The sequence below is a fragment of the Taudactylus pleione genome, unplaced genomic scaffold (assembly GCF_031769625.1).
Source record: "Taudactylus pleione unplaced genomic scaffold, aTauple2 ptg000322l, whole genome shotgun sequence".
NCBI classification, from domain to species: Eukaryota; Metazoa; Chordata; class Amphibia; order Anura; family Myobatrachidae; genus Taudactylus; species Taudactylus pleione.
Genome location: NW_028284723.1, coordinates 1,051,060 through 1,337,500, shown reverse-complemented (window position 1 = coordinate 1,337,500; position 286,441 = coordinate 1,051,060). Strand labels below are relative to the sequence as shown.

Sequence of the window (286,441 nt, the reverse complement as noted above, 5' to 3'; positions counted from 1 at the left end):
GCGCCCAGCTAAAATAGCCTAGTGGGAATATGCCGGAGAGCAGCCAATCACCACCACTGGGGAGATTCTGCCGGCAGTGACTGGCTGCTGCGGTGCACATGCAGTGGCCGCAAGAGCCATCCACCGCTGGCGGCGTTCTCTTCCAATCACCACCAGCAGCATCTTACCAACCAATTACATGGTGGCGTCTCATCCAATCACTGCTGGCTGTGCGTTTCACCTGACTTCACTGCTCCAGGTGTTGGACGGGTTGTGCTTTCTTCAAACATCCCCCAGGCACCCTGTGACCGGATGGCCTCTTGCCGACTCCCGATCACAGGTTGGGGTTTCGATCCCCACTTGACTTTGGGGTATCGGGGGATTCCCGTTTTCCGTCAGTAAGCCTGTCACTGACTTCGCCACTGCGCCATGGGCGTAACAATGCTGCCACCACCAAATTCTACCATTGGCGTTTGGAACCGCTTCTTAGGTACACTCGGGCTCCTACCGCTGGCGCCTGGAACCACTCTGCTGCGTATGCGTCGACTAACTGCGGCCACACCCCCTGATTGGTGTCGGTTGTTTCCTCCTGATCCCTCACAGTGGACCAGGCTCTGCACGGTAGCTGGCAGGGGCCTTGAGCTTCGGAGATGCCTGACTCAACCCAGAACAGTAGGAGAACGGAATAGCGTTTGGCGCAATTCTTTTAGTCACAGGGTACAGATGAAGTCGAAGTAAAGGCAAAGGTGTATATTGCTCAAAGTCTTAAAAAAGACTCGTCCCTTTGGATTGAAGGGGAATAATCAGCATACGAGATGTTACAGAAATCAAACATCAGTTCTTCTCCACAAAGGATTTTCAAAGCTGTACAATTTTAACAGGCACGAAGACTTCTTTTATGCTACACATTACCACAGGGGGTAAACCCGCCCTGTGGTTTCCAGTGAATTACCTTAAGTGCATGACCTGGGCATGTGCTGGGCACATGCACGTTTAACATTGTCCCCTATGGACAGTAGGGAGTGGTCACTCCTCGTTGTCCGAGCCTGCCCACTGGGATCGGCCACCCTCGGCTCCATCCCATCTGCAAGGGAAAAGTTTTCTCTCCAAAATGTACTTCCAGGAATCTGCTAAGGGACCAAACCTGCCATCTCTACCTGAATCTGAGCTCCAGAGGTGGGCAAGCAGGGTCCCCGTGTACGGTTTCCTGGCCACGGAAGGTAAGCTCTTTGGAGCTCCCTAGAACGATTAGCTGGCTGCCTTAGCCAGCTTCCTATGCACCTCCTCATACCACTTGCAGGCATGAGGCTGCATAGGAGGACATTTTATTTCTCTGGAAGGGGCTGGGGGATCCAGCAGCCCACTGAGGACTCTGGATCCCCTGGCCGTCCAGAGAAATTACAGGTAAGTGCATTTCACTTTTAGTTATACATTTAAAATACAGGAAATTATTATACCGTATACACTTTATTTAACATTATGTACCATGGGGTGTGTGTTTTTAACTGTGCCCAGCGCTCAGTGCTGGGCTTTACTAAGCCAGCCCTGCTGTGCTGGACACTGGGAGCCGAGCTCCTGGTCCCCAGCATAGGGCTCTCAGCTCTGCAGCCTGGAACCCTGCCCTGGCAGCAACAGCAGCTTTACATTACACCCAGTTGCGCTCAGCTGCTGGTTCCCTCTCAGTGCTGGGGGTACAGGGAGCCAATGCTCCCTGTCCCCCCAACCAGCGGCCACACTGCCCTAGACAGCCCTGCTGCTGCGCTGCGCTGCACTGGGAGCCAGCCGGCCTTTTCAGTCTCCCAGTTTGTGGCCTCTCCTCCGCACTGGCGTATCGGAAGCCAGAGCTCCCGACCCCCAGTGTGCAGCCATCGCATTTCTCCCCTCGGTGATGGCCGTGGCTCCTCGGCTGTTCAGCTTTGTAAGGCGGCCACGTGATCTTCTCTCCAGACGTTTTTAACGTTCTATGCATTTGATATATTTTGATGAGATCCGAAATGAATTGGTATGCTCTTCTTCAGCTAGTGACCTGCTCAATTCCCTACCTGAATCCTCTGGCATTTTCTCTTCATTTGATCTCACAAACGAAGATGAAGTATCTTCCCTCTTCTCATCCTCCTACTCTATTACGTCTCCTCTAGATCCTATACCCTCACAAATCAGTAAAGCTCTGTCTCCTGTGCTCATCCCAACCCTAACTAAAATCTGTAATCTCTCCCTCTCTCTACTGGCAACTTTCCATCACTGTTCAAGCATGAAGTGATTACTCCTATTCTGAAAAAAACAAAACTCTGACCCCCAACAGTCTCTCAAATTACTGTCCTAACTCCCAGTTCCCATGCCCTTCCAAGATACTTGAGAGACTTGTCTACACCCGCCTCATACACTTCCTTAACTCACACAACTTATTGGACCCACTTCAGTCCGGCTTCCGTTCCCAACACTCCACAGAGACAGCACTGACTAAGGTAGTAAATGATCTGGTTACTGCCAAGGCTAAAGGCCATTACTCACTCCTAATTCTTCTAGATCTCTCTGGTGCATGTGACACTGTTGACCACTTTTCTCATACAAACACTACAATCCCTAGGTCTTAAGGACACTGCTCTTTCTTGGTTCTCTTTCTACCTATCTGATCGCTCTTTTACTTTCGTTTTTCTGATTCTGCCTCCTCTTCACTACCTCTATCAGTTGGAGTACTGCAAGGCTCTGTCTTAGGGCCTCTGTTATTCTCAATCTATACCTCCTCTCTTGGCAAACTAATCAGCTCTTTTGGATTTCAGTACCATCTGTATGCGGATGATACTCAAATCTACCTATCTTCCCCAGATTTATCACCATCTGTACTGGTCCGTGTCACTGAATGTCTTTCTGCAATTTCATCTTGGATGTCATCTCGTCACCTGAAACTTAATATTTTTAAAACAGAATTAAATATATTTCCACCAGTCAATAACAGTTACCAACCTGATCTCTCTATCGCTGTTGATAACTCGACAATCCACCCCGCCCCACAAGCTCGCTGCCTTGGTGTCATCCTTGACTCTGAACTGTCCTTTGTTCCCCACATTCAATCTGTCTCTAAATCCTGTTACATACATCAAAAAACATCCAAAATTCGCCCATATCTCACACAAGACACTGCACAAACTCTAATCCATGCACTTATTATTTCCCGCATTGACTATTGGAATAGCCTCTTTACTGGTCTTCCCAAAAACAGGCTATCGCCATTACAATCAATTATGAATGCAGCTGCAAGGCTTATCTTCCTTGGCAAACGTTCATCATCTGCTGCTCCGCTCTGTCGGTCCTTCTATTGGTTGCCGGTTTTCTACCGTATTCAATACAAAATACTCTTACTTACACTTAAGGCTATTAACCAAACCACACCAACATACATCTCTTCACTCATCTCAAAATATCTCCCTACCCGACCTCTCCGCTCAGCACAAGATCTGCGTCTCTCATCCCCATGCATTACTTGCTCCCACTCACGGTTACAGAAATTTCTTCGGGCTGCACCCACTCTATGGAATGCTTTACCATGCACAATACTCCAATCCTTCAAGCGATCCCTGAAAACTCACCTCTTCAGGCAAGCTTATCAGATCCCAGAACTGCCCACATAACCTTTATAGCTTCCATATCTAATTACATCCCCTTTCACAGTCCACACACAACCTCACACATCGTCTTTCTCTCACATCCTCATGACATTTGGCCGACATTCCGGTGTGAATGGATCATGCAGCCCACCAAGAAACTGTGCATTCTGGCTGGACCAAAATCCAATATATAGCACCTATCCTTGTGTATCAATGCCTATTTCCCTATAGATTGTAAGCTTGCGAGCAGGGCCTTCCTACCTATATATCTGTCTGTTATTACCCCGTTTTGTTCTATTAGTGTTTACAATTGTAAGGCGCAACGGAATATGCTGCGCTATATAAGAAACTGTTAATAAATAAATAAAATATATTTGCTTCTCAGGATGCTTCCTTCGGGCACCGGATTCTCCTGTCAGATCAGGAGCGTCCCCACCCTTAAAGGACTGCTTTGGGACATGCCCTAGGTCTCCCTGTGGAGCCTATGGACCCTGAAGAATAAAATGAGAGATATGGTAAGAACTTACCTTTTGTTATCTTTCTTCGAAGTCCATAGGGTCCACAGGGCACCCACCCTGATGCACCTTGCTTCAAATGGGCTTCGCTCTGGTCAACGGTTTTCCGTCTCCTTATATGTGAGAATGTGATTATTTAGTGTTTCAGACTTTCTTCCCTCTCTTTTATCTTCCTCCGGCCTTTGGCTTGTTATGAACTGAGGTGCCTCTGGCCCGGGGGCGGGGTATAGGGAGAGGCCCATTGCATCCTGGGACAAAAAATTATTTGCGCGGTGCCCTTGCCATCACCTAAACCCCCATAGGTCTCCCTGTGGACCTTATGGACTTCAAAGAAAGAGAGAGATAACAAAGGTAAGTTCTTACCATATCTCTCATTTTATTATAGCACATTAGCAGAGCCTGGTGTCCTAAAGTTATTGTTATACAGGGGAGAATTTCTAGTGCCATGTTATAATACGGCTTCAGCACCCACTAGTGCAGTGGTTCCCAAACTGTACGCCGTGGCACCCCAGGGTGCCTTTGGACAATTGCAGGGGCGCCTGAGGTTGGTGGTTCATAACCAAATCAAATTTATGATCAATGTAATGTGAATAAACAGAAGTGCAAACCTGTCCACCACCACATAACTGAACCCAGGGATGACAGGTCAGCACAATTTACTTCATTTTACTAAATTTTTTTCTGAATTTCTCAACAACAAACTTAAACTTAAGGGGCCTATCCATTACCCGACTTTGTGAACAATCCGACCAAAACCAGGAGGTTTTGGTCGTATTGTTCACAAAGTCGGGTAATGGATAGCCGGCAAGGCGTGCACGCTGGGTCCTTGCCAACCCTGACTATCTCTCCAACATGCCGGTCAACATGACGACAGTCGTCAGGTTCGGCATGGTAGGAGACAGGAAGCCGGACGTGCAGCAGCGGCTGCACTGAAAAGATGTTCAGTGAACGTCTTTCAGTGCCGCTTGAAAGTCTGAACGCTAGCATTCCCGCTAGGCTGTTTTAGTGGGGCGTGGCGCCCTGCCCTCCTTCTTGAGGGCAAAAAGCGCCTTGCCCTCACAGCCTGCGGGTGCCGTTCTCACCCGCGGGACGCAGTGTCCCGCGGGTGGAGAAACATGCGGTGACTCGGTCACCGCCGGAGTATAGATGCCGGGCGCATGCGCCCGGCATCTATTCTCCCTTTCTGCAGCGCTTGGGGGCTGCCCGGCATGTCCGTAAGCGCCGGGCACGCCCCCAAGTATGACAAAAAGGGGACGCGTCTTATAGACACGCCCCCTTTTCATGACCACGCCCGCCTTCGGCGCACACATAAGGTTGCCCTCTCTAGCTCCGGCGCCCTGCCTGCCACCGGAGCTAGAGTTAACACTAGAACGCTAGACGTTGAGACCTTCAAGTCTGTAAATGGATAGGCCCCTTTAGGGGTGCCGTGAAAATAATGCTGATACTCTAGGGCGCCGTGATTCAAAAAAGTTTGGGAACCACTGCACTAGTGCCCTGTTATGATTATATGGGGAGACTGACTTGTGTCCTCTTATAATAATAATAGTGGAGAAACTATGATACAGGTGGGGAAGGCTCTAGTTTCCTGTTATTATATAAGGAAGCAGACCATGGCATCCTGTTATACTGATGGGACAGGCTGTGGTGTATTATTGTTATTACACAGCTAGCACATGTTTACTATAGGAACTGCTGTAAAAAAAAATCTTAAATATATTGTACTCTTATCTTGGGCCCCGTTTCCCTCTCCCCATGTCTGTACCCCTTCTGCTCTCCTGCGTACTCTGCCGTCCCACCTCTGTTCCCCTCTCCTTATGTCTGTACCTGTTCTGCTCTTCTGTGTACTCTGCCCTCCCACCCTGTTCCCTTCTCCCCATGTTATATATATATATATATATATATATAGTGTGTGTGTATATATATATATATATATACACACACACACACATTTTCTGGCACATACTGCGGAGATCTGACCCCGTTGCCCTCCGTCATGAAGATGATGGTAACCACTATCTTCTACACAATCGGCGGCACTCAGGGATTTAAAAGATACAACAGACCACCAGGTAGCAAAAGTCAATGTTTTTATGACGCACTTTCATCAGGGGGGGGGGGGTTGGGGGGGTTGTGTGTGTGTGTGTATCTCTATATAATTTTTTTTTTTCTTCTACCCCCACTGGGGTATAGCCTGGAGAGGAGAGTCTGGGCACCAAATAGTTAAATGTAAATACCCACAAGCCCTGGTTCTTCTTCTCTATACCACGCCAGATGCCCTCAGTTTCAGTTTGGTTCTGGCAGGAGCTGGGCACCAGATTATGGGGGTTATCTTTAGGTGGTCCTGCACTGTTTTTATTTATTCATTTTATTTTTACTTAGCTTTTTTCTGAGTGGGCAGTGTAAGGTGGCCGCAGCACTGCCGACTGGGTCATTGACTTCGGCCGTGGACTCCTACACATCCGAAGCCGCAGCTGGCACTCATCGGGGAAAACTCCCTGTGTGCAGTGTCACCGCCGGAGCAGGAGACTTCAGGCGGTGCTGGCAGTGGGGCACCCAGTCTAACCGGGCTCAACACTAGACCACCAGGGATTACTATATGGAGCAAGGGCTGCTTCATGGCAGCACCTGCCATGTTCCCTGAGGGTTATGCCAGATGGGGAGGCTGGCGCTTCCCTGTTCGCTCCTCCCCCACCCCTTGGGTGTGCTTTCCCTATGCGACCAGTAAGCCCCAGACAGATCCTCCCTTCTCTCCTCCCCTCTCCTAGATGCTGAGCAGCCATTTTATAGCATTATAATAAAGTAGAGAAGTTCCACTAAGGGAGCGCAATTAGTGTATAATTTTATTAAAACAAAATAAAAAAATAGATATAACAACACATACAATGAGCATCAAAAAATAATTGATTAATAAGCTTCAGTTCTGCTGATTATTATAACTGGGAGAAAAAAGTCCATGCATAAAAAACACACTTGTGTTCTCATTTCCCCTTCAAAATGACATTAACAGATCACACTGGAACCTTTACGCGTTTTTACGCGCTACACGTATTTGTGGACCCGGTTTTTAAAACAGAGCGGGTCCTGCAGGACGCGCTCCACTGTGTGAGCTGCAGCAGCCGAATGGCGCCCGGCAGCGTGACCCCAGCCAATCGCTGCCCTGAGTCCTGATACCTCCTCTTTCCCTTCCTGCCCGCCAGTGGGCTCTCCCCAAGTCTGTCACTGCACTGCATCGGGCATCTCTTCCTTGGCTGCAGCAGCGTTGTCGGTGGTGGCGGGCCCCTCTACCAGCCTGCGCTCCCTCAGCCTGCTGAGCTCCCTGCACGCAGGAGGTGGGGAGGTGGACACTGCACGGGAGCTGCAATAGTGACCCATCCAGGGCTTCCAGCAAAAGCAAGGAGGTAACCACTAACCCAAGTGCTGTCTACCCTTACTCCCTCCCTACCCTCAGTACTGCCCCAGCAGCTATCCTGATCCCCTCCCTAACCCCAGAACTGCCCCCAGTATTGCCTGCCCCAAACTCCTTCCTTGCCTCCTAGTACTGGCATTGCTACTATCTACCCTTGCCCCCTACCTACCCCAAGTACTGCCTGCCCCTAACCCCCTCCTTGCCCCCCCCAGTAGTATCATGCGCTATCTACCCCTTTCCCCCGCCTTACCCCCAGTTCTGCCTGTCCCTAACACCCACCATGTCCCCCAGGACTGCAACAGCTGCTATCTGCCATTGCCCCCTCCCTACCCCCAGCACCACCTGCCACTTGCCCCCACCTGGTCCCCACCACTGTTGCAACAGTTGTCTGCACTTACCCCTCCCTACCCCCAGCTCTTCCTGCCCTTACTCCCCTCTAGCTCCAGCTCTACCCCAACTCCCTGCCTTTACTCCCAACTCTCACCCCAACTGCTGCTTGTCCTTATCCCCCTCTATCCCAACTGTTACCTACCCCCAGCACTGTCCAAACTGCTTTCTGCCCTGTTACCTACCCCCATAATGTGTGATGGGACAAAGAAACAGTGGAAAAGGACCCACATTTTTTTTAGAGTGAGGGGTCCATGGGATCCACACATTTTTTTTCCTCAGCACGATCACTGATGAGTGACCGATTAGCGGAGAGGATTTGAGCATAAGGCAGGAACGGGTACCTGGGGTAGAGCTGTAAGCACATCCACATTAGCGTGGTTGTCAGTCCCTGTTCCAGGAGTTCTGAGGCCCCCTTGGTCTGCAATAATTTGCAAATGTCTGTCTGCTCTGTTTTAGACGGGAAGTTTTGCCAGGATGGCCCTGGTTATCTCCTCATGTAATGCGGCTTTGTACAATATCACACTATTACATAATATTTGTGTTGCCTTACTTTTACATAAGTCGCGCAGAAGTTTCGCAATGAGTGAATTAACATGATATAATAGCACTAGTGCAATTTTGCACAAAAAATTCTACGCAACGGAAACCTTACCCTAATGAATAAAAATAGGCTTACAGTAACTAATACCACTTTCAGACATACAGCAAAAACCTGGGTTTTTGGCCATGAACATGCATCAGCCCAGGTTTTAGCTGTATGTGAACAGAAACGTGTCTCTAGTGTGAGCGGGTTTTTAGACCTGGGTTTTAAGAAAACGTTCTTATTGGCTGTTTGGTTCGCCTCCAGATTACATCAACTTCAGGTGCCCGAACCACATGACTGGGAGGCAAACAAATATAAATGTGTTATTTTATGTTCAATGTTTTTATGTGAAAATGTTGTCTTTGTATAGGACGAAACTTTCCAGAGGCTATATTCATTTCTTAATTTTCTTCTATTGTTGTAATATAAAAAATGTATTGGTTTTCAATTAAAAAAAAACATTTGATAAAAACAAACTTAGTGGCATTTAATCTAAAAATGGTAATTTTTATTTTATGTCATTTCTGTGAACAAAAAAACAAAGCGTCCCCTTTAAATTAACAACAAATACCAGGGCAGACCCGGGTTCAGTGTGAACGTATCCAACCCTGGAATTTCCCAGGTTTTGGTGTAGTAATAGGGGTCTCAGACTGAGACCTGGGAATTTTCCCGGGTTGATAGACCCATGTATTTACTGTGTCTTCTGTCTGAAAGGGGTATAATAGAGAGACAAACCTGATGAACTCAGCTCCTCTGCTGCTACAGGACCATTACAGAAGCACTCTACATAGCATACTCCTTTACCAGATTACTGCAAGTCGATAGAAGATGTCCATGTAGAAAGTTTTCACTTCCTCTGGGGGCCAGGTCTAACACTGCGCCTCTCTACCCTCACTGCTAATGCATGCAGACTGAGGGGCCTATTCATCATCACTTAATTTTTTACAAAAGCAGGTGAAAATGAAAATTTTCCCCTGTAATTGCAAAAATTAAGTTATCGGCCCATTCCTCAAGAAGGTAAAGCAGGAGATGCTTACCTTTCTCTCCTGGAATGACCCGCTGTCCCCATACACTAGTATCACAGATATCTCCTACTTACCTTCCTCTCCCGGAATGACCCGCTGTCCCCATACACTAGTATCACAGATATCTCCTGCTTACCTTCCTCTCCCGGAATGGCCCGCTGTCCCCATACACTAGTATCTCAGATATCTCCTGCTTACCTTCCTCTGGCGGAATGGCCGCTGTCCCCATACACTAGTATCACAGATATCTCCTGCTTACCTTTCTCTTCCGGAATGTCCCGCTGTCCCCATACACTAGTATCACAGATATCTCCTGCTTACCCTTCCCTCCCGGAATGTCCCGCTGTCCCCATACACTAGTATCACAGATATCTCCTGCTTACCTTTCTCTCTCGGAATGGCTGCTGTCCTCATACACTAGTATCACAGATATCTCCTACTTACCTTCTTCTCCCAGAACGGCTGCTGTCCTCATACACTAGTATCACAGATATCTCCTGCTTACCTTTCTCTTCCGGAATGTCCCGCTGTCCCCTTACACTAGTATCACAGATATCTCCTGCTTACCTTTCTCTCCCGGAATGGCTGCTGTCCTCATACACTAGTATCACAGATATCTCCTACTTACCTTCTTCTCCCAGAACGGCTTCTGTCCTCATACACTAGTATCACAGATATCTCCTGCTTACCCTTCTCTCCCGGAATGGCCCGCTGTCCCCATACACAGCGGGACATTCTGGATTCTGCAGCAAGTTGGACCCCGATAATTAACATCATGAATAGTCCCCTGAGTCTGAGACCTGGAAGTGTAATCGGCTTTGCACATTACTATCCAGCTTAGCACAGGTGGTGTCACTGTACAATACAATCTCCTCGCTAAAGCCAAGATTATAACAGACCAACCAGACAGAGCTGGGGAAGGACCAGTCTGTATACTGTAGCTGTAACCTTTCCATAGGTCTCATTCACATATACAGAGCGCAATGTGTCTTTCATCCTCCATCACTCACCACACAACAGGCACAGCACAGGTACAAGAGTACTGGCCAAGCTGTGGAATATATCTCCCACAGGATCCTACTATCAGCAATATTTAAATACCCGCCTACATATAACATGCTGCTGGTGCAGTGTATGATGGTAATTGTAGTCCTTGGCAGTTACCAACTTTGAACTTCATGACAGGAGGAGGAGCCTCCATCGCCAAGTAAGACCACTAGGTCAGCATATACGGCTGTCACTCTACCTGTTCGGCTGCTCACCTCGCAGATAGTCCGTGTGCAGGGGCCGCCTTCAAGTCATTACTGGCTGTAAGGAAGAGGAGCTGTGATGGGTGACGCCAGCCCCAACATAATGACCTAATTATGGGCCTGATACAGAGTTGCCAATACAATAAGATAGAGCAGTAACTGAGTATTTTGCTAACACCATGCTGCACTGCAGGTGTGTCTGATTTAAAATGAGAGATATTGAGGAGATTGGTATGGGATGCCGGTGCTCGGGATCCCGTCGCTGGCATCCCGATAGGGCTAGCATACCGACACTTATTTGTGCCTAACCTCCCCCCTAGTGCCTAACCTTTCCCTCCCTGCATGCTAACCCTCCCCCCAAGCCCGCTACTTACCTTTGGTATACCAGCGGTTGGGATGTCGGAGCCGGGATTGTCAGAGGCTTCAGGATTAATATCAGGGCAGGCATTGCAGCTGCCGTGATGCAGAACGCATCCCATTTGTGAGTGATGTGTCCAAACTGAAATGTAAATTGCAGTGTAATAATAAAATTGTGCAGTATTTGTGGGCTACATGCAAAAGCAGCCAGTATTTACCCTGCATGCACACATAATGTATGTATCTGCCCCCTTGTATCTCAGCATGGTTTGTCCAGGTGCACCGTTACTTGCTCTATCTTACTGTATTCACAAGTCTGAATCAAGCCCTGTAGCCAGCTAGTTGTGGATTGAAGTGGGAGTCCAAGGGCTGTGGTAAGCCGCTGAGGACACACAGCATCAACTGTTCCGTGTTAACGGAGGCACAATACGGCCCTGGCTGTAGCTTAACTATATAAAATAGGACATTGGGGCTGATTGTAAGTTAATTAGTGAACAACTGGTGTACACAGCGCTCAAATTTTGAAATTCTGCAAGAGGCATCTCGTATAAATAAATGCCTCATGACGACTTTTGTGATCCGCTTCTGCATTGAGGACATAGCATTGGTTTGCTGTGTGTGACCATCATTCATGAAAGGTAATTTAATTTTTGCAGCATTGTGATTTTAGGATCAATTCTATCACTACATCATGCCTAAAGAATCTATCCTAATCGCCATGTCCTGGGAGATGACCATTAATGCTGTTGAATTATTGGAAATTGATGCACATCCGTACTCCACACCTATTTATTCTTTACCACCGATGATTAGTTTTCTATACCATCAGATGGGGATAATCAATAGGAGTCATAGGGCCTGATTCAGAGCCGTTCGCTATTTGCGGTCGTTCGTTCAAAAACAAGGGGTGGCTATTCAAATGATCCGTTCGCAAATTGCAGTCTGTTCACACCTCTAAGTGTGAACGAGCGAGCAAAACATACGCTTGTTTATTTGTTAAAAACGCCCCCTGGCCGCTCGCACCATACGTCATGTCCGCTATTTATTAGATTAATCGAGTACATCGACCAGCGTATGAACTGCTCGCTATTCTTGTGGTTGGTTTTTGCTACCACAATCTTGCGAGCAGTTCTGGCTATAAAATAACCCAGTGACGTGGTCAATGACGCTGCAGTATTAATTATGCACACCCATAAAACGCCCGTTTTGACCTTTAAGCACGCCTGCGTTCTGATCTCCACTCCCCGTTTTCAAGCACCTTCCCCTGTTACCACCCACATACGCCTCATTCTGTCACTCAAAATAGCAGGCATTCGCTATATTGCGAGCACATGAATTTCGGCCGCACTGACTGATTCGCGCATGCGTATAACGATCCGTACGCATGAGCAGATGTGCGAACATCGCTCGGAACGAGCGTACTGCCGCTAGCGAGTGGCTCTGAATGAGGGCCATAGTTTGCCAATCGTTCCACACCCCTACAATATGATAGTTCTGGCGGGCTCAGGGCCTGTGTCACAGGCGCACTTTGTTGATGACCACGTTGGATGATATTCTCACTAGGCACATTTGTCCCAATGATTTACCACTCTAAGATGATAGTCATGATTGTATGCAGTGATATGAGCATCTCAGGGAGGTAACGGGGTGGCTAGCCAGACACAGCTGCGCTTACCATGGCGGCCATGTTCAGAAGGATAAATTGCACCTCTATAGTGCTGGTGAAATCTCTGATGCTCACAGCGGAGGATTAGCACCGCAGCCGACAGGTGTCTCAGTAGGAAACCCATCGGCTACGGCATTAGCATAAAGATGCATTTCCGCTGAGTAAAAATACATAGACGCAGCTACAATAACGTGCACATCTGAACCAGGCCCTCATGATGCAATGAAAGAGGCTAAGATACGGAGCCTGTGCAGTGTAGGGAATAAGCTCATGCTGAGGTGAGGAAAAAGCCGTTTGTATATAGGGCACACAGATGGACATGAGGAGAAGAATCTGTTGTAAAGGGGTCATGTGAGCACAAAATCTACACATCAGTAGTGCTACATCTGTGCAAGTGCAGATCTCTCACCATCATACTCTGCAAGCCTATTGCGTTTGTGTACAAATCTGAATCAAGCCCCTTGACCTTATAGGATGATGTACTATATAACTATAAAACAGGTAAGTTAATTTGCCCAGAGAATAAAAGGTCCTTTAGCCTATTAGGTTCTTGCTTAACTATATAAAAATGGCTAAATCCAAGTGCACTGAAGGACCAGGTCCTTCTGCCTACGTGGCTGCTACAAACCTAAATAAAACAGGTTAATTATGTTGCAAAGAGAATAAAAGGTCCTTTAGCACACTTGGTTCTAGCTTAACTATATAAAAGTGGCTAGATTCAAGTGGGCTAAAGGACCAGGTCCTTCTGCCTATGTGGCTGCTGTGTACCTATATAGTACAGGTTAATTACATTGCCCAGAGAATAACAGGTCCTTTAGGCCACTTGGTTCTAGCTTAACTATATAAAAATGGCTAGTTGCAAGTGTGCTAAAGGGCCAGGTCCTTCTGCCTATGTGGCTGCTGTATACCTATATAAAACAGGTTAATAAGTTTAACATAGAATAACAGGTCCTATAGGCCACTTGGTTCTAGCCTAACTATATAAAAATGACTAGATACAAGTGGGCTAAAGGACCAGGTCCTTCTGCCCACGTGGCTGCTGCATACCTATATAAAACAGGTTAATTAGGTTGCTTAGAGAATAAAAGGTCCTTTAGCCCACTTGGTTCTAGCTTAACTATATAAAAATGGCTAGATACAAGTAGGCTAAAGGACCAGGGGGCCCATTTATCAATGTGCATTTGAGGTAAATTCCCCGAAAACACCTGTTTTCGGGGGTTTACCTCAAATACTAAGTATCCCCCGAATGTATAAAGGAGAGACCGATACCTGCTGCGATCCCTCCATTGCCGCCGGCAGCCGCCTCCCCCATAGGTTTCTATGGGGGATGCGATGCTGCCAAATGAATCAATATCTGAAGATAGCGTTAGCCACTGTGTCCTATGAGCACTCACCGCATTTCAGCCGGCGGAGGGATCTTCCAGATCCCTCCGCCGGCAATGGGCGCCGCTCATGTGCAGTCGCCCAGAATGCGCTCCGGCCACATCGCAGGGACGGGCTCTTTTCGGAGCCCGTCTCCCTGCATGTGCCGGGTCATACATTCGGCCGGTATGATCGCATTTTGCAATGCAATCATGGGCGATACTGCATGCCCTGATCACATTGCAAAATGCGGTCCTTAATAAATGGGCCCCCAGGTCCTTCTGCCTATGTGGCTGCTGCAAACCTATATAAAACAGGTTAACTATGTTGCCCAGAGAATAAAAGGTCCTTTAGCCTATTAGGTTCTAGCTTAACTATATAAAAATGGCTAGATACAACTGGGCTAAAGGACCAGGTCCTTCTGCCTATGTGGCTGCTGCAAACCTATATAAAACAGGTTAATTATGTTGCCCAGAGAATAAAAGGTCCTTTAGCCCACTTGGTTCTAGCATATTTATGTGGAATAAGCTAAATCCAAGTGGACTGAAGGACCAGGTCCTTTAGACCACTTGGTTCTAGCATATTTATATAGAATAAGCTAAATCCAAGTGCACTGAAGGGCCAGGTCCTTTAGCCCACTTGGTTCTAGCATATTTATATAGAATAAGCTAAATCCAAGTGGACAGAAGGACCAGGTCCTTTAGCCCACTAGATTTTAGACCTAACCCATACCAATCACTTCACCGGCTGCAAGTAAGGTAAGTGACGCCACTGTTTCGTGGTAAAAATTGGGCAATCGCACATTACCACCCTGACTGGTGGGAGTGTGTTTTAAAAGCTCCGCTTCTGACATATCTCTTGCACCTACAGCATGGGACTGGTGAAATTGCTGATACCATTGATGATGGCTTCGGCCGCCAGTGTAAAATTAATAGACAGTACTGGTTTATGCTTGCACGCTGATGATCCCCCAGATTAGATGAAGGGATGCTAGTATTAGCATAAAGTAGTAAAACAGGTTTCTGCGGCTGCCCGCAGCTACAGCCACTTTGCGTGAGAGTTTGGGGTTTCTGTAGCATGAAGAAGTGGACCAGTGGAGAAGTTGCCCATAGCAACCAATCAGGTTTGAAGTAGCATTGATCACGTACAGTCTAAAAATAATAGGTAGGAGCTGATTGGTTGCTATGGGCAACTTCTCCACTGGTCCACTTCTCCAGGCTTTTTACTGCTTGATACATAAACCCCTAAGTGCTCTGATGCTGATGGGCAATAGAATCAGCAGAACAGAAGATATTGTATTTACATCCCTTTAACTAATTAGCTTACTGTTATTATCCCAGTGGCCCTTTATAGTCATAATTGGAGCCAGACAGGTGACTAATGTGGGACCCGGTAGGGAAAGATTAGTGTGTGTCAGCGCTAGTCTGTCACTGTCTTCTTGTATATTTCAGTGTGTGTGCATCTGTTTTATTAATTGCATGTTTCATATATAATATCAAACACCTCACTGTAAAATAAAAAGAATATTAGAAGTTACCTTGGCACCTTGTGACGGGTGTTATTACTATAAATGCACTTCACTGCTAAGTTCTAATTATGTTAGAATAAAAGTAGGACACGCATTACGTCACATACACTGTGTAATCCCAATTGCTCTTTAAGAAAGTGTAACAATATGTTGCAGTAAATGTATTTCATTCCATTAATAAAAATAACCTGACTGATATGCAATGGTCATCAGTAAGTACATTTGAAAAAATGATTGTTAGAAGTATTGTAACATATCCCAGTGCTTTAAAAAAAATATTGAGGGTTATTCATTGTGATGTGAGTGAATTCAGAGGCATTGGGAAGGATGTGTGAATGACGAATGTGTACAGAAAGAAGTGAAATGTGTGTGTGTATGTGTCACGGTGATACCATATCTGTATCTCAGGAGCAGAAAGAAGTCCCTGTCTATCAAGAGCGGAGACGTATGTCACTCATATTTTGCTACATACACAGGGAGTAAGGTATGAAGTGAGTGACTAGGGAGTTAATACTGCAAAGTGTGTCAAATAACTTAATGCATGAAAATGGTAATGTGCAAAAACAACATAATAATTGAATAATGTTCAGCTTTGCTAAAGCACAATCAATGTGCAGCAATTGTGCCATCTACTGGCCGGGATGTGTGACGTTACTGCCTGCTAACAATCCTATTTCAGCAAGAATCTATTCTCTGGTTCATTTCTCTCCAGTTATTATTTAGTAAAATTGTCGTGTTTGCTACTGTATTTAGCTGAATTTTGCATTGGCAATGATATGGACGTTGGACATGGAAAATGAATTTCAAAATTGACAGTTTAGAAAAAAAAATCATTAAAATTAATTTTGCAAAGTTGGGTGTCCATTATTATAAAGCTTCAAATCAATGATGCAGGTTTTATAACCTGGTGTAAATACGTAGTCAAGTGCACAAAGGATCGCTTCATTCCTGCATTATGTGAAGGCAACATGGCTGTACCGGGGCACAACTGAGGCATTGCAGAAGGGGCACAACTACAGGGGCATTCCAGAAGGGGCACAACTACAGGGGGCATTGGACATCAGGTAGCCCCTTGTGCGTGTGTGCGTGTGTGTATATATATATTTATATATATATATATATACTAGGGGTGAGCGGGTTCGGATTTCTGAGATCCGAACCCCCCCGAGCCCCCCCGATCCGAGTCCGATCCGAGTCAGGCTCGACTTTTCCCGCCTGACTCGGATCTGAAATCGAGGCAAAACGTCATCATCCCGCCTTCCGAGTCTCGCGGGTTTTGGATCCTATATAAGGTACCCGCGTCGGCGCCATTTTCTCACTCGGCTGTGGACAGTGAAGAGGGAGGGTGGGAGTTAGGGCTGTGTAGTGTAGTATAGTGTAGTGCTGCTGTTGTCCACTACTTCAAAGTCCATAGGGGCTGGCTGTGTTGTGCTGTGCTGCTGTTGTTAATAGGGGCTGTGTCCACTACTTCAAAGTCCATAGGGGCTGGCTGGACTGTGTTGTGCAGTCAGTTCTCCATAGGGGCTGTGTCCACTCCAAAGTCCTGTGCAGTGTCCCAGTCCTAAAGGAGTGCTGTAGTGTTGTCCAGGGGGTGCTCTGTCCATCAGGGGTGCTCCCCCCAAGTGCTAAAAAAATAATATATTTTCTGTGTTTGTGAATTGTGTGCGCAGTAGCCGCACGTGCATCAACAAAGTAGTGCCAAGCGTGCGCCTGTGTCATAAGTAAAGGGCCGGCTGGCTTGACCGTTAAAGGGTGCTGTAACCCCCGAAAGTACACTCCAGTCCAAACCAAAAAAAAATTATTTTCTGTGTTTGTGAATTGTGTGCGCAGTAGCCGCACGTGCATCAACAAAGTAGTGCCAAGCGTGCGCCTGTGTCATAAGTAAAGGGCCGGCTGGCTTGACCGTTAAGGGTGCTGTAACCCCCGAAAGTACACTCCAGTCCAAACCAAAAAAAAAATTATTTTCTGTGTTTGTGAATTGTGTGCGCAGTAGCCGCACGTGCATCAACAAAGTAGTGCCAAGCGTGCGCCTGTGTCATAAGTAAAGGGCCGGCTGGCTTGACCATTAAGGGTGCTGTAACCCCCGAAAGTACACTCCAGTCCAAACCAAAAAAAAAATTATTTTCTGTGTTTGTGAATTGTGTGCGCAGTAGCCGCACGTGCATCAACAAAGTAGTGCCAAGCGTGCGCCTGTGTCATAAGTAAAGGGCCGGCTGGCTTGACCGTTAAGGGTGCTGTAACCCCCGAAAGTACACTCCAGTCCAAACCAAAAAAAAAATAATTTTCTGTGTTTGTGAATTGTGTGCGCAGTAGCCGCATGTGCATCAACAAAGTAGTGCCAAGCGTGCGCCTGTGTCATAAGTAAAGGGCCGGCTGGCTTGACCGTTAAAGGGTGCTGTAACCCCCAAAGTACACTCCAGTCCAAACCAAAAAAAAAATTATTTTCTGTGTTTGTGAATTGTGTGCGCAGTAGCCGCACGTGCATCAACAAAGTAGTGCCAAACGTGCGCCTGTGTCATAAGTAAAGGGCCGGCTGGCTTGACCGTTAAGGGTGCTGTAACCCCCGAAAGTACACTCCAGTCCAAACCAAAAAAAAAATTATTTTCTGTGTTTGTGAATTGTGTGCGCAGTAGCCGCACGTGCATCAACAAAGTAGTGCCAAGCGTGCGCCTGTGTCATAAGTAAAGGGCCGGCTGGCTTGACCGTTAAGGGTGCTGTAACCCCCGAAAGTACACTCCAGTCCAAACCAAAAAAAAAATTATTTTCTGTGTTTGTGAATTGTGTGCGCAGTAGCCGCACGTGCATCAACAAAGTAGTGCCAAGCGTGCGCCTGTGTCATAAGTAAAGGGCCGGCTGGCTTGACCGTTAAGGGTGCTGTAACCCCCGAAAGTACACTCCAGTCCAAACCTAAAAAAAAATTATTTTCTGTGTTTGTGAATTGTGTGCGCAGTAGCCGCACGTGCATCAACAAAGTAGTGCCAAGCGTGCGCCTGTGTCATAAGTAAAGGGCCGGCTGGCTTGACCGTTAAGGGTGCTGTAACCCCCGAAAGTACACTCCAGTCCAAACCTAAAAAAAAATTATTTTCTGTGTTTGTGAATTGTGTGCGCAGTAGCCGCACGTGCATCAACAAAGTAGTGCCAAGCGTGCGCCTGTGTCATAAGTAAAGGGCCGGCTGGCTTGACCGTTAAGGGTGCTGTAACCCCCGAAAGTACACTCCAGTCCAAACCAAAAAAAAAATTATTTTCTGTGTTTGTGAATTGTGTGCGCAGTAGCCGCACGTGCATCAACAAAGTAGTGCCAAGCGTGCGCCTGTGTCATAAGTAAAGGGCCGGCTGGCTTGACCGTTAAGGGTGCTGTAACCCCCGAAAGTACACTCCAGTCCAAACCAAAAAAAAAATTATTTTCTGTGTTTGTGAATTGTGTGCGCAGTAGCCGCACGTGCATCAACAAAGTAGTGCCAAGCGTGCGCCTGTGTCATAAGTAAAGGGCCGGCTGGCTTGACCGTTAAGGGTGCTGTAACCCCCGAAAGTACACTCCAGTCCAAACCAAAAAAAAAATTATTTTCTGTGTTTGTGAATTGTGTGCGCAGTAGCCGCACGTGCATCAACAAAGTAGTGCCAAGCGTGCGCCTGTGTCATAAGTAAAGGGCCGGCTGGCTTGACCGTTAAGGGTGCTGTAACCCCCGAAAGTACACTCCAGTCCAAACCTAAAAAAAAATTATTTTCTGTGTTTGTGAATTGTGTGCGCAGTAGCCGCACGTGCATCAACAAAGTAGTGCCAAGCGTGCGCCTGTGTCATAAGTAAAGGGCCGGCTGGCTTGACCGTTAAGGGTGCTGTAACCCCCGAAAGTACACTCCAGTCCAAACCTAAAAAAAAATTATTTTCTGTGTTTGTGAATTGTGTGCGCAGTAGCCGCACGTGCATCAACAAAGTAGTGCCAAGCGTGCGCCTGTGTCATAAGTAAAGGGCCGGCTGGCTTGACCGTTAAGGGTGCTGTAACCCCCGAAAGTACACTCCAGTCCAAACCAAAAAAAAAATTATTTTCTGTGTTTGTGAATTGTGTGCGCAGTAGCCGCACGTGCATCAACAAAGTAGTGCCAAGCGTGCGCCTGTGTCATAAGTAAAGGGCCGGCTGGCTTGACCGTTAAGGGTGCTGTAACCCCCGAAAGTACACTCCAGTCCAAACCAAAAAAAAAATTATTTTCTGTGTTTGTGAATTGTGTGCGCAGTAGCCGCACGTGCATCAACAAAGTAGTGCCAAGCGTGCGCCTGTGTCATAAGTAAAGGGCCGGCTGGCTTGACCGTTAAAGGGTGCTGTAACCCCCGAAAGTACACTCCAGTCCAAACCAAAAAAAAATTATTTTCTGTGTTTGTGAATTGTGTGCGCAGTAGCCGCACGTGCATCAACAAAGTAGTGCCAAGCGTGCGCCTGTGTCATAAGTAAAGGGCCGGCTGGCTGGACCGTTAAGGGTGCTGTAACCCCCGAAAGTACACTCCAGTCCAAACCTAAAAAAAAATTATTTTCTGTGTTTGTGAATTGTGTGCGCAGTAGCCGCACGTGCATCAACAAAGTAGTGCCAAGCGTGCGCCTGTGTCATAAGTAAAGGGCCGGCTGGCTTGACCGTTAAGGGTGCTGTAACCCCCGAAAGTACACTCCAGTCCAAACCAAAAAAAAAATTATTTTCTGTGTTTGTGAATTGTGTGCACTGTGGCTGCACGTGCATCAACAAAGGAGCAGCGCCAAGCGTGCGCCTGTGTCCCATAAGTAAAGAGCCGGCTGGCTCATTTCTTAAAGGGTGGTGTAACCCACAAAGTGCACTACTCTCCAGCAAAAATAAAATAATATTTTCTGTGTTTGTGTGCGCTTTAGCTGCACGTATATATATCAATATAACATAAATGGAGGACCAAACTTTCTCCGATAAAAATAAAATAGGGAAAGATCAAGAACCTCTTCCTCCTAGTGCTGTTGCTGCTGCTGGGAGTTGTTCATCATCCCAGAGAGGAAGTAGGAACATCACTACTTTTACTAAACAATTGACCCTCCAACAGTCCCTAGCGATGAGGATGAAGTACGACAGCAGTCATCCTGAAGCAAAACGTATAACTGAGGCCTTGACTGCTATGTTGGTGTTAGACGTGCGTCCGGTATCCGACATTAGTGCAGTGGGATTTAGACAATTGATGGAGGTAGTGTGTCCTCGGTTCCAAATCCCGTCTAGATTCCACCTGCATCCTCAAAGCAGCAGCGACAAGCGTGCGTCTGTCTGTTAAAGGGTGGTGACACCCTCAAAGTGTGCTACACAAACAATTAAAATATTGTTCTTTTTTTTTCTGTCTTTGTGAATTGTGTGGGCTGTAGCCGCACCTGCATCCTTAAAGCAGCAGCGACAAGCGTGCGTCTGTCTGTTAAAGGGTGGTGACACCCTCAAAGTGTGCTACACAAACAATTAAAATATTGTTCTTTTTTCTGTCTTTGTGAATTGTGTGGGCTGTAGCCGCACCTGCATCCTTAAAGCAGCAGCGACAAGCGTGCGTCTGTCTGTTAAAGGGTGGTGACACCCTCAAAGTGTGCTACACAAACAATTAAAATATTGTTCTTTTTTCTGTCTTTGTGAATTGTGTGGGCTGTAGCCGCACCTGCATCCTTAAAGCAGCAGCGACAAGCGTGCATCTGTCTGTTAAAGGGTGGTGACACCCTCAAAGTGTGCTACACAAACAATTAAAATATTGTTCTTTTTTTTTTGGTCTTTGTGAAATGTGTGGGCTGTAGCCGCACCTGCATCCTTAAAGCAGCAGCGACAAGCGTGCGTCTGTCTGTTAAAGGGTGGTGACACCCTCAAAGTGTTCTACACAAACAATTAAAATATTGTTCTTTTTTTTCGGTCTTTGTGAAATGTGTGGGCTGTAGCCGCACCTGCATCCTTAAAGCAGCAGCGACAAGCGTGCGTCTGTCTGTTAAAGGGTGGTGTAACTCTCAAAGTGTTCCAAAAAATAAAAAACTATTTTTTTAATGTGTTTGTGACTTGTGTGCGATGTAGCCACACTTGCATCCTCAAAGCAGCAGCGACAAGCGTGCGTCTGTCTGTTAAAGGGTGGTGACACCCTCAAAGTGTGCTACACAAACAATTAAAATATTGTTCTTTTTTTTTTGGTCTTTGTGAAATGTGTGGGCTGTAGCCGCACCTGCATCCTTAAAGCAGCAGCGACAAGCGTGCGTCTGTCTGTTAAAGGGTGGTGTAACTCTTAAAGTGCTCCAAAAAATAAAAAACTATTTTTTTAATGTGTTTGTGACTTGTGTGCGATGTAGCCGCACCTGCATCCTTAAAGCAGCAGCGACAAGCGTGCGTCTGTCTGTTAAAGGGTGGTGACACCCTCAAAGTGTGCTACACAAACAATAAAAATATTCTTCTTCTTTTTTCTGTCTATGTGAATTGTGTGGGCTGTAGCCGCACCTGCATCCTTAAAGCAGCAGCGACAAGCGTGCGTCTGTCTGTTAAAGGGTGGTGACACCCTCAAAGTGTTCTACACAAACAATTAAAATATTGTTCTTTTTTTTTCGGTCTTTGTGAAATGTGTGGGCTGTAGCCGCACCTGCATCCTTAAAGCAGCAGCGACAAGCGTGCGTCTGTCTGTTAAAGGGTGGTGTAACTCTCAAAGTGTTCCAAAAAATAAAAAACTATTTTTTTAATGTGTTTGTGACTTGTGTGCGATGTAGCCACACTTGCATCCTCAAAGCAGCAGCGACAAGCGTGCGTCTGTCTGTTAAAGGGTGGTGACACCCTCAAAGTGTGATACAGAAACAATTAAAATATTGTTCTTTTTTTTTCTGTCTATGTGAATTGTGTGGGCTGTAGCCGCACCTGCATCCTTAAAGCAGCAGCGACAAGCGTGCGTCTGTCTGTTAAAGGGTGGTGACACCTCAAAGTGTTCTACACAAACAATTAAAATATTGTTCTTTTTTTTTCGGTCTTTGTGAAATGTGTGGGCTGTAGCCGCACCTGCATCCTTAAAGCAGCAGCGACAAGCGTGCGTCTGTCTGTTAAAGGGTGGTGACACCTCAAAGTGTTCTACACAAACAATTAAAATATTCTTCTTCTTTTTTCTGTCTTTGTGAATTGTGTGGGCTGTAGCCGCACTTGCATCCTCAAAGCAGCAGCGACAAGCGTGCGTCTGTCTGTTAAAGGGTGGTGTAACCCTCAAAGTGTGCTCCACAAACAATAAAAATATTCTTTTTTTTTTTCTGTCTTTGTGAATTGTGTGGGCTGTAGCCGCACTTGAATCCTCAAAGCAGCAGCGACAAGCGTGCGTCTGTCTGTTAAAGGATTACATCGGTGACAGCATCCAAGTAGGCATGTCAGACAGTCCGTACCTGTACTGGCAGGAAAAAGAAGCAATTTGGAGGTCCCTGTACAAACTGGCTCTATTTTACCTGAGTTGCCCCCCCTCCAGTGTGTACTCCGAAAGAGTGTTTAGTGCAGCCGGGAACCTTGTCAGCGAAAGGCGTAGGAGGTTGCTTCCACAAAATGTGGCGAAGATGATGTTCATAAAATGAATTATCAACTCTTCCAGGGAGACCAGCCTCCAGAACGTACAGAGGGACCTGTGGTTCCAGCAGGGACGAATTAATACTCTGTGAGGATGAGGATGTACACACTGAAGAGGGTGAGGAATCGGTGGATGAGGAGGATGAGGATGACATCTTGCCTCCGTAGAGCCAGTTTGTGCAGGGACACATTAATTGCCAGCTTGTTTTGTGGGGGCCCAAACGAACCAATCATTTCAGCCACAGTTGTGTGGCAGACCCTGGCGCTGAAATGATTGATTTGTTAAAGTGTGCATGTCCTGTTTATACAACATAAGGGTGGGTGGGAGGGCCCAAGGACAATTCCATCTTGCACTTCTTTTTTTTCTTTGCATTATGTACAGTTTGGGGCCTAGTTTTTCTAACTGCCATCCTGTCTGCCACTGCAGTGTCACTCCTAGATGGGTCACGTGTTTGTGCCGCCCACTCGTGTCGCTTAGCATAGTCATCCAGCTACCTCGGTGCAACCTTTTGGACATGAAAACACTATTGTGAGGTGTGAGGTGTTCAGAATAGACTGGAAATGAGTGGAAATTAAGGTTATTGAGGTTAATAATAGCATAGGAGCAGAGAAACCAACAAATTCTGTGATTTTAGCTGTTTTTATGCTTTTTTTAAAAAAAATACAGATCCAAAACACAAAACCCAGAACCCAAAACACGGAAGGGTGGTTTTGGCAAAACCAATCCAGATCCAAAACACGAAGAAAGATCCAGATCCAAAACCAAAACACAAAACACGAAAAGTGGCCGGTGCACACCCCTAATATATACACACACATACTGTACATACATATACACGTGTGTGTATATATATATATATATATATATGTATATAGATCATCCAGAAAGTATTTACAGCGCTTCACTTTCTCCACATTATGTTATGTTACAGCCTTATACCAAAATGGAATAAATTCATTTTTGTCCTCAAAATTCTACACACAATACCCCATAATGACCACGTGTAAAAAGTTTTTTTGAGATTTTTGCAAATTTAATAAATAAAAAAAACTTAGAAATCACATGTACATAAGTATTCTCAGCCTTTGCCATGAATATCAAAATTGAGCTCAGGTGCATCCTGTTTCCACTGATCATCCTTGAGATGTTCCTACAGCTTAATTGGAGTCCACCTGTGGTAAATTCAGTTGATTGGACATGATTTTGAAAGGCATACACCTTTCTATATAAGGTCCCACACTTGACAGTGCATGTCAGATCACAAACCAAGCATGAAGTCCAAGGCATTATCTGTAAACCTCCGAGACAGGATTGTCTCGAGGCACAAATCTGGGGAACAATATAGAAAAAAGTCTGCTGCTTTGAAGGTCCCAGTGAGCACAGTGGCCTCCATCATCTGTATATGGAAGAAGTTCGGAATTACCAGGACTCTTCCTAGAGTTGGCTGGCCGTCTAAACTGAGCGGTTGGGGAAGAAGGGCCCTAGTCATGGAGGTGACCAAGAACCCGATGATCACTCTGTCAGAGCTACAGCATTCCTCTGTGGAGATTGCACACTGCACGCCTCGCCGCACGGCTGCTCACTCTCCCGCCGCGGACCAGCTGACATCATCATCGGCCGCTCACAGCCAGACGCCGATGGTCCACGTGGAGCCAAGAGCCAGGCCCCGGCTCAAGCCAACAGCCCCCTCAGCGTAGCCCGGACCGACTCTCTGGAGAGAGAATGGAGGAACCGGATCTACCAGTAAGGGTAAGATAGGGAGAGTTAGTCCCATTTCCATCATCAGGCACAGTGATTGCTATACGGAACCCACCTATTTTTATCTCCATAAAGGAGCTGTAAACATCAATTTAATCCAATTTTTTTACAGGTGCCACATATATATAGCTATATATTTCAATTAAGCACTCATTTCCTATTTTTCAGGATAGAGGAAAAGATGAATGCAGAGACATCCTGGATGAAAACCTGCTCCAGAGCGCTCTTGACCTCAGACTGGAGTGACGGTTCATCTTTCAGCAGGACAACGACCCTAAGCACACAACCAAGATATCAAAGGAGTGGCTTCAGGACAACTCTGTGAATGTCCTTGAGTGGCCCAGCCAGAGCCCAGACTTTAATCCGATTGAACATCTCTGGAGAGATCTGAAAATGGCTGTGCACCGACAGTTTCGGACTGGAGCATGAAAGGCCCACCAGGGGAATGCAACCACAGAGGCCCACTAAAGGACGCAGCCAGGAGCTAGAAGGCTGTAGCCAGTTGACTAGAGAGAGTGGCCAGCCATTATAGGAGTGCCATAGTAGTGCGCTAGTTCAATGTATGAACTATAGTGGTGCCTTAGTTAATGTTATGCCCCATAGTAGTACCCTAATTCACATTATACCACACAGTACCCCTAGTTCATATTATGTCACATAGTAGTGCCCCAGGTTAACATAATGCCACACTGTACTGCCACCAGTACACATGACACACAATGCTCTTATTTCACATTATGCCACACAGTGCTTAGTGGGCATTTTTGGGAACCTAGTGGACACCCTCACACTCTGGCCCATCCACTCTTCCATCACCCTGCTCATTAGAAAAAATATAATACTTATATTAATAAATAAGAAAGAATACAACAAGCAGGAGGCACACATGGATAATGGAATGTAGAGCAAATCTCGTGGACTCAGGACCTGCTTCAGAGCTGCTCACTAGATGCGATTACTCGCCTCCAGTGTATGCAAATTCGGCTAAGTGATGGCATGGCATGCGCTTGCTCGGAAAGGCAGAAGTACGCCCACTTTGTATTGGCAAGCGATCACTTGGTGTCTATAGACGCCCTTTAGCTTATGAGGAGACGCCCACTAGCGCACGTCATCTCCAGGAATGTATTAAAACATTGGTACATCAAGGACAATCGGAAGCAAACGCAGCGCTTGTGGTTGCCTCTACCCTACCGCATGCACTGCGAGGACTTCAGTGTACAAAACAGGCATGTGACGTGTCCTATGACGCTGGTTGTTAATTATGCACGCCTCTGAAAGGGCGTTGTAACACTCAAGCACACCTGCGTTCGCACCTCCACTCCCCCGTTAATAGAGTCCTGCCCCTGTTACCACCCACAAACGGCCTCTCCTGTCACTCATTAAACTGGGCTGTCTTTGCTTGATGAGCGAGCAGATTACGATCGCTCCGAGTAGTTTGCGCATGCACAGAACGAAGCATGCGCATGCGCGGTCGCGTAACAACGGCCGCGTACGAGCGAGCAGCTCTGAATTAGGTCCTCAGTCAGCCAGCTTTTACACTGACACAATACAGAGCTGTGTATGTGGCTGCATGTTATTACATACATATTGCTAATATGATAGAATGCAGAGTGAAATATATCAGGGATTAGTCAGTTCTCTGGGACACTGAGAGAATAGCATCCAATACAGCAGTGGAAAGGTGCACAGCGGACATTTACATTGGATTCATTCTCTCCAGATGTGCAGAAGGAATTAAGGGCCTGATTCAGAGCCGCTCGTAAGCGGCCGCTCGTTCGTTCCGAGCGATGTTTGCACAACTGCGCATGCGTATGGATCGTAATACACATGCGCGAACCAGTCAGTGCGGCCGAAAATCGTTTGTTCGCTAAATAGCGAATGCCTGCTATTTTGAGTGACAGGAGGAGGCGTATGTGGGTGGTAACAGGGGAAGGTGCTTGAAAACGGGGAGTGGAGATCTGAACACAGGCGTGCTTAAAGGTCAAAACGGGCGTTTTGACCTTTAAGAATAGCGAGCAGTTCATACGCTGGTCGATGTACTCGATTAATCTAATAAATAGCGGACATGACGTAGGATGCGAGGGGCCAGGGGGCGTAGTTTTCAAAAAAACGACCGCAAGTTTTGTTCGCTTGTTCAGACATAGAGGCGTGAACAGACCGCAAAGAGCAAACGGTTCATTTGAATAGCCACCCCTTTTTTCTGAACGAGCGAGCGCAAATAGCGTCCGGCTCTAAATCAGGCCCTAAGGACAGTATGTGCTCACAATGCATTCAGCTTACCCCACATCCCACGCCTCTATATGGGTTGGGTACGGGATGCCAATGCTCGGGATCCCGACGGTCAGAAGCCCGATGCCAGCATCCCACCAAGGTTAGGATACCAACAACTGTCGATACCTAACCCTACCCCTCCCCTAAACCTAACCTCCCCCCTAGTGTCTACACCTAACCCCCCCTCCTGCAGCCTAAACCTTAGCCCACCCTCAGTCCCTAACCCTCCCCCTAACCACACTACATAAAAGTTAGATGCCATCGGTCGGGATGCCAGAGGTCGGGATGCTGGCGCTGGGATTATCCCAAAAGCCGGAATAATAAATACATCCCCTCTATAACATAGTACTGTCACAGTTCCTATACAGTCAGGTTGCTACTGAATATGCAGAGGGAGTATTCTGCAACAGGCTGGGCGCAGTCCAGAAGCCAGCCCCTCCTAACATGCAACCTTTCTACATAGAACCCTAATAAAATAAAAATAATACAGTGTAGGCATACACAGAACTGCTGACTAATAGAAGTCAATCGTCTATACTATATCTATATGTGCTGATAAAGGGAGAAGAAATATACACATGTACCTTACTTTCAGATAACTAGACAAAGATACAGTGTATATACATTATTTATATTTCTGCATGCATAAAATAAATGTCATGCATGCACACATGTATTCACACACAGACACATACACACAAAATGGGATTTGAGTTATGTCACAGAGACAGACTTTTACTTACTTATTGAAGGAGTTGCGCAGGGCTGTGTCCTTGGTGCTGCTGGTTAGTCATTCTGCAACCTGCAGCCAATCCCAGACCAGGATGAGGGAAGTAAGCAGCGGGGGATGCTGGAACTTGCAGTTCTGGGAGGTGTCAGCTAGTGGCTGGAGAGTAATAAAGAACTACATCCACTAGAGTGCACTGCAAGAGATAGGGAGGCTGCTGTGCCCGAGAGGATTGGTGGAAAGGATTAGAGCACTCGCTACTGTAACTAATATGAAGTGTGTGGCAAAGACATGGGGAACGGAATACAAGAAAGTGGGGTTGAGTTGGACGTACAGGGGGGCCTAGCTTTGGGAAGGAAGGAGTGATTTAAGAACACGTGGAAGTGTATGGGGGAGGACTGACTGAGGAAGGGGCCCTGCGAGAGGGGGGCAGAGCATCTCTGAGCTGGCCCAACGTGAACTGTGTCCCATGTTCAGCTCCCTTCCTCCCTTCACCGCCCCCCTGTGACGTCACAGGCACCACTGATTCTGGCAAATGTAACTAATCAGTAGTGCAGATGGAGCCTGCTTGCCGCTGCCAGCCGCCCGATGCCCGCAGCCGCTGCCGTCAGTCATACATACCCGGCAAGCTGCTGCACTGAAAATAGCCGCCGGTGACCTGCGCTAGGCCACGCCCCCCACTATAGGGGGCGTGGTTATGAACTAGCGGGGCCCACCGGGGATTTCTCCGAATCCCCTGTGGCCCAGTCCGAGCCTGTGCACCGACGCTTCCCATTCAACCTGATGGAGCTTGAGAGGTGCTGCAAATAGGAATGGGCAAAACTGCCCAAAGATAGGTGTGCCAAGCTTGTGGCATCATGTTCAAAAAGACTTGAGGCTGTAAGTGCTGCCAAAGGTGCATCAACAAAGTATTGAGCAAAGGCTGTGAATACTTAATGTACATGTGATTTCTTAGGGTTTTTTTTTTTTTTTATTAAATTTGCAAAAATCTCAAAAAAACTTTTTACACGTTGTCATTATGGGGTATTGTGTGTAGAATATTGAGGGCAAAAATTTATTTATTCCATTTTGGAATAAGGCTGTAAAATAACAAAATGCGGAAAAAGTGAAGCGCTGTGAATACTGTCCGGATGCACTGTGTATGTGTGTATATATATATATATATATATATATATAGCTTGTATTGATAGGGGCCATCGCACGTTTTTTGCCCAGGTGCCCCCACAGGCCTTAATCAGGCCCTGACTGAGTGCAATAATGACAAGGGATGAACTAGATATTGTATCAATTACAAAGTCATGGTGTAATGAAAATTATGACTGGGACATAACTATACCAGGCTATACTCTATTTAGAAAGGACAGAATGGGGAGGATTGGAGGTGGAGTAGCTATGTATGTGAAAACAGCATAAATGCTACTATAATACAAAATATTGAAGAGAAAAGTGAGGCCTTTTGGGTGACCATAGAAATGGGGGACAAGGACATAATTCGCACTGGGGTGATCTATAGACCACCTGGACAGGGACAGGAACTGGACAGGTACTTATTGCAGGACATTACTAGAATGGCTTTAAAAGGAGAGGTCATAATCATGGGAGACTTTAATTTACCTGATGAAAACTGGGAGGTGTCTGCTGCAAGTTCCTCTAGAAGTGGCCACTTTCTAAATTCTCTGCAGGGATCCTCTCTCAAACAATTAGTGAGGGAGCCCACTCGCAAAAATGCTATTCTAGACTTGATACTTACAAATTGTGACAGAATATCAGATGTAAATGTGGGTGAGAACCTAGGATCCAGTGATCACCAAGCAGTATGGCTTAGTATAAAGACAGGGTCCAATTCATTCCATACACAAACAAAAGTGTTAGATTTTAGGAAGGCTGACTTTGTAGCGATGGAAAGATGTGTTACTGAGTCAGAGGCAATTTAGAGGAACTTGGGAGGAGTGCAGGAAAGGTGGGGAAAAAATGCAACACTACAGGCTACAGATCTTTGTCATAAAAGGGTTAGGAAAAACACCAGGAAAAGGAAACCAGTGTGGTTTACAAAAGAGGTATCAACTAGTGTGAAAGCAAAAAAGATGGCTTTTAGGAAATATAAGCAGATTCAAAATAATGACGACAAAGAGGTGAATCTTGCCAGAAGGTGATTAGGCGTGCAAAGGCAGAAGCTGAGGAGAAAATGGCCCAGTCAGTAGATAAAGGAGGCAAAACTTTTTTTTAAGTATATAAGTGAAAGGAGAAAGTCAAATGGAGGAATAATAAGACTTAGGACAGAGAGTGAGTAGATGATCGAGGGAGACAAAGAAATAGATCATCAAAATAATTATTTTTGTTCAGTATTCACTATAGAAGGAGAGGGGAAGGGGCCACAATTAAGGCATTCATAAAAATGAGGTACATGCTCGTAAATTTACAGAGGAGAGAGTCCTAACAAAACTCTCAAAACTGAAAGTGGAAAAATCAATGGGGCTAGATGGGATACATCCAAGGATACTAAAAGAGCTTAAAGGGGTTGTGGTAACACTATTAACAGAATTATTCAACCAGTCACTAATATCAGGAGTGATTCCAGAGAACTGGAAAAGAGCAAATGTAATACCACTGTACAAAAGTGGAAGCAAAGAAGAAGTAAGCAACTACAGACGGAATCGGCATGATATCCCGGTGGCCGCAGTTCGAATCCCGGCAGCGGCAGCCTGACAAAACAGCAGAGCCTGGTAGTGGAAGCCTGACAGCGCTGGAAATCCCGATCGTCCTAAGTATCTACTAACCTAACCCCACTAACCCTAACCCTCCTTAGGGGTGCCTAACCCTAACGTTCCCCCTGTGCCTAACCCTAATCCCCCCTCTAAGTGCCTAACCCTAACCCCCCTTCCCCGCTGCCTAATCCTAAATCCCCCGGGGGCTTCCTAACCCTAACCTCCCCCCGGGGGTGCCTAACCCTCCCTCCCCCTAGCCTAACCCTAACCCTCCCGGGGGGATGCCTAACCCTAAGTCCCTCCCGGGAGCCCTAAACCTAACCCTGCCACCCCCGCGGCTGTCCGCTGGTGGTGCCCGACATCCCTTCGGTCAGGATGCCGGGAGCTGGTCTCCCGGCGTCGGAAAAATGACAGGCGTCTACGGTAGATTTAGACGCCTGTCATTTAAACCTCGCAGGGATAATGCAGTCGGGAAGCCGGCTGTCGGGCTTCTGTCAGCCGGCTTCCCGATTGCATCCCCTACAGACCAGTAAGCCTTCATCAGTAGTGGGAAAAATAATGGAAACACTATTAAAAGAAAGAGTGGTGGAATATCTCAAATCCAACAATTTACAGGATCCCAAACTGCATGGATTTACTCAGGGGAGATCATACCAAACAAATCGTATTGTCTTTTTTGACAGGGTGACAAAAGTAATAGATCAAGGGGGGCCGTAGATGTAGCTTATCTAGACTTTAGTAAGGCTTATGACTCTGTCCCGCATCGCAGAATGATAAACAAACTGGAAAGCTTAGGATTTGATTATATGACTGTTGAATGGATAAGATCTTGGTTGCAGGATAGGAAACAGAGTTGTAGTAAATGGAGTGTATTCACGGAAGGGAAAGGTTACCAGTGGAGTACCCCAGGGATCTGTACTTGGGCCAATGCTTTTTAATATCTATGTTGGTGATATTGCAAATGGTAATGAAGGGAAAGTATGCCTTTTTGCAGATGACACAAAAGTATGCAACAGGGTAGACACACCAGGAGGGATAAGACAAATGACTGAGTATCTGGGTAGACTAGAGGGGTGTAGTATGTAATACCTACCTTAGGGGTGCCTAGCCCTAACCTCCCCCCTAGTGCCTAAACCTAACCCCCCTCTAAGTGCCTAAACCTAAGCCCCCCAACCTAAGTCTCCCGGGGGTCCCTAACCCTAACCCCCCCTTCCCTTAGTCTAAACATAACCCTCCCGGGGGGTGCCTAACCCTAAGTCCTCTCGGAGCCTTATCTAACACTCCCCCCCCCCACAGCTGTCCGTGCCCAGCTTACCTTTGTTTGGTATGTCATGCATCGGGCTCCCGGTTAGGTCTAATGACAGGCGTCGGGTTTTCAACACCTGTCATTAGTACCTTGCCGGGATTTGACAGTCGGGAAGCCAGTGGTCAGCTGGTGGTCAGCATTTAGACGGTCGGCTTTCTGACTACTTCCCAACTAGAGGAATGGCAAGAACATGGCTACTACAGTTTAATGTCAAAAAATGCAAAATCATGCATTGTCCACAATGTTACACTGAGGGGGCAGGGCCACTAGCACCAGGAAGACAAACACAGGCTGAATTGTGTTCTCACAAATGCATCCAATGCAGACTTGGTAATTTGCAGAGATATGCATGAAATGAGGCGTACGATTAGCACCAGCTGAATGGTAGGTGCCAATACAGCATAATGATGATGATGAATGGCAACATGACACTCATTTTTTGTATGATTTTGCAAATCAGTTATGTATTGTGTTACCTGACTGTTCCTGGGGAGAAGATTCAGCATCACTATCAGCTCCCCTCCTCCTCCAGATCTTCACTCCAGGCCAACCTAGCGCATGAACACAGCATATGCACTTTCACCAGTCTGTAACAGTCATAGGGGTAGATGTATAAAATCTTGGAGAGAGTTAAAGCACCAACCAATCAGCTCCTAACTGTCATGTTACAGGCTGTGTTTGAAATATCTCGCATAGACTGTGAAAAATAAACCTGAAGAGAAAAAAGGAGACCAAAAAACATGCACTTCTCTAGAGAAAAGGGACCACCTAAGGTGCTTCTAATGGGCAAATATGGTTTTGCCAATGTGCATTAGTCACCAACAACTCAGGGACGGATTCAGAGATGTAGGCTACAGCTATCACAGCTGTTGTGCGAAAATATACAAATGTTGCTGATGCCGAGGATTGAATTGAGATTTCCACCTGCCGCTTTGCAAATCCAAACATCTGCATACATAGACTCAGCATCGGCCACAGATTATTCAATTATCATAGTTCTGAGTAACCCTATGGCCCCTCCCCCTATGTAACCCTATGGCCCCTCCCCCTATGTAACCCTATGACCTCTCCCCTTATGTAACCCTATGGCCCCTCCCCCTATGTAACCCTATGGCCCCTCCCCCTATGTAACCCTATGGCCCCTCCCCCTATGTAACCCTATAGCCTCTCCCCTTATGTAACCCTATGGCCCCTCCCCCTATGTAACCCTTTGGCCCCTCCCCCTATGTAACCCTATGGCCTCTCCCCTTATGTAACCCTATGGCCCCTCCCCCTATGTAACCCTATGGCTACCCAGAATAGCTGCAGGAACTGAGACATCAAAGACATTTTTATCGTGTATGGGATCACAGGCGCAGGCAGGGACATGCCCCCAAAACGGTCACGGCACGCCTAACTTTTTGTCGCCACTCCTACTCCCCACTCGCCACTCCCCATTACCTCCCACAACTGCTCCCTGTCAGTACCACTGGGAGTATAAAGTCACTGCAAGCAAACACGGTAATGTACCTTAATGTATGTGCAGTGCATCTTAGAAGCATGCGTAATTTACAGATAATCGCTCAAGTGCCATTGTGTGCAACTCTGAATCAGGCCCTCAATACGCCAATATCCAGGGGCGCCGAGGCGGGGGGGGAGCGGGTACTAATTACCAGGGCAAAGCAGTAGTCTCATCTGCCTGCGGATGGGAGCGATCATCCTGATCGTGCCCCTCCTTGATATGCGCTGGGCTGAGGGGCTCACAGCGCCCCCTACCCCAGTGTGCAGTACCGATTCACAGTGCTGCGACACTGTTTTTTTTTTTCTTAAGGGTGCGTGACCACACCTCCTGCAATTCGGTCATGCCCCCTTTACTCGGGGCCCGCTCTTAGCAGCCCTACCAATATCTACAATAGAACTAGATGTGGTTATTGTACCTATACTATGTGCCTAACGTGTGTAAGCTGGTGATGGGGTGAATTTGTTAACGAATATAGAATATAATGTATATTGAACGCAGATGTTGAGAATGTGGAATACATAGGGATATTCTAAGCCCCAAGATGACCATGTAAGAACATGAATAGCTGATAAGGTAAACTGCTAACTAACTGGAATATTCCTTCATTTCTTTTTTTATCAGCTTTTTGGTGAAGAGCTCAATCTTATTTGGTCACTATGTAAGCAGAAAATAATACTTATGCATATTATACAGTGATATATCTGCGCTGCCATTTCTATACACTGTATACAGTAGAATGTCATTGCACTGATGTATTATATGTGTTACAGTGCAGGATAGTATTGGAAAATGATTACGATGAAGGAAGAATGTAAATATCTGGTATAATAATTCAAAGGTTGCCTAGCAATACCACAGAAACAAATTATTTGATAAGGAAACAATAGAGAAACTAAAGACAAACCATGGTGAATGTTATCTCATACATGAATAATAGCATTACATCTCAAGCTACCTATTCTATTGCATTATTCAAGTTTATTTACAATCTACTGAATAGGGAAAAGGAACCTACATAACTGAGCAGAAACAGTACAGAATTGTTAAACTTAAGGCTTATTGAATTTTTATTAGTATAAATATGGAACAAGTACAAGAGGAAACCAACTTGATAAATGAAAGTGTCATAGCAACATAATACATCAACTAAATACAAGTTCAATAACGGTTTAGTTTTAAATAAGATCACATTTCCTTGAGATCAATCATAACATTGGAAAGAGAGAGAGGTCACTGTAGCCATAATAATTACGTGGTACGGTATGTTTTATTTGTTGCTTCATCTGCAATATACAAATATTATAAAACCCACTTATTATGATTGATTTAGCGTTGGACATGGATCTGTTTGTTGTGTGTGTGTGTTTGGTGTAAGGTATGCAGTTTTATGGGTAATGACACGTCTCCTTGTGCTGGGAGATGGGGTTGGCAAGCATAGGCCAGCACAGTAAGGACATATTCAGATTTTGACTCAACTGGACATGGGTAGATCCACAGATATTCCTTTTAGCGGGCATATTTCTTGCGGATGCTTCAGTCATATTCACTGATAATGATGATGAGAATTAATAGCACAAACTGCTGCTGGTTGGGTGATTGCACTGTGATCCCTCCAGCTGATCTCTTCAATTAGGTTGTGGCAATCTATTCTTATTACTTCTCTGAAGCTTCCATTTGGATAGGCTACACCAGTAAAGAAGATTACCATTTGTTTTTTGAAGTTGAAAACAGATGTTTGCATTTAATGTAATAGTATTTAATTTCTGTTTGTATTTATATTTTATATTGAAAAAAATGTATTTTACAGTCATTGTAAACTGTGTCCAGACACTTACAGGGCTATTCAATTTGGAGCGAAAATTTCGGAATCGGCGTCATTTTCGCCGATTTCAATTATCCCCGTATTCAATTTCAAAGACTTTTCGCAGGTTCGAAAAGTATTTGAAAAAAAACGGGGATAACTTTTCACCACTGAATAGGTGACGAAAAAAAGGGCAGATTTGGGGTTTAGGGGTGCAGGCTTAAAAAAAAAATAGCCTGCACCCCTGGGAATGACATTTAAAAAAAAAAGTTTTAAAAAAATTAGGGACACCCCAAAAAAAATAATTTAAAAATTTTGGGTGAAAAAAAAAAAGAAAAAGAAAAAAAGTGTTTAAAAATAGGGAAATAGGCTCAGGGCTATTCTGCAAATATGCGGCAGGTGATTTCTAGAATAGATTATTAGCGGCATTTTTGCAGAATTTAAAAAAAAAACACTTTAGGGACTTAAAAATATGCTAGTACCCATTTTCATGTACCCCAAATTTGATGGGACCACTTAAAAAAATGAAAAAAATAACCTAAGTGCTCTTCTGCATCACTTCTTCAATGTCGGAAAAAAAACACCTGCCGCAGCTATTTAAATACGGGGATAAAGCGGGCACGCGCCCGATACTTTATCCCAGGAAAAGCTAAGATGTGGAGCGAAAAGTCCAGCATGGACTTTTCGCTCCCATATTGAATACTCCTCTATTTCTCTTGTGTCTATGACATTCCATTATATTATTATATTTTGTACAAGTAGAACAATGCAACTCTAGCATTTACTACTAATACCCCTTTTACACCAGAGCAAAAACCTGGGTTTTTGCTGGGTTTCCCCAGGTTGCAGCCCAGTGTAAAAGGGTCCCTGAAAAATAACCTGGGTCAAGTGACCCGGCAATCCAACCCAGGTAGCTACCAGGGTTGGACCCAGGATGGACCTGGGTAATGGTGCAGTGTAAACGGTGCAACCCGGGTTATCTGACCTGGGTCATGCCTAAAATGAGCTGATTGGTGGTTGTGGAGCATTCACCTCCCACTTTTTATGACCTCACAGGTTTAGCAGGGCAGACCTGAGTTCAGTGTGAATAAGGCTTACCTGGGAGTAACCCAGATCGAAGGTGCAGTGTAAATTGGGTCTAACCTGGGTCTGACCTGGGTTGGAACCATGTCCAAAAACCCAGGCCGGACCTGGGATTTTGGTGGAAAAGAGGTATAACACTGCTGAATGCATCTTGAGATGCTTTTTTGTGTTTGTCTCTTACCGATATACATTCTGAGTTCATATGGGTTCACCTCAATTTATAATGTATGTACTGTAGGCAGTGAGCAAAATGTTCTGTAAATGATTACAATAGAAGACAGTGCTCTGCTGGAATAAGCCTGTCAGGCTGGTGTACAGGAGACGGAGAGTAAGGAAAAGTCAGCCAAGAAGATCACGAGAGTAGAGAGGCCTAAAAATACCTATATATATGAATAATGTATTTAAAGTTGAAATTATGGAAACAAGATAAATATGTGCCGTTGACTATGTCTGTCCTGTATATATTTGCACTGTCATAGACCTGTCCTGTACATGTCTGTCCTGTATATCAGGGCCGAAACTAGGATATCTGTCACCCGATGCAAGGCAGTCATTTTGCGCCCCCTCCCTGCCCGTACCTGGATTTAGTGATTTACATTATTCCACACACCATAATGCCCATTATACATTATGCCACACACTGTAACGCCTACTACCAAAGTACCACTTACATATTTCCCTGACACCATTTTATGCCCCACAGTAAAGCTTCTAATTACTTTAAAATTGTCAGGGGTTTTATGCTCATTACCAGGGGTTCCATGCTCGTTGCCATGGGGTTTCATGCTCGTTGCCATGGGGTTTATGTTCGTTGCCAGGGGTTACATGCTCGTTGCCATGGGGTTTCATGCTCCTTGCCATGGGGTTGCCAGTAAGGACCTCTAGTATCTGTCTCCTCCTTGGCGGTGACAATTTTTGGATGGCCATTTTCTGAATCTGCAGCCCCCAAGCCACTGCGAGTCAGCCCTTTTTCACCCCCTGCATTCCGGCACCCGGTGCACGTGCACCTCTAGCCCCCCCTAGTTGCGGCCTTGTGTATATATTTGCACTGTCAGGAATAAAGATGGCAGGAGGTGCAGGATGCAGTATTCCTGTATTGTTTGAATTCAGTTGACATTAACATTTCTTAAGGCCCAATATCCCACATAAGGAGATTTTAACACCTGGATAAACCTTTTTCTACTCACTTGTCTTGAATTTTCTCATAGGATCAGACAATTTACTGCCAGATTATTACTATCCCAAGGAGACTAGTTAATGATTGCAACAATTGTGGAGTTCCTATGAACCCATCTACCATTATAAGGAGAGCACAGCATATGCTGAGATATACTATATTCCTAATTTCTATACCACGTCTGCTTTAGAGGGCATATTTACTAAAGGTTGATTTTAGTCAATTTTGATTTAATTAAAATCTATGAAAATCAATCAAAATCTATCAACATCAATGATGTGTTTCTGGGGCTAAAATCATACATTTACTAACAGGCAATTTTAATTAATTTTTTAAGTATTAGATAATATGTGTTTTAGCCCTAGAAACACAACATCAATGTTGATCGATTTTTATCCGGTCGGCACATGTGCGGCATTTCCGAAAAATACAGTGATAAGTCCACGGAGGGGATTCGCAGGGTCAGAGCTTTATCGCAAGCTCTGTCCCTGCAAGGGATTTTTAATAAATACCTGTGATATTGCCTGAATTCGCAATGCGAATTCTGCCGGTAATATAACACTACAATCTGCATATTAATGCAGATTGTAGTAAATAGAGCCCATTGTCAGTTATAAATGTAACTTGCTGATTAAATGAAAGGGGGACATGACCCTGAGTGCTGCATGTGACATATGACCTGTGTGGCTGCTATATAGCAGGTCAGGTGACCGAGCAGGACAGGACAGTAACAGCCATATAATATGAGGTCCCTGTGAAAGTAGCACCCAGTAAATAATGGAGGCTCAGTCAGTGAATACGTCAAACATATTTTTATTGTATGATAAAATATAGTTATGGAATCTATTTAGTAAGCCTAATATTTACATTTTCTATATTTAGTAAAGTGAATATTTAGTAAGTGAATAAAATCATAATGGTATAACAGCTACAACTTGGGCCAAGGTCCCACAGGAAAAAATGCAAGCTATTTTGTAGTATGCTTCGCAAATGACCTACATAAACTCCTATATCTTCATGTATGGCCCGATTTAAAGTCCATTTTTGTCCCACTGCACACCCACACAATTTGTGCCAGTGGTTTGTCCACTTGGGGTGGTGTTCACATATGACTACAGCAGTGACGTGTGGTGAGGTCAATGGCTGGGGAGGCACACTTGTATAAAAAAAACACTGGAGCATGACAGGGAGTATGACGGGGGAGGGAGCATGACAGGTGAGGCTCTGCCTCCCCTAACTTCACGTCCAAGACCAGCAGCAGCTGCCATTGTTATTCCTGTACCTTATGTACCATGTATTTCCCACACCTCTTACATTGTAAGATCATTTGTGCAGAGCATCTTTACCTCCTGTTTTATGTTATTGTATGTCATTTGTTTTCTGTCATTATCCCACAATGTACAGCCCTGCACTACATGGGCCTCATTCAGAGTTATACGCTAATTCTCCTACAACTGCGATTTTCTCAGTTGTGGCCGGGACTTGTACTGAGACACCCTCTGGGGTCATCGCAGCGGTCCGTACTGTGTACACATACGCGGCATTGGATGTAGAGCAGGCAAACATTGGCTACTCGAGTGAGTTTATGGTCACTCAGAATGGGCTTTGTAATGAAGACGCAGTAGCCATGTTTTCTACATGCGGGATCGCAGATGCAGGGCGAGACACACCTGTATTTTTAGCCGACACTCTCTGTTGCCTCCCCCAAATGCTCCCTGCCTATTGGTCACACTGTGAATAAAGACTTGCAGCATGCGACTACAGCAATGTACGTTGGCGCGGGATTTGAATCCTGATGCTAGAAGACCGGCAGTGAAGATTCCGACAGGTAAGTATTTTTACTATTTATACTAACCTAACCACCCCCCCCAAAACCCTAACCCTCCCTTAGGAGTGCCTAACCCTAACCCCCCCCTGTAAGTGCTTAAAACTAACCCGCCTTCCCCTAACCCTTCCGTTGCCCCGCGGCTGTCCGCACCCGGCATACGTTTGATTGGTATGCCGGGCGTCGGGCGTTGGTAAAATGACAGGCGTCCGGATTTCAACGTCTGTCATTAGACCCTTGCCAGGATTAGACAGTTAGTATGCCGACGGTCAGCATTTAGTCCGTCGGCATCCCGACTGCATACCCTTGGCGCATGTGCAGTGGCAACGAATGACTCCATTTGCAAAACCATCGGCATAGCATACATCTCAGAATCAGGCCCTATGTCAGGGCTTTAGCTATAAAAGATAATGATGAGTAGAAGATGTAGCAGGCGGCTCATGGTGTAAAGCATTTATTGGAGAATAAAAATAGAATCAATAGTGTTTTTGGAACTTGTTAGCGCTTTTATCATAGGATCGTTGAACACAGAGTGAGTCATGTGATTTAATCTGAAGTAGTCAGATCACATGACTGTTTACAACAAACCACAATGTGGATGGACTAATACAAAAATAACTGATACATCATGTTGTGTAACAATGCCAATAGCTATTATAAAATGTCATTTATTATAAACATAAGTTACAGTGGGCTGCTATACAATGGCATGTCATATAAAAAAATTGTTTCCAATTGTTATATTACTTAAGTGTAAGTTACTAAGTGAAACAAACTTTGTAGAAAATATTTTTTAACAATGAAGCCTTTAATGACAGCAGGACCAGCAGCAGAAATCCTGGGACCTGGCACATTTATGTTTTTGCCCCCAAACCCCCCCCCCCCCCATACCTCCCCAGTAGATACAGTCCAGTCGGCCATTTGTTCATCTACTCTAATCTACCTCGTCTACCCTGGCTCATCTCCAACCTCATCACCCCTGTCTCTTCAACCTCAGTCCTGCCTGTGTCTATCAGCTTTTTCTGCCATGTTTTCCCAGCATCATCCTCACCTGTGTGTCTCTCCAGCACCATCCCAGCTGTCTTCAGCCTCATCCCCCGTATGTCTCTCCAGCCTCAACCCCATGCGCCTCTAAATCTCCAGCCATCAGCTTATCTTTCTTGTGTCTCCCAGCCTAATCTCTCGTGTCTCTCAGCTTCATCCCCTCCCATGTCACTCAGCCTCCTCCTCTCCCAGCCTCATCTGAAGATGGCGCTTGTCCTCGTAGCCCCACTCCTTTCTATGGGCAGGATTTCCGGGGATGCAAAGAGGGATCTAAGCGGATCCCTTCGCCGCCTCCTCACTGACTCCCCAGCAGCTTTGCACATGCGTGACCTCATGTCACACATGCAAAGAAGCCAGCGACGTGGACAGGTAAGTAATGCAGCTACTTGTGTAGCTGCGTTACTTATCGCAGGGACAGCTGCTTTGTTGAGCAGCCATCCCTGCACCGGAGCAATGATGACTTCGTCCGGTGATAAGTATCCCTCGCGGTTAGGTGGATACTTATTCGGACCCTGATGATGAATAGGGCCCTCAGAGTAATACACTCATAAACCAATGGAGTGGTCTGATATATATCCTGTATTGTAATCATTTATTAAACTATACACACAAATTATGAGATTAGAGGCAGCATAGGGACTAAACCAGTATAATTGTTCTTTATTGTTTTTTAGTACTCAAATAAAAGATCATTTCACGTGTGTAACATTGTTCATCACGCTGACAAAATATGAGATATATCCTCACAGGATTGTCCAGTTCAAAATTCCAAAGTTATAATCAGCAGTGAAGAACTACAAGTCCCAGAAACATATCATCTGACCAGCAAATAAAAAAAGCTGTTTCATTACCAGAGAATCCAGCTTAAAATAAAGGTTCCCAGGTCTGACAGCTGTATATGTAATCACCTAATAGACTGGGGCTTTCTAACCGCTTAGCACTGCAGCGTCCCTCTCACAGGTAGGTAGATGACCCGGCTAGCTGAACCAGTCCCAGGCTCAACAAACATCCATGGGGCCACCCAGTAAGTATAACTCCTGTGCCGTGCAGCACTAGGATGTCTCTTGTTCAGATAGCAGATAGTATTCGCAATATGGCCGTCCAGCAGATATCCAGCAGATATCGGGAAAAGTTGGCACAGTCCAAAGGGTATAATAAGTATCTGTGTATCAGCATGTCTCCTCTGACTAGTTTTGTCCCAGTCTATGGAGGGTATATCAAAGAGACCTGTGATACTGAGTATAATACTGTTCTTCATATCATGTTGCTGGGCTTATGTACCCAAACACCAGAGAACTAGAGGAGGCCTTAGCACCTGTCTCCCTGTAACTGAGGAGGGTCTCATATGCCCAGTCCTCAGCCAGGGCTCTATGATGTTTGGTACATCTGAAAAGATATATAATATATTCTAGATATAATAATTTGCCATAGATAAAAAGTAAAGATTATTGATTTACAATAAGATTTACAATAATAACAATAAGATAATATATAAATCATATTATTATTAACAGTTGTAATTACGTGGACACATTTTTACTGTTATGCAAAAATCAAACAGTAAATATTCTGCTGTCGTTATACATAGTAAAGGCTGCCACGTAGAATGGTAATAGAGAGCCTCTTTCATTATGGTATATCTGCACTATAGTAACATCTGATTATTGCATTAACATTTGATCAAACAACCCATCCATGTATCATCGGTTATAGGCACAGTTCCAAACCTTATATTTAGTTTAAAAGCTTTTAAGAAAGGAAAGGGGACCACTGTGATAATTCCTCCCACTTGAAAGAACAATTGTTAAAGAATGAGAAACTGGCCTTAGTTTGATTTTACTAAAAAAAAAAACATTTTACTTACTATAAAACTCAATAAGTTGGGATAATTCTCTATCACACATAGGGCCTGATTCAGAGCCAGACACTCTGACCAGAGCGCTCGCTCTGAATCAGGGCCCTCCTCCATGAAAATGGAGCGTCCTCCTGGACGCTCGTATAGCTGTGGGTGACCACCCACAGCTATAGCGAGCGTCCATGATGATGGTCGCGATGGTCAAGACCATCACGGCCATCGGGCTTGCGACGGAGACCCTGCGGTAGGGTCTCGCTGCCGCAAGCCCTGGCGTGATTTTGGCTCTATCAGAGCCAAAATCACTCCCACTGACATCACTAGTGATGTCAGTGGGGCCGACTTCAGACGGTAGGCGTTCCCATGGGAACGCCTCCGTCTGGCCGCCACACCCCCGACACGCCCACCAAAGGGGGAGTGCTGTCAATCAACATCGACAGCACGCCCCCTTTGGTGCGAGACCTGGAGCGACAGCTTGGTTGTCGCAGTCCGGGTCTCGCGCATGCGCACGACGGAGCTCCCTCCTTCGTGCGCATGCGCAGTGGGGCAACATCGACCCGTTTGCGAGCGTCCATTGCTCGCGAATGGGTCTGAATGACCCCCATAGGCCCGTATTCAATTAGTTTCGCACCCGCGATACTTTTCCGCCTGCCGCACTTTTTGCCTACTTCACGTGTTTTGGTCGCGGAAACTTCTCGGGTGCGCCCCCGCTATTCGCTATATTCAATTCCAAAGGACGCAAAAACGCGACCCGGCGAAACTCAAACAGCTGAAAAGTGCTGTAAAAAATGGGGAAATCAGCCTGACCCCCCACAAGATGCACTAACATTGGGGATCAATTTAGATGTCCCCGAATAGCCCTACTGAAGCTATTTGGGGTACTTAAGTGCTGTCAATTGTATCTAAATAGTGTCTTTGCACTAGTGGTCAAGAATGGCATTATGCAGTACTTTTTCGAGAAATTAAGTAGTCCTGTCAAATTTGGGGTACTTGAAAATGGGTGCAAGCATGGTTTAAAATTGCTAAAGTGAAGTTTTAAGTGACGCAAAAAACGCACCTTGAGCAAACACCTGCAAAAAAACAGCTCCCCCATACTATCAGACCCCCCAAAAGTCTATTTCGCAAATTTTATGTGTGTACCCCCACTTTGTACTTTTTCGCCCCCAATTTCAAAGTAAATTTTTGGGGTGTTCCTCATTTATTTTTAGAGATTTTTTGACACAGTAATCCTTTAGGGGGCTGTCCCAAGGGTGCACAGTGGTTTACGCACCTTTGCACCCCAAAACCGCAATTCTGAACTTTTTTCTTTTTCGCCTATTACATTGCATTGACTTTCCACGTACGCGAAAAGTCTTTGCAATTGAATACAGCAAAAAGTTTCCACCTGGCGAAATGACGTCATCCGCAGATTCTGACTTTTCTCCGCTAATTGAATACGGGCCATGGAGGGTTGTCCAATAGAAAAACAGCTGAAGCTAGCTTGGAAGGCCTTTCTCTAGCTGTAGCAGAATACGCTACTCAAGAAATGCCACTGATATTACTGTACACTGGGGCTTTATACCTTGCCACACAATGTCATAATGACTGCCCTGTTGCCCATATGATTTCATAATGATCACAGTGACCATTGTATGGCTCCATATGGCAGGCTGGTGGTGGTGATGGCTTTGTGTCACACATTAGTAACGGTGTAATAGCTGTGAGAAGATGGTTTAGTAAGTGGGACATTATCAGTAGTACTGAGGAGAGATCGCACTAAGGACAGAGTGGTATGGGGCATCTCGTGATACCATCTCAGTTCAGCAGCTGGGCCGATTGAGTTCAGTTGTCATTGATACTGCTGCTCAGTGGTGATCTCTGTGATCTCCATGGTTACAGCTGCCAAAGATGAGGAACCAGTGCCATTGAGAGTTTAACTGGGCCCGGGTACCATCTGTGTGACCAAATCAGCGGTTTGTCCATGCCCCTCCCCCCAACAAACTGGAAAATCATTTTTCCCCATCAGTAGCTGGCCTTGAGGCCCCAACAGGCCGCTCCAACAGACCCAGGTAATCATTACTCTCTTCCCATCCCTTTCCCCCTCTTGGCGCCCCTGTGGGAACAACTGCCCTGGTCCTGTTACAGCAATGAGCATGGCACTAATGTAAGACACCCGGCTCATAGCTACTCAGAGCTGGAGGATAAACTCAACAGAACCCATTTAGCATGAAAGCAAATCCCTTCCCATTCCCAGGAGGGGATGGACGCTCAGTTATAATAAATGGTGATGGACAATTATGGGTGATAGCAGATGTCTTCTCTATGATTTATATAGTGTCTCCACCTCATTCTAACCATGCTGCACCCCCAGTAGCTGCAGAGAAATGCCAGTCGCTAATGGCTGCTTTGTTATTGATGGCTGGTAATGCTGCAGCCTTACCAGCGGCGTATCTATATTGGATGCAAGTGTCTGCGGTGCACATGGGCCCCTGAGTCCAGGGTGGCCAACATACCGCACTCCCTGCACCCATATGGATCTAGCCACAACCTGTAAATATACTTATCGCTCCGTCAGCCAGCGCTGGGTGCAGAAATCACTGGGAAAATGGCCACCGCGGCCATTTTCCAGCAATTCGCATATGCGCAGTTGAGATGTCCCGGGAACGTGGCGTGGGCACAATGTTCCCGGAGACCTGTGCTTGCACAATGCCAGTGTCTACCGCACCGACGGAGAAGAGGAGGCCCGATCGGAGCCTGCACATAGGCCCCCTCCTCTCTTAAACCGCCTCTGTACCTTACATTATCCCCATGCATCACCACTACAGTACATTATGGTGTAAAATTGCAAATCAACCATGTCTCTCTGGGGCACATGCAATGTGGATGTATTTTTGCACATCCCATAGGTAGTTGATCACAATGCTGATGGCTGCATATATTACATTTAACAATGCATGTATTTTGAGATTCAATGTAAGACACAATAAAAGCAGGTCTGGCGCTCAGGTAAGTCTCTAGTACACGTCAGCAGACTCTTTAACAAATGTCAGAAGATAAAGTTGCATTGGTATAAATATCTCTTTTTCAAGTCCACACAGCAAGTGAAGAAGGAAGAGTGTCCCCTCTGTGTAGGGAAAGTTCTTCCTCAATCCTACACCACTTCTATTGCAAACTGTGTCTCTCCAGAGTTCCTCATAAATAAGATTCACACGTAATGCAGTCACTGTAGATGAAATGACATGCAAACATCATAGTGTAATCTGCTGAATTAATTTGCAACTAAATGACGTATAATGGGATCCCTTCTAAACACCACACAACATCAGGGTAGGAGAGGGTAACCACAAGTGATGGATATAAGTGTCACACCACAGAAGAAATGGGAACCCCGTCCCCGTCGATCCTCTGCTTACAATACAGTTTCTTGATGTGCAGCATATAGGGTTTTCTTTTCCTCCTGGATCTGTGGTTCTCGTAAACATTCGCCACAATTCATATAGATAAAATCTAACTATTTACTAGGACAAAAAAGTCCATAAAAGCAGAAGTGTACATAGAGGGAAATGCCTTATAACACCAACCATAAATTCTATTATGTACATAATAGAGTACAATATAGATGGAACACGGGATATGAGTGAACTCAATGTAAAGTGCCAACAGCGTATTGTGGTACTCGCCAACACGTTTCAACTACCAGGTAGTCTTTATCAAGGAGACCTTGTTAAACAATACCAGGTGTTATAAGGTATTTGGCTGTTCTGTCTCCTCCCAGAGTACCGAACCTGGCTATATCACAGCATATAAAGTTTGCTCAGATTCCTGCTGCAATGTTTGACTCGGTCTCAATATAAGTGCTGTTAAGTTTAAATAAACATTTACATTCCTTGTGCTAACACCTTTGAGTTGCTCACTGCTTCCTGCCATATGGTACCCACTGGAGTGCTTCACCAGAACACTAACGGGTTAGTATATAGTATACACAGATCATGTGACAATGACAGGGCCAGAAGACTGGTAAGGTTAGCAAAAGGAAAAAAAGATTATTTTTACTTACAGTACATTCAGATATTTTCAATTGAGCCCTCAAAATTCTAATTATGCTCCTGTGCACACCACACAGTCAAGAACACATTCAATGAATGCAAGTTCTATTGCTTTTTGGATTTAGTGTTGCACCAAGCAGAGCTATAAGTCTATCCAACCCCCCACCCCCCCCACACACACACACCCACCATGCCAAAAAAAAAGACAGACACCTTTGTATTATTGTACATATAGTACAAACTTTGTTGAGAATAAATTTGAAATTGTGACGGCTTGAAGTAATGCTTGTCAGGAGGAATACAGTAGCTCAATGTATAAAATCTAAGAAGATGGCAAAATATATTTTACAATAAAATACACTTAAAAAAACAATAAAATCTATGTACAGGTCACAAGGAACTCCAGAAAATTAAGTCAAGCAGGTTGCACAAATTATTCTGTATTGATGGTTTACAGTACTTATGTCTTTCTTATGTTCAAATGCTGCAATAAAATACAGACTGTAAAAAAAAAAAAAGCTATCTATATACACACAATTAAATTATAGGAAAACACAAACATATTTACCAAACTGCCAGTTTCACTATTTCATCCAGACTTTGGCCCTCATTCAGAGCCACTCGCTAGCGGCAGTACGCTCGTTCCGAGCGATGTTCGCACATCTGCGCATGCGTATGGATCGTTATACGCATGCGCGAACCAGTCAGTGCGGCCGAAATTCATGTGCTCGCAATATAGCGAATGCCTGCTATTTTGAGTGACAGAATGAGACGTATGTGGGTGGTAACAGGGGAAGGTGCTTGAAAATGGGGAGTGGAGATCCGAACGCAGGCGTGCTTAAAGGTCAAAACGGGCGTTTTATGGGTGTGCATAATTAATACAGCAGCGTCATTGACCACGTCACTGGGTTATTTTATAGCCAGAACTGCTCGCAAGATTGTGGTAGCAAAAACCAACCACAAGAATAGCGAGCAGTTCATACGCTGGTCGATGTACTCGATTAATCTAATAAATAGCGGACATGACGTATGGTGCGAGCGGCCAGGGGGCGTTTTTAACAAATAACCGAGCGTATGTTTTGCTCGCTCGTTCAGACTTAGAGGTGTGAACAGACTGCAATTTGCGAACGGATCATTTGAATAGCCACCCCTTGTTTTTGAACGAACGACCGCAAATAGCGAACGGCTCTGAATCAGGCCCTTTATTTGATTTTTTTTTTAACTTCCTATTTATCCTCTGTTTTTTGTACTAATAATACTATTGCGGTATCTGGTATAAAAGAACAAATCATTTCATATATTTCATGCAAGAGTTAAGAATCTCAATTCCATGAAGTTCCCGAAGTCGTTTCATGTATCTGGAAAAATAAAATTAAAAATAAATAGGATTACTGAACTAAAATGTCAGTTTGTAAAGTGCACTGGAATTATGTAGGATGACATGCAGAGCTAACATTCTGTCTTTTCATTTCATGATCACTGTTATCCAAACCATTATGCCAGAATGTGCTATTCTACAAAAGTTCATAAAAAAGTTATACAGAATAAGCTAGAACAAAAAATAAATAAATATATATATATATATATATATATCCTTGCTTTGTACAAACGGATGATGCAGGGTTAATTAATTTTTATTTACAAATTTACCAACATATTACAAAGAGCTTTACAGATACATACATAGGTCAATTCCATCAGAAGCCAATTAATCCACCAGTCTGTTTTTGGGCTGTGGGAGATAAGCCGTACCAACACAGGAATAAAATATACATTCAAAACAAATGTCCTAGTCATAATTAAATCCATGTCCCTGATGCAGGCCCCAATTACTGTACTACTTAGAATGGGTAGTAAGCATAGTATGCAGTACACACAGCAGTTGCTGGGTTAAATAATTTGCTAATGCTGCATGAAGCATCGTGGGGCAGATGTATTTAGCTCTGAAAAGTGATAAGGTAGATAGAGAGTGATAAACTACCAACCAATCAGCTCCTGTCATTTTTTCAAACACAGCCTGTAACATGCCAGGAGTGGTTGGACGTTTATCACTCTCCACTTTATCACTTTCCAGAGCTTAGTACATCTGCCCCATGTGTAGATAGACGCTTCCTGCTGGCTTCTGTGATCCGCTGCTTGCGTTCGAGGACGCAGCCATCGAATCACTTGCATGAACATCGGCTATATGAGTAACCCAAAGGTTACTCAGGATAGCGGTGTTATCGCGCTGCCGGGGCCAGTGAAACTGGGTCAGAAGACTCAGCCACTGGCCTTCGACACGCCTTGAAAATGGGGGCGACATGTAAATTGACATGCTGTGGCTTAGGGAGGACTGTGACCGCCATTGCAGTCATTGATCGCCACATGCGCAGTACAGATTCTGCGCGTGCAATGTTCGTTAAACATTGGATTTGTGCGTAAACCATCAGGTTTACATACAACTCTGAATCAGACCTTATATTAATTTCAAGAGCTGACATACAGTACTAGTAATGATTCCTGGGCTCTGACCGTATCAGTGTGTGTCATGTTTGCCATCAGTATTGTATTGTAATGGAAAGACTGAATTTTTACATATCACTATTTTATGATAACACGTATACACTGTATGTGTGATCACTATCATTATATCATCATCGTAATTTATTTATAAATGCTGTGAAGCTATAAAGTGTCAGCATGCCATGCCAGCTTCTGTCGTAGATTACCAATAACTGTAATGCCACGTTACCCCACTGTAGGCTACAGTCTAATGATGGGACCAATAGTTACCTTGGCTCTGCAGTGCACAGTTTTCCTAGTGCTATAGCAGCATTCTGCTGTACAGAGGACTGATTGGCATCCCCGCCAGCATGGGTCAGCAGCAACTTCACAATATCCGATTGCAGCAATGACGACGCTGCCCCTGGGACATCAAAGCAATTTCCCAAGCAAAGAGCAGTGTTCCCAATGATTTTTTCATCCTCAGAACATAGTAGAGGCACCAAAGTAGCAAATTCTGGTGGAAGAACAGATTCAGTCATAATTATTCAGGAAGGAGTTCTTATGACTACATACGCCTTACTCAATTACATCAAGCAATAAAAAGATCAGGGAAGGGTTTCAGACATAACTGTTTGGAACAAAGGATACACTTTGGGATAACTGTGGTTACACTGACGGAATCGGCATGATATCCCAGTTTAGATACCGACGCCGGAAGCCAGATCATTCAGGATTCCGACAGGGGTGGTAAGTCCCCTAACCCTTCCGCTAGCCCTCCCTTAGTGGTGTCTAACCCTAACCTCCCCCCGGTGGTGCCTAACCCTCCCTTCCCACACCCTAAACCTAACCCTCCAGGGGGTGGCAGGTGCCTAACCCCCAAGGTGGTGCCTAACCCTATCCTCCCCCCCGGTGGTGCCTAACCCTCCCTTCCCACACCCTAAACCTAACCCTCCGGGGGGTGGCAGCTGCCTAACCCTACCCCCCCATCCCAGGTGGTGCCTAACCCTAACTCCCCACCCCGTAGCCTAACCCTCTCCGGGGGGTGCCTAACCCTAAGTCCCTCTGGGGGTGCCTAAACCTAGCCCTCCCGTCCCCTCGCGGCTAAGAACTAATAAGTCCCGATTACCTTTATTCAGGATGAAGGCTGTAGGGATTTCGGCGTGGGGCTAAAGACAGACGTCAGGATTTCGATGCCTATCTTTAGTCCCATGTGGGGGTTTCCACTGTCGGGATTCCGATGCCGGCTGCCGGTAATGTAACTACATTCCACACTGACAATTGTAAAAGTAAATAGGGATATGACTAAGTAGAATTTGGAGTGGAGAGGTTAAATACTACAGTTTAGGTCTAGGAATTAATATACATAGGGCAATTTAGGTGTATGGCTTGTTAGACCATATACTTAATTTATGCCCACTTGTCCCTATTGCAGGCTGGTGTTCTTATGGGCCCATTTACTCCTTATCAGGTTTATGACCCAATAATTATAATTTCTTATAGCCACTATTCTCTTATTATCTGCCGCCGGTATGTATTAAAGAACACATGCTGGAACAGGGGGATGCTTTTGTTCAGGGCATATCCCACAAATAATAATTGAGAAAAAAGTCCCTATGAATTATTAACGGACGGAATTTGCAGCACCAGGTAGGCTTCAGTTTTATGAAGGTTTTGTCATTGCTTTCCGGACGACTGTAGGATATCATCAGTTCATTAGTTGTGTATGCTCTCTGTATCATATTACTATTCATTCATTGTACTTTCTAATACATCATTAAATATAAAGTAAATCACTTCAATCCTACCAGTCATACTGTAGTAAACGGTGGTAGGCTTTTACATCTTGCAGACCAGTGGGGGCAATGTAGTGGAATACATATGCTACTTAAATTATGGAGCAAGTCAAATTTTAATGGGAAAATATACAAAACCAAACATTTTTAACAATATTTTGGCATGACTGAAAGTAATTAAAAAAGCAATTGTAAATAATGCCACCATTCATTTTTAATGAAAACACTGTATCAAGTAGATCAGTTTAATACTATCCACACAGATTATGTTAAAATACCCAAAACAGATTACGCAGCTTTTTCTCCATATAAATCCAACCTCAAGTCACTAATAAAACCCCCAAGTAGAGAGCTTGGATGCAGAATTAATAATTTGTATAAATCCTGATGACAATCTGCGTTCCGGGAGTTAAATCTATTATTATAAAATCGGACCCTGATCTGAATAAGGTTGTCCCACACGTTTGCTTGATGACCTATTGCGACTTTGGTTAAGGTGCATGTCAAACCTAACATGCACAGTACGTACCCCAGCTCTCACTGAGTACGTGGTGCACGTTAGGTGCACCACGTACTCAGACACGCGCAGCCCCCACTGATGGTAGATGTCGAAGCCGGATAATTGGCTGAGACAGGATCGGTGTAAAATTAGATCGGCGCGACGCCATTTTGCGAATGGCAATGAGATGCCATTTTGCGACTGACCGCCCAGCACCATTTTAGTGAAACTCGCTATTATAAGTGCATACGGCGATGCTATTACTTAGCGTCGTGCGATTCCCACGCAATAGAAAGAAGTTAAAAGTCCTCACCATACAAATACAGACAGTCATCAAAACATATAAAATGATTATCCCTGAAAAACACGTACCATGGTGTACTCCACAAAACACAGTCGCACAACGCTAACTAGTGTCTTTTCCCAATTCCCCAATACTTACACACTGCACACGTACATAAAAGTTTCCCTAGCATTAAAGTGTAATATCCAAGGTTTATGCAGTAATTATTAATGTTGTGTAATAAGGTTATTTGATATCTAAGGTTTAGTACATGGTAAGCAGACCGTGTTTGGTGTTGTACTGATCCACTGTGTCTCCATAAATTTCCGGTATCATTGGTGAGAAGATCGCAACATGCGTCTGCAAACTATGGACTATACAGAGTTAAAACATTAAAATGTACTCTGTAATGTTAGCAGCTTAGATTAGCATGCAGCGGAAAAAAGGACACAAAGGGTTGTTAGAGGCTGTTTGTGTCCATTTGAATTTACCTATGATCTATCCTGTAACAGAAGCACCTTTAAGAAGAACCAATGGAATCATGTCAAACTTGTCTATTGTATTGCCTATCCCTGTAAGAGTATATATGTGCGCTCTCTGACCCCAGTCTTGCTGTGCTGTTGACGGAGGTTTCTAGTGCTGATACTGGTATCTGGGCCCAGAGCGCGTGCGTATATAACAACTGTATCTTGGGTCTGTATGTTTATTTGCGCTAATTGTCTTTAGATCACAGCATGTAACCATCTGTTTTTATATTGAACAATAACTTTTTGTGCTTTGGAACCACATTCAAAGTCTGAAGGCATTTATTTCTTGTGCGACTCATTACGATAAATAGCGACAATTTTAGAAGGTAGAGGCAGGATTTTAGAAGGTGTAGACAGGATTGCATAGAGGTTTTAATTAGGTATCCATATAGAGAAGAGAACAGAGGTGGTTAGTATAATGGGTAGGGAGGGTGCGGGGATGAGAGTGGGCAGGGATGAGAGTGGGCAAGGACAGGGAGCTGCATCGGGGGCAGAGCGACTGAGGTGACCTGGTAGATGCCGGATCCATTTATTTACTAGTCACATATGAAAGCAATATAGTCTCACGTGTAGAAAAAACTAATCTCTATCTAAGATGTGACTGAGGATATCACATTAGGTTGCGATGATTAGGTAATGTTGTACAGTGTGTGTAATAATCTCCACAGATCAGTGATCACCAATAACGGTTTCTTTCCGTTACAGAAGCTGGGTGCTAATGCTGAGTCTGACCTCAGATCTGTTGAACAAGGAGATGGAGATTAACCTGCTGTAGTTACATTGCAACAAATATTAATATACCCAGAAATTACTAAGGATGATCCTATACCAATTGATGTGATACTCTGTAAGTGACCTCTTGTTAAGATTAACATTGGACTTTTGATAAAACCGGTTGTGAAACTATATTGGTAATATAGATGACATGTGGAACCTAGAAGCCCATTAGGATATACATATATAGAATTGCACGCAAGTCCTTTTGCAGACAGATATTCTGATTCTTGCACAATGCATACTCCATAGCTGAGCATACACATCTATACGCATCCTATTTGCAACTCCACTTGCAGCTCAACAGATGCAAGTGCACGCTGATACTAGAGATGAGTGGGTTCGGATCTAAGACATCCGAACCCTTGGGGGATCCGGGGCGATCCGAGCACAGCTCAGATCTCCCTGCCTGCCCCGGATCCCTGACCCGAGGCAAAACCTCGCGACCCCTCTGTCGAGTGGTTTTGTTTTCAGCGGTCTTAACGCTGATTGGCTGAGAGAGCCATCTGTCACGGCTCTCAGCCAATCAGCGTTAAGCCCTTTGAAAACAGCACAAAAGAAAAGTAGATGGCGCCCATCATCCCCCGCCGCCTGACACCGCCAGCACCCCCCGCTGCCGACACCACCACTGCCGACACTCCTGCACTGCTACCCAACGTACTGAGGACACTGTCAGCGACCCCCACACTGCCGGCACTCCCACACTGAGGACACCACCAGCACCCCTGCACTGCCGACACAGTCAGCAAACCTGCACTGAGGATACCACTGGCACCCCCGCACTGCCAACACAGCCAGCAAACCTGCACTAAAGACACCACTGGCACCCCCGCACTGCCAACACAGCCAGCAAATCTGCACTCAAGACACCGCTGGCACGCCCGCACTGCCGACACAACCAGCAAACCTGCACTAAAGACATTGCTGGCACCCCCGCACTGCCAACATCACCAGTACCCTTCACTGAGGACACTGCCAGCACCGCAGCACTGCCATTCCATGTACTGAGGACACCGTCAGCAACCCTGCTCTGCCGACACTGCTGTCATAGTAAGTGCACTATTGGTGTATCCAACCCATACTGTATAACACACTGTATCCGTGTTGGAAATTAGAAGCTGAACTGCCACATGTTAGTGCCGCCCACTGTGTCAATTTAGCTTAGTCAGCCAGCTAGCTGGATGCAACCTTTTGGCCTTAACTAGATGAAGCAAATAATATTGTGAGGTGGTCAAAATTGATTGGAAATTACTGGAAATAAATGTTATTGAGGTTAATTATACTGTAGGAACAAAAACAGGCCAATTTTATGTGATTATAGCTGTTTTTTATGATTTTTTAAGAAAAAATCCAGACCCAAAACCAAAACACGAAAACAAAACACGGAGATGAGGTTTTGGCAAAAAAAATCCAGATCCAAAACCAGGGTAGATCCAGATCCAAAACCAAAACACGTGGGTCGGCGCACATCTCTACTTAATACACTCCTAGCCATTATCATTTGGGGGCCCATATGCAGCGGCCACCGCACCATGAAGCTCACCCTCCCCCATACATGTTTGAACGTACCTGCCAGTGCGGTGTGTCGGGCTGGCTCCCTATTCTTGTCCCTCGGCACCATCTTTCCGTTGATAGATTTGGAAAGATGGAGCACGGTGCCAGAGTCTTTTTAGCTCCTGTGCATCTTTCTGAATACATCACTTGAAGAATGGTGCCATAGAACAAGCATAGGGAGATGGTGCACCATGGTAAAAGCATAGAGAGCTGGTGCACCATGCGACAAGCACAGGGAGTCGACGCACAGGTTAAGCAGAGTGGTCGGTTTTTGGTGCAGGGTGTACGACGCAGGGCCCTCCAGGCCTCATTGGCGTGTGTGCACTGTATACCGTGCACCCATGAGAGGGTAACAGCAACAATGGATATTGAAACAAGTGTACGGATAGGGGCAATCTTTTCGATTCTGCATGCTGGTGAATATCCATATATATTTTTGTGCACTTTAGTGCAAGTGTAATTTACTAGTTTCCATACTATTTGTGTGCAAGCAAATATTGTGAATAATCAAATATCCTCCCAAGCAACCATTGTCTTTCTGTGACTGGTCCAATAACTATTTGTATATTTGGAATCTGTGCATGTGCAGAACAGGTTCTGTGAGACTGCACTCAGCCCCGTTTATGTCTTATTGACAGGCAGAGGTGACTGTGGGACGGTGCAGGGGCGGTCTGTGTCCCCGGAAATAGCGGAGTGTTGCCCCCATTTTGCAGGAATGGCAAGGCCAGGGTCTGCATCCATGGACGCAGACTTCCTGTCTGTCAGAATGCGGGCAGGCTGTGGTAGGCTTCAGCTACCACAGTCTGACCAAAGGGTCGACCCTTGAAGTTGTGATGGTGATCCCAAGCTGCGACCTCAAATATCCCTCAATAACAAATACAGAGGGATATCCCCTGGGATTTAACATGGAGGGACAGCAAGAAATATCTCCAATATCTGCTGCAGAGTCTCCATTTCTGACCTCGAAGCATCCCCCATAGGTGTCTATGGGGCTGCTAGGCTGTCTGATTTAAGCAAGCTCTGCAATGTGAAGAATTCTGGAGCTTAGCCTGGGGGAATTAACACCATCTGAAGATGGCATTTAAGTGGCTGTTTTTTAAAAGAATGCCACCATATTTGATATTTATAATTTATTAATAAAAGCTATCACTGTCTCTGTGTGGTTATTTCAGGTCATGGGTTGAATGCTTTATTTTGGTTTATGGGTAAGAGATTCTGGGCAGAGCCGTAAAACCACTAGGCAGTTCCAATAACCTTTCTTGACCTGTTTTGTTTTAATTTGTTTGGTTGTATTAATAAATCATATTTAGTTTCAAGCCACCTGAGCTCTGACTTCTTTGCTTACACAGACTTAGCTGCATGCACAAATCAAAATTGTAGAAGGAAAGCAAAGAACACAGAGTCCCAATGCAAATCATCATTGGGACCCCTTTCTGGAACCCTCTTCTGTATGGGCTGCAAACTCAGAATCAGCATTAGGGGACATGAGATATTGTGACCACACTTTATTGTGTATTTATTCTGGGAATCTATTTTGCACTTGTTTGGAATCAGTGACCATGAACTCCTTATGAGCCTAGTTCAGGTAATAGAGAATAGAGAATACACATAGATCATTGGAACATTCAGAACAGCCTGCATCACTTGTGGGCCTCCACCACACATACTGTGTACACCAGTAGTATGGGCAGTCTAGATACATAAATTCATAGAACATTAGAGGTATGACGCGCCTAGTGTATTCCTCATTTAGTTTAGAAAAACATATTTCTTTTGAATGAGATTAAAGCAAATAATGTGTAGAATTACCGTGGTGTAGTTTATATGGTACTGGGCTTTTTCTACAATGAAACATGTGCCAATTGTCTCATATAAGTGCACTACTTCTGCATATATTGTCTGTGATATATATATATTGGTGATTAATTTTGTGTATAATATGAAGTGATATTGATACCTGTATTTTGATTGTGACTGTTTCAGACATGTCTTGTAGCTGGTGCCGGAGTGACATTCCTGTACTGGGATACCCAGATTCTAGCTGCTATATTTGTTTTTGTATATATGCCTGAGTCTAAATTTGCTGGTTCGCTCTGTCTCTTATTGTTTATGTGGGGACCAGGGGCGTATCTATAATGGGTGCACGGTGTGCAGGGAACACGGGCCCCTGGGTACAGGGGGCCCCACACCGCACACCCTGCACCCATAATATTATTTACCTCCCGGAGTCCCACGTCGGCGCGGGGGTCCAGCGCTGTAAAACGACTGGAAAATGGCCACGGCTACCATTTTCCCGTCGTTTACGCATGCACTGTACTGGGAAAATTGCCGCCGCGCCCATTTTCCCGGTGACCTGTGCATATATTATAGACTCTGGGCACACTCTAGTGTCTATAACTCCGGCGCTGGCAGCGCACAGCTCAGCTCAGTGCGCTGCCGGCCACCGGGCGGAGAGGAGGGGGCCCGTGTCGGAGACTGCACACGGGCCCCCTCCTCTCTAGAAACGCCCCTGGTGGGGATTGTAACTTTATATCTGTATTTTCACTTTTTGTAACTACTATATATTGTGCAACATTGTACTTAATTCATTGCATATGAATACAGCTGGGCCGACAGGAACAGCACAGTGACGTCACTAGTGGGCGTCCTCGGCGGGACCCGAAAGGCCGGCTGCACACGTGGGTGATGGTTTATAAGGTTAGTACATTTATTTGTATGTTTTATATCCTGATGACGAGACAACAAAGTCTTAAAACATTGATTCTACAACTGCCTGTGTCAGTGCATGATTTCCGAACGAGATATATACAGTGCCTTGCAAAAGTATTCACCCCCCTTGGCTTTTTACCTTTTTTGTTACATTACAAACTGTAATTTTTAAAAAAAAATTTAATCTGAATTTTATGTGATGGATCTGCACAAAATAGTCTAATTTGGTGAAGTGAAATTAGAAAAATATATATAAAAAAGAATCTTTCTAAATAAATTTCTGAAAATTGGCATATGCATATGTAATTACCCCCTTTGCTATGAAGCCCTTCAAAAGTTCAGGTGCAACCAATTACCTTCAGAAGTCACATAATTAGTGAAATGAAGTCCACCTATGTGAAATCTAAGTGTCACATGATCTGTCAGTATAAACACACCTTTTCTGAAAGGCCCCAGAGGCTGCAACACCACTAAGCAAGAGGCATCACACCATGAAGACCAAGGAGCTCTCCAAACAAATCAGGGACAAAGTTGTTGAGAAGTACAATTCTGGGTTGGGTTATAAAAAAATATTAAAATTTTTGATGATTCCCCGGAGCAGCATCAAATCCACCATCATCAAATGGAAAGAACATGGTACCACAACAAACCTGCCAAGAGAGGGCCACCCACCAAAACTCACAGACCGGGCAAGGAGGGCATTAATCAGAGAGGCAGCACAGAGACCAAAGGTAACCCTGAAGGAGCTGCAAAGTTCCACAGTAGAGACTGGTGTATCTGTGCATGTGACCACAATAAGCCGTACACTCCATAGAGCTGGGCTTTATGGAAGAGTGGCCAGAAAAAAGCCATTACTTAGTGATAAAAATAAAAAGACATGATTTGAGTTTGCCAAAAGGCATGTGGGCGACTCCCCAAATGTATGGAGGAAGGTGCTCTGGTCAGATGAGACTAAAATGTAACTTTTCGGCCACCAAGGAAAACGCTATGTCTGGCGCAAACCCAACACATCCCATCACCCCAAGAACACCATCCCCACAGTGAAACATGGTGGTGGCAGCATCATGCTGTGGGGATGTTTTTCAGCAGCAGTGACTGGGAAACTGACTCGAGTCAAGGGAAAGATGGATGGTGCTAAATACAGGTATATTCTTGAGCAACACCTGTTTCAGTCTGTCTGTGATTTGAGACTGGGATGGAGGTTCACCTTCCAGCAGGACAATGACCTGAAACATACTGCAAAGCAACACTCGAGTGGTTTAAGGGGAAACATTTAAATGTGTTGGAATGGCCTAGTCAAAGCCCAGATCTCAATCCAATTGAGAATCTGTGGTCAGACTTGAAGATTGCTGTTCACAAGCGGAAACCATCCAACATGAAGGAGCTGGAGCAGTTTTGCCTTGAGGAATGGGCAAAAATCCCAGGGGCAAGATGTGGCAAGCTCATAGAGACTTATCCAAAGCGATAATATATATATATCCAACGAATGGCCAAGCACCCATCTTTCTTTATGCTGCTGTGCCGCGGTGCCTGCTACAGTGTAATGCAGTAAGGTACTTGTTGTATAATTGTCACTTTTGTATATTTGGAGCCTGAAGACGGGCAATTAAAGCCCGAAACGTTGCCACAAAGGTTGTTTTGTGAATTTCATTGAAATAGACCACTGAGTGCCGCACCTGGAATTTACTGTATATATATATATATATATATATATATATATATTATATACACACACATACTGTACAGTATATACAAACATACACATTTTGGTGCTACTTACTTTTATCATACTTAACAACATCCTTCTGTGCCTGGGGATCTTGTTTGGTACACACAGCTAGTGCCTTCACAGCGTAGGATGATGTCCACTGTCCACCTGCCTATATGTATGAAAACAAAGTTTAGTATAAAGCCAAAAAATTTAACACTAAACAAAAAAAGAGCTAATACAAGTGATTGTACCCAGACTCATGCACAGTCTCACGCACTGGTCCAAACAATTGGATTGGAAAATAAACAAAATCTGGCATATTCACTTCTAGGTTAACTGTTAAAGTTGTTCTGGCAATGAAAACCCAAATGGGACTTCACTGGGGGTTGACCATGGGAAGACAAATGTGCAATTAAAGTTTTTGGTTTATGTTTAAAACAAAACAACCTGTGTGCATGAGATTACACCAAGCATTATAACATACTGTAGGTTTCCATGGCACCAAGTTTTCCTGAGAACCTACAGTATATAGCCTTGATTGTATGAGCGTCTATTCATAATACTGATGTCGTACCTTAAATAAACACTTGTCACAATGGATTTACATTACGATTTGTTTTTTTTTCTAATCCCACGGCCCACCTCCACATAAACATAAATGTGAAAAGAAGATGTCATAATACACAAAGGCATGTCTATTTGCTATTTAAACAACACGTAAATAACATACCAGTACCGGATGATAGAAAAGGGCCAAGACAATGTGTTAACATTTACAATAACTACTGTACATAACAATAGTGTACCACTTAATTTTGACTAATGTATAAAAATATTAACAACAACATTGAGTCCTGGGATATATAGAATATAAAAAGTCACAATGTGTTTCATTCCTTAACATATTCACATAACTATATGGCAGCGTTTATTACCTGTATCATTTAAAATAGTCAAACACTTTGGACCTCATTTAGACCCGGTCGCAAGCTCTGAGCGCTCGCAACCGGGTCGATGTTTAGGCCCTGCGCACACGCAGCGGCCGCACTGCAAGTGGAGCTCACTACAAAAGGGCCGGCTGTCGATGTTGATTGACAGCTCGCCCCGTTTTGTAGGCGTGTCGGAGGGTGGTTTCACAAATGGAGGCATTCCTTAAGGAATGCCTGCCGTTTTGTGGGCGGCCGGACTGACATCAGCAGTGATGTCAGTGGGGAGCTTCCTGCTCGATCAGAGCAGGAAGCTACATGGGGCTTGCGGTTGCCAAGACCCAACCTTAGGGTCTTGTCGCAAGCCCCGATGGTCAAGTTGGTCTTGACCATCGCGACCATCAACCCACAGCTTAGCTAGCGACCAGGAGGCCGCACTTAAGAATACAAGCGGCCGCCCTCATTCAGAACGAGCGCTCGCTTCTTGCGAGCGCCTCTGAATGAGGGCCTTTGTCTTATGGACACCATTTTACACTGGAAAACAAAAAGTGACATTTGCCCAGGAACCCCCTGGAAACCATGACTTACTGTATGAGTAGACCTCCTATTGTAGCAATGGAGGCCAAATGAATGAAGAATCTAAAGAGCCTGAGGGGGGTATTTTATCTCCACGGCTAATTGTCCCACTGGAGCAACTCAATTAGTGGGGATTATCCCACGTGCAAGCCCCCGCAGTCGGATTAAACTTCGCAGCTCATCGAGGTGCGAGGTAAAGTCCATGGAAAAATCACTAAATTGGGTTCACGCACGGGGAAAATACCCATTGATTCAGAAGTTTACATGGAATAAGTGTGCATCCTTGCCTGAATCCCAATTTTTCAGTATGGGAAAATGGCTATTTAATTGAATAGCCTTTCCCGCACCACTTGGATTTTTGCCGAAAATTAGTCGCAGGGGAAGCCACGCGACTAATTGTATACCCCCCTTAGTCCCCAGTATTCTAGAAACCCTTCTTTTAGATATATAGGTATCATAAGCCAAATTTTTAAATATAACCAAACAGACAAGTGTAGCCATTAGATTAGCCGAAGTCCAAAATCTAAAGTCCTAAGCCTACCTATAATATTTTACAGATTGGGTTCTTGGGGATATCTGGCCATAAGAAAAACAAATGATTGTACCCTGTATTCCTTATCTAGTCAAATTATGCTCCACTTTACTGACCAGACATCATCCTTACTAATCTCCTATGTCTCTATTTGCAAAGACAGGGTGGAGAAACCATTCATATCTGGAATTACTGTGACATAAAACCAAAAAGCCCAAATAATAGGTGAAAGCGGAATTAAAAATACAAACCTACAGGAACGGGAGTTCTGGACGGACAGCGTGGTAGGAATGCACTGCTGCCCTGTGTACATTTGGTGCTCTTTCAAGATACTAGTGTAAGGGTCAACAGAAAATACAGCTTGTGTGCTGCAAATATATGAAAGTCCATTAAACTGACCCTAGGGTTTATCCAAACAACTGTATTTCACAAATTTGTGACTATAATAAACTGATGTATGAAATAAAACAACATAAAAATAATGAGCAAATAATCAGCATTGTGATTTTCCCATGGAGTATTGGACTTATAAATATCTGCATTAAAGAAACATTAAAATTTAAATGAAGCTGTAAGAAAAACAAGAGACAGATACAACGTACAATGGCAATTTGCTCAGTAATGTAATATTAATTATCACCGAGCATACCCAGAATAGTAGATGCACGCACTGGCGTCCATTCAGATTTACTTGATTCTGTGCTTCTGCTGTATGCATGGAGAAGCAGTAGAGGGCATCCAGCACATCGCGAAGGTGCAGGGAGATCAGGCAGTGATATCGTTATCGCTGACTGCTCGTACCATGTGTACGCACCATAACGCAAGTAACAATCTGTGAAGGAATCCACACTGAACTAATAATAATAATTACAATAAAAAAAAAAAAAACATTGGCCCTTGATATTCTGAGATGCTATTTCTTTAAATAAGAAAAAGATGCAGAAAAAGTACACTTATAACCATTGTATATCGGTTAGCTTTATGTAACGACAGTCCCAGCTTTTCTTCCACCGCTTACTATATAAGTCAGAAATGAAATTCTGAGCGAGAAACATTTTAAAATCCTGTCTGTCAAATTGCTTCCATTGTAAATTGTTCTAAATTCATGTTTCTGAGTCAACTTCCATTCATATAATATCCCTGACCCCTATCAGCCAGCCCTATGACTCATGGGCCAATAACAGTCTTTATGTGGCCCACATTCTTCAAATATTATTTTGTCTTATGAAAGATAACAGCATTCATTATTCCAAAAAATGAGTGTAGTTAAACAATGAACAGATGTGATTGTCATTATTCACTGACCATCATAGTCTATTTATAGGGTGCCACATATTCTACAGTGCTATACAATTGCCAAAATATAAACAGAACAAAATACATATACAGTACTTAAGGGGCACAAGAAAAAATAGCATAATTTAAAACATAATACAAGATGAGATAAAAGATAAAGCAACTATGTAAATCTGGCCACACACAGGGCCAGATTAAGCGTAGGGAATAGAGGGCCTGATTCATTACTGATCGCAACTGCAATTACGCACGCAATCAGCCGATTGTTGCGTTCTGTGCATGTGTAAGCATCGCAGTGCGCGAAGACTCCACTGCGATCGGGATTGTGATCGCAGTGACTGCGCAGACCCATCGCAGAGTGATTCACAGGAAGTACCGTTTGGTGGTGGTGAGCTTAGGCTTTCACTGCATGCGATGAAGTTAGTAATTCCTGAGTAAAGTCAGACCGTGTGGCAGTGTGAGTGAGGCTGCGATGGAACTCTATCTTACCAATTGTTTCGCAGTCTTGCTAATTATTACGGATGTGTGTAAGGTAAAGTGGGCGTCCTTATGTTAGACTGCGTATGGCATTGTGATTGCAATCACTAGCATATCTTTGCAGTGAGACTTTGTGTGTAATCGCTATTGCGATCACAATAGCGATCCTTACTGAATCAGGCCCACAGTACGATATTGCAAGTAACTGTGCATCTTGGTAAAACCATGCTGCGCTGCAGGTGGGGCAGATTTAAAATGTGCAGAGATATTTAGATCTGGCAGGAGTGTGTCCAAACTGACATCTAAATTGCAGCGTAAAAATAAAGCTGTACAGTATTTGTGGGTTACATGCAAAAGCAGCCAGTAATTACCCCACATGCAAATAACATTTATACTGTATATTTGCACCCCTTGCATTGCAATATGGTTTGTCCAGGTGCACAGTTACTTGCAATATCGTACGCTATTCCCAAAACTGAATCAGGCCCACTGTGCGATAATGTTGCTAACCAGCTGACCAAACAACTCATTTGAATTATTGTTCACAGCCTGACAACAGCTGAAAAACCGTGGTTTGGTTGGTTAGCAAACCTGTCAGATTCATCAGATCGTTGTACACCTGACTCCAGGCAGCAAATGAAGGTCACTTCCATACTGTACATCGTGCAGTGTATGGAAGTGATCTCTGCACCTATCCTATGGGTTTTCTAGTCGACGGCACTATTGAACAGGCTATGGATATTTTAAGACATAACACAACTAGAAAAAAGATAAAATAAATGACTATATATGAATGGAGTGGGTTAGACCTAGTAGGCTGGGAGCGGACCTGTGTGGGGAATCGTGATGATAGGAGTCCTATGGGATTTAGGGTCGTAAGTGTAGCTGTGATATTAGATTTGTTTGGAGGCTGGGTCAGCCTCTTTTGTTCCTGTCTTCCCACCCTCCCTCCCTAATTTTTTATTTCTTTTCTCTTTTGTTTGGTGATTTCTTCGATGGCTATTTTAGGTGGGAAAGAACATCAGGTTACTTCTTAGTGCTGTGGATCTTGGTTTACTCTTTGTTTCGCTCACCTTCGTTGACTTTTTATGTCTGCTGGACCACCCTGCGAGGGGCAGCATCAGCACCTTACCGGGTGGGTAGTCAAGGTAGAAGGCTTGAGTGGATGTGTTGTGGTTAGAGTGTTTATAGTGTTGGGTTTGGGCTGTTGTTAGCCGTTCTATCTTTGCCACCATACTTAAATTAATTTAATTGATTTTAGTAACTTTCATTAATTTGTTATTTAAATGAAATAGCTAACAATTTCTGCCAAATACATGTCTCTGTGTCTTTATTTCAATTAGGTATGTGTTATTATCGCTGATTCACACACGGGTCAATCCTCAGCCGTTAGGGGGTTTAAGAAACCTTCTAAGCAGACAAGGAGACAGGAGGACCATGCTCAAGAAAACTAACATTCAAGAGAGATGGGGAAGCAGACAGAGCTGATAGTGGTGAAGGGAAATGAGTAGAAGAGACAGGTCGAGTGAAAGGATGTGTTCCACATCGTTTCCACCTCCACATACCTGTCCCATCTCATTTACACCTGCACATACCTCTCCCACATCATTTACACCTGCACATACCTGTCCCACCTCATTTACACCTGCACATACCTCTCCCACATAATTTTCACCTCCACATACCTGTCCCACATCATTTACACCTCACATACCTGTCCCACCTCATTTACACCTGCACATACCTCTCCCATCTCATTTACACCTGCACATACCTGTCCCACCTCATTTACACCTGCACATACCTCTCCCACATAATTTTCACCTCCACATACCTGTCCCACATCATTTACACCTCACATACCTGTCCCACCTCATTTACACCTGCACATACCTCTCCCATCTCATTTACACCTGCACATACCTCTTCCACATCATTTACACCTCCACATAACTGTCCCACCTCATTTATACCTGCACATACCTCTCCCACATCATTCCCAACTCGCACCTAATTGAATTGACCCCTTAATGTGAGACAAAATTTTCTGTTCCTTTCCATATTGAATCCAACTTGTGCTTCCGATACATTAGCCTATTAATATACAATAAACCTGTCATATAACAGTACTTAACTTTCTGGCCCAATAACCTTAACATGTGATTAGTACTTTTCACATCAGCTAACTATTGGTCATGACAAGTTAATTAACTTACCTATAAATTATTTAGAAACATATTTAAAACATGAGCCTTTGCGAAATTTAAATGTAGAAGCATTAATTTAGGAGATTAAGTCCATTTAACTAGGATGCTGTTGACATTATAAGTGGAAAGCCATTAAACAGTCATTACTACAATGGTTTTGATTGCTGTTATTGTTATTAAATCCAAATTAAATGAAGGATATTAACATTCAGTAAAATGCCATTAGAAATACTTAAGATTGCAAATGTAATTTAATATAAATCTGTGATTCTCAAACATGTGGCTAATGGTTATATATGTCATGAAGTTACACTAAAAATCATTAGAGGGTCACAAAGGAACGTGCGCCATGAGAGAATCAGTCTTCTTTCCCCAGGTGCACAGGAAGACAGGCAGCTTATAAAAATTACGTTTAACTCACAGCGAATTTTATTCAAAGGCGATGGAAGGTCATAGATTTAGATTTCCCTAACACGGGATGAACAATACAAAGCATAAAACAAAACCTTTGCCAGTCCGCCTTGGACTAACTAAACTCTTCTCTAATAATGATTGGGTCTTGTGCCCAGTTAACAAAACAGTTGTGTGCCCAGTTAACAAAACAGTTGTGTGCCCAGTTAACAAAATACCTTCTGTTCAGAATTGTTTTCAAAATTGTTTTTTAAAAATAAAGGCAAGCATAAACTCACATCCACAGGCTGAAAGCAAAGTGTTTTCTGATAGTTGCAAGCATTTAGTAGGCCAAAAAGCTTGTCATGACCACCTGAGTGAATGTATCACCCAACATGCAAACACTCACTCACTCCAGAACTCCTTTTTTTTGCTTCTGTGTTAGGAAAATTAACAAGTACACCATCACTGAAGCTCTAAATTGTAAGATGCAGTGGCTGATTTTACCTTGGGGCTGCGGTGCTCCAAGGTAAAATCTATGCTCACTGCAGGCTCCCCCAGTAAAATCCAGCACCCCCACTGGCTACCCCTGGTACTGCCAGTCCGGATTAGTGATTAGCAAAAAGCACTTCTAATAGGAAGCCATTTCACTGCTAATTAGCCAGCCCTAGCACAGCCGATGCAGTCTTTAGAAGCCAGTTTGGATTTTTGTGCTCATGCAGGTAGAAGGCACAGCAGCTAGAATGTATTAAAGTCTGATTTTGCAAAAGCATAACTTATTTTACAGTTTATGTTGCGGTTTCAGACAAGGTAATGTGTTAAAATCATTCACAGTTTGAAAATCGCAAATTTAACAGTCGGTATAAAGGACATTTCAATGTGCGTGTTTTACAGTAAAGAACACATTATTATCATCCTTTATTTATATGGCGCCACAAAGGTTCCGCAGCACCTCAAAAAGTACATAAAGAGATGAGCAAGCAAAATAGCCGTCGCGACCAGAGTTGTTGTACCTGGTGAGTCACGGTCTCTGCCTGTGCGGGTGCTTTGGCGCGGCCCTACCGGTGGGGGTGCTGGTGTCTGGAGGTTGGCATGAGGTGGCGTGGATGTCTGAGGGGTACAAGCCATGTGGTAACAGGTAAGACTGGCTGTGCTGCCACGCTGGAAATTACTGGGCGCCACCATCTTGGTTTTGGGTATGTGACCTGAATGGGCCAATCAGGTTGGAGCATCTTGTGTGTACTCTCAGCATCTTATCATGCACCTTCCCATGGTAATTAAGGGTGTTCAGCACGCCCTCTAGTTGCCAGTGCAACGTATACACAGCGCAAGCTGTGTGAGAGTTCTCTGTGCTCCTTAGCTCGGTGTGTTATTTGCAGCCCCAGCAGTGTTTCGTCTCCTGCTGTGTCTCCATCACAGGCTGTTCCCAGATACCCGCATCTACCCTGCTATACCCCATTACTAACCCCATGGTTTGTGAACCCTCCAGCTCTCCGGACTCAGAACCCACTCCAGTACTTCAGACACACCTCCATTGGACTTTATCTTTTTTTCTGCCTGACACTTGTTCCTGTCACGGCCAGGGTATTTCAGCATGGCGCTAGGCGAGTGTTACCTGTGAGGTCATTGTGGCGCGGGCTGTCTGGTGGCGGAGCTGGTGTCTGGCGGGGGGCTTTGGCTGCGCACGTTGTTGTGCGGGCCTGTTGTCACTCTGCGCTGGTAAGGCCTGGCGGCGTCTCCATTCCGTTTGGCATGGGCGCCGCCATCTTGCCTTCTGGCCATGTGATGCGGCTGGCCAATCCTGGTGAGTCACATGTTCCCTCCGGCCAGTAACAGCACGGCATGGGGTATTTAGGAAGGGTCAGTGCCTTCCTTCTTTGCAAGTGCAACGTGTATCTCAGCCTAGCTGAGAGGGACTTCTCTGTGCTTATCCTGTTCCTGTGAATTCGCTGTCTGCCAGTCTGCCTGTCAGTTCCTAGCTCCCACTAGACTACCCTACTTCCTCCATCACCCTTGCCCATACCTGAGTGCCTGAGCCTGCTGACATCCTGCTCATTGCTTCAGTTCACTACCTGCATACCTGGCTTGATTATTTTCAGTTCACTACCTGCATACCTGGCTTGATTATTTTCAGTTCACTACCTGCATACCTGGCTTGATTATTTTCAGTTTCACTACCTGCACACCTGGACAGCTCTAATTGCTTTTCTTGGACATTAACCCATTACTCCCACCACAGAACTCTTGTGCACATTTATATATTCCTGGACTTTTGTTTACTGTCACATTATATGTCTACTCAAGCACTTATTAAAAATCCTAGTTTTATTTTCAAATCCGCTTCTGTGATTGCTCCTGCTACCACCCGGGTCCACAAACAACCCAGAACATAACAGTTTGCACTGGCCCCATGGAGCCGGCCACGGATCAGGAGTCAGGAGTGGATTTGTTCCGGTGCATTTCTGGTCGTTTAGAGAATCTGGAAAACATGCAGCATCAGATGGCTCAATTTCCCGATGTCCAAGCGACAGGATAGTTTGCAAACTTCCTTTTCTACCCCTGGAGTACCAGCATCTACATCCGCTTTAGCGTCTGGGAATACAGGAGGCAGATCATCTCCCCGCTTACATCTTCCTTTACCAAGTAAATTTGACGGCAACCCTAAACTCTGCAGAGGATTCCTAAATCAGTGTGACATACATTTTACCCTGCAGCCTGACAACTTTCTAACTGCAAGAACTAAAGTGGCTTATATAGTCTCTCTGTTATCCGGCCAGGCCTTGGAATGGGCTTCCCCACTCTGGGAGCGCTCAGATCCGCTGCTGGATAATTACGCAGGCTTTGTGTCATCCATCAGGAGGATTTTTGATGAACCTGGGCGTACTGTATCAGCATCATCAAACATCATGACACTGAGACAAGGGGTCCGTCCTGTCAGTCAATATGCCGTGCAATTTCAAATTTTAGCATCAAAGCTCAAATGGAATGAGGAAGCCCTCACCTCGGCCTTCTGGCATGGGTTGTCAGACCGACTAAAGGATGATCTAGTCACTCGAGAGCTTCCTACTAATCTGAACGACATGATTTCGTTGTGTATCAAAGTTGACCTACGCTTCAGGGAACGTCAGGCTGAAAAACAGAGAACTGACCGGCAAAGGTCATTTACCCCCTCCATTTCTACCCGTCCCATTCCTTCTCCTACTGAAGAGGAGCCTATGGAGGTGAATCATACACACCTCTCCAAAGAAGAACGTCAGAGAAGAATGCAAAAGAACCTCTGTCTGTACTGCGGAGAGTCCGGTCACCTGCTGATCTCCTGCCCCCGTAAACCGGGAAATGCCAAATCCTAACTTACCCTGGAGACATCAAGTTAGGAGTTATGAACCCGTCTCCAAAAATTAAAGATTTCACGATTACCCTAGCTTTGGATCTTAAACCCAAACCTGTCTTTGCTACTGCTCTACTTGACTCGGGAGCAGCCGGAAATTTCATAATGTCTAGTTTCATAGATTAATTTCAGATTCCTTGTTTGTCTCTCAACCATGCCATCTCTCTGACCTCTATAGACGGACGCCCTCTAACTAACGGGATAGTCACCAAAGAGACTCAACCAGTATTGGTCCGAATTGGGGCACTTCATTCTGAGTCCTTAAAATTCCTGGTGATATCAGAGGCCTCTCAAGAAATTGTTCTTGGTCTACCCTGGTTACGTCAACATAATCCCAGGATTGATTGGAGTTCTATGCAGATTCTGTCATGGGGTATGGACTGTCAGAAATCCTGTCTTCCAAAAATTCGACCTGTGAGAAAGATAGTTCCATTAGTTTCTTCTGCCATTCCCAAGGAATATCAGATGTTCGCCGACGTGTTCTCTGAGCAACAAGCAAATATCTTACCCCCTCATTGGGAATGGAACTGTCCAATTGAATTGATACCTGAAAAGATACCACCTCATGGTCGTACCTATCCGCTGTCCTTGCCTGAGACTCAAGCCATGATCGAGTACATCCGGGACAACCTGGCAAAGGGGTTCATTCGCCCCTCTACTTCACCTGCCGGAGCTGGGTTTTTCTTCGTTGGCAAGAAGGACGGTGGTCTAAGACCATGTATCGATTAAACAACCTCATTCGTATCCGAGCTGGTGATGATTGGAAGACCGCTTTTAATACCAGAGGTGGACATTTAGAATATTTAGTAATGCCTTTTGGATTGTGTAATGCCCCTGCTGTCTTTCAAAGTTTCGTTAATGAGATTTTCCGGGATCTGTTATATGTTTCGGTTGTTGTCTATCTGGATTACATACTGATTTTTTCACCCTCTGTGGCTAAACATCAAGAACATGTTAAAGAAGTTCTGACCCGTTTGAGAGAAAACCACCTTTACTGCAAACTGGAGAAGTGCGTCTTTGGAGTGCCCAGTGTACCTTTTCTCGGCTATGTAATATCTGGCTCCAGTTTAGAAATGGACCCCAAGAAGGTACAAGCAATTCTGGATTGGACCCGACCTCAGACACTGAAAGCCATCCAGAGATTGTTGGGCTTCGCCAATTATTATAGACGCTTCATTAAGGGATTTTCTACACTGCTGGCTCCCATTACAGCCTTGACCCGCAAAGGTGCAAATCCTGCCCAATGGTTACCTGAGGCAGAGTCTGCCTTTCATCTTCTAAAACAGGCCTTTATCTCAGCACCAGTTCTTCTACAACCAGATCTGGACAGGCCATTTTTGTTGGAAGTAGATGCATCATCTGAAGCTGTGGCAGTCTTGTCTCAACGTTATGAGGACAACCGAGTCCATCCGTGTGGGTTCTTTTCTAAAAAATTCTCACCTGCCGAAAGGAACTACGCCATAGGTGAGCAAGAACTACTAGCTGTAAAATTGGCGTTGAAGGAATGGAGATATTTGCTAGAAGGCGCCAAGTTTCCATTTACTGTATTTATGGACCATAGAAATCTCCTATTTCTCAAAAACCTCCAATGTGTGAGTCCTCGTTTGGCCCGCTGGGCAATATTCTTTGCCAGCTTTCAGTTCACCCTGACCTTTCGGTCTGGAGCACTTAATCAGAATGCTGATGCCCTATCGAGATCTCTCCTCTGTGATGATCAGTCTGAAAATCAAAGCAATACCTGTCTTGGAATCAAGAGTTTTCGCCGCATTACAAGTTCAGCCTCATACGGGAAAATCTTTTGTGGCCCCGGAATTAAGGAAGCAGCTTCTCACTTGGGCACATTCCTCTCGCTTCGCAGGGCACTCAGACACTCGGAAGACCTTGGAGTTCCTGAAAAGACACTATTGGTGGCCTTCTATGAAGGCCGATATAATGGAGTTCATCTCTTCCTGCTCCTCCTGTGCCCAGCATAAATCATCACGACAAGCTCCAGCTGGGGAATTGCTTCCATTACCTACTCCATCACGTCCATGGACGCATCTCTCCATGGATTTCGTCACAGACCTGCCAGTCTCTCAAGGTTTCAACACTATCTGGGTTGTAATAGACCGATTCTCTAAGAAGGTCCACTATATACCGTTGAAGAAGTTACCTTCTGCCCCTGACCTGGCACAGTTGTTTGTCCAACACATATTTCATCTACATGGCCTTCCTGATGAAATTGACTCTGACCATGGTGTGTAGTTTACTGCAAAATTCTGGAGGGCTTTGTGTTCTGTTCTTCAAGTGAAGTTAAACTTTTCCACGGCCTACCATCCGCAAAGCAACGGCTCCACCGAGAGAGTTAATCAAGATCTAGAGACTTTCTTAAGAATTTTTATGTCATCTTCCCAGGACAATTGGGCTGGCTTGCTGCCGTGGGCTGAGTTTGCACATAATGCTTCCTACCACTCGTCAACTAACCAAATGCCATTTCAGGTTGTATATGGCCTTCATCCTCGTGTTCCCGAATTCCGAAGCCTGCCTGTTTTCGATGATCCGGCCGTGGAGGACACGGTGCGGAATTTTACTGCCATCTGGACTCAAGTACGGTCTGATTTGTTGAAGGCATCCTCTCGCTATAAGACCCAGGCCGATAGAAAGCGTAGAATAGTTCCACGCATGCAAGTTGGAAGCCAGGTCTGGTTGTCCACCCGGAATCTTCGTCTGAGGGTTCCTTCTATGAAATTTGCACCACGCTTCATTGGTCCCTTCTCCATAACAGAAGTCATTAATCCAGTGGCCTATCGTCTACAGTTACCCCCGTACCTAAAAATCCCTAATTCCTTCCATATTTCCTTATTAAAGCCCCTGGTCCTGAATAAGTTCCATAATGCTCTACCTGCTTCTCCTCGAGTCCAGACGGAGAGAGGAGTTGAGGTCGAGGTCGCCCAGATCTTGGACTCTTGTCTACGCAGAGGTCATCTACAGTATTTGCTGGACTGGAAAGGTTACGGTCCAGAGGAATGTTGCTGGACCGATGCTCGTCATGTCCACGCTCATCAGGAGATTCCATTCTGCCCATCCGGAGAAGCCTGGTGAGTGTCCTGAGGCCACCCCAAAAGGGGGGGGTACTGTCACGGCCAGGGTATTTCAGCATAGCGCTAGGCGAGTGTTACCTGTGAGGTCATTGTGGCATGGGCTGTCTGGTGGCGGAGCTGGTGTCTGGCAGGGGGCTTTGGCTGCGCGCATTGTTGTGCGGGCCTGTTGTCACTCTGCGCTGGTAAGGCCTGGTGGCGTCTCCATTCCGTTTGGCATGGGTGCCGCCATCTTGCCTTCTGGCCATGTGATGCGGCTGGCCAATCCTGGTGAGTCACATGTTCCCTCCGGCCAGTAACAGCACGGCATGGAGTATTTAGGAAGGGTCAGTGCCTTCCTTCTTTGCCAGTGCCTAGCTGAGAGGGACTTCTCTGTGCTTATCCTGTTCCTGTGAATTCGCTGTCTGCCAGTCTGCCTGTCAGCTCCTAGCTCCCACTAGACTATCCCGCTTCCTCCATCACCCTTGCCCATACCTGAGTGCCTGAGCCTGCTGACATCCTGCTCATTGCTTCAGTTCACTACCTGCATACCTGGCTTGATTATTTTCAGTTTCACTACCTGTACAGCTCTAATTGCTTTTCTTGGACATTAACCCATTACTCCCACCACAGAACTCTTGTGCACATTTATATATTCCTGGACTTTTGTTTACTGCCACATTATATGTCTACTCAAGCACTTATTAAAAATCCTAGTTTTATTTTCAAATCCGCTTCTGTGATTGCTCCTGCTACCACCCCGGGTCCACAAACAACCCAGAACATATCAGTTCCCAGCCTCATTTATTGGACTTTGTTTTCCTGCCACACATCACTTGGACTTGTTTATTTCTGCCAGTTTATATATCCATTACCATTTCATGAATTATAATACTCCTAATGAACCTGCTACATTTCAATACTGCAAACTTGTTCCAGTTTCTCCTCCTGCATCCACCCCGGGTTCAAAAAATAATCCAAAACTGACAATAGCGACTTACAGTACAAAACAATGCAGGACAAGGACGTAGTTTACAAACATTGCTGCAAAAGTGATCATAACACTCAAAAACAGCAGGGCATCAGCAGATAGTAAGAGCTGTGTTCACTTAGAAAATCAGATGCGTTTTTCCAAAACCAAGTACAGGTGGTTTTATAAGGAGTTGAGCAATGTGCTTATAGGAAGTACAGTAAATGGAGAGTAGCTTTTTTATTGCGTTGTACTGGCAACCCTTCATCCAACTATTGTGTAAGTAAAGGTTCCACCATACTCTCCAAAACATACTGGCTTACTTCTTTATTATACACGTAAAATAATCCAAGTAGAATATATATATATATATTAGGGATGTGCGCCGACCCCCGTGTTTTGGGTTTGGATCTGTATCTCCTTCAAGATTTTTTATTTGGTTTTACAAAACCACCATTGCGTGTTTAGATTTTGGATCTGTATTTAAAAAAAAAACAATTATAAAAACAGATAAAACCACATAATTTGGGCCTGTTTTTGTTCCTACAGTATTATTAACCTCGATAACAATAATTTTCATGCATTTTTAACCACCTCACAGCTCACAATATTGTTTTACTTTTCACAAATATAGGCCAAAGCCTGCAGCAGGCTGGCTGGCTAAAGTGACAGGCACCGGCACAAATGCACGGCAGTTTAAAAAAATATAGGACATCTGTGAAACATTACCACACAGCAGAGGCAGACAGGATGGCAGTTTAATAAACTATAAAAAGGTCAGTCGGCAATGCCCCAAATTGTGAAAAATGTAAAGAAAAGATGGAATTGTTCTTGGGCCACTCTTATGTGGGATATTAAAAAGGACAGTTTAACAATCCAAGCACTTTAGTGACAAGGACTGACACTTTTGTGGCTGAAGTCCTTGGTTTGTTTGGGCCCCTACAAAACATTTTTTGGAAGGACTACCTCCAATTATTAAGGAGGAGGTTGATGATAAGGTTGGTTCCTAGATGGTTAAGGTCCCTACCTCTACTTACTCTGGCTTTACAAAGGGTACAGATGGCTTGACAATTGTCCGGATTTGGGTAGAAATAATTCTACAAATAAGAAGTGGATTTTTTTTGTCTTATACTCAGGCATGACAATGGGCTTTTCCTTATCATGGGAAACAACTGTTTCTACCACTGGTGCCTGATTTACACAAACAACATCCTCATCAACAACATCCTCATCATCAACATCCTTATTAGCGTCAGCTACACAAATATCCTCCTCATCCTGGTACACTTCCAGAGTCATCCTCGATTTCCATGTCAGCATGTTCAATTGTGCTGCTCATCCCCACATTTGCAGATGATGCACAAGTGGTGGAAGGAGGCTCCTCTTTGAGTACAGTATTGGAAAGGTCAGGCTCACACATGGAACCCGCCAACACACTTAAACTCTCCTCAGGGATTTGTGGCATTTCTGAGCACACAGTTGGTTCCTGTGCCTTAACGATTTTCATTTTTTTTTAAATGTCTACAGGGAGAAGGGCTTACATTGTCATAAGAAGGAGAACCACCAGTCATAAATAAAGGCCAATGCCCTAGCCTATCCTTGACACTTCGTGTTGTGAAAGGCATATTGCCAATTGTATGTCTTTCTGCAGCTAACTTTCCCTTTTAATTTTTTTTCTTAACACTGTAAAAGATTGTTTCTTTGATTTTAGATGCCCTAACTTAAGCCCTGTATGCTTTAATAGATGACGTAGACATACTAGTATCATCATGACTGGTGGCACTGGCAGCAGCTCCAGCACTAGTATGTGGTTCTTGTTCTACTCTCAACTGATTGTTCTCCATATCAACAAACACGAACAAAGTGGGGTACAGCACACATGTCAATTTGTACCAATATTAAATATTACACTGCGGTATTAATGACCTACAGTGTCACAATGTTTTTATGAATAATACACTGCGGTTCCACTTACAGCGTCACAATATTTTTTATGAATACACTGCGCTATCACATAGTGTCACAAAATTTTTTATGAATACAGTGCGTTACCACTTACAGTGTCACAATACATGTATGAATATTACAATGCATTTCTACACAGTGTCACAATATGTGTATGAATATTACACTGCGTTTCCACTTAGTGTCACATTATTTTTTTATATATATATTATACTGCTTTTCCACTTAGTGTCACAATACGTGTATGAATATTACACTGTGCTACCACTTACAGTGTCACAATACGTGTATGAATATTACACTGTGTTTCCACTTACAGCGTCACTCACTACACGTGTATGAATATTACACTGCGGTCTGACCGGCAGCGTCACAGTAAAAAAAAAAAATAATTACATACAATGGGGTACAGTACAAAATATATATACTGTATATCATTTTTAATTATATTAGTTTTTTTTTTTTACACTGGACACCCTTAGGATGGATAGAGCACCCAGAGCAACCCTAGACCAATACAGCAGCCTCTTTATGGATGGACAGAGCACCCCTGAAGGATACAGCAGCCCATGGATGGACGGACAGAGCAGCCCCTGGATGGACAACAGAGCACCCCTGGATGGACAACAGAGCACACCTGGCAGGACACAGCACCCCTGGACAGACACAGCACCCACGGATGTCCGTTCACTACACTCTCCACAGCAAGAGTGAAATGGCGCCGATGACCTACAGCAGGAGGATGTCGTTTTGCCTCATTTTGGGATTCGAGTCAGGCGGGCCCAGATAACGAAGTTCGGGTAGGTCCGGTTCCCGCTCATCTATAATATATATATATATATATATATATATATATTTTTTTTTTTTTTTCTAAAGAGCTGGCACTCAGAGGCTGTTGGATGCAAAAAGGTGATGTATTCCAATATCATCGTTTTGGGGTATATTGGAATACATCACCTTTTTGCATCAAACAGCCTCAGAGTGCAGTCTCTTTAGAGTATGTGCCTGTTAACTGTTCTGACAGGCATTGGAGCCTATTGACATAGTTGGAAGGAGTGCCAGCAGATCGTTGAGATATATATATATATATTCTCCTAAAGAAGCCCCTACACTTTAGAGCGGGACAAATCCCACATGGCAGGTAAGCTTACTCTTTCTTTTATATTGTACGAGTCTTGATTGTCTTATTATTAAAATGTTATATATTTTTTACTACAAAATTAGAGGATGTACTTTTTTTAATCTCCTTTTGAATATGTACCTATATACTGCTCCTGGAGTAATGACGATGTACCTATGAGAAGACATAGGGCCAAATGTAATAGGGTGAGAGTTTAGAAAAAGTGAGAGTTTAGCATTAAACTCTTACTTTGGTTGAGTATTCTCTTCAAAATGGGAAAACATCTGAATGAGATTTTAAAGTGTGAGAGTTTTCTAAGTCTAAAAAAAATGCAAGTTCTCTCTGTTACTTTGTTTTTGGACTCTATTACATTTACAAAGTTTAAAAAGTGTCAGAAACTCTCACTTTTCTAAACTCTCACCCTATTACATTTGGCCCATAATACGCCTATGGTCCATTAAGTTTGGTACGGTTTAAATTTTATTCACCTTGGGGACTTTGGAGCTGCATTTTTTGGTTTTATGTAGCACGTGTGGAGTGCTTTTTTACTATCTATAAATATGGAATTATTTCCTCGTGATTGAGTCTTGCAAGAGAGCACAGGTTTTTTTTTTTGTGAATCAACAGTATTATATTATATATGTGCTTTTTTTATTTTTATGCACTATATACCATGAAATGATTGTTTGAAGATGAGTGGAACTGAGGAAACCTTGAAAGTACTTTAGAAAACAGAAAGGTTCTATTACAAAGCACTGAAGGCGCTACCTCTTCACCATCACTTGTTTTTTTTTCATATATATATATTATAAGATATGCACAGTCAATAACAGCAGACACTTAATGGGTATTAGTAATGTTCAGGTGCTGCAATCCCATAATAGTAAAAATAGAAAGCTCTCCGGTGACAATGCACAGAAAGAAAGACCAGCACACTTCTTATAAATGCATTTATAACTGGTCTTTTTTTCTGTGCATTGTCACCGGAGAGCTTTCTATATTATAAGATATCTACATACAGCCATGGCCAAAAGGTTTTGAAAAGGACACAAGTATTGGTTTTCACAAAGTTTGCTGCTTCAGTGTTTTTAGACCTTTTTGTCAGATGTTACTATGTTATACGGAAGTAAAATTACAAGCATTTCATAAGTGTCAAAGGCTTTCATTGACACTTACAATACGTTTATGCAAAGAGTCAATATTTGCAGTGTTGACCCTTCTTTTTCAAGACCTCTGCAATTCGCCCTGGCATGCTGTCAATCAGCTTCTGGGTCACATACAGACCGATAGCCGCCCATTCTTTCCTAATCAATGCTTGGAGTTTGTACCCGCCTCTTGAGGATTGACCACAAGTTCTCAATGGGATTAAGGTCTGGGGAATTTCCTGGCCATGGACCCAAAATTTCAATGTTTTGTTCTCCGAGCCACTTAGTTATCACTTTTGGCTTATGGCAAGGTGCTCTATCATGCTGGAAAATACATTGTTCGTCACCAAACTGTTCTTGGATGGTTGGGAGAAGTTGCTCTTGGAGGATGTTTTGGTACCATTCTTTATTCATGGCTGTGTTCTTAGGCAAAATTGTGAGTGATCCCACTCCCTTGGCTGAAAGGCAACCCCACACATGAATGGTCTCAGGATGCTTTACTGATGGCATGACACAGGACTGATGGTAGCGCCCACCTTTCCTTCTCCGGACAAGCATTTTTCCAGATGCCCCAAACAATCTGAAATGGGATTCATCAGAGAAAATAACTTTATCCCAGTCCTCAGCAGTCCAATCCCTGTACCTTTTGCAGAATATCAGTCTGTCCCTGATGTTTTTCCTGGAGAGAAGTAACTTCTTTGCTGCCCTTCTTGACACCAGGCCACCCTCCAAAAGTCTACGTCCTGTGTCATGCCAACAGTAAAACATCCTGAAACCATTCATGTGTGGGGTTGATTCTCAGCCAAGGGAGTGGGATCACTCCAAATTTTGCTCTGTAAATCTAATAGGGTGGACACGCGGCAAATAAAAAGAATATGTTTATCTGTATAATGCTCTAGAGTCCACAAATTTCCTTCAAACTTCCATCAGAAGTCCATGGTGTTCAAAATGTTGCAAATAAAAAATAACCCAAATATTATCACCAGATAATGGGAGGGGGGCACTATTATCAATTATGTGGTCAAACTACCGAAAATCCAGTTTCAGGGGTTTGACTGCTTTTCTCATATGCATCAAGCTTCATAAAGCAAAGCTTTCCGTAGCATGGACCCGGTCTTCAGATATTATTGTCCAATGGAAGTATATGGGCTTCTTTTGCAAAGTGCTCTGAGGGGGATTCAATCAGATCCCTCCCAGCACTCACCACGGCGTGCGCATCATATGACGCATGCGTAGTGGGATTTCTTGGTCATAAACCCGGAAGTTCTTTTATCGCAGGACAGCTCTTTTACTCGCAAATCTTCATGCATACCGGCGAATAGCTTAAACAGTACACAAAAACTATATGAAAGGGTATAAAGCCCAGATCTCCCCTATCTTGTTTATAAAAAACAAAAACAGAAAAACAAAAATGATCCCCGCATATGATAGGTTTTCTAGTTTGAAAAGTGGTAGACTTTGGTGGGCTACCACATCATTCCTATGTACTGTAAGCTTTTGAATAAAGGTGGCAAAATGTAGTAAAAAAAAACAACAAAAGTGCATATTATGTTGTGGAAACCTACATGTAGAATTCTGCTGGTCACAATCTTGGAAAGGAGCAGGAACTATGTGTTTGTGGTGTTCATAAAGAAAAAACTTTTTTGTACATTTTGGTTACATTTTGTTTGTTGTGCTAGACGACACTAAAAGACTAACAATATTTTCTGAAAATGCCATGTCTTCTAATACAAACAAGGTATAAGTTGTGTAGGTGCTACATACAAAATTTACTGCTATTGATCTTGGAATGTGACGAGCGCAATCATCGAAAAATGGGCTCAGCATAGGACTAAGAAAACCCTCCACTGTGATAGGATTAATTGACAGTATGTACAGTCCTCCTATATGATACAAGATCATCCCTATTAATACTGCAATGGTTCGGAAGTTGCAAGTCATTTGAGTTGAGACAACATACCCATTCTATGAATAAATGCGGACATTATGGTGTTGTTATCCTTGTACCCTGCCTCTTGTCAATCATATTTATTCATTTATAGATTTACCTTCAAACATTTTATGAGCTTCTTTACAATGCCTCCTTTGACGGAGAGTCCTACTGCCGCAGTGCATTGTGGGAGAACCCTGCTAAGAATGCCCACGGATCTCTACAGAGAAACAAAAGGGACATATATGATAAATATATAGTTTTATTAACCCACTATTACATACATTATTATTAGAAGACATAAGTAAAATAACTACATTAAATGTCCTGCAAAATACAGTACTTATACTTGGTTAGCAGTGATGGCACTGTGTCACACGTCCCATTCCAGGTGTCCGTTTGGGGATTAATAAATGCCAGTGAAGATAAAACACCTCATACATTTTATCTGGTTACAAAACACCTTGGTGGCTTACATTATTGCTATTCTTTATAGTAGTGGGTACATTATTATTTACTTTAACGTTATATAATGTCGCCAGATTATATAGTATTGTATAATATTTAATGAATGATGTTGAATAAGGAAAAATACTATTAAAAAAAAAAGATTTCCAGTTACTTTTCACAGAAAAAGAGGAGGCATACATTTGTAAGTGCACTTTGGTGCCAAATCAAGTTATCATTGCATTCATGGCTGCCATGAGAAATTGGGAGCAATGGCATGAAGGGGGAGTAGTCACTTCATGTTTGGGTGTGGCTAAGCTTCAGTACTACACTAGATATCTGTCCACAAGATCATTGGGTAGCCACGCGTACTAGCTCTGTGCTTCAGCTAATTCACTTTGCAACCAATCACCCAAGCTTGTGGCGTAACTTAGTAGTGATAATCTTGTCCCAGGTAAAAGGTGTAGCTTTAATAATAATTGCAGCATAATTTAGAAACATTTATAAATTAGCTATATTTATAAAGATAATTATTATTACTTACAGTCACAATAATCCCATCTTTATTGCTAAGCAGAGATAAGCATCTTGTACTTATCTCAATGCCATTCCCCTAAAAATATAAAGATAAAGTGAATAGGAAGGTCAAAGTTAATGGAATTCTCCAGTAAATTAAATGGTATATGAATAGAAGGTAAAAGTATAAAAACAATAGCATAACAATTACCTATAATGTTACATGGCAAACTAACAAAGATAAAATGTACTACAGGTACAACCTTGCTACAGTCAATTCTTTTATGACCTGTTTCATATTCATATAAAAAAGTTTAAAAGCTGTAATTGAAGTAGTGTAGTGATTATTTTGTAGCCAATACCTTACACGACAATGTTAATAAGAATCAGACTTGCCTACCTGTTGCCATTTAGAAAATTATTGAAATAAAATGGGGGGTGGGGAGGTTTGTTAGGCTACAGGTATGTACAAGTGAAAAAAATAAAATAAAACCAGACCTATTTTTCAGGGTTTCAATTTCCTATAGAATTAAAGGTTAAGGTGCATACACACACAACGATTTTTTGAACGATTATCGATAACGATATCGTTTATCGTTCAATCGTTGAAAAAGTTGTTCACTTTCTGAGTTAAAACGATGAACGATTATCGTTCATGCGCGTTCACGTTTGTAGTTTGTAGTGCAGTCAGACTGACCAACTCAACTATTTTCAGTAAGGGATTATGCAAAAATCATTTGTAGTTAAAAAAAAATCGTTCATTACATTTATTAAATGAACGATTTTAGTAAACGATTTTCATAAATTTTTCCCTTGAAAAAATGAACGAAAATCGTTTACTAAAATTGATCATTTACTAATTCGTTGTGTGTGTATGCAGCTTTACAGTGTAAAAAATAAATCTGTACAGCATAGAGATTTATAACTTGACAGAAGCAGCTAAGTTCAGTTTACAAATGACAAGTGACACTGTGTCAGAGGTTAGACTCTATAGAGAGAACTCTGCTTGTGATCTAACAGGTTTATGCTGCATACATATCTACAGTACATCTACCTGGTACTGGTAAAACCTAGTGTGCTAGATACTGTACATAATTACTTTTTTAATTGTGCTTAGTCACTTGTGTTCCATGTTTCCTTAAGTTTCCTTCAGGGCTGCAAAACTTGTAGCCGGTGAATGGCTCTACAAGTTATTTGAGGTAAGTAGTTCCTGCATCTAGGAGTAGGGGTAGGTTACTGCAGAACTTGTAGCATGTGAATGGCTCTACAAGTTATTTGGGGTAAGTAGTTCCTGCAGGGAGGAGGAGGGGTAGGTTACTGCAGAACTTGTAGCATGTGAATGGCTCTACAAGTTATTTGGGGTAAGTAGTTCCTGCAGGGAGGAGGAGGGGTAGGTTAATGGTGCACAGACCCATAGGTCCCACCTGGTGGAGCTAGACCTGCCCCTATCAGCGATGTACCTACAGTAGGTGTTGCTTACACAATTTCTGTGAAATTATTTTTCAGAAGTAGGCAAGTATGATGAGAAGTAACAAGTTAGTGACATTTACTGGAAGCATTGTCTTTTCTTTACAAGCTAAATGAAAGAAACTAGAGAAAAAATATATAATCATCACACTCTGCTTATTTGTTGTCTGATACAAAACAGTATCTGTCAAGGATGTTTTAGCCTGCACTCAGCAGCAACAGAGGGACACAGGAAGGGGAACAGAGAATAAACACTGACCTAAACAAAAAGAAGCAGAAAAACAAACTAAATGACTTGGGGACTAGAACAAGAAATGTGGCAAAAGGTGGGGGGTGGAGATAGGATCATTTAAAGCAGTGACCAATATGGAAGCTAGTAATCAAAGCAGGTCCAGAGCTGCCAAGCTAATAGACAGTACAAAAAGTTAATCAGTAGGATTGATGTATGACCAGTGGAGGCTCCAGAGGTGGGGCTGCAGCACAGTCCAAAAGTCAAATAGGGGAGCCACACCAACTGCCACCCCAACTGCTGCCAAACATCGCCTGTTGTGACTCACTAACAGTTGGTGAGACTCCCCTATTTGAATTTTGGACTGTGCTACAGCCCCACCTCTGGAGCCGCCACTGTGTATGACCCCCATTTTGCATCAGGAAATGTTAACAGAATCAATCTACAATCTATACAAAAAGATATTATAATGTATTAACAGTTATTTATAAAGCACAAATATTACACAGCACTTTACTGAGAATAGTCTTTCACATCAGTCCCTGCCACAATGGAGATTACAATCTATATTCTCTACCACACGTGCACATATACACATTTTTTTACATAATACAATTAACCTACCAGTATGTTTTTGGATTGTTTTTCGGTTGTGGATGGAAATTGGAGCACCAGGAGGAACCCCACGCAAACACTAGGAGAACATACAAACTACACACAGATCAGGCTTTAGTGGGAATTGACCCCAGTGCCTCAGTGCTGTAGGCCAGTAATGCTAACCACTACACCAATCATGCTGCCTAATCTTGTGTCAATTATGCAGAGTGGACCCCAAACCGTCCGCTAGGGGGCAAAGCAGAGCCACAACCATTGTCTTATACACAAATATGTGCACAATCAGTACAATATGATGGCATCCACACCAAACTGAGATTATTTTATACATTATATATATTATATGTAAAAGAAACTATTCTAGAGTGTAGTATAAAAGCTGAGTAGTACAATCTACAAAATGCAAAGTTCAATAAGTCAGCTAGTGCACAAGTCGAGGCCTTACAGCCAACACAGAAAGCAGAGTATAGGTGACATCTACAATACACGCACTCACCTCCCTCTGTGCTCTCTCTGCACCTCAATCACAAGGCTGATTGAAGCATTTGTGGGCACAGAGACATGAATGGGAAAACTAATAGATGATAGGGTGCTCCATGGCAGCCAAAATTAAGCTAGGGCATCTCAGAGGCCTCTCCATCACACTACCAGCACTCTTAACTGCAGAGCAATTTATTCGCCAAAATGGGCTTACAAAAAGAATCATTGCTTACAAATTACACAGCTCCAAATAAAGCTACACTAAAATTAAACGAGTACCAGAAAAGGAGAAAGACAGGAAAAAAAATAATTCCATCTCCTACAAAATGGAAGAAAGCATAAATCTCTATGGTTTATACTCCACCCATGCATAGGATTGGATTTACCATTTAAAATATGTTAGTGCCGTGGTTATTGATTGCAAAAACTGCCGTTTATTATTCTGGGAAGAATCATTCATTTACTGTATGATGCAGATCATCTGGGACATTTATGCTTTTTAATCTATAATCCAGGAGGGAGATTATATATTGGCATACAAATTATACACAGGCAATATATTTTATGGATCATATATCATTACCTACTGTATATGAAGTTTTTCTTTTCAGTCCAATACTTTTTCATCCACATGGAGTCCTCCGAGGGATGCAATTTTACAGGACCGTTTTGGATTTTGATAGGATTGTTATGATGACTCACCTACCTACAGTACCTCGATATACTGTATTTTATGTGTATTTAGTCTGAAATATTCAGTTCCTACAGGAATTTTGTTATTATTTTTTCCATGTTTTTTTCTGTTTATTGATTCTTTTAAATTTGTTTTTGTTTTCTGTTATATCTTGTTTATATCTGTTATTTCTTTCCGATTAAGTGGCAGATTCAGAGGTGGACATTAACTCGATTCGGTCTCAAATGACCGATGGTCTTAGATCTGCAGTAGTCGCATTTGCATATCTTTTCCTGCATCCATGGACGCAGTGTGGCAGCAGACGTCGATTGATTTACAGTCTGCAGCCATTTGGGGGTGGGGAGGAGGAAGCGGTATGCAATCAGTAAGCTGGCAGACGTAAGCCCGACAGCCGGCTTCCCGACTGCTTTATCCTGGCGAGGGTTAAATGACAGGCGTCTAATTCTAGATGCCTGTCATTTTACCGATGCCGGGAGACCGGCGCCTAGCATCCCAATCGAAGTGATGCCGGGCGCCGCAGCGGACAGCTGCTGGGTTAGGTTTAGGGCTCCCGGGGGGGGAACTTAGGGTTAGGGATCCCCCCAGGGAGGTTGAGGTTAGGGTTAGGCTTGGGGGAGGGAGGGTTAGGGTTAGGCACCCCCCGGGGGACTTAGGTTTAGGCGGCGGGGAAGGTGGGGTTAGGTTTAGGCACTTAGAGGTGGGATTAGGGTTAGGGGGTTAGGTTAGGTGATACTTACCTGGGGACAATCGGGATTTTCAGCCGTGTCGGCCTGCCACTGTCGGGATTGGTAATTCGTCTGTATTCCGAGGAAGCATTTCAGAAAACGGGCCCATTTTTGAGGAGGGCCAAATCCAGCAAATGCGTCTTCCAAAGCAGATCCACTGGCCTCAGCAGCTTAGTATCGGTGGACACTCTGAGCAACCTTAGGGCTGCTCAGTTGTCCGATGTTCGCCACGATGGTGATCCCATGCTCCGTCTTCGGCCGTATGCAGCAGATCGGAGAAGCTGGAGGTGGGCGTCTCATTACTAAAGATTGTACCTCCAGCATTTGCATAACTTCTAAGATCCACTGCTACAGAAGAAGCAGCACCGACACCACTTGTGTCCAACTCTGGTCAGGCCCTAAGTCTGGTGCACTAGTGCTTCTTTCTCTTCTATATCATTTATAACCTTGTACGCATCTAATATATATGTTATTCCAGTAAACAGCCTATTCCACTTCTCTTAGTAACAGGGTTAGCCTGCCATACCTTACCCACAAACCTGGCATATACAGCCTCTGTTACTTTTTCAATGGACTATTTGCTCACCCCATGTGTGCCAAGCTCTGTGAATGAATATCCCAATGGCATGAATGCATCTACAGCAGATAAGGGGCATGCCATAATCCAAAATGGGCATATCCACTCCCTGCACTTTCTTCTGAGTCTCTTTACGTCTAAAATCATGGTCAAATATATTTATTTTTCGAAGGGAGACACATATAAAAACATTTGATATGTATTAAACAAGTAACTGAATATCTTTACAAGCTGGTATAAAGAGAATATTTTGCATCTTACCTGGATTACTGAATTCTCTTCCAAGGACAAGTTAAACATGAGGCCAAGTAATGCAATCAAAATGTCTTGGTGTGCTCGACCAGCAGTCGGAACGCTGCTCTCATCCTGACAGGACACATAATGACATTTACCCACTTATACATTTACCCACTTATACAAGTAGCATAAAGGCCAGTAGGACACAGTAATGTTAGCATAACATGATTTAACTTATTTATTATTACCTAATAAAGTGAATTATTCAGTTTCAGTTGTAGCTCCCTATGATAAAAATAATAACCTAAACAGGATCCAGATGTAAGGTCGACAATGAATAGGTCGACAGTCAATGGGTCCACACCAGTTGGTCGACATTCAAAAGATTGCCAGGGACAAAAGGGCAACAGGGACAAAAGGGCAACAGGTACAAAAGGTCAACAGGGTTAAAAGGTCGACAGGTTCAAAAGGTTGACACAAAAAATTGTCGCCAAATGTTTTTTCTACATTTTTAAGGTTAGGGTTAGGCACTTGGGGTAGGGTTAGGCTGCTGGAGGGGACGGTTAGGGATAGGCACTAGGGGGAGGGTTAGGTAGTAGGGGGATGGTTGGAGAGGCACCAGGGGAGGGTTAGATCGTATGAACATCTTGTGTCAATATTGCGGACGGGACTGCCAGGGAGCTGCCGGGGAGTTCAAGGGTAATCGTAAGATTAATCTTACCTTATGCTGGTCGTACTTTTGTATGGCCAGCATTACTTTGCAGAGAATCAGTCTTATGTAACTGTAACTAAGAATTAATCAGATAAATACAATCCCTTACTTACTAACAAATACAAATGTTCTTAACCTTAGTTCACTTACCACAGCCAGCAGGCAGGAGTCCCAGAATTCAAGAGACCCAGCTATGGCACTCCTGATAACTCTATCTTCTGTGAGATGTCCGATCACGGCAATGCACAATGGAAATACTGCCATATTCACCAGTGACATGCTCAACTCTCTCTGTAACAAAAAAAGAGAGTAAAACAAAAGAAAGAAACAGAACTCCAAATAGACGGGGCACACCTATAGAGTACTTAAAACATAACCTTTAATGTTCTTCAATAAAAAAATGTCTCTAGACAACGAGCAAAAATTATTAGACTTAATTATTAGACTTGACATTCATGTTGAATAGGATTAATGTCTACGTCTATGGTGCATTTTAATTATGTGTTATTCCACTTATTAATTGTTCTGTATGTTTGTATTGTTTAACTGTTTATACATTTACCTTATACACATATTTTGATAACTAGTATTTTCACTGCTGTATTATTTCTAAATGTTTTGTTTGCCTGATGTATATTTATACATCGTTTTTTTGCTCGTTGTCTAGAGAATTTTTTTATTGAAGAACATTAAAGGTTATGTTTTAGGTATTCTATAGGTGTGATCCGTCTATTTGGAGTTCTGTTTCTTTCTTTTGTTTTGCATACCGTTAATCTGCTCCTAGGGTGCCTCCTTACTAATATTTTTGGACATTTGTCTATAATATATCAGATATTGTTCTGTAGTCCTTACAACAATTTCATTAACCTTATATGAGACTAATATAATTTGTGTTATCCTGGTGCGGTGTATTATTTCATATCTTCTCCTCCCTTCCCTCTCCTTTTTTCCTCTCTCCTTCTCTATCTTGATTAAAAAAAGAGAGTAGTAATACAAATGGTCTATAAACAGCATACAGTACATTATACAAGTATATTTCAACAATTTTGTATGATACAAGTTACCTAATTCATGTGCGAGAGGTAGAGAATTTGCTACATTAGTATATTTATTTAGATTTTCCACATTATGCAGCACAATTTAGCCCTAAGTGTTCCCCCGCATGGAAGACAAAGGATTGTGAAGTGTGCATTTTCATTGGCGTTATTTGCAGTGCAGACATGTTTCCGCTACAAAAGTACTTAAATTCTACAACAAGAAGAACCAGGAGAATATCAAGTCTCATCCTAGAAATGTAATAAAACTAAACACTTCCCATACACAAATAATAAATACAAATAAAATTAATTATGTTTCATAAAAATGGAAAAAAATGCAAACATGGCAACTACAAAGACCTAGAGGTATATATTTACTAAGGTGCGGTTTCTTAGAAGTGGAGATGTTGCCCATAGCAACCAATCAAATTCTACTTAACATTTATCTAGCACCTTCTAGAAGATAATAGCTAGAATCTGATTGGTTGCTATGGGCAACATCTCCCAAAAAGTCCCGCACTTTAGTAAATATACCCCCCAGTGTCTCTATAAACCTTTTACCATAGAGTCACGATCTCTGTGCTAACCAGCCAGGAGCTGGTTTTCACTATTTAAGTAGGACCCCATAGTCTTGGGACAAACAGAGGGATTGGTTCAGGTTTTGCAGATGACATTGCCTAATTTTTTTAATTATTTGGTCAGTTTTATTTAACAGAGAATACAGTCTCCCATATCCAAAATGCTTGGTACCAGGAGTATTTTGGATATCGGAATATTCCATATTTTGGAATATTTGCATACCATAATGAAATATCTTGGGAATGGGACCCAAATCTAAACACAGAATGCATTTATGTGTTATATACACCTTATACACACAGCCTGCAGGCAATTTTATACAATATTTTCAATAATTTTGTGGCTCAAACAAAATTTGTGTACATACAGGAAATTAATTTATGTTTCATATACACATTATACACACAGCCTTAAGTTGATTTTATACAATATTTTTAATAATTTTGTGCTTTAAACAAAGTTTGTGTACATTGAATCATCAAAAAATAAAGGTTTTACTATCTCAGTCATGCTAAAAAAAAAATCTGTATTTCGTAATATTTCGTATTTTGGAATATTTGGATATCGGAGACTCAACCTGTATATGTAACAGCCTTTTTATTAACATATATACTCTATGTAATATATAGTCCTTATATTTAGATAGATATACAGAGCGACAGGTCTACAGATAAATATTGTCTGTGAAAATGTTTCTATTGAATACATACACAGTGCATCCGGAAAGTATTCACTACACATCTCTTTTTCCACATTTTGTTATGTTATAGCCTTATTACAAAATGGAATAAATTAATTTTTGTCCTCAAAATTCTACACACAATACCCCATAATGACAACGTGTAAAAAGTTTTTTTGCGATTTTTGCAAATGTAATATAACATAAATAAATAAGAAATCACATGTCCAGAAGTATTCACAACCTTTGCTCAATACTTTGTTGATGCACCTTTGGCAGCAATTACAGCCTCAAGTATTTTTGTATATGATGCCACAAGCTTGGCACACCTATCTTTGTGCAGTTCGCCCATTCCTCTTTGCAGCACCTCTCAAGCTCCATCAGGTTGGATGGGAAGCATCGGTGCACAGCCATTTTGAGATCTCTCCAGAGATGTTCAATCGGATTCAAGTCTGGGCTCTGGCTGGGCCACTCAAGGACATTCACAGAGTTGTCCTGAAGCCACTCCTTTGATATCTTGGCTGTGTGCTTAGGGTAGTTGTCCTGCTGAAGTATGAACCGTCACCCCAGTCTGAGGTCAAGAGCGCTCTGGAGCAGGTTTTCATCCAGGATGTCTCTGTACATTGCTGCATTCATCTTTTCCTCTATCCTGACTAGTCTCCCAGTTTCTGCCACTGAAAAACATCCCCACATCATAATGCTGCCACCACCATGCTTCACTGTAGGGATGGTATTGGCCTGGTGATGAGCGGTGTCTGGTTTCCTCCAAACATAACGCCTGGCATTCACGCCAAAGAGTTCAATCTTTGTCTCATCATGGACTGAGAGTCCTTCAGGTGCATTTTGGCAAACTCCAGGCGGGCTGCCATGTGCTTTTTACTAAGGAAAGGTTTCCATCTGGCCACTCTACCATACAGGCCTAATTGGTGGATTGATGCAGAGATGGTTGTCCTTCTGGAAGGTTCTCCTCTCTCCACAGAGGCATGCTGTAGCTCTGACAGAGTGACTATCGGGTTCTTGGTCACCTCCCTGACTAGGGCCCTTCTCCCCTGATCGCTCAGTTTAGACAGCCGGTCAACTCTAGGAAGAGTCCTGGTGGTTCCAAACTTCTTCCATTTACGGATGATGGAAGCCACTGTGCTCATTTGAACCTTTAAAGCACCAGATATTTTTCTGTACCCTTCCCCAGATTTGTGCCTCAAGACAATCCGGTTTCAGAGGTCTACAGATAATTCCTTGGACTTCATGCTTGGTTTGTGCTCTGACATGCACTGTCAAGTGCGGGACCTTATATAGACAGGTGTATGCCTTTCAAAATCATGTCCAATCAACTGAATTTACCACAAGTGGACTCCAATTAAGCTGTAGGAACATCTCAAGGATGATCAGTGGAAACAGGATAAACCTAACCTCAATTTGGAGCTTCATGGCAAAGGCCGTGAATACTTATGTACATGTGATTTCTTAGTGTTTTTTTTTATGAAATTTGCAAAAATCTCAAAAAAACTTTTTACATGTTGTCATTATGGGATATTGGGGTAGATGTATTATAGTGGCACGTTAAGTGCCGCTATAACGCTTCCTGCTTCGCCTCTTTACCGAGGCGAAGCAGGAAGCACTACCGGTGAGATGTGTGAACATCTCACCGGCCGGAGAGGGGGAGCGTTAACTCCCCCCTCCGGCGCTACCCGCTACAGACCACATTGCATCAGCCTAGTGCTGATGCGATGTGTGTCAGGCCCGGCCGGCTCCAATGAGCATGCGCAAGATCTCGCAAGTATCGCGAGATCCCCGCGTGCAGCCCTGGAGCCGGTAGCCGCCACAGCAGGGACAGCGCTGTCCCTGCTGTGGGTATAGGCTAACGCCAGGCTGTAGCTGTCGATAACGACAGCTACAGCCGGCCGAACGGTCAGACGATCTGACCGTTCGTACATAGCCCTGGCTGTCAGCGCTGCTATCTTGTAGATAGCAGCAACGATAATGACAGGGGCGCATAGCGCCCCTGTCATTTACCGCCCAGACCCCCGATCATACATCGGGGAGAAACGGTATCAGCGCACATAACGTGCGCTGATACCGTTTCTGGGCTTCATACATCTACCCCCTTGTGTGTAGAATTTTTAGGACAAAAATTAATTTATTCAATTTTGGAATTAGGCTATAACATAACAAAATGTGGAAAAAGTGAAGCGTAGTGAATACTTTCCGGATGCACTGTATATCACCAACTGAAAGTACAATCCTTACCAATAAGCGATTAAACAAGGGCAGTGATTCCGATAACAAGTCCGTCCTGAAATAAGGTTTCAATCTGTAGTTAAATAAAAAATAAGGAAAGAAGACTGAGAAATAGCTATAAGGTGTCCATCACTTTATTGTAATTATATATAATAAGAAACCTCTTAACTAAATGTTTCATGCTAAAATAAAAACACAGACACATCTGTACTGGATTAAAAATCACAGATTTTAATTAATTGATCATCAGATTTTAACACATATATTTAATCAGTCAGATGAAAGATTCCATCACTTCCCCACTACATTAAGTTATGTTAATGTGAACTTGTCATCTCACCATAAACCTACACTACTGCATCATTGAAATAAATAGTTAACTTTGTTCAAAATGAAGTACAGTATAACATTTGTAGATGTATTTTCTTTCTTTCTAAAAAATAAACTGTCAGAGGCTATTTCTGTTTTTAAATAGGATGAAAAACATTACTGTCAGGGTCAGGGTCTGTCTTTTAGAACTGTAGAAAGAATTTTCAAATGAAAAAGACTATTTCAGTCCTGACCACATACACACAGGACTACACAGTGTCAGCGTACAGTAAATACAGAACCACAAAGTGTATTTCAGCGCTGATCACATAGATATAAATAGGATCACAAAGTGTATTTCAGTTCTTAGCAGATAAGCAGAGTGTATATAAAATAAAACGATGCTATCTCTGCAATCTAACAATACATATCGCTGTAAACTATATGGACCATAAAAAGCGACCACTATGGAAAAATCACAAACTTTCTATTCATAAAGTGACATGAAAGGCTACAAATTAATTTTGGAATTTGACATTAAAATGTACATGACTGTCAATAGTCGCAATTCAAGGGGATGTGGGCCCGTCATAAATGGTTGTAGCTCTACCCAAAATAGGTGTGTCTTAGATATATGTGGGTGTGGCCTAGCTTGACCACATTCTGTAATCAGTAATGTTAGCAGATATAAATGTGCTCTGGGGAAAACTAGAGAATATGTCTTCCAAAATTGAAGTTAAAAACTGTGAGTACATTACTTGTGTTAAAGTAAAATAACTTTAAAGACTGGTAAAATTTTGCTTTCATATTTTTTTTTGTTTTACAAAACATTATTCTATAAAAAAGAAAAAAAGTTTTTCTTAATTAACGTATGAGCGTAAGCCAAATTAAAGTTACCTCTGTTCCAGTGTTAGACTGTGCAATATATCCATGGCTTTACCTGCTCTTCCATCTATTATCATCACATACATTACAAGGTATTGTAAAAGCCTATAAAAGAAAAGGTAGAAAAATATTCACCAAGGAAGATAAATCTTTAGCTTTATGGATACAAGTTTCTGATCAGAGTTGTAATCATTGAATAGTTAGGTATTATAAGGTATATAGAAACGCAATATGGAAGCAAGGCTATTTTGAACACAGAGCCACTTAGGTTATACCAGGATCCCAGAGTGTTTAATTCCGGGTCCGAACATCATTTCCGCCGGCACTACGAATGCGCATGCGCAGCCGTCCCCAGGACTCTGTGTTCAAAATATCCTTGCTTACATATAGTGTTTTTATATACCTTATAATACCTAACTATTCAACGTAGTTCTACTCCATGTTTGTTGCGTTTTAAACACATTAGTTAACTACTTAGAGGCGGGCATCAGAAATGACGCCTTGATTGAATCAATTCAGTCCCTCTTGGAAGGGGTATTAGTAGAGTAATACCCCTAATGAGCAACATCCCCTTGATGAAGTCCTGTTGAGACGAAACGCGTTGGGAGTGATTACCTCTTGCCTGATGAATTTTGAAAAAAACTTCTTTCTATATACTCAGATAAGCTGCTATTTTCTACAACTTTTTTATTAATGAATTTTTGTCACTTGTATTTATTTCCTCTGGATTCTATCCATATGTTCATACCCTCACCCTTTTTTAATGTATTTATGTAAAAAGGCTGAATGATTATTATGAATATATTTTATCATGTGTCTCTGATTAACTGAATTTTTTTTTTATATATATTTATTTGCACAAGCACTTTTATTGGTATGGTTTATGCATACCGTTTGAATTACTTATTTTGTATATACACTTCAAGGCAATACACTATTTGAGATGAACTAAAGTGTTCGTCAAGGTTATCATTTTTCTTCTGTGCACTTTAGCAAACTAGTCGCTCTGCAGTCAATTCTGTTTTATCCCATAGAAAAAAAATGTAAATATTATATATATAATATATATGGGATTAGTGTATAATGTAGGGGTTTGTGGAGGGAGAATAAATAAAAAAATCATACTTGCTTACATGGAGATGGGAATCCTGGGAGCAGTAGCCAGTGCGAACAGTGGAAGGAGATGGGGCCAAGGGGATAAATGACCAGCAGGCGGCACTGGAGGAGAGGGGGCCATCGATCAGTGACCAGCAGGCATTGCTGGAGGAGATGGAGCCAGGGAGCAGTGACCGGCAGGCAGCGCTGGAGGAGATGGTGACAAGGGAAGCAGTGTCCGGCAAGCAGCGCTGGAGGAGATGAGGCCAGGAAGCAGTGTCTGGCAGGCAGTACTGGAGACGAGGCCAGGGAGCAGTGTCCGGCAGGCAGCGCTGGAGGAGACAAGGCCATCGATCAGTGACCAGCAGGCAGTGCTGGAGGAGACGTGGCCAGGGAACAGTGTCCGGCAGGCAGCGCTGGAGGAGAGGGTGACAAGGGAAGCAGTGTCCGGCAAGCAGCGCTGGAGGAGATGAGGCCAGGAAGCAGTGTCTGGCAGGCAGTACTGGAGACGAGGCCAGGGAGCAGTGTCCGGCAGGCAGCGCTGGAGGAGACAAGGCCATCGATCAGTGACCGGCAGGCAGTGCTGGAGGAGACGTGGCCAGGGAACAGTGTCCGGCAGGCAGCGCTGGAGGAGAGGGTGACAAGGGGATCAGTGACCGGTAGGCAGGGCTGGAGGAGACAGGACCAGGATGCAGTATCTGGCAGGCAGCGCTGGAGGAGACGGGGCCAGGGAGCAGTGTCCGGGAGGCAGCGCTGGAGGAGACGGTGACAAGGGGATCAGTGACCGGTAGGCAGGGCTGGAGAAGACGAGGCCAGGAAGCAGTAACCGGCAGGCAGCGCTGGAGGAGACAGGGCCATCAATCAGTGACCGGGAGGCAGCACTGGAGGAGACGGGGCCAAGGAGAAGTGACTGGCAGGAAATGCTGGAGGAGACGGGGCCAAGGAGCAGTGACCGGCAGGCAGCACTGGAGGAGACGGGGCCATTGATCAGTGACCGGCAGGCATCACTGTAGGAGACGGGGCCATCGATTAGTGACCGGCAGGCAGCGCTGGAGGAGACAGGTCCATCGATTAGTGACTGGCAGAAGAAGGTAAGTGCAGTGGGCTGGCGGGACGGAGGAGGAAGATCCCGCTGCTAACAATGCTGCTATACAGGCTGCCGACAGCTTGTTAGCACATTCGCGCAACTGAATGCCATCTCAGGATGGAGAACAGTTTCACTATCAAATTCCAAAAATAAAGCATTTTTGGAGTTTGATGAATCCCACAATTTCTACATCACCATACTTACTGTAAGTATGGGGAGAAATTATCGGGATAGTTTTGTAACAAGGATATATGAGTGATATCTCCTTTGTTACAGCTTTGATGAATAGGAAATTTACTTAGAATTGAGAAAAAATTAAAACATTGTAAATAGGGCTTGTTTAGTGATGATGAATAGAGCCCTAAGAGAAAAATATAAAGGGGTGTGGCTGCCCAAAGAAACCAATCAGCTTCTGCCATTTATCTAGCACAGTCTTTGAAATGACACTTAGAAGATGATTGGTTGCTTTGGACAACTACTCCACTGTATCTCTGGCTTGATCCTGTACATCTCCCCTTGAGGCTGATGCAGAGTTGCTCACTCAATGGGCCTGATTCAGTGTTTTATTTTATGCCGATGTTTTCACAAATGAACGATTATCGGTAAACTGCAACATATGAAGAGACGTGAGTCTCACAATCAGGCTTATTAAGCAGGAAAAAAAGCTATGCCTGAAAGTGCTACCAGCACTAGTATTGATATAGTCTATTGGGATGGTGGTCACAATAGCATCACAGCAAATGTGAAAGTTTCAGGACACACAGAGAGTCCTTAACCAGGTTGCTGGGTTTATTGGTAAACAGTCGGTACAGGATATGCAGGTTTAACAGCAGTAACTAGAGGTAATGCAGCATTGGTATCAAACAGTGGTAAATGCAGGTAATGGGTATCTCACCTCAGGAGTACTGTGTGGCTACACAGCACTGAATCACTGTACACAGTCAGGGCCGGATTAAGGTCTGTGGGGGCCCCTGGGCAACAAACATGTGGGGCCCCTATTAAATGTGACAAACTGGTGATATGCGCAATGGGGACCCCAGTAGTGTCAGTGACCACAGTGGTAGTGCCCCGTATGCAGAGCCCACAGTAGTGGTGCCCTTTATGCAGTGCCCCCAGGAGTGGTGCCCCAAATGCAGTGCCCCCTATGCAATACTCCCATTAGTAGTGCCCCCAGTAGTCATGCCCCCTGTAGTTATGCCCCCTGTAGTAATGCCCCCTGTGGTTGTGTCCCCAATAGTAATGCCCCCTGTATAACTACCCCCAGTAGTAATACCCCTGTAGTTGTGCCCACAATAGTAATGCCCCCCAGTAGTCATGCCCCCTGTGTGTGCCCAATAGTAATGCCCTAGTAGTAATGCCCCCTGTATAAATTCCCTCATTAGTAATACCCCTGTAGTTGTGCCCCCAGTAGTAATGCCCCCTGTAGTAGTGCCCCAGTAATAGTGCCCCCCTGTAGTTGTGCCCCAGTAGTAATACCCGGCCTTCAAGTAGTAAAGCCCCCAAAAGTAGAGGCCCCCAATATTAATGCCCCCTGAGGAATGCCCCCAGAAGTGGTGCCCCCAATAGTAATGCCCCCACCCTGAGTAATGCCCCCAGTAGTAATCCCCCCGAGTAATGCCCCCAGTAGTAATCCCCCCCCGAGTAATGCCCCCAGTAGAAAAGCCAATTGCACTTAAAAAAAACAAAAACGAATACTTACCTTAAGCCCCGCTCCCGCTGCCGTCCACGTCCATCCCGCCCGGCTGCTCCTCTGCACCATGGGAGACACGTCATGACATCTCTCCCATAGTGCACTGCGTGAGCCAGAAGCTGGAGCTTACGAATGAGTTCCAGTCCCCGGCTGACACTGCGGGGAGGGAGCCGGGCGCACGCTGGTTACAATCAGCGGGCGTCTGGCAAATAATGCCTTCCTGCAGCGCCGGGGTTAGGTTGGCCGGAGGAGGCGGAACTGGTTCCGTCTCCTCCGGTTCACATTAACCCCGATGGGTGTGGGGGCCCTTCAGGTGTGGGGACCCAGGGACGATCGCCCCTGTCCCCCCCCCTTAATCCGGCCCTGTACACAGTAAAGATAGCTGTAGCCTGTACATGTGCAGAAGCACATCAGGTCGGACCTCCCTGCAGACTCTGGGACCTAGTGCCCAGTATGTATGCACAGAGAGGAAACAGTGCCAGAGTGCACTGTTAGCACTCACAGCCTTGTAATGGCAAAATCTGGAGGACAAACAGGATAGGGTGTCCTCAAAATAACAGCTTCCAAAACTATGACAAGCTGCCCCTGACTACACAAGCTAGCCCTTGTCTAGATGTTCCCCTCTCATAGTATGTAACTAAGAGGTAAGTGCATTTAACTGCAATTTAATGGTGTTCTTATGAAACACCCCTGCATATGTATAAGACCCCTAGAACCTCCTACTGAGATCTGCCTATAACAACCCGTTGTTCCCATTGAGTTCAATACACTCGCCGGTACCTAGACGGTTGCCAGGTCTTAAGCGCATGCAGTAGGGGCTTATACAATACAAGGGTGATCACAGGATATTGGCTGGAGTAGATACAGATACATTAAAGGGTCAGGGTAATTGCAGAACCAGAACCAGCATCAACAGAGTTAATTGCAGGTCAGATTGTCTGGATAACAAACAGTTAATTAACTGAATTAGCAGACAGCAACGATTAGCCACAATAGCAAGACTTGCAGGTGTAACAGCAACACAGAATCCAACACAGTATATAAATTGAATGGCTTGCAGATATAGCAGCAGCACAGAATCCAACACAGCATATATATTGAATGGCAGAGGTGCTATAACTCAAAGTTGGTATTTAGCAGAATAGCAGCTTTGTACTTGCAGAGATAAACAGCATGGATATATATACACTTGTGCAAGGCAGAAATTTGTATTTGTAGAAACACAACAGCAGAGATGATATTCACTGTGTGAGCATAGGTACATATACAGATGGGCCCAGCTAGTTTGTTGCTCACAGCGCTGCATTCAGGACACCTGTGTGCAGCGCCATGGAACCTTATGTGATGGCTGTACTGTGGCATACCGTGGTATTCTACAACGAAAGATAAGCCATGGCATGTAATACACTGCTTAACCTCTGGGTGGCGAGTTCTCCACTGATAAAATTTGTACTGCGGTGGGATGTTGAGAGAAATACTTTGAGTTCAGTACAGTACCTTAAAATAACTGAACTTCAGTTGCTCTGTCATTATATAATGCTTAGTGTGCGTCTTCTGGTCAATGTAAGCTACGGTACAGTAATATGCATCTCGGGTCACTTTTAGGGACAGGGACATTGCAGCACAGTAATAGTGTAAGTTGCAGTTAGAAAACAGCAGAGATTGAATTCACTGCGTAGATTTGGTAGTACTTTTTGTTGGTAGAAACATTAACACAGGTCTGCAATGAAAAATCTTTTTTAACAAATTTATGTGATACTTATAGATTTTTGGCTTCTGAACACGAAAATGACTCCCAATTTTGCATATAACATCATGTTTTTCTGCAAAACTTGTTGTGACCGTATGGCTTCCAGCCCGAACTCCCGATCACAGGTTGGGGTTTTCGATCCCCACTTGACCTTGGGGTATCAGGGATTCCCGATTACCGTCAGTGACCGCCTGTCACTAACTCCACATATTGCACCGTGGGCGTAACGTTGCTGCCACCACCAAACTCTACCATCGGCTTAGGTACAGTCAGGCTCCTACCGCCAGCCCCTGGAACCACTCTGCTGCGTATGCGCCGACTAACTGCGGACACACCTCCTGTTTGGTGTAGGCTGTTTACACCTGATCCCTCGCAATGGATCAGGTCTGCAAGGTAGCGGGCAGAGGGCTTGAGTTTCATAGACGCCTGACTCAACCCAGAACAGTAAGAGAATGGAATAGCGTTTGTCGTAATTCTGTTGGTCGCAGGGTACAGATGCAGTCGAAGTAAAGGCAAAAGGTGTTTATTGCTCAAAGTCTTAAAAAAGACCCTCCCGTCAGATTGAAGGGGAATAATCAGCATACAAGAAATCTTATCAATCAGCAGTTCTTCTCCTCAAAGGATTTTCAAAGATGTATACATACAAGGCTCACATGCCTTCTTTTTATATCATTCTTACACACAATATCACAGGGGGGTAAATCCACCCTGTGTTCCTCTCAACCAATCATGCTTCCTCACATAATATAATTTAACCACATATTAAATTTCAAAGGAGTCACCCAATTTCCTCCTTTCTAATCTACCACCCAAACCTAAACACAAACTGATTTATCATACATTATAACTGTCTCCTAAAATGTTACTATAACATTTCACAGGAAATAGTAAATGACATTCATCCTTCCCAATGGAAGTATCTATCAGTTTGGCATTTTCAACCTTAACACATTCAGTGACATCCAAAAGGGGCTTCTTAAAAACAAACAAATTGTCTTTTCAAAGGGTTTGGCCATATGACACTATTCACACCTTCACATAGAAACATTCCAGCCAGGTCTACCTGGAGTTCACTGACCACAGCAGGTCTTTCTATTCATCAGACCTCCTGCTAGGAAATCACAATCAGCGTCTAATTTCCTACAGTCACAAGCTCGTCATGTCTTATACAGGCATATTCAAGAAGTGCATTTTCTCTACAAAATATATATGTGAAATCATACATTTTAAATACATTCACATTACATGCCTGGCTCAGTGCTGCACATACCATTTTAAATACGTTTTTATTTTTGAAACACTCGGCGCCTAGCGCAGAGTACACATTTACAATGGACGGATGGCGTCTTTTGTCCTTTTAAAAATGGCGCCGCAGCATGGGGCTTAACCTCTTCAGAGCTGCGGCCACCATTATACACGTGGGGCCAGCCTCACGTGTATTTATGAATAAGTCATTTTTTTCATATTCTTTAAAGTAATAAATGTATTCTGCCTACATTTATTATAAAACATTGTCTTAAAGGAATTCAGCCTGTAGTACAGACGTTGCAATTCAGTACTCATCATAAAACGTCCCCCCGCCCATTGCTTGATTAAGGTCCACATGGGCCTGGAGCTGAAATTTACAAAAGGGCCTAAACCCCATACTGTCTAAAGGAACATTGCACACACACAACAACTACAACTACAAGGTGAGCTGGCGAAGGTGGAACCAAATACAACAGATGCGACACAATTTTGCCCTGTGCCAGTTCATTTGAACCCCTGCCTACCACCACATACACACATACAGTACACACTACACACACAGTACACACTACACACACAGTACACACTACACACACACACTACTGTACACTACACTGAAGAACAGGGTGAATGGTTCCACCAAGGCATTAAAAATGTAGAAAGAAGATCACTGTTGTTGGGTGCCTTCCTTCACCAACATGTTTCATTACAATGAGTAACTCAGTGTGTGTGAGTCCTGTACTTTTAAAAAAATAAATATATATATTTTTGTCTCATGGGCTCAGACAGGGTCACAGGCAAGCATAGCTTTCACTGAGATATGATTAATCTGTTTACATGTACCGTACTAATATGACTTGGTAGCACGAGCGTCTTATGCAACTTTTTACCTTCAAATGCGTCTGAATCACACAGCGATGGGAATTAAATATGCCTAAAGTAATAGCAAAAATAAAAAAATAGAAAAAGTTACTCATTGTAACGAAACATGTTGGTGAAGGAAGGCACCCAGCAAAAGTGATTTTACTCTCTCGTGGAGACTCCCCTGGACTATCAGCTTACAGCGCTCAGGACAGAGCAGAGTGATCGTGCAGCCGCTTGCCAAAAACTGGACAGAGTGAACACTGCTGACAGCACGTCTGCTAGCTGCACTGACTGTGAACAGAAGATCACTTGGTAGGGTAAGAGAGGGAAAGTTTTTCAGTACTGATTGTGCCGGACCCTGAGAGGTTAATCACTACATTCATACAAAAGGGGCTATAAACATCTTTTAAGTGTGCATTTTATGTGTCTCCTATAAACTGATTACACCCTGCAGATCCATTTTTATTTTATTTTTATATATTTTCTTAAGTTTTATGTGTATATATATTTATATATTAAACTTTTTTTAACTTAAATTAAAATTATTTTTTTTTGCTATTACTTTAGGCATATTTATTTATTTATTATTTATTTATTACACTCAATTTCTAACGCTTTCTGGAACCACACTGCCTGGGTAATAACAAGAGTATGAACCAATCGCCAGTTGAGGAGTGGACCAGCCCCTCTAATGATATATCAATAGCAGCTGCTCAAAGTCACATACAACGAGGCCCTGGCTGTCGAGTTTTTCAGACCCAGAGTGCCATGCAGCCACTCGGCATCCCAGATGCTAGATGCTCGGCAACCGGCGGGGTCAGCGGCCCATGCGACAGAGTGACGCAGCATCCTGGTTGACCAGCAACAGCCGGAACCCTCTGAAGTGATGAGCCGCGCTGGTGACTCATAACAGGTTTATTAGGTATGTATGTTAGTGTAGGGACTTACAAAGATTAAGGTCCCTTGACAATAGACTGCAAGATAAAATGTTTTGATCAGAATATGAACAGAATCCCCATGTTTTATTTGCTAGGTACATACAGATGTGCAGTGCTACTACAGCGGTCTTTTTGTTTTTTATACATATAAGGCATTAGTATTGCCATACCTCCCAACTTTTGTGCACCAAGAATAGGGACACTTCGCGTGCCTCCGGTGCGCGCGCCTGAAAAGGGGACGTGGCTTTGTGGGAAAGGGGCCTCATAAAATGGGTCGGAGCCTCGCGGCAACCCCCGTTTACGTCACTATAGGGGGCGTGCCCAGCACTCTCTGAGATGCTGGGCAGCCCCCAGGCTCTCCCTACACTGGTGGACAGATGCCGTGCGCATGTGTAAGGCATCTGTTCACATTCTGATTAAACACCTTATCGGCTGACCATGGTATGTGATTAAACACCTTATCGGCTGACCATGGTATGTGATTAAACACCTTATCGGCTGACCATGGTATGTGATTAAACACCTTATCGGCTGACCATGGTATGTGATTAAACACCTTATCGGCTGACCATGGTATGTGATTAAACACCTTATCGGTTGACCATGGTATGTGCTCTCCCCAACTTCCCCCCCACCGTGGGACGGCGGAACAGTCCCAGAAAAATGGGACTGTCCCGCTGACTGCGGGACAGTTGGGAGGTATGCATGCCGCTAGTACCATGTATAATATGGGTAAAACCAAGTGCGGGCATATTTCTTTTCTGTTTTCCCAAGCTCTAATCAATCAGAGTGCAGCTGCTCCCTGGCCCGTCCTGCCATAGCCTAGTGTTAATACCAGCTTTATCAGGAGAACCAAATGATTTTTGCCATTGATTCTGCTGCTACCTGACTAGACTGCGAGCTAACGCTGGTATCACTTTTGGGGTGGGGGAGTTTATTAGGGGCACCATTTTTAATATTTTATATTTTTAACTGCTAACATCTACTACAAATACCAGTGCTAATGGTCATTGTGATATTTGCACCAGGCACTCAATACAACAGATTACTACTGACAGGTGTGTATGCAAGTTTCTGCAAAGATGCATCTGACCACATTTGTTGTAACAACGCCCTTGCTGTAGTCTGCGTGGGGACACCTCTTTCCTTCCCTGTTCTGCCTCTCTCGTTGTAAGGAATCCTATGTTCCAGATGCCTGCAAGTTAGCAATAGTGCATTCACATTTATTTGTATTGTGAGCATGCACAGTGCGCAGCCATGCAAAATATATACGCTACACTAACTGACACAGTATTCACTCTATATCGGGACCTCTAAGTGTGACCACGTCAGACAGAAAAATATTGTATATAGCAGACGTTCACAAACTCCGTCCTCAAGGCACCCTAACGGTCCAGGTTTTAAGGAGATCCATGATTGAGGACAAATGGTTAAATCGAAAGACTCAGGTACTAATTAAGTCACCTGTGCCCAAGCATGGTTATCCTTAAAACCTAGACCATCAGGGTGCCTTGAGGACAGAGTTTGGGAACCTCTGATTTATAGTGACTGTCTACTCTTAAAAAAATTACTTAACAACGCCTGGAAACAGGCATGTATAACCGGCCACAATAGATACTTCTCACGTTAGTACCAGCCGTAATGGCTTGTTTACATATCTGACAAGTGGATTTGTCAAACTAGCACTGTTACTCCATTATGCTCACTATTACTATATAATTTTCACATCAAATATATTGATATTTTCTGAATAATGGGCCTTTTTAGAAAAATAAACACAGTTAGGGGTGTATTTACTAAAGGTTAATTTTAATCGATTTAAAATCAATTAAATTCGATGTTGGGTTTCTGGGGCCTAATCACACATTTACTAACAGACAATTTTTTATTTAATATTTTAAGTATTGGTAAATGTGTGATTTAGCTTCAGAAACACAACATCGATGTTAATCGATTTTGATCGATTAAAATCGACCTTTAGTAAATATACCCCTTAGTCTCATTTGAACTACTCAACAGGTTTTGTACACAATCCAGGGCCAGTGGGCCTGATTCAGACCCGCTCGCAAGCGCATAGAAGGTGTCGCATGGGGTCCGGCGGGTGATGCGGATGTCGTGAGGGATCAGGCGAGTGAGGGTGGAAGGGTCTGGCAGGTAAGGCAAAAGGGTCCGGTGGGTGCTGCGGGTGCCATGAGGGGTCCGGCAGGTGATGCAGAACGGCACGGCGGCTGCCGCTGAGGGTCCAGCGGGTGCTGCGGGGGGTGGCCTGGCGTGTGGACCACGCCCACGCCGCTAGTCATTGGCCACTGACACTAGTGACGTCATGATATCGGGTCACGTCGTGACGTCTCAGATGCCCCGAAATATTCCGGTTTTTGGAATATTTTGGTTTTTAGAATAACGGGTATGGGAGACTCAACCTGTACTTACGCTGCCTGTGTAACATACAGTAGTACAGTAAGCTTATCCATTTTTATGGTAGCTTCAACTAATGAATATTACAAAGCACTTTGTAGGTACAGTCCTCATATAAGTTAATTTATTGGGGATTGTTCCACTTTCATTCTAGTAAAGTTTTGCTCATATCTCTCAATAACCAACTAGTACATCATGTTGCTTTGCACAATACTTTTCTTTTAGCTCTATTTGCCCTCCAATAATATATATTACCTGTCCTAGGGGATCTGACATAAAGCAAACAGACTGTTCTCTATTCAGATACCGCACAAGACTTTACTTATCAGCTTGAAAAATGATTGTTTGAATCATGAATAAAAAGTGATGTTCTGATCTTGTTCATATTGCAATAACCTTTGTCATCATGTATGTTTTATATTGCTGTTGTTGGAATAAGCTACATATCACTGTTAGATACATATCAAAATCATAGCAATAACACTCACATATTTATGACTTATTATTATACTTATCTGAATTATCTAGACAATATAAGTTATGGTAGGTATGCTGTGCGATTTGCCTTTTCTAGCTTTCCTAAAAACAAGGTGATTAAACACCTTATCGGCTGACCATGGCGTGGCTTCTGACATATTACATAAATCAGGTAGCAACAATAGGAACTTTTATAACAACCTATAAAAGTGGTGAAGGACAAAGTTCAACTAGGGGTTACAACATCAATGCAATGATCCTCTGCATTGTGCAAATGCTATAATATGTGTTGGGGAGGGGATCCATGAAACGAGGCCTCAGATGGTTAAGTAACAGCTGTTCCCAATCCCAAAGCGATTATTATATGAATTGGGGGAGGAAATAATATGGGGGCGGGGGTAAAACAATAGCATGCTCAAAAGTGACTGTGACCTGGGCTACCAGCCCACCTACATCTCGTACCACTATATAGACCCATCTGGTTGGTTCATATGGCCCAGCAGTGTGGTTTAAACTACGCCATTACCAGAAGGAGAGCGGACCGATAGTAATGCAGTCCCGCTTTAACTGGCTGGCCGCACTTACCTGCCACGTGACCTAGTGAAATCAAACAACAGAGGAGGGAGGGAAGACATTACTAAGAATAGCTACTATAAAGTCAATCTCATTAATAACTATTGGTTAAAACTAGGGGTGTGCACCGGCCACTTTTCGTGTTTTGTGTTTTGGTATTGGATCTGGATCTTTCTTCGTGTTTTGGATCTGGATTGGTTTTGCCAAAACCACCCTTCCGTGTTTTGGGTTCTGGGTTTTGTGTTTTGGATCTGTATTTTTTTGAAAAAAAGCATAAAAACAGCTAAAATCACAGAATTTGTAGGTTTTTCTGCTCCTATGCTATTATTAACCTCAATAACCTTAATTTCCACTCATTTCCAGTCTATTCTGAACACCTCACAATAGTGTTTTTATGTCCAAAAGGTTGCACCGAGGTAGCTGGATGACTATGCTAAGCGTCACGAGTGGGCGGCACAAACACGTGACCCATCTAGGAGTGACACTGCAGTGGCAGACAGGATGGCAGTTAGAAAAACTAGGCCCCAAACTGTACATAATGCAAAGAAAAAAAAGAGGTGCAAGATGGAATTGTCCTTGGGCCCTCCCACCCACCCTTATGTTGTATAAACAGGACATGCACACTTTAACAAATCAATCATTTCAGCGCCAGGGTCTGCCACACAACTGTGGCTGAAATGATTGGTTCGTTTGGGCCCCCACAAAACAAGCTGGCAATTAATGTGTCCCTGCACAAACTGGCTCTACGGAGGCAAGATGTCATCCTCATCCTCCTCATCCACCGATTCCTCACCCTCTTCAGTGTGTACATCCTCATCCTCATAAAGTATTAACTCGTCCCCACTTGAATCCACCACCACAGGTCCCTCTGTACCTTCTGGAGGCTGGTCTCCCTGGAAGAGCTGATAATTCATTTTGATGAACATCATCTTCTCCACATTCTGTGGAAGCAACCTCCTACGCCTTTCGCTGACAAGGTTCCCGGCTGCACTAAACACTCTTTCGGAGTACACACTGGAGGGGGGGCAACTCAGGTAAAATAGAGCCAGTTTGTACAGGGGCCTCCAAATTGCCTCTTTTTCCTGCCAGTACAGGTATGGACTGTCTGACATGCCTACTTGTATGCTGTCACCGATGTAATCCTCCACCATTCTGTCAATGGTGACAGTATCATATGCAGTGACAGTAGACATGTCAGAAATTGTTGCCAGGTCCTTCAGTCCGGACCAGATGTCCAAACTTGGTCCTGCCTGCCCTGCATCACCGCCAGCGGGTTGCTTAGGATACCTAAGTTTTTTCCTGGCAGCCCCAGTTGCGGGAGAAAATGAAGAAGGAGCCGTTGACGTGTCACGTTCCGCTTCAGCTGACAGTGTGTTCACCAGCAGGTCTTTGCACCTCTGCAGGCTTGTGTCGGCCGGAAAGAGAGACACCACATAGGCTTTAAACCTAGGATCGAGCACGGTGGACAAAATGTAGTGGTCTGATTTCAACAGATTGACCACCCTGGAATCCTGGCAAAGCGAATGAAGGGCTTCATCCACAAGTCCCACATGCCGAGCAGAATCGCTCCGTCTTAGCTCCTCCTTCACTTTCTCCAGCTGCTTCTGCAAAAGCCTGATGAGGGGAATGACCTGACTCAAGCTGGCAGTGTCTGAACTGACTTCACGTGTGGCAAGTTCGAAGGGCTGGAGAACCTTGCACAACACGGAAATCATTCTCCACTGCGCTTGAGTCAGGTGCATACCCCCTCCTTTGCCTATGTCATAGGTGGATGTATAGGCTTGTATGGCCTTTTGCTGCTCCTCCATCCTCTGAAGCATATAGAGGGTTGAGTTCCATCACGTCACAACCTCTTGCTTCAGGTGATGGCGGGGCAGGTTCAAGAGTGTCTGCTGGCGCTCCAGTCTTCGGCACGCAGTCGCTGAATGGCGAAAGTGGCCAAAAATTTTGCGGGCCACCCAAAGCGTCTCCTGCACGCCCCTGTCGCTTTTCAGAAAATTCTGCACCACCAAGTTTATTGTGTGAGCAAAACATGGGACGTGCTGGAATTTGCCCAGATGTAATGCCCGCACAATATTGGTGGCGTTGTCATATATCACAAATCCCCAGGAGAGTCTAAGTGGGGTAAGCCACTGGGCGATGATTTCCCTCAGTTTCTCTAAGAGGTTGTCGGCGGTGTGCCTCTTACTGAAACCGGTGATACACAGCGTAGCCTGCCTTGTAACGAGCTGGCGTTTCTGAGATGCTGCTACTGGTGACGCTGCTGCTGTTGCTGCGTAAGGTGATACATCTACCCAGTGGGCTGTCACAGTCATATAGTCCTTAGTCTGCCCTGTTCCACTTGTCCACATGTCCGTGGTTAAGTGGACATTGTGTACAATGGCATTTTTCAGGACACTGAGGACACTTTTTCTGACGTTTCTGTACAGTCTCGGTATCGCCTGCCTAGTGAAGTGGAATCTAGACGGGATTTGGAACCGGGGACACACTACCTCCATCAATTGTCTAAATCCTACTGCACTAATGGCGGATACCGGACGCACGTCTAACACCAACATAGCAGTCAAGGCCTCAGTTATACGTTTTGCTTCAGGATGACTGCTGTCGTACTTCATCCTCCTCGCTAAGGACTGTTGGAGGGTCAATTGTTTAGTAAAAGTAGTGGTGTTCCTACTTCCTCTCTGGGATGATGAACGACTCCCAGCAGCAGCAACAGCAGCAGCGGCAGCAGTAGGCGTAGCAATGCAGGATCCTCCGGAGGAATCCCGGATAGGAGAGTCAGTCATGCCAGTGACATGGCCTGCAGGACTACTTCCGATCCTGACTAAGGAGGAAATTGACGAGGAGGGAGTTGACGGTGTGGTTTGCAGGCGCTTGGATACAACAGGACAACGGGATTTAGGTGTCCCTGGACTGCTTACGGTCTTAGCCAAAGTTTCTGAACTTGACAGTAACTTTTTATGAACACGCTGCAGGTGCCGTATAAGGGAGGATGTTCCTAGGTGGTTGACGTCCCTACCTCTACTTATTTCACCTTTACATATGGTACATATGGCAAGACAGTTGTTGTCCGGATTTGGATAGAAATATTGCCAGACCAAAGAGGTGGAATGTTTGGTCTTCTGCCCAGGCATGACCGTGATGGGCTTTTTCATCCCACGGACAACAACTGTCTCCCCCGGAGCCTGATTTAAACAAACCACATCACCATCAGAATCCTCCTCGCCAACTTCCTCCTCAGTGCCAGCTACACCAGTATCCTCATCCTGTTGTACTTCAACAGTGACATCTTCAATTTGCATATCAGCAAGTGGACTGTGGGTGCTCCTTTCAGCACTTGCAGGGGGCGTGCAAATGGTGGAAAGAGCCACCTCTTCCCGTCCAGTGCTGGGAAGGTCAGGCATCGCAACCACCACCACACTTGGACTCTCCTTGGGGATTTGTGATATCTTCTTAGAAAGCACAGTTCTTCGCTGTGCTTTTGCCAGCTTAACTCTTTAGATTTTTTTAGCGGGAGGAGGGCTTCCATCGTCATGTGAAGCTGAACCACTAGTCATGAACATACTAGGGATCGACCTTAGCCGTTCCTTGCCACTCCGTGTCGTAAATGGCATATTGGCAAGTTTACGTTTTTCTTCAGCTGATTTAAATGTCTTTTTCAAGGTCATTTTCCTGAACTTTGCCATTTGGGATTGTATGTGCCCTCTACTATGACATTGGGCATCGGCCTTGGCAGACGACGTTGATGGCATGTTATCGTCTATGTCATGACTAGTGGCAGCAGCTTCAGCACTAGGAGGAAGTGGTTCTTGATCTTTCTCTATTTTATTTTTATCGGAGAAAGTTTGGTCCTCCATTTATGTTATATCGATTTGATATATACGTGCGGCTAAACACAGAAAATAATTTTTTTTTTGGTTTGGACTGGAGTGTACTTTCGGGGGTTACAGCACCCTTAACGGTCAAGCCAGCCGGCCCTTTACTTATGACACAGGCGCACGCTTGGCACTACTTTGTTAATGCACGTGCGGCTACTGCGCACACAATTCACAAAAACAGAAAATAATTTTTTTTTTGGTTTGGACTGGAGTGTACTTTCGGGGGTTACAGCACCCTTAACGGTCAAGCCAGCCGGCCCTTTACTTATGACACAGGCGCACGCTTGGCACTACTTTGTTGATGCACGTGCGGCTACTGCGCACACAATTCACAAACACAGAAAATAATTTTTCTTTTGGTTTGGACTGGAGTGTACTTTCGGGGGTTACAGCACCCTTTAATGGTCAAGCCAGCCAGCCCTTTACTTATGACACAGGCGCACGCTTGGCACTACTTTGTTGATGCACGTGCGGCTACTGCGCACACAATTCACAAACACAGAAAATAATTTTTTTTTTGGTTTGGACTGGAGTGTACTTTCGGGGGTTACAGCACCCTTAACGGTCAAGCCAGCCGGCCCTTTACTTATGACACAGGCGCACGCTTGGCACTACTTTGTTGATGCACGTGCGGCTACTGCGCACACAATTCACAAACACAGAAAATATATAATTTTTTTAGCACTTGGGGGGAGCACCCCTGATGGACAGAGCACCCCCTGGATAACACTACAGCACCCCTTTAAGACTGGGACACTGCACAGGACTTTGGAGTGGACACTACACTACACTACACAGCCCTAACTCCCACCCTCCCTCTTCACTGTCCACAGCCAAGTGAGAAAATGGCACCGACGCGGGTACCTTATATAGGATCCAAAACCCGCGAGACTCGGAAGGCGGGATGATGACGTTTTGCCTCGATTTCAGATCCGAGTCAGGCGGGAAAAGTCGAGCCTGACTCGGATCGGACTCGGATCGGGGGGGCTCGGGGGGGATCGGATTTCAGAAATCCGAACCCGCTCACCCCTAGTTAAAACTAACCAGACGGGATAAAGTAATAACCCATCTACAGCCTCAGGGTTTAACTTCATTGTCTTAATGGTAGCTTTCTGTTTGCATGTCCGTCTTAGCTCTCAATAACAAGGCCCCCATAACTCTTGTTCTCCTTACCTATGTAATTATCTCCTCCTCTTGCTATCTGTGGCCCTTCAACTGGGGTACTGGTTCAGCCATCACAAATGTTGTGGTTATGGCGACGTTACAGTATATGAATAAATGTTTATTAAATATCTAAAATGTTTATATTGGTTTGTATTCTGCGTTGTCTGTGTTGTATTTTTTATGCATTTTATATACTGCTACTGCAGGCCCCTCGTGGCTCCCTATAAAATACAACAATAATAATAGTATTCATAATAAAGCATTTCATTTTATGCATGAAGTTATACATTGTTAAGTGCTACAAAATTGTAGCGAGTAATCCCAGGCATGTATTGTGAGAATTGGGAACCCTTTACAATTCTCTTATTCCTGCTTTAAATAGTAATATAAAAAAAGATCTGGTCTTAACCTGAGTGTCAATACTGTAATAGTTCTTTAAACTCTGATGAAAGAATACAAGATATACTGACTACTTCTTCATATGTTTATTGAGCAGACGTTCAGTATGCATTGTCTTTATGGGAAAAAGAATATGGACTTTTACATTCAGTATTAGGTGAACTGTGTCTACATTAGAGTGCCATATTTCAAGCCATTTGTCTCTATGGTCATAAGTGTAGATGCGAACAAGATGTGAGTGACTATACATCAGCTGTATTTGCGTGCAACCAGTGATAGACGAAGGTATACAGGGCCCATCAGGGAAATGAGGTGGTAGGGGCTCATACTTAAATGGTTTGGCCACCCAGAGGCTTGGCTAACCATTCATGGTCTGGGCTTATTTGGGGCATATTTAATTAGGCGCAGGGTTTACTACGTGGGGAAAAACTCCAGGTTCCATGTTCGGAGATATTCAATTATTCTGCATTTTCCCTGCACAGCGCACCTTTGTTCAACGCACAGTTAATCATAGATTCCCCAGAAAAAGTGTGAGGGAAACAGGACCTGATTGAATAGGTCTAGGCCAAAAATAATCCTGTGGCTTATATATAGATATATATATATATATATATATATATATATACACACACACACAGCAGGTAGATCACTGCTTCCTCTGACAGCCGTTAGACTGCGCCTCATATCAGTCATAGCGTCCCAACATCAGTTATAAGATGGCAGTGCCGGTGGAAACATGGTCACCATTGAGGTACGTACTGGGATTAGCTTGCTGAATCTAAAGGGCACATCAGCTACTGAAATTCATCGCCAACTTATTGAAGTGTACGGTGATAACTTCATGTCATGGAAACGGGTTTGGTGCACTGCCTTTGATAACTGCAGAACAGATGTTCAAGATGAGCAATGATCTGGCCGGCCAAACACGTCCACCACAAATGACAGTTTGTACCACATTTATTATCTGATTCAGGAGGACACTTGCTTTCAAGTTAGTGATATTGCAGACGAACTGGTTACTGAAACAAGTAACAGAAGTTCACAAAACCAATATTGTGGCATCGGTATTCTCTGAAGGCAATGGCCTCTTTCAGCAGGATTATGTGCCCTTGCCACGCTGCAAACATTGTTCAGTAGTGGTGTGAGGAACATGACAAAGAGTTCAATTAATTGACTTGGCCTCCAAATTCCCCAGATCTAAATCCGAACGAGCATTTGTGAGATATGCTGGGGAAAAAAAGTCTGACTGCCAGAGCCCCACCTGGGCTGTATCCTCTGGGCTGTAGATAATGGTGGTCACACTCCTTTTTAAACTTGTTTGGGTGGATACCACCATTAGAGCACAGATTCAGTGGCACACCAACACTACCTTGCTTCATTCTACCACTATATAGAGAACACTGATGGCGCAGCACTCAGAGCAAGAAAAATCGCACAGAAGCTGTAGCTGTTTGATTCTTCTAGCCCTGAGTGCCACACCTTTAGTTCTCTATATTATGCAAGTATATGAGAATGCCGGACTGTGATGGATGTATGGATAGATAGACAGACAGATTGGTACAGAGTTTTGTGCCCAGTCCAGCTTCTAACTCAGAGCATACAGGTATCAAACAAATGTTGCACCAACAATTCTCGGTTTCTGCTCGCTACATTCACATTCATTATATCTAGATCCCATCTACTGTATATCTCACATAAGACAAAACCACATACTGTACTTGTTTGCGTCCTAAATGACTGTCTCCATATGATACACACCCAGCAAACATCTCTCCTCCATCAGATTTCTCCCTCTCCAATACTTGCATATGTTTTTATTGTCCCCTTGGGAGATTTAGGAGAGGGGAGGTCCAGGTAGGGGAGTTAAGGCAGGACACAGAAAATGGCGTCATCACTACATGCACCCTGCTCTATAATGCCATGATTTCTAGCACTGTGCTATGGAGGACGAGGCGACGATGATACAATTTGTCACAAGTCGTGTCATCAAGCCTCTAGACCAGTGATTCCCAACCTCGGTCCTCAAGGCCCACTAATAGTCCTGATTTTAGTGATAGCCATGATTGTGCACAGATAGTTAAATCAAAATAACTGAGGTACTAATTAAGTCACTTGTGCTCAAGAATGGCTATCCCTAAAACCTGGACTGTTAGTGTGCCGTGAGGGCCATGGTTGGGAACCCCTTCTCTAGGCCGCTCAATTCACTGAAATTGGCCAGCATGCGGGAGGCTGGCGCACTGTCAGGTATCTGGGAGAGATCTACTGGATATTCATGAAGGGCAAGTAAGCCCTCTCCCCATCTGATTGTGAGCTCTTATTCATTTACTCCCTACTGATGTTATGGGATACATTCCGTAACCCGGCACAGGGGATACCAGCGCTTAAAATACCGGTGCCGGAATCCTGACACCTGTCAGAATTCCAGTGCTGGCATCCCCAAGGTAAGTAGCCGGGTTAGGGGGAAGGATAGCGTTAGGGTTAGGCACTACAGGGGAGGGTTAGGTTTAGAGTGTGGGGAGGGGGAGGTTAGGTTTAGGCACTAGGGAAGGAGGTTACGTTGAGCCACTGGGGAGGGAGAGGGGAAGGGTTAGGATACCTACAGACAAGTGTCGGTATCCTAACCCTGACGGCATCAGGATTTTGACCGTCGGGGTCCCGAGCACCAGTATCCCGTACCCGACACGATGTTATTGCATTCTACCAATTGTTGGGGATCCTTTTTATTTTTATCTATAAATGTGCTAAATACAAGTTAGCCTGGAAGGGCGGCACTCACCTGGTCCATCAAGCCTTTCACACTACAGCTCGCCCCCTACACAGACAAATAACAACCGCTCATACCATGCAGTTGAGCCTAAAGCACACATGGTTTAGGAGGCTGCAAACAAGCACACATTGAATGCAGCCAAAGTTCTCACATTCCTAACTGAAAGCCACATTTGATGTGTGGCAGTTTGCCAACCACATACAAACCGCACTAGGAAATCTCCCCTTAGCCTTTACTATAAAGTGACCTGGGAAACTATTGGCTCATATGCAGAGTTGAAGTCAGAGTCAGCCATAATTGCTTCCACATTGCATGCAAATAAATGTTCATATCTGCCCGTATTTGCAGTTGTATGAATCTCTGTGGTCAGATGTCAACATGTCGTCTCTGAACTTAGTCTATTTGCAATACCCCATTACAGCTTAGTTCCGCCTCCCATTAACCACAAGTGGAGGACTGACTGAGCTGTGTATGACTCTGCATCACCTAAAGCTGCGTACTGTATCACTGGCTTCGGAGCAATGCGTGCAAGGGCACAAGTTGCTTCCATAAAACCAACTAGTACTCAGCTTTGCAACAGCCTCAATATCTCCAAGATTCAGGGCAAATATCTATTGTTACTAGAGTACATGGGAAACATTTGAACATACCTAGATGGGGGTAGATGTTTCAAAAGTATAGATCTTCCTTCTTCTGTCATGGAATAAACACTTAGAAGGTCCAGTGTTTTGCTCTGCACATCGGGGACCTCGGAGGACAGCAGTGCAAAGAGCTGCTGGTTCACATTAGGGTGGCTGATTAACAGACGCTGGTTCTCTTCTACAAGGAATAATAGAGGACATTAGGAAATTTCTTCATTTAATTACCACACTGAAATGTCACTATCATAATTACATCCTTTCTATTCATTATTCAATATACAATACACTAGGGGTGAGCGGGTTCGGATTTCTGAAATCCGAACCCCCCCGAGCCCCCCCGATCCGAGTCCGATCCGAGTCAGGCTCGACTTTTCCCGCCTGACTCGGATCTGAAATCGAGGCAAAACGTCATCATCCCGCCTTCCGAGTCTCGCGGGTTTTGGATCCTATATAAGGTACCCGCGTCGGCGCCATTTTCTCACTCGGCTGTGGACAGTGAAGAGGGAGGGTGGGAGTTAGGGCTGTGTAGTGTAGTGCTGCTGTTGTCCACTACTTCAAAGTCCATAGGGGCTGGCTGTGTTGTGCTGTGCTGCTGTTGTTAATAGGGGCTGTGTCCACTACTTCAAAGTCCATAAGGGCTGGCTGGACTGTGTTGTGCAGTCAGTTCTCCATAGGGGCTGTGTCCACTCCAAAGTCCTGTGCAGTGTCCCAGTCCTAAAGGGGTGCTGTAGTGTTGTCCAGGGGGTGCTCTGTCCATCAGGGGTGCTCCCCCCAAGTGCTAAAAAAATAATATATTTTCTGTGTTTGTGAATTGTGTGCGCAGTAGCCGCACGTGCATCAACAAAGTAGTGCCAAGCGTGCGCCTGTGTCATAAGTAAAGGGCCGGCTGGCTTGACCGTTAAAGGGTGCTGTAACCCCCAAAGTACACTCCAGTCCACACCAAAAAAAAATTATTTTCTGTGTTTGTGAATTGTGTGCGCAGTAGCCGCATGTGCATCAACAAAGTAGTGCCAAGCGTGCGCCTGTGTCATAAGTAAAGGGCCAGCTGGCTTGACCGTTAAGGGTGCTGTAACCCCCGAAAGTACACTCCAGTCCAAACCAAAAAAAAAATTATTTTCTGTGTTTGTGAATTGTGTGCGCAGTAGCCGCACGTGCATCAACAAAGTAGTGCCAAGCGTGCGCCTGTGTCATAAGTAAAGGGCCGGCTGGCTTGACCGTTAAGGGTGCTGTAACCCCCGAAAGTACACTCCAGTCCAAACCAAAAAAAAAATAATTTTCTATGTTTGTGAATTGTGTGCGCAGTAGCCGCACGTGCATCAACAAAGTAGTGCCAAGCGTGCGCCTGTGTCATAAGTAAAGGGCTGGCTGGCTTGACCATTAAAGGGTGCTGTAACCCCCGAAAGTACACTCCAGACCAAACCAAAAAAAAATTATTTTCTGTGTTTGTGAATTGTGTGCGCAGTAGCCGCACGTGCATCAACAAAGTAGTGCCAAGCGTGCGCCTGTGTCATAAGTAAAGGGCCGGCTGGCTTGACCGTTAAAGGGTGCTGTAACCCCCGAAAGTACACTCCAGTCCAAACCGACTTGTGTGCGATGTAGCCGCACTTGCATCCTCAAAGCAGCAGCGACAAGCGTGCGTCTGTCTGTTAAAGGGTGGTGACACCCTCAAAGTGTGCTACACAAACAATAAAAATATTCTTCTTTTTTCTGTCTTTGTGAATTGTGTGGGCTGTAGCCGCACCTGCATCCTTAAAGCAGCAGCGACAAGCGTGCGTCTGTCTGTTAAAGGGTGGTGACACCCTCAAAGTGTGCTACACAAACAATTAAAATATTGTTCTTTTTTTTCGGTCTTTGTGAAATGTGTGGGCTGTAGCCGCACCTGCATCCTTAAAGCAGCAGCGACAAGCGTGCGTCTGTCTGTTAAAGGGTGGTGACACCCTCAAAGTGTGCTACACAAACAATAAAAATATTCTAACACGGAAGGGTGGTTTTGGCAAAACCAATCCAGATCCAAAACACGAAGAAAGATCCAGATCCAAAACCAAAACACAAAACACGAAAAGTGGCCGGTGCACACCCCTACAATACACTAATGCATGGCTTGGAAAAGTAATATTCCCCACATTTTGTTAAATAAATGAAAGAAAAAAAAATGTATGGCCCACAAAGTCCTTGTTATTTGATACATAAGTAATGGCCTTGGCTGTTAGTGGCTAATGAAAACATTTTAGTAATGATTGGCCTTTAGATACAAATAACGTACTAATGACGGAAAAGAGTATAAATTACCATTTCCACTGCAGGCTGCCTGCCATAACGTCAGGACAGACAGACAGAGATCTGCATCTACCGGATCTGCTTGTTTAGCAATCAGACACCTGAAGGAGGTATATGATGAGTAAAGCTAATAGATCAACACTAGTAAAAAGAAGGTTATAATGATACTCATCAATCAATCAAGGGGGTACATTTACTAAAGTGAGAGTTTTTAGAAGTGAGTTTTAGAAGAGATGTTGCCCATAGCAACCAATCAGATTGTAGCTATTATCTTCTAGAAGATGCTAGTTAAATGTTAAGTAGAATCTGATTGGTTGCTATGGGCAACATCTCTTCTAAAACTCACTTCTAAAAACTCTCACTTTAGTAGATTTACCACAAGGTCTCAGCATCAATTTAACAATTCTCAATTACACATAAGCCCTCAGAGCATTTTTACTTTCTTAAGGTGCCCACACACTAGACTAGTGTCCACTCACGATCACGATGCCGATGCGTGTACCCGCTTGGTCGTACATCGCATCTTGCCTGCTACAGGTAAGATTTGCCAATCTCATACACGATTTTGTGCAGATTGATCTTTAGTCAGACTGGACATTTTTTAGCACCATATTGTGTCCTGGAGAGCCTGGGAGCTGCTGGGGAGAGTTCAAGGGAAATCGGACACGATATCGCATCGTGAGCACATTGCCCAGTGTGTAGGCACCTTTAGAAAGAAATGGTTACATGTAAAAAACTGTTCTGTTACTATTTTTTGGGGGGAGGATGATGCTATCCCAGCAGGCAGGAGACATTCCCCATAAAAATTACAGATGAGCGGTTTGGTTTTGACTCAGATCTCTCAAAACGAGACAAAACATCATCTTTCACAGACATTATTGGTTGCAAACTTACCTGTTTATTACTGCATTGTCACCTATAACATTGAATCCAGAATTACTTCTGAATACTGTTTGTGTTGTACCTAATATAAAAGTAAACAAGATTTTTAAATACACCTATTAACCTGACACAATGACGGGGCAAGGAGAAGATCAGTAAAGAGCTTAATAAAGCAATAGTTGGGGAAGGAAAACAGAATTCACTTATGGCATATACAGACCACATTTACCTAAACCTTTTCTGCAGTGTTTGACTAATACAACAAGATACATAGAGCATCATTTATATTTTACATTTCGCTTTATTATATCTAACTGATGTAATTAACAGGGTTCAGATTAAAGGGAAAGTGACTAAGAACAGAAATCAATCTGGTCCTGAGGGGGCCCTGACTAGGTGAGAATTGAAGGCAAACACCCTACCTGCCCTGCACTGCAAACAGGTCTAGGATCTACAAAATAAAAAGGGTACTAGGTACTTACAGTCCTTTACAGTGTTGGCTAGGAGTTGTATGCCTCCAGAATAATAAATAGGAATCTGGTCTGTGTTGGAGAGTTTCTGGAGCAGCTGTGTCACAGATACTGCACTTTCTGTCCCAGCCTCCAGATCCTGTAAGGCCTTCTCTTCCTGCATGTCTTTCATCTCCTGGGAGTCTACCTGATTCACGTAACCTGTGCAATGTGCAGAGTAAGGATTCACTTCATCATAATCAGTTTACAAAAAACAAAGATTATATGTAAATTTGTTTAGTTATTTATATAGGACAGGCATATTAGTCGTTCCCATAAGTCTCTGCCCCGGTAGAGCTTACAGTCTTTGGGGTCTATGGGCCTGATTCAGACCCGCTCGTGAGCGCTATGCGCTCGCAAGCGGGTCGATGGTGGCTCAGTGCGCATGCGGGTCTCGTACCAAAGGGGGCGTGCTGTCGATGTTGAGTGACAGCACGCCCCCTTTGGTGGGCGGGCCAGGGGCGTGGCTACCCAGACGGAGGCGTTCCCATGGAAACCCCTACCGTCTGGGGCCGGCCCCACTGACATCACAAGTGATGTCAGTGGGAGTGCTTTCGGCTGTTAGAGCCGAAAGCACTCTAGGGCTTGCGGCAACGAGACCCTACCACAAGGGTCTCGTCGCAAGCCCGATGGTCGCGATGGTCTTGACCATCGCGACCATCTTCCTGGCCGCTCGCTATAGCTGTGGGTGGTCACCCACAGCTATGCGAGCGGCCAGGAGGCCGCTCTAAAAAACAGAAGGCCAGCTCTGATTCAGAGTGAGCACTCTGTCAGAGTGTCCGGCTCTGAATCAGGCCCTATGTACTAAGCCGTGGATGGAGATAAAGTACAAACCAATCAGCTCCTGTTATCTTTTAAACACAATCTAGGGCTGATTGGTTGGTGCTTTATCACTCTTCACTTTATCACATAGACCCCTATATTCCTACCATATGGACACTCACACGTATAAAAAAGGGTTATTTATTTATTTTTTGTCAGAGATCAATTAACCCACCAGTGTGTTTTTGTAACCCACCAGTGTGTTTTTGTAGCTTGGGAAAAAACTGCAGCACCCTGAAGAATCCCACAAGGGGAGAAAATACGAATTCTACATAGATAGGGCCTTAGTGGGAATCGAACCCAAGACCTCAGTGCTATGAGGCAGGCAGTAAGCAAAACATTGTCCCGCTGTGCTGCATATATATTAGTATAAAATCATTCCTCAGCCATGCCTTTGAGAACACACTTTACTGCTTGTATCTTAAATACTGTACATGTAAGGAAAGATTCCAGAACTAGATCACAAATGAAACACATATATCATCTTAACTGTCCTCCCACGTTAATATTGTATGGCTCCAGCACACAGGGAATTCAGTGACAATTGCTCTTGTACAATTTATGTGCTGTGCCTTTGGGGTTATGCTAAGACAGTATTGTTTATTTAGTGAGTGTCATGGTACCATTACAGTAATTAGCTGACATTTATGTCTAGTTTCCTACATGAAAGTCTTCAGTGTATTCTAACCAGTGTAAATTAATATGGAATCAAGGTTCCTAAATGTAGGTATATAAATCTCCCCCCTGGGTAGAGACATTATTTTTATACAGCAACAGCTGACTAAGGCGCATACATTTTACAATAAGTAAGTAAACAGAAGCTGCCCTCCTTGTTGAGGTCAGCCCTCAAGTTTAAATAAAATTTTTTTTTTGGAATAAACAGTCTCCAAAATTTCCAACACTACTGTACACATATAAGGCCCGCTACAGATGTGAACGCATTTGCATCCATAGCTGCAATCTCTCAAATTCACAATTGCGAAAATATGCTAATGACTCCAGTGCTTAGAGACGCCCACTGAAAGCATTTCACATCTGCTGCTCACGCACAACACCGGAAACGGTGAACGCAGATCAGCCAGCCAGCAGCCTTCTGAGTAAGCCTACAGTAAGCTATTGCAGACATAGGGGGGAATTCAATTAGGTGCGAAAAGTGGCGTATGCAGTTGCTAAATTTTCGCACATAAGTGTGTATCGCGCTATTCAATTCCTGAAGTGTTCACATGAGCGAAAACTCCATAGACAGAAACTGGCAAAAAGTTTTCACCATCTCAGAGATGGTGAAAAAATTTGCAAAATCCCTATCTTTGGCTAAAGATGTGGGGACTTGGTTCGGAACCCTTTTAACCCCCCTTCCCCCCGCCCATGACTAATTAGGCAAAAATAATATTTAAATTAGCTTAATTCCCCCTAATAATGACAGTCGTTTTTGGGGTGAAAATGTAAAAAGTTTTGGAAAATGGGTTTAAAGTGCTGGGTGAAGTATTTTGGGGGGCTGTATGGATGGGACAGGTGTTTTTAGGATTGCAGGTGGCTGCAACAGGTGTATTTTTAACATTTTTGGAAACTGGACTTTATAGACACAAAAATATACTAGCACCCATTTTAATGTACCCCCCAGTTTAACTACAGCAATCCAAAAAATATTGCTTTTTAGCATTTTCAACACTTATGCAAACATGCATTTAACAGCCATTTGACACAATTTAAGAATAAAAAACACTTTTATTAGGGCTATTAATACACTTCTATATTGATTTCCTATGTCAGTTACTGTAGGCTTTTTATGGGGTACAGACTGATTTCCCCAAAATGTGCTGTACTTTTTGCAAGTTTCGCCATGTATATAGCACATATATGCGTTTTCACGTTTTGTAATTGGATAGGGTGAAAAATGGGGGCGCGCATTGCGAAAATATGTGATCATGTCCTCCATGACTCTATCTGGAATTTGTGGATTCTCAGTATTTACCATCTATGCTTAGTATCATCGCCTGATGGCACTGCAGCCTATACACTGTACACTCTGCAGCTTCTTCAACTCTGGTCAGCCAGTAAGTTTACTACTACCAGTCTTCCACCTGCTGCTGTGTAGCAACACCTGTCAGCGCCACAGCTTCCACGCACAAAAATTGGTGAATAGGCAGAAAACTTCTCCGGTAAAAGTTCTGCCCAGCGTACACAAACATGAGGTCCAACCGGGACCCTAACCCCCCTAAAACTTGACCAGGATCCAACTGGACCACCTCATATTGGTTTAATCCCAAATGGTGCAGGGTTGTCCGAATGCATAAAAGGACAGACAAACAAACAGAACAATGAATTTTATATATAAGATTCCAGAAACATATAGTATTTTAAAGTTTGCAATTTAAATCTATTCAATAAGCCAGGGGTCTTCAACCTTTAAGACAGTGTGGGCCACATTCAAAAACTAAACGAAGCCCAAGGGCCACTGAGCTATACTGCGGTATTTAGACTCTGCCCCCTCCTCACACAATTATGTCCCATAACTGCCCCCTCCTACAATTTTAATTATGTCCCAACACGGCCGCCCTCATCTCACAATTATAATTATTCCCCATAACTGTCCCTCCTCCATTAATTATGTCAGATAGTTGCCCCATCCTCAAAACAATTATGTATCATTAGTGCCCCTTATACAGTGCCCCCAGTAGTAGTCCCCCCTATGCAGTGCCCCAGTACTGCCCCTTATATAGCTCCCAGTAGTAGTCCCCCCTTAAACAGTGCCCCCAGTAGTAGTCCCCCCTATGCAATGCTTCCAGTGGTGGTCCCCACTCTGCAGTGCCCTTTATATAGTGCCCCCCCCTGCAGTGCCCCATATATAGTGCCCCCAGTAGTAGTCCCCCCTATGCTATGCCCCCACCCCTATGCAGTGCCCCTATATATAGGACAAAGACACACACAAAAAAACCCACACCACTTACCTGAATCCCTGCACCTGCTGATATCCGCTCCCCGTCCTCCCGGCCCGCTCTGCGCTATGGGAGAGATGTCATGATGTCTCTCCCAACACCTACTGTGGGAGCTGGAAGGTGGAGCTCATGAGTGAGTTCCAGCAGCCAATGAGAGTCTGTCCGACTCTCATTGGCTGCCAAAACATACACACCACTGCCGGGTAGTACAAGAGTACTACCCGGCGGCGCCGGCGGTGTTTGTTTCTGTGTAGTGAGGGCCGCAATCACCGCAGTCCGCACTACACTAACCATCGGCGGGCCACGGGTTGAAGACCCCTACAATAAGCCCATACAAGGTATGAATAGGACTCTACTTTCTACTGCCTTTATCGATGGTAACAAATTGAAAACCTGCATATCTTCATCTTTATATACTGTAGTAACATATCGGTTGTGGCCAAAATATGAGTTGTCAACCATATTAGCAGTGGTATTCGCTCTTTGGAAAATAATTTTATTATTATTCCACTGTACAATAATACACTTACATTTGTGAATAATAATAATAATAATAACAATAATAAAGTATAAAGATGATAGACCAAGATTAATGAGCAATGTGTCACAAATATAACTCACAGGGCCGTAACTAGGGTAGTACGACCTGTGCCATGGCACAGGGCACCGCAGGGCAGGGGGCGCTGTTCGGGCCTGTCAGTTTTCTGTTTATTAGCATTCTCACTTGTATCTTCCTCTTATTTATCCCCAGCATCTCCTATCTCTTCCCTGGCCCTTCCCCATGAGACCATGCCACTTTTTTGGGTCTGTTAACTCCCTATTTAAAAAATAAGGTTGGCGCCAATGCTCTTTCTGGCACAGGGTACCAAAAAGTCTAGCTACGGCTCTGGGCTCTGATAACTCACATACTGTATGTAATTGAAGTCCTGAATGAACACAGTTAAGAATTAGAGGGAGGGATCAGGGAGCCAGCACCACTGTCAGTGAGATGGTTACTGTAATATATTCCTAAACAGAGGAATATATTTCACTCCAGCCTATCTTTAGCTTTCATAGCTGTGACACTGACCTTAGTTATTCCTCTTTGGGTTATCAGATGACCACATTTATACTGGCTTACACTGAATTGTGGATAGCATGCAACTGCCTGGGGTTAAATATGTGTGTGCTAATAATGGAAATCTCTCAGGCTTATCTTAAAAAAAAACAATGTCAAAGTGAATTAAGGGCTTTACTATTTCTATGTTCACTGTTCAAAAAGCTTAATGCGATGAATATTTAGATATAGCTAGGTATAGATAGAGCTGTAGATACAAGTCTAGGATTAGTAACCTGGCGTTCCCAGTAATTATAGCCACACGTTTCTTAAAAGGAGTGTTTCATAATAGATCACTTACTGGTACAACATGCTGGAAATGAGGTTTCCTGATTTAAAGTTGTTTATTTTTATTATCCAGATTTAATTTCTGTTTTACCACAGACCCACAATTTCGATGTAGCAACACTAAAATTAATCTATGTACACTGCTATTGAAACTCTTAAATTGCTTGTGTCGGAGGGTCCCTGCAAGAGCGTAGCAGCCTAGCCTAGCAGGTATTGTACTTTACGAAGCAACGGCTTTTGTAAGCCACTGCTTCCTGGTGGGTTGCAGGTGAAAATGAAAAAAGGCAGCCGCAGACAGTGTAAAGTACGCTGGGCAAAACCACTGCCTCAAAAATAAAACCTAAAGAATCTGACCATAGGCAAAATAGGCAGAAGGCAGGAGCATTTATATAAGTAACTATATTTTATTACAGTGCCCATGCTTTGGACTTTTTATAGCTCAATCATCTTTTAATTTTATCAAGGTTTCAAATTTAATGTCAAACATTGCGCCTTACTGGGATTAAATACACAAATACACAACTGATACAAAGCTATTATTTATTTCTGATAAATTCTGATTAAAAAGCCATGTCTCTTTAATATCATCTGGTAAATAGGAGGCATCAGTATGTATTGCTGGAGGACTAAATACCGACGCTGGAAGCCCGAACCGTCAGGATCCCGACTGGACTGGTAAGTACTTTAACCGTGCCCTCTCCCCCTCTAACCCTCCCTTAGTGGTGCCTAACCCTAACCTCCCCTCCCCCGGTGGTGCCTAACCCTAATCTCCCCCCGGTGGTGCCTAACCCTAACCTCCCCCTGGTGATGCCTAACCCTAACATCCCCCTGGTGATGCCTAACCCTATCCCCTGCTTCCCACAAACCTAAGGGGGCCTATCCATTACACTATTTTTTTTTTAACGAACCTACCAAAACCTCCTGGTTTTGGCCGGATCGTTCAAAAAGTCGTCTAATGGATAGGCTGCAAACGTCCTGGGCCACGCATTCCCGCGAACGACAAAAGAAGTCTTTTGCCATTTGAACATGCTGGTCAATTTCTGCATACTGCTGAACGACTTTAGAAAGTCGTTCAGTGGATATGCAGTGAACGACCAACGGTGAAGGGCAAACACCTTCTTTAATGAACATTCACTCCATTCATTAAAAATTTCCACTCCCTTGTTTCTTCAGCGACAATCCTTGGTCCTTGGTCTATAAAGAAATTGTTCACTAAATTCTATCATGTTTGTGAAAGACTATTTGCATGAAAAACTTTTTGTTGGCAGGAAAAGTCTTTGGTTTTTCACAAAGAAATCTTCTAATGGATAGGCCCCTCAACCCTTCCGGGGGGTGCCTAACCCTAACATCCCCCTGGTGGCACCTAACCCTAACCCCCCCTTGGATGCCGGGCGTTGGTATTCCGGCGTCTGGCTAAAGATAGGCGTCGGTATTTAGACGCCTATCTTTAGTACAGAGTCGGGATTCCAGCATCGGATTTCCGATGTCCGGCATTCAGGCCGCCAGTAAATAAACTGCAACCCAAATAGGATATACCTTTAACCATTTTCTCTTTGTTGGCATCTATATCTGTGATCTTCTTATAGCATTTTCTAGCCTATGGAAAAGAAACAGATGTGTTACAGTACATATATAGCCCATACTGTACCTAAACAATGACTTCTTTCAAAATAGGTTGTTTTGCATTTGAAACAGGAGTACTACCATTACTGTTTGCACTTACTGAAAGGAAATAGTTGAAAGCTTCATTTAATAAGACTGTCTCTGGAAGAAGTGCAGTGTAAAATGGTTGTTTAGTGCAACCCTGCAGGCTGGAATGATTTATTGTTCCCAATAATAATTCCTTTTGCCTCTGCTGGGTGCCGAGTGGGACTTATCCGAGTTTGCGTAGCATAAAATACACAGAGTGACTTTGCACATGACAAGTGAATCGGGTACATACAGTATGCATTTATATGAATAGTGCACAGCCCTGGAGAGGCAGGATAGGCAGGGCCGAAGGGACTTCTAAAATACGCAGAGTACAGTACAGTTAGAATGTGTTCACATAAATGTCAACAGATGCTGACCGCCACAGAGGCGCATATATAGACATTTCCTCATACATCTAGCCTAAATACACCACACAGCGCGACTTGCTTGGCATGAGAGAGCGACCAGGTTCCATGAGACTTTGCTAGTGCCTGGTGTCTTTTCTTTGCAAAAATGTGTCTAAGGGCTCTATTTATTAACATTATTTTTACTAAAATAATGTGAAAAAGGGTGTTTCCACACCCTTTTCACATTATTTTAGTTTCACCTACAGTTACTAAAGGGCAATTGGAGTAGAATTCGCAAGATTCTACACCAACCCCTAATTATCACTTATTTTTAGTAAGCAGATCGCATTTCCCATTGTAATGGGAAATGTGATCTGGCCAAAGTTACTAAAAATAAAATGTGAAAAAATATCGGGGAAAGCCCTGTGATAATAACGCCACCTGGAGGTGGCGTTATCCATGGTCTCCCTCGGTTACCGGACTCCTGCTCCGCTCTAACAGGCAGAGCAGAGCCCGGAGCCGGCCCAAGTGATCAGCTGTGTGGTCTAAACAGACCACACGCTGATACACTGCAAAAAAAAAGTATAAAAAAAACCAAACTTACCTGAGTCCAGGGACCGGTGGTCGGGGCTCTGATGATGTCCTCCCTCCGGTCAGCTGGTCTCCCATGGTGCACTGGGGCCCAGTCGTCACCTGACAGGGTCTCAGTGCAGTATGGGATGTCACCTGACCGGAGTGACAGAGGACATCACCGGAGGCCCGATAACTGCAGGTAAGTGTAATTAAGGGAGGGGGAGTCGTGGGGGATCCGCGATCATGGGGGGCGGGGCTTAGCGACAGGGGTAGCAGTGGCGGCCAGTCGGCGCATGTGCGGGGCACTTGTCACGATATTTTTTGCGAAAATACCGTGATGAGGCTCCGGAGGGGATTCGCAGGGACAGAGCTTTATCGCAAGCTCTGTCCCTGCAAGGGATTTGTAGTAAATCCCTGTGATATTGCCTGAATTCAAATGCAAATTCAGTCGGTAATATTACACAACAATCTGCATTACAAATGCGGATTGTAGTACATAGAGCCCTAAGTCACAATGTGATGTGACCAGGACGCACCAGCAGACTGTGCTGATTTATTTGATATGTGACACTTTTATATCTGTGTGCAACGGAGTCTGTATATGAAGCATGAAGGAACTTGGAATTAAAAAAACCGGCAGCTACATTGTAACCCTTTGTATACAGATTCAGGGACTCAGTCGCACACATATATACAAGTGTCGCATGTCAAATGAATCAGCACAGTTTCCTGTGGCGTCCTAATTGCATTGCCTTGTGACTTTGACGCATTTTCGCCAAAAAAGACACCCGGCGCTAGCAGGTCTTACAGGACCTGGCGCACCAAGAGGGGCTGTTTGGCATGATTGCAGCAAAGATGTGTAAGGACACATCTGTATATCTGTCATATCTATCATTTTGGCAGATGCCTGTTTGTGGTGCAAATTCACGCTGATGTCGGTCGCCAGCACTACTGACCGCTTTTGATTGGCTGACTGTAGATTGCAAGGTGCCTTTTTTGCATTGCTCATGTGTATATTATACTTTTTTCAATTCATACACAAGAAGAAAATAACCAAAACTATAATATACATGAGCGATGCAAAAAATGACTTATAGCATTTTCTATTAAGTGTAAATAAAATAAACAAAATAACAGTTACAAATATCATTTATTTTATTTACACATGATAGAAAATGCTATAAGTCATGGGTGGAAGTGCATCTTATGTATACCTAAGGTAACCCGAGCAGACTTTTGTGATGTTTGAAGTATATATGTGTGCAATTGCAGATTTTTACCTTAATGCATTTTGCACCTGCAATCAAGGAAACAACTGCATCAATCTCAGCATCAAACCCAAATAATGAAATTGGCAAGGAAACAAAACAACTCTGCCAAATGATAAAGATATATGACTAAAAAGCACATACAGTAAGACAAAACAAAGCATTTGGGCTACTTTAACCCATGCAACACCACATATTAGTTATACTATAAAAGATGTTGAAAAATAGGATCACATGGGTATACTGTAATTGATGTGCATACTGTATATCATTTAAATAGAATACAGATACATACAGATGGGTCCATATACATCTAGCCTCCTTGCGCATTAAACAGCCCTTCTAGTCGCGCCATGCCGTTGCGTGACTCGGTAGCACCAAGCGTCTTTTTACCTTTGAATGTGTCTTATATGCACAACGATGTGACTAGATAGCACAAGCAGCTTCTGCTGATTAAAATGATATGCTGCATGTCTATGTTCTGTGAGCCAGTGCGGGTGTATCTGCATGCAAAACGCTACGTTACAGTGTCAGTGGCTGTAACAGTGGCTGTAGCACTGTAACGTAGCATTTCCCATGCAGATACACCCGCAGTCACACACAGAACATAGACATGCTGCATATCATTTTAATCAGCAAAAGCTGCTTGTGCTATCTAGTCGCATCGTTGCAAAAGTCACAGATCAGTCGATAATCGGCCTTCTGAGTAACCCTATGGCCGCACAGAATGGGTGCGGGAACCGAGACACTGGAGTCATTTGTATGGCATAGGGTAACACATCCTGAAAACGGCTGCAACACGCCTGCGTTTAAATCGCCACCCCAACCCCGTTGGCACCAGCAAACAGTCCCTGTCTGTCAATCACTTTGCGAATAAATCCTCACTACGAGCAACAACAGTACCTTGACACATGCGCAGTGTGACTCGATTGATGAGCAGATTACCGAGGACCGCTCAGCTACGTAATCATGAGCATTGCCTCCATCTCTGAATCAGATCCTATATATCTGGAAGTAAATGGGTTTACTTTATATAGAACTTACCTCATCATAATTATTCAGCCTCTGATAAGCTTTGCCCATATGGAAAAAGGCCTTCATGCACTTCTCATCACACTTGAATAAAGTAGATAAATTGTAAATATTATTTATCTTCACATCTTACTAATAGTAATTTCATTACATATAGAAAATGTAAAGACCTGACTGGTAATTATTTTATGAAGGTGTGACAATTTCTTGTCTCCTGGTCACCCTATCAATCATTATTATCACTACTCACAATCTACTAAGACAGTAGTGAGACGGTGACTGGGACACACAACTGTTACATTTTCCTTTAGGATTTACATTTGGAAACTTTTAAAATGTAAGATTTAAATTCAGAGGAACCGTGTACTCTGGATGGCAAGGCATGCTTGCACTTGTGGTTCCTCACATTCCAGCATGCCCATGCATAATGCTGGAGCTTGTAGTACGCCAAAGCGAAATTAAGTGAAAAAACAAATACACACATGCCAGCTTGCCCAACCCTTGAAAGGCAGACCATGCTGCGGGTAACGCTACTATAGTGCCATCAGCTCTGACTGGCAAAGCCTAGTGCTGGTAGTGGTATTTTCGAGGGGACCCATTTGGTTTCTGTGCCTCCACTTTTGCGGCTATGAGCACTAGCTAGCAGTACTAGTGCTTGTTGTATTTTAGTGAATGGGGGGTTCTCTGTAAGAAATGTGCTGGTGATCATTCAGTAGGGAAAGGCAAACACAGTAGATAATGCCCCTAAGAGGTGTATCTATGGCTTCTTCAACTCTGCATGTATCATAAGGTGCATTAACATGCCTCACTATACTCTTGCAGCATCGGCCTGCCCCTTCCCTCCCGTTCTGCCTCTCTAATGGGGGGTACACACTTGAGTAACCGGCAATCGCGCAGATGTCCAGGGGCACCGTGGATAGCGAATGATTGCTGGTACACATTACAGCGATGTAATGAGGGACGGAATAATCACTCATTCAGTCCTTTATTAATATGCACGGCGCCGTATGCAATATCGTCCGGTCGGCCATTGGACAATATTGAATGTGACCCAGTGAGCACCCAAATTGGGCAAACATGCTGAGCCCGATTTTTCGTTTTCGATTTAGCCAAATCGGAAGGACATTGCTCCAGTCTGTACCCGACTTAAGAGTAGAGAAATGTCTCAATCTACATACAGACATATTCAATTCTACAGCGCATTTGTGTGGGGGAAAAACCCTAAACAATGTATATACATATACCTCTACACTAGCCCCTGTATGTCTACCTGTATGTGCTGTATGTATCTGATCTAAGTCGTGAGTACAAATATGTATACCTACAATAGCATAGAGATGTGGCTTGACAGTGTGAATAATAAATGTTAGGGTTGGATTACCACATCCTTACCTAATATAATGTAATAAAGTGTCATGAAGCATAATATACATGAGAGAATACTGCTGACTGTGTTATTCATTTATGTAGAAATAACATTTTTTGTATAGAATGTAATTGAATACAAACAACCCCTGTAGTTAACCGCTTTAGAAATAAAATAGGAATAGTAGACAATGACAATGAGATATGATATTGCCGTAAAGCAAGATGTGCTGTCAGTTGGAGAAGTCAGTATGCAAATAGCCAATAAGAATTGGCTAATTAATAGAACTAGTGTCATAATCACCATGTACATGTAAACCAGGCCAACAGTACTCATATAGGATATGGCCCCTAGGAACCACATCTGGGGATGTGTCCAGGTCTCACATCCAAGGGACATGCTATACATATGAGAGCATTCCCTTACTGTAATCATGTTACGCTCGCCCACCCACTGACCATCTCTCTAGGCATAAGGACAAAACAGTGAGCAAGGGGCAAATTAAATACATATGGCAACCACAGGAATGGATTCTGGGGCTGCACACGTTAACTCACAGTAGGCTGATTCTGCTTGCAGACTATGGAAGTGTGAGCAGAATCAGCCTACTGTAATTGGCTGATAAATGCGGAACGCAAGCATCCAATGGCAGCTTGTGTTTAACTGAATCTGCCCCGAAATGAATATACTTACGGCACATAAACTCTAAGTGAGGCCCTTTATTTGTAGCACCACTTTAAACAGATTTAAGTATTTAAGCAATGCAATAACTAAAGATAGAAAAAGTGAAAAAACAAATGTACAAGGTTTATCGGAGCCACCAGAGTTGGGAAGTGAGTAAAATGTTTGATTTATAGTAGCAGATTTTTATGTAGTTAAAATAGCTTTTAAAACAAAACAAAAAACCTTTGGCTGTGGGGGACCTGAGGTTTAATAGCGTGGTACTTAAATTACTTTCTATTGCTGCCCAGGGTGTGCGCAGAATTCAGAATAAGGTTTTTTTTGCCATAAACAGACAGTTGTTATTGACCCGTTCTATTCACTACAATTATGTTGTTGTTTGTATGCTATAGGACTTCTATAACAACATGGAGCCTGCAGGACAAATGTACAGCAACCGACAGCAAGTATTGTATTCACACAGTTATATGTAAATACTGCAATTGGCAAGATCTGCTGTGGTTGGGAAAGGAATGAAAACTTGTCGTGTAAAAGGATGTTGTTCTTCTGTTATAAACACATGAATAAATATGTGTGTGCATTCTCTTACTGATTTTAGCATTTAAAAAAAAAATACTGTGCATAAAAGTAAAGCAGCAATGTGCATTTTACTCTGCTGTTGGGGAGCCCCCTTATTCCACAACCTCACTCAGTTCTGGTTTCCTTCTTACCTCCAATCCAGCTTCATCACTACCCCATCAAATTCATCTTAATCTTCACTAGAAAAAAAATAATTGGGGTAATGTGGAAGAATATGGCCAGACCAAGACTGAACTGAGGACCTGATTCAGACCCGCTCGATAGATGCGTTCGCTCGCTCGATGCGTATGCAAAATCTGGAAGGCAAGCGATCGCGCGGCAAGGCATTAGCACGCCCACTATGTTTTGGCATGCGATCACATGTATGCAGACGCCCACCAGCTAGCATAAAGATGCCCACTTGTCAACGTCATCTCCGGGAAGTGTGTGTAAACCATTGATACATTGAGGACCATCGGAAGCGATCGCAGCACTTGTAGCTGACCATACCCTACCGCAAGTACTGCGAGCACTTCAGTGTAAAAACCAGCCAGGTGATGTGTACTACGACCCTGCCTGTTAATTATGCGCGCCTCTGAAACGGTGATAAAACACTCAGGCACGCCTGCGTTCGCACCTCCACTCCCCCGTTATTAATGGCCAGCCCTTGTCACCGCCCACAAACGGCTTCTCCTGTCACTCACTCTGCTGGGCTGTCTATGCGCAGCGAGCAAATGCTTCCCGATCTCTCGCACTGATTCACGCACATGCGCACAATGCGAAAATCGTCCGGCTACGAGCAAACACGTCCTAACAAGCAGGTCTGTATCAGGTCCTGAGTTACAACATCAGCAGCACTTTTTGTTTTCAATTTGCAAAAGGAACATTTTATTTGGACAGTGTTATTGGGATGTTACAATTATGTGGGGGCTATTCACGTAATCTGGGCTCGGTGTGGTCTATTCCTATATTTTAGGGGCTATAAATGCATTGCTGTAGTTTCTCTACTAAATGTGCATGCTATTACAATACTGTTAGGGCTGTTTGGGAAGAAGGAGATCAAATTATTACATGTGCATGCTATTACAATACTGTTAGGGCTGTTTGGGAAGAAGGCGATCAAATTATTACATGTGCATGCTATTACAATACTGTTAGGGCTGTTTGGGAAGAAGGCGATCAAATTATTACATGTGCATGCTATTACAATACTGTTAGGGCTGTTTGGGAAGAAGGAGACCAAATTATTACATGTGCATGCTATTACAATACTGTTAGGGCTGTTTCGGGAAGAAGGAGACCAAATGATTACATGTGCAAGCTATTACAATACTGTTAGGGCTGTTTGGGAAGAAGGAGACCAAATTATTAAATGTGAATGCTATTAATGTGATGTTGAAGCTGGTTTGGGGTAAGAAGGAATAATTATTAAAAATGGGTGCTACTGGTTTGTCAGGGCTGGATGTGCATCTAGAGTGCTCACTCATTGCCCGGCTTCCTGCTGCGGCGTTCCGCTATACAGTGTCAATGGTAGAAAAAAGATCAGTGAACTTTTTCTACCATTGACACTGTATAGTCAGACAAGCGGTATGCCGCAGTCTGCCTGGGCTTTCATTATCTTGTTTACCCTGGTCAATTTCCTATCCAATACATCAGAATTTTTATCCTTTAGACCCCACACCTATGAGTGTACCCCCATTTCATAGTGTGCTCAAATTGGACGGTCTTTAAAGTAACATAAGTCAAGATTATTTAATGTTTTATTACTGCATTGAAATGAAACAGTTTTTGTGTTTATAACTCTACAATAGAAGTAAAATGACTTTCTATTCATCCCAGTTACTGCATATTTATTATAAAACAATAAAGGCACACATATTGCACCAGGACAGGCTATAGATTTCACATACATAAGAGGGTTTAATTCACACTTCATAACGATTACTAACAAGCCACCATTCCATTAGGCTGAGCGCTACACCCCTTTGTATCAATTAAACCTCCCTACCTCCATCTAAGAGCTGCCAACCAGTTCATATTATATAGAGCACAAAAGGACTTGCACAACATGCTCCAATTTATTAAGTGTATGATTAATTGCAGTTTGTTATCAACTGCAATTAATGCAATCAGCACTGCTGAAAATACCTGTATAATTCCCCAGTGCGACAAGAACCGCCGATCCATTGAGCGGAAACGCAGATTGACACCATCGATAATTGGCAAGCCGTCAGTAGATAGATTAAATTCTTCATATTAAAAATCCCCAATTTGCTGATCACGATCATATTTTGGTTGGGATCGGCATATTAAGGAAATCTAACACGTTGGATTTCACCGATGCCCCGACCCCGGCGTATGGGGATCGAGGAATTGTCCCAATCCATCCCAGATGTATGGGGGTCTTTAGAATCATCAGCATGCTACGTATAGATAAGGTTTCCGGCCATGAACTGATTATCCCTAAAATATTGACCAAACTCTTACTTCCCAACATTTAAGAAAAAGCCCCATTCTGATCCAAAGTTGCATCACTAATTTGCCCAACCATGCCCCCATGGGATGTAGTTTGGAAGCCAACGGTCTAAATCCCGACCGGCGGCTTCCAGACTTTCTAATCCCGGCCTGGTACTAATGACAGGCGTCGAAAATTCGACGCCTGTCATTAACCAGACGCCAGAATACCGACGCCTGGCAAACCGAACGAAGGTAAGCCGGGCGCCGGGCTCGGGCAGCCACGGGGGAGGGAGGGTTAGGTTTAGGGCTCCCGGTGGGACTTAGGGTTAGGCACCCCCCCCTGGAGGGTTAGGTTTAGGCTAGGGGAAGGGGGTTGTTAGGGTTAGGCACCCCCGGGGGGAGGTTAGGTTTAGGCACCTCCCCGGGGGACTTAGGTTTAGGCAGCGGGGAAGGGGGGGGCAGGTTTAGGCACTTAGAGGAGGGATTAGGTTTAGGCACTTGGGGGGGAGGTTAGGGTTAGGCACCCCTAAGGAAAGGTTAGGGGGAGGAATTAGGTTAGCGATACTTACCTTAGGGACGATCGGGATTTTCACCCTTGCCGGGCTGCCACTGTCGGGATTTGAACCGCATGTACCTACTACCGCCCCCATATGTCAGAGGTTCTTCATAGACCAATAGTTTATTTTTGGTTGTAAGGAAAATTGAACTTTTCAATTCCTATTTGCAGAAGTGACCTCATGAAAGAACAGGGTAGCTATGACTTCAGTTTGAGTGGCATAGGTAGAAGACAAGTGCATTCTGATACAAGTCAAGTCTTAAATGAGTGGGAGTGAGAAAAATAAAATTGCTTGAAATGTAGGAGTCAGATTAATTTACGAATTCACACTGTCCACAACCTCTATTTATATACTGTATGTATACATTAACCTGCTCCAAATTCCCCTAGACAGGACTATAGGGTTACATTTCTCCAGAGTCACAATTGTAAAGTTAATAAGCCAAATAATGGAGAGGACTAAATTAAAATTATAGAACATTAGAGACATCTTTGGCTTAACTGGATGCAGAGAACGTAACATTTTACATCCGTACTGTGACATACACGTTTTATGACATACAGTTACTTTAGAAAAATGATTGAGTAATAAAGACATTAAGTCAATTACAGTTCTGATGGTATACAAAGGAACAATGGATTCTTTATGTGCAAATTACAGGCTGCTGGGCTCATGTCTCTTCTTGCCTGCGTCATTTCCTCCTCCACAATAAGTATTCAGGTTACTAGTCACGCATTTCTTACGCTGACATGAAAAAACCAATTCACCTGTTCCCTTCCCATAGCTAACACTCTAACATCTGTCAGTCAGTTCCCAAGAAATATTTTGTGTCTCACTGGCATATTTACATCACTGTGAGACAGCTATTCCAAAGTGGTCACATAATAGTCTGGTAACCTACTAATAGCTACTAACCGCTAGCAAAATGTGTCCTACTCAATACTTGTAATGGCAGCTATGGAACCTAGCTTCAACTGAGAGCCAAAACCCAAATAAAGTATGTGTCTTTAGGGCTGACTAGTCACTTACACAGTGGAAGACGTTAATTGGTTGGCTGGAATAATATTCAACCTACGGTACTAAGCCCATACATCCCAACAGTCCACAATTTGGTGGGACTGTCCTGATTCACATGGCTTTAAGATGTTTCTGTGATTTGTGCAGGTCAACCAAGGCTATAGGTGATGTAGGCATGGCTTCGGTAGATCATGAAAGCATTTAATTTGTGTTCTAATTTTGCTTTTTAAAAATGTTGGAGGTAAGCGATTAATGTAGACTATGGAATCAATCCAATTAGCCGTGATGATCTCATGGGTGCAAGTCATTGTGGCAACAGCCGCACTTGATGGCAGCCCGAACTCGCACAAAAGTGCTCGCAGCCCCATAGGGTTCCGAGCAAAATTGTGCAAATTCAGGGTCAGAACCAGCCCCGAAGGTTACAAGATGCGGTTCCGGCATTTTAACGCCGTGGCAAAGGCAACTTCCATCCTTTGCGGCTAATTGGATTTAGCCCCTTTTGTCAGTAGTTACTAGTGTATTATTATTATTACCAGTTATTTATATAGCACACACATTTTCCAAAGCGCAGAGAATGTGTTGCCATTTGCATCATTCCCTGCCCCAATGGATCTTACAATCTACTGTATATTTCTTACCACATGTACAAGTACACTAGGGTTAATTATTTGTCAATTGACCTACCAGTATATATTTGGATTGTTGGAGGAAACTGGAGTGTCTGGAGCAAAACCATGCAAGAACGGGGAGAATACACAAACTCCACACATTTAGGGCCATGATAGGAATCAAATCCACGACCTTAGTGCTGTAAGACAGTAATGCTAACCATTGCACCATCTGTGCTGCCCTAGTGTATATTCTTCAGCCTCATGAATAATTGGATCATCCCACATAATGGCATCCTCCACTACTGTATGTGTGCATCTGGTCTGGTATTAAGAGCACAGACATGTTGCATATTATTTCTTATGGAAGCAATCAAATCTGCCAGCTATAAAGGATGAAAGAGTGTTTACATACTGTACTTTAGGATCTCTGTCAAACTGGTATGTATGTAATTTAGTGTGTTTCAAGTTTGTCTGTTCACAGATGGTAAAGAGGTTCTGTAGCTGGGACATTAGTGATAAAAATAAATAGATTTCTATTGCAATCTAATCTATACTAATATAATAAGAACGTTGTGTCTGTCTGTTTGTTCCAAGTTGGTGCAAAAACTACTGAACCGATTTTCATGAAAACTGCACCATTTTGTAGTGGAAACTCCTAGAAATAACCTGCACTTTGTTTTGTCTCAATCCGTCAAGTTAGAGCTGAGCAATAACAAAAACAATACAAAACTTATTGACATCATCAGTGTAAGAGATAGGTGTGGCACCAGGCGCATGGCCGGTAAGGGGTGGGGGGAGAGGTGCTTTGGGCCCGAGTTCACTTGAATAGGATAGGCTACATAGCAGTCTGTGCACAGGGCCAGGGGCGCCGAGAGGGGGGGGGAGCGGGTACAGATTACCCGGGCTTCCTGAGGGGCCCGGGTCCGGCGCCGCTCCCCCCTCTCAGCAACCCTGCACACAGCGTGTGCTGACCTGCAGTTGGAGACCGCTCGTGGCTGCTGAGCAGCAGCCACAGCAGTCTCCTATGCCTGTGCGGGGGAGCGATCACACTGATCGCGCCCCCCCTGGCTTTGTGCCGGGCTGAGGGGGCTCAGAGCGCCCCCCCTCCCCAGCGCGCAGCGCCGCTTCGAATAGGATAGGCTACATAGCAGTCTGTGCACAGGGCACACAGTGACATTAGTGTGAGTGGTGGGTGAATAGGAGAGGCTACATAGCAGTCTGTGCACAGGGCACACAGTGACATTAGTGTGAGTGGTGGGTGAATAGGAGAGGCTACATAGCAGTCTGTGCACAGGGCACACAGTGACATCGGTGTGAGTGGTGGGTGAATAGGAGAGGCTACATAGCAGTCTGTGCACAGGGCACACAGTGACATTGGTGTGAGTGGTGGGTGAAGGCGCTGCTGCCACCAGTCTGTATAGTGCTGCTTGTCATGTGGGGCACTCCCTCCAGCGACAGGGCGCCTATGCAAAGCAATACAACTAGAAAACCTCAAATATAAAAAAAATGTTGGCAAAAGCGATTTCATTGTGGGCGAAGTTGCGGGTTAGGAAATAATAAAAATCATATTGTTATTCATATAGAACTTATATCCCAATAGAACCTAAAGTGATGTATAGTTTAAAATAAAAAATATACAAAATAAACATCTTAAATATTAACAGACTACAAACAACTGATTGTTAATGGAATATTTCCCTTTAACACATAGCCCAAATCCCATACAGTATGTATGTAAGAGGCGAAATCAACAAAACAATCAATTTTTACCACTTGCACACATGGTGTGGCCTATGTATTCTGGAAGCAGCAAACGTGGATCAGGTAAGTGGATTGGGGTCATGGCCAAGTGTCCCCTGATTTTTTTTTTCCCATTGAAATTCTTCGTATGGTTACCAGACACCAAAGTGAAATCCCAATAATCTGCAAATCCCAGCATTACTGCAAATCTTTCCAACATTAGTAAATGTCACATTTTCTTTAGCTACGTTGAATTAAGGTATACTAATGGCTTACCTTTAATGCCCACTCACAATCTGTTATTGCATTTTGGTACTTTCCCAGTTTTATGTAAGCCTGTGTAGAGAAAAAAAAAAAGGCATTAATGCAGATATTAATAAACTCTTTCAAGAATCAGAACAAAGCAGCAAACATGACCTAATTGCAGAGCGCTACAGAACTTATTCTAGTTAATTTATTTTATTGTATATCTCATTTACATTACTGCATACTTCCCTATTGTACAACACTGAAGAACATTTTAGCACTACAAAAAATGAAAAACACGCATGCACTAATGGACCACTTTCTACAACCATAATTAAGCAAACTGCACAGCTTTACATTATGAACATCATGAACTGCCTGTCTCTACAGCATGTGCTAATCACTTCCCGATGAACAAAACATAGAAACATGGAATTTGACGGCAGATAAGAACCACTTGGCCCATCTAGTCTGCCCCTTTTCATGTATCCTTTAGGCAACTTCAACCCTATTTGCTCTTTACGTCCCTCTTAAGGATATACTTATGCCTATCCCAAGCATGTTTAATTTAAATTGTTCCACCGTTTTAGCTCCAACCACATCTGATGGGAGGCTATTCCACTTATCCGCTACCCTTTCTGTGAAGTAATTTTTCCTCAAATTTCCTCTGAGCTTACCTCCCTCCAGCTTCAGTGCATGTCCTCGTGTTCTTGTACATCTCTTCCTTTGAAGAATGCTGCCCTCCTGTCCCTTGTTAAAACCCTTCATGTATTTGACAGTTTCTATCATATCCCCCCTTTTCCTTCTCTGTTCCAAACTATACATATTAAGATCTTTTAGTCTTTCCGGGTAAGTTCTGTGCTGTAGGCCATGCACCATTTTAGTTGCCCTTCTTTGTACAGTCTCTAATGTGTCTATATCCTTCTGGAGATATGGCCTCCAGAACTGAACACAGTATTCTAGATGAGGCCGTACCAATGACCTATACAGTGGTATTATCACTTCTTTTACCCTGCTACTGATTCCCCTCCCTATGCAACCAAGTATCTGACTTGCCTTCCTCAATGCTTTGGTGCATTGCTTGCCTGCCTTTAAGTCATTTGAAACAGTGACTCCTAATTCCCTTTCTCCTCTGTATTTTCCAATATAGAGTCCTTGATACAATATTTAGCCTTTGGGTTATTGAGACCCAAGTGCATGATTTATCATTTTTTTTACATTAAACTGTAGTTGTCATGTTCTTGCCCATTCCTCTAGTCTACCCAGATCCCCCGTCATTTGTTTTACACATCCTGGTGTGTCTACCCTGTTGCATACTTTTGTGACCTCTGCAAAAAGGCATACTTTCCCTTTAATATTATTTGCAATATCACCAACATAGATATTAAAAAGCACTGGCCCAAGTACAGATCCCTGGGGTACTCTACTGGTAACATTTCCCTCCCATGAATACACTACATTTACTACAACTCTCTGTTTCTTATCCTGCAACCAAGATCTTATAACATAGCTACTGTCAAACACAACATATTTCCATTATCAAGAACATGGTCTCATTGGTCTGCTCCACTGTACCCCATTCACTATTTCTCCACCATGTATCACTCATTGTCACCATCATGAACTGCCCAATTATACCACCTTCACATTATCACAACTATGAGCTCTCAATCACTATATCTTCATTTTATGGCTAATCCAACTACACCTATTCATTATCATTACCACAAACTGTTCCACAATAACATAAAATTGTCACCACCATAAGTTGTCTATAATGTCCAAAATAGTGCATTCATTCACACTTCCCAAATAACTAACTACACATTATTACAAAAAATAAACTGCTCAACCCACCTTTCCACAATTATCGAGCCACAACCGCATTCCTTTATTAAGCAATAACTAACCAATGTATTAATGACACCATTCCACAGGCATCATCATGGATTTGCAAATCAAAGTATCAAACTATTGCCACCACCATAAAGTATTCAATCATAATAGCTACTCATTCACAACGCCTCCATCCCATTTAACCCAATCAATCAAATATGCTTCCCATAATATTCCCATTGAGACTGCCTTCAAATTCTATTTAGTAACATAGGGCCTGATTCAGCAAAGAACGCAACTGCGAATGCAATAGCGATTACACACGCAGTACAACTGCGATACCACCGCTGCACTACATAAGGACAGAGCCGTAACTAGACTTTATGGTGCCCTGTGCCAGAAAGAGCATCGCTCCCTCATTTTTCAAAAGAACATAATGCACCCAAAAAAGGGGAATGGTCTCATGGGGAAGGGTGAGGAAAGATATAGGGGAGGCCAGGAGATGCTGGGTATGAAATAAGAGAAAACTACAAGTGAGAATGATAATAAACAGAAATGTGACAGGCCCAAACAGCGCCCCCTGACCTGCGGTGCCCTGTGCGATGGCACCGGCCGCACTACCCTAGCTACGGCCCTGCATAAGGACGCCCACTTTACCTTACACACATCCGTAATGTTAAGCAGGACTGCAAAACCATCGGTACAATCGAGTACCATCGCAGCCTCCCGCACACTTGCACAAGCCCTGACCCTACTCAGAAATCACTATCTTCCACGCATGCTAACAGGCCTCAGGCTGCGTAGGGCATCGCAGTGGATAATTTATGCATGTCCATGCAACGGCGTTCAAATGCACTGGCATGCCTGTGTTCGCCCCCCCCCCCCTCCCCCCCGGGACTGCGATCGCAACAACTACGCAGACCCATCACAGAGTGGTTGACAGGAAGTGCCGTTTGTGGGTGGTGATGTGGAGGCATCACCACCCACAAACAGCACTTCCTGTTAACCACTCTGCGATGGGTCTGCGTAGTTATTGCGGTCGCAGTCCCGATCGCAATGACTAGTTCGCGCATGCGCACTGCGATGCATACGCACGTGCAGTACGCAACAATCGGCCGATTGCGTGCATATTAGCAGCTGCGTCCTGGCAGAATCAGGCCCATAAACTGCTCAATCAGAGAACCCTCTATTAGGACCACAACAAACTACTACGCATTCCCATGTATGGTGTTTAGACCCCCAAGCTGCCAGACTCTATTTGGATTAAATTTGAGCACTGTTACAAGGATATCCTAGCACCACGCATGCAGTACATGAAGCAGAGACAGACTTCGTCTACAATACGTTTCATTTAGAAAAATTTCCATTAATAAAATGTCAAAACGTATTCAAATGTAGAATATTTTAATTATTTCCTGCCATCCATTATACAAATGTATGCAGTTCTGAGACCATTCACTAATCATTACATCAACTAGTAAAGAAAATTAAAATAATAAATGCAGAAAATGAGTCATTGATTTACAAAATGCAATTTATGTTTTAAATCCATTGTTACTATACAGACTTTTAAATGATTGTTTTTAACATAATAATCTCCAACTGCTTTTAATAAACCATACAATATGCACTGAGCAACACTGCATGGCCTTCTCATTAGTGTACTGTATTTGGCAACACCTATTCCTGACTGGTGGTGTATGAAACAAAATGATAGTCTTTGGGGTATATTTACTAAAGTGAGTGGTTTTTAGAAGTGGAGATGTTGGCCATAGCACCAATCACCTTCTACTTAACACCTATCTAGCACCTTCTAGAAGATAATAACTAGAATCTGATTGGTTGCTATGGGCAACATCTCCAATTCTAAAAACTCTCACTTATATCCCCTTTGAGTGAGTTGCATATTTGCTTTGCTGTTCCACAGATGTATTTGTAAATGAGACATATTGCTGAATTTATAGTCTATAATTAGCACTGGGATGATAATTTTATCTGCTTGGTGGTGTGGTTGAGGCAAGAATAAGAATTCCACGCAGAATACTTAAGGCAAAATTTCCCTAGAGAACCATAGGATATTCTGCATATAAATGCTATAAAAATATACATACAGTCAGCACCAATAATAGTATTGTGCCTGTTTATGTTTTGCTGGTACATACCATCAGCCAGTAAGCTGATTGCTATGGAAGACCTCAGCAGTAGAACTAAATACAGTTGGTTATACTTCATTCCGTTACATAACAGTTTGCTGTAAACATGTGTTTGCCCAGATGTCTCTTAAGCTGGGTACACACTTTACAGATACTGTATATCTGCAGATGATGGTTGTTCATACACACTGAGCAACCATCATCTGTCTTCTGGTCTCAGGTCCCGCTTGCCAGGGGAGTGTCACGCCCCCCTCCCTGCGGCCTCCGCTGCAAGTGTATTGGGCGGTTGGCCGACTGCCCGTAGACACAGCATGATGCCCCAATATATCTGCAGACGTCGTTCACAGACATATCACTGGTACACACTGGCCGACGAACACAAGATATATTGGCCGATCAATTGGTCGGCCAATATATCTACCAGTGTGTACCCAGCATTACTTGCACCGGTCTCTAGGCCTCCAGTTATCTCACTATGCAGCTATCACTTCAATTTGCTTTACTGAAGAGTTATAGAAACAATAGCCCTTGTAAGCAGAATGCATTTGCCCTATAAAAGCTGCTCAGATTGATTTGTTTTTGAAGAGCAGCCTTCAAGTTTCCAAAGTGAGTACTATGCCAGTTTCCCTGCACATGTACAGAACATTATGCCAGTTTCCTTGGCGTGATTTCTCTGCACATGTACAGAACCTGCAGATCTGTGTGATTTTGATACCTACACCTGCTTGTGAGTACAGTAAGTGTGTTGTCACACAATCGCAGACACATGCAGACCAGGACAAAGACGTATATATATGTCTAAAAAATATATATCATTTGCCGTCAGGGCGAGGGGCAAATAGCGGATTATGACGTTCCCTGTCGCTACCAAGCTGCTAATGATTGGCTGTTTGTAAATGCTCTGCTGGTGCTTATTGTGATTTATTTAATCACTCCGGCATATACAGCATTTATTCTCTACATGACCATTTAATGGTCATAGGGTTTAGGTTTCAGAAAAGAAAATCACTTGATCTATGTTAGACCTCATTTGTCCCATTATACATTAATATTCCTACCTGAGCTCGGTTAGTGTACAAGACTTGCATATCTCTCAGTTTTTCCAGGCCTTCGCTGTAACACTGAACTGCACTTTCATAGTCGCCTTTTGTATACGCCTCATTTCCTACATCTTTGAATGCTGGAAGAATAGAGAATATAAGAGTAATTGTTCTTACCTCTCAAAACATTAAAGTGCGAAACCAGAACAAAACAAATCACAAGACCAACCCCAGACTACACAACACAACCACATTCACTCAAGGTCCCATCGAGTTCCCAACAAGGTCCATCCTTTATTGAGGTTTGTGTATATCTTGATTAATGGAGGTACAGTATGAGTCTGAGTTTATCAGAGATAAATTACAGAAGCAATTATTATGCCTCCTCAGTAAAAGGTATGCAGTCGGGAACCCGGCGGACGTAATCCCGACAGCCAGCTTCCCAACTGCTTTATCCCGGCAAGGGTTAAATGACAGGCATCTAAATCTAGACGCCTGTCATTTTACCGACACCAGGAGACCGGCGCCCAGCATCCCGATCAAATTGATACCAGGTGCCGCTGCGGACAGCCGTGTGGGGGGGGGAGGGTTAGGTTTAGGACTTAGGCCCCCCCTGGGAGGTTAGGGTTAGGCTAGGGGGAGGGAGGGTTAGGCACCCCCGGGGGGGACTTAGGGTTAGGCACCCCCCCAGAAGGTTAGGGTTAGGCTAGGGGGAGGGAGGGTTAGGCACCCCTGGGAGGTTAGGGTTAGGCACCCCCCCGGGAGGTTAGGGTTAGGCTAGGGGGAGGGAGGGTTAGGCACCCACCCAGGGGACTTAGGTTCAGGCGGCGGGGAAGGGGGGGTTATGTTTAGACACGTAGAGGGGGGTTAGGGTTAAGCACTGGGGGGGGGAAGGTTAGGGTTAGGTACCCTAAAGGATGGTTGGGGGGTTAGAAATAGGTTAGTGAATACTTACCTTCGACGATCGGGATTTCCTCCTCTGCTGGCCTCCTGGTGTCGGGATTCCAATCGCCGGGCAGGGGTCCGGCGGTAAATCATACCGATTCCCAGTAAATTCCCCACCCCAGTGACAGCCTGGCAGTGCAGTAGCTTCCCATTGGAAGCGCTCCATGCTAATCACATGATGGACAGGCAGTCCCAGGGGGAGGGATTTTCTTCCCCTGGGACTGCCAGTCTGGACTGTGGGCCTGATTCAGCAAGGAAAGCATGGATGCAGACACACGTAATCGGCGCCGATGTTCGCAGTCTGCGCATGCGTCTGGGTTGCAGTGCACGAGCGCAGTGAATACGCTGGCCCAGGGAAAAGTGATTGACAGGCGTGCCTGTGCGTTGGGACGCCATTTTAGGGGCATACATAATTAAGCCAATGCGGTGACAGACGCAGTGATGAGACTCCGTGCACACAGGAAGTTGCCAAGATCCTGCGTGAGGTCTGATCAACCACTATAATGCCAATGTGGTCGATGGTTCCCGATGTTTACGCTATCTTGCATACTCATCAGGCTTTGAGTAAAGGGAGATGGGCAGTTTAATATGGGGCTGGGCGTCTGCATCTTCTGCTGCTGTCTCCGTGTGTATGCATTGATTAGCATATCCTCGCAGCGGCCGTTTGCGTGCGTCTGCTAGCGTGCATTCCTTGCTGAATCAAGCCCTGTGAGAGCAGAGAGTGCTTCCAATGGAAAGTTACGCCCCTGCTATCATAGCAGCCCTTCCCAGCTTCTAGGTACTGCAGCCGATGCAGTGACTAGAAGCTGGCCAGCTTGATCATTAGTGCACGTGTGCAGGATCGTGATCCAATCATTAACAGGAAGGGGCACTAATATTATTGAAACATTGAATATTCTTTACCACTTGGAAGAAAAGAAAACATTTTTTTTTGTACAATCAGCCCATGTGGTAGATAAATTAGTAGAAATAGTATTGACAAGGATATCACCTAAAGTGATCTCCGATCCATGGAACGCAATGAGGGAGATTAAGGCCCTCATTCAGAATGAGAGCGGCCGCTTGTTTTTTTTAGTGCGGCTTCCAGGTCGCTAGCGACCGACCAGGGTGATGGTCGCAATGGTCAAGACCATCGCGACCATCGGGGCCCTAAGGTTTGGTCTCGGCAACCGCAAGCCCCAGGGAGCTTCCTGCTCTGATCAAGCAGGAAGCTCCCCACTGACATCACTGCTGCTGTCAGTGCGGCCGCCCACAAAACGGCAGGCGTTCCGTCAGGAACGTCTCCGTTGTGAAGCCACCCCCCTGCCCCGCCTTCAAAACGGGGCGAGCTGTCGATCGCTCCGGGGCTTGCACACGCGCAGTGCGGCCGTTGCGCGTGCGCAGGGCCTTAACATCGACCCGGTTGCGAGCGCTCAGCGCTTGCGATAGGGTCTGAATGAGACCCTAAGTTCTTAGCAAAGTGCCTCTGTGATGTTCAGCTGCGCACATTATGGTACAATACCGAAGATCAAATCCCCTAATTTTCCTGCCTACCTCTATAGAGTGCGAAAGAAAATTTGCCCACCTATGGGAGCACATCCACTTAAGTGAGTCCGTCCATACATATGGTTAGTGTGACCATTTGTAGGATGGTGGTCCCAGATGGGAGTGTGAAAGCTGGGAAAGTAAGACAACGGCTTCAAACTCCTGTTGTCTGTTTATTAAAACTTTTGTATCTCCTTCTTTATAACAACTTTTACTATTTTTCATACATTTACTCTTCATTTGAGCTTCATCCAATGTAACTAATAAGTGTAAACTGATATTTGTGTACCGGTAAAAGCCACTGCTTGTGAAAAGTTCATCTGGATGGTGCACTAGGCATCTCTGTGAACGCATTGGCCGACAGCCCATCTTTGCTTCTTCTTAGAAAGTATAACGTTGTCTCATTAAAATTAATCTGTGATCAACTGCTAAATAAGGATTTCCCACCTGTATACGAAATCTCCACACTTGAATCTTACTTGTCTTACAACATGAAATCAATTTTTTGACTATGTATATAACGCAAGGCAATTGTACTTCTTACCCGCATTCAGTAAGACACATACAGAAACTGCTCCTGTGATAATGATCCAAATCTGGAGAAAACTTAGGCCCTGATTCAGAGCCGGACGCTCTGACCAGAGCGCTCGCTCTGAATCAGGGCCCACCTCCATAATTATGGAGCATCCTCCTGGATGCTCGTATAGCTGTGGGTCTCCACCCACAGCATATACGAGCGTGCAGGATGATGGTCGCGATGGTCTTGACCATCGCGACTGCGAGCCGTAGCCTGCGGTTGAGTTTCTCAACCGCAAGGCCCGGAGTGATTTTGGCTGTATCAGAGCCAAAGTCACTCCCACTGACATCACTAGTGATGTCAGTGGGGCCGGCTTCTGACGGTAGGCGTTCCCTTGGGAACGCCCCCATCTGGGAGGCACGCCCCCGGCACGCCCACCAAAGGGGGCGTGCTGTCGATGTTGATTGATGTCGATGTTGATCAGACACAACGAGCGAAGGAAAGTCCTTCGCTCGTCGCGTCTCGCGCATGCGCACGCCGGAGCTCCCTCCGTTGTGCGCATGCGCAGTGCACACCATCGACCCACTTGCGAGCGGACAGCCGCTCGCGAGTGGGTCTGAATCAGGCCCTTAGGCAGCTTTAGTGCATAAATAGGAGTAATCATCGAAACAAAGGGCCTGATTCAGAGCCGGACGCTCGTTCAGAAAAAAGGGGTGGCTATTCAAATGAACCGTTCGCTCTTTGCAGTCTGTTCACGCCTCTAAGTCTGAACGAGCGAACCAAACATGCGGTCGTTTTTTGGAAAACTACGCCCCCTGGCCGCTCGCATCCTACGTCATGTCCGCTATTAATCGAGTACATCGACCAGCGTATGAACTGCTCGCTATTCTTGTGGTTGGTTTTTCCTACCGCAATCATGCGAGCAGTTCTGACTATTAAATAACCCAGTGACGTGGTCAATGACGCTGCTGTATTAATTATGCACACCCATAAAACACTCGTTTTGACCTTTAAGCACGCCTGCGTTCGGATCTCCACTCCCCGATTTTCAAGCACCTTCCCCTGTTACCACCCACATACGCCTCCCCCTGTCACTCAAAATAGCAGGCATTCGCTATTTAGCGAACAAACGATTTTCGGCCGCACAGACTGGTTCGCGCATGCGTATTACGATCCGTATGCATGCGCAGTTGGCCAAACATCGCTCGGAACGAACGAGCGGCCGCTTACGAGCGGCTCTGAATCAGGCCCAAAGGGCAATTGCAGGCCCACATGTTTTCCCCTTTATAAATGATCCTTGCTATGTTTGTTGAACTAGGTGTAGCTCTTGTATGCTGGCATCTTAAGTCCTGTACACACTGGACGATGTGTGTACTGAGTGATGTCGAATGCGGTGGGCCTGGCGGGAGTTCTGGGATTGGCAAGTGCATACACACTCCCCGATGCCGGCAACGACGAACGATGGAGTGGGGGGGGAGGCGGAGAGCCGGGCCATGCTGCATTCGGCATCGCTAACGATATCCCCAGAATGGACAGCATGTACACACGACTAGGGATATCGATAACGACCCGCAGGAGCACGCATTGTTCGTTGGTAAGTGCATAAACACTGGACAATTTCAACGATATATTGTTCAAAGATATTGTTATCGTTCATGTCGCTCAAATAAATCATATGAAAATGCTGCCTGTGAATTTGAATTTCAATAAAGACTAATCTATGTCAGTACTTTCTTCCTTGTTGTGTGAAGCTGTTTTATTCTTTGTATTTCCTCTAAGGCAAAAATAATGTAGGATGATATTATTGTGTCTTTTATGTCTTCCTGTAAGTCCCTTGGCTTCTCAGAAGAGACGGATGTACTGGGTATTTTGAAAATCTTCCAGAATTAAAATATAAGGAAGGAACTATGGTGTTAATTTATGAAGCAGAAAACCCCTTCCGATTGTTTTTATTTGCTTTAGAGAGATGTGCATTATAACCCTTCCCATCCCAAATTACCGTTTGCAAGTGCCTTGTCCTGTCTTCTTTTCTCAGCACGTTGTGTAGCATCCTTCTCCAAGTGGGCAAGGAAACTATCTGGTGTTACAAAAGGAAACAGAGCTTTTAATTTTATATATATATATATATATATATATATATAAATATAAATATATATATATATATATATATATATATATATATACACACACACACAGTTGGTGTAAACCATATTGAATAAAAGGGATTTCATAGTAATTCACCACACTAGCCCTGTGCAGACACATATCACACACTTGAGACGTAGCTCCATTTCAATGCTATCTCCACCAATTCAGTAAGTACTGTAGAACATACTGTACTTGCACACTCTCCTACCTCCCAACTGTCCCAAATTCAGTGGGACAGTTCCGCTTTTCGGGGACACTGTCCCGCTGTCCCACCTGTGGTCCACAGTGTCCTGCGGACCAGGGGTTGTTGAGGGGACACTCTGACACGGCTGCTCTGTGAATGGAGACGTGCACATGCATTCACACACACTGTGTCGGCTCTTTGAGAGGCTCGGGGCTGTCCACTAGAGGACTGGGAAAGCCGCCAGCATGACGAAAATGGGGGCGTGGCTCACAGGTACAGCATTTCCCATGAGGCCACGCCTCTTCTCACTGAGCCATGCCAACTAATTTTGGGCACGCACCATTGTTCAGACAGCCACCTCACAGGAGATGTGCACTGTCATGGAACGTCCGGGACAGGATGCTCCCAAATCTTTGGGGCATCCCACAGACTCCTAGAAGAGTTGCGCACTCTTCCCCATCCTGTGTGGGATGTGGGAGCATGATGACACAATTCTCAGCAAATCGCATCATTATATCCCTACTACTCATGCATGATGCTGTGAATCTCGGCATTCTGTCAAGGGGACGGGACCAAATGACATGATATAGCCACCCACCTCTCACGGTGATCATCTTCTTCTCCCTTCTGGGAAGTTTCCCAGAGGAGGAAAAGTTAAAGTTGGCGAGTATATTATTGACTCCAGGGGAATGTCACGTCACACATACTGTATTCAAAATTATTTCAGATGTAAAAGATAACCTAATTGTACACCCCGACAGGACTGCACTAGAAATCGGTTTCAATGCCGGCGGCTGAATATCCGCCGGATTAAATATAGACAGCGGAAGCCAGACGGACCTAGCTCCCGACAGGGGCTGGTAAGTAACCTAACCCTCGCCTCTCCCCCCCCCTAACCCTCCCTTAGTGGTACGTAACCCTAACCTCCCCCGCCCATTAGTGCCTAAACCTAACCCCCTCCCCGCACCCTAAACCTAACCCTCCCAGGAGAGTGACTAAAGCTAAGCCACCCCCCCTAGTGGTGCCTAACCCCCCTTTTCCCTACCCTAACCCTCCCGGAATGTGCCTAACCCTAAGTCCCCCCCAGGGGTCCCTAAACCTAACCCCCCGCCCACGGCCAGATGCTTACCTTCGTTCGAACAAGTAATAAGCAGCGCTGATGATGAAAGGTAATCACATTTAATAAACCAACAATATGAAAAACACAATAAAAATACAATAAAAAAAAAACAATAATGAGTATGGTTAAATCATGGAGGAATGTCAAATGATCACGTGACATCCGATGATTAAATATGTACAAAGCAATCTGAAAGGCATTAATCTTAAAAACCCTGGATGCACTGGATATTACAGCATAAATAATGCATGGGCACCGAGTAATGAGTCATTCAAATAAAGGGCAGCAAAAATCCAGTTGTATTGTAAGTTACCGGCTGTGTATCGGAATGGTGAGGATCCTTTGATTAGCGATGGTATCACAGTCTGCAAAGCTCCAACGCAAATGGATATAGCCTCTTAATAGCCAGCACTGGAACTATTGCACAGAGGGCCATATTCAATTAGAGGCGAAAAGCCTTTTTCGCCTGTTTTTTTGAGAAAATTTTGCCTAAAATAATTAGCCAAATTCAATTCCAGGACAATTTCGCCTAAGCGGAAACAATTCTCCAAAAAAGATTCTCCAATCAATAGCAGGTGAAAAGAAATGCAAAATCTTTATTTTTGGGAAACAACTCAGACCCCTTGGGACAGCCCCCCAAAGGACAAATCTGCAAAAAAAAAATAAAAATCTAAGAACACCCCAAAAAAGACATGTCATTTTTGGGGTGAAAATTTGAAAAGTGAGGGGATAAACATAAAAAGTAGAGAAATAGACTTCTTGGGGGTCCCCAAGTATGGGTCAGGTGTTTTTGGGATTGCAGGTGTATGCAGCAGGTGGATTTTTCATGTTTTTAAAAAGTTCACTTTAGAGACATAAAAATATGCTAGCACCCATTTTCAAGTACCCCAAATTTGTCAGGAATACTTATTTTCACCAACAAATACAGCTTTATGTCATTCTTCACCACTTTTACCTAGACACCAATAGCAAGCAATTTACACAACTTAAGTACCCACAGTAGTCTTATTAGGGCTATTAGTACACATCTATAGTGATTCCCTATGTTAGTGTATCTTTTTCTGGGGTACAGACTGATTTCCCCAATTCTTTCAGTACTTTTCGCCTGTAAAGCATTCGCCTATTTCCGTCTTCGCCCTGTTTTGCAATTGAATTAGGCGAAAAGCGGGGACGAGCACGGAATGAATTCGCCTCTGAGACAGGAGAATGAAGCGAAAAGTCGGACAGCCGAAAACTTTGCCTCTAATTGAATTCCCCTCAGAGTCCCTAGTCCAAATTGGTACTGAAATGGAGAATAAGTGCTGATGTCCAATTGACAAGTGCCAATAACCGGGGAAAAGAACCACCTTACCTTCGTTCGGTATGCCGGGAGTTGGGATTTTGTAGTGGGGCTAATGATAGGCGTTGGGATTTCGATGCCTATCTTTAGTCCCCTCACGGGCTGTCAGTGTCGGTATATTGGCGGGCGCTATCCTGACTGTATCCCTTGCACTAAACTGCAGCAGCAGGATTATCCATCCCTGGAGCTTACTCTTTTGGTCACTGGCCGCATCACTTCTAGGGCAGCATTGGTGCCCGTCTCCCACGGAACTGGTAACACAAACTCTTTTATTTTTCCTCCAGCGGGACTTCCAGACTCTCTATTGGAGATTAACGGACTCTGATTATATTAGCTTACTGTTGGAACTGTCACCTTATATACCTCCGTTTTGCCCTATTGCCCTCTACTGATGTGTCCACGTACTTCTATCCTCCATGCGCCACACGTCGCGTTACACATAACGTGTTAGCGCCATGTGACCCGGTAGCACCGAGTGTCTTTTCATGGGACCTGCTCCCTTCCAATGTGTCTTAGTTACACAGCGATGTGAAAGCAAGCACAAGCAGCTTATGCTGATTAAAATGATATGCGGCTGTGTGCAGCTCTGGCTAGATCTGCCTGCGAAATGCTACGTTACAGTGTCAGTGGCTATTAAACTGTAACGTAGCATTTCACATGCAGATACACCTGCATTGGAAGGGAAAAAGAGTTTATAAAAAGTGTTTGACTTTATAACCATAAATATTTTTATTAATACCTATGTTTATTTTATTGTATTTTTATAATTTTATTATAATATCGTACTTGATTGTGTTTCTATGTACCCTTTGAGATTACACTCTACTGACAGAATGGTTATGAAGTATCCTGACGCCGGCAGCCCGAAGTGAGAAGATCCCGACAGGGCAGGTAAGTACTCTATCCCTACCCCTCCGCCCTCCCTTAGTGGTGCCTAAAGGCCCCCATACATGGCACGATATGCGTGCCGATCCGACGGATTGGCATGATATAGGTAATATATCGTGCCGTGTATGAGCACGATATCGTACCTAATATTGTGTTGCGCGCTCCCACGGGGTCATACATCGTATCCATTGGTCTTCCTGCAAAACCATCTGATCTGGGATTGCTTTGTACGATCCCATTCAGATGAAGGAGGGGGAAGCCGGCATATCGTGCGGTCTGCGGGGACCGCACGATTGTAGGCGGTGACAGCACTATCTGTCTGCCAACGGATCGGCAGTCGCCCTACATGGCACATCGCCACCCTAACCCCCCCCTAGTGCCTAACCCTAACCTGCCCCTGGGGGTGCCTAACCCTAACCACACCCTAAACCCAACCCTCCCGGGGGGGGGCCGAACCCTAACCTCCCTCCGGGGGGGCCTAATCCTAACCTCCCCCCCAAAACCTAACCCCGCTACGCTCCCTAAACCTAACCCCCCCTGCTAACAGTAAGGGCACCCCGGACTTACCTCGTTCAGGCAGGCATCCTTGTGGGTTCCAGAATTCAGGATTAAGATAGGAGTCGGTATTTCTACGCCTATCTTAAGTCCTTTGTCGTGATTCGGATGCCGGTATTGAGACCGGCAGCCCTCATAAAATAAATAATTTGCATGTTACATATCCTCCTAATGCTGTTCTTCTTTTAGCCATTTTTCTGGTGAATTCTTCACCGACGGCCACATAGTGAGTATATTCAATTGGTGCAGGGTGTGTGGTGTTGACCCCCCTTAACTCAGGGGCCCGTGTGCATCACACACCTTGCATCCATAATAGATATGCCTGAGACTGGGAGTACTTGTGGCTAGAACCTGGAAAAGCTGATGCTGTACACTGGTAACCTGGATAAACACTGAATGCTTCAGGCCAGATCTTGAGTCTGTGAAACATGGTAGTAGTACAGTATAAGCTCTGGAAACTGGGTTTAAGTTCCTGAAAACTGTAACGCAGAAGAATCCAAATGAGGAAAGGATAAAAGTACTGAGAGCCAAATCTAAATTCACAGAAATACAGCTGAATGTGGATTGATAATTGGGCCAGCAGGCTGGAAGAAGAGGGAGAGGATCCTAGCAGCTGACGGCTGACGATATGCAGGTTAGCTGAGCTGGAACATACAGCTAGGAAGCAACCAGAAACAGACCAATGACAAGGTAAACCTAATGATCTGGCAAACATGTGCAGTCAGAGACTGCATCATCTCAGGTGAACACAGGTGCACGTAATCGGTGTCCTAGAAATGTTAACCATTCTTTGGGGAAATGGCATGAACACAGCTGCACCTGTGGTAGAATTAAAATTGTATTAAGGCCCCCATACATCAGAGATTGATTGCAGCAATCTGCAATCGATTGTGTATAAAAATCTTTCCCTTTTGTCAATCGATTACAGATTGCAGAATTGCCACAATTGATTGAAAAAGGGAAAGACTTTTATACACAATCGATTGCAAATTGCACGATTGCTGCAATCAATCTCTGATGTATGGGGGCCTTTAGAGATGCAACCACAGAAAAACAGAATACAGAAGGGAAGTGTTATTGCCTCCACTTTTGGTGTTTCTCCTACGCCAGGCATTTGCTGAATCCCTTCATATCACTGCGATTTGTATACATTAAAATCATTTTACTAGCTTGCCAGCACTATACCAAATAGTCAGTATTTAACAGTGGTGCCCAAACTTGGTCCTCAAGGCACCCCAACAGGCGAGGCTTTAAGGATATCCATGCTTGAGAACAGATGGTTAAACAAAATTGATTAAGGTACTAATTAAGCCACCTGTGCTCAAGCATGGATATCCTTAAAACCTGGACTGTAAAGGCCCCCATACATCAGAGGTTGATTGCAGCAATCGTGCAATTTGCAATCGATTGTGTATAAAAATCTTTCCCTTTTTCAATCGATTGCAGTTTGCAGAATTGCCACAATCGATTGAAAAAGGGAAAGATTTTTATACACAATCGATTGCAAATTGCACGATTGCTGCAATCAATCTCTGATGTATGGGAGCCTTAAGGACCGAATTTGGGAACCACTGGTATGTACAAATAACAAAACAATAGTACTTGGCTTTATATGAGCAGCTGTCAAGTAGTCTTACCTTGGCTCATGTCAGAGTTCTTAATCATATGTGAAGAGAGTGCCAATGGAAAAAAAAAAAAGAAAACAAATTATAAAAGCAAAAGGAGTTTAAATGTACAATTTGATGGAAATACATTAATGATTGTGTTAAGTTGTGGATTTCTACATGTTTCAAAAGACATTGTGTACATATGTCACAAAACAAAAAAACGAGTAAGCGGCCGCTCGTTCACTCCGAGCGATGTTTGCACATCTGCGCATGCGTATGGGTTGTAGTAATGCGCATGCGCCAACCAGTCAGTGCGGTCGGAAATCGTGTGCTCGCAAAATAGCGAATGCCTGCTAATTTGAGTGACAGGATAAGTTGTTAGTGGGTGGTAACAGGGGAAGGTGCTTGAAAACGGGGAGTGGAGATCCGAACGCAGGCGTGCCAAACGGTCAAAACGGGCGTTTTAAGGGTGTGCATAATTAACAAAGCAGCGTCATCGACCACGTCACTTGGTTGTCTTTTAGCCTGAACTGCTCGCATGATTGCGGTAGGAAAATGCTACCACAAGAATAGCGAGCAGTTCATACGCCTTTCGATGTACTCGATTAATCTAATAAATAGCGGAGATGACGTATGATGCGAACGGCCAAGGGGCGTCTTTACAAAATAGCGAGCGCATGTTTCGTTCACTCGCTCAGACATAGAGGCGTCAACAGACCGCAAAGAGCGAGCGCTCAATATAAATAGCCAGCCCCTTTTTCTGAACGAGCGTCCGCAAATAGCGTCCGGCTCTGAATCAGGCCCTTAGTCCAAAGCATTTACACAGCTGGAAAGGTTCGTAATAAAATCTTTAAAAAAAAAAAGTCTTAAGGTGCGTACACACACAACGATGTAAGTAATGAACGATTTTCATTGAACGATTTTCGTTCAGTTTTTCCCTTGAAAAAGTGAATGAAAATCGTTTTACAAAGTAGTTGGTTTTACTTTACATAATAAACGATTTTCTGTGTGTTGAAGGAAAAATGTTGCAACTTCTATTTAAAATCGTTCAGTTGGCCAGTCTGACTGAACTACAAACTACAATCGACAAACGTGAACGCGCATGAACGATAATTGTTCACCGTTTATCATTTTACACTGAACGATTTTTTGAACGATTGAACGATAACGACGTCGTTATAGTTAAAATGTTCCAAAAAATTGTTGTGTGTGTACACACCTTTACAAAGTTAGGACCTTTTATCCGTACTCGGCCAACCTCTATGGTCCTGTCTCACTGAGTTGGGTGATGCCATAATGCATACACACCTATAGATATATCGGTCTAATCTGTCTGGTGGGAAGGAAAATCTGGTAATGTATAGGGGGAAATATGCTCCCAAACACTGGAAAACAGACCAGATTTTACTTCCCACCAGACAGATTGGACAGATATATCTATAGGTGTGTACGCATATGTGACGTGACTAAAGACATTGCAAGATGCCTACAGGTCACATGGGCAAGATTCAGGCTCGGACACCTACTGTAGCTCAGTGAAACATTACAGTATATTTAGAGTGAGAGTCAGAGATAGGAGCTAACACTAAAAAAAACAGAAATGCATGTGATTGGGTTTTAAAATCATTCCCATACAGAAAATGGGTTTTCTGTTTTTCTGATTCCACAGGTGACACTGGAAACTAGTACACTGGGGTATAGAGTCGTGGAAAGTTGGAGCTGGTACTTTAAATAATTTAGAAGTGTGAAGCTCCTACCCCTCTATTCCCCACCAACCCTCAGTTTAGAAAAATGAAGACCAAGAGGAGATGGAGAATAACAAGACTAAAGAGAAGTGAAGGTCACACAAGAAACAGAATTACACAACACACAGAACCAACCAAACAGGCAGACGAAGATCGCTGAGGTGGAATCGGAGACAAGGATTTACCGGTAAGTACCAAAATCTAATTTTCTCTTTCATCCACTAGGAGACACTGGAAGCTATTACACTGGGGACATCCCAACGTTTTCTCCACAGACGGGAGCGCTCTGAGGAACCTGCAGAACAAGGCAGCCAAATCATGAAGCTGAAGCCGCAAACGTGTCAAACCTATAAAACTTCACAAAGGTATGTACCAAGGACCAAGTAGCCGCACGGCACAGCTGCATGGTGGAGACACCCTGACGTGCCGCCCACGACGTACCCACAGAGCATGTGGAATGAACGGAAATAGACGGAGGAGGTTGCCTATCGCTGCTGACATAAACCTGACGTATAGCCAGTTGAATTCACTTCGCCAATGTTTGTGTTGACGCTGGCCAACTCCTCCAAACAGCATCATACAGAACAAAAAGCGTATCTGTCATACGGAAAGATGCTGTCCGAGTCACATAGACACAGAGGGCCTAATTCAGACACGGTCGCAAGCGGATCGATGTTGGCCCAGTGCGCATGCGCACGACGGAGGCGGCTCCGTCGGGCGCATGCGCGAGACCCGGGTAGTGATGGGCAAGCCGTTGCTCCGGGTCTCGCTACAAAGGGGGCGTGATGTCGATGGTGAGTGACAGCACGCCCTCTATGGTGGATGTGCCGGGGGAGTGGCTGCCCAGACGGAGGCGTTCCCATGGGAACGCCTACCGTCTGGGGCCAGCCCCACTGACATCACAAGTGATGTCAGTGGGAGTGCTCTCGGCTCTGATAGAGCCGAAAGCACTCCAGGGCTTGCGGCAATGAGACCCTACCACAAGGGTCTTGTCACAAGCCCGATGGTCTTGACCATCGCGACCATCTTCCTGGCCGCTCGCTATAGCTGTGGGTGGTCACCCACAGCTATACGAGCAGCCAGGAGGCCGCTCTAAAAATGAAGAAGGATGGCCCTGATTCAGAGCGAGCGCTCTGTCAGAGCGTCCGGCTCTGAATCAGGGCCATAGTGCTCTAACAACATCCACGGTTGAGGATTCTCCAGAGTTCTCAAGCAAGGAAGGCACCACAAGAGGCTGATTTATGTGGAAAAGCAGACTCAATCTTAGTAAAAGAAAGAGGCTTGCGTCCAGAGCTCCACTCTATCATCATGAAAGATAAGGTATGGAGGCTACATGACCGGGCCCCCAACTCCGAAACCCGATGCCCCGAAGCCATGGCCAGGAGGAAAAGTCTTCCAAGACAAATACTTGATATCTACCTCATCAAGCGGCTCAAACATGTAAGACTGAAGAAATGTAAGTATCAAATGTAAGTCCCAGGGAGCTGTAAGTGGACCAAAAGGAGGTTGCAACCCGTAACACTGCCTGAAGAAAAGTCTGCACCTCAGGTATGAGGGCCAATTTGCATTGAAAGAAAATAGAGAGGGCAGATATCTGCACTTTTAAGGACCCTAAACGGAGACCAGCATCGAGCCCCGTTTGAAGGAAAATCAATAGTCTAGATAAACAAAAAGTCCTAGACGGAAGGCACTGACTGTCACACCATGCTACAGAAGACCGCCAAATGTGGTGGTATTGCGCATCCATAACTGGTTTTCTGGTGCAAAGCATATTGGGAATAACAGATTCTGGGATGCCATGGCGTCTCAAGATAGCGGCCTCAATAGCCACCTCGTTAAACGTAGTTGCGCTGGGTTGGGGTGTACGAAAGGACCCTGTTGCAGAAGGTCCGGATGAAGTGGTAGGGGCCACGGGTCGTCTGCTAAGAGAGTCCGAAGGTCCAAGAACCAACTCCTCTGAGGCCAGTCCGGTGCTACGAGTATGACCGAGGCCAACTCATGCATTATCTGCTTTAGCAGATGAGGAAGTAGTGGAATTGGAGGAAATAGGTAGACCATGTTGTAGGTCTATGGAACTGTTAGCGCGTCCACTGCCTCTGCAGCTGGATCCCGAATTCTGGACACGTATCTTGGTAGCTGATGGTTTAATCAAGATGCCATGAGGTCCGGCTGAGGCCAACCCCAATGACGGACCAAGACCTGGAATACGCGTGGGTCAATCATCCATTCCCCGGGGTGGAGATCCTGGCGACTGAGATAATCTGCTTCCCAGTTGACCACTCCTGGGATGAACACCGCCGACAGGATTACTGACTAACTTTCTGCCCACTGGAGAATCCGAGTAACTTCTCGCATAGTCATGCGACTTCGAATTCCGACCTGTCGGTTGATATAAGTGACGACCGTCACGTTGTCCGACTGTACCCTTACTGATTCAGACCTTATTAAGTGTGCAGCTTCGATCAGAGCATTGTAAATTGCTGTGAGTTCCAACACATTTATGGGCCATTGTCTTTCCTGTGCCGACCTCGGAGACTGGCGTCTGTCGTCACGATTATCCAGTCCCATACTCAGGATCTACGACCCGCCAAGAGTTTGTTGGGTTGCATCCCCAGAGGAGAGACACCCAGGTTATCGGGACCAACCGAATCATCCGATGTAGGTGATACCTTATGTTAGTAGGTCCAGCTGAAAGACACGGGAGTGGAATCGTCCGAATTGTAGTGCCTCGAAGGAAGCTACCATCTTTCCTAAGATACGAAGACAAATAAGTAAAGACACCTTCTTCAGTCTGAGAACTAACTGAACTAGTAACATAAAGTCCCGGGCCTTTTTTTTCGGTAGAAACACCCTCTGAAACCTTGTATCCAGGATCAGCCCCAGAAACTGGAGTCTGAGACGGAATTAGGTTGGATTTTTAATTTTTTTTTTTCAATAAATTGATCATCCAGCCGTGCTGCGTGAGAGTCTTGTATATTAGCAAGGCGTGGTCTTAAGAGAAGAAGCTCCAATGAGGCCTTGATCAACACGTCGTCTAAGTATGGAATTATGGTCACTCCTGATGTACGAAAGCGTGCAATCATCACAGACAGGACCTTGGTGAAGACACGGGGTGCAGAGGAAAAAAACGAATGGCAGCGCCCGAAACTGATAGTGATCGTGCAATATTGCAAACCCCAGGAAAGCCTGATGTGGTTCCCATATTGCGACATTTAGATACGCATCCTTTATATCCAAATTATAACTCTGTCGTTTCTAAGCTTGTGATCCAATGGAATTGATTCCATTTTATAGTGATAAACCAGTAGATATTGATTTAAAGACTTGAGATTTAGGATGGCTTGGCAGACCTGTCCGGCTTGGTGTACCGGAACCGAGACCGGCACTGCCGATTCCAGGAGAGATTGAATCGCCTCTTGCAGAATCGCGGCCTTGTCTGCTGACACCGGCAGATTCATAGTGAAGAACCGATTTGGAGGTTATCCTGCACCCTATGGAGAGCAATCTGCGAATCCACGGACCCGAAGAGGACTGGCTCCAAACCTGCTGAAAAGTCTCTAAGCTCCCAGTGTAGGAGATCCTGAGATGGGAGACCGTCATGCCACCTCTAGCCTGTGTGGAAGCACCTCTGACTCTACCACTAAAGGGCTGCAGGGCACAAAATGAATGCAAAGTGGGATCAGCATGAGTCCCTCTGGGTGTCAGGGTAGGTGAAGGGAGGAAAGTAAACTTACCCCCTGTGGCTTGGGACATCTACTTGTCCAGATCTGGACCGAAAGCATGTCACCAATGAACTGCAGACCTTCAACCACCCGCTTTGATACAGCGTTCACCTAGCAAGAGCGCAGCCAGAGAGCTCTGCGAGCTGCAATAGCCCAAACGCATATACGTGCACGCTGCGGACGCTCGCTGCCAACGTATGCAAATCTGGCACACACCCAGCAAGGCAAGTTATCGCACAGCAAGGCATAAGCACGCCCACTATGTCTTAGCGTGTGATCACTTTGTGTTTGCTCACGACATCTCTAGGAAGTTTATGTAACCATCGGTACATCGGATGCAAACACAGCGCTTGTGGTTGACTATACACTACCGCAAGCACTGCGATCACGGCAGGCTGAAATACAACCAAGTGACGTGTACAATGACGCACCTTTGCTAATTATGCACACCCATTAAACTCCGTTTTTGCGCCCAGACACGCCTGCGTTCTCATCTTCACTCCCCCGTTCACAAGCAGCTTCGCATTACCTACCACAATCGGCACTATCTGTCACTCAAAATAGCATCCAGTCTGTGTACTATGAGCGCACGATTCCGGATCACAATGAGCGACGCACGCATGCGCATACTGATGCATACGCATGCGCACACGGGCGACTATCGTCCAAAGCATGTATCCGCGGCTTAGCGAGCGGATCTGAATCAGGCCCACAGATCGTAGAGTTGTTTTCAGCTACGATCCGAAGGGTCCTTAAGTGACGTTGCACCGGGGACTGGATTTACTTTGATTGCCAAGAAACGGATGCATCCACTGGTGGAGGCGTTTCCCACTTTTCCATCATAGATGACGGAAACAGATAGCTGGAGGCGAAACGTCTCGGCACCTGGAATCGCTTATCTGGTTGCTTCCAGGCCACTGAAAACTGGTCTAGAAGGTGTTTTCAGAAGGGAAAAAAAACAGACTTCTCTTGCTGCTTACCAATATAGATCAAACTCCTGAGCTTCAGGTACTATGGGCTTCATTCAGAGGCGGCTGTACGGTCTACGAACGCAAGGCCGCCTCGATGTTTGACCAGTGCACATGCGCACGAGGGAGCCGGCTGCTTCGGGCGCTGTCGGTCGTAGCGGGTCTCTTTCCAAAGGGGGAGAGCTGTCGATGTTGATTGACAGCTCGCCCCGTTTGGAAGGCGGGCCGGGGGGGGAGGTGGCAGCCCAAACGGAGGCATTCCCATGGGAACGCCTGCCGTTTGGGGGAGGCCCCACTGACATCACTAGTGATGTCAGTGGAGAGCTTCCGGCTCTGACAGAGCCAGAAGCTCTCCGGGGCTTACGACAAGTGAGACCCTACCCTAGGGTCTCGTCGTAAGCCCCGATGGTCGCGATGGTCTATGACCATCGCGACCATCACCCTAGCGGTCATTAGAGCTGTGGTGTAAACCCACAGCCTAACGACCGAAACAGAGGCGGCCGGTCAGGATGCAAGCGGCCGCCCAGTTTCTGAGCGACCGCTTGCATCCTCCGACCGCCTCTGAATGAGGGCCTATGTTCTCTAGGAAATTAAGTACCTTTCTGACCACCAAGATTAATGACTCCACCCCCTGAGTACCAGATTAGAAATCCCGCTGTACAGAAACATCCTCCTCCAATTCACCCTTCTTGTTGTGAGAGGTCAGTCGGTTTGTGGTAGGAAGTAGAGGGCATTCATCTAGTGGAATAAATAATATGTACAAGCAGGGGTGTGGAATAAATAATATGTACAAGCAGGCGTGTCTTAAGAGAGGAGGGGGCCCGTGTGCACTGCCTGTGCGGGGCCCCTTCCTCTCTCCCTGGTGGCCAGCCATCGGAGCATTAGTAGACTCCGAGCACTAGTGTGTGCCCAGAGTATACTGCGCATGCGCAGAACACCAGAACATTGGCCGCGGCAGCCATTTTCCGGCATTCTGTGCATGCACTGACACCCGACGCGGGACCACGGACAGGTGAGTTTAAAATAATATGGGTGCAAGGTGTGCAGTGCGGGGCAGCCCCTGGACCTGAGGGCCTGTGTGCCCCGCACACACTGCACCGATTATAGATACGCCTCTGTGTACAAGGTCTTCCACTGATTTGTCCAGTCCTGTCGCCCAGGCAGGCTGTAACCTACGAGACTCGGCCAACTCTGTGTTAAATCAGTCATAACTCCCGCTAGGGCTGAGGTCGGATGCAGCTGTCGGTATTGTGACAGTCGGGATCCTAACTACATTCCCTAAAGTGTCCTTCTCATTTATTACAGTGCTGAAATCTTCTAAACTCTATTGATTTGTGTTACCTGCTTGTTACATATATACACTGCCATTGATAAGTTTATTAAGAGTATCTTTACACTGAATATAAAAGTGATAACATATTATGCATCAATCCTAATAACGACGACACTGAAATAGGTATTAAAAACATTTCTGTTACCAACAGCTACTGTATATAGCTGTGCAGGGATGCGGTCAATTGACTGACGCCCGGGATGCTGACTGCTGGGATCACTGCACTGGAATTCCGATCAGCTGAAGATGCCGACGCCCACTTAAATTAGCATATGTGTCAATTGAATTGCAAAAATTGCAATTGCAATTGGCATTAGCTGCTTGCCTGATACGTAACGTGGCATCTGCTTTCATTCATTACCTAATTAGAGGTTCATAAATGACAAATCACTCTATAAATAACACTACTATATAGGAAAGAGATGGGGTCATTTTGTGCCAGCTCTAAGGCCAGGCCAAGTGTTCCTTACTAGCATTGTTACAAATGTTCGGAGCTCCCTTGGAGCTCTTTGTAGCTACCCCAACAGGTTTTCCCTTCTACAGTATGATGTATTCTGAAAACCGGAAAGCAAATTGAACACTACTGCACTGCTAGCAAAGCAGCATTAGTGACAATGGGCCTGATTCAGACCCACTCGCAAGCGGCTGTCCGCACACAAATGGGTCAATGGTGTGCACTGCGCAGGCAGGAGCTCCGTCGTGCGCATGCGCCAGACGCGACGAGCGAAGGACTTTCCTTCGCTCGTTGTGTCTGATCAAAGGGGGCGTGCTGTCGATGTTGATTGACAGCACACCCCCTTTGGTGGGCGTGCCGGGGGTGTGCCTCCCAGACGGGGGCGTTCCCAAGGGAACGCCTACCGTCAGAAGCCGGCCCACTGACATCACTAGTGATGTCAGTGGGAGTGATTTTGGCTCTGATAGAGCCAAAATCACTCCGGGCCTTGCGGTTGAGAAACTCAACCGCAGGCTCCGGCTCGCAGTGGCTATGGTCGCAATGGTCAAGACTAGGGATGTGCGCCGGACCATTTTTGCCGGATTTGGATTTGGTTCTAATTCGTCGTCCGGCTTTGGATTTGGATTTGCCAAACTGCGGTGACTGGCTTTGGATTTGGATTTGGATTTTTTTACAAAAATTGACAAAAAAAGCTAAAATCACATAAATTGGTCTTTTTTTTCTTCCTAGAGTATTATTAACCTCAATAACATTAATTTCCACTCAATTTAGACCATATAACAGCTCATAATATTGTTTTCAACATTATTGGCCAAAGGTTGCAGTGAGCTGACTGGTTCCTAAGCGACAGAGCAGCGGCACAACGACACAGACACCACAGTATAAAGCACATCTATGACACATTGCCACACAGCAGTGGCAGAAATTAAAAGTAGTGCACCCACCCAGTGGGGTACGGCCAGCAGAGTCACAGTACTTGTTTACATAGTGGGCTACGGCCCAAGGAGTCACAGTGCACAATCTTATTCACTTTACAGCGCATGTAGGGCCTGATTCACATTACACCATAAAGTAGTGTCTCTTATTTATGTTACGACACACAGTAGTGCCCCTTTTACACAATGCCCACAGTAGTGACCCTTTTACACAATGCCCACAGTAGTGACCCTTTTACACAATGCCCACAGTAGCGGTGTTCTTTACACAATGCCCCCAGCAGTGGTGCCCCCTATGCAGTCCCCTTAGTAGTAGGGTCCCCTATGCAATGCCCCCAGTAGAATGCCCCCCAGTAGTATGCCCTCCATTAGCAGGCCCCCCCATTAGCATGCCACCCAGTAGTATGCCCCCCTTTAGCAGGCCCCCCCAGTAGTATGCCCCCCATTAGCAGCCCTCCCAGTAGTATGGCCCCCCCAGTAGTATGGCCCCCCAGTAGTATGCCCCCCCCAGTAGTAGGCTGCCCCCAGTAGCAGGCCCCCCTCAGTAGTAGGCTGCCCCAGTAGTAGCCCCCCCTGTAGTATGGCCCTCCCTGTAGTATGGCCCCCCAGTAGTAGTAAGCCCCCCCAGTAGTATGCCCCCCCAGTAGTAGTAGTAAGCCCCCCCAGTAGTATGGCCCCCCCAGTAGCAGGCCCCTCAGTAGTATGGCCCCCCCAGTAGCAGACCCCCTCAGTAGCAAACCCCCCCAGTAGTATAGCCCCCCCCAGTAGCAGGCCCCTCAGTAGTATGGACGCCCAGTAGCAGACCCCCCCCAGTAGTATAGCCCCCCCAATAGCAGGCCCCTCAATAGTATGGACCCCCAGTAGCAGACCCCCCCAGTAGTATAGCCCCCCCAGTAGCAGACCCCCCCAGTAGTATAGCCCCCCCCAGTTGCAGGCCCCCCCAGTAGCAGACCCCCCCAGTAGCGCCCCCGGACCTTTGACAAGTAAAAAAATTAAAAAAATAAAACTTACCTGATTCCCCGCTCCCGCGCCGTCCGCTCTGCTGTAACACGCTGCGGAGGGAGCCGGAAGACGGAGCTCATGTGTGAGCTCCAGCCGGCTCCCTCCGTACAGCAGCCAATGAGAGTCTGTGTGACTCTCATTGGCTGCTGTGACATACACACAGCTGCCGCTGGCAGCTGTGTGTCTGTGTCTGTGTAGGGCAGAGCACTATCACTGCGCTCTGCCCTACACAATAGGAGCCCTGATGTCGGATTCTCTAGTGAGAATCCGACATCAGGCGGCCGCCGTTCGGCCCCGAACGGGGATCCGAGTCAGGCGGTGAACACCCGAACAGGGTTCGGGTGGACTCGGATCCCCAATGTTCGGAGCGGTTCGGATTCCACAGAATCCGAACCGCTCATCTCTAGTCAAGACCATCGCGGCCATCAACCTGCACGCTCGTATAGGCTGTGGGTGGTGACCAGGAGGACGCTCCATAATTATGGAGGACGGCCCTCATTCAGAGCGTGCGCTCTGCTCAGAGCGTCCGGCTCTGAATGAGGGCCAATGATTTCTATCTCATTCCTACTTGTATGCTATTAGAATTAAATATGCTTGTAAAACATATGTGATTAATAGTGGACGGTACAATATGTTAGTACTATGGACCTACAGAATAATAATAATAATCACATTGGTCACTCAAGGTATTGCATTCATCATTAGAAACCAGTAAGGGTAAGTGTAGACCTTACAGACTGAGGAAAGGAACCAGCAGAAGATTTATTAATAACTGTCCTATTTGTTTTAGTCTTGATTCCATCTTCATTTTCCTTCTTCTTTAAAAGAGTAAGCTTTTGATCAGCTTTTGCCATAACACATTCTCGAGAGGCTACGTCATCAGAACTTAGGCCTTGTATAATGTCAGCTGTAAAAGAAAATACATGCTATATAATCACACAAATCAGTGGATTTCAAATTATACATTAATATTATTGTTGTTATTGTTTATTTATAAGGTACCATATGGGTTCTTTTGCGCTAAACATGGGGAATCCAGCTGACAATAATTATGATCTGAGTACGAACAGAGAAACATTTTAACTGTTCTATACAATTAGGTAAATACATTATGCAATTATTATGTGGTGGAGAGGGCCTGCTCATTGGAACTTACAATCTATAGGGGATATGGGTGACTCAATAGGTATAAAAGGACAGAGTTACAGTAGAAGGACTGCAGGTTGACATTATAAAGGTCAACATTCAGAAGGTCAACTGGTTCGGTATGATAGTCGACATGGTCAATATGTCGACTTTCATTTTGTAGACATGTATTTCTGTTGACAGGCCTAAAACGGTCAACACTGTGTTAAATGGAAACACAGTTTCCATTTAACATGTTCCAAAACATTTTTTTTTTAAATATTTTAGCCTAACCCTAAATCTAACCCTAAAATTCCTGAAAAAAACGAGTGTCGACATTTTAGTGTTGACATGTTAAATGTTGACCTTTTGACTGTGTTGGCCATTTAACCCTGTCGACCTAAATAAACGTTTGCAGAATGGTGGTTGATCTGACGACCATCTCGATATTTTTACTATCGACCCTCTGAATGTCAACCTTATTTTATTGTTGACTACTCGACCGGTATACCAAATCGTGTACATATTTTTGGCATAATATGTCAGCACAATAGATATATTTCCTTCCAGTAACAATCCTTTTATTTTTTTTGTCTTTCATTATTATTTTTACAATCAAACAAACTTAAAATAGAGTAAAACTGGTACTTGTATCCTTTTGATCAGCTTTCCAATTTGCTAGTATAGTGTAGTTAATGGGCAGCCAGAACTAATGCAATAGCTGGCGGCAGATGTAATAGTTATCTATTAACTAAGTGATTTGTTGCAGAATATGTTTTTATGGTTTTTTGGTTCAATATTAAAAGGGAAATATTGTAGGCCCAACTTTTCTGTGTCCGCTAATACTACCACGGAGAATGTACTTGCTGAGTTTAATTCTATTTCCTTCATTTATTTCCATGCTCTCTGCCATTTATTCTCAAATCCTATGAAATCAATCACCCGATTACACTCAAGCTCCTTTCCAACACTTTATCCAATTTGTGTTCTAACTCAAACAAGCCTCAATACACCCACAGGCAGCTCCGTTTTATTCATTTTCATCTGCAACCCAACCCCCGCTCCAATAGTACGTCTCCCCAGTCGTTACCGGTTGCAATTCAGAAACTACAAAGACTGGGGAGTGTAAACACATTTGTTAAGAAAGGCAACGAAGCTGAGTAACACCAGTGATACTGCAGTCTCAAAGCTCCTGTTTTTTTCTAGTTAATTCCCATACCTGGAAAAGAGTGAGGTTGTGACCACTCATGGACTTGCAAGTTTGAGAGACGTTTCCAAGGGCAAATGACGATTGGGACCTTTCAGTTTAATTGCTTAGCTCTGCCCAGTTTGTGGAAATCCTCATGTTTGCTTATGAATATTGAATGTGTTATTGTATTGCAAAGTAAAAATGTGAGATCTTTGGGGTTGGATTAATAGCTTTTGGATTGAAGCTTATGTGCATGCAGTCGGCCATGCTGCGTCACTGATAGGCTGGTTGCCAATATACTTTTTGTGGAAGAATAATAAATACTCCCTTGAAATCCTTTTTTGTGATCGGACAATATGTTATCAATCTTTGATACAACATAAAATACTTTTAGTAACATACAAACTCCTCCAATCTACTTCTCTGTCCTTCTCCCAAAACATCTTCCAACTTGACATTCTAAAAGTTGACACGGTGACTAGCAGCTGAAAACTGTATTTCAGTAACTAATGAACCATAAATTACAACTTACCGATATCATCCACATCCTTCAAAAACTGCTCCAGATTTTGGTCTACAGACATTGTTAAAAAAGTCTGAAAAAAATCAGAAGTGGATTATTTATTAAATAAAAATAGTATTGCGTCACTCCATGTAAAAGGGAATATTTTAATGTTGAGTCCTAAGGATGTAAAGCAGGGATGGGGAACCTCCTGCCCGGGTGCCTTATAAGGCTCTCGGTATCATTTGGTCTGGCCCTCAGAGCTTTTTTCTGCTAGCCTCATTTGGCTAGCGGGTTGCCTAGAATGGCACCCTGCATCCAGAATCTATACAGCAGTGCTACCTGGAGCATCCTAAGGATGCTTCAGATGGTCACACTGCTGCCCTTACAGCTCCTCGGAACATCCTCTGGATGCTTCGGGGTATTGCTGTAATCACCGGCGATTGTGGCCCCGCCCCCATGTGACATCACGCAGAGGAGGCATGGCCTAGAACAGGCCCACAAATAATATTATATATATCAGGCCCTCGGCAGAAAAAAGGTTCCCCACCCCTGATGTACAGCATGTTCTGTAGGTCCAAGAGCCTTGTTTCCCAGGAGTCTGTGGTTGATATTTTACTACTTTGTTTTAGCTATAAAGTGATAATGTAAAGACTAGGGGGTAAATTTGCTAAAGTGAGAGTTTTTAGAAGTGAGTTTTCAAAGAGATGTTGCCCATAGCAACCAGTCAGATTCTACTTAACATTTAACTAGCACCTTCTAGAAGATAATAGCCAGAATCTGATTGGTTGCTATGGGCAACATCTCTTTTAAAACTCACTTTTGAAAACTGTCACTTTAGTAAATTTACCCCTAGAGGTCTATTTCTGCGTGATGCTGAATTAAGAGTCATCCAATTCTGTGTTGGGTGTCCCCAACTCTTCCCCCAAAAGGTTGAGTAAACCAATAATAATTTGGAGAGCATCTTAGTGCATGCAAACTGTATATGAACTTCAACATTAAGTAATTTACACTATCATGGATCAGAACTGCAGAATGGATATGTAAATCCTGTATGACACAGTGGGTTGTATTTACTATAGAGATAAACTAGACATACATCTACAGTACCACACAACTTTCCAATTTTGGCAGGCCCATCCCAATTTGAGGACATAGTTCCGCTGTCAGCACATTTGACCCAACTCCAGATCGATGGTGAGCGGCTGGTTGTGGTGTGCAAGGCAATTCAAGGATGGTTGTAGTGGAGGGCAGATGTGATGTGGCTCCACTTTAGATATTTTAAATGCTAGGTGGTATTCTTTGGCCACGCCGGGCCTGATTCAGAAATTATCGTAATGGCGATTACGTATGCAGATCGAATGACTGTTTGCCATCGCGCATGCGTATAAGCCGTACTGAGCGTGCGCAGCGTTCGCAGCGCATTAGCGTACATTTCTGAATCAGGCCCGCTGTTCAGAGAGCAGAAAATCAATTATTTTGTTTTCTGTCCTTGTCATTATCTGTTTATTACAGTAATTGCTCTTTAGCTTTCCAGCAACACTAATGGATTATGTTATTGTACTTTTTTGCTGTATTATATTATGTATTAGTAATTTCTATGAAATACAACATTAAGAACACTTTAGTTTATCATTTTAACAGGTACAGATTAAAATAAGCATTAGGCAAATAGATAGTACAAGGCCATGGGTTGTTTCTACCCCTTCCCTACTGCATATGAATTAGTTATATCCCTTTTACACCAAAAAACACAGGTCTGACCTGGAATTTGGAACACAGACAGACCCCGTTCACATTGCGGCTCCGACCCGGGTTATTCCTGGGTCAGGCCGTTTACACTGCACACGGGTTTTCTGCCGGCACTTGGAGATGACATCATCTCCAAGTGCCAGTGAGCCGGCTGTCCGTATGATGTGAATGGGACCCGAGTCACCCGTTTACACTGCCCTGCAACAACCTTGCTCGCTATCCGAGTTGAATTGCCGGGTCACTGGACCCGGGTTATTTTTCGGGGACCCTTTTACTCTAAGCCGCGATCGGGGTTGACACGGCAATAACCCAGGTTATTTGGCCAGTTATCTTATTCATAAAAGTAGTAAACTGGAATGTCCATGTGTGTATTTTTATTATAAACGTGACTAATTTTGAATATCACTCCAATAATTACTCTAGAGGAGATGTATCAAACTTTGGAGAGATATAAAATGGAGAGCGATAAAGTACAAACCAATCAGCTCCTGTCAAACGGTAAGATGACAGTTAGAAGCTGATTGCCTGGTACTTTATCTCTCTCCAATTCATCTACTGTATTTCCCCCTCTATCATAAACAAAACCACTATAACTACACATAAGTTTTGATGGACCTCCCACCATGCACACAGAACTGACAGCCAGCACCATATTTATGGCTACCTGTTCAGGTGGGGGGTGGGGGGGGCTTGGTTACTTTACCTCAGTTCCCTGACCATATACAAAGAGTGCTGAAAGTATGCCGCCGGCACTTGCACTGAAGATGGCAAAACCTCTGTGCACAGTGCCAGTGTATTCCCTGTCTATTGCGCAAGCACCAGCAACATATTTCTGGGTGAGGAGGAGCTGCAAAAACATTAAGACGGTGTGTGTGACTGTGTGTAGGGTTTGTTGAGCTGCCTAAACCTAGCACTCCCACTCCGCAGCCTAACCCTAGCCCACTCCCTAGTGCCTAACTCCTAATACTTACTGTCAGGATGCCGGCGGTTGGGATTCTGGAGCCAGGATTCCGACTGCTGTCGGGATTCCGGCACTGATATTCTGAGCACTGGCGTCCCGACCGCTGCGATGGTGACTATATCCTGTTTGACTGGCACATGGAAAAACAGTTGTGATTCATTGGTCAATTTAGCTTAAAGTCCTTCAGCTACAGGACTCTCCACAGTCAGTATAGAGGGGTATTCAATATGAAACATTAACTTCACTATCGAAGTTAAAGTTTCATATCGGAGTTTTTACCTGTGTTAAAGTATCGGGCGCGCTCCCGCTTATACCCGTATTCAATATAAAATTAACGAAAACGGGAAACTCCGAAGTTGGATTTGCGAAAAGTTATGAATTTTCCCTTAAAAAAATTGTAAGACCCCCCTAAAGTAGTAAAAACATGGGGGAACACTATGGGTACCCCCGTTTTAGCCTTTAATTGAAAGTCGGGGATTTAAATAGCCGCAGCAGGTGTTTTTTTCCGACATTGAAGAAGTGATGCAGAAGAGCACTTAGGGTATGTTTTTCGTTTTTTTAAGTGGTCCCATCAAATTCGGGGTACATGAAAATGGGTACTAGCATATTTTGATGTCCCTAAAGTAATTTTTTAAAAATTCTGCATTTGTGCACCTGCCGCTATAATTCTATTCTAGAAAACACCTGCCGCATACTTGCAGAATAGCCCTGAACCTATTTCCCTATTGTTAAACAATTTTTTCCCATTTTTTTTCTTTCACCCCAATTTTTAAATTAATTTTTTGGGGTGTCCCTATTTTTTTTAAAAAACTTTTTTTGACACAGTTCTTTTTTAAATGTCATTCCCAGGCTTAAAAAAAATAGCCTGCACCCCTAAACCCCAATTCTGCACTTTTTTTCGACACCTATTCAATGGTGAAAATTTATCCCTGTTTTTTATCAAAGACTTTTCAAAACTGCGATAAGTCTTTGAAATTGAATACGGAGTAAAACTAAAACCTGCGATAATGACGTCATACCTCCGATATTAACGCAAAAACGATGTTATCGCACCCATACTGAATACCCGTTAGTGTCATGTATTTTTGTTTTGTATTTATTCCATAGGTTTATAGAGACAAATTTGGATTAAGGTGGAAAGATGAATAAAGCTATTAACAAGGATTTTTTAGGTGAGGTTCATAGAGTACAGATCCACACTCTTCCCATATAATCTGGCACATCGGCGTACAGGTCCGACAACAGAGCGCAAAATGACATAAGGTGCACATTTGCAAACGAGACCAACTTTCCTTTACATTTTGTATATAACCATGTGTAGTATAGACACAAAAGTTACTCAACGGATGAATCTTCCTAAAAGCAATAAAAACTGAAAAAAAGAATAATCTTATAATTTTGTCAAAAAGAGAAGAACTACAATAATTGCACAAATGATCCCGCAAATAACCATTACTAAAATATCTACGGTAACTCTTATTTTAACTACACTGAGCTACCAAATGTATATTTTATTTTCACCGAGGTTGTCAAGCATGATATAAAAAGCATTCTACACACTTATCCATAATGCCAGTTATATGGCAAGCTGTTAACACTAGTAAATGATTTACAGACACTTGAAGTGAGATAATGATGGATTGGCGCATGGAATACTGGAAGTGTAACGAGCTTCTCAAATATCTGCCAGCCACCGACAACATGGGCTTATAATGATTACTCACAGAATTTACTGAATGACAACATAATGTTTTAGATGTCAACCTAGATAAAGCCTGATAAGTTCTAGGCAAGAAGGGAAAAAAACACATTCTTTTCCCTATTGTATTATACAGTACACTTTACTCTTTAAGACAAATACATTTATGTATTTGTCTTTTCCTAAGGATAGCAATCTGACAGTGGAGAACTGGACATAGGTCTTTTTCATTTGGCTGCTTTATTCTGTGTGGTGTTGAATGTGTCTGTATCCAGCCACCTGGCTCCCAGCCATTGCATTTTAAATGATTTATTGCATGGTCTTCTGAGATGACTCCCTCTTGGCTTAGAGAACACTTGTAATTTACTGAGCTTTACCAAGGGAATCCAAGCTGCCGGGTATATTATGCTGTGGATTTATAATTATTAGTACTTGTGCAGACATTGATCCAACATATTTCTATATATTATAGTACGGCATTCTGAATGACGGGTTTACACCTTATTCTTAACAAAAATAAAAGTTTACATTCTGCCCTTCTGTATCCTACTATAAAATTTAATTTCTGAAACCCTAAAGGTGCCGACAAACTTGGCGATGTGCTCACGATCCGACATTGTGTCCGATTTCCCCTTGAGCTCTCCCCAGCAGTCGTGGGCACGATTTGGTGTTAAAAACTGTCCAATGTGACAAACGATATATCATGCCTCCTGACTATTCCAGTGCATCGTGACTGAGATTGTCAGATCTGCCCTACAGCACGGCAGATCTGAAGATGAGATGTACGACCTGCGGGGACGCGCATCGGCATCGTGATCGTGAGTGGACACTCACGATTTGGGCATATTTTACACGATTTGTCCTCACGATGCGTTGGAATCGGGCACATCGTGTAAAATATCGCTAAGTGTGTAGGCACCTTAACATATTCCACTTCAATGTACAGTATAGCATACAGAAACAACATGCATGGGACAGATCTATACAGTTGTAGAATGTCTGCCTCCGAGCGCAATGTTCCATTGTTACAGATGATCTTTTGTTTCACTTACTGTATTTGTTTTAAATCAGAAACGGCAAAAGTTGTCAGATACTGTGTGCATAGAAAAACTATATGGACACGTTTAAGGGCTGCATTCGGTTAGAACTAGTCAGACAGTTTTCATTTTGGAGTTTGAGGACATGACTTAGAGCTCGGCCTAAGGGGTCGATCCAATTAGCCGCAATGATCTCGCCGACGTGAGCCATCGTGGCAATGCCCGCACTTTACGGCAGCCTGAATTTGCGGAAGTTGAGGCTGCAAGCCAAATTCCCCAAATTTGGGCTCAGAGCGGGCAGCAAAGGGTGCCAGATGCCGGTCCGTTGCCGGTGTTTATACGCCGTTGCAACAGCAACTCACACCCTTCACGGCTAATTGGACTGACCTTAGTGTGTTTGTGCTATGTAAATCTGTTATTCATTAGAGTTACATGGAAATTGCACTTTCAGCCTCATGTGCACACAGAGGCATTCAAGTGTAGCTTTGGATCAGTAACAATGTCCATAATGTACTCAAGCAAAGCACACCCCCTAGAGATAAGCCTAGAGCTGGGTATACACCTGGATGACCAGGCAACCCAGCCTTGTGGCCATCCAATAAAACGACATATCACATCACTGTAACACAGTGCATAATCCGCTGTACAATGGTGTGATATATCGTTACATGTCTAATGCACCTATACCACAATGTACGTCACATTGTCCCACATGATGTGCAGCACATCCATTGGTAAGTTAATACCACCCAATTCATAATACGATGAATTGGGTAGTTACCAGTGTACACACTATACGATGGTTGTTCTGATGCATTGAGGACAATGGGCCCGTATGCATTGCAGTGCACGAAGACACCACTATACAGACCCATCGCAGAGTGATTGACAGGAAGTGAGCGTTTAGTGGTGTTGACGGGAGGAGGAGGGAGGGGTGGGCGGCGAAACGCTGGCGTGTCAGTGCGTTTGAATACCGTTACAGGGGCGTGCATAAATTAGCAATTGCGATGACATAAGCAGCTTGTGATCTCACTGCGTGCGACGAGGTTAGCAAATCCTGAGTAACGTCAGACCTCGTGCAACTGTGCGTGAGGCTCCGATGGTACTCGATGTTTCAGATGGTTTCGCAGACTTGCAAAGTATTAGGGATGTGAGTGAGGGGAAGTGGGCGTCCTTCTGTTGTGCTGTGACGGCATAGCGATTGCAAACATTAGCATATTTTCGCAGTGGATCTGCGCAAGTAATCGCTGTTGCGATTCGTAATGAATCAGGCCTAATATATCGTATAGTGCAGAGGTTCCCAAACTCCATTCATGTTTTAAGGATATCCATGCTTGGGCCCAGATGGTTAAATAAAATTGACTGAGGTAAAAATTAAGTCACCTGTGCTCAACATTGGCTATCCTTAAAAAGCTGGACTGCCATGGTGGAACTTGGGAAACTCTGGTATAGTGTGTACCATGCTTTAGTAAAAGTGAGGTGCAACTTAGGAGGCTTATCCATTGCAGTATTCCTCAGGCTGTTTTCTTAAGAAAAAAAATGTTGTATAAATGAACATCCGCCCTCCGCAACATGATTAGGTTTAGGGAGCGTAGCGGGGTTAAGTTTTTGAGGGGGAGGTTAAGGATAGGCGCCCCTAGGGGGGAGTGTTAGGCACCACTGGGGTGGTTTAGGCACTAAGGGGGAGACAGGTTTAGGAACTAATGGGGAGGGTTAGGGTGCGGGGTGGGGAGGGTTAGGCTACTAAAAGGGAAGGTTAGGGTTAGGGGGGAAGGGCAAGTATACTTTCCCAACCCCTGTCGGGATACCAACCATCGGGATGCCGCTGTTGGTATTCTGACAGGAGGCATCCCAGCATTACATACCCATCCCATATTACAGTATGGCCGTTTATGCTCATTTACATTTTGGCTACTGTAGGTAAGTAGATTCTCTATTGGATTTTTTTTTTTTACAATTTAAAAGGCAAAACCAACCTGGATTTGCCTTTTTTTAAATTATAGTAGTTTTTAAATATCTTCGGAATAGCTCCCATGTCTGAATCTCATGGGCTATTACATAACACCCGATGGATGAAATTAATTGTTTAAATCTCATATATAGAGATTAAGGGCCTTATTCAGACCCGGTCGCAAGCGCTGAGTGCTCGCAACTGGGTCGGTTTGCCCACTGGGCATGCGCACGTCGGCGGCTAGTGACGGGCGCTCCATCGCTACGGGTCTCGCACCAAAGGGGGCGAGCTGTCGATGGTAATTGACAGCTCACCCCGTTTGGGAGGCGGGCAGGGGTGGTGGCCGCCAAACGGAGGCGCTCCCGACGGAACTCCTGCCGTTTGGGGGCGGCCCCACTGAACATCAGCAATGATGTCAGCGGGGAGCTTCCTGCTCGATCAGAGCAGGAAGCTCCCTGGGGCTTGCGCTTGCCGAGACCCAACCTTATGGTCTCGTCGCAAGCCCCAATGGTCGCGACCATCGCGACCATCACCCTGGTCGGTCGCTAAGCTGCTAGCGACCAGGAGGCCTCACTAAAAAAAAGAAGCGGCCGCCCTCATTCAGAGAGAGTGATCGCTTCTTGCAACCGCCTCTGAATGAGGGCCTAAATCCCAGCAATGAACCATAGGGAGATCATTCCACTATTCAACGATTAAAATTCACTTGTGCAGCACAGCTCAATGGCTACAATTTGTTAGAAAACAAATAATCGCGGTTCTAAGATCACTTAATATAGCAAAATTACGAGGTCGGACTTTTCGCCAGCATCGCCGTTTTCCCAGAGATAAAGTATCGGGCACGTGCCCGCTTATCCCCGTATTCAATAAGGTATCAGCGAAAACGGGAGCCCGGTGGAAAGGTATCGAAAAGTCCTGTCACTTTTGGTGAAATCAGCCTGTCACCCCCTAGAAGATGGTTTGACATGGGGGATCACTATGGGTACCCCCGATTTGGCCTGCTGAAGGTAATTGGGGTTTTCTAAACAGCCGCGGCAGGTGCATAAATGCAGCTATGAAGAAGAGGTGAAGAACAGCTTATTTTTTGGGGAAAAATAACTAGTCCCATCAAATTTGGGGTACATGAAAATCAGGGCCAGCGCTAGGCTTTGCTGGAGTTGTCACCCCTTCCCTCCTTCGCTCCCTCCCCCTGAGCTTAAATATATCCTCTACCTCCGGGCGGGTGGCGGGCATTTCCTGCGCCCACCGGATACAGTGGCGCTCCGGGCGACGGACCGGCTTGCCGGTGCCTGGAGCCGCTACTGATGAAAATGGGAGCAAGAATATTTTTAAGTCCCTAAAGTGTTTTTTAAAAATTCATCAAAAATCCACCTGCTGCAACCACCCGTAATCTAGAAAACACCTGCCACATACTTTGGGACCCCCTCCTGAGTCAATTTTGCTAGTTTTTAAGTTTGTCCCTCAATTTTTTTTTCGGCCCAAAATGAAACCACTTTTTTTTGGGGTGTCCTATGCTTTTTTTTAATTATTATTATTTTGACACAGATTACTCTAAGGGGACATTCCAAAGGCTGCAGGCTATTTTTTTTTATTCTGCACCCCAAAACCCCAATTCTGCACTTTTTCGCCTCCTAAACAGTGGTGAAAACGTATCCTCATTTTTTTACAAAGACGTTTTGCACCTGCAAAAGGACTATGAAATTGAATATGGGGATAAGTGAAAATAGCGAAAATTATCGCCGATAACGGACTTTTCGCTCCAAATTGAATATGACCCTTACAGGTGTAGAGTACTGTATAAATTTTGCATCTTAAGCTAGGAACACACTATATGATATATCATACGATATATCATTCTGACGAGGATCAGAACTATGGGCCTGATTAAGACGCGCTCGCAAGCGCATAGTGCTCACAAGCGGGTTGATGGTGGGCCATTGTGCACGCGCGGCGTGCGCGAGCCCTGGAGCGAGTGAGAAATCACTCTCTCCGGGGCTCGCTATAAGACGGGGCGCCTGTCGATGTTGATCGACAACTCGCCCCTTTTTGTAGGCGGGGAGGGGGGGTGGCTGCACAAACGGAGGCGTTCCCGAAGGAATGCCTGCCGTTTGTGGGCGGCCCTACTGACATCACTAGTGATGTCAGTAGTGCACTTAGGCCATGATTCAGAGCTGGACGCTCTGACAGAGCGCTCGCTCTGAATCAGGGCCGGCCCTCTGAATTTTAGAGCGGCCTCCTAACCACCCACAGCTATAGCGAGCGGCCAAAAAGATGGTCGCGATGGTCAAGACTTGCGACGAGACCCTTGTGGTAGGGTCTCATCTGCCGCAAGCCCTGGAGTGCTTTCGGCTCTATCAGAGCCGAGAGCACTCCCACTGACATTCCTATGTGAACTCCTCCGTCTGGGCAGCCACGCCCACCAAAGGGGGCGTGCTGTCAGTAACCGTCGACAGCACGCCCCCTTTGTAGAGAGACCCAACGGAGCCGGCTCCCTCGTGCGCATGCGCACTGGGCCAACATCGACCCGCTTGCGAGCGCTCAGCGCTCGCGAGCGGGTCTGAATCAGGCCCTTAGTGCTCTATTAGTGCAGGAAGTCCACTCGGGGGACCCTACAAAAGGGTCTCCTCGCAAGCCCGATGTTTGCGATAATCGTGACCATCGCCAGGCCGCACGCACACGCTGTGGGTGGTCACCCACAACTGTGCGAGCAGCCTGGAGGCCGTTAAAAAAAATAAAAAATAGGGATGCCCTGATTCAGAGTGAGTGCACGCAAATAGCGTGCGCCTCTGAAACAGGCCCTATATACAGTATAATACACATCGTATGGGTTGGGTGCGGGATGCAGGCGCTTGGGATCCTGACCGTCATAATTTCGATGCCGGCATCCTGACTTGGTTAGGATACCGACACCTGTCGGTAAGTATACCAACCCTACACCTACCCCTCCCACCCCACTACCTTATCCTAACCCTCCGCCCTGCAGCCTAAACTTAACTCCCCCCGTAGCGCCTAACCCTCTCTCCCTAGTGCCTAACCCTCCCCTTTGTGCTTAAACCTAACCCTACACCTCCCCCTAGCCCCACTACTTACTGCCGGGATGCCGGCTGTCGGGTTGCAGGTGCCGGAATTCTCACTGGTGTCGAGATTCCGACTCGGGGATTCTGAGCACCGGCATACTGACAGCCGGGATTAAAACTACATTCCGTGTATTCGGCTAATCCACCGTTGATCACATCATCCAATCTTCTGTTCTGCACAGCAGATGGGACGATGCAATAAACAACGCCATGCAGTTACATGCCGCATGTAATAACACATCGCACCATAGTACATCGGATCTCTCTTTCCCTCGCTGGGTCGCACATCATATAGTGTGTACCCAGCTTTAGTCGCATCACAGACACAGCAAAGATCACAGTGTACCAGAGACACTAGGCTGCGATTTTACTAACATGCTGTCGCAGGTGAAGCACGGAACTTGGCATGGGGAAAAGCAGTGGACGCTTGCAACGTATCCCTTTATACATAGATTCAGTCGCACATAGATGTACAAATGTAGCATACCAAATTGAACACTCTACGCTAGCAATGTAGTTATGATGCTTCTATGTGTTTTAATTATGCAAATAAGATGCACATTTTGAGCTAAAAAGATGCTCTGTGTGGCCGAATCGCACAGGACCTGACTCGCTGAGAGGCGTTATTTGGTGATACTGAAGCACCAGAAAGGACACATCTGTATATTATAAACCACTTCCACCACTAGCTATACTAGGGGTTCCCAAACCGGTCCTCAAGGCACCCTTACTTTTCAGGTTTTGCTTGTGCATAGATGGTACAATCAAACTGACTGAGTAATAATAATTAAGTCACCTGTGCTTAAGTATGGATATCCTGAAAACCTGTACTGTTAGGGTGCCTTCCTTCAGGACTGAGTTTGGGAACCACTGGGCTATACTATATATCCATTAACCCTGCTTATACCCTCTAAGTTTCTGGCTGTATCTAATACTGCATATCTGCAATTGTACCTGTATCTGCATGCCTGCATTAACACTTGTTTTACCTGCATTCTGTTCCTGTCAGTTAATTAACTTCAACCTGGTTAAAGCTTGGTACAGACTAAAATGACAGACGGTCAGAAGACCAATCTGCCGTCCGAACCGACGATTGGTAAGCTATACACACTTACCAATCGGACGCTCGATATGTCTGGCCTGATATCACAACTGGGCCGGCATTTAAATTTGCCCGCCCAGTTCTGATGTCAGTGTCGGCGGTCCCTGCAGCCAGTGTATGGGCGGTTAGCGGGTCACCCATGCACACCTGAAGATGCTCCTCGGCTGTACTGCAGGCCCAAGCTATGTCTGTGAACGATGTTCACAGACATATCAGGTGTATACACCTGCCGATCAGCTACCGATATATCGTTCATCGATCGAACTTCATGTCTGTGATATATCTACTAGTGTGTACTAGGGGTGTGCACCGGCCACTTTTCGTGTTTTGTTTTTGGATCTGGATCTTTCTTCATGTTTTGGATCTGGATTGGTTTTGCCAAAACCACCCTTCGGTGTTTTGGGTTCTGGATTTGTATTTTTAAAAAAAAAAAAGCATAAAAACAGCTAAAATCATAGAATTTCTGGGTTTTCTGCTCCTATGGTATTATTAACCTCAACAACCTTAATTTCCACTCATTTCCAGTCTATTCTGAACACCTCACAATAGTGTTTTTATGTCCAAAAGGTTGCACCGAGGTAGCTGGATGACTATGCTAAGCGACACGAGTGGGCGGCACAAACACGTGGTCCATCTAGGAGTGACACTGCAGTGGCAGACAGGATGGCAGTTTGAAAAACTAGGCCCCAAACAGTACATAATTCAAAGAAAAAACAAGAGATATGGTAAGAACTTACCTTTGTTATCTCTGTTTCTACGAAGTCCATAGGGTCCACAGGGTTGACCTTGGGGGTATAGGTTGGGAACCAAATCCGGGCACCACGCAGTTAAAGCTTTTAGCTCCCAGGATGCACTGGGTCCACTCTCCCTATAACCCCACCCCCAAGCCAGAGGCACCTCAGTTTGTAAGTAGCCAAAGGCCGGAGGAGGAGAGAAAAAGAGAGAGAAAACTGGAACACTCAATAACCATACTCACCGAAATGGGAGACGGAAAACCGGTGACCAGCCACACAGCCCATATGAAGCCAGGTGCGTCAGGGCGGGCGCCCTGTGGACCCTATGGACTTCGTAGAAACAGAGATAACAAAGGTAAGTTCTTACCATATCTCTTGTTTTCTACTTCAGGGTCCATAGGGGGTCCACAGGGTTGACCTTGGGGATGTCCCAAAGCAGTTCAACCAAGGGTGGGGACGCTCCTGTGCTGAGAGGAGAATCCGTCGCCAAAAAGGAAGCATCCTGAGAGGCAAAGGAAACCAATGCCTAGAACCTTAAAAAGGTGTGGACGGAAGACCACGTGGCCACCTAGTAAGGTAAAACAGCCGAGGCGCCACAGCGAGCCGCACACATGGCCCGAGAAAAAACAAGCATCAACAACAGGAAGGCCTACCCATGGGTAGGCCCCTGAGGAAGACCTACGAGGCCATCCAGCCAACATTTGGTTATAGGCCGGCCATCCTTTCCTGTGAAAACCAGAAATCTCAGACCACCAATAAGGAGTCCGATTTCCGTAAGGAACCTGAACGGATCACAAAAATCCAAAGAGGCCAGACCACAGTCAATGAGGCCACACCAGCCGAGAGGACTGGGGACAGAATGGCCGTACCATAAGTTCCAGAACAATATGGAACCTGAAAACCACTAAGAAGCAACACAGGGCGAGAGCAACTCCCACCCTGACATGATGCCCTCCAGAAGAGGGAGCCACATGAGAACGCTCCCAATTCAGACACTCTCCTGGTTGATATAAACACCCTGAGAGAAAGAGAGAGCCTAAGCAATAGACCATGTAATGGCTATCACAACCAGCGGTTCCATTGACTGTCCCCGGAGGTAACGAAGAACCACTACTTACTCCCCAGGAGTCCCTAGGGAGGACAAATGGAGGCATAATCAAGAAAACACTCCAAAGGATGAACTGGATACCAGAGTGGAGCAATTCCATATCTTAACCATACTGACAGTGTAGAGATCCGCACTGTCAGGAAGACCAGGCCAAGTGTGAAACCCAAGCCAGCCGGAAGGAATGCCAGAATATCTGGAAATCCTGGACACCGGAGGATTGTATCGACAGGTACAATACCATAAGATTTATGGCTGCCACAGTTTGTGGTAGGTCCCAGCAAAAGCTGATCCATGTGCTCTAATCATTCCAACGATGACAAAGCCAGGGAAGCCGTAAGACCACTGTAAGGACACAGTCAAAGACAAACGACCCAGGTCCAAGGCAAAACCAAAGACCCTGAGACAACAGGTCCGGGCAGTGAAGCATCAGGGATGGAGTATCGATGTAGAGACTCCGAAGATCCAAGTACCCCTGACATCTGGGGCAATCAGGAGCCACCAGCAGGAAAGCATCTCCGTCTCGATTGAAAACACTTCCAAAGACCTTGAGGAAGAAGGGAGACCGGAGAACACAGGTACACAAAGTGGAAGGACCACTTCACCGACAAAGAGTCGCTGAAGGTTGCTTCAGAATCCCCAAAGCTGAACTGTAACACCATAGTGTGATAAAGTCAGAAGGCCATGAGGGTCACCTCAGGGGGGCCCCCCCTGCTCACCAGGAGATGAAACCTCTCTTGGGGAAGAGACTAGTCCCCGGGATGCACGTCGTGACGGCTGAGGACTCTCGCTTCCCAATGGAGAGCTCCTGAAATGAACGCTGCCGAGATGGTCGGGAGGAGACCCTCGGACTATGTCCGAATATGTGACATACCTGTCATTGCCACCCAACGAACAGTGTTGCTAAAAAGGAAGCCACTGTCCTGACCCTGTCGGACTGAACCTTTTCAGGTTCACCGGGAAACAAGAGTTATGCCAGAGTAAGTTAATTGACAGGGTGGAATCGACAGACGTCCAACTGCACTGAAAAGGATTCGATCCAGACACTGTCCATAGCAAAGAAAACCCTGGACGAGATGGCCATAGCCACCCGGACAGGGACCGACTTGCCTCCGGAGAGAGCATCATCGTTTGAACAGTTATCCGACAGAAAAAACTCATTCCATCTGGAGATGAGCCAATTATGGAAAGGCCTGGAATGGAACTGAGCCCATTCCACCATGCATCCCAGAGTGTAAAGACATCTGTCGACTGCGCAGACAACCATGTACTCCTAATGGAAGAGAGGAGATTCCGTCTTACGCCAGAAGAATTCTCAGATTCTGAGAATCCAGCAGGGATCCTAGATGAAGAATACCCAGAGAGGGATGCAGGGAGGACTTTTTCCCCGTTGATTAAACGTCTGCACCCTGAAGAAGCCACAGTCATCCTGACCTGGCCGTAAAGTACCCCGGTGATCCCGCTAAGAGCAGGAGGCCGTCCAGGTACAGGAGCATTGGGATATACTGAACAGAAGAACTGTCAGAAAATCCAAAACGCTGGTAAACCCCTGTGGGGCTGAGGACAGTCCCAACAGGCAGAGCCCGAAAAATTGTAAGTGTTGCTGTGATACAGCAAACCTCAGCCCATGCTGAGGAAAGGTCTCTGTAAGTACCCGTAGGCACGCGTCCTGTATATCCAGTGATACCATAAAGTCCCCAGGTTCCAAACATCGTATGATGGAGCATAGGGATTTCCTCCTGAGCCCAGGTAGCTTTAGGAACTGGTTCAGGGAATTGAGACAGAGAATAGGCCAAAGAGGACCATTCAGCCACCGCACCAGAAAGAAAGCAGAACAACCAGTCCCTCACTGAGATAGTGGGGATGGCCTAATTAGCTCCGCTTACCGCAACAACTGCATAGCTTTCTGGATCTGTAAGGCCCTTGTAAAGAGGGCGTACCCTCCTACCCACGTAGCCGCGGCAACTTGACACTAATACCGGGCGAACTGAGAAAATCGGTATCTCCCAGTTGTAGGCCTGTCCCGTCAGGCTGAAGAGATATCCGTAGGTTCAGAAGCAGGATCGGCTGGCAGTCCAGGCCTGCTCGGTACTGGATATGTCGGCCCTTGTAGATGCCGACAGTCTACGAAGAAACAGACCTTTAGGCTGACCCAGAGGACAAAAAAGACTTAACAGACTTAGTCTGAGGCCTTGTAGTGGGCATAGCTGAAAGCGGTAAACTTGTCGTTAGTAATACTGCCAATGTTACTACAATCTTGTCAAGGTCAGGACCAAACAATATCAACCCTAAAGATGGTATCTGCACCTCTGCATTCCCAGAGCGCAGCCATAGGGTATTACGGAGGATACAGTCGCAGCCGGAACTCTGAAAGTTAGGAGACTGGTATCCAATATAGGCATTTCCACCTATGACAACAGCATATATTACGTGAGCGACCAAATACATTTGAACCCCCGACGTGTTGGAGGGGAAAAAACGTTACAAATGCATCAACCCAATATGCAATAGTATTAACCAACCATGCTATAGCCATGGTAGGATGGATAACAACTCCTGAAAGCAAGTATACTGATTTCAGGCAGAGTTACCACCTACGGATCCGAAGAATCCGACCACGCAGGAATGGGAGGCGTAGTAACGTCTGTAATCAGACGAGTAACACGCCCATCCCCCCCAGGAGGGGCTCGTGATGACCCTCAGGGAATTTGGGACAGGAGGCCAAACACTGTTGTAACACCTCCTATCTGGCAACAGCCAGAGTCCCGCTATGCGATCCACCCGCTAGTCAGCAACAGGGAACCCGAAGGCACGCAATACTGAGGGTGTATGATACAGGTGCAGGTCAACATTCACTCTAACCAGAATGGACCTGCTACCAGCCCTAAAGCAGGGATAATAATACCTGAAATAGGCTTCCCCCCGTGTAAGAGGGAAAGAGCCCCGAACAGTACCCAGTTCACGGCAGAGCCAACTGGGAAGTAACCACAGGGCGTCAACCACGCCAATTAGCGTTTCGTAGAAAACGACATCCACCCAGGGTGGCTGTTGTGGTAATCCCTGCAAGGGGAATGACAGACTATTGTGGCACCAGGGGGAATTCATATACTGCGAAAAACCCCTGCAGGGAGCGGTAGTCTGTGTCACAGGGGAAGAGAGCAAGAAGCTGCGAGATACCCTGAGATGAAAAGGGCAGTATGGTGAAGTAACCCCAAGTGAGGTACAACAATGGGGCCCGCCCGGCGATCCGCAATTGAGAGGATCCCGAGAAAACAAACCGCCCAAGGGGGTCGTGAAAGAGGCCGGCACCAGATGACGCCACATACAGAACCCTTTATGAGTCAAATCCTCCGCACTAACACCTGCAGCACATGACTTGCAGGATAGTAAAAATGGGTGCAGTATAACGCTCTATCTCCTGGTCAGACATATCTGACCAATCTTGGCGGAAATATTAAGCAGCGCTATACTGGTCCTGACTGATGCCAAAAATTAGCTGCAGGGACCCATTTTCAGCGTATGCAACACACAGTTCCATCTAAAATATGGCAACGTGCTGCACGCAACAGTATGTGACAAACCACACAAATATTAACAAGTATATAAATGTGAGGTCTCAGAACCACCCTAAGTACAGCTGTATTAGGGCAGATAAAGAAAAGGGATAGAAATACACTGACAGGTGAGAGAATAAAGTACAGTCAGCACTAGCATAAGTCACATACAATGCAGATATATACATATATACATAAACATGTCATATAATATACTGCACTATTACACTGCATTCAACTGCCCAGATTCAGTGTCTGGGAAGGCTACAGTGCTGTGTACACTGACCTGATGGTGAGGTACGCAGGGGGACTGGACTCACTGCCATCCTGAGAGATTTCTGCTGCACCACAGAGATAAAATGGCCGCTGGAGACCTCAGAGGAAGCGTGGCCCGCGGAGGAAGCAGCTCAGCGACGCCAGACTATGGATACTGAAAGGCGCGCTGAGCTGAGGGGAGGAGCCGCTGTAACAGGGAAGGCTGCCTCCCCTGGCCGGCTATTAACCCCCGGGACGCCGGCTCCCTGCACCGATCGTTAAGTCCCTGGTGGTCTAGTGGACACACGGGGTATGGGGGGCCCGCCGCCACTGCCGGCGCCTCCGGTCTGTCCCCTGAGACCGGAGGCACAGGACTGCATTTGAAATGCGCGGATCACCGCAAGCGGTGATCCGCGACCTTACCTGCTCCCCGTGGATCCGGCAGCAGTCCTGGGCGCCCACAGAGTCCGGCTAGTACAGACTCTGGGGTCCCGCTGAGATCCCCAGATCTGTACTGGCGTCTCAGCGCCAGCGGGGTGACGGAGCGGCAGCTTAGACGTCCTATGGACAGTCCGACGCTGCCGCTCTGAAGAGTCCAAAGTCCATGGAAAAAACTTTGTCCCTAAAAAAATAAAATAAGCTTAGGGGCTGCTAATCAGCTCCCCCTGCGCTAACGGTGACCCGACTCCGGCCGGGCACCAACTTAAACTGAGGTGCCTCTGGCTTGGGGGTGGGGTTATAGGGAGAGTGGACCCAGTGCATCCTGGGAGCTAAAAGCTTTAACTGCGTGGTGCCCGGATTTGGTTCCCAACCTATACCCCCAAGGTCAACCCTGTGGACCCCCTATGGACCCTGAAGTAGAAAAAAGAGGTGCAAGATGGAATTGTCCTTGGGCCCTCCCATCCACCCTTATGTTGTATAAACAGGACATGCACACTTTAACAAACCAATCATTTCAGCGCCAGGGTCTGCCACTGTGGCTGAAATGATTGGTTCGTTTGGGCCCCCACAAAACAAGCTGGCAATTAATCTGTCCCTGCACAAACTGGCTCTACGGAGGCAAGATGTCGTCCTCATCCACCGATTCCTCACCCTCTTCAGTGTTGTGTACATCCTCACAGAGTATTAATTCGTCCCCGCTGGAATCCACCACCACAGGTCCCTCTGTACGTTCTGGAGGCTGGTCTCCCTAGAAGAGTTGATCATTCATTTTTATGAACATCATCTCCACATTTTGTGGAAGCAACCACCTACGCCTTTTGCTGACAAGGTTCGCGGCTGCACTAAACACTCTTTCGGAGTACACACTGGAGGGGGGCAACTCAGGTAAAATAGAACCAGTTTGTACAGGGGCCTCCAAATTGCCTCTTTTTCCTGCCAGTACAGGTACGGACTGTCTGACATGCCTACTTGGATGCTGTCACCGATGTAATCCTTTAACAGACAGACGCATGCTTGTCGCTGCTGCTTTGAGGATGCAGGTGCGGCTACAGCCCACACAATTCACAAAGACAGAAAATAATCTTTTTATTGTTTGTGGAGCGCACTTTGAGGGTTACACCACCCTTTAACAGACAGACGCACGCTTGTCGCTGCTGCTTTGAGGATGCATGTGCGGCTACTGTGCATACATTTCACAAAAACAGAAAAAAAAAAATTTTTTTATTTTGTTTGGAGTGCACTTTGGGGGTTACAGCACCCTTTAACGGACAAGCCAGCCAGCCCTTTACTTATGACACAGGCGCACGCAGTCGCTGAATGGCAAAAGTGGTCAGAAATTTTTCGGGCCACCCAAAGCGTCTCCTGCATGCCCCTGTCGCTTTACAGAAAATTCTGTAACACCAAGTTTATTGTGTGAGCAAAACATGGGACGTGCTGGAATTTGCCCAGATGTAATGCCCGCACAATATTGGTGGCGTTGTCAGATATCACAAATCCCCAGGAGAGTCTAAGTGGGGTAAGCCACTGGGCGATGATTTCCCTCAGTTTCTCTAAGACGTTGTCGGTGGTGTGCCTCTTACTGAAACCGGTGGTACACAGCGTAGCCTGACTTGGAACGAGCTGGAGTTTCTGAGATGCTGCTATTGGTGACGCTGCTGTTGTTGCTGCGTAAGGTGATACATTTACTCAGTGGGCTGTCACAGTCATATAGTCCTTAGTCTGCCCTGTTCCACTTGTCCACATGTCCGTGGTTAAGTGGACATTGGGTACAACGGCATTTTTCAGGACACTGAGGACACTTTTTCTGACGTTTCTGTACAGTCTCGGTATCGCCTGCCTAGTGAAGTGGAATCTAGACGGAATTTGGAACCGGGGACACACTACCTCCATCAATTGTTTAAATCCCACTGCACTAATGGCGGATACTGGACGCACGTCTAACACCAACATAGCAGTCAAGGCCTCAGTTATACGTTTTGCTTCAGGATGACTGCTGTCGTACTTCATCCTCCTCGCTAAGGACTGTTGGAGGGTCAATTGTTTAGTAAAAGTAGTGGTGTTCCTACTTCCTCTCTGGAATGATGAACAACTCCCAGCAGCAGCAACAGCACTAGGAAGAAGTGGTTCTTGATCTTTCCCTATTTTATTTTTGTTGGAGACTAGTGCACTTTTTGGGTTACACCACCCTTTAAAAAATGAGCCAGCCGGCCCTTTACTTATGGGACACCGGCGCACGCTTGGCGCTGCTCCTTTGTTGATGCACGTGCAGTCACAGTGCACACAATTCACAAACACAGAAAATATATATATTTTTTTGTTTGGAGTGTACTTTGGGGGTTACAGCACCCTTTAATGGACAATCCAGCCGGCCCTTTACCTATGACACAGGCGCACGCTTGGCACTACTTTGTTGATGCACGCGCGGCTACTGCGCACACAATTCGCAAACACAAAAAAATATTTTTTTTTTATTTTGTTTGGAGTGCCCTTTGGGGGTTACAGCACCCTTTAACGGACAATCCAGCCGGCCCTTTACTTATGGGACACAGGCGCACGCTTGGCGCTGCTCCTTTGTTGATGCACGTGCTGCCACAGTGCACACTGGGCCTGATTCAGACCCACTCGCGAGCGGCTGTCCGCTCGCAAGTGGGTCGATGGTGTGCACTGCGCATGACGGAGGGAGCTCCGTCGTGCGCATGCGCGAGACGCGACGAGCGAAGGACTTTCCTTCGCTCGTTGTGTCTGATCAAAGGGGGCGTGCTGTCGATGTTTATTGACAGCACGCCCCCTTTGGTGGGCGTGCCTGCCAGACGGAGGCGTTCCCAAGGGAACGCCTACCGTCAGAAGCCGGCCCCACTGACATCACTAGTGATGTCAGTGGGAGTGATTTTGGCTCTGATGGAGCCAAAATCACTCCTGGCCTTGCGGTTGAGAAACTCAACCGCAGGCTTCTGCTCACACTGGCAATGGTCGCGATGGTCAAGACCATCGCGACCATCATCCTGCACGCTCGTATAGGCTGTGGGTGGTGACCCACAGCTATACGAGCATCCAGGAGGACGCTCCATATTAATGGAGGTGGGCCCTGATTCAGAGCGAGCGCTCTGGTCAGAGCGTCCGGTTCTGAATCAGGGCCACAATTCACAAACAGAAAATATTTTTTTTATTTTGTTTGGAGTGCCCTTTGGGGGTTACAGCACCCTTTAACGGACAATCCAGCCGGCCCTTTACTTATGGGACACAGGCGCACGCTTGGCGCTGCTACTTTGTTGATGCATGTGCAGCCACAGTGCACACAATTCACAAACACAGAAAATATTTTTTTATTTTGTTTGGAGTGCCCTTTGGGGGTTACAGCACCCTTTAACAGACAAGCCAGCCGGTCCTTTACTTATGGGACACAGGCGCACGCTTGGCGCTGCTCCTTTGTTGATGCACGTGCAGCCACAGGGCACACAGGGGGTCATTCAGACCCACTCGTGAGCGGCAGTACGCTCGCAAGCGGGTCGATGTTCCCCCACTGTGCATGCGCACGACAGAGGGAGCTCCGTCATGCGCTTGCCCGAGACCCGGCGAGCGACGAGCTCTCCATCGCTCCGGGTCTCGCACCAAAGGGGGCGTGCTGTCAATGTTGATTGACAGCACGCCCCCTTTGGTGGGCGTGCCTGCCAGACGGAGGCGTTCCCATGGGAACGCCTACCGTCTCAAGCCGGCCCCACTGACATCACTAGTGATGTCAGTGGGAGTGATTTTGGCTCTGATAGAGCCAAAATCACTCCAGGGCTTGCGGCAGGGAGACCCTACCGCAGGGTCTCCGTCGCAAGCCCGATGGTCGCGATGGTCAAGACCATCGCGACCATCATCATGGACGCTCGCTATAGCTGTGGGTGGTAACCCACAGCTATACGAGCGTCCATGAGGACGCTCCAAAAAAAGGTAGGAGGGCCCTGATTCAGAGCGAGCGCTCTGGTCAGAGCGTTCACCTCTGAATCAGGCCCACAATTCACAAACACAGAAATTTTTTTTAAATTTTGTTTGGAGTGCACTTTGGGGGTTACAGCACCCTTTAACGGTCAAGCCAGCCGGCCCTTTACTTATGACACAGGCGCACGCTTGGCACTACTTTGTTGATGCATGTGCGGCTACTGCGCACACACTTCACAAACACAGGAAAAAATATTTATTTTTTTGCACTTGGGGAGAGCACCCCTGATGGACAGAGCACCCCCCCGGACAACACTACAGCACCCCTTTAGGACTGGGACACTACACAGGACTTTGGAGTGGACACAGCCCCTATGGACAACTGACTGCACAACACAGTCCAGCCAGCCCCTATGGACTTTGGAGGAGTGGACACAGCCCCTATGGACAACAGCAGCACAGCACAACACAGCCAGCCCCTATGGACTTTGGAGGAGTGGACACAGCCCCTATGGACAACAGCAGCACAGCACAACACAGCCAGCCCCTATGGACTTTGGAGGAGTGGACACAGCCCCTATGGACAACAGCACTACACTACACAGCCCAGCCAGCCCTAACTCCCACCCTCCCTCTTCACTGTCCACAGCGGAGTGAGAAAATGGCGCCAACGCGGGTACCTTATATAGGATCCAAAACCCGCGAGACCCGGAAGGCGGGATGATGACGTTTTGCCTTGATTTCAGATCCGAGTCAGGCGGGAAAAGTCGAGCCTGACTCGGATCGGGGGGGCTCAGGGGGTTTGGATTTCAGAAATTCGGACCTGCTCACCCCTAGTGTGTACCCAGTTTAAGTCATTCTACATGTGGACTGACCACTATCACACAATGCTGATTGTGTATACCAAAATGATACACTTTAGCAATGATTTCCCTAGGAACAAATTTGTTTTTGCTTTATTACATGATCTGTTTTTATTATGATGCACTTTCTGTTTATCATTTTGACTAGTTTATTTACTTTAAAGGATTCAAAACTGCAACATTTAATTGTAGATACGTTATAGTATGTTAATAATTCAATGATACAGAGTGTTAATTACTCTTCTGGCACTTAGCCCATTGGCTGTTCTTGTCTAGGCATCAGGTGAATGCTACAGATGTGTCCCCACTGATCTAGCCTCAATATGTCACGCAGCACAAATTGCATGGCATGAGTGAGCTGCCACACCCCGTGCAACTCTGCTAACTTACTTTAGTGATGCAACTAGGGCACAAGACCATACTGTGCTGATTACATTTTCTATGTGACACCTATATCATTCTGTGTGTAACTGAGCAGTGATCACACACAGGCACAGAAGGACTCGCTTTTTACAAATGACCGGGTCCTGCAGGACGTGGTGTGCGCGCCGCAGCATCCGACCCAGTAACTTCCCCAACGCGCGGGCGGCAGCAGCTCCTCGTCCAATGAGGAGGATCCCCGTCCCGTCCCCATCCCCAGCTCGCCGCCTGCTACATATGAGCAGGGCCGGACTGTACAACATAACAGCCAGGGCGGGGCCGCTATCAGATGGGGACAACCGGTAGTAATGTCACCGGGAGCAGTTTCCTTATCAGCTGCGGGACCCCAGGCACTTCTGCTCAACGGGTGCCAGCGGAGCCCCCTCCTCCTCGCTGCTAACACGGATGCAAGATAACTTTAGTCTGAGCAGCAGGTCTCATGGTACCGCCCAAGAAGAAGAAGGGGGAAGGGCAGCGCTGCCGCCGGGAAGAGGGGGAACCGGGGCAACAGTAAAAAGCGGAGCCAGTGATATCAGGACAGCAAGAAATATTACCTGCTGCTCTGCAGATCCAGGACATGGAGGGTGGGGAGGTGAGCATGGCCGGGAATTGCAAGCTGCAGGGCATTTTGGGACTTGCAGTTCGACCAAAGCACGCTGCACAGAGGAGAAACCCCTCCCAGACCCAGGCTGGAAGCAGTGGTAGGAGCTGGCCGCACAATCATGGGAATGCTGCACATAATAGTGAGTCCTCTCTTTTCCTCTGTGCGGGGCTTCCACCGTCATGTGTGGCAATAACTTTATGTATATCATTTATTTTTTTGCTTTGCTGCTTGCTGGGTATATGGCGTCTATTTACCTCTAGGGGCCAAATTGTAGGGGCCCAACTCTGAAGTACAACACACTTTGGCTTTATGTACAGTTAGTTACTAACTTAGGGCTTGATTCAGAGATTACGCTAACCCGATGGTTAGCGCATATTACCGGTTTTGGGAGGGCTGCGCAGGAGGTGACTGGACATGTGCAGCCCTCTATCTGCAAGTTCGCACGCAGTGTCTCCCAGGAGCAGCCTGATTAACAGGCTGCGGCATTTGGGAGGCTGAGCGGGAGCGTTCCCGGAAACGAGGGTGAGTCGCCCCCATTTTCTGGGAGGGAGGAGGCCAGGGTCTGTGTGGGTGCACGCAGACTTCCTGGCTTCGCAAGCTGCCAGGTCCCAAGCCAGGCTGGAGGAAGCTTTAGCACCCACAGCCTGGCCGAAGGGACATCGAAAACAATTGCGACCGATGGTCGTGATTGTTCCGTTGGTGACCCCAGGCTGCGACCTCGGTCACAGCGCAGGGATCACGCAGATACAGCAAGGAGGTGTGTGACACCCTTAGTAACAGCTAATGGTGCGTACACACTGGGCGATTAAAGTGGACGACTGAACGATAACGATATCGTTATCGTTCAGTCGTCCACTTTATCGTCCATTTTTAACACAAAAATGATGAACGATGACGACGACGCGCGTTCCCGCGGGTCGTTCGTCATCCTCGTTCATCGGGCTGACATGCAGGCCAACCTGACGACCTCGTCAGGTTGCTGCATGTCAGGGAATGGGTGAGAGAGCCCGGCGCTGAACGATATCGCTAATGATATCGTTCAGCGGCTGTGCTCAATGTCATGAACGACATTGAGCACAGCCTGCCGGGGACACACTAGACGATATCGCTCAGGGAGCATATCGTCTAGTGTGTATGCACCTTAAGGATATTATGGTGCATCCTGTTATGCACATCCTAGGCATCTGTCTGGGCACAGTACAGGGGTATCTTACTGGGCATTTACACTGTGTTTGGCATTTTACACTGTTTATGTATTGCTTAGCATGTTACTTTTTTGTATATTGTATGCATATTGCATGACATATTAGATGTTGTGGGGATTAATGGTGCATACACACGGTCAGATCTGTCAGACGAACGATGAACTACGAACGATTTTACAAACGATTTCATGAACTACGAACTATGGGCCTGATTCAGACCCACTCGCAAGCGGCTGTCCGCTCGCAAGTGGGTCGATGTTGTGCACTGCGCATGCGCACGATGGCGGGAGCTCCGTCGTGCGCATGCGCCAGACGCGACGAGCGAAGGACTTTCCTTCGCTCCTTGTGTCTGATCAAAGGGGGCGTACTGTCGATGTTGATTGACAGCACGCCCCCTTTGGTGGGCGTGCCGGGGGCGTGCCTCCCACACGGGGGCGTTCCCAAGGGAACGCCTACTGTCAGAAGCCGGCCCACTGACATCACTAGTGATGTCAGTGGGAGTGATTTTGGCTCTGATCGAGCCAAAATCACTCCGGGCCTTGCGATTGAAAAACTCAACCGCAGGCTCCGGCTCGCAGTGGCGATGGTCAAGACCATCGCGGCCATCAAACTGCTCGCTCGTATAGGCTGTGGGTGGTGACCCACAGCTATACGAGCGTCCAGGAGGATGCTCCATAATTATGGAGGACGGCCCTCATTCAGAGCGTGCGCTCTGCTCAGAGCGTACGGCTCTGAATGAGGGCCTATGGCCCTCATTCAGACCCACTCGCGAGCGGCTGTCCGCTCGCAAGTGGGTCGATGGTCTGCACTGCGCATGCGCACGATGGAGGGAGCTCCGTCGTGCGCATGCGCGAGACGCGACGAGCGAAGGACTTTCCTTCGCTCGTAGTGTCTGATCAAAGGGGGCGTGCTGTCGATGTTGATTGACAGCACGCCCCCTTTGGTGGGCGTGCCTGCCAGATGGAGGCGTTCCCAAGGGAACGCCTACCGTCAGAAGCCGGCCCCACTGACAGTGGGAGTGATTTTGGCTCTGATAGAGCCAAAATCACTCCTGGCCTTGCGGTTGAGAAACTCAACCGCAGGCTTCTGCTCGCAGTGGCGATGGTCGCGATGGTCTCCATCGCGACCATCATCCTGCACGCTCGTATATGCTGTGGGTGGTGACCCACAGCTATACGAGCGTCCAGGAGGACGCTCCATATTAATGGAGGTGGGCCCTGATTCAGAGCGAGCGCTCTGGTCAGAGCGTCCGGCTCTGAATCAGGTCCTATGAACGATATTTGACAGTATTAAAATGAATGAAAATCGACCAAATCTGACTGCAAACACACCAGATGTCAGATATTGTTATCTGGCAAAGCACATCGTTATCGTTGAAGGGACACATGTCAGATTTTCTTTCAGATATGAACGATTTTTAAAATCGTTATTGTACAAATCTGAAGGAAAATCTGACCGTGTGTATGCACCATTAGTCTTGCTATTATATAATGTTATGTACTATATACTATTTAATATATTATCTAATTGCTGGGATTATTGCCTTGCTGTCATGGGGCTGTACATTTTAGATATGAAGTGGTTTGGGCATAGAACCTGTAGAATGTGAGTTTTAGGTTTATATGCAAGTGTCGTCTTTTATGCATACTACATTGCACACTGGGCCTGATTCAGACCCGCTCGCGAGCGCTGAGCGCTCACAAGCGGGTTGATGTTGTCCGAGTGCACATGCGCACGACGGAGGCGGCTCTGTCGTGCGCATGCGCGACACCCGAATAACGACGGCCAAGCCGTCGTTATGGGTCTCACACCAAAGGGGGCGTGCTGTCGATGGTGATTGACAGCACGCCCCCTTTGGTGGGCGTGCCGGGGGCGTGGCTGCCCAGACGGAGGCGTTACCGTGGGAACGCCTACCGTCTGGGGCCGGCCCCACTGACATCACTGACATCTGATAGAGCCAAAAGCACTCCAGGGCTTGCGGCAGCGAGACCCTAACGCAAGGGTCTCGTCGCAAGCCCGATGGTCGCGATGGTCTTGACCATCGCGAACATCATTTTGGCCGCTCGCTATAGCTGTTGGTGGTCACCCACAGCTATGCGAGCGGCCAGGAGGCCGCTCCAAAAAGTAGGAGGGACGGCCCTGATTCAGAGCGAGCGCTCTGTCAGAGTGTCCGGCTCTGAATCTGGGCCTCTGTTTATATTTATTTTTGATGTTCCACATGGAATACCTACCTCTTCCCTTGCACGTCCACTAGGTCTTCTTTGGCAGAATACCAGGACTGTTGCAGCTGCTGTCTGCACTTACCCCCTCCCTACCATAAACACTGCCTGTCCTTACTCCCCTCTACCCAACCTCTCCTGCCTTTACCCCCAGCTCCACCCCAACTGCTGCTTGCCATTAATCCCGCTACCCCAACTGCTACCTGCCCCCAGCACTTTCCTAACTGCACTGTCCTAACTGCTGCCTCCCCTCACCCCCATAACATGTGATGGGACCCAGAAACAGTGGAGCAGAACCCCAATTTTTTAAAGAGAGGGGTCCCTGAGACCCACATTTTTTTGCTCAGCGCGATCACTGACTGAGGGCCTGATTCTGACCCGGTCGCAAGCGCTGTGCACTCGCAACCGGGTCGATGGTGGGCCAGTGCGCATGCGCACGACGGAGCCGGCTCCGTCGTGCGCATGCGCGAGACCGTCGCTCCGGGTCTCGTACCAAAGGGGGCGTGCTGTCGATGTTGAGTGACAGCACGCCCCCTTTGGTGGGCGGGCCGGGGGAGTGGCTGCCCAAACGGAGGCGTTCCCATGAGAACGCCTCCGTTTGGGGGCGGCCCCACTGACATCACGAGTGATGTCAGTGGGAGAGATTTTGCCTCTGTTAGAGCCGAAATCTCTCTGGGGCTTGCGGCAACGAGACCCTACCACAAGGGTCTCGTCGCAAGGCCGATGGTCGCGATGGTCTTGACCATCGCAACCATCTTCCTGGCCACTCGCTATAGCTGTGGGTGGTCACCCACAGCTATGCGAGCGGCCAGGAGGCTGTTAAAAAAAAAAAATTGCCCGGCCCTGATTCATAGCGAGCGCCTCTGAATCAGGGCCTGAGTCTGTAAATGAAGCACAACGGAACTTAGAATGAAAAAGCTGCGGCCGCTACATTGCAGGACTTTGTATACAGATTCAGGGACTCAGTCGCACACAGATATACAAGTGTTGCATCAAATTAAACAGCACAGTCTGCTCTTTCGTCCTAGTCGTATCGCATTGCGACTTAGACACATTTTTGTCAAAAGACGCAAAAAAGACACCTGGCCGAGTCTCACCGGACCTTGCACGCCGAGAGGGGCATTTTGGTGAGACTGCAGGAAAGATGTGTAAGAACAAATCTGTACTCTGCACCAGGTAATGTCAGGTAACAGCATGTGCCCAAAAATGTTCAAAACAATGTAACAGGGACGTGCAATCAGGCATTAATGATTAAAATAATACAAAAAATATACTTATGACACATTATGTGTCAAATATCTGCTTTATATTCTAATAATTTTTGCAGTGGAAATAGTCAAATTTGGAAATAGAGTGAAATTCAGTTAAGATACAGGGGAATATACTGTATGTTATTATGCAACCTACCAATTGAATGATGGATTTAAGGTACCTCTTTCGGGTCCATATACTATGGGGCATATTCAATAGGCTGCGAGAATAGCAAAAAACCCACACATGCAAGGTTTTTCCTGCAGGTGCGGTTCTTTGCTATTCTATTAGGTGAGTGTTTTTTTAAAACACACACCGGGAGGTTTTTATTCTCGTACCTCCCGAGCAAGTGTGATTTTTCCTAAATCGATGATTTTAGGTAAAATCACACCCCCGCGGCACCCCTCCCTGAGGACTAATTAAGCAATTGGAAGTATCCAATTAGCTTAATTAGTCCTTAATTACTTACCGTAGGCAGCGCTATCTTCATCCTGCGGCGGGAGCCGGGACTTCTGCAGCAGGGTGAGTGTGTGTGGTGTTTGTAAGTGTGTGTGTGCGTGCATGAGTGTGTTTGTGTGTGTGTGTGTGTGTGTGTGTGTGTGTCCCGGTGTCAGTGTGCCCCCCCCCCCTCCCAGTGTCACTGTTGCCCCCCTGTAATGGGCACTGGGAGAACTACATCTCCCAGCAGCCCTTGCCCCACCCACCTGCCCCTGGAGCCTCCCAGGAGCCCCCGGGACTCCCAGCAGCCATCTCTCCAGTAAGAAGAGAGGGGAAGACACCGGGCCGTGGAGACCACCGGGGACCCCCGGGCAGGTAAGTGACTTTTTAAAAAAAACTATTTACGCAGCGTGTGGTTTTCAGTGATGAAAACCCTGCGTCCACTGTTTTTTTAATTGAATCCCGCGGGTATCGGGAGCGCGCATACCCGTGGGATTCCGAAATTGGGCGCGAGGAGCGCAAGGTTTTAGCCTCGCTAAACCTCGCGCCCAATTGAATATACCCCTATGTGTGTGTAAATCTGGCTCTGATACTAGCCAGTGCCCCCCCAGCCATTTACCTCACTGCATGCGACTGCAATATAGTAATAAAATAAAACCATATTTCACAAATGACCCACTCTTGGCAGGACGGTCACGATTTTGGAGGTCTGTCTGTCTGTTCCGTGATCAGAATGTTCATCCTGATTTATGGTGCATTGGCGGATGTTACGCTGACACACAATGCCGAGCAAGAGTCCCCACGCTTTGTGGCATAAAAAAAAAGGCCAACGGGCGTGGCTGTGTCTAATTGGTGCATTACCATGTCCCTAGCGCGCAATGGTCACACTAACAACACACTTTCGAGACCTCGGATATGTTTTTGTATTTTTCATTCCAATACTGTCATCTCCATCCAACTAGTGACCTCAACACTTCCAAAGATGACTTGGATAAATCAATTTTCTTTATAGCTACTATAAAATGTGTCTAGATACAGCAAAATGTAAATTCTTCACTGCAGTTCAGCAAGCTGTTCTGTGATGTGTTGTACGCAGGGCCTGCACTACCATTAGGCATACTTAGGCGATTGCTTATGGGCGCTAATGGTTATGGGTCACCTAAAGCGCTGGATGAGTGAATATCATAGCTTGTTCAGTGTATTAAGAAAGGTCTTATGGTGCCCCCCAAATATTCATTGACATGAAGGAGAAACAGCCAGATGCAGCATTTTACATGTGAACCTGCCTGCTGCTCCTCCATGACAGTGTTACACTGGGAATGTGGCGCTTGGCTATGATGTCACAGCCAAGCAGTAGCGCAAGTAAGGCAGTATGGGCTGGTATGGCGTACCAATAAGAAGGTAGTAGCTAGTACGCTATACCGCCCAACCATCTTACTGCCGCCATTAAGCTGCACGCCTGTGTCGCTGAGCGAGTCACAGCTATCTGTGGCAAGTCAGATCCCAGGGCCCGGCCCATGAGTGACTGTGGGCAGCCCAGCAGCTCCTGGAGAGCTGGTCATGCCCCAGACTGCTGAGAAACAGAAACGTGTTGCGCAGACATTCCCCTGTGCTGCATGGCCACGCCCCTCGTGACGCGTGACAGAGCCTATCTTGCGTGCAAAGTGTTTCGGAGCTTGGCCCCCTCACCTTATGCCATCTGATGGGGCTGTACTGCTTTAGTCTATGGGCTACACTTTGTGCTTCACTCCGTGCACATTCCTGTCCCTGCATCTGCGATTTAATACATTCCAGCGGGATTAGCGCATACTGCAATGCGATCATAGCCACTTATATTGTGCACAGATGGCACTGAGTATGTGATTCTTGATAAATGAGCTCCCAAATCTAATCTTTATGGATACACCTATGTCATGCTCTATAAAAGAAGAAATGTACATTTTGCCTGAACTTGTCTTAAAGATTGTCATTCTTTGCACTTTATATTCATAAAAGATATATTACCATTTTGGGCTCTGTTTATAAAAGTAATAAAGAATTTTTTTCCTGCTTTTTAGCATAATAAATAGGCTCTTACTATCTGTAAAAAGCTAAAGCAAGGGAGAAACCGTTAGATCTGTTCTGTTTCACTTCTCCCATAGTGGAAGTGCCAGCCCAATACCTTATAATGGGGTCCAGGTACGCAATTTAAAAAAGAAACAATAGTTTTTGAACGTAAAACAAAAAAAAATAACGCCATCTCAACCCACCTCGACACCCATTCTTCACATGCACTAGGAGGCGTATGCACAGTGGGCAAGAGAAATATGATGCAGTCTTTTGCGTTTTCAAAAATAAGACAATCCAGACTCCTCCTCTCCTCGCTGGGACAGACCATTACCGCAATATTTGTCCAGGATTTACAAAATATTTATATATATATATATATATATATATATTGCGGCAATTTCTCAGGGATAAAAAATGTACATTTATTTAGTACAATATGGTGTAAAAATATAGCATAGCTTTTCTAGATTTCATATAATGTCCCCAGTTCCCATGGGAACGCCTCCGTCTGGGCAGGCACGCCCACCGAAGGGGGCGTGCTGTCACTCACCATCGACAGCACGCCCCCTTTGGTGCGAGCCCCCGAGCGACGGCTTCCCCGTCGCTCGCCGGGTCTCGCGCATGCGCACGACGGAGGCGCCTCCATCGCGCGCATGCGCATTTGGGTAGCATCGACACGCTTGTGAGCGTACAGCGCTCGCGAGCGGGTCTGAATGAGACCCTTAGTTCCCCTTTAGTTCAATCCATACAAGCAACACTGGTTTCCTTACTGACGTGGGGCACTGCAATCCCTATCAAGGTCAGGTTTCATTTTCAATACATAGCAACCCATAAACCCATAAAAGGAAGGTCGGAGGGAAAAAAGGAGAAAGGTTATTGTGCGATTCATCTCATTTACAATTACAAATAATATCACTTAGGAATATCAAAAACCTGGGACTTTCCTTGGAAATTGGGCACAATTGGGAACCATATATTTTTTTATGTCAAACATCGTAAGTGCTAATCAGAGCTGGATTTAGTCCTTATTGGGCCCTTGGCAATATAACAACTCCCGCAAACAATCAGCCGACGGAGATCCTGGCCTCTTACCTCCCCCTCCAACGGCGCTGACAAACCTCCGTTTCAGCAAACGGAGGCCGTCCCACACCCTCCCGCCCACAAACGGCAGCAGACTGTCAGTCACTGACAGTCCGCTGCTGGATTGCGTGCAAACCCCATACTGCGCAGTACGGGTCCGGCGCCTTGTATGCACTGCTGAATAAAGCCCATTGTCCGCCACAGAAAAAAATATACACACACTGTCCGCCAAAGGAAAAAAATATATACACATACACACACACTGTCCGCCAAAGGAAAAAAAAATATAAAACGTATAATAATTAATTGCCTCCACAGGGAAAACTATAAAACATAATTAATTGCCCCCACAGGAAAAAAATAGAAAACATATTTTAACTGATTGCACCCCACCCACCCCTCCCTGAAAACTGAGTGACCTCACCTTACCTCACAGAGCTGCAGGGAAGGTTGCAGGAGGAGCTCCACAGTGACCAGTGATCCGGTCCCTCACTTGCCTTTAGCGTCAGCCTGCTGTGGCACCGGCACACAGCAGCAGCTTCAGTGATTGGTCAGTGGCTACATTTGCACTAGTGTGTGGCAGTATGATGTATGACGTCACACCACCGCCTATACTTCACATGCGCAACACACATAGCAGAACTAGAATGAGCCCTTGGTCCTGGAGCCGGGACCCGGCAGGCTGCTGTTAGCACAGCGATTAGACAGTTGCCACCTGCCGTAGTCTTCAGCCAGCCAGCGCAGCACGCTGTGCACCCTCTGATTTTGGCAGAGTTAGCGATCCGCTGGAAATGGCCTCCATACAACTCTGGCCATGGGCCTCCTGGGACCCTCCGGGCCCTAGGCGGGTGCCTTTGTTGCCTAGCAGGTAATCCGCCCCTGGTGCTAATACCTATAAATGTAGCAGGTAAAGTCTAATTATCTCTGGGCCTGATTCAGCAGCAACTGCGATTACATACGCAATCGGACAATTGTTGCATTCTGTGCATGAATCACAGTGCGCGTACACTTCACTGCGATCGGTGACTTCGCAGACCCATCGCAGAGTGATTGACAGGAAGTACCGTTTGGGGCTGGTCGGAGGAACGCAGGCGTGTCAGTGCATTTCAACACCATTACAGGGGTGTGCATAAATTAGCCACTGTGATGCCATCCGCAGCTTGGGCTTTCACTGTATGCGATGAGGTTAGCAATGCCTGAGGTAAGGTCAGACCATGTGCAAGTGTGCGTGAGGCTTCGATGGTACTCGCAGTCTTGCTAAGTATAACGGATGTGTGTAAGGTAAAGCGGGCGTCCTTATGTTAGGCTGCATTTTGCATTGCGATTGCAATCATTACCATATCTTCGCAATGAGACTGCGTGCGTAATCGCTGAATCAGGCCCTCTATCCTTTTCCCCTAAGGACATGTACCCTATGTATACAGTATAAGTCAGGAAGTTTACAAATCAGCTGACAACTGACCTAAACCAATAAAGTCATCATTATGTCCCATAAAATGAAATATAAAGTTATGTACCTTAGCAGCAGGAACAGAGCATGCATCAACAGAGTAACTCAGGGCATACTGCAGGACTGAGAATCCTCCATTGCTTAGCAACAGAACAATCAACAATGAGGCCTAATGCTGAATTACAAAGCACACTCCTCCCTCATGCAGCTGTGTACAGCTCACACCTATCTCTGCCCTGTGCAGGCTCTGATCATTGGAAAAAAAAAAGAAACAGTCTCACCATTCACGACCATAGCAGAATTATATAATGTATATTTGTTAAGAGTATGTGCAATTTATTAACCACTACTTCTCAACATTTGAAAACAATTGTATTCAGCAGTTGTCTCCCATCATGACATACAGGATCGAAAAGTATATTCTAGATATGGATGCACACTGATTTTGCTGGCTAATAAGTGCATTAAACTAAACAGTAATCTAGCTACAGTATGCTGCAAGTCGGAGACAGACTGAGAGAAAAAAGCATCACATTAACCTCTGTCATCATCTTGTTCTGAACTACTGTTGTTAGAGATAACCTTTCATTTCACCTCCAATATATAATGGCCAAACGCATTTTAGAGATCAATTGAGTGACTAGACAAAGATTCAAGCTCAGTCTCTGATCATTTTCATAAATGATTTTGTCGTACATTTTGTTTTGATTTATAGAAGGTCAGTGCTGCAGATACATACGTATACTACTAAGATGGCTGACAACTATAAGGCTGCCTGGGAAGGATCATTGCTGGAGATAAATATGTGTGTATGGGGTCCATTCATCATCACTTAATTTTCACCTACTTTTGTAGAAATTAAGGATTGGGGCTTTTTATTATAAAGGTAATGCAGGAGATATCACTGATATATCCTGCTTACCTTTCAGTCCCGATCTGTCCCCATACACTATTATGGGGCCCTAAATTCACCAAGCTCCAAAAATATAATATTTTCATACCGATTTCCTGCCAGGCATCCCACCTGCCACACTAGCCCTTCCCCTGCCAGGCATCCCACCTGCCACACTAGCGCTTCACCTGCCAAGCATCCCACTTGCCACACTAGCCCTTCCCCCTGCCAGGCATCCCACCTGCCACACTAGCCCTTCCCCTGCCAGGCATCCCACCTGCCACACTAGCCCTTCCCCCTGCCAGGCATCCCACCTGCCACACTAGCCCTTCCCCCTGCCAGGCATCCCACCTGCCACACTAGCCCTTCCCCCTGCCAGGCATCCCACCTGCCACACTAGCCCTTCCCCCTGCCAGGCATCCCACCTGCCACACTAGCCCTTCCCCTGCCAGGCATCCCACCTGCCACACTAGCGCTTCACCTGCCAAGCATCCCACTTGCCACACTAGCCCTTCCCCCTGCCAGGCATCCCACCTGCCACACTAGCCCTTCCCCCTGCCAGGCATCCCACCTGCCACACTAGCCCTTCCCCCTGCCAGGCATCCCACCTGCCACACTAGCCCTTCCCCCTGCCAGGCATCCCACCTGCCACACTTGCCCTTCCCCCTGCCAGGCATCCCACCTGCCACACTAGCCCTTCCCCCTGCCAGGCATCCCACCTGCCACACTAGCCCTTCCCCCTGCCAGGCATCCCACCTGCCACACTAGCCCTTCCCCCTGCCAGGCATCCCACCTGCCACACTAGCCCTTCCCCCTGCCAGGCATCCCACCTGCCACACTAGCCCTTCCCCCTGCCAAGCATCCCACCTGCCACACTAGCCCTTCCCCTGCCAGGCATCCCACCTGCCACACTAGCCCTTCCCCCTGCCAGGCATCCCACCTGCCACACTAGCCTCCCCCACCTCCCCCTGCCAGGCACCCCACCTACCACACTAGCCCTCTACCCCTGCCAAGCATCCCACCTGCCACACTAGCCCTCTTCCTGTGTCAGGCACCCCACCTGCCAAAACCTTGCCAACACACGTCCAACATGCCATACTCAATTCTCGCCAGGTGAGCACTGGGCCTGGTGGCCATGTGCCGCCTACTTACCTGGACCTAGAGCCCAGCGGTGTACCGGTGTAGCTGAAGCTGCTTGTTTGTGGTTTGGGGAGGCTCAGGCTATATGCAGCAGCAGCTGTGGTGCAGTAATTTGCAGAAGCAATATTGGTTTCACACGTATCTTAAGAGGAGGCGGAGCCCTGTAGGACCAGTTTGTATCAGTAAATTACGCGCTGGCGCCGAATGTCAGACACAGACTGTAGCTGCCGCAGAGGGAGCCAGAGCGTGTAAAGAGGCTGCACTGACATCAGCAGCCACTAGCAGACAATGACATCAGCCTGTAGGGAAGCTACAAAAGGTACTGTCCCACGTGTGTCACAACTCCTGCACCCCTGCTGTGTCTCTGCTATTACTAATACCCCCAGCTCTCATGTGTGATCGTACTACTACCCCCAGCTCTCATGTGTGACCGTACTACTACCCCCCAGCTCTCAAGTGTGACTGTACTACTACCCCCCCAGCTCTCACGTGTGACTGTACTACTACCCCCAGCTCTCATGTGTAACTGTACTACTACCCCCCCAGCTCTCACGTGTGACTGTACTACCCCCCCAGCTCTCACGTGTGACTGTACTACTACCCCCAGCTCTCGTGTGACTGTACTACTACCCCCAGCTCTCGTGTGTGACCGTACTACTACCACCAGCTCACGTGTGACCGTACTACTACCCCCCAGCTCTCATGTGTGACTGTACTACTACCCCCCCAGCTCTCACGTGTGACTGTACTACTGCTCCCAGCTCTAATGTGTAACTGTACTACTACCACCAGCTCTCATGTGTGACCGTACTACTACCCCCCAGCTCTCATGTGTGACTGTTCTACTACCACCCCAGCTCTCATGTGTGATCATACTACCACCCCCCAGATCTTGTGTGACCATACTACCCCCCAGCTCTCATGTGTGACTGTACTGCCACCTCCAGCTCTCATGTGTGACCATACTATCACCCCCAGCTCTCATGTGTGACCGTACTACTACCCCCAGCTCTCATGTGTGACCGTACTACTACCCCCAGCTCTCATTTGTGACCGTACTGCCACCTCCAGCTCTCACGTGTGACCGTACTACCACCCTCAGCTCTCACGTGTGACCGTACTACTACCCCCAGCTCTCATTTGTGACCGTACTACTACCCCAGCTCTCATTTGCGACTGTACTACTACCACCAGCTCTCACGTGTGACTGTACTACTATCCCCAGCTTTCATGTGTGACCGTACTACAGTACCACCCCCAGCTCTCATGTGACCGTACTGCCACCCCCAGCTCTCATGTGTGACCATACTGCCAACCCCAGCTCTCATGTGTGACCGTACTACTACCCCTCAGATCTTGTGTGACCGTACTACTACCCCCCAGATCCCACGTGTGACCGTACTACCCCCCAGCTCTCATGTGTGACCATACTACCCCCCCAGCCCTCATGTGTGACCGTACAACAACCTCCCAGCTCTCATGTGTGACCGTACTACAACCTCTCAGATCTTGTGTGACCATACTACTACCCTCCAGCTCTCATGTGTGACCGTACTGCCACCTCCAGCTCTCATGTGTGACCGTACTACAACCTCCCAGCTCTCATGTGTGACCGTACTACCACCCCCTAGCTCTCATTTGTGACCGTACTACCACCTCCAGCTCTCATGTGTGACCGTACTACTTTTTTTTGGTGGAACACAAAGCCCAACTCTAATGTTTCAGATCTGCAGAGATTGGCCAGGTGAAGCCGTAAGTTACAGGTAACTTACAGCAGCAGGCCAGAATTTCACAGCTACCCTAGTGACATTTTATTTATAAATTGTAGTGATAATTCTAAATAAAAAAAATTGTCCATGCAGAGGAAGCCCATGTATTCTATACTTTAAGGGGAATATGTATTGCAATTTGCATTTTTAATGCAGATGTGACAAATAGTTTACGCCTAAGGCCCGTATTCAGTTAGCGGCAGAAAGACGGAAAGGTTTCGCCTGTCCGACTTTCCGCCTCCTTCGCCTGTTTCAGAGGCGGAATCTCTCCGTGCGCGTCCTCGCTTTCCGCCTAATTCAGTCCGGAAATAGGCGAAAACGGGAATCGGCAAAAGCAGAATCGTGGAAAGTGCAGGAGGAATTGAGGGAAATCACTCTGTACCCCAGGAAAAGATGGGCTGACATAGGAAATCATTAAGGATGTGTACTAATAGTCCTAATTGAACTATTTAGAGTACTTACATTAAGTGGTGTTAGTTGCTTGCTATTAACGTTTATGGGAAAGTGGTGAAGAATGGCATAAAGCAGGTTTTTTTGTGTGAAAATAAGTAGTCCAGTCAAATTTGGGGTACTTGAAAATGGGTGCTAGCATATTTTTATGTCTCTAAAGTGAACTTTTAAAAAACGTGAAAAGCCACCCTCATACATGCACCTGCAATCCCAAAAACACTTGGCCCCTCCTTACAGCACCCCAAGAACCCTATTTTGCTAGTTTTTATACTTGTCCCCCCACTTTTTAAATTTTTCGACCTAAAAATGACATGCGTTTTTTGGGGTGTTCTGAGGTATTTTTTTTTATTTTTTTTGGCTGAATTGTCCTTTGGGGGGATGTCCTAAGGGTTCTGAGTCGTTTCCCCATGTTTGCACACCAAAATAAAGATTTTGCACTTTTTATCTCCTGCTATTCAATGTAGAAACTATTTCTCCTATTTCAATGTATTGGGCGGGATGTACTAAAGGAAAAATGCAGTAAAAGCACAGTTTTCTTTTTTTTACCGCATTTCCATATGTACTAAGCCCCAGCCACCCTCTTATCGGTGCAGAGGGTAATGCCAGAAAAACCTGGCGTTACCCTATAGCAGCCTATGGGCTTCTTACCGCATCCCGCACCAGACGCTTCGCCGCCTAGCCACCCCGCAGTTGCCTATCTCTGGCCCTCACTCACCTGAGTGTCCTGTGTGCTGGCCCGTGCTCCTCCTGGGTCCTCCGCCTCCTCCTTCTAATCTTCCGGGTGCAGGGAGGAGGAGGAGCCCGAGACTTCCAGCACAAGTCACCAGCAGGAAGTTGCCGGAGCTCGGAGGGGGCGGGGAGCTGTCCTTTGTGATACTAATCGCATATGTTAGTACATATGTGGTTAGTAAGGTTGCGGTGACCTTAGTACATGCTGCTCATTGAGTTTCCGCTTAGGTGAAAACCACCTGGAATTGAATTTGGAGATAAGTTTTCAGGCGAAAACATCTCCAAAAAACAGATGAAAACGGCTTTTCGCCTGTAATTGAATACGGGCCTAAATTTGCAAAATGGAAATTTTCACTCTAATTAATAAGATAAAAGTCCGTCCTGGTGAAGAGTTGCTTCCGGGTTTGGTATCTGTGCGCCTACTGTGCCTGCACGGCTGTCACCTAAGCATGCGTCAGTGTGGGGTACTCGAGAGGGATCTGGAGGATCCTGTTCCTCCTCCCAGCATACACAGCCCATATGGCCAGCACTACAGTAATTAACAATACCTGTGCATTGTTTTGTTCATACAATATTTTATTGTTTACTAGCTGGAGTACCCGGCATTGCCCGGGATTATAAGAATGTTTGTTTACACATCATCCTCCAACAAACCTGTCCTTAGGCAGGCCTCACGAAAAGTGTGACAAACTTCCCCATCAACAGTCCTAAGGTCTTCGAAGGAAGTAGGACCTGTAACGGTGTAAAGCAAACTTCGGAGATAGAAGCATTAAAAATGTGTCGAATGTACAGTGTAAACACGGCCAAGAGCTTCTGTTGCTCTGATACCAGGATGACCATCTACAGCGACTCCCTGTTTTCTGCGCATAAAAACGTTTCCAGAATCATTCCATGTGTAATATTTTGGCAGCTCACAGTACAGCAGGATCCTTGCAAAGTCATCATTTTGACACAGTTGGAAGAAAGAAGTCAATGTTGATGCGTAATTTGGTATAGTCAGAGAGCTGAGAATGCTGGGAAAGCCTGCTAAAGCCCTCTTCGATAATAAACATTAAGATCATGACAAAACATGACAACACAAAACGCTTGCTCCGAGGCCCTACCCATATGCCGTGAGGCCCCACAATAAACGTACAGCCAAAATTGTGTTTTTTAATTAATTAAAAATGAACAGTAATTAATTTTTATTTGAAATTGTTTTAGTTGCCTCGGGCGTGTTTTAATACGCTCGTATGTAAAATTTCACGATCTTGGCTTGTAAACTGGATTTGTATAGAAAGACAGAAGGACAAAAGGACATAAATAGTATAAATAGTAGAGATAAGAAAGTTCAATATCACCACTGGAGGCAGCAGACAGCAGTACTGAGTACAAGGCCCCACAATGAGCGTCCTGCAAAAATTTTACACTCGTATGTAAAATTTCACGATCTTGGCTTGTAAACTGTGGATTTGTATAGAAAGACAGAAGGACAAATTTTCGCTTTTATATAGTAGAGATATGTAAAACCTCCACGTTATTTTGGTGGTTTATACTGGTTAATCTGATTTTAAATCTCACAAGTTATCAGCTCCTTTATTTGGTGTAACCTCTAAAGTATTATGCTCTTTGGCAGGGAGTGATCAAGCGTCACTCGCACACATAATGATGCAATGTCAGTCATCCTTTTTCTACTTCGCAAAATATAGATAAATATAGATAGACCTTTTCATCCTTAAGGTACACAACGGTATGCAGTACATGCACCTTCTCTTTGTATAATTATTCATAATAATAACGAACTAGTTCCAGAAACAAGAAGCTACAAGTACTTACGATAACAAAAAACTAGGGGGGCTATTATGAAATATGTTATTGCTCTGAGCTGTAACCAAACATTTAACCCAGGTAATTGCCAGGTATGCAGCTGTCTAGCCATCCTCCTGTTACACCCCAGGGATGCCCCCAAAATTGCCTCTCTCTGCGTCCAAATTCAAACATCGGCCACTTGCACCCGACATCGATGCTGCAACTGCCTCTGAATCAGGCTCAGTATATGGGAATGTAGTGCCGACAGTAAGGTACTGAAGGGGAAAGTCTACTTATCATCATCTGGAGATGGAGATACGTTTGTTAAAAAAAAAAAAGATAAATATCTATCCCCCAGTTTATATAAATGTCGCCAGGAGAAACCCCCAGACTGAATTCGCATTTTTCCATTCGCACCTCCCTGAGGGTGAGAGATGGAAAGGAAAATCTTTATTTTAAGGTTAAAATGTCGGGACACTGGACCCTTTGGACACCCCCATAATGACTAATTAGGCAATTGAAAGCTTCTAATTAGCTTAATTAGTCCAATAATTACATGTAATTTCTGGGGATTTAAAAAAAATTGTACTCAAATTACCCTAAAATCAACTTTTTCATTAGTTCAGGCACTCCAACTTTAATTACAATATTTTTTTAGTTGAAAAATAATTGTTTTTGTACATTATTTTTACATTTTGTAGTGACCTCAAAGTACCCCAAAATCACCCTTTTTCTTATTTTTTTCTTTTCTTTTTTCGTTTAATTCGTTTGAGATTAAACGAAAAGGATTTTTTTTAGCATTTTTTTGCATTTAAAAAACAACAACACATATCAGCCATTTGACACCATTTAAAAACCTACAGTACCTTCCTAATGCCCACAAACAGCCTTCTATACGGTCCGGAATAGTACGATTTACCGCTGGCTGCATGGAAACCCGGCAGTGAAGATCCCGACAGGTAAGTATTTTCTCTATTACCTAACCTGCCCCCAATACCCTCCCTTAGGGGTGCCTAAACCCTAACCTCCCCCCCAAGTGCCTAACCCCCCTCTAAGTGCCTAAACCTAACCCCTCCCCTTCCCCGCAGCCTAACCCTAAGTCTCCCAGGGGGGTGCCTAACCCTAACCTCCCCCCGGGGGTCCCAAACCCCCCTTCCCCTAACCTAACCTCCTGGGGGGTGCCTAACCCTCAATCCCCCCACCCCGGGAGCCCCTAACCCTCCCCCCCTCTGCGGCTGTTTGCACCCGGCTCTCGACTTTCTTTCGATCGGTAAGCCGGGTGTCGGGCTCCCAGCGTAGGTCTAATGACAGGTGTCAGGATTTCGACGCCGGTCATTAGACACTTGCCCAGATTAGACAGTCGGGATGCCGACTGGTTGGCATTTAGATCGTCGGATTCCTGACTGCATCCCTACGGTCCTGCTAACTAACTTATCCATTTTGGGGGGTCTAGAATGGTCTCCCCACTGCAACTATAAGTACAGTCAGGTGCATAAATATTTGGACATTTGACAGAATTTTCATATATTGGCCTCTATTCACCACCACAATGGCTTTGAAATGAAACAAACAAGATGTGCTTTAACTGCAGACTTTCAGATTTAATTTGAGGGTAATTACATCCAAATCAGGTGAACCGTGTAGGAAATACAACGGTTTCTATATGTGCCTCCCACTTTTTAAGGGGCCAAAAGTAATGGGACAAACTAAACAATCCTAAATCTAACTTTCAATTTTTAATACTTTGTTGCAAATTCTTTGCAGGCAATTACAGCCTGAAGTCTGGAACGCATAGACATCACCAGACGCTGGGTTTCATCCCTGGTGATGCTCTGCCAGGCCTCTACTGCAAATGTCTTCAGTTCCTGCTTGTTCTTGGGGCATTTTCCCTTCAGTTTTGTCTTCATCAAGTGAAATGCATGCTCAATCAGATTCAGGTCAGGGTATTGACTTGGCCATTGCATAACATTCCAGTTTTAGCCTTAAAAAACTCTTTGGTTGCTTTTGCAGTATGCTTCGGGTCATTGTCCATCTGCACTGTGAAGCGCCATCCAATGAGTTCTGAAGCATTTGACTGAATATGAGCATATAATATTGCCCTAAACACTTCAGAATTCACTCTGCTGCTTTTGTCAGCAGTCACATCATCAATAAATACAAGGGAACCAGTTTCATTGGCAGCCATACATGCCCACGCCATGACACTACCACCACCATGCTTCACTGATGAGGTGGTATGTTTTGGATCATGAGCAGTTCCTTTCCTTCTCCATACTCTTCTCTTCCCATCACTCTGGAACAAGTTGATCTTTGTCTCATCTGTCCATAGGATGTTGTTCCAGAACTGTAATGGCTTTTTTAGATGTTGTTTGGCAAACTCTAATCTGGTCTTCCTGTTTTTGTGGCTCACCAATGGTTTACATCTTGTGATGAACCCTCTATATTCACTCTTGTGAAGTCTTCTCTTGATTGTTGACTTTGACACATATACACCTACCTCCTGGAGAGTGTTCTTGATTTGGCCAACTGTTGTGAAAGGGTTTTTCTTCACCACGGAAATAATTCTTCTGTCATCCACCACAGTTGTTTTCCGTGGTCTTCCGGGTCTTTTGGTGTTGCTGAGCTCTCCGGTGCGTTCTTTCTTTTTAAGAATGTTACAAACAGTTTATTTGGCCATGCCTAATGTTTTTGCTATCTCTCTGATGGGTTTGTTTTGATTTTTCAGCCTAATGATGGCTTGCTTCACTGATAGTGACAGCTCTTTGGATCTCCTATTGAGAGTCGACAGCAACTGATTCCAAATGCAAATGTCACACCTAGAAACAAGTCCAGACCTTTTACCTGCGTAATTGATAATGAAATAACGAGGGAATAGCCCACACCTGTCCATGAAATAGCTTTTGAGTTGATAGTCCCATTACTTTTGGCCCCTTAAAAAGTGGGAGGCACATATAGAAACCGTTCATCTGATTTGGATGTAATTACCCTCAAATTAAATCTGAAAGTCTGCAGTTAAAGCACATCTTGTTTGCTTCATTTCAAACCATTGTGGTGGTGAATAAAGGCCAAAATATGAAAATTCTTTCAGTGTCCCAATATTTATTCACCTGACTGTATATGAACATTCCTGTTTCCTAAACAACACATCCATTCATTCAATCATACTGAGGTCAGTTTTGTGAATGGTTTGAAGCATAGAAAAACCCAACATACTCCATGTTGTTTCTGTAAAATGGGTGTTGTTGTCTGCTTGAATCTTCTTGGACATCCCATAATGTCAACAAATCAGTCTGTGTCACATCTTCGGGAAAGTCTCTTATCTTGTATCACTCTGCTTGAGACAACTTCACTCCTGAATGACAGTGTTCTGTAGCTGTTCAGTACAGCACTTGTCCTCCATCTTCTTGGTGGCAAACAATGAATTCAAACTGCCAGACTTGTGCAGTCATTTCATAGTATATGAGGCCTTTATCAGTAGTAGGCAAGGTAAGCCACATTTCCAGCGGTTGGCAAATGTAACAGGTTTTTGCAAAGTCTCTGACCATGGTTTGGATATAAGGAATCCCTTTGATTTGAGCTTGCTCGAATGCAGCGTCAGCTCCGTCATGGCTTAACAGTTCTGGCACCATCAGTGCTGTCTTTGCGGTGAATTGCACACCATGTTCTGTGCTCAGTTCACTTGTGAACACACCATTGAAGCTGTAGGTGTGTGTATCAGCATGTCCCACGTCGATCTTCCAGCTTTGGACAGCAGCACAAATAGACTTTGTGTCAATTGTCCATTTCTCAGTGTGAAGACTTACAGGGCATCCAGTCTTGTCAGTGCCCTGAAAACAGTCATAGATGCAACAAGTTCGCTAGCCCCTGTCTGTCTGCTGTCAGCTTGTAAAGATAGCTGCTTTGCTTCAGAAAATCCACAACAATCCTGTGTGGGTGCAGGTAGCACCATAGTCCATGAACCAATAATGCTCTCTGTCTTGGAAATCTTCCTACCACCGTGGAGCTGTGATCATAAAGAAATCCAGTATGGACAGTTCAAACATTGGTTTAAATTTTACTCGGCCAGCCAGTAGTGCTTTAATCTACTCAATCAGCATGAGAGTTTCTGCTGTTGTCGTTAGCAACTGTGTGTCTTTCAGCTGCTTCAAAACCTTTGGCTGGTAAGGCTTTGTAAGGAAATACACTGGGATGCAAATTTCATTACCAAACACAAAATCTGCAACTTTGTCACAAAACAAACCCACAGTCAGTGTGTCTGCACTGCATGTATGCCCCTTGTGGTTAATCAGTGTGTATCCAGCAACCCCTCCTTCACAATGAGCAAGTAAACCATGAACATCATTTGCAATTTATGTTTCATCAGAAAACACATTTTGTTAACTTTTTGCATTTTCAAATTCAACAATGACACGTTGATTATGCCATGTAAATTTAATGTTGTCATGGGGGAAGTCTTCAGTCTCAGGGGCATGGTCATTTAATGAAATCCTACTATATTCCCACCTCTTGGCTTTGGGCAATGCCCATGTCTCATTGGGCAAGGCAAAAGGCATCATCACCACCCCTTCACTTAGCGACACCCCTTTCAATGGCCATGCAAACACATTCTTTTTTTCAATCAGTTCACAGTGCATGGCAAGCGGGACAGTCCTATTCAATACTTGCATACCATCATTCACCTCAACAGTATCACTAACCAATGGCATGTTATCAGAAACCTCATCTGCATTCAAGTTTGAATCTGATTTCTGGACATATTCCCTGCATTCATGGATTTCAACATTTTGTTTGCATTTTGTGAAATCAGAAGTTTTCATCACAGAATCATTTGTCTAATCAAACATATTTTCTGTAGTGTGAATACATTGTTTTATTTCCTTTTCAAGTTCTTTCTGTGTAACTTCACACACTTCTCTTTGTATTTCAAGCTCACATATTTCTATGCAAGATGTGTGTAATAAATCACCAGTTGACATTTTAACTCTTGTGTGTGGGGATTCTCTCCCCCTCCCTATGGAATTTGTCAAAGGCAGACTGGCAGAATCCTCAGAAACACAAAATGGCATTTCATCTGATTCAAAATCGGTAGCTTTCAAAAAGCTCAAGTCACTACAACTTTGTAAAGGCAAAAGAAGTTGGATTAATCCGAGATTTTTTAACACATTTCTGAAATTTCTTGAACTTATTCTGTAATCTACCCTTGGCATTTTTCACATGTTTCAAAAATTTGCAAAGCATTTTTCTCAATTTTCTTTTTTTTTTTTAAAAGAAAAAGACAAAACAACATACAATGTGATTTAAGCTAAATCACTCTTTTCTCATAGGAATGAGACAGAGAAAACATTACAACACAATATACAGGTCAGCAGAGAAAAAGCAAAACATCATTTTGCACTTTTTTGTTTTACAGAATCAGTCAATTGGTCACAAATTAATTATCCCTTCCGATCCCACTTCTTGACACCAAGTGCATAATGGTGGGTTTCGTTCTGATCGAAATGAAATAGTACCCATGTGACCAAAATGAGTGAGTACAAATGTACACACTTTATTTACAAGTAACAAACAAACAATAAACAAACAACATACAAAGTATACTGTATACTTAACTTTTGTCTATGTATTCAGATGACACCGGTAAATCATCATCTTCAGCATAAGATGTACTTCATCTTATCTTCTCTGGGGAGCCCTCGTTTCACAACGCCCAGGTTATTAAATTTACATTGCAGGCACCTCTTCTGCAGACTGAGATCCGTGCATGAGCTAATGGGTCCTTTGTGTACCTCTGGTTTATATACCTTAGTATGGGGTGTTGGCTTGCCGGATATTAAGCCCATATTAATTACATACAGTGCTAGGTATCAAGCACTCATTGGTCCAGCATAGCATTGACCAAACTTATCTCTCTTGCACATGCTCTGTAAGCACTAAGATATTCAGACAAAAGAGATACTAATGACGTATCAGAGTATGTTTGGAGATGAACCTCTTCTGTGTGTAGAGTATGGACTTCGCTAACAGTTACCCATAATGCATAGCATCTCTACCAAGCTACAATGGAATGTAGCTAACTGATAAGAACATAGAAGCTATGAATGGCTCATTATACTTATAGTTGCAATAGAAATGACAGGTAGAGCTAGGCCTCAATTTATATCTTCTTTGACCCCAAAAGGTCATTTGACCATTCTGTCCATAGACTGCAACTTGTACAATCTCTTTTCAAACCTCTGTGAAGAGGCCTAGCAAGGGGTATATATGTGTGTTTCAACTTATGCTTATGTAGAGATTAACTATTTAACCCACTGATTACACTTTCATATGCTGATGTCGGCCTAGCCATTTTCTAAGGGGGATGGGCCAACGCCGACCCTGATCGCGATATACTCTACTCACGTTTTGAATCATCGGTGCCTTCTTTCCTTTTCTTTATTGCCCTCCCACTGTTCTCTACTACTTGCCACATAGTGAGAGGTAGGAAAAGATGGAACAGAAAAGATCCCAGAAGAAAGACTCTGCCTGCCTCATAACTACCTCTTTTTTCTCCGATTTGCAACATTTTCTCAGACCCCAGGGCTTTGCCCAGGCAGGGGAGTCCTCTGTCCAGTCCTTTCCCAGACTTTCACTGGCCTCTGACTCTCCCTCCTTGACTGAAGATTCTTCCATGGGTCCAGACACTACCCTGGGGCCAGGTAGGAACTCACAGGTCCTGGAGATGCTTTGGACCATGCCAACTAAACAAGATTTTGAGCAGTTGGAATGTAGGATCATGAAACTGTTCGCTCTGAAATTGCGTCGGTTCAAGTGGACTTATCCCATCTCGGCAATCGTCTTGACTCCTTAGAAGATTTCACCTCCGACTCCGCTGCTGCGCATAATGCCCTCCATGCGACCGTCCTCAGACAATCAGTTGTATTTCAGCAATTTCATCGCCTTGATGACTTGGAGGCGGAATAATTTGTGGATCAGAGGGGTGTCGGAAGATATCTCGACACAGGGCCTTGTTGACTTCCTCACCAAGGTCTTCAACGACCTCCTGGGCCGAGATCCCAACTCTCAGATAGAGTATGATAGAGGCCATCATGCCTTGCGTCCCAGAGGAGCCTCGTCAGACCACCCGAGAGATATTATCTGCCGGCTACATTATTATTCCCAGAATGAGGATATCCTACGTCGTTTGGATGTCACAAAAGCAGGGCTTTACAACCTCTTACTGCCGAACTACGGAAGCTCGAGATCAAATACAGATGGGGATTCCCTTTCAGCCTTCAAGTCTGCCACAACGGCAAGTTGTCCACCTTCAAAGACTCAGCTGACCTCCCCTCCTTCTGTTCCACCCTGAGCATTCCTTTGGTGTCCCTTCCGGACTGGCAAGAGTCTCTTTTGGGTTCTATCCTGCCAGAGCTTTCTCATCCTAACAATGACTGGCAACTGGTGTGTCGCAACCCGAAACCTCCTACTAACCACCGCAAGTCTGTGCCCCTGGCTTCCTAGTGATGGTCTTCATATATTCTGAACTGCCTTCCATACACCTAGCAAGGGGACTCAATGTACTTTCCAGATGTTTCTATTGAGAAAGAATTTTCTTTGTTTCTCTCCCTTGCTGTTTCTCATCTTTTTTTGTTATGTTCCTGGAGGGTGCCCTGTATGGAAACTGGCGAGTCTAATCCTTCCTTTTGGTCCTACTCCGATTGCATATCCTTTTAAATGTGTTATTGCATTATTTGTGTTATATTATTCATGTATGTTTCAGTCAGATATTACCAATAAGCTTTCCCTAAGGGACCTCAAAGTTCAGAATGATGGTATCAAAAGTTAACGGTATATTGTTCATAATAAAGATGTACTGTAGATGTATTCCCCCCTCTCCAATGGTCTCTGTACCAGGAAACTGCCACTCCACTCCAGGGGAGACTACATCTACAGTACATCTTTATTACGAACAATATACCATTAACTTTTGATACCATCATTCTGACCTTTGATGCATATACAGATGAACACACTGCCTAAAGTTATAGCAAATCAGTTTGTATCACTGGGACTAATGTTCTAAGAACAGCCATCCCACAGTACTATACAGGTGGTTTACACCAGGACTGCATAAGCAAGACTTGGACTATTGGTCCACTGAACACAACATATATACTAGAACCCACCATTATTTTTACTCACTTAGGTCCTCACATTTCAACTAATACACTAGGACTGTATATTATAGAACATCATCAGACCTCAGAGCGCGGACACCAACTATACATATTTCCTATTATTTAGGAAGGTTGGGATACCTTTCAGGTGTTCAGCAGCTACTACTCATTAGCGCAAAACCTTATACCTATCTTTAATCAATACCTCCGAGAATCTGGCCTTCCTAGATTATTAGAGGAAGAAAGCGTCTAGTTAGACTCTCATTTCTATCTTTTGGAGCTCGAGACAGCCCTTAAAGACATGCCTTTCCGGAAAAAGTCCGGATGACTTTCCTATAATTTATTATAAACTTTTCAAGGATTCTCTTTTGCCTAAAATGCTTCGAGCCATCAATGCAATTACAGACAAGTGTGGGTTTTCTCCTCAATAACTGGAAGCCCACATAACGGTTATCCCCAAGACTGGTAAAGACCCGGCCAAGTGCACTAGTTATCGCCCTATCTCCCTCCCCAATACTGACGTTAAATTGTTTGCAAAAGTTATTGCTAATAGAATTAAGACGTTGCTCCATAACTTAATACACTCTTATCAAGTAGGTTCTGTACCCGGGAGGGAGGCACGGGTCAATACCACTAAAGCTATAGATATTATTCATCTGGCTTCAGGTGGCCCTATTCCTGTGGTGATGCTTTCAACAGATGCCGAGAAGACTTTCGATACAATCAGCTGGATATTCATGGAAGGGGTTTTGAGACACCTGGGTCTTGGTCCTGTGAGTCTCCAATGGATATTAGCACTTTATCGCTTTCCTACTGATCGGATTAAGATTAACGGGACCCTTTCGGACCCGGTTCTAAGCGATAATGACACTAGACAGGGAGGTCCCCTTTCCCCCATTATTTTTATTTTATGTATAGAGGCCCTCGCGTGTACAATTAAACTTAACCCTAATATAACAGGCTTTAAGGTAGGTGATACGGACTATAAATTAGCACTGTTTTACTTATTGGCGTTCTTGTCTAATCCGGTTGTTTCGATCCCTAATCCGGTTGTCTCGATCCCTAATATATATTGTAAAAAAAATAATAATTTATGTAAAATTTTTTAAATAGTAATAATTCAAATTGGTGGCGGCATTAAAGGACGGATAGGACAACAAACATGCGCACAAAGCCAAACATTGGTGTTCAACTCACCACTTGCCATAAATCCCACCCGCTTATGTGATGTACTCCTTTCCAGGACAGGAGAATAGGCCTACAATGTGTCCTCCTACAAGGAGAGCGCACCCACTTAACCTAATGCTTAACTGCAACAACCAGATTACCGTTCCTTACTGCCACACACAACCACAGTGACCGAACCTAAACTAAGGTGGGAGGGAGGGAAAACTACAACAAAAAGGCAGATACTATGCATCACAACCACTAAATACCAAAACCTAAACACAAAAATACATTTTAAAGACTGCTGCAACTAAATAAAATTTAAAGAACCCACACCAGCACATTTATAGGGGCAACATTTAAAAACAGCTTTCAGTTTTCTACTTCAGGCTCCATAGGGTATCCACAGGATACCTTGGGGTATAGGCGATGGCGGCAGACATCCAGGCACCACAGAGTTAAATTTTCAGCCTCCCAGGATGCACTGGGGTCCCTCTCCTATACCCCGCCCCCGAGCCTCAGGCCACTCAGTTTTCGTAGGTGCCTGGCCGGACCAGTCGCACCGTACAGAGGGGGGTCTTTTTAAGGCCCCTGAATATTTCTTCGCAGCTGTGGCTGCACAACTAGAGTGCTCCAGCATAGGACAGTCAGTATTGACGTCCATGCTGTCACTCCTACACCCCACCGGTACCAGAACGCCGGTACCGATCCGGGGATGCTGGTAGGCAGCTGGGGTCACAGCTAGCGGTGATCCCCGGCTACCTGGACTGTGGCCGGATGCACGGGGAACAAGGTAAGCGGCGAGGTCCCGCGGTGGGCACCCGCCACTAACACAGTCCTGTTTGGTCCCCAGGCAGGGGGCTCCCTGGGGACCGGCTGCGCGTGGGGCCAGGTACTGATCCTGTGCCTTCCACTAGACCACCAGGGACAGCGGGCCGCAGCATGTGCGGCCCAGCGCGGCGTCCCAGGGGTTAATAGCACGCCAGGGGAGAACGCCTTCCCTGTCTCACAGCCGACGTCTCCCCCGCTGCACAGTGCCATTCCACAGCGGTCTGAGCGGGCTGTGTCAGCGCTCCTCCCCCGGGCCCTGCCTTCTCTCTGCTCCTCGGTGGCCATTTTCTCACTACATGTGCAGGGGATGGCAAACGCTGCTGGAAGCTGATACAGATGCCATTGCGGTCCGGGTCCCCCGCATACCTCTCCTTCAATTAAGGTCAGTGTATGCAGCACTGTTTCCTACCAGGCTCTGGTCTGTGTAGTTGATCGCAGTGCCTGTAATGCAGGATGTTATCTGTGCATTGTATGTGACTTAAATGCTATCGCTGTTTGCCTGTACTTTCATTTCTGACTGTCAGCCTTTTCCTATCCCTGTTCTTCTGCTACAGTCCTTGCGGTGCGGTGTCGCAGGGTGTTTATTACCTCACAGTAAACGTGGTTTTTCTCTGTGGGAGGTCACATACGCTCCGTTCACACTCCTCATGTCGGAAAGTGAACGAGGATATCCTCTTCCAGCTATAATGTACTGATATCATGTGCAGTTAGCGGAGGGATATGTAGACGCTGAGGGTTTATGGAGGGCATGTTGTATTATATATCACGCCCCATTTCTGTCACTGTGCCTGCACAAAAAAAGGGGACCGCCCTCGGCTGGCTAAGATGCTTACAGCCTTTGTGGGCAACGCCCCCTGCGTTTCCCCATAGGGGTTATCGCAGCCTGTGGTGGTCTCATCACATGCAGGGGTCCCTGGACAGTTGATGGTACCCCAGTGTATCCTGCTTTTCGCCCTCCCAGGTCTCGCAGGAGCCTGTGTGGGTGAATTTATTGTCCAAATGGTATAGCACCTGATGGACGTTTTACAGGGGGAGTCACCATTTCGGCCTTCTAAACGGCCTTTCGGGTCTCAGACGGGTAAAGACATGACGTCTGATGACGGTGATATTATTGACTTTTTCAGATACGAGCCCCTTAGTGCAAAGGAGGCGTAGTCTGGGTCTAAAGTCTATATACCTGGCCTTCTACGGGCAGTCCGTGCGGCTTTGGTCATTACATATCCCCCGTGGCTAAATCCAAATATGCCTTCTTTAAGGATAAGGGTGTTGCCACTGTAATTCCTCTATCTGGTCAGGTGGATCATTTAGAGGAGGCGTGGAAATTCCGGGTAAGCGGTTCCAGCCTCAAAAACGGTTGACCTTTTGCATACCCTTTTTGCGGATAATTACATTTCCGAATGGGAGTTACCTTTACGGGTAGATTCTCATGTTACACGCCTAGTGAGGAGTGCTACGTTGCCCATGCCCTCCAGGTCCTCTTTGAAAGAGGTTCCAGATTGCAAGGTGCAAATATATCTAAAATCCAATATTCCCTTGCTGGAGGGGCTTCCAGGCCGGCTATGGCCGTGTGCTGGGGGGCCAGAGCCATGGAACACTGAGTAGGTAACTGGATCTCTGCACACTGACTCTCCAGCAGAGCAGGTGGATAGTGGCAAATTCTCAGAGACTTTGCCACGTTCATAATGAGACGGTCTTACATATAGCCTACTCCTTTCCAGAATCTCCTCGGCAGCAGTAGCGGCTTGCCGCTCCCTGTGGTTGCGCTCTTGGAAAGCGGACGCAGATTCCATTTGGAATGCTTTGCCTTTTACGGGACAAGTCCTGTTTGGCCCTTGTCTGGACGCAATTGTGGCCCTGCAGGCAGCAGCTACGTCTGCGTGTCTGCCATCGGCTACAGTCCCATCAGGGTCTGGGACTTTGTCTTTTCGGCCCTGTGAGGCCAGGGTAAGTCTAAAATACAGCTTTCCAAGACAGTCAGTAGCCAGGAAATCTGCTCAGCCATAAGAACAGGCTTAGAGTACAAGACGTCCTACTCCCAAGTTGGACTATAAGCCTTCAGCCTCACGGGACGGGCCTCCTCTCGGGAGCCCCCAGAGTTGGAGGCCGGCTTCTCCAGTTCGCCCAGTGCTGGTGTCTGACCACCATGGACACTGGGGTAAGAGAAGTATTTTCTTGAAGGTATGTCCTCTCTTCCCAGTAAAAGCCTCCCAGACGGTTTTTCGTTACAGGTCTTCTGTCAATTCAGGACAAGGCCCTGTAATTTTTGAGGGTGTTACACTCTATGCTCCAGGCAGGAGTTATAGTACCTATTCCGTTGCCCCAAAGGGGAACGAGGTATTACTCCATCCTCTTTCTGGTACAGACACCCAATGGGGCTTACCAGGACATTCTCAACCTCAAATCCTTCAACAAATTCTTAAGGGTTCCTCGGTTCGGGAGAGGGACCCTGCATTCCATCATTCAATGGAGCCTGGGAATTTTGTGGTGTCGTTGGATATATTCAGGGTGACTACCTGAATATCCCTCTTATCTTAGCACACCAGTGTTTTCCTCAGGTTTGCAGTGGTCAATAAGCGTTTCCAGTTTCTGGCATTGCCCCTTGGTCTGGCCTCTGCGCCTCACGGTTTACCAGGGTCATGGTAGTTATGGCAGCCCACCTGCGGATGCAGGGGGTCCGCTTGTTATCCTATCCGAGTGACCTCCTGTTGTTACCACGGTCTCCAGAGATACTTCAGTGCCATATGCAACGGACAATATCTGTGTTGCTACGTTAGGGCTGACTGATAAACTGGAAATGGTCCTCTCTGATTCTTCACAGAGGATGCTCCATATCCCAACATCTGAGGATCTTTTTGATTGAGGAAAAGATCTCTGCAGGCAACTGCGTACCTTTGCCTGTAATGCAGAGTCGCTGAGTGTCTATTCACTTGGCAATGTGGTTCCTGGGTTCCAGGATATCGCTGTTCGACATGGTGGAGTACCCAGCTTCACTCTAAAGAACTTGATCCTCTCCGGATGGGATGGGTTGCCCCATAGGATAAAGTCAATAGGCTTTCCACGGAGGTTTGTCTCTCTCTGGCCTGGTGGCTGCAGAAAGCTCACCTAAACAAGGGACACCCCCTTTGGGATTGCGGACAGGGTCCTTCTGACGACGGACGCCAGTATCCGTGGCTGGGAAGCAGTGATGGGTCCACACTTGTTCCAGGGCAGGTGGACACCAGTAGTTTTTGCGCTTCCCATAAACATCTGAGAACTCTGAGCAGCATGCAGGACAGGTCCTCCACGGAAATACCGTGCAGGTACAGTCTGACAACGCCATCATGATGGCTTATGTAAGCCACCTAGGAGGTTCCCGACGTCAGGCGACACTAACAGTGGTGTCCCGAATTCTGGCTTGGGTGGAAGGCTATATCCCTGCCGTCATTGGCAGTGTTCATTCAGGAATCCTCAGATGGAAAGCAGGCTTTCTCAGCCGTCAAGACGTGCATTCAGGGAAATGTCCTCTTTATCAGGAGGTGTTCAATCTTCTGGTGAACAAGTGGAGCCTTTCAGAGATGAGACTCTTCTGATAGACGTAGGTAGGTCCAGTGGACCTTCCAAGTTGTGTACCTCGTCCCTCCGTTATCCCTTCTTCCTCCAGTAATAGCAAGAAGGAGGCACGCTCCTGCTGATAGCTCCAGCGTAGGCCAGATGGCACTATTACTCAGATCTTCGGAGCCTCTCAGTTAACACTCCGAAGCTGTTGCCTCTATGCCCGGACCTGTTGTCTCAGGATCCTGGCTGATACCCAGACCTCGGTTGTCTGTCCTTGACGGTGTGGCAGTGGAGACTGCCCTCTTAAGGTCTAGGAGTTTTTCCAGCTCTATAGTTAACAGGGGCTCTGTCCATGCTAAGAGCTCGGAAGTTTTTATCTGCAAGAATTTACCATTAGATATGGTATACTTTCTTTCAGGTGTTGCCCTAGAGGCTAGGCTCCTCGGGTATTCCGGATATCCACAGGTTAGCTTTCCTACAGGTGGGCTTAGATAACGGTCTTCGCCTTGCTTACCTGAAGGTGCAGGTTTCTGCCCTGTTAGTATGGTTTCAGTGTAGGATTGCTACTCTTCCTGATGTCCGCACCTTTGTGCAGGGTGTACGTTATATTCAGCATCCCTTTGTTCCACCTGTGGCTCCTTGGGATTTGGCTGTGGTCCTTAGGGCTCTCTGAGGACCGCCATTTGATCCACTGGGTTCAGTGGATTTCAAATGGCTTACGGCTAGGACTGTATTCCTTCTGGCTCTTAATTTGGCCAGTAGGATCTCAGAATGGGAGGCTCTGTCATGTAGACCTCCCTTTTTCTCATCTTTCCTAGGAACAGGGCAGTGCTTGCCTTTACTTCCCCAGTCCTGTCTGCTGGTTAGGCCTATTTGGCTGTGGTACGGGCGCTAAGAATTTAAGTTGACCGTACCAGTCCATTTAGGAAATCAGACTCTCGGTTTTGTCCTTTCTGATTTCCATAAAAAGGGTTGGCCTGCCACTACGCTAACTTTGGCAGGATGGATTCACAGGTCTTCCTGTTCCATCCTCTATTAAAGCTCTTCCACTAGGTCTGTGGGTCCTTCGTGGGCAGCTCGACGTGGCGCCTCAGCGGTGATTGGCAGCCACGTGGTCATCTGTCCATATTTTTGTAAGGTATTATGCTTTTGATACCTTCGCCTCTCAGCATGCTTCCTTTCGGCGGCGGATTCTCCTTACAGCACAGGAGCGTCCTCACCCTTAAAGGATACTGCTTTGGGACATCCCCAAGGTATCCTGTGGATACCCTATGGACCCTGAAGTAGAAAATATGAGATATGGTAAGAACTTACCCTTGTTATCTCTATTTCTACGAAGTCCATAGGGTTCCACAGGACTCCCGCCCTGTCGCACCTGTACTGCAGATGGGCTTTGATCTGGTCACCAGTTTCTCCGTCTCCTTCTGGTGAGAATGTGATTCTTGTGTGTTCCAGACTGTCTTCTCTCTCTTTTTTGCTCCTGCTCCGGCCTATGGCTTGTTACGAAACTGAGTGGCCTGAGGCTCGGGGGCGGGGTATAGGAGAGGGACCCCAGTGCATCCTGGGAGGCTGAAAATTTAACTCTGTGGTGCCTGGATGTCTGCCGCCATCGCCTATACCCCAAGGTATCCTGTGGAACCCTATGGACTTCGTAGAAATAGAGATAACAAGGGTAAGTTCTTACCATATCTCATATTTTTTCTCCACCAGACTTTCACAACAGCTTTCAGTTGCACTATACTCAATGGTGTATTTCTTGTGTCGCACCAAAAATGTCACAATGCGTAACTTCACAATTCCAAATGACTTAACAAATATTAATTGAAAATGGTGGTGGCATTAAATAATGTACATGACGACAAACATCCACATAAAGCCAAAGGTTGGTGTTGAACTCTCCACCTGCCATAAAACCCATCCGTTCATTTGGTGTAGCCCAGGGGTGGCCAACCCGCGGCTCTCGAGCCGCATGCGGCTCTTTTGATCTTGACATGCGGCTCCCCCCACTGGAAATGTGAACGCTGGCCTCTGAAGCTATCAGAGGCTAAAGAAGCCTCTGATCGCTTCAGAGCCCAGTGTTCCCAGTGATGCAGTGCGCGATGTAAGGAGCCTTTCCTGCGCACCTGCTGGATCTAGTTAGATCCAGCCAGAGGCAGCAGCACTGTGGCAGTGGGAGCCAGCGTGGTCAGGTAAGAACTGGGCTGGGGGCACTGCTTGGGCACTGAATATAAGGCAAAACTACAGGGGGCACAAATACAGGGGACACTGTATAAGGTACAAATCTACAGGGGGTACTGCATATGGGGCACAACTACAGAGGGCACTGCATATGGTGCACATCATAATGAGCACTACTGCCTGAGGACCATTGGGGCCGGGCTGCCTGAGAGCTGGGGGGATGCTGCCAGCTTTTATGTTTATGGGGGCAGAGTGGGGCAGTTGAGAGAACTCTGGGGGGATTACACTTGAGGGGCCGCTGCAGTGGCACGGGGGGGGGGGGGTGTTTGCAAGGGAGCGGTCTGAATTGTGCTGACACATGGAGGAGCTGAAGTGTGTATTATGTGAATTTTGCTTTTCAATGTATTTTATGTGGTTCTGGATTTCAAAATGTATTTTATGTGGATGTGGTTTTTAAAACGTAGTTTGTGTGGCTCTGGCTTTTTCAATTTATTATGTGTGGAATTTGTTTTTTAAAAAATATTTGAAGTGGATCTGGCTTTCTCAATGTATTATGTGGTTCTGGATTAGGTATTTTATGTGGATGTGGTTTTGAAAATTTATTTTATGTGGATCTGGCTTGTTTCCGTGTATTTTATGAGACGTGGCTTTTTCAATGTTTTCTATATTGCTCTGGCTTTTTCTTTCACTTCAACAGTTACCTCCACGGCGAATGTGTGCGTGCGCTAACAGCGTGAACTAACCGGGGTGTGACACAGGGTCATGCTCCTGCAAATGTCATACCAAAGGTGTGCGTGGCCCTGTGACATGTCTCGGCCCACTTTTGCGTGCGCCAAAGGCTCTTTAACTTGACTACAGATATTCCTTTATCGTTCATCTGGGGGAAGCTATTACCTGTGGGTTATGCGTTAGGTGGGTTGGAGGCATGCACTAACTAGTTCAAACTGACTCCCACCCCCTACATAACCCCTCCCCATATCCTGGATCCTCAGTCTTGTTTTTAGTGCCTTGGAGAAGGCACTAGCTAGGTCCTAACTTTTTACTTATGTTTTTTTTTTTATTTATTTTCAGTTATACTATAGGGTGCTTTAGTCCCTGATTGAGAGGGAACAGTTACTTAGAGGTTTGTGTGAACCAGTTTTCCCACTCTAAAAAGACGGCCTCTGGAGAGCCACTACACTTCATTGCAATGTCACTGGGACTCTCCCTATCCAGACACACATCTGAGGGGGCCGCAGACAAACAAGGTAAAGTATTTTCTACATCAGGGTCCATAGGGTATCCACAGGATACCTTAGGGGTATAGGTGATGATGTCAGGCATCGGGCACCATAGAGTTAAGTTTTCAGCCTCCCAGGATGCACTAGGGTCCCCCTCCTATACCCCGCCCCTGAGCCAAGGCATGTCAGTTTCGTTGGTGCCCGGCTCGGAGTCGGAGCACCTGTTTAGAGGGGGGCTAAGGATAGCCCCGGAAGTTTTCTTCAAGGCAGCTGTGGCTGCCCATCTTGAAGTACAGCATGGACAGTCACTACTGACATCCATGCTGTCTTCCCTACACCCCCGCCGTTACCAGAACGCCGGTACTGATCCGGGGATGCTGGAAAGCATCTGGGGTCACGGCTAGCGGTGACCCCAGATGTTTTGGACCATGGCCGGATTCAAGGGGGCGGCAGGTAAGCAGCGGGGTTCCGCGGTGGGTCCCCGCTGAACACATGGTCCAGAGTCCCCAGGCAGGCGGCTCCCTGGGGACTGGCTGCAGCGTGGAGCCAGGTAACCAACCTGCGCTTCCACTACCCCCCTGGGACAGCGGACCGCAGCAGAGCGGTAGCGCTGCGGCGTCCCAGGGGTTAATTGCATGCCAGGGGAGCGCGCCTTCCCTGTACACAGCCGGCGCCTGCCCAGCTGCACACAGCCCTCTCTGCACCTGCCGATTGGCCCTGTGGCAGCGCTCCTCCCCCAGGCTGGCCTCCTCTCTGCTCCTCGGTGGCCATCTTTGCAGAAGCATGGTGAACGCTGCTGGAAGCTGCTAATCGGTGGCATCGTGGTCTGGGTCCCCCGGCATACCTCTCCTCCGTTGGAACAGGTCTGTGTATGCAGCGCTGTGTTCTACCAGGCTCTGTGTCTGCGTAGTTGAGGATCAGCGCTGATAGTGCAGGGATTAATTTCTTTGCATTGTATGTGACTTCTAGCGTCTGCTGCCTGTACTTTCACTTTCTACTGTCATTCATTTCACTGTCCCTGCTCTTCTTCTGCTAAAGCCCTTGCGGTGCGGTGATTGTAGGGCGGTTCTCCCACTATACTAACGAGTATCAGTGAGAGGGGTCACATACTTACCATCATGTCTGAGAGTGAATTTCCTCTTCAGCTTCTGTGTACTACGTGCAAGGTACCAATACCGGAGGGGGAGGGTAACGTGGAGGGGCTATGTCGGCAGTGTTTTTTATTGGCGCGACCAATTACTGTCACGGCTCCGGTACAGGAACCGCCCTGGGCTTGTTTCGCCAAAGCACTTACAACCCTAGTTGGCCAGTTAGCTCCGCAACCTGTGTTCTCACAGATGGGATTGTCCCAGCAGTCAGTGGTGTTGTCACCCATGCAGGGGTTCCTGAGACAACTGATGGTACCCCACAGTCTCCCTATTTCCCCTCCTCAGGTCTCTCAGGAGCCTGCGTGGGTTAATTCACTGACAAGTTCTGTACAGTATTTGTCGGTCGTGTTACAAGGAGAGTCTGTGTTGCGGCCTCACAAGGTGGCGTCTCTGTCCGCTCCTTATTTAGATGATGACGTGACGACTGATGGGGAGATTCTGGATCTTTCTGACCAAGAACCTCTCCGTACTAAAGAGTCGGACGCTAAGTCTAAGGTTTATATTCCTGCCTTATTCGTGCAGTCCGCACAGCTTTAGTTATTGATGATGATGATCCTCCGGTGTCCAAGTCCAAATATGCCTTTTTCAAGGATATTAAGGGTGACGCCACAGTGTTTCCTCTTTCGGGTCAGTTAGTAGACCATTTAGAGGAGGCGTGGAAACACCCTGGTAAACGTTATCAGCCTCAAAGACGCTTAGCGGTGGCTTACCCGTTTGCGGACAATTATTTTTCTAAGTGGGAATCCCCTCCTCAGGTGGATTCTCATGTGACACGCCTAGTCCGAAGTGCCACATTGCCCATGCCCTCCATGTCCTCCTTGAAGGATGCTACGGACCGTAAGGTGGAGATCTGCCTAAAGTCCATTTATTCTAGGGATGTGCAGGCTCGGATAGGTTCGAGTTTGCACGTGGAGTTCGGATTTTTCCCTCCAAAAAAACGGAACTCAGAATGAGGCAAAACGTCATCTTACATGGACGAACATCATCATTCCTGGACAAAAGACCAGGAATGATGATGTTCGTCCATGTAAGATGACGTTTTGCCTCGTTCTGAGTTCCGTTTTTTTGGAGGGAAAAATCCGAACTCCACGTGCAAACTCGAACCTATCCGAGCCTGCACATCCCTAATTTATTCCCTCGCGGGGGGGGGGGGCATCCAGACCGGCTATGGCCGTATTTTGGGTATCCAGAGCTATGGAGTCCTGGGCTGATAGTTTGGAGGCGTCTTTGGATTCCGACTGTTCGGCTGAACAGTCCGAGTTGGTAGGCAATCTCTGGGATTTGGCCACTTACATCAATGAAGCGGCCTTGGATATTAGTACCCTCACATCTCTGATTACTTCGACAGCGGTTGCTGCTTGTCGCACCTTATGGTTGCGATCCCGGAAGGCGGACGCTGATTCCAAAAATGGATTGGAAGCTTTGCCCTTTAATGGAGAAGTCCTCTTTGGTCCGGATCTGGACAAAATTGTGGCCACGCTGGCGGCAGCCAAGTCTGCATGTCTCCCGTCTGCTGCGGTCCCTTCCAGTTCGGGTACGTCGTCCTTTCGGCCTTATAGGGCCCAGGGTAGGCCTAAAGCACAGTCCTTTCCCCGACAGGCTGGCCCCAAGAAATCGGCAAAGCCCAGGAAACAGGCCTGGAGTACCAGACGTCCGGCCCCTAAGTCTGATGACAAGCCTTCGGCCTGACGGTCCGGGCCTCCCTTTGGGGGATCCCAAAGTGGGAGGCCGCCTGCTGCAGTTCGCCCAGTATTGGTCGGCAACTACGACAGACACTTGGGTTCACAAGGTGGTTTCTCACGGGTATGCCCTCTCCTTTCGGCACAGGCCCCCATCCCGATTCTTCACCACAGGTCTTCCCTTAGACCAGAACAAAGCCATGGAACTGCGGAAGGTTTTGCACACTATGCTCCAGGGGCTAGGGTTTCTATTCCAATCTATTTTTGGTGCAGAAACCCAATGGGTCGTACCGTCCGATTCTCAACCTCAAGGCCCTCAACAAGTCCTTGCGGGTGCCGCGGTTTTGGATGGAGACCCTACGGTCCATCATTCTGGCGCTGGAACCTGGGGATTACATGGTGTCGTTGGACATACAGGACGCTTACCTGCATGTCCCTATTCTTTTGCGTCACCAACAGTTCCTCAGGTTTGCAATCCGCAATGATCACTTTTTCAGTTACGGGCGTTACCTTTTGGCCTGGCGACAGCACTACGTGTGTTCACCAAGGTTATGGCGGTCATGGCGGCGTTCCTGCGACTGCAGGGAGTCCGCATGTTGCCGTACCTAGTCGACCTTTTGTTGGTAGCGGGGTCTCCAGAGCTCCTTCTACGCCACTTGGATCTGACGATTGCAGTACTGCAACGGCACGGCTGGTTGATAAACTGGCAAAAGTCCACCCTGATCCCGTCTCAGAGGATTCTGCACCTCGGAGCCTTATTGGACTCCAGTCAGCAGAGGATCTTTGTGACGGGGGAAAAAATCTCTGCCTTGCAGTTGAGGGTGCGCAGTTGTCTGCAGAGTCGCCGTGTGTCTCTACACTCGGCGATGATGTTACTGGGCTCCATGGTGTCAGTATTCGACATGGTGGAATATGCTCAGTTTCACTCCAGACCTCTGCAGCAATTGATCCTGTCCAAACGGAATGGACTGCCTCAGAGTCTAAAATCCCAGACGATGGTGCTCACTCCAGAGGTTCTCCTGTCCCTTGCCTGATGGTTGCAGACGACCCATTTCAACAAGGGTCGTCCGTTTTGGGTGGCGAACTGGGTCCTATTGACAACGGACGCCAGCCTTAGCGGCTGGGGAGCGGTCACTGGTCCACACTTGTTCCAGGGCAGATGGACAGGCGGAAAAGGAGCTTCCAATAAACATCTTGGAACTCCGTGGACATTCCTCTGCGGTTGCCGCTACGACCGGACCTACTGTCACAGGGTCCTTGTCTTCACCCGGACCTGACTCGGCTGTCTTTGACGGCGTGGCTGTTGAGACGGCCATGTTAAGGTCCAGGGGCTTTTCCAGCTCTGTAGTACGAACTATGCTAAGAGCTCGGAAGCCATCTTTTGCAAGAATATACCATCGTGTGTGGCATACGTTCTTCTATTGGTGTCGGCCGAGAGGTTATGCACCTCGGGAGTTCCGTCTGTCTAGAGTGTTGGCTTTCCTACAGGCGGGACTAGACCATGGGCTTTGCCTTGCTCCTTTGAAGGTGCAGGTGTCTGCCCTGTCTGTCTGGTTCCATCGTAGGATTGCTACAATCCCTGATGTGCGCACCTTTATGCAAGGTGTTCTTCGAATTCAGCCGCCATTTGGTCCACCGGTGGCGCCTTGGGATTTAGCTGTGGTCCTGAGGGCTCTCCAGGGACCGCCGTTTGAACCACTGGGCTCAGTGGACCTTAAATGGCTAACAGCTAAAACAATTTTCCTTCTGGCCATCGCTTCGGCCAGACATGTTTCGGACTTAGGGGCTCTATCCTGTAGACCCCCTTTCCTGATTTTTCTTGGGAACAGGGCAGTGCTGCACACTCGTCCTGAATTTCTTCCCAAAGTTCATATCAACGAGGAAATCGTTGTGCCGACTTTTAACTCACGTGACCTTTCAGTGGGTGAGGCCACTTTGGACGTTGTGCGGGCCTTAAGGATTTATGTTGACCGCACTTCTTCGTTTAGGAAGTCGGACGCCTTGTTTGTCCTCTATGGCTTCCGTAAAAAGGGTTGGCCTGCTTCAAAGCAGACTTTGGCAGGTTGGATTCGTATGGCCATTTCAGAAGCTTATCTTCATGAAGGCCTTCCGGTTCCTTCCTCTGTGAGGGCTCATTCCACTAGGTTTGTGGGTCCTTTGTGGGCAGCTCGACGTGGTGCCTCTGTAGTCCAGATCTGCAAGGCTGCCACGTGGTTCTCTGTCCATACCTTCGTGAGGTATTATGCGTTTGACACCTTTGCCTCTCAGGATGCTTCCTTCGGGCGGCGGATTCTCCTTTCAGCACAGGAGCGTCCCCACCCTTGAAGGATACTGCTTTGGGACATCCCCAAGGTATCCTGTGGTTACTCTATGGACCCTGATATAGAAAATATGAGATATGGTAAGAACTTACCTTTGTTATCTCTATTTCTACGAAGTCCATAGGGTTCCACAGGACTCCCGCCCTGTCGCACCTGTGCTGCAGATGGGCTTTACTCTGGTCACCGGTTTTTCCGTCTTCCTCTGGTGATAATATGATTCTTGTGTGTGTCCAGATCTTTTTTCTCTCTCTTCCTTCTCCTCCTCCGGCCTATGGCTTGGTACGTAACTGAGATGCCTTGGCTCGGGGGCGGGGTATAGGAGGGGGACCCTAGTGCATCCTGGGAGGCTGAAAACTTAACTCTATGGTGCCCGATGCCTGACGTCATCCCCTATACCCCTAAGGTATCCTGTGGAACCCTATGGACTTCGTAGAAATAGAGATAACAAAGGTAAGTTCTTACCATATCTCATATTATAATGTAATTACCTTGTTTGTCTATATACTGCAGGACGGCACGCTACTTCCGCATAGTTAAAGCAGCCGTCCATTAGCCTCCCCATGTGTCAGCATCCATTCGTGTCAGATTACAGAGTGAGCTGGCCTCTGGTGGTTTTGGTCCAGTTTGGGGAGTGAAGGAACCCATACATCTGCGACGGATCGTTGCGATGTACTGTAGCGATGCGATCGGAAGTGCCGATCTGCTGGTCGGAAACGTGACCGGCCACCATCGATGTTCAGCAATCCGTCACAGGATCGCTGAAATTTTACTTGTTAAATTTCGCTGATTTGATGATCACAATCATTTTTTTATCGCGATCGTCATATCGGGGAAATCTCTGCAATGCCGGGTTGCAGCATTACAGGCTGTGGTTTGGAGGGAGTTGGAGCTGCTGGCTGTCTGACGGAGACTTTTTTGCATTGGGGGATGGCTGAAGGAGGTAAGAAGCAGTAACAATAAGTCTTTACCATGGGTTATGTAACTTATTGTGGTTGAGTATTGGCTGTTTGGCAATTTAGTCTTTTGCTGCACTTTATTGATTAGGCAGTATCACTGATGCAGTGTATTCATATAATTTTCTGTACAACACTGATCTGTTTTTTTGGTATAGTTAATTCTATATGATTTGGTATTGTCTTCCTTTTCTGTTATGGAGAAGTCGTTCCAAAAAAGGGACTGTTTTTACCTGCATGAAATGTGAGAAAAAATTGCCTAAATCCTGTACAGGGTCTCTGTGTAACAGTTGTTCTCAGAGTGAGTCGCAAATCCCTATGGGGGAATCGACCTCACAGCAGGACATGCCTGATTGGGCCTTGTCCATTACAGAGGAAATAAGTGAGTTACATCACTCCCAAGTGTCACCCTGTTCTCAGCCTTTTAGGGTGCCCAAGTCCCCTAATGAGCCTCGTTGGGCCCAAGAGATGGGACATTGTCTGACCTGCATGGCATCATCCCTAGAGAAATTAACGTCGGCAGAGGTTATGGGCCCCAAGAGACGTTCAGGTCCCTCTTTTATGGAATTTCAGGGAGGTGAGGCCTCAGCAGCCTCTTCTCAGGATGACGGGGAACTGGATCATGAATGGGACAACACCTCCAATTGGCAGGAATAGTCAGTCCGAGAGACATTACATCTTCAAGAAACAGTAGTTCCTGAAACCAGTTCCAGTTTTTTCTTTAAAACCAAGAATAATCAGGTGTCTGTTTTTCCTGGGTTTTCTCATTTTGATGAAATCATAAAGGAGGCCTGGTTGAAGCTTGATCACAAAATTTGTATCCCTAAGGGGTTTAAAGTCCTTTATCCATTTCCTGAAGAGGACATCAAGGCCTGGGAAGTTCCACCCGTGGTGGATGCTCCCATTGCAGGATTAGTAAGGAATACGGGGCCTGATTCAGACCCGGTCGCAAGTGCTGTGCGCTCGCAACCGGGTCGATGGTAGGCCAGTGCGCATGCGCACGACGGAGCCGACTCTGTCGGGCGCATGCGCGAGAACTGGATAGCGACGGGCACTCCATCGCTCCGGGTCTCCTACCAAAGGGGGCGTGCTGTCGATGTTGAATGACAAAACGCCCCCTTTGGTGGGTGGGCCGGGGGCGTGACTGCCCAGACGGAGGCGTTCCCATGGGAACGCCTACCGTCTGGGCCGGCCCCAATGACATCACAAGTGATGTCAGTGGGAGAGCTTTCGGCTCTCGTCGCAAGCCCGATGATCGCGATGGTCTTGACCATCACGACCATCATCATGGCCGCACGCTATAGCTGTGGGTGGTCACCCACAGCTATGCGAGTGGCCAGGGGGCCGTTCTGAAAAAAAAAATGCCCGGTCCTGATTCAGAGTGAGCGCTCTGTCAGAGCGTCCGGCTCTGAATCAGGCCCACGATCCTTCCCACAGCACTGTCTGTAATGCTGAGGTTGGGGATAAACTGATTGAATCATTACTAAAATCAATTTTTTCTGTGACAGGTAATTCCATGAGGGCTATCCTGGCTCGACCCTGGGTAGTCAAAGCCATCATTGCCTGGATGCCTGATATGGTCACTAGGTTTCAGTCAGGAAATATGTCTGAATCCAGTACCATAGCCGATCAGGTCACGGAAGCTTTGGCGTTCGTGAGTGAGGCTTTATTAGACACTGTCCAATTACAGAGTCAGATTTCTGCTTTAACCATTTCGGACAGACGCTCGATATGGCTGAAATCGTGGAAGGCAAATATGGAGACTAAACATGCTTTAGAGGCTCTGCCATTTGAAGGTGGTTACCTATTTGGCTCAGAATTCATAAAAATAATTTCCCAGGTGATGGAGGGTTAAAGTCCTTTCCTTTCTGGTACTACACCTAAGGCTAAATTTAGGTTTGGTTACTTTCATAAACACAATAAGCATCTCGGGACTCGTGTGAAGAGGACCATTACCCCACGAAGGAATTATACCTGAGGAGAAAAAGGTAACAAACATACCAAGACACTGCTTTAAAGCACATAGGACCTCATTCAGAGTCGGTCGTAAGTGGCCGCTCGGTCGTACGCATCCGATGTTTCCAAACCACGCATGCGTACGGTTAGTTGTGCGCATGTGCGTACGAGACCTTGCGATCCAAAATGCTGTCGATCATACGGCTTACGAGCAGGAAGTGGCTTCCGAGAGTTGATTGACATGAAAGGGCGTTTGTGGGTGTTGACGGGGGTGGTGGTCTAAAAACGCAGGCGTTCCTCACCGTTTTCAGGGTGTTTCAGGGGCGTACATAAATTTACTGCTACGACCGACATAGAAGGCCGGAAGTAGTAAAACGTCACTCTGCGAGCAGGTTAGAGGTCTGGCTGATCGTACAGCTTGAGGTTGGGTATGTGCTCTCTCAAGCCCCAGAGTACAATCGTTACTATCGAATGTGACTGATGTTATGTTTGATGTTTCTATTTTGTGCCACAAAATGCAAGCAGCTAATAATCGATTGTTGAAGCTAATAACACTGCTAATTGGCTTGTAATTGATTCAGTTGCGTTAGCATTAGCGAATAATAAGAATAAATAAATTTCATGGGGATGGCTTATTATATGCGTTTTTTTGTAAATTTTTCATGTAATTTGCACACAACACAAGCGGCCGCAACCAGCAGAAGAAAATTAACATACAGCGACTGACAAAGATTGACTCGATCGCTAGCTGCTATCACTCGTTAGCTAGAGGAGGTGCTTTGTTCATGTATGGACGTCACTTTGGTTGCGATCACCCGGCCATGTGATTGTTTTTTTTCTGATTCTCTATCGTTAGGCGTACGACCGAGCGGCCGCTTACGATCGACTCTGAATGAGGGCCATAGTGTGGATTGCACCATATATGATTGGAGCCACTTCCCCAAAACCTCAGTGGCAGTGACCGCGATCCAGGGCACGGACCTTCTTTTGGAGTGTATACTATAAGCCTTTGGCGGCATTGACCACAAACAATACATTACCGATATCAAAGGGGCATTGTGAAATTCACAACTCAAATACAGAGGCCAATAAACTGCACCTTAAATAAATTGGACACATCACGCAATTTTGCACATATAGTATATGTTTTATGTTACATGCTGTATTTGTATATGTAATATTTTATGTTGTATATTGGTATTAGATCATCTATTAACTCTACACATTATACATTTCCATTCTATTTGATTAATAATTACTCTGTATAGATTTTTAACATTTCCAATAAAATTCATTCATACTGGGTTTTTATTAGGGGTGAGCGGGTTCGGATTTCTGAAATCCGAGCCCCCCCGATCCGAGGCCGATCCGAGTCAGGCTCGACTTTTCCCGCCTGACTCGGATCTGAAATCGAGGCAAAACGTCATCATCCCGCCTTCTGGGTCTCGTGGGTTTTGGATCCTATATAAGGTACCCGCGTCGGCGCCATTTTCTCACTCGGCTGTGGACAGTGAAGAGGGAGGGTGGGAGTTACGGCTGGCTGGGCTGTGTAGTGTAGTGCAGTGTAGTGCTGTGCTGCGCTGTGGTGCTGTTGTCCATAGGGGCTGTGTCCACTCCTTCAAAGTCCATAGGGGCTGGCTGGACTGTGTTGTGCAGTCAGTTGTCCATAGGGGCTGTGTCCACTCCAAAGTCCTGTGCAGTGTCCCAGTCCTAAAGGGGTGCTGTAGTGTTGTCCAGGGGGTGCTCTGTCCATCAGGGGTGCACCCCTCAAGTGCAAAAAAAATAATATTTTTTCTGTGTTTGTGAATTGTGTGCCCTGTGGCTGCACGTGCATCAACAAAGGAGTAGCGCCAAGCGTGCGCCTGTGTCCCATAAGTAAAAGGCCGGCTGGCTTGTCCGTTAAAGGGTGCTGTAACCCCCAAAGGGCACTCCAAACAAAATAAAAAAAAAATATTTTTTTGTGTTTGTGAATTGTGTGTGCAGTAGCCGCACGTGCATCAACAAAGTAGTGCCAAGCGTGCGCCTGTGTCCCATAAATAAAGTGCCGGCTGGATTGACCGCTAAAGGGTGCTGTAACCCCCAAAGGGCACTCCGAACAAAATAAATTATTTTTTTCTGTGTTTGTGAATTGTGTGCACTGTGGCTGCACGTGCATCAACAAAGGAGCAGCGCCAAGCGTGCGCCTGTGTCCCATAAGTAAAAGGCCGGCTGGCTTGTCCGTTAAAGGGTGCTGAAACCCCCAAAGGGCACTCCAAACAAAATAAAAAAATATATTTTTTTGTGTTTGTGAATTGTGTGAGCAGTAGCCGCACGTGCATCAACAAAGTAGTGCCAAGCGTGCGCCTGTGTCCCATAAATAAAGGGCCGGCTGGATTGACCGCTAAAGGGTGCTGTAACCCCCAAAGGGCACTCCAAACAAAATAAAAATATATATTTTTTTGTGTTTGTGAATTGTGTGAGCAGTAGCCGCACGTGCATCAACAAAGTAGTGCCAAGCGTGCGCCTGTGTCCCATAAATAAAGGGCCGGCTGGATTGACCGCTAAAGGGTGCTGTAACCCCCAAAGGGCACTCCAAACAAAATAAAAATATATATTTTTTTGTGTTTGTGAATTGTGTGCGCAGTAGCCGCACGTGCATCAACAAAGTAGTGCCAAGCGTGCGCCTGTGTCCCATAAATAAAGGGCCGGCTGGATTGACCGCTAAAGGGTGCTGTAACCCCCAAAGGGCACTCCAAACAAAATAAAAATATATTTTTTTTTGTGTTTGTGAATTGTGTGAGCAGTAGCCGCACGTGCATCAACAAAGTAGTGCCAAGCGTGCGCCTGTGTCCCATAAATAAAGGGCCGGCTGGATTGACCACTAAAGGGTGCTGTGACCCCCAAAGGGCACTCCAAACAAAATAAAAATATATATTTTTTTGTGTTTGTGAATTGTGTGCGCAGTAGCCGCACGTGCATCAACAAAGTAGTGCCAAGCGTGCGCCTGTGTCCCATAAATAAAGGGCCGGCTGGATTGACCGCTAAAGGGTGCTGTAACCCCCAAAGGGCACTCCAAACAAAATAAAAATATATATTTTTTTGGGTTTGTGAATTGTGTGCGCAGTAGCCGCACGTGCATCAACAAAGTAGTGCCAAGCGTGCGCCTGTGTCCCATAAATAAAGGGCCGGCTGGATTGACCGCTAAAGGGTGCTGTAACCCCCAAAGGGCACTCCAAACAAAATAAAAATATATATTTTTTTGTGTTTGTGAATTGTGTGCGCAGTAGCCGCACGTGCATAAACAAAGTAGTGCCAAGCGTGCGCCTGTGTCCCATAAATAAAGGGCCGGCTGGATTGACCGCTAAAGGGTGCTGTAACCCCCAAAGGGCACTCCGAACAAAATAAATTATTTTTTTCTGTGTTTGTGAATTGTGTGCACTGTGGCTGCACGTGCATCAACAAAGGAGCAGCGCCAAGCGTGCGCCTGTGTCCCATAAGTAAAAGGCCGGCTGGCTTGTCCGTTAAAGGGTGCTGAAACCCCCAAAGGGCACTCCAAACAAAATAAAAAAATATATTTTTTTGTGTTTGTGAATTGTGTGAGCAGTAGCCGCACGTGCATCAACAAAGTAGTGCCAAGCGTGCGCCTGTGTCCCATAAATAAAGGGCCGGCTGGATTGACCGCTAAAGGGTGCTGTAACCCCCAAAGGGCACTCCAAACAAAATAAAAATATATATTTTTTTGTGTTTGTGAATTGTGTGAGCAGTAGCCGCACGTGCATCAACAAAGTAGTGCCAAGCGTGCGCCTGTGTCCCATAAATAAAGGGCCGGCTGGATTGACCGCTAAAGGGTGCTGTAACCCCCAAAGGGCACTCCAAACAAAATAAAAATATATATTTTTTTGTGTTTGTGAATTGTGTGCGCAGTAGCCGCACGTGCATCAACAAAGTAGTGCCAAGCGTGCGCCTGTGTCCCATAAATAAAGGGCCGGCTGGATTGACCGCTAAAGGGTGCTGTAACCCCCAAAGGGCACTCCAAACAAAATAAAAATATATATTTTTTTGTGTTTGTGAATTGTGTGAGCAGTAGCCGCACGTGCATCAACAAAGTAGTGCCAAGCGTGCGCCTGTGTCCCATAAATAAAGGGCCGGCTGGATTGACCACTAAAGGGTGCTGTAACCCCCAAAGGGCACTCCAAACAAAATAAAAATATATATTTTTTTGTGTTTGTGAATTGTGTGCGCAGTAGCCGCACGTGCATCAACAAAGTAGTGCCAAGCGTGCGCCTGTGTCCCATAAATAAAGGGCCGGCTGGATTGACCGCTAAAGGGTGCTGTAACCCCCAAAGGGCACTCCAAACAAAATAAAAATATATATTTTTTTGGGTTTGTGAATTGTGTGCGCAGTAGCCGCACGTGCATCAACAAAGTAGTGCCAAGCGTGCGCCTGTGTCCCATAAATAAAGGGCCGGCTGGATTGACCGCTAAAGGGTGCTGTAACCCCCAAAGGGCACTCCAAACAAAATAAAAATATATATTTTTTTGTGTTTGTGAATTGTGTGCGCAGTAGCCGCACGTGCATAAACAAAGTAGTGCCAAGCGTGCGCCTGTGTCCCATAAATAAAGGGCCGGCTGGATTGACCGCTAAAGGGTGCTGTAACCCCCAAAGGGCACTCCAAACAAAATAAAAAATTTTTTTCTGTGCTTGTGAATTGTGTGCACTGTGGCTGCACGTGCATCAACAAAGGAGCAGCGCCAAGCGTGCACCTGTGTCCCATAAGTAAAAGGCCGGCTGGCTTGTCCGTTAAATGGTGCTGTAACCCCCAAAGGGCACTCCAAACAAAATAAAAATATATATTTTTTTGTGTTTGTGAATTGTGTCTGCCAAGGCCGATGCCCAATGTCATAGTAGAGGGCACATACAATCCCAAATGACAAAGTTCAGGAAAATGACCTTGAAAAAAACATTTAAATCATCTGAAGAGAAACGTAAACTTGCCAATATGCCATTTACGACACGGAGTGGCAAGCAACGGCTAAGGTCTTTCCCTATGTTCATGACTAGTGGTTCAGCTTCACATGACGATGGATGCCCTCCTCCCACTAAAAAAATCAAACGAGTTAAGCTGGCAAAAGCACAGCGAAGAACTGTGAGTTCTAAGAAGATATCACAAATCCCCAAGGAGAGTCCAAGTGTGGTGGTGGTTGCGATACCTGACCTTCCCAGCACTGGACGGGAAGAGGTGGCTCTTTCCACCATTTGCACGCCCCCTGCAAGTGCTGAAAGGAGCACCCACAGTCCACTTGCTGATATGGAAATTGAAGATGTCACTGTTGAAGTACAACAGGATGAGGATACTGGTGTAGCTGGCGCTGAGGAGGAAGTTGGCGAGGAGGATTCTGTTGGTGATGTGGTTTGTTTAAATCAGGCTCCGGGGGAGACAGTTGTTGTCCGTGGGATGAAAAAGCCCATCACGGTCATGCCTGGGCAGAAGACCAAACATTCCACCTCTTTGGTCTGGCAATATTTCTATCCAAATCCGGACAACAACTGTCTTGCCATATATACCATATGTAAAGGTGAAATAAGTAGGGGTAGGGACGTTAACCACCTAGGAACATCCTCCCTTATACGGCACCTGCAGCGCGTTCATAAAAAGTTACTGTCAAGTTCAGAAACTTTGGCTAAGACCGTAAGCAGTCCAGGGACACCTAAATCCCGTTGTCCTGTTGTATCCAAGCGCCTGCAAACCACACCGTCAACTCCCTCCTCGTCAATTTCCTCCTTAGTCAGGATCGGAAATAGTCCTGCAGGCCATGTCACTGGCATGACTGACTCTCCTATCCGGGATTCCTCCGGAGGATCCTGCATTGCTACACCTCCTGCTGCTGCTGTTGCTGCTGCTGGGAGTCGTTCATCATCCCAGAGAGGAAGTAGGAACACCACTACTTTTACTAAACAATTGACCCTCCAACAGTCCTTAGCAAGGAGGATGAAGTACGACAGCAGTCATCCTGAAGCAAAACGTATAACTGAGGTGTCACAAGCGTGGAATTTAGGAGCTGTGTTCCCGGACTGGGCCTTGGATCTGTATTACTTGGCGCAGACGCTCGCTGGACCAGACTTGGCTTAATGAAGTTTCTCCGCATGAGAGGGTGCAGCGAACTGACAGGAGTTTGAGGAATGCGGCAGTAACGAGGTAGCTAGGAAGTTACGTGGAGCGGCTGGATAGCCGAGGGTAGACGTTGGTAGCTGAGTGGCTACGTGGAGCGGCTGGATAGCCGAGGGTAGACGTTGGTAGCTGAGTGGCTACGTGGAGCGGCTGGATAGCCGTGGGTAGACGTTGGTAGCTGAGTGGCTACGTGGAGCGGCTGGATAGCCGTGGGTAGACGTTGGTAGCTGAGGGGCTACGTGGAGCGGCTGGATAGCCGTGGTTAGACGTTGGTAGCTGAGCGGCTACGTGGAGCGGCTGGATAGCCGTGGGTAGACGTTGGTAGCTGAGCGGCTACGTGGAGCAGCTGGATAGCCGTGGGTAGACGTTGGTAGCTGAGCGGCTACGTGGAGCGGCTGGATAGCCGTGGGTAGACGTTGGTAGCTGAGTGGCTACGTGGAGTGGCTGGTTAGCCGTGGGTAGACGTTGGTAGCTGAGCGGCTACGTGGAGCGGCTGGTTAGCCGTGGGTAGACGTTGGTAGCTGAGCGGCTACGTGGAGCGGCTGGTTAGCCGTGGGTAGACGTTGGTAGCTGAGCGGCTACGTGGAGCGGCTGGATAGCCGTGGGTAGACGTTGGTAGCTGAGTGGCTACGTGGAGCGGCTGGATAGCCGTGGGTAGACGTTGGTAGCTGAGTGGCTACGTGGAGCGGCTGGATAGCCGAGGGTAGACGTTGGTAGCTGAGTGGCTACGTGGAGCGGCTGGATAGCCGTGGGTAGACGTTGGTAGCTGAGTGGCTACGTGGAGCGGCTGGATAGCCGTGGGTAGACGTTGGTAGCTGAGTGGCTACGTGGAGCGGCTGGATAGCCGTGGTTAGACGTTGGTAGCTGAGCGGCTACGTGGAGCGGCTGGATAGCCGTGGGTAGACGTTGGTAGCTGAGCGGCTACGTGGAGCGGCTGGATAGCCGTGGGTAGACGTTGGTAGCTGAGCGGCTACGTGGAGCGGCTGGATAGCCGTGGGTAGACGTTGGTAGCTGAGTGGCTACGTGGAGCGGCTGGATAGCCGTGGGTAGACGTTGGTAGCTGAGTGGCTACGTGGAGCGGCTGGATAGCCGTGGGTAGACGTTGGTAGCTGAGCGGCTACGTGGAGCGGCTGGATAGCCGTGGTTAGACGTTGGTAGCTGAGCGGCTACGTGGAGCGGCTGGATAGCCGTGGGTAGACGTTGGTAGCTGAGCGGCTACGTGGAGCGGCTGGATAGCCGTGGGTAGACGTTGGTAGCTGAGCGGCTACGTGGAGCGGCTGGATAGCCGTGGGTAGACGTTGGTAGCTGAGCGGCTACGTGGAGCGGCTGGTTAGCCGTGGGTAGACGTTGGTAGCTGAGCGGCTACGTGGAGCGGCTGGTTAGCCGTGGGTAGACGTTGGTAGCTGAGCGGCTACGTGGAGCGGCTGGATAGCCGTGGGTAGACGTTGGTAGCTGAGTGGCTACGTGGAGCGGCTGGATAGCCGTGGGTAGACGTTGGTAGCTGAGTGGCTACGTGGAGCGGCTGGATAGCCGTGGGTAGACGTTGGTAGCTGAGTGGCTACGTGGAGCGGCTGGATAGCCGTGGGTAGACGTTGGTAGCTGAGCGGCTACTTGGAGCGGCTTGAGCGCAGTGGGAAGGCTTGCTTAGCTAAACTAAGAAACTAGTTGCCCTGGCAACTTGTGTGAGCATTGGGGATCCTTTTATAGTGGACACTGGGAGCTGACAGGCTGAGAGAGAAGGAGAAGGCTCCTCATTGGTGGTAGTGGGGTCACATGGGCAATCCAAGATGGCCGCGCCCATGGACCGGCGGACATCGCTTCCTGGAGGTAGTCAGCGGGGACCAGCGGTCAGCAGGAGCCGGCGTGGGAGCAGCACAGCAGCGGGACCCTCCAGAGGACAACAGCGGAGACTGCCTTGGGAGAAGAGGAAGGAGCGTACAGCGCGGGAGCCGGAAGACAGCGCGGGTCAGCGCCCGCACAGGTAAGCGACGGGGTCTGATTCTGGGGTCTCCAGGCCGGCGTGTGACATGAGGCCTTGACTGCTGTGTTGGTGTTAGACGTGCGTCCGGTATCCGCCATTAGTGCAGTGGGATTTAGACAATTGATGGAGGTAGTGTGTCCCCGGTTCCAAATCCCGTCTAGATTCCACTTCACTAGGCAGGCGATACCGAGACTGTACAGAAACGTCAGAAAAAGTGTCCTCAGTGTCCTGAAAAATGCCGTTGTACCCAATGTCCACTTAACCACGGACATGTGGACAAGTGGAACAGGGCAGACTAAGGACTATATGACTGTGACAGCCCACTGGGTAGATGTATCACCTTACGCAGCAACAGCAGCAGCGTCACCAGTAGCAGCATCTCAGAAACGCCAGCTCGTTCCAAGGCAGGCTATGCTGTGTATCACCGGTTTCAGTAAGAGGCACACCGCCGACAACCTCTTAGAGAAACTGAGGGAAATCATCGCCCAGTGGCTTACCCCACTTAGACTCTCCTGGGGATTTGTGATATCTGACAACGCCACCAATATTGTGCGGGCATTACATCTGGGCAAATTCCAGCATGTTTTGCTCACACAATAAATTTGGTGGTGCAGAATTTTCTGAAAAGCGACAGGGGCGTGCAGGAGACGCTTTGGGTGGCCCGAAAAATTTCTGGCCACTTTCGCCATTCAGCGACTGCGTGCCAAAGACTGGAGCGCCAGCAAACACTCTTGAACCGGCCCCGCCATCACCTGAAGCAAGAGGTTGTGACGCGGTGGAACTCAATCCTCTATATGCTTCAGAGGATGGAGGAGCAGCAAAAGCCCATTCAAGCCTATACATCCACCTATGACATAGGCAAAGGAGGGGGTATGCACTTGACTCAAGCGGAGTGGAGAATGATTTCCGTGTTGTGCAAGGTACTCCAGCCCTTCGAACTTGCCACACGTGAAGTCAGTTCAGACACTGCCAGCTTGAGTCAGGTCATTCCCCTCATCAGGCTTTTGCAGAAGCAGCTGGAGAAAGTGAAGGAGGAGCTAAGACGGAGCGATTCCGCTCGGCATGTGGGACTTGTGGATGAAGCCCTTCATTTGCTTTGCCAGGATGGTCAATCTGTTGAAATCAGACCACTACATTTTGGCCACCGTGCTCGATCCTAGGTTTAAAGCCTATGTGGTGTCTCTCTTTCCGGCCGACACAAGCCTGCAGAGGTGCAAAGACCTGCTGGTGAAAACACTGTCAGCTGAAGCGGAACGTGACACGTCAACAGCTCCTTCTTCATTTTCTCCCGCAACTGGGGCTGCCAGGAAAAAACTTAGGTATCCTAAGCACCCCGCTGGCGGTGATGCAGGGCAGGTAGGACCAAGTTTGGACATCTGGTCCGGACTGAAGGACCTGGCAACAATTTCTGACATGTCTACTGTCACTGCATATGATACTGTCACCATTGTGAGAATGGTGGAGGATTACATCGGTGACAGCATCCAAGTAGGCATGTCAGACAGTCCGTACCTGTACTGGCAGGAAAAAGAGGCAATTTGGAGGCCCCTGTACAAACTGGCTCTATTTTACCTGAGTTGTCCCCCCTCCAGTGTGTACTCCGAAAGAGTGTTTAGTGCAGCCGGGAACCTTGTCAGCGAAAGGCGTAGGAGGTTGCTTCCACAAAATGTGGAGAAGATGATGTTCATAAAAATGAATTATCAACTCTTCCAGGGAGACCAGCCTCCAGAACGTACAGAGAGACCTGTGGTGGTGGACTCCAGCGGGGACGAGTTAATACTCTGTGAGGATGAGGATGTACACAACACTGAAGAGGGTGAGGAATCGGTGGATGAGGAGGATGAGGACGACATCTTGCCTCCGTAGAGCCAGTTTGTGCAGGGACAGATTAATTGCCAGCTTGTTTTGTGGGGGCCCAAACGAACCAATCATTTCAGCCACAGTTGTGTGGCAGACCCTGGCGCTGAAATGATTGGTTTGTTAAAGTGTGCATGTCCTGTTTATACAACATAAGGGTGGGTGGAAGGGCCCAAGGACAATTCCATCTTGCACCTCTTTTTTTTCTTTGCATTTGCATTATGTACAGTTTGGGGCCTAGTATTTCAAACTGCCATCCTGTCTGCCACTGCAGTGCCACTCGTAGATGGGCCACGTGTTTGTGCCGCCCACTCGTATCGCTTAGCATAGTCATCCAGCTACTTCGGTGCAACCTTTTGGACATAAAAACACTATTGTGAGGTGTGAGGTGTTCAGAATAGACTGGAAATTAGTGGAAATTAAGGTTATTGAGGTTAATAATAGCATAGGAGTTTTTATGCTTTTTAAAAAAAAAATACAGATCCAAAACACAAAACCCAGAACCCAAAACACGGAAGGGTGGTTTTGGCAAAACCAATCCAGATCCAAAACACGAAGAAAGATCCAGATCCCAAACCAAAACACAAAACACGAAAAGTGGCCGGTGCACACCCCTAGTTTTTATATATATTTTTTTTTTTTACATGATTTCTTTATAAATATTCTTTTTGCATTTATTTGGTGTGATATTCTTCCCTGTTGTGGATACCCATGTGTTAAATCTTTATGTACAAGCCCCCAGTTTCATATTGTTTTGCAGCGAGCGTGCAATGCTCCTTTTTTCTACTTTATATATATATATATGTATATCTATCTATCTATCTATATATATATATATATATATATATATATATGTACAGTCAGGTGCATAAATATTGGGACATTGTCACAATTTTCATATTTTGGCCTCTATTCACCACCACAATGGCTTTGAAATGAAACAAACAAGATGTGCTTTAACTGCAGCCTTTCAGATTTAATTTGAGGGTAATTACATCCAAATCAAGTGAACGATATAGGAATGCGCACTGCACGAGCCCTGGAGCGAGCGGAAAAAGAACTCGCTTCGGCATCCAAAAGGGGCGGCTGTCGATGTTGATCGACAGCTCACCCCGTTTGGAAGGCGGGTCGGGGGAGGGTGGCTGGGCAAACGGAGGCGTTCTTCAGGAACGCCTGCCGTTTGTGGGCGGCCCTACTGACATCACTCGTGATGTCAGTAGGTGGACTTCCTGCTCTATTAGAGCAGGAAGTCCACTGGGGCTTGCGGCAACGAGACCCCACCGCAAGGGTCTCGTCGCAAGCCCGATGGTTGCGATGGTTATAACCATCGCGACCATCACCTGGCCGCTCCCATAAGCTGTGGGTGGTAACCCACAGCTATGCGAGCGGCCAGGAGGCCGCTACTAAAAAATAAGCGCCCGCCCTGATTCAGGACGAGCGCTCGCAAAAGCGAGCGCCTCTGAATCAGGGCCTTTATTCACTGTTTGTTTACGGTTGCTTAGCAACTAGCCCCACATGCTGATGTTAAAGAGCCGTGACGGGGCTCCGGTCCGGCACTGGTGTCAGTCAGTAGCAGGCTTGTTTGCACTTTGGGTGATGAGTTCTTTTCCAACGATGACGTCAGATAGCCGTGACGGAGCACCTGGACGGCGCTGACTGGTGTCAGCAGGAGGCTCATTGGAACTTGGCGGTAAGTGGTGTAGGGTATATCAGTATGTACTTGTGTTGTTGTTACTTATGTGCTGACAAAAATTCTTCAAATAGAATTGAAACGTTGACGAGCGGAGGCTCATTGTTTTATTCTTGATGTTTTGCTTGAGTGTCACCTGAATTTATTCTGACTAGACTGTATGTTTTAAGGAAGGCACCGGATAACTGTTATATTGTTCAAGAGGTGGTAGTGCCGAGTGCAATCAATTTATAAATATATATATAGATATATATACAGTCAGGTGCATAAATATTGGGACATTGACAGAATTTTCATATTTTGGCCTCTATTCACCATCACAATTTATTAGAAATGAAACAAACAAGATGTGCTTTAACTGCAGACTTTCGGATTTAATTTGAGGGTAATTACATCCAAATCAGGTGAACGGTGTAGGAATTACAACTGTTTCTATATGTGCCTCCCACTTTTTTTTTTTTTTTTTTAAACATTAGATTTTTATTGTTTCAAAATTATATAAGAAAACTTGGGGTACAGAAAATAGAAAAGGGGAATAGAAAATAAAAGGGACAGAAAATAAAAGGTACATTATTTGTATAGGAAATATCAAATACAACATTAAAAAAACATACGTACAGTCCAGAAAGAACAACTGCGTTTGTCATCCAATACATTGCAATGATAATAGATCTAGCTATTATTAACAACATACTATTCGTTTGAAAAATAGAAAATAAAAATTATGAGCTACCATCTAAGGGCCTGATTCAGAACCGCTCGTAATGGGCCGCTCATTCGCACATCTGCGCATGCGTATGGGTCGTAATCGCCAACCAGTCAGTGCTGTGGGAAATCGTGCGCTCGCAAAATAGCGAGTGCCTGCTAATTTGAGTGACAGGATGAGGCGTTTGTGGGTGGTAACAGGGGAAGGTGCTTGAAAACGGGGAGTGGAGATCCGAACGCAGGCGTGCCAAACGGTCAAAACGGGCGTTTTAAGGGTGTGCATAATTAGCAAAGCAGCGTCATCGACCACGTCACTTGGTTGTCTTTTAGCCTGAACTGCTTGCATGATTGCGGTAGGAAAATGCTACCACAAGAATAGCGAGCAGTTACGCCTTTCGATGTACTCTAATCAAATAAATCAAATAAATAGCGGAGATGATGTATGATGCGAGCGGCCAGGGGGCGTTTTTACAAAATAGCGAGCGTATGTTTTGTTCGCTCGTTCAGACATAGAGGCGTCAACAGACCGCAAAGAGCGAGCGCTCTATTTAAATATCCGGCCCCTTTTTCAGAACGACCGTCCTCAAATTGCGTCCGGCTCTGAATCAGGCCCTAAGACCATCCGAATAGTCGAAATGAGAAATAGAGCTAGGTAAATCAACTCTTCCTAAATTATCCCTTGGTCTAATTATATATGATTATTTGTCATCAATTCCAGGATCAAATCTCATGGCTTAGGTCTTGTGGACCAGTAGTCTGACCAATTTAACCACTGAATCAGCGGGTTTGATGTCGATGAGGAGTAGTGAATTCCAGCTGTTTCAAACTCACAGTGGAGTTGGACCTTATTCTCTATGACTTCCAGAGCAGGGATTATAGGGGAATGCCAAAGTTGAGCTATCCTTATTTTGGTTGCTATAAGGATGTGTCCCAGTATATATCGTTCATTAATAGTCAGGGATCCTTTGTATACATGAAAGATAGCTATGACAGGGTGTGGAGAAATAGAAATTCTTAAGATTTTAGATATTCGAGTAAATACCTTTCTCCATAGCATAGTGATATGGGGACAAGACCAAAATATGTGGATTAGCGAGTCCACATGGCCACAGTTCCGCCAGCATAGATTGGGATGGGATGGTGAGATGGTATGCATTAGTTTAGGAGTGAAGTATTGACGGTGAAGTAACCGGTAGTATTGCTCCATATGGGACATACATTTAGATAATTTATAGCTTGTTTTATAAATCAGATGGCAGTCATCTTCTGAGAAGACACAGGAAAGATCTGCTTCCCATTTCTGAATTGTTGATGGTTTATTAAATTCTGTAGGTGTAATTATATAGGAGTACCACCATGTGATACTTCCTTTGCTATTAGTTTTATTTAGTTGATTGACTAAGAGTTTAGGGAGATCATGGACTATATGTGGGGATGGGGTTATACTGTGTAGCCAATGTCTAATATGGAAATATCTATAAAACTCTCTAAACGAGGTGTTGAATTGTGTGTTAACTTGAGTATATGGCAAAATAATGCCGGATGTAGTAATTTCTTTAAGGGAAACTATACCTAGTGATTTCCATGTCTCAAGATTTAAATTGGGTATTAGGGTAGCTAGCCCTTCCAGGGTAAAGCCGATTGTTGGTAATTTAATATCTGGAGTTACTTTAACCATTTCCGTCCAGGCTTTTCTGGTTGTGGATACCGACGTGGATCTTTCCACCCACGGAATTTTAACCCGAGATGGCAACCAAAGACAGTCAGTGAGCGGGAAGGGAGAAACCATATCCCGTTCAAGCTGAACCCATGGCATTAATTTTTCTTTTGAGAACCACTGGGTTAATTGTGATAGTAAAGAAGCTATTTGGTACCAATGTAAATCTGGAAGTCCCTGACCTCCTTCTGATTTTGGCAGGGATAGTTGTTTCCGTGCCATTCTAGGTTTCTTACCCTTCCATATATAGGAGGTAAAAAGTTTTTGGAATTTAATAAGGATATTCTTTGGAATTAATATGGGTAATGTTCGAAAAAGGTATAATATCTTTGGTAAAACAACCATCTTTAAAGCTGAAAGCCTGCCCATCCATGATACATTGCACATCATCCAATCATTTAATAATAATGATAATTGTCGTATCAAAGGAAGATAGTTAGCTGCAATGAAACTATTAGTAGTAGCCGTTAGATGGATTCCCAGATATTTAATAGAGTGATCCTGCCAAGCATAAGAATAAATCCCTTTAAGGGACGACAATAAACGTTGGGGAAAATTAATAGGGAGTGCCTCCATTTTGGAGCAGTTCAATTTATAATAGGAGATCTCAGAAAATTTTTCTATTAGGCCGTACAGAGCTGATAGGGAGTTATTCGGGTCTGTAAGGGTCAGAAGGATATCGTCTGCGAACAGACTTGTTTTGTATAATTTACCAAACAGTAAGGGGCCCGAGATGTTGTGATCCTTTCTAATGGCCTCCGCCAGGGGCTCAATCGCCAGGGTGAGCACCAGTGGGGAGAGAGGGCACCCCTGTCACGTGCCATTTGTTATCAAAAATGGAGTGGATAATATACCGTTAACAAACACTCTGGCCGAAGGGGAAGAGTATAATGCCAATATTGATGATAGGATACTGCCATTAATTCCAAATTTCTCCAATACTGCTCTTAAGGAGCTCCAATTCAATCTATCGAACGCTTTCTACTTCAGGGTCCATAGGGGGTCCACAGGGTTGACCTTGGGGTATAGGTTGGGAACCAAATCCGGGCACCACGCAGTTAAAGCTTTTAGCTCCCAGGATGCACTGGGTCCACTCTCCCTATAACCCCACCCCCAAGCCAGAGGCACCTCAGTTTAAGTTGTGCCCGGCCGGAGTCGGGTCACCGTTTAGTGCAGTGGGGAGCTGATTAGCAGCCCCTAAGCTTTATTTTTTCTAAGTACAGAGTTTTTTATTTTTTATTTTTACTTTGGACTTTCAGAGCGGCAGTGTCGGACTGTCCATAGGACATCTAAGCTGCCGCTCCGTCACCCCGCCGGCGCTGAGACGCCAGTACAGATCTGGGGATCTCAGCGGGACCCCAGAGTCTGTACTAGCCGGACTCTGCGGGCGCCCAGGACTGCTGCCGGATCCACGGGGAGCAGGTAAGGTCGCGGATCACCGCTTGCGGTGATCCGCGCATTTAATATGCAGTCCTGTGCCTCCGGTCTCCGGGGACAGACCGGAGGCGCCGGCAGTGGCGGCGGGCCCCCCATACCCCGTGTGTCCACTAGACCACCAGGGACTTACTGATCGGCGCTGGGAGCCGGCGTCCCGGGAGGTTAATAGCCGGCCAGGGGAGGAAGCTTTCCCTGTTACAGCGGCTCCTCCCCTCAGCTCAGCGCGCCTTTCAGTATGTATAGTCTGGCGTCGCTGAGCTGCTTCCTCCGCGGGCCACGCTTCTTCTGAGGTCTCCAGCGGCCATTTTCTTGTGGTGCAGCAGCAGAGCTCCGGAGATGGCAGTGAGTCCAGTCCCCCTGCGTACCTCACCATCAGGTCAGTGTACACAGTGCTGTAGCCTTCCCAGACACTGAATCTGGGTAAGTTGAATGCAGTGTAATAGTGCAGTATATTATATGACATGTTTATGTATATATGTATATATCTGCATTGTATGTGACTTATGCTAGTGCTGACTGTCTGTATTTAATTCTCTCACCTGTCAGTTTATATCTATCCCTTTTCCTTATCTGCCCTAATACAGCTGTACTTGGGGTGGTTCTGAGACCTCACATTTATATACTTGTTAATATTTGTGAGGTTTGTCACATACTGTTGCGTGCTGCACGTTGCCATATTTTAGATGGAACTGTGTGTTGCATACGCTGAAAATGGGTCCCTGCAGCTAATTTTTGGCATCAGTCAGGACCAGTATAGCGCTGCTTAATATTTCCGCCAAGAGGGTTGGTCAGATATGTCTGACCAGGAGATAGAGCGTTATACTGCACCCATTTTTACTATCCTGCAAGTCATGTGCTGCAGGTGTTAGTGCGGAGGATTTGACTCATAAAGGGTTCTGTATGTGGCGTCATCTGGTGCCGGCCCCTTTCACGACCCCCTTGGGCGGTTTGTTTTCTCGGGATCCTCTCAATTGCGGATCGCCGGGCGGGCCCCATTGTTGTACCTCACTTGGGGTTACTTCACCATACTGCCCTTTTCATCTCAGGGTATCTCGCAGTTTCTTGCACTCTTCCCCTGTGACACAGACTACCGCTGCCTACAGGGTTTTTTTCGCAGTATATGAATTCCCCCTGGTGCCACAATAGTCTGTCATGCCCCTTGCAGGGATTACCACGACAGCCACCCTGGGTGGATGTCGTTTTCTACGAAACGCAAATTGGCGTGGTTGACGCCCTGTGGTTACTTCCCAGTTGGCTCTGCCGTGAACTGGATACTGTTTTGGGCTCTTTCCCTCTTACACGGGGGGAAGCCTATTTCAGGTATTATCCCTGCTTTAGGGCTGGTAGCAGGTCCATTCTGGTTAGAGTGAATGTTGACCTGCACCTGTATCATACACCCTCAGACTTACGTGCCTTCGGGTTCCCTGTTGCTGACTAGCGGGTGGATCGCATAGCGGGACTCTGGCTGTTGCCAGATAGGAGGTGTTACAACAGTGTTTGGCCTCCTGTCCCAAATTCCCTGAGGGTCATCACGAGCCCCTCCTGGGGTGGATGGGCATGTTACTCGTCTGATTACAGACGTTACTACGCCTCCCATTCCTGCGTGGTCCGTAGGTGGTAACTCTGCCTGAAATCGGTATACTTGCTTTCAGGGGTTGTTACCCATCCTACCATGGCTATAGCATGGTTGGTTAATACTATTGCATATTGAGCTGATGCATTTGTAACATTTTTTCCCCTCCAACACGTCGGGGGTTCAAATGTATTTGGTCGCTCTCGTAATATATGCAGTTGTCATAGGTGGAAATGCCTATATTGGATACCAGTCTCCTAACTTTCAGAGTTCCGGCTGCGACTGTATCCTCCGTAATACCCTATGGCTGCGCTCTGGGAATGCAGAGGTGCAGATACCATCTTTAGGGTTGATCTTGGTTGGTCCTGACCTTGACAAGATTGTAGTAACATTGGCAGTATTACTAACGACGAGTTTACCGCTTTCAGCTATGCCTTCTACAAGGCCTCAGACTAAGTCTGTTATGTCTTTTTGTCCTCTGGGTCAGCCTAAAGGTCTGTTTCTTCGTAGACTGTCGGCATCTACAAGGGCCGACATATCCAGTACCGAGCAGGCCTGGACTGCCAGCCGATCCTGTTTCTGAACCTACGGATATCTCTTCAGCCTGACGGGACAGGCCTACAACTGGGAGATACCGATTTTCTCAGTTCGCCCGGTACTAGTGTCAAGTTGCCGTGGCTACGTGGGTAGGAGGGTACGCCCTCTCTTTGCTCAGGCGGCCTCTTTACAAGGGCCTTACAGATCCAGAAAGCTATGCAGTTGTTGCGGTAAGCGGAGCTAATTAGGCCATCCCCACTATCTCAGTGAGGGACTGGTTGTTCTGCTTTCTTTCTGGTGCGGTGGCTGAATGGTCCTTTTTGGCCTATTCTCTGTCTCGATTCCCTGAACCAGTTCCTAAAGCTACCTGGGCTCAGGAGGAAATCCCTATGCTCCATCATACGATGTTTGGAACCTGGGGACTTTATGGTATCACTGGATATACAGGACGCGTGCCTACGGGTACTTACAGAGACCTTTCCTCAGCATTGGCTGAGGTTTGCTGTATCACAGCAACACTTACAATTTTTCGGGCTCTGCCTGTTGGGACTGTCCTCAGCCCCACAGGGGTTTACCAGTGTTTTGGATTTTCTGACAGTTCTCCTGTTCAGTATATCCCAATGCTCCTGTACCTGGACGGCCTCCTGCTCTTAGCGGGATCATTGGGGTACTTTACAGCCAGGTCAGGATGACTGTGGCTTCAGGGTGCAGACGTTTAATCAACGGGGAAAAAGTCCTCCCTGCATCCCTCTCTGGGTATTCTTCATCTAGGATCCCTGCTGGATTCTCAGAATCTGAGAATTCTTCTGGCGTAAGACGGAATCTCCACTCTTCCATTAGGAGTACGTGGTTGTCTGCGCAGTCGACATATGTCTTTACACTCTGGGATGCATGGTGGAATGGGCTCAGTTCCATTCCAGACCTTTCCATAATTGGCTCATCTCCAGATGGAACGAGTTTTTTCTGTCGGATCACTGTTCAAACGATGATGCTCTCTCCGGAGGCAAGTCGGTCCCTGTCCGGGTGGCTATGGCCATCTCGTCCAGGGTATTCTTTGCTATGGACAGTGTCTGGTTCGCATCCTTTTCAGTGCAGTTGGACGTCTGTCGATTCCACCCTGTCAATTAACTTACTCTGGCATAACTCTTGTTTCCCGGTGAACCTGAAAAGGTTCAGTCCGACAGGGTCAGGACAGTGGCTTCCTTTTTAGCAACACTGTTCGTTGGGTGGCAATGACAGGTATGTCACATATTCGGACATAGTCCGAGGGTCTCCTCCCGACCATCTCGGCAGCGTTCATTTCAGGAGCTCTCCATTGGGAAGCGGGAGTCCTCAGCCGTCACGACGTGCATCCCGGGGACTAGTCTCTTCCCCAAGAGAGGTTTCATCTCCTGGTGAGCAGGGGGGGCCCCCTGAGGTGACCCTCAGGGCCTTCTGACTTTATCACACTATGGTGTTACAGTCCAGCTCTGGGGATTCTGAAGCAACCTTCAGCGACTCTTTGTCGATGAAGTGGTCCTTTCACTTTGTGTACCTGTGTTCTCCGGTCTCCCTTCTTCCTCGAGGTCTTTGGAAGTGTTTCAATTGAGACGGAGATGCTTTCCTGCTGGTGGCTCCTGATTGCCCCAGATGTCAGGGGTACTTGGATTTTCGGAGTCTCTCCATCGATACTCCATTCCTGATGCTTCGCTGCCTGGACCTGTTGTCTCAGGGTCCTTGGTTTTGCCTTGGACCTGGGTCGTTTGTCTTTGACTGTGTCCCTACAGTGGTCTTACGGCTTCCCTGGCTTTGTCATCGTTGGAATGATTAGAGCACATGGATCAGCTTTTGCTGGGACCTACCACAAACTGTGGCAACCATAAATCTTATGGTATTGTACCTGTCGATACAATCCTCCGGTGTCCAGGATTTCCAGATATTCTGGCATTCCTTCCGGCTGGCTTGGGTTTCACACTTGGCCTGGTCTTCCTGACAGTGCGGATCTCTACACTGTCAGTATGGTTAAGATATGGAATTGCTCCACTCTGGTATCCAGTTCATCCTTTGGAGTGTTTTCTCGATTATGCTTCCATTTGTCCTCCCTAGGGACTCCTTGGGAGTTAGTAGTGGTTCTTCGTTCCCTCCGGGGACAGTCAATGGAACCGCTGGTTGTGATAGCCATTACATGGTCTATTGCTTAGGCTCTCTCTTTCTCTCAGGGTGTTTATATCAACCAGAAGAGTGTCTGAATTGGGAGCGTTCTCATGTGGCTCCCTCTTCTGGAGGGCATCATGTCAGGGTGTGAGTTGCTCTCACCCTGTGTTTCTTCTTAGTGGTTTTCAAGTTCCATATTATTCTGGAACTTATGGTACGGCCATTCTGTCCCCAGTCCTCTTGGCTGGTGTGGCCTCATTGACTGTGGTCTTTGGATTTATGTGATCCGTTCAGGTTCCTTACGGAAATCTGACTCCTTATTGGTGGTCTGAGATTTCTGGTTTTCACAGGAAAGGATGGCCGGCCTATAACCAAATGTTGGTGGATGGCCTCGTAGGTCTTCCTCAGGGGCCTACCCATGGGTAGGCCTTTCTGTTGTTGATGCTTGTTTTTTCTCGGGCCATGTAACCCTCGTGGGCGGCTCGCTGTGGCGCCTCTGCTGTTTTGCCTTACTAGGTGGCCACGTGGTCTTCTGTCCACACCTTTTTAAGGTTCTAGGCATTGGTTTCCTTTGCCTCTCAGGATGCTTCCTTTTTGGCGACGGATTCTCCTCTCAGCACAGGAGCGTCCCCACCCTTGGTTGAACTGCTTTGGGACATCCCCAAGGTCAACCCTGTGGACCCCCTATGGACCCTGAAGTAGAAAACAAGAGATATGGTAAGAACTTACCTTTGTTATCTCTGTTTCTACGAAGTCCATAGGGTCCACAGGGCGCCCGCCCTGACGCACCTGGCTTCATATGGGTTGTGTGGCTGGTCACCGGTTTTCCGTCTCCCATTTCATTGAGTATGGTTATTGAGTGTTCCAGTTTTCTCTCTCTTTTTCTCTCCTCCGGCCTTTGGCTACTTACAAACTGAGGTGCCTCTGGCTTGGGGGTGGGGTTATAGGGAGAGTGGACCCAGTGCACCCTGGGAGCTAAAAGCTTTAACTGCGTGGTGCCCGGATTTGGTTCCCAACCTATACCCCAAGGTCAACCCTGTGGACCCTATGGACTTCGTAGAAACAGAGATAACAAAGGTAAGTTCTTACCATATCTCTTGTTTTTTCTGCGTCTAATGATAGAAGGAGAAGGGGCTGATCAAATCTAGAAAATGCTTTGATAATATTAATCACCTTTCTCGTGTTGTCTGGCCCTTGCCTTCCTGTAACAAATCCCACTTGATCTTGATGAATTAACGTAGGGAGTAATATATTAATTCTATTTGATAGGAGTTTGGCGAATATTTTTATATCCGTATTTAGGAGGGCTATTGGCTATAATTAGCCATGGATGTCAAATTCTTTCCTGGTTTTGCAAAGGCTACTATTCTTTCCTCTAACATTTCTCCCGGAAACGAGCCTTCTGATGAGATATCATTAAACAGGTGTGCTAAATGGGAGACAGAGTGTCTTGGAAACTTTTAAAGAATTTATTTATATAACCGTCTGGTCCGGGCGCCTTGTCTAAGGGAAGGGATCCTATTACCGATAAGATTTCTTCCTCGGACCAGGGTTCTGCTAAAGTAATCAAGGTGTCCTCACCCAGTGATGGCAGATCGATGGTGCTAAGAAAATCGTCAATCTGTGCTGACGTTGGGTGGTGTGTCATCGGGTCATCTTTTACATTTTACATGGCAGAATAATACTACGCAAAGGATTCTGCGTTATCATAGGGGTCTGTTATTTTGGGACCTTTAATATTGGATATTGTTCTAATACTTTCTTTCGCTCTTTTCCCCCTCAACTGCCGCGCCAATAGACGACCTGCCCTGTCCGAACCCAGGACATTGAAAAAAGACACATTTTACATAATCTTCCCAATATACATTTTTCACTGTTGAAGTGAAAGAAAAAGCCAGAGCAATGTAGAAAACATTGAAATAGCCACGTTCACATAAAATACACAGAAACAAGCCAGATCCACATACAATACACTGAAAAGCCACTTCAGCATAAAATATACTGCAACAAGCCACTTCCACATAAAATACATTGAAAATAGTCAGATCCAAATAAAATACATTGAAAGAAAGCCACTTCCACATAAAAGAAAAGAAACAACCACATCTCTTACCTTGATGCAGTGTTAAGTCTAGGAGGGGTTCTCGAAACATCACAGTATTCTGACTTCACAGTAATTCAAGATGTTAGCGCACGCACACATTCGCCATGGAGGTAACTGTTGCAGTGAGAAAATTCCAGAGCAATATAGAAAACAGTGAAAAAAGACACATTCTCATAAAATACACTGAACCAAGCCAGATCCACATACAATACACTGAAAAAGCCACTTCAGCATAAAATACACTGCAACAAGCCAGATCCACATAAAGTACCATGAAAAAGAAATTTTTACATATTACACACTTCAGCTCCTCCATTTTACTTCAGCTCCTCCATTTGTTAGTCCAGCCCCCTCCTTTGCCATTCCAGCCCACATTCATGTGTCATTGCAGCCTCCCATGCCACTGCAGCGGCCCCTCATGTTTCACTCCAGCAACCCGCCCGCCTCTCCCCCCCAGAGTTATTTCAACAGCCCCACTCTGCCCCCATAAGCATGAAAGCAGCAATCATCCCCCTAGCTCTCAGGCTGCCCCCCCCCCCACACTGACTCTAATGCTCAGGGACGTAACTAGGGTAGTGCGACCTGATAGGGCACAGGGCACCGCAGGGCAGGGGGCGCTGTTTGGGCCTGTCAGTTTTCCTGTTTAATATCATTCTCACTTGTAGCTTCCTCTTCTTTTATCCCCAGCATTTCCTTGCCTCCTATCTCTTCCCTGGCCCTTCCCCACGAGGCCATGGTCCTTTTTTAGGTGCACTATCTCATGTCCCTATTTGAAAGGGGGGGGTGCGCCAATGCTCTCTCTGGCACAGGGCACCAAAAAGTCTAGTTACGGCTCTGGTAGTGCAAATTATGCAGTGCCCCCTTTAGTTTTGCTCCTTACGCAGTGCCTCCTGTATTTGTGACCCCTGTAGTTTTGCTCCTTAATGCAGTGCCCCCTGTATTTAAGCCTCTTAAGCAGTTACCCATGTTTATGCCCCCAAAAGTAGTGCCCCCTGTATTTGTACCGCCTAAAGTAGTGCCCCTTCAGCTGGACCCCCTGTATTTGTGCCCTTCAACAATGCCCCCGGCATTTGTGCCCCATAAGTAGTGGCCCCTGTATTTGTGCCCTCTATAGTGCCCCTTAAGCAGTTACCCATGTTTATGCCCCCAAAAGTAGTGCCCCCTGTATTTGTGCAGCCTAAATCAGTTCCTCTTCAGCAGTGCCCCCTAAAGTAGTGCCCCTGGCATATGTGCCCCATAAGCAGTGTTCCCTGCATTTGTGCCCCATAAGCAGTGCCCCCTGTATTTGTGCAGCCTAAATCAGTTCCTCTTCAGCAGTGCCCCCTAAAGTAGTGCCCCTGGCATATGTGCCCCATAAGCAGTGTTCCCTGCATTTGTGCCCCATAAGCAGTGCCCCCTGTATTTGTGTCCCCTATAGTGCCCCTTAAACAGTGACCCCTGTATTTGTACCCCCAAAAGTAGTGCCCCCTGTATTTGTGCCACCTAAAGTAGCGCCCCTTCAGCAATGCCCCCTGCATTTGTGCCCCTTAAGCAATGCCCCTATATTTGTGCCCCCAAAAGTAGTGCCCCCTAAGCAGTGCCCCCAGCCCAGTGCTTACCTGTCCGCGCTGGCTCACGCTTTGGTTCCCGCGTTGGCTCCCTCCCTCCTGCTGCCACTACCCCTACCTCGCTCTGACTGGATCAGGCGCGCAGGACAGGCTCCTCACAACCTTTGCGCGGGTGATGTCATGACGTCACCCGCGCAATGCATCACTGGGAACACTGGCCTCTGAAGCGATCAGAGACAAGAAGCCTATGATTACTTCACAGACCAGAGATCCCAGTTCCAGTGATGGGAGACGCATTTTTTAAACAAAAGAGCTGCTTGCGGCTCGAGAGTCGCTGGTTGGCCACCCCTGCTTTATACAAAACCTATTGCCCTCTGCTACTCACAGATACCATTCCTCACACATTATAAGAACCCTCACTCACCATAATGTCCTGCCTCCATACCTCACCCACTGAAATAACATTGTGGCATTTTTTGGACACTGTGCTTGAGACTAAATCCTGACCTGCATGTACTGTATACTACATCTTGTTTAGTAGTTTACATGTCTGTAATCAAGTGCACAGTTGCCAACATTTTGGAACAGTTTAATTTTTCAGTGGGGATGGCTACATACATACTGTAGTGAGTTACAGTCTCACTGGACTTCAGAGTAATTCAATCATGTCGTGTTTCCCAGGGTAAATGCCCCCATACACGGTGCAATTCAAGGTTGGTAAGATGAGTTGTACGATTGCCCTTGTAATTCTTCCCTTGAAATTTTTCATACGATGTGGTCAAATGGTGTACAATTGATCGTTACTATCATAGGATAAGATGCATAGAAGTGTATCAGATTGTACTCAAAAGATCGTAGATCTCTCTGCAAAACCATCTGTACTGCGATCCAACTAGAGGACGGCAGGGACGCGCATCGGGGTCGCAGAACACACAAAATACACCTATTTTCACACGATTGGTCTGTCCAACCTGTCGTAACTGGCCATATCGTGTACAAAATCTTCCCGTGTATGGGCACCTTTAGAGTAGGTTGTACAAATTGCATGTAAGATGCAGAAAAAGGACTGATCTGTGAAGGCTTCTGTATATCTCGGACCTTTTAATGCCAGTCACATAGGAGAAAACTCACCAGTACTCGCATTGTGTAATAGCATCGAATTCACAAGTTTGGTGCATTTAGAGAGAAACTCGGACCTTTATATGTGCCAGAAGGTCCAAATATGTGTCATACAAAAAACTCACACCCTATTACCCTGAATCTCCATATTGTAGGTGTATGCAAAAAGAAATATTGTTGAGTATATAACATGTTTTTATGAAAGTAAACAAGTTACATTCTTATTAATTAACCCTAATTAGGATTAATATTTTGTCATGGGTATGACTTTTTTTTTTTCTTTACATTTTTTTAAAATATCTCAAGAATTTACAAGGTTATTAGTGATAACATAAATATGAAAACATGTGAAACAGATATAACATCATATAAATTATCAAAACAAGGTGAATTTTGATGTTGGTTTTTTTTTTGTTCCCAACATAATACAATATAATATTATCAGCTGAGCTTACCAAATAGATTGAAAATAGGAACAAAGGAAGAGTGAGGTCAGTCTGAGGGGAAAAAGAAAAACAATAAAAGTGGTAAAAATTAAAATGAAGAACAATAATAAAAAGCGACATTAGTATTGCCCATACTGTTAAACCATTCAGATACATGTATGTCTAGATATTGAAAGGATCAAATTGAGATGTCAAGGGCTATAGCACTATGTCATATAACATGTTGGAGAAGATACCTGCTCGTATTTTCAAATACTTTATTTATACCAGTCTGCAATTGTAATGGGAGAGTGAGAAGGTACGGCTACCACAAAGGGCCGTATTCAATAAGGTGCAAAAAGTCAGTTTCTGCTGAAAAGTTTCGCCGGTGACGTCATTTCGCCAGACGAAAACTTTTCCCCGTATTCAATTCCAAAGACTTTTCGCTGGTGCGGAAAGTCAATGCATTGGAATAGGCTAAAAAGATTCGCCTATGAAACCTGTCATAAAAAAGTGCAGAATTGGGGTTTTGGGTTGCAAACTTGAGGGACCCACCCAGCACCCTTGGGACAGCCCCCCAAAGGTAAACTGTGTCAAAAAAAGTAAAAAAAACCTTAAGAACACCCCAAAAAAACTTTTAGTTTGGGGGCAAAAAAAACAAAGTTTGGGGACAAACTTAAAAACTAGTGAAATAGACTCCATGGGGGTCTCTAAGTATGACCCAGGTGTTTTTACAATTGCAGGTGCTTGCGGAAGGTGGTTTGTTTTAGTTTTGTAAAACTTCACTTTAGCAACTTCAAAATATGCTAGCTCCCATTTTTATGTACCCCAAATTTGCTGGGACTACTTATTTTGTAGAGAAAAAACAAATGCCATTGTTCACCACTTATGTAAAGACGCTAATTACTAGCTATTGAGAGCATTTAAGTACCCCCAAATACCTTCAGCAGGCCTATTCTGGGGTATCTGTAGTGATCCCTCATGTCATTGTTTTTTTTGGGGGTGTCAGGCTGTTTTCCCCAAATCTGACAGTACTTTTCGCTTGTTTGCATTTCGCCGGGTCCCGGTTTCGCTGATCTCGAATTGAATACAGGGATAAGCGGCGACAAACATGATACTTTTCCACATTGAAATCCAGCGATGACGGTGAAAACCTCGGCAGCAGGAATTTTCGGGATCCGGTCTAAAGATCTACAGTAAAAAGGTAGACAATGTCTAGATAGACAACAGATGTTAGACAGTTAATAGGTCGACAGGGACAAATGGTTGACATGTAAAAAGGTCGACAGGTACAAATGGTAGACGGTCAAAAGGTCGACATGAAAAATGTAGACACAAAATGGTCGACACGTTTTTTTTTTTGTTTTTTTTAAGGTTAGGGTTAGGTTTAGGGTTAGGCACTTACCAGGGGGTTAGGGTTAGGCACTTACCCTGACGGTTAGGGTTAGGAACCAGAAGAAAGGGTTAGGGTTAGGCACTTACCGGAGGGTTAGGGTTAGGCACTAGAAGGGACGGTTAGGGTCAGACACCTACCCCGACGGTTAGGGTTAGTCACCAGAAGGGAGGGTTAGGTTTAGGCTCCAAGGGGAGGGTTAGGGTGAAGTTTAGGGTTAGGAAAAAAAAAAACATGTCGACCATTTTTTGTCTACCTTTTTCATGTCGACCATTTGTACCTGTTGACCTTCTTACATATTGACCTTTAGTGCATCGACCTTTTGTCCATGTCGACCTTTTGTACCTGTCGGCCTATTGACTGTCTAACATTTGGTGTCTATCTAGATATTGTCTACCTTTTTACTGTAGATCTTTCAATCCACACCCGGAATTTTTGCACCTAATTAATATAGAATCTCCGCACACCATGTCCAATATCAGAATGGGCATTATGTCTATCAAATAGATATGTTCTAATATTGCTTTAAGTTCTTCAATGGAAGAGGATGTCCTCTTAATCCATTTTTCAAGTATAAGAATTTTGGGCTATCGTGACTATAACAATTAAGAGTGGTAAAATATACTGTATACGTGTTCCGTCTTACCATGCTTCAAAATGTGCAAATAATATTGGGATAGTTAAAAAGGGCAAGTTTGATTAATAAAATGTAATACCTTACGTCAGAATGTTTGAATCTTACAATAAGACCAGAAAGCTTGAATATAAGATGCATTGTCCATAGAACACTTCGGACATTGACCAGTGGAACCCGAAATCATATATTTTCGTTGATTCTGAGGAAAAAATGCTCTATATGTATGAATTTGATATGGACCTCCTGTAGTCTAGAGGATCCTAATGTTTTTAGTATAGTCCCTATGTGAGAAAGCAATTCTTGAATGTTTCCTAATTCAGGAATGTCTCTTGACCATCTAACCTGAAGATTACGCTATCATTTATCAGAGTCATTTAGTAACAAATGGGGGTACGGATATCGAATTTGGTAGGGAGATGTAGAACGTATCCGTAGCAAAGACTCTATTACATTAGACAGAGGTTGTGTGGAGCTGATGCTTTTAGGAAATTTGGTGTTTGCATGGTGGCGAACTTGCAAGTACATGAAAAAATGTTTTGCTGGAAGATGGAATTTCTCCTGTAGTTGCTGGAAGGACATAAGTAAGCCCCCAGGAGCAAATACATCTCGGATTGCATTTATCCCTTTACATTTCCAATGCATGAACCAAACATTCTGCAAAGATGGTGGGAAGTCTGGGTTGCCCCATACAGGAATATATTTGGTAACTGTATATTCTGTAGTTAGTTTTTTCGAAATATTTCTCCAAGCAGCATAAGTATCCTGAAAAAATAAGTGATTACATATATTAGCAGTAATATCTGCTTTTGGTAAATGAAGTAATGCAGCTGGTGCATATGGATGAAATAAAGCTTCTTCTAACACTGTATTTGTATAATTAGAAATGCCCAATAACCAATCCGAGATACCTAAAGAGCATAGCTTGAGAAAAGGCAGCTATATCTGGGAGTCCTAGGCCACCGTTCTCCCTACTTTCTAGCAAATGACTTCTATGTATCTTTGGTTTTTTTTGCTTGCCATATAAAATAGTGAAAGCTGAAGTACATAATTGTATCTTTCCTAGACAAAGCTATCAGTATCATCTGCATTTTATAGCTAATTTTGGGAAAATAACGGATTTAGGCCCTGATTCAGACCCGGATGCAAGTGGGCGTACGTACGTTCGGCGTACGTAAAAAAATATTTAAATTCAAGCACTCGCTCGTAATTTCGTACGCAGCTAAAAATCCGCCCCAAACTCAACAGACCCCTCCTCTAACTAACGAGCGTGCCAAATAGCGAGCGTACATCCCCGAAATGGCTTGAAGGGAACGCACGCACAAGTACAAACCGGAAGTGGGCCTGTCAGATTCCGATTACCTGCTCGTTTATTCTGCCTACCTCCCTCAATCGTATCATGCCAATCAATGGGCCTGATTCAGAGCCGTTCGCTATTTGCGGTCGTTCGTTTAAAAACAAGGGGTGGCTATTCAAATGAACCGTACGCACATTGCAGTCTGTTCACACCTCTAAGTCTGAACGAGCGAGCAAAACATACGCTCGTTTATTTGTTAAAAACGCCCCCTGGCCGCTCGCACCATACGTCATGTCCGCTATTTATTAGATTAATCGAGTACATCGACCAGTGTATGAACTGCTCGCTATTCTTGTGGTTGGTGTTTGCTACCACAAATTTGCGAGCAGTTCTGGCTCTAAAATAACCAAGTGACGTGGTCACTGACGCTGCTGTTTTAAATATACACACCCATAAAACGCCCGTTTTGACCTTTAAGCACGCCTGCGTTCGGTTCTCCACTCCCCATTTTCAAGCACCTTCCCCTGTTACCACCCACATACGCCTCATTCTGTCACTCAAAATAGCAGGCACTCGCTATATAGCGTACAAACGATTTTCGGCCGCACTGACTGGTTCGCGCATGCGTACTAAAAACCGTACGCATGCGCAGATGTGCAAACATCGCTCGGAACGAGCGTACTGCCGCTAACGAGCGGCTCTGAATGAGGGCCAATGTATCAATTAGCTTAATTGTTTTTTTTTTTTTCAACACAATGCAATAAACTTTAATCTTGTCCGTGTTTGTGTTTACCCGCAGAATACGTACGGCTTAAACATTCGCTTTTATTGGTCAAAATACATGTTAGCCCCAATTAAACAATTGTTCTATTTGTTTGGATCCCCGCAAATTTTCTGTGGTTCATTTCTTTATTTCAATTTGCTTACGCATGTCACTGCATCAAGCCTATCATAACTCTCAAGAGATTTCTGGCCCTGTCGAACACATGACTCATACACTAACCAATAGAATTGGTCCTGTTAATTTCCCAAATACATTAGCCAATCAAATTTTTTTTGGGTGCTTTATTAAAATAAATTTTTTAAAAATACACCATTGCCATCATGAGAGCCGCCGCATTCACCAGGCGCGAGCTGCTGGTGCTCACGGAGGTGATGGACAGGCGGATCACCAGGCAGCCTCCACCCATCACAAATCACAGAAAGCGTTCCGCATATGCGGAGGTACGTCGCCGCCTGCGCTCCTTCGGCTCACGCCGACATATCGGCCAGCTGGAGCGCAGGTGGTCGGACCTGCACCGGCTGACGCCCCGCTTGCTGGCATGCTTTCGTATGCAGATCGCGGAAAGTAAGTTTTATGGACTGTGGTTTTCATGTTTATCTTGTGGGCCCTAACTGCGTGTGCATGTTTTCATGTATGTTCTATTTATTCATTGTAGTCATATCTGCATGTGCATGTTTTCATGTCTGTCCTATTTATTCATTGTAGTCATATCTGCATGTGCATGTTTTCATGTCTGTCCTATTTATTCATTGTAGTCATATCTGCATGTGCATGTTTTCATGTCTGTCCTATTTATTCATTGTAGTCATATCTGCATGTGCATGTTTTCATGTCTGTCCTATTTATTCATTGTAGTCATATCTGCATGTGCATGTTTTCATCTCTGTCCTATTTAGTCATTGTAGTCATATCTGCATGTGCATGTTTTCATGGCTGTCCTATTTAGTCATTGTAGTCATATCTACATGTGCATGTTTTCCTTTTTTTTTTTTGGATTCATGTTGAAACTAACCACAATTTTTGTTACATCTTTTAGGGGCACAGCAAAGACTACGGCGTCATCGGCAGACAAGACGCCGGTCACGGCCCCTCTCGCCAACCCCCAATTCCTCAATTACCCCCTCCTCCCCAGACCCTGTGGCCGAGATTTCGGGGCTACTTCCCCTCCAGCCCAATTCCCCCTCTCCTCCAACCGCCCCTCCTCCAAATACCCCCTCCCAGGATTCTGCGAACACCCTGCCCCTAGGTTTGGGGAATGTAGCCACCTCCGAGGAGGTCGAGGGAGTGGCTTCTCGCTCTGGCGTTTTGCAGAACGGTATGTTTTATTTTTATTTTTTTTGGGGCACCACAAACTGTTTGTATGTAATCATGTGTCGTCCCCTTTTTTGTGGGCTTTTTGTCGCCTTTTTGTTTTTTTTGGGGTTGTCTTTACCTGTTCCTGCTGATTTCACCATACACATATCACACCTGTGTGCATTTTTTTTGGGCCCTTGTATTTTTGGCCTACCACATTTTGGGGTGCTGGGTTTTATCCATGTAATGTTGGTTTTTTTCACAAGCTTTTAAGTTTTGGTTTGCTTGTTTTGTGTTGTTTTTGAATGTGGCTTCATTATTGATGTATTAATCCCCAAACTTTTGTCACCCACAGAGGAACAGAGGCGTCGGGCTGAAATCTGTCAGTGTGTGGCCCGTATGCGGGAGCAAGTCACCGGGCTGCTGCAGGGCCTTGACCATCTGGCGGTCCTCCTTAGGAATTAGGTTTGTTTTTTTTTTTTTTACAAATTGTTTAAAAGTAAATCAGTTTTAATTAACGCTCTGCCTCATGCGTTTTTTGTAAATCAAAGATTCTTGACACTGACATAAGTAGACTCTTCAAGCAAGCATTGCCAATTAATCTCACTACAGATTGTGTGTTGTATTTTGAAGGCAAACAGGCACAAGAAACACCTACCAGTACCAATGTCATTTTCCTTTTTTGGGGTGGGCAACATTATAGTTTACAACATTTTACAGGTTCCTATTTGGTGGGCAAGCTGCTTAGGCCGATCTTACGAAGCCAACTGATTGTACAGGATTCCTTGGTGTGTTGGTTTGTACCCCGAAAACATATTACATTTTAGCTCAACTTGCTTCATTACTGGGTTACCCCTTAGGCAAATGTAACGTTTGTGAGTTTGGTTACACTTGCTTCTAACGTGCCCAAAAAGGAAACAAATTACACTCTCAAAATATTTATTCACAACAGAAATCAAAAAACAAAGTGGTCACTCACAAACAAAACACACAGTGATAATCAGAAATACACCACATACCAAAAACAGGAAATAAACACACAACAAATCAAGAATTGGTTGACGAAGGTCCATGCCCACATGATTCAACAAATATGGCGTTGCAGTATGGGTGACATAATATATTCCACAAGTTTCCACTTAAAGGTTTTTGAAGGGTAGCAGGAAGTAGTCATCGTGGGAGTGCCAAAGATTATGCAAACAAACAGAAGATGGGGCAAAAATGAATTTAAAACAAGATGAACGCAAACAAACCGTAACACATTGGGTATAAACACTGTTGTTCGGTCAATAACCTAAAATATCTGGCCACCACATCATCGCGTATGGCCCCCCCACATACTGACCTCCGACCAACCTCGGGGGGGCCATCCTCAGGTAAGCATGAGGATGCATTGGGACACCACTCCTTATGGCGATGTTGTGAAATATCCCACACAGGACCACAATTTTCGAAACCATATCCGGCAAATACATGAGCTCGCCACCAGAGCGGTGGAGGCATCTGAATCGGCCTTTTAAAAAGCCGATACAGCGCTCCACCACTTGCCTGGTGGCTGTAAGTGCGGTATTAAACTCACTTTGTGGGCCTGGTGTGGGAGCCAAATAAGGAATGAGCAGCCAGGGCATGCAAGGGTAGCCACTGTCTCCTGTGAAAAAGAATAGACAACATCAGGATCACTGTGTATCAAGCTTAACATTGTTATGTACTAAAGGTCTCCACTTACCCAGAAGCCACGCATCACCAGCTTGTAGGTTGGTTAATTTGTGCCATATCCCTGATTGCCGGATGACGAAGGAGTCATGTGCACTTCCTGGTAATTTTGCATTCAGGGACAGGATCTGGAGGAAGGCATCACATACCACCATTACATTCAGGGAGTGATATTGTTTATGGTTGCGAAATATGGCCTCCAGCCGTGCTGGAGGCTGAAGTGGTATGTGAGTACCATCCACAACCCCTATGATGTGTGGGAAGCCAGCTATTTGGTAAAAATTGGCCTTGGCCACAGTAAGGGCATCCATATCCAAAGGCATTTTAATAAAATGATGGAGGTGCTTGAAAAGTGCCTCCATCACTGCCCTCAGGATCCTGGAAAAGGAGTATTGTGAGATGCCCGCCACTATTCCCACCGTTGTTTGAAACGATCCTGAGGCACAGAAATGTAACACCGTCATAAATTGCGTAAGTGGTGGTATTGCTGTTGGACTGTCAATTTGCCGCTCAAGATCACTCTCTATTAATGAGAGAGTGTCTATGATGATTTTGGGAGGAAGACGGTAGCGTCTTAAAACCTCATCATCGGGCATTCCAAAAAGGGTGACACGTGTTCGAAATATCTGGGGCCTTGCACGCCTACGATGCCTACGCCTGGGACGAGATTGAGGTTGGTCGGCTTCCGGGAGCATGGCCAGAACAATCCGCCCCAGATCAACCTGAAATGGCAAGATTTGAATGTAAGACTTTTTACCCACCCCAAAATAAAATTAAAACAACTTAGCTTGATGATACCATCCATTGCTGCTTACATTCCGGGGTATTGTCATGATACGTCCAAACTGAAAATATTCCCAATATTAAAAAAAAATCTGTTTAGTCTGTGCATTTGTTTCTAAATTTGGTGCAAGACAAAACATAAAATAGGCGAAACACACATTTGGCCAACGAGCAAAACGACATTGCACACAGTACGTCAAATTGGGGTTAAATGTAAGCCAAAAATGCTAAAGGGAAAACACAAACAATTTTACAGGATGAATAAGCATTTAAAAATGCGCTAATTAGTTCGCAAATACAAGTCACTATACAAACAGAGAAAAATGCGCTAATTAGTTCGCAAATACAAGTCACTATACAAATAGAAAAATGCGCTAATTAGTTCGCAAATACAAGTCACTATACAAAAAGAGAAAAATGCGCTAATTCGCAAATACAAGTCACTATACAAACAGAAAAATGCGCTAATTAGTTCGCAAATACAAGTAAAAAAATGGACTTACCAAGAGCTAATATATAAGATTCCCAATCAAAAGGTCTTTGGGGCCGAAAGAAAAAAAAACCTAACAGAGATGAAATTAGGGAAAAAAAACTTTAGAAAAAGAAGGAGACACAAATTGAACCAAAGTTAGACTTCACAAAACTTACCAAATCAAGAAACGAGGCCAAAAAAAAATCCGCCCAAAAAGCGACCGGAAAATAAAAACGCAACTCTAGCAAACAAAATAAACTCCAAACAATGCCAACTCCTAAATCCGCAAACAAGAAACTCCAACCAAGGTAACCTCCAACAATCCAAAAACGCCACCTCGACTCGAGACACACCAAGCCATAAATAGTGTTTAGTTTCCCGCAAAAATTAAGGAGGGATCATAGGAACGCACAATCAATGATGCGGCCGCAAAATAAGGACGCATGTATAAATACGTCACGAAACACCATTTAAATTCTGGTGTATTTCTTGTTTGGAGCTCAGGCATGGCTACAGACCAGGGAAACAATGGACAACAGTCAGGCGGTAAGTCTTTCATGCATTTTGTCTCAATGATTAATTTGAAACATAATATTGGGCAAGTTGTGAAGTTGAGAAATCTGCATATTTACACAAATAGGTGAGGAGGATGACATGGAAGAGGCTGCTGGGCCCAGTATTCCGGGCAAAGCTGCCAAAAAGAAAAGGCAGCCACCTTTCACAAGAAAGGAGATGGAGGTTTTGATTCAGAAGTGTGTGGACATCCTGCCACAGGCAGACAGGAATATGAGTACAAGCCAGAAGTGGAGAATGTGGGAAGAGGTAGCCGTTGCTGTCAATAGGGTGGGTGATTATGTCCGTCTAGCCCGGGATGTCAAACGGCGGTAAGTAAACACTTGCCCCCCCTATAAACAAACCCCATTTTAAACAAAAGGATAATGGTTCCAATTTTATCCCACAGATGGGGCGACTTCAAATATCGCCTAAAGCAAAAACTGGCGGACAGGGCTAGGCATGCAAGGGGGACAGGTGGGGGTCCCACCCCTGTGTCATTGGAGTTGACGGATTTAGAAGAGCTGGCATGGGTGTGTGCAGCCTGTGGAGGTGTTTGGCGTGTCCAACATGGATACGGACATGCCAGACTTTGCGGCTCCTCATGTTGTCCCAGGTAAATGTTGTGATGTCACCAACTCTGAAATGTTATTGTGCCAATATGTAGATTCTAATGTGACTCTTTTCTCATTTTTCCAAACAGAGACACAGGCGGATGAGTCTGCTCCAGAGGGGAGCCTTGGCCGCAGAATTTCTGCTGGCTCTGCAGGGGAGGAACCAGTACATCCGGCTGAGGACCCTGCAGAAGCCAGTCCAGGGCAATCCCCTTCGCAGGCAGTGGCCCTCCTCACAGAACTCAATTTCAAATCGGATTTCCATACGGAGATTCTGCAGAGGATGGACGCCAGTCTGATACGGGTGGCTGAGGCCCTGGAGCAAAATGCTGCGGCCAACGTGACCATTGGTCAGGCCCTGGCGGAAAATACCAGGGCCAACATCCGCATCGCCAATGCCCTGGAGCAGCTCGTTAGCCAGCACATGGTGGAGCCGACCTCCCTTCCTGCCGGAACATCTGGATCCTCCACCTCTGGCACAACAACAGCCCTGTGCCTAGTCCAGAGGCCACAACATCTGCCTCTGGACAGGCCAGCCCGATGACATCCCGGACCCGGTCTGGCGCCCTCCCTCCCCCAGCCAAACGGGTGAAAAAACGGTGACAGCAATGGCGACTTTTCCCACACTCCTTCTGTGCTTGGCTCATATTCCTTTCTGGTCAAAACTTCCCTCTCCTTTCTTGTGAATTGTTTTTAATTTTGTGTTTTGCGTTTCATAAATCTTTTATGTTGGGCCAATTATTGTAACTTTGGAAATGAACCCTGCAAAAAAACTTTTTCTAAAATCTGTTCTTTATTTTAGTTTTTGTTTGAGCAATTAAAATTAATAAAAAGTCTGACATTGTATTCTCACATTATTGTCAAAATGGGTTACATTTAATCCTGGGCCAAAAGGCAAAAACTGGCAAAAACCACATTTTACATGAACTAAAAAAAAGGGCTCTTTAAGGAACATTTAAAATTTTACATAACGATGCAAATTCAACAGGCCAAAAGAAAAAGTTAAAAACTAAAAAAACATGATGCCATTATTGTTACAATAGGCCCAAACCAACAAATTGAGGCCAAAAGAAACCCCCACAAATGTACGCAAATTGATTGTGTAATCCTGACATTAGCAGCTATGATTTCCACCTGCGTACGCTTTTGTGCTAACCCAAAAAACTGCTTTCAAAACACATACCAAGCCGGTTTTCAATCCAACACTAATTGCTGTTTTGACCACCCGCGATTAATCGCTGCAACATCGTGGAGTGCCGGGACGGAGGAGAAGGCCATCGCCAATGTGGTCGCGTAATCCAGACCCTAAACTGTGCGAGCATTTTGAAGGGAAAGAGGATCATCCAGTGACGTATGAGTCGGTCCGAACACATTTTACGTTCGCATCTGCTAATGTATGTACGCCCCAAAATGCCTCGACACGCCTGCGTTTTTCCATCTCCACCCCCGTCAACACCCAAAAACGCCCTGTTCTGTCAATCACATTGGACATGTCACTTCCTGTACGCTATTTTACGAACGAGACAAAATAAGCTCGCAATCTGCCGTACGCACATGCGCAGTGTTACATCGACGCATGCGCGGTTAGTCAACATCGGAACGCAACGAGCGTACTGCTGTTAGCGAGAGGATCTGAATGAGGGCCTTAATCAGGGCAATTCTGCCTAATAATGACAGAGGGAGATTAACCCAATTTTCCAATTGAGAGATAATATTTTTATTACAGGGTGTAAAATTGTTAAAGTATAAATTGGAAGGGTTAGATGGGATCTGAATACCTAAGTATTTAAGGGAGTTTTGTGCACATTTTATGCCAAATTGTTGACAAAGATGAGAAGAATCAAAAGTGGAACTGTGGGGCTAATTCAATTCAACACGAATTGAATAGCGCCGAGAGGGAGCTTCCAGAGCTATTCAATTCAGTGCGCTGTTATGTCGGAGAATGCCGGTTCTCGCGATTTAACAAGGGTGTTAAGGCGCGAGAAACGTCATTTTCAGACTAAAGTGCCGGGCTCGCGGCTGTTAGCGCCTTGCTAAGCAGTAAAACAGCTGCGCGCCCGGCACTTTTTTTGTCGGATATTCTCCTCGCATCTCCAGTGGGGTGCGAGAAGAAATCCTTTGCCCGTCCAAACAGCGCGGTGTATTGAATAGCTTCAGGATCTCCCTCCTGTTGCTATTCAACACCGCACTGAATTGAATCCCCCCTATGATAGTTAAGGGGTAGCATCTCACATTTCTGTACATTGATCCAGTAACTTGCAAAAGAGCTAAAAAGAGCATTAAGGTCCAAAATGATATGGAGGAAACTGTAAGGGTTAGACAAAACAATATTATATCACCCGCAAATAGCGATGTTTTTAATTCTACTGAGCCTATTGTAATCCCTGTCGTGTACCATTGAAGATAGAGAATGGAGGAGAGAGATAGCCATTGCAAAGAACCGATAAAGCTGAATTAGAATGTATCATCTGAATCAATGCTATATATATTGTGTACTGAAACCAAATCGTTTTAGAGTATCATGATGGTGGTCCCAGACCACCAGATCAACAGCTTTCTCTTCATCTAAGGAGAACAAGATGTCCGGACCACCTCTGAAGGGATTATTGGATCTAGTAACATAGACATGTGCTATTCAGTGATTTGCGGTAAAGAAAGGTTCTCCTAAAATCTGTCTCGATTTTTAATGTGGGGAGGATCCTGTGAATAAAGGTCAGTATAAAATTGGTGAAAAATAGATACAATACCCTCCCCACCATACTGTAGGTGGCCATCAATATCCTTGAGTGCTTTAATGTCAGATTGTTGTTTGCTGCCTTGCAACAAATTAGAGACCAAGGGACCTGCCTTATTTCCATGTTTATGAAATAAGAATTTACTCCTGTAAGACCTGATCTAGAATGTTATCATAATATAGCAGTCATATAGGATTGGATATTAGCGGGAGATGAGAGCTGTTGCATAGCTTGATAGGCAGAAGTAAGATCAGCCTGGGCTTCTAAAAAAGTCTTAGTGATTTCTTTTTTCAATTTTGCAGTGTAAGATATGATAGCACCCTGTAGAGTCGCCTCTGCTGCTTGCCAATATATAATTGGGTCCTGAACATGTGCTGAATTATTAAAAACCAAAATATCCCATTCAGCACAGAGCATATCTTGAAATTTCTGGGAAATAGATAATATAGATGGGCAATGCCATTGTCTATGAGTGCCCACATTACTGGCAGGGGCTAAATTAATCCAAATTGGTGCATGGTCAGAGACCGCAATAGGATTCAGACCAGTATCTATGACTGAAGTTGCTATAGAGGAGGAAATAAGCCAATATATTCGGGAAAAGGATTTATGAGGATGGGAAAAACAGGAAAATTCTTGAGATGTTGTGTTGCGCAATCTCCAAATATCTGTCAGACCAAGTTGCTGACAAATATAGGGAATGCCAGTATTGGGACTGTGTAAAACACGTGAGCCTCTAGATTGTCTATCAAGTGTGGTGGATGCCACAATATTAAAATCCCCTCCAAATAGAATATGTGCATCTGAATGAGGGTATAACTGAGGAAGTCCCATTCAAGGGACGAAACGCGTAGAGTTAAAGGTGTACCCTTCTGTCCCACGTCAGGTTTTCACCTATGAACTCACATCCTTTGGGGTGAATGGTGGTGTACATCTACCTTACCACAACGTTGGTTATCTGACACCATTATATTCTGATGACATTCCCTCCAATCGTAACAGTTCTTCCACATCTTAAGAAAAGTCTAATGAATAATTTTCCAGGACTGCATTATTTCCTATAAAGCTATGGACTGTTCAAAATTTTATTCTAACTTATTGTTTTTCATTGTTGATTAGCGCCCTCGGGTTCTTTATTGTATATATATATATATATAGGTAGAGATGTGTCCACACTCACGTGTTTCTACACATTTTGCTGGGGTGACCAACCCATAAGGAACCCGTCAGGCCCTTATTAACAAGAAAGAAAAATTGGGGTGCACTCACCAGTCTACTCAAGGTTTTCTTTATTCCATAGATAAAAAAATGTTACAACATTTGCAGGATCCACGTTTCGGTCCTGTGCTTGCACGTACGAGCGGATATCTGCCGCACCATTGGACATTAGAGCGACCCTATGGTTGCTCAGAATGTCCGATGGTATATGGCCACCGGTGTTAGTGGAACAGCGTCTATCTATCTATCCTGCCTGTGTCCCCTGACTACACTAGACACTGCCTGGGTATCCCTGCAAATGTCACGCATAATGTTTTTTTACATATTTTTTTTTTTTTTTGGAGGGTGTGTTTCTATATTTAACATAGCGACTTTGGAACATTTAATATGCCACCTCCACACTTTCACCTGAGGGGCTAAAATGTGTGTGTTGGTGAGTAGGCAAACGTTTTGCCTAGGGTGTCGAGAAACCTTGCACCTGCCCTGTCAGCAGCATACGTAGTCCATTATAGGAATGGAATAACAATTTTTGTAGACTGGTAAAAGAGAAAGCTGTCTCTCAGTGTAAATTTATGTAGAGAAAGTACGCCACCTATCTGTAGCAAATATATCTGCATGTTGCTATTTTCTTATGTATAGTGTCTTAATAAATCACAATCATGGTAACCCCTGAATAATTAATAGTTTAACTCTTCAGCAGACCAGTCCATACTTCCCAACTTTTGTGGTCCGTGAAGAGGACCCATTCGCGCGCCGTAGGAGCATGCGCCCTAAAAAGGGGGCTCCCCGAAAAGGGGCGGTCATCTTTAAGCCGGGGCGGAGCCTCACGACAACCCCCTTTTGTGTCGCTATAGGGGGTGTGCCCAGCACTCTCCAAGATGCTGGGCAGCCCCCAGGCTCTCGCTAAACTGATGAACAGCTGCACGGCATCTGTTCACCTTCTGCCCACCCGCTGCTCTGCTATGTGATCTCCCCAACTCCCCCCCACTGCGGGACACTGTGGCCCGTGGGTGGGACAGCGGGACAGTCCCAGGAAATGGCACTGTCCCGCTGAATGCAGGACAGTTGGGAGGTATGCCAGTCTGCTATTTTGTGGGAATGATGATGGAAACACTTGTGGCATGCCCTCAGTGAAGAACCCCAGTATAAAGGTTTAAATATAATAAATAATGTGAATCAGGTTAGAAGTGCTGAATGTAAAGTCCTCTATCATTTGGAATAGGATACAGGGAAGTATATTATGAAGCACATCTGATAGTTCTGATATTAGGTGCTGATGATGTTAGTGTCTTCCATTCTGTGTGGAAAAAAAATAAAATAACTGTCACTCTGTCCTCCCTGTATGAGGTGTCTGCTCCCTTCTGCAGTAATGATCTGAAGCTGATCCCCTGTGTGGGGAACGAGAGAGAGACACTGGGTGGGAAGGCTGCATATAAGCAGTGCAGAGGTGCGCCGGTGTTCCCGGTATTCTAGTCGTTCGCGGTACCCCACCGGTAGATCTTTGGTGTATGTTGTAGTAGGTGGGGCCACGAAACTAAGCCACTGGGGTCCGGTATAGGCTACCAAAAATGTCACTTTAATCACCGACGCAGGAGCTCTCCTGAGGTGCGACTGCTCGTCTAGGCAGTCAGGCCAAGCCCCCCATAACTTTTTCAATATTAATAGAAAACAAAAATGACCTGTCGGGGATTATGGCTGTTTTTCTCTCTGATGAGTCTCTGATCAGTGATACTAGAGACTCAACAACATTACCATGACATAGAGGAGATGTGTGTTACACATAAGTGCAGAACATAATGTATATAGATTACATACATCAATGTACGGCATCTCATGTTACTATGTTACTCATACATGAGTAGTAACCTTATTCCTGCCTGCATGACCTGTATAACTGGATATATTATTAATAAGAATAGTACTACCCTTACCAATGTTACACCCGTTATTCACCCACATTCCAAATGTTAAGGTTTGACCAACCCCTACTTAACAATGTGCAGCCAATGGGAATACTTCTAGTTACCTGCACCCCTATGTAATCTGACCATGGGTCATACTAGGACACTGAAGAACTCAATTTATCGTGCAGAAACGTGTTGGAGCATTAAACAAATTACAAAAACAGCAATTTTGGAATTTTTACTTTCAGCCAAAAATGTGGTTTCAGGGCTTATGGAAATGTTCATGTGCTGCACCTCTGCCTATTAGGGACACTTCTTGATATTCACCAGCTTATGGCTACGTAATGCCTATACTGTATTACACCATCCTCCCGGATCCAGAGGACTAGCGGAGCCTAGCACACCTGATATATATTGGAACATGTGTGCACTTTGCAGACTGAGCACTCGCTGTGACCATTGGGACCTTCAGCATCAAGAGAGCTACTGAAGAATCCATAGAAGTGATGACCCTATATCGCCACTAGGATCCGCATTTGGATCACCTGTCACCTAAGATCAGCAAGGACTACAGAACTGCATGACCCCCCGGCCGGGGCAGCTATCGTAGCATCAGGCTCACCTCATGTTAGCTTCTGCAGCCGGATTATCTATGGCAGGATCCAGAGAAAACAGCACAGCAAGTATCCATTATTAGCTGTGACCTGGGATTGGGGTGAGCAATAGAACAGGAGGTGTGGGATGCAGTGTTCCTGTATTGTTTTAATTAAATTGACATTAACATTTCCTTAGGACCAATATCCAACATAAGGTGATTTTAATACCTGGATAGAAACTTTTTGTACTCGCTTGTCTATAACTTTCTTATAGGGTCCTGCTAGATTAATTCTATCCCAAGGAGACCAGTTCATGATTGGAATAATTATGGAGTTCCTATTAACTCATCTACCATTATAAGGAGACCACAGCATATGCTGAGATAGACTATATTCCTAATTTCTATACCACAAGTCTGCTTTAGGAATCATTTGACCTATGTTGTCAGGCGTTATAGGATGTGAGAATATACCCAGTGGCGTAACAATAGTCACTGCAGATCCTGTGGTGGCTTGGGGAAGCCGGCAGGAGGGGATGACAAGTGGCTGACTGACATACGTGCATGCAAGAGGGGTTTATAAGTACCCAGACCCCCCGCCCACTGATCCATTGTTTGCAGCTAAGCAATATATATATATATTTTTTTTTTTTTTTTATTGAAAATCGGAGCTCAGTTAACTGGCTGGCTGGCTAAATGTAGGCACACAGCGCCTCCCGGGCAGTTCCCATGGGGCATTGAGTGAGAGACTGCTGAGAGCAGCCGGGTGGCGGGGCGCCAGAAGCTTTTTTGGCAGGGGGGAGCAAAATTTATAGTTACGCCACTGATTATACCTATGTGTAGTCAGACCAGTAAAGATTTTGTACATATTGTACATCTATTTCCTAATATTATCGTTATTACCCCATATACACACCTGAACTGAGTGCTCGTTCCCTTTATCTATTACAATACCCCAAAGTATCATCTTCTAAATTCTGGCAGCACCTTGGAACACTATTTTATTCTTTCTTTGTTACTTGCAAGCGGGCTGGTATATTCCCCGCCTTGGTATTCACGTCAGCAGTCATTGATATATTATATATAATACTACTTAAAAAGTACAGCGCCAGATTTTTAACTTCATCTTCTAAGTCACCGCTGGTCTCTGGGGCCGGGCTCCTCTATGCTGCACTGCATTCTGGTGGATGAGCTGACGGATGTTATGACGTCTTGTTTGTTGCCCACCTATAATCCATTAGAGCATGCGCTTCAGCACAACATTGGCAGGTGCTGCTAATATGACCTAAGGCAGCGGCCGTACCGCCCTCCCTACGGCCCTGGCTACAGCTAACCCCGCCTACTTTTGTTTTTGGCCCAGCTTACAGTCCATTTATCCCAGTCTACATGATAAAATAAATTATTTAGTAACTGTGGCAGAGGGTTACTGACTGGATGGGTGCTGGAAGCTGGCGGTCAGTATCCCGGCGGACAAAATCCTGACTCGAACATCACGACACCTGTCGGTCGGTATCCTAATCCACCCCCTCTCAATACCCTAACACTCCCTCCCCGGTGCCTAGACCTAACCTCCCTCTCCCCACACCCTAAACCTAGCCTTCACCACCTAGTGCCCAACTCTCCCCCCAACCCCGCTACTTACCTTCGGGATGCCAGCGCCCAGGATTCTGACAGGTGTCTAGATTCCTGGGCCGGCATCCTCTGTTTTGGGATACTGTACGTATCCTGTATTGACAAGCCAACGTTATCTGAAGATGGAAACCTTTTTTATTATTATTTAATACTGTGAATTTTTAACCTTATTTTTGAAAATGAAGATATTGTTAGTTATAAATGTAACTTGCTGATTAAATGAAAGAGGGACATGACCCTGAGTGCTGCATGTGACATATGACCTGTGTGGCTGCTATATAACAGGTCAGGTGACCCAGCAGGACAGGACAGTAACAGCCATATAATATGAGGTCCCTGTGACAGTAGCACCCAGTAAATAATGGAGACTCAGTCAGTGAATACGTAAAACATTTTTATTGTGTGATAATATATAGTTATGGGATCTATTTAGTAAACTAAAACAAAGCTGTACTGCAGCATTTAGCTGGAGAAAGCCTAATATATTAATTATTTATATTTAGTAAAGTGGATGGCATAAAATCCACTTACTTGGGCAACCTCTGGACTCACGAAGAGTCATCCTTCAGCACTCAGGAGAGGAAAAACCCCCTGTGGAGGAAACCTCTGGGGAACCATGGCTTCAGGATCGCCCTTCCCTCTGGGCACTAAGAGGTGTACTGATAGATACAGGGAGGGGTCTATACCCACTAATACCTGATATCAGCAACTGAAGAGACGTTTAAGGGGAAAAGGAGGAAAAAAGTTGTTGGATGAATAAAGAAAAACTATAAATGTGTAAAAATTATTATAGATTAAAAAAACAAAACAAGCTCCTCAGCATTTGGTTTATGATCTTCTGGTTGCGTCTCTTCTAGTTGGTGTCCTTCAGATACGCTGTAAAAATGTGACCAAGTCATAGCACCGCGTGCGGCACAGTGGGCAGATGGTGTTAATCTGAAGCCATTGTTTCAGGCAGGGAACATGGAACGTATGGTGGCAGGATGTTACGGCAATCTCCGTTCCAACTTCAATCTCGGAGATGCAGATGGTACAAAGCTCTGCTTCCTCTCCTTCTCCAAGAATGCGTCTGCTGTAGGTGGGAAGAGTAGGTTTAATGAGCCACAGGATGGGGTGCAGCATGAGGCGTTCTTCATTCTGCCACACAGCATCATTTTGGCTGGTAGTTGGCTCATTTCTTGATCTTCCTACTCTTCCTGATGATCGTCTTCTTGATGGTCTGAGGCGTCCTGACCTCAGCCATGTCCCAGTGGTGTTCTGGCGTTGTCCATCTGAGAAGATATTTCATATATTGTAGATATAACAAACAGCCATATGTAACTTGTAAAGATTAAATATTGTTGTACAACAGGACAGTATAGGAAATTTGTATAAAAATGTGATAAACTTAAGTAATTTTTTAACTATTTCAAAGCTTATTATATGGTAAATTACATTATGGAAAGTACAGAATTATTTCACAGCACTCACTGCGGACAAAAAACTGTGAACATGGACGGACTTATTTGTTAAACTTAAATTTTATACAGTTATTGGGGAAAAATATTTTAAATATGGTTTTTGCTTCTGGATATGGCAAATAATAGATTATAGATATCAAATGATTATGTTAAAATGGGTAGTAAAGTAACCAGCACAGAGATTCAGGGGAGGGTTGGAAACCGGCCTTTCCCCCGCAGAGAAGACTGCAGCTGCTCAGTGGCAGAAGTCTCTCTCCCCAGCCCATCACACGTAGCTGTGTGCTGGGCTGCGGAGGGTCCCTGAAGGTTGCTGCCATTGAGCAGCTGCAGTCTCCTTTCTCTCCCTGCAAGTGTTATGGGGAATAATCGCACTGGTAGCCCCTCCACCACCACCCTGGATCTGCCCCCTGGCCGAGGAGGACAAATCAGCCCTCCCTTCTACAAAACATTTTTTGTGGGAGGGGGCATGGCCATACCTCCCCGATTCCCTAAGCCTCCCCCATACCCAGGCCCATCACTGCACTGATCCCCCATGCATTTTCATGAAATTCTACCTAACTCGCCAATAAGAAACCCCTGTGTTGTTTGGTGATAGGTTACAGTTTGGCATGGCAGATATATAATGTGTTACCACTTCGATACATATCGCAAAAAACTAAATAGAGAGAAAATATTCCCATTTTTGCTAACTTTTCAAAAAAATTGCCTTGATACACCTGCTCCAATATGAGGTACAGCAATAACATGATTATATATTATTTTAAGATACTTACAATTTAAAAAAGAGCTGCAAAAGTACAAGTGTCTGGATGCAGGCCCCAAATGTTTAGCGGTTCTTGATAAGTAACTAACAGCATGGAAGGTGCCACCCAGTACACAGGGACACAGGGCCAAAGATTTGGTCTAATGTAAAGGGGGAGATTTACTGTAATAAAGCTTGGAGAGAGATAAAACAGTGAGCGATAAAGCACCAACCAATCAACTCCTAACTGTCACTTTACAAGCTATGTTTGAAAAATGATAGTTAGGAGCTGATTGGTTGGTGCTTTATCTCTCACAATTTTCTCTCTCTCCAAACTTTATTAAATCTCCCCCTTACTGAACAAACATTTTGCTTACCTTCGTGTCCAAGAAGCTGGGCTAATTCCCTCTGGCTCATTGCTGCTGGTAGTAAATAAAGTTGATATAAAGAGAAAGGAAATTAAAAAAAAAAAAAAAAAGAAACAAAGAAATAAAAAATCACAGATGTGATTGTGCGCTGAGCTCCGGTCACTGGTGAGTCGCTGGAAGCAGACACTAGTGTGAATACTGGTTCTCTCTGGTGAGGCCTTTCTCATGCGTCAGCAACAGCTTCAACTGAGGAAATGCCAGTGATATTGCCGTGCGCTGGGGTTTTATACCCGGCCCATGCAGTGGGCACCTGACCATGGAGAGTGATTACATGTAAGTGTGGCATGCGGGTGGCAGTTGGTGATGGCTGTGCTTCCCGTCAGCTCTCTGCCCTATACCCCACATCATCATCTTCCCACTGATATCACACAGTTACACCTGGGGGAAATCACTTTTTAAAATGTAGCCATTAGCTTCGGGTTTATGCTGCATCTAATGACTACCTTTTAAAAAGTGTCAAGTCCAAAGAATCACAAATTTCGATATTCTACAAAGTGACATTAAGCTTCACATCATTTTATGTAAGAACAATTATTATATTAAAAATATTTTAAACTGGAAAAAGTTTTATTGGCGTTTTGGTGAGTGGGTATAATTACAGATGCCCGTGAAGTAATCAAACTCATCTTTCTGGGTGTTGATTGATTGGTATTAAGAGAATTAAGCAACCAGGGGCATTTTAAGAGAGAAGGGGGCCCGTGCCAGCCTCAGTTTGGGCCCCCTCCTCTCTGTCAGCGGCACTGAGCGCTGTAGATTCTGGCTTCATTCCAGAATCTAATGCGCATGCGCAGGTCTCCAGGAAAATGGCGCCTGCGCCTACTTTCCCCGGGCCATTTTTGCAGTGAGTGATTGCTGCCCCTCAGGGTGTGCACAGTGGAGTAACTAAGGGGGGTCGAGCAGGGCGTGTGCCCTGGGCGTCTTAGGGGCCGCTGCCGGCCACGGTACCGTCCTAGTTAACCATTGTAGTGCCTACCACAGTGAGTGCATTCAGCACTACACATTTACATAGGATCGGCGCTAGCCTTCCATGCACCTAAATTCCGGGTGCGACCTGCTAGTAGCGAACTGAAAGGGGTATTGGGACCACTACAACATATATGCTTCCAAACAAGACAGTGGGTCTCATTCAGACCCGCTCGCGAGTGCAGGACGCTCGCAAGCAGGTCGATGGTACCCAAATGCGCATGCGCACGACGGAGGGAGCTCCGTCGTGCGCATGCGTGAGACCAGGCGAGCGACGGGGTCTCGCACCAAAGGGGGCGAGCTGTCGATGGTGAGTGACAGCACGCCCCCTTTGGTGGGCGTGCCAGGGGCGTGGCTGCCAGACGGAGGCGTTCCCATGGGAACGCCTACCGTCTGGGTCCGGCCCCACTGACATCACTAGTGATGTCAGTGGGAGTGATTTTGGCTCTGATAGAGCCAAAATCACTCCAGGGCTTGCGGCAGCGAGACCCTACCGCAGGGTCTCGTCGCAAGCCCGATGGTCGCGATGGTCTTGACCATCGCGACCATCATCATGGACGCTCGCCTAGGCTGTGGGTGGTAACCCACAGCTATGCGAGCGTCCAAGAGGCCGCTCCAAGTTTAGGTAGGAGGGCCCTGATTCAGAGCGAGCGCTCTGGTCAGAGCGTCTGGCTCTGAATCAGGCCCAGTATCTCTTAACATAGTACAATATATTGGCCAATCTTACGATCTATGATGAATCGCAACAACCATCGTATAGTGTGTACAGCCAATTCAGTGTTTGATGACGTGTGGCTGCATCTTGCCATCTGATATGTTGCACAACAGATGGGACGATGCAATGTATGATGCGGGAACATTAATACTGTATCTTTATATTGTGGCATCGTACAGTGGATTGTGCAGTATGTACGCAGGCACAATATCTTATTACATTGTATTGGCCCATGTCAAGGTCTTCAGATCGTTCATGTGTGTACCCACCTTAAGTGTTCAAAGTTCTTAGACTTTATTTGTATTACCCGTGACTGGTCTTTCTTTTTGTCCATGTTGTAATAGGCTAGCCAAAAGGTCGATTGCGTTCTTCCAGTAGCTCGCGGAGCTACCACCGATAGAGTTGCCGCCAACTTGCTGCAGTTACTGGGAACATTGCCTGCAGAGGCCAGCATTCCCAGTGATGCAGTGCGCGGGTGACGTCAAGGGCAATACCCAGGGGCTCATCATATGGGGCATTACCGATTGCACTGTTTAAGGGGCACTACTTGGGGCACTGTAGAAAGGGGTACTATGGGGCACTGTATAAGGGGCACTACTGTGATCACTGTATAAGGGGCTTTAAAACAGGGCATTGCACAATGGGCTTTAATACAGGGGGCATTGCATAATGGGCACAACTACAGGGGGCACTACTGTCAGCATTGTGTATAAGGGGAGCTACTGTGTACGGTATTGTGAATAAGGGACATTACTATGTGGTGTAATGTAAATAAGATTGTGCTGCTGTGTGGAGTAATTTGAATTGGGGATACTATGTGTGATTTCGGCAGGACAGATCCCTCGTCCCATGCTGCGAGGTCACGCCCACTTTTTTGCATACCACACCCCCTTTTTCAAGCTCGGTAGATCACAAAAGGTTTTTAATTTTAAAAGTAGATCACCGAGTCCAAAAGTCTAGGAACCCCTGTTTTACTATATAAGATGCTAGTGTACTATGGATTATCACTGTTAGGTTATCTCATGCTGTAGGTTACTATTTCATCATTTACTGCAACATATTTCATGCTGTCTACCACTTTCACAACCCATTGTACTGTGCTCACTGTGATGCCCCCTATACAATATGGAGATCACTGGGAAGCTCTTTGTATTGTACGGCAGTAATTAGATTGCTATCTGCATTGTTTAGTGGTAACTGAGATGCTGCTGCTCTGTTAGTATTTTGGGTAATCTATCTATGCTGTTCCTATGTGTACTGTATGATACAGCTGCTGTCTGTAGTGTAATGTAATGTCCAGAATGCCTTCACTGTTACATGTGGCATATATGGAGCTTCGTATAGTAGAGACATAGACACTGTCAGTGCAGGATCTGTAGTAAGTATAACTGCTTGTACTACTCTACCCAGCACACTTCCCCATCTCCAAATGCACCACGCACCCGCTGCAATACGTCTTGTCCGTCCAGCAATGCTTTTTACCAGGGCTGGCCAACCAGTCAGAGGCAAAGACCCAAAAAATATATGAAGTCAAGAGAAAGAGCCGATAGCATGCACGCGTCATAGGCGCGCAGTCGAAAATGGGTCGTGGCCTAGCTGTCACAAGCCCACGCCTTTGGTATGACATTTGCAGGAGCATGACCTTGTGTCACACCCCCGTATTCAGTCATGTAGGGGGCGAGCCCAGGACATTGAAATTATACACGTTTTACATTATCTTCCCAATATACATTTTTCACTGTTGAAGTGAAAGAAAAAGCCAGAGCAATATAGAAAACATTGAAATAGCCATGTTCACATAAAATACACAGAAACAAGCCAGATCCACATAAAATACACTGAAAAGCCACGTCAGCATAAAATATCCTGCAAGAAGCCACTTCCACATAAAATACATTGAAAATAGTCAGAGCCAAATAAAATACATTGAAAGAAAGCCACTTCCACATAAAAGAAAAGAAACAACCGCATCTCTTACCTTGATGCAGTGTTAAGTCTAGGAGGGTTCCTCGAAATGTCACAGTATTCTGACTTCACAGTAATTCAAGCTGTTAGCGCACGCACACATTCGCCATGGAGGTAACTGTTGCAGTGAAAGAAAAAGCCAGAGCAATATAGAAAACAGTAGTGCTCAGGGCCGTAACTAGGGTAGTGCAACCTGACAGGGCACCGCAGGGCAGGGGGCGCTGTTTGGTCCTGTCAGTTTTCCTGTTTATTATCATTCTCACTTGTAGCTTCCTCTTCTTTTATCCCCAGCATTTCCTTGCCTCCTATCTTCCCTGGCCCTTCCCACGAGGCCATGGCCCTTTTTTATGTGCACTATCTTATTTCCCTATTTGTAAAAGGGGGGGGTGGGTGCTCCAATGCTCTCTCTGGCACAGAGCACCAAAAAGTCTAGTTACGGCTCCGGTAGTTCCCATTATGCAGTGCCCCCTTTAGTTTTGCTCCTTACGCAGTGCCCCTGTATTTGTGACCCCTGTAGTTTTGCCCCTTATGCATGTTCCCCTGTATTTATGTCCCTTAAGCAATTACCCGTGTTTGTGACCCGAAAAGTAGTGCCCCCTGTTTTTTGTGCCGCCTAAAGTAGTGCCCCTTAAGCAGTGCCCCCTAAAGTAGTGCCCCTTCAGCAGTGCCCCCTGCATTTGTGCCCCTTCAGCAATGCCCCCTGAATTTGTGTCCCATAAGCAGTGCCCCCTGCAATTGTGCCCCATAAGCAGTGCCCTCTGTATTTGTGCCCCCTATAGTGCCCCTTAAGCAGTTACCCGTGCTAATGCCCCCAAAAGTAGTGCCCCCTGTTTTTGTGCCACCTAAAGTAGTACCCCATCAGCAGTGCCCCCTGCATTTGTGCCCCATAAACAGTGCCCCCTGCATTTGTGCCCCATAAGCAGTGCCCCCTGTATGTGTCCCCTATAGTGCCCCTTTATTAGTGACCCCTGTCTTTGTGCCCCCAAAAGTAGTGCCCCCTATATTTGTGCCATCTAAAGTAGTGCCCCTTCATCATTGCCCCCTGCATTTGTACCCCCTGCAATTGTGCCCCTTAAGCAGTGCCCCCTGTATTTGTGCCCCCAAAAGTAGTGCCCCCTAAGCAGTGCCCCCAGCCCAGTGCTTACCTGACCACGTTGGCTCGCGCTTTGGTTCCCGCGCTGGCTCCCTCCCTCCTGCTGCCGCTACCGCTCCCTCGCTCTAACTGTATGAGGCGCGCAGGACAGGCTCCTCAAAAGCATTGTGCTGGTGATTTCATGACGTCACCCACGCATTGCATCACTGGAATGCTGGCCTCTGAAGCGATCCCAGTTCCAGTGATGGGAAAGGCATTTTATAAATAAAAGAGCCGCTTGCGGCTCGAAAGTCGCTGGTTGGCCACCCCTGTTTTATACAAAACCTATTGCCCTCTGCTACTGACAGATGCCATTCCTCACACATTATAAGAATCCTCACTCACCATAACGTCCTGTTTCCATACCTCACCCACTGAAATAAAAATGGGGCATTTTTTGGACACTGTGCTTGAGACTAAATCCATGACCAGCATGTACTGTATACTACATCTTGTTTAGTAGTTTAAATGTCTGTAATCAAGTGCACAGTTGCCAACATTTTGGAACAGTTTCATTTTTCAGTGGGGATGGCTACATACATACTGTAGTGAGTTACAGTCAAACTGGACTTCAGAGTAATTCAATCATGTCGTGTTTCCCAGAGTAAAGGTAAGATGAGTTTTACGATTGCCCTTGAAATTCTTCCCTTGAAATTTTTCATAAGATGTGGTCAAATGGTGTACAATTGCTCGTTACGATCATAGGATAAGATGCATAGAAGTGTATCACATTGTACTCAAAAGATCGTAGATCTCTCTGCAAAACCATCTGATCTGCAATCCAACTAGAGGACGGCAGGGGCGCGCACAAAATACACCTATTTTCACACGATTGGTCTGTCCAACCTGTCGTAACTGGCCATATCGTGTAAAAAATCGTCCCGTGTATGGGCACCTTTAGAGTAGGTTGTACAAATTGCATGTAAGATGCAGAAAAAGGACTGATCTGTGAAGACTTCTGTATATCTCGGACCTTTTAATGCCAGTCACATACAGTAGGAGAAAACTCACCAGTACTCGCATTGTGTAATAGCATCGATTTCACAAGTTTGGTGCATTTAGAGACAAACTCGGACCTTTATATGTGCCAGAAGGTCCAAATATGTGTCATACACAAAACTCACACCCTATTACATTTCGCCCTGAATCTCCGTATTGTAGGTGTATCCAAAAATAAATATTGTTGGGTATATAACATGTTTTTATGAAAGTAAACAATTTACATTCTTTTTAATTAACCCTATTTAGGATTAATATTTTGTCATGGGTATGACTTTTTTTTTTTTTATGAAACATCTCAAGAATTTACAAGGTTATTAGTGATAACATAAATATGAATACATGTGAAACAGATATAACCTCATATAAATTATCAAAACAAGGTGAATTTTGATGTTATTTTTTTTTTGTTCCCAACATAATACAATATAATATTATCAGCTGAGCTTACCAAATAGATTGAAAATAGGAACAAAGGAAGAGTGAGGTCAGTCTGAGGGGTAAAAGAAAAACAATAACTGGGGTAAAAATTAAAATGAAGAACAAAAATAAAAAGCGACATTAGTATTGCCAATACTATTAAACCATTCAGATACATGTATGTCTGGATATTGAAAGGATCAAATTGAGATGTCAAGGGCTATAGCGCTATGTCATATAACATGTGGGAGAAGATACCTGCTCGTATTTTCAAATAATTTATTTATACCAGTTTGCAATTGTAATGGGAGAGTGAGAAGGTACGGCTCCGACAAAGGGCCATATTCATTTAGTTGCAAAAAGTCAGTTTCTGCTTAAAAGTTTCGCCGGGACGTCATTTTCGCCAGGCAAAAACTTTTCCCCGTATTCAATTCCAAAGACTTTTCGCTGGTGCGGAAAGTCAATGCATTGGAATAGGCTAAAAAGATTCGCCTATGAAACCTGTCGAAAAAAAGTGCAGAATTGGGATTTTGGGGTGCAACCTTGCGGGGACCACCCAGCACTCTTTGGACAGCCCCCCAAAGGTAAACTGTGTCAAAAAAAGTAAAAAAACCCCCTTAAGAACAGAAAAGAAAAAAAAACAAAGTTGGGGGACAAACTTAAAAACTAGCGAAATAGACTCCAGGGGGGTCTCCAAGTATGCCCCAGGTGTTTTTAAGATTGCATGTGCTTGCGTCAGGTGGATTTTTTTAGTTTTGTAAAACTTCACTTTAGCAACTTCAAAATATGCTAGCTCCCATTTTCATGTACCCCAAATTTGCTGGGACTACTTATTTTGTAGAAAACAAAAGCTAAATGCCATTCTTCACCACTTATGTAAAGACGCTAATTACTAGCTATTGAGAGTATTTAAGTACCCCAAATACCTTCAGCAGGCCTATTCTGGGGTATCTATAGTGATCCCCCATGTCATTGCATCTTTTGGGGGGTGTCAGGCTGTTTTACCCAAATCTGACAGTACTTTCAGTTTGTTTGCGTTTCGCCGGGTCCCGGTTTCGCCGATTTCGAATTGAATATGGGGATAAGCGGCGACAAACGTGATACTTTTCCACATTGAAATCCAGCGATGATGGCAAAAACCTCGGCAGCGGGAAGTTTTGGGATTTGGTCTAAGATCTACAGTAAAAATTTGATTAATCAAACTTGCCCTTTTTTACCTATCCCAATATTATTTGCACATTTCTAAGCATGGAAACACGGAACACGTATACAGCCTATTTTACCACTCTTAATGGTTATAGTCATGATAGTAAAAAAATCTTATACTTGAAAAATGGATTAAGAGGACACCCTCTTCCATTGAAGAACTTAAAGCAATGATATTAGAACATATTAGAACATATCTGACAGACATAATGCTCATTCTGATATTGGACAAACTGTGCGGACATTCTATATTAAGGACCATATTCAATTAGGTGCGAAAATTCCGGGTGTGGATTGAAAGATCTACAGTAAAAAGGTAGACAATGTCTAGATAGACAACAGATGTTAGACAGTCAATAGGTCGACAGGTACAAAAGGTTACATGTGAAAAGGTCGACAGGAACAAATGGTCTACATGGTCAAAAGGTCGACAGGAAAAATGTAGACACAAAATGGTCGACACATGTATTTTTGTTTTTTTTTAAGGTTAGAGTTAGGTTTAGGCACTTACCAGGGGGTTAGGGTTAGGCACTTACTCCAACGGTTAGGGTTAGGCACGTACCCTGACTGTTAGCGTTAGGCACCAGGAGGGAGGGTTAGGGTTAGGCACTTACCGGAGGGTTAGGGTTAGGCACTAGAAGGGACGGTTAGGGTCAGGCACCTACCCTGACGGTTAGAGTTAGTTACCATAAGGAAGGGTTAGGGTTAGGCACTTACCCTGACGGTTAGGGTTAGGCACCAGGAGGGAGGGTTAGGGTTAGGCTCTAGAAGGGACAGTTTAGGGTGAGGCACCTACCCCGACGCTTAGGGTTAGTAACCAGAAGGAAGGGTTAGGGTTAGGCTCCAAGGGGAGGTTTAGGGTGAAGATTAGGGTTAGAAAACAAAAAAAAACCATGTCGACCTTTTTTTGTCTACCTTTTTCATGTCGACCTTTTGACCCTGCCGACCATTTGTACTGGTTGACCTGCTTACATGTCGACCTTTTGTCCCTGTCGAGCTTTTGTCCCTGTCGGCCTATTGACTGTCTAACATTTGGTGTCTATCTAGACATTGTCTACCTTTTTACTGTAGAACTTTCAATCCACACCCGGAATTTTCGCACCTAATTGAATATGGCCCTTAATATAGAATGTCCGCACAGTTTGTCCAATATCAGAATGAGCATTATGTCTGTCAGATATGTTCTAATATCTTTGCTTTAAGTTCTTCAATGGAAGAGGATGTCCTCTTAATCCATTTTTCAAGTATAAGATTTTTTTGCTATCATGACTATAACAATTAAGAGTGGTAAAATATGCTGTTTACGTGTTCCGTCTTTCCATGCTTAGAAATGTGCAAATAATATTGGGATAGGTAAAAAGGGCAAGTTTGATTAATAAAATTTAATACCTTGCGCCAGAATGTTTGGATCTTGTAATAAGACCAGAAAGCTTGAATATAAGATGCATTGTCCATAGAACACTTTGGACATTGACCAGTGGAACCCGAAATCATATATTTTCGTTGATTCTGAGGAATAAATGCTCTATGTATGAATTTGATATGGACCTCCTGTAGTCTAGAGGATCCTAATATTTTCAGGATAGTCCCTATGTGAGAAAGCAATTCTTGAATGTTTCCTAATTCAGGAAGATCTCTTGACCATCTAATCTGAAGATTACGCCATCATTTGTGAGGATCATTTAGTAACAAATGGGGCTACAGATATCGAATTTGGTAGGGAGATGTAGAACGTATCCGTAGCAAAGACTCTATTACATTAGACAGAGGTTGTGTGGAGCTGATGCTTTTAGGAAATGTGGTGTTTGCATAGTGGCGAACATGCAAGTAAATGACAAAATGTTTTGCTGGAAGATGGAATTTTTCCTGTAGTTGCTGGAAGGACATAAGTAAGCCCCCAGGAGCAAATGAGAGCTGTTGCATAGCTTGATAGGCAGAAGTCAGATCAGCCTGGGCTTCTAAAAAAGTCTTAGGGATTTATTTTTTAAATTTTGCAGAATAAGATATGATAGCACCCTGTAGAGTCGCCTCTGCTGCTTTCCAATATATAATTGGGTCCTGAACATGTGCTGCATTATTAAAAACCAAAGTATCCCATTCAGCACAGAGCATATCTTGAAATTTCTGGGAAATAGCTAACATAGATGGGAAACGCCATTGTCTATGAGTGCCCACATTACTGGCAGGGGCTAAACGAATCTAAATTGGTGCATGGTCAGGGACCGCTATAGGATCCAGACCAGTACCTATGACTGAAGTTGCAATAGAGGAGGAAATAAGCCAATAATCTATTGGGAAAAGGATTTATGAGGAGGGGAAAAATAGGAAAATTCTCAAGATGTTGGGTTGCGCAATGTCCTAATATCTGTCAGACCAAGTGGCTGACAAATATAGGGAATGCCAATATTGGGACTGTATAAAACACGTGAGGCTTTAGATTGTCTATCAAGTGTGGTGGATGTCACAATATTAAAATCTCCCCCCAATAGAATATGTGCATCTGAATGAGGGCATAACTTCGCAATAAATAATAAAAAAAAGTTTTACTGTAGACATTTGGTGCGTATACAGTCAGGTGCATAAATATTGGGTCATTGACAGAATTTTCATATTTTGGCCTCTATTCACCACCACAATGGCTTTGAAATGAAACAAAGATGTGCTTTAACTTCAGACTTTCAGATTTAATTTGAGGGTAATTACATCCAAATCAGGTGAACGGTGTAGGAATTACAACGGTTTCTATATGTGCCTCCCACTTTTTAAGGGGCCAAAAGTAATGGGACAAACTAAACAATCCTAAATCTAGCTTTCACTTTTTAATACTTTGTTGCAAATCCTTTGCAGGCAATTACAGCCTGAAGTCTGGAACGCTTAGACATCAACAGATGCTGGGTTTCATCCCTGGTGATGCTCTGCCAGGCCTCTACTGCAAATGTCTTCAGTTCCTGCTTGTTCTTGGGGCATTTTCCCTTCAGTTTTGTCTTCATTAAGTGAAATGCATGCTCAATCGGATTCAGGTCAGGGGATTGACTTGGCCATTGCATAACATTCCAGTTTTTAGCCTTAAAAAACTCTTTGGTTGCTTTTGCAGTATGCTTCGGGTCATTGTCCATCTGCACTGTGAAGCGCCGTCCAATGAGTTCTGAAGCATTTGACTGAATATGAGCATATAATATTGCCCGAAACACTTCAGAATTCATTCTGCTGCTTTTGTCAGCAGTCACATAATCTTTAATCACAAGTGAACCAGTTCCATTGGCAGCCATACATGCCCACGCCATGACACTACCACCACCATGCTTCACTGATGAGGTGGTATGTTTTGGATCATGAGCAGTTCCTTTCCTTCTCCATACTCTTCTCTTCCCATCACTTTGGTACAAGTTGATCTTTGTCTCATCTGTCCATAGGATGTTGTTCCAGAACTGTAATGGCTTTTTTAGATGTTGATCTGCACGAAAGTCGTGTAGCCAAAATACAATATTCACCAGGCGGCACTCAGAAAAAAATTAGACATACAGTACACATGTAGGGTGCACCCTGAGGAAAGTGGCGAAATAGAGCATTGAAACGTTGGCCTACGAACATGTGTATGTCTCCCTTTTTCTGAGTGTCGGCAGCTGGATATTCTATATATATATATATATATATATATATATATATACACGCATAACTAAATAACTCATTGGTTAACTCTATATATATATATATATATATTGTGATAGGATCACTGGTGAAGTGGTCTGTGGCAGGTACATTTGTCCCAGATTCCTGTCTTTTGTGTTTTAAACCCCCAGGAGAAAGTCTGCAGTGTAGCAAGTTTGAGTTTCGGCTTTTTGAAAAGCCGGTTTGGGACCTGGGGGTTGTGGGTGAGAGGAGAGGGAGGGCTCCACCCACGGCCACTCCAGGTTTTGGTTCTCGCAGCCTGGTAACAGGTTTGTTAGTGTTCCACCTGAGAGTGGCCAATATAAGCCTAGTGTGTTTAGGGCTGAGTGTCTCACCTGGGAGAGCAGGCAGGGAGTTTGCTCAGAGACACTTGAAAAACCTATTTGAGAGTACTGTGCTGTGCTTTGTTGCTGGCGAGGGCATTAGGCCCTGCCAGGTTCTGGTAGTGAGGGAACTACCTGTGAAGTTAGTGCCCCGACAGGGCTAGGATTTATATTTATGTTTTCTTTATATTTTCTGTCATTGTACAATAAAGACTGGCGCCGACCAGCTTGTACTTGCATCCAGACTGGTGTGCTGCTTCCCTGCTGCTGTGTGTGTGTGTAAGGAAGGAGTCCTCTACCCAGGAGAGGGACCCCCTAACCTAACTGTGTCACAATATCGTGGAGAATGCGGGCACCCACACACACTGAAGTTGCAGCAAGAGGAAAACTTTCCGTTTAAAAATTAAAGGGACAGACCCAATTTGTGAGTGTGGAAATAACACTGTGTCCTTGGAGTCCCATAGAGGAGGCGTCAGCCAATTCTCAGAGAGGCAAGGTTCAGCTTCCAACCTACACCCCAGGACAAAATGGAGGACATTATTAAGGCCTTGCTCCAAGCTACAGCCGCTCAGCAGGAATCTACCAGAGCTCAGCAGGAGACGAACAAACTTCAGCAGGAATCTACCTGGGCTCAGCAGGAATCCTCCAGGGTGCAACTGTTGGCCTTGGAGACAGCCCAGAGGCAACAACAGGTCGCCATCGAGGAAACCCGCCAGGCCTTAGTGGAAAACAGCCAGGCCATAAAAGAGGTGGTACAGCACCTGGTCGCCTGGCCCAGAGATGTTAATACGGGTCCTCCCACCACCACTCACTCCGTACGAGCCAGTCACTTCCTCCAAAAGATGACTTCGGGCGATGATGTGGAGGCCTATCTCACCGCATTTGAAAGAACGGCCGAAAGGGAGAGTTGGCCCAAGGAGCAGTGGGCAAGTCTGGTGGCACCTTTTTTG

General features: G+C 45.4%; 1 protein-coding gene across 2 annotated transcripts; it reads right to left on the bottom strand.

Annotated features, from left to right (window-relative positions):
- Positions 1 to 47,335: 47,335 nt before the first annotated feature.
- TTC12 (tetratricopeptide repeat domain 12) lies at positions 47,336 to 197,119 on the bottom strand. Of its 2 annotated transcripts, XM_088443011.1 has the most exons (22): positions 197,036 to 197,119; positions 163,831 to 163,894; positions 161,719 to 161,891; positions 150,856 to 150,874; positions 144,984 to 145,061; positions 140,017 to 140,138; positions 135,000 to 135,059; positions 125,749 to 125,820; positions 122,361 to 122,421; positions 115,656 to 115,844; positions 115,186 to 115,255; positions 114,304 to 114,392; positions 112,024 to 112,192; positions 91,041 to 91,133; positions 89,844 to 89,907; positions 85,452 to 85,592; positions 84,614 to 84,718; positions 79,594 to 79,662; positions 78,721 to 78,822; positions 58,694 to 58,793; positions 49,063 to 49,288; positions 47,336 to 47,648 (listed from the first exon to the last, which is right to left on the bottom strand). In XM_088443011.1, exons 2-22 carry the CDS (start codon positions 163,880 to 163,882, stop codon positions 47,579 to 47,581), a joined length of 2,124 nt encoding a protein of 707 aa, XP_088299137.1. In that variant the 5' UTR covers positions 163,883 to 163,894; positions 197,036 to 197,119; the 3' UTR covers positions 47,336 to 47,578. The 2 variants fall into 2 exon arrangements, with proteins under 2 accessions (XP_088299137.1, XP_088299136.1); XM_088443010.1 differs by lacking the exons at positions 140,017 to 140,138; positions 161,719 to 161,891; positions 163,831 to 163,894; positions 197,036 to 197,119 and having other exon boundaries at positions 150,856 to 150,895.
- Positions 197,120 to 286,441: the final 89,322 nt, after the last annotated feature.

Excerpts from the sequence above, each read along its gene's own strand:
- TTC12 (XM_088443011.1), bottom strand. The coding sequence starts at position 163,882 with ATGTCTGTAGACCAAAATCTGGAGCAGTTTTTGAAGGATGTGGATGAT. Across the intron at positions 125,821-134,999 it reads ATTGTGAGTGGGCATTAAAG|TGTGATGAGAAGTGCATGAA; the intron begins GTAAGCCATTAG and ends ACTTTATTCAAG. Across the intron at positions 47,649-49,062 it reads CTGTGCACTGCAGAGCCAAG|ATACATGAAACGACTTCGGG; the intron begins GTAACTATTGGT and ends TTATTTTTCCAG.